We start from the raw sequence: 288,358 nt of genomic DNA, 5'->3' as shown, positions 1-288,358 counted from the left end.
TAAATAAGTGCTGCTGTACATCTACACTATAACAAATATGAAACCAACATTTTTACAAATTTCCAATAAATCTTGAGGAAAAGAACACTATGCTTGAGGAACAAAAATCTGAAATTTCCAATAGGCATTTTCTGAAAAGACAGTTATCTTTATTTTACCATTATGAGAACATTTTTTCCATCATTTCTTTTCTTTTTTAATTTTGCTTTCAAATATTATTTTGTTTTTCATGGATTTTCATGCGTACATAGCTGTTTGGCTAATTTTTATAGGCAAATGACTACTCATGAAAACATTAAATCACTTGTACTTTGATTTAATGGATATTTGTTATTAATTTACTGATTTTCTTCTTTTCTGTAATAACTGAAAACAATTGTCCACTTAACTTCATAATTATTCCAGTTAATTGCACGTACTAATCCTCATCAAACCACCCCTCCACCTTTCATCCAAACATACATTATGTAGCAATGCTATATTAGTCAGATTACCTGAAGAGAAATTCATTTTATTTAAAGATATACATATATATATATATATACGTATATAAAGATCTACTCTACTTCTGCCCCCAAATCAGCCCCACAAAAAAATAAAACTGTTATGTGAAAAGATATCCCTAGAGAACTGTTTGTTTCTCCATTTCCAAAAACCAATTTAAATAAAACCCAAATGTTAAGGGTAAGATTAGAAAGAGTCAGAAAGTCTGCTTATAATTTTGAATGGACCAGGTCAGTGTTATCTCTGGTCTTAAGAACCTCAGAAAGACTGACTTCCTTTCAGGACTAACCCATGAGACAGAAAGATGAAGACTAAAAAATTCCAGCAGTCAATATCTCTTGAGTTGCTTTTAGTGATTTAAGGATGGTCCTGACAGAAAGTTTCTTGAGAACTAGGTCAAGCCCATTCTGGGCCCTACAGTAACGACTTGAAAACCAAATATTGGATATAAATTAAACTGACCTATACACATAGGGACCAGGACTATATTGGGCATCATTCTTAACCTCCTAAAATTCTTTCCTACCTAGAAATATGATTATCCTCACCAACTCCTGAACGAGCAACATTCTCCATTTTCATAGAAGCACAAAATCAATACTTTCAACTCCTGAAAATGGGAGACAGAAAGAAACTCTATGTATTTCAAATAACACTTTAAAAAGGAAATGCATGATCATATAATTGAAACTCATGATGAAAGACAGATTATTTAAGGTCAAAATATGCTAAAACACAACCCCATATGCATATTTTATTGAAGCATTAAAGGCAACAGTTATGAGGTCTAAATAAAAATAACAATTTATCATCTTTTTTGCTTAAATACAGTCCTGAATTCTTAGGCCATTTTAACTGTGAGTATCTTTAGATTATAAGCATTTTGATGGCATAAACAAGAGGGAAAAATTGAAATCCAAGTATAATTAAACATACTCCTAAATTTGATACTAGTTAAATATTGTATTTTTATTAATACTATATAGTCTTATTTATGAATATACCTGCTTCATAAAGTATTAATACAATATCTAAGAAAACATCACACCAATAATGTTGCCCAATTTCATTTGATTCACTTTAGAAAAGAAAAAGTTTAACCTTAATATTTTACCACTTTGGTAACACATATTAAAATGTACACATTTAGCAATATATAAAACAATGTACACACACAACTACAAGACACTAAGTCAGTTTTTCCAAAACCCTTATCCACTGTCTCTTTAGAATCAAATGTCAGAATGACAGAAATAGATTGGGAGGGATATGGGAGAAAATGTTGGAGAAAGGATTGATGAAAATAACAGAAACTAAATCAAAGGTACTTATTATACCATAAAAACTTGAAGATGATAAAGTTTGAGTGATCAAAAAGAACAAATTGAAAGGGAATGTGGGTAACTCATTCTTTGAAATTTAATCAAAGACCAGATTTGACAGGAATATGTGATTACTAAGGTACAAATCTTATTAATATATAATGCTACAATAGCAATTCCATAACATAAATCCGCACCATTTCATTTCAAAAGCAAAAGTACAGGCCAGTCATTTTACTAAATCTGGGAGAGAAGTATGAGCTGTTAAGTATAGGGTCTTGTTTCCAAGTCTGCAATAAACCATATCTTTTTTAAGTATGTTTCATTAATTTATTTAATTAAAATCTAAAATTACCATAACATCCTGCTTTTATCCTAAACCAGAATCCTGATTGAGAATAATCTGAAAAGTGTAAAAAGTTGTCAAGGCAGCCTCTTCCGTTCTAGATTGTGGTTCTCTACACACTCTGTTCACTCTACCAACAAGCTTTCCTTCCTCCCATTGCTGAAAACCACCAAGAATAACAGAGTAATACTAAAAAAAAGTTAATGCTTGTCCCAAGAAAGTTCAAAAGCATCAAGTTCAATTTTAAATCTTAAAGGCAAAATTTCCATTTTTCCTTAAGCCTTCCTTCTGTATTTCTTTCAAATATCATTTAAATCCAACTTTTTAAAAGATATTTCTGATTATCAGTGTGAAAGATTCTGAATGTTGAAAATGAAAGATATTTAAGCACTACTCATATGTCTTTAAACATTTTTGTGGAGAAATAAATGCCCCAGCCTTATTTTTTTCAGTAGCTAAGAACAACAATTCTCTCCTTATCTTACTTTTGCCCATTTTAGTGGTAAATGAATCTAATGAGTGAGAGTGAGGTAATCAATTTGGGATGCTGGTGACAACTACATAGATAAGCAAGTATGGAATATACAAACTTGAATGGAATAACCATTAAAGATACCAAAATAATTTTTAAATTGTGGTCATAAAACTTAATTATAGAAATGGTCTCATACAAGAATTCAAATGTACCATTAGTCAAATAATTTCTCAAGAAATGTAATAGCCACACCCCAAAGAGGCCTGATTTGCCACAATAAGCCAAAAACTACTGTTGCTCCAGTCTCATAAATCAGTCCAACCAACTTGCTTACTGTAAATATAATACAAGTTCCCTACTTCTCTGGTTTGATATTTGTAAGTTAGGGGTGCTGAATTCAGAACTATTTCCATGGGAAATGTTGCAGAAAATACATCTTACTAAAGAATATAAAAGAACTTCCTGAGCTTTTGATGTCTCCATGTTCTGCTCTAGAGAGATTTGAAGGCTAATCTGATTTACATTATTCATTAGCAAATTGGAAGCCATAAGATTGTTTATGGAACAGCACCTAGTGAGATTCTCTTCTAAAAACTGTTTGTAGAGTTCGTCCACTTTTTTTTTCCATATAACTATTAAGCATAGAATTAGAGAGGGGTTGCTTATGAAGCGATGTACTTTTTTCTTGAGTTTCACCCCCAGTCAAAAGCTTTGAGGCAGGTAGTTTCTTTAGAGATCCAATGATGGGAGAATGGCCCAATGGTATATCTGATGAAAGTAAAAGGGGACGATCATCACGTATGTGTTCCACAAAGCAGCCAGAATCATACATGTTACCCACGTGGTCTCCTCCAATCTGCAGGTCAGGATAATTCTGGCAAATATTTGTACAGGACCAAGATCGGTATACATCTAGTTTCTTTACATCATGTTGTTCTCTCTTTGGAATGGGCAACACAGCAGACACATTTCTTTCTTGGAAGAGATGCAGTTTTGCATTTTGCCACATTTAGCTCATCCACAGATTTTATTTTATTTGTGTCATTACTTTGCTCTGTTAAACTTGCTTTCAGGACTTTGTTTGGAATTTCTATTTTATCAGGAGATAGTGAATTGTCTTCTATATCTAATATCTGCTTTTCCCCAGTTTTTTTTTCATCATTTGAGGTTTTCTTACATGTAAGTTGTTCTTTGTATAGGAGTTCAATTAGGAAGGCTTCTCCAAGCATTTTATTAGACAAGGTTTCCAAACAGAAGAGTGCAATATATCCCTGTAATATAAAAAAACTAACTAAGGCAATGTACATTAAAATGTCAAATGAAGATTCCACTCTTATTTGAAAACGCAAATGATTTATTGCTCAAAGGATAGAGAATAGAACCAGAAATAAAGAGACATGGGGAGTTCCCGTCGTGGCGCAGTGGTTAATGAATCCGACTAGGAACCCTGAGGTTGCGGGTTCGGTCCCTGCCCTTGCTCAGTGGGTTAACGATCCGGTGTTGCCGTGAGCTGTGGTGTAGGTTGCAGATGCGGCTTGGATCCAGCATTGTTGTGCCTCTGGCGTAGTAGGCTGGTGGCTACAGCTCCGATTCGACCCCTAGCCTGGGAACCTCCATATGCTGCAGGAGCGGCCCAAAGAAATAGCAAAAAAAAGACCAAAAAAAAAAAGAGACATGGCTTCTGATCCTGCCAATTTTTTTTACTATCGGATCAGTTATTTACCAAACCTGGGTCTCATTTTTCCTATCAATTAAATGGTAATAATGATGCTTCTCTGACTTCTTCTCAGGGTTATTGTCAGGATATTATATGGTGTACATGTGTTTTAAAACTTATAAAAATTATTTTCATATGTATTCAACTATCGAAATTATTTATTTTAAAGTAACTAAAATGCCTAACACCTTGTCTTCAAATAGTCTACTTAAAATCAATCCTGCTTTCAAAGAATTGGTCTTAACTGTGCTTTAATTAATGTTATTTGAGTCACAGTGAAAATAAATTACTACACCTTAGCTGTGTATGAGAGATAGATATTTATATACAGTTGGATTTATGCAAACTGCCTGGTTTAAACTATTAAATATACCCACAACTTTTTTAATAACCTAAATGCAAATAGCTTTGTCAAAGTCACTACCATCCTTTTTTCTTTTTATTTTCCTTTCTCTCTCCCTTCTTCTCTTGTATTCTTTTCTTTTGGACTTAAACCTTATTTACCAACGGACTTATGTCAGTCTTTTTTATGATTCCTTAGTGAAATTTTAAGACACAGTTCTCCCTAAAAACTCTACAAGAGTACAAAAGAAAAAGTAGATTTGATTCAAGACACATTTTTCCTTCAATAGGTCTATAATGTCCACTATAAATATTTCCAGGAAAGCTACTTATTCATATTTTGAGGATTTTTGGTAGAAAATAAAACTATATGAGAATTTAGACTTACCTTTTCCAAATATCAGGATGCCTAAAGAAAAATTCAATCTCTGAAATTCCAACAGTCCAAACACAGGCAAAATCCTTTTTGGATTGTGGGTTGAATACATATATGGTATGGTAATGGTCACATACTAAAAGAGGATCTCGAAAGTGTTTATTCAATATGCAAATGATAATGACAGTGGGAAATGTTAACAGCAATAGCTTTCTTCATTCAAGTGAAGATAGAAACAAGGTTATTTTAAATTTTTTTAGTAGGAAAAAAGCAGTATGCTAACCAGCGTATTTTGTAATAATGAATAATTAAAAATAAATTGCCATCAATAAGACAGTGGTTAACTTATATCTGTTATATGAAATACCTAACTGAGGATTTTTAATGATGGAAAATGATGGAATGATTGTAAAAATAAGTAATTACTATGTAATAATCATTCTGAACATTCTATGCATATGACTTAATTTAAAACAGAAACTATTATCCCCATTTTACAGAAACAAAGACAGAGGATGGCTATATACTTATTGAAGTTCACAAAGATAGTAAATGGTGGGACCAGATAGTAAATTTACAATAGTAAATTTGTACCAGGGAACAACTTATTAATCACTGCATTGTATTGCCTCTGTGTTTATTGATGGAATACGAGTTGAAAAATCATACAAACAGTAGGATTCCATCATGTGTTGTGTGTGTACTGTGTATCAAACACTTTTCTAAATACTTCACATATACTAATTTAATCCTTTTAACATCTCTATGAAACAGATATATTACCATTTTACATATGAGGAAACCAAGGAGCATAAAAGTTAGATAAGACATCCAATATCATACAGTTTTATGTGGTAGAATCTGGGTTAGAACCCAGGCAGCCTGGCTTCACTTCCCTGTTGTAACAGACTTTTCCTCCCTTTTAATTGACTTAATTATGTGTAGTCATGTTTGTGTAAAAGAATACAAATCAAACTGTTAATAATTGTTTTCTCTGGGAGGAGGAGTGCAGAGAGGTAAAGGGGAAATTTATTTTTCACTCCCTATATTTCTGTATGGTTTGAATTATTCTACAATGAGCAAGTATTCAAGTATTATTTGCACAATTAAAAAAATAATTCAAGAAGGCTCAAGACGGCAGAGGAGTAAGACATCATCCTCACCTTCTCCCACAAACACATCAAAAAAACACAACTACATGTAAAATGATTCACACAGAACATCTACTGAATGCTGGTAGAAGAACTTAAACCTCCAAAAAGGGCAAGAAACCCACCACATAACTGGGTAGAACAAAAGAAAAAAAAATAGAGATAAAAGTAATCAGGACAGGACTAGCACTCCTGAGAGTGAGCTATTAAATTGAAAAGGATCCCACCTCCTAGGAAGCAATCTAACCAACAGGGAGATCAGCCTAGATGGAAGGACATCAAAGTCGCTGAGAAAAGTGCAGCAGCAGGACTGAGGAGCCACAGAGATTATCTGCACCACCACCCTGGACAGCACAGCCTGAAATGCTCAGGCAGGGTACTGAGACTCAGGCTCTGGAGGTCAGTTCCTGGGAAAGGACTAGGGTTGGCTGTATGTATGGAAACAGAATGAGGGGCTAGGGAGCAGTGTGCCACAGGCTGGGGAGCAGAAAACCACAGCTGAGGGAAACCAGGAGGAGGTCTGGGCCTGAAGGAGAAGCAAGGTGCCATTGTTGGGGGGGTAGTGAGAGGAGGAGTGGAGGACCACCGTAGGAATTTCTTTTCCTGCACCTGCATGGACTCTCAGAGAGTGGGCTATGGGTAAAAAGAGGCCACTTGCTGGGGCTACAGGAATCCAGGCCTCTTGTATGGGCTACCAGTGGCTGCATACCTCCTGTGTGGCCTAAGGGCAGTGGGGTGTAAGCATGACATGGTGCCTCTTGTGTGATCTACAGGTGGTGGGAACAAACCACAGCCATCATCTCAGAAACCAGAGTGGGAGCATGGCTCACCACCACTAGGAGTCTGTGAACAGGCTCCACCTACAGCACCAGGCACCTCAGAGGTTTGCAAAAAAAGAGAGGGCACTGCAACTAAGCACCACCCATTGTTGCTCTCACTCCCCTGGGAACACACCTGCCCTGCTGCTGCCACTACAGAAGGCTCAGGGCAGTGCCCACACATGCCTGAACACTGTCACTTCCCAGGACCCTGCTACTAGGAACAGCCTGTGCAGCACCTACTGCATGAGCTAAGCAGGATGGGGTGCATTGTGCATAGTGTACAGCTGGTGGGGGCAAACCACCATGGTTATCTCAGACTACAGAGGTAGGTGTAACCTACCACCATCAGGGCTCCCTGAAAAGGCACCACCTGAAGCCTCAATCACCTCAGTAGGCAACACAGAGGAGGGATTTTAAACTGAACATCACCTGTTGCTGCTCTCACTCACCTGGGAGCTCAAAAACCCTGCTTCTGCCACTGCCAAATGCTCTGGGCAACATATAAATCTGCCTAAGGCACATTACCACTTCCCAGGGCCCTGCAACTAGGAGTAGCCGGTGCCACCTTCCTGCAGGTCCTTGCTACTGTCAAGAGCCCAGCAATCAGGCACTGACTACTAGGGTCACCCATTGCCTCCTTCTCCCTGGAAACACACTCATCACCCTAGGGATAACAGCCTGCTCACACCAAAGAAAGAGACAGCAAATATCCAAACTCCCACACCAAAAATAAATAGTAACCCTAAACAAAATACAAAATGGCGCTCTTACATAGAAATAGCCCTCCAAGAGTACAGTAGTTGGTTTCCTTAAATTCACAAAAACAATAAAAATATAAGTGAAATGAAGAAGCTCAGGAACCATCCCCAGTTAAAACAATGAGAGAATTCACCTGAAGCAGCAAACAATGAAACAGTCCTCTGCAGTCTGATAGACACTGAATTCAAAGGAAGATAGTGAAAATACTAAAGGAAATAAGGGTGGGTATGAAGAAATTAAGAGCATATATAAACAGTAATGCAGATTACTGTAGAAATGAAATAGAAAATATGAGGAGGAGCCAAGAAAAATTAGAAAATTCATTTGAAGAGATACGAACTTGAGCTAAAGGCACTAAAAAGAATGAATAATGCAGAGAAATGAATTAGTGACTTGGAAGACAGAATAATGGAAATCACCCAATCTGGACAGCAGACAGAAAACCAAACAAAAAAACATGAAAACAATATAAGATATATACGGGATAAAATAAAGCTGGCCAATCTACACATAATAGGAATTCCAGAAGAAGACAAAGAAAAGGGGATTGAAAATATATTTGAAGAAATTATGTTTGAAAACTTTCCAAATCTAAAAGAAATTGATATCAAGATACAGGGAGGAAAGAGGGCCCCAAACAAGTTGAACCCAAACAGGCCCACACCAAGACATATTATAATAAAAGTGGCAAAAGTTAAAGAGAGGATTCTAAAGACAGCAAGAGAAACACAAAGCGTTAATTATAAGGGAACCACCATAAGGCTATCAGCTTATTTCTCTATAGAAACACTACAGACCAGAACAGAGTGGCAAGATATATTTAAAGTTCTAAAAGGGAAAATTTTGCAAACTAGAATACTCTAGTCTGCAAGCATATCATTTAAAATAAAAGGAGAAATAAAGACTTTCTCCAACAACAACAACAAAAAAAAACTGAAAGAGGACAGCAATACTAAATTCTAAAAGAAATACTGAGGAGTTCCTGTCATGGCACAGTGGTTAACGAATTCAACTAGGAACCATGAGGTTGTGGGTAAGGTCCCTGGCCTTGCTCAGTGGGTTAAGGATCCGGCATTGCTTTGTGTTGTGGTGTAGGTTGCATATGTGGCTCAGATCCCATGTTACTGTGGCTCTGGCATAGGCCAGCAGCTACAGCTCCAATTAGACCCCTAGCCTGGGAACCTCCATATGCTGTGGGAGTGGCCCTAGAAAAAAGCAAAAAGACAAAAAAAAAAAAAAAAGAAATACTGAGAGGGCCCCTCTAAAGAAAAAAAGAAATTAGAAGGAATAAGATTGAGGAAATCACAATTGGAAAGCAATCATTTAAATAAGCCAGTATAGAGACCTAAAAAGAAAAGAAAATATTGTAAAAGTGATCATAAATTCAAGCAAAAGGATAAACAAGACGTTAAAAAAAGGACTTCCTAATCCAATCATCTGTCAATGAATATTTGGGTTGTTTCCACATCTTGGTTGTTGTGAATAGTGCTGCAATAAACGTGCAGATGCATGTGTTTTTTTCAAGGAAAGTTTTGTCCAGATAGATGCCCAAGAGTGAGATTTCTGGGTCATATGGTAATTCAATGTATAGTTTTCTAAGGTCCCTCCATACTGTTCTCCATAATGGTTGTACCAGCTGACATTCCCACTAAAAGTGCAGGAGGGTTCCCTTTTTTCCACACCATCTCCAGCATTTGTTATTTGTTGACTTATCAATGATGGCCATTCTGACTGGTGTGAGGTGGTATCTCATGGTAGTTTTGATTTGCATTTCTCTAGTAATCAGTGACATCGAGCATTTTTTCAAGTGCTTCTTGGCCATATGTATATCTTCCTTGGAGAAATGTTTATTCAAGTCTTTTGCTCATTTTTCCATTGGGTTGTTGGCTTTTTTGCTGTAGAGTTGTATAAGTTGTTTGTATATTTTAGAGATTAAGCCCTTGTCACTTGCATCATTTGAAACTATTTTCTCCCATTCTGTAAATTGTCTTTTTGTTTTCTTTTGGGTTTCCTTTGCTGTACAAAACTTGTCAGTTTGATTAGGTCCCATAGGTTTATTTTTGCTTTTATTTCTGTTGCCTTGGGAGACTGACCTGAGAAAACATTTGTAAGGTTGATGTCAGAGAATGTCTTGCCTATGTTCTCTTCTAGGAGTTTGATGGTGTCTTGTCTTATATTTAAGTATTTTAGCCATTTTGAGTTTATTTTGGGGCATGGTGTGAGGGTGTGTTCTATTTTCATTGATTTGCATGCAGCTGTCCAGGCTTCCCAGGAATACTTGCTGAAAAGACTGTCTTTTTCCCATTTTTATATTCTTGACTCCTGTCAAAGATTAATTGACCATGGGTGTCTGGGTTTATTTCTGGGTTCTCCATTCTATTCCATTTGTCTTTCTGTCTGTTTTGGTACCAGTACCACACTGTCGTGATAACTGTGGCTTTGTAATATTGCCTTAAGTCTGGAAAAGTTCTGCCACCTGCTTGATTTTTGTTCCTCAGAATTGTTTTGGAAATACTGGGTCTTTTGTGGTTCCAAATGTCCACTGACAGATGATTGGATTAGGAAGATGTGGTATATATACAGAAAGAAATACTACTCAGCCATAAAAAGAACAAACTAATGCCATTTGGAAAAATATGGATGGAACTAGAGACTCTTATACTGAGTGAAGTAAGTCAGAAAGAGAAGGATAAATACCATATGATAGCACTTATATCTGCAATCTAATATATATCACAAATGAACCTTTCCACAGAAAAGAAAATTATGGACATGGAGAATAGACTTATGGTTGCCAAGGGGGAGGGGGAGGAAGTGGGATGGATTGGGAGCTTGGGGTTAATAGATGCAGACTATTCCATTTGGAATGGATTAGCAATGAGATCCTGCTGTGTAGCCCTGAGAACTATGTCTAGTCACTTATGATGGAGCATGATAGTGTGAAAACAAAGAATGGATACATGTATGTGTAACTGGGTCACCATGCTATACTGTAGAAAGTAGACAGAAAACTGTAAACCATCTACAATGGAAAAAATAAAAATTATTATATAAAAAAATGACCCTATATAAGGACATTTGGGAATAAAAAAATGAACTTCAAAATCATAGAATTTGGGGAGGAAAGTAAGAAAATCTAGACTATTTTTATTAGAATGTGTTTGAGGCTATGTAACTATCATGCTAAAGCAAGCAGATATATGAAGGGGTTAACATACTTGAAAAACAGAGCAACCACAAGTCAAAACAAAAGATTACAATCACAAAAACTAAAAAGAAAAGGATACAAGCATAAAATAAAAGGAAATCATCCAACCAAATAAAGAATGAAGAAAGGAGAAACATAAAATCAACTAAAAACCAAAGTTTAAAATGGCAATAAATACATATGTATCAATAATCACCTTAAATGTCAATGGAATGAATGCTCCAATCAAAAGAAACAGAGTGGCAGATTAGATCAAAAAGCAAGAGCCTACAATCTGCTGTGTACAAGAGACTCACCTTAGGGCATGGGACACATACAGATTGAAAGTGTGGTGATGGCAAAAGATAGTTCATGCCAATGGACAAGACAAGAAAGCAGGAGTTGCAATACTCATATCAGACAAAATAGACTTTAAAATGAAGTCTATAAAGAAAGACAAAGAAGGACACAATTTAATGATAAAATGATCCAATCAAGAAGAGGAGAATTGTTAATATATATGCCCTCTAATAGAGGAGCAACCAAATACATACAACAAATACTCACAGACATAAAAGGAGAAACTGATGGGAAAACAATAAGTGCAGGAGAATTTAAAAGCCCCAGTAACATCAATGGATAAAGCCTCTAGACAGAAAATCAACAAGGCAACAGTGATCCTAAATTTCACAATAGAATATGTAGAATTCATTGTCATTTTCAGGCCATTACATCCAAAAAAAAATCAGAATATACATTCTTCTCAAGTGCATATGGAACATTCTCAATGATTGACCACATAACTAGGCACAAAACTAACCTCAGCAAATTTGAGAACATAAAAACTATTGCAGGTATCTTCTCTGACCACAATGGCATGAAACTAGAAATCAACCACAGGAAAAGAAATGAGAAAAAACTTACTACATAGAGACTAAACAACATGCTACTAAAAACCAATGTGTCAATGAGGAAATCAAAAAGGAAATTTAAAAATACCTCAAGATAAATGATAAAAAAGACAAAATCATCCAAAATCTATGGCATGCTGCAAAAGAAGTGCTTAGAAGGAATTTCATAGCAGTACAGGCATTCCCCCCAAAAAAGAAGAATATCAAATCCACAACTGAAACCACCACCTAAATGAATTGGAAAAGAACAAACAAAACATAAAGTTAGCAGAAGGAAGAAAATCATAAAGAACAGAGAGAAAATCAATAAAATAGAAATTCAAAAACAAGAGAAAAAAATCAATAAACCAAGAACTGGTTCTTTAAAAGGTAAACAAAATTGACAAACCTCTGGTCAGACTCATGAATAAGAGGAGAGGAAAAACCAAATAAACAATTTCTTGGTTTTAAGAAATAAAAAAGGAAAAATCACAACTATTACGGCAGTAATACAAAAAACCATAAGAGAATACTATGAACAATTTTATTGCAATAAATTTGACAACCTTGAAGAAATGGATAACTTTCTAGAGTTTTACAGCCTGCCAAAACTGAATCAAGAAGAAATAGATCAACTAAGCAAACCCATCACTAGAAATGAAATTGAATAGGTAATTAAAACACCCCCTACAAAAAAAAAGTCCAAGACCAGATGGCCTCACAGGTGATACAAAGAAGAGCTTATACCCACTCTCCTTAAACTTTTCCAAAAGGTTGAAGAAAAAGGAACACTCCCAAAGACATTCTATGAAGCCACCATCACCCTAATACCAAAACCAAAGATACTAACAAAAAAAATTATGGGCCAATATCTTTGATGAATATAGATGCAAAAATTCTCAACAAAATTTTAGCCAACCAAATCCAACAACAAAATCCAAGATCATACAACACAACCAAGTGGGATTCATCTCAGTTTCACAAGGATGGTTCAACATACACAAATCAATCAATGTCATATGCCACATTAAAAAAGAAAAGTAAAAAAATCACATAGTCATCTCCATAGATGCCAAAAAAGCATTTAACAAAGTCCAACATCCATTTATAATAAAAACTCTTACCACAGTGGGTATAACATAATAAAACCCATTTATGACAAACCCACAGCAAATATAATATTCGATGGAGAAAATTACCCTCTAAAATCTGGAACAAGACAAGGATGCCCACTCTCACCACTGTTATTCAACATAGTATTAGAAATTCTAGCCATAGCAATAAGACAAACAAAAGAAATAAAAGTATCCAAATTAGAAGAGTAGAGGTAAAATTGTCACTGTGTGCAGATGACATGATACTATATATAGAAAACCCGAAGGACTCAACCCAAAAATGACTCAAATTGATCAATGAATTCAGCAAAGTATCAGGATACAAGATGACAATCAGTCACATTTCTGTATACTAATAACGAAATATTAGAAAAGGAATAAAATGTACATACTTTTTAAAATCACACCCCAAAAATTCAATACCTAGGAATAAACCTGACCAAGAAGGTGAAAGACCTACATGCTGAGTACTATAAAACATTAATCAAAGAAATTAAAGATGAAGTGAAGAAATGGAAAGATCTTCCATGCTCCTGATTGGAAAAATTACTATTGTAAAAATGGCCATACTCCCCAAGGCAATCTACAGATTCAATGCACCCTATCTAATTACCCTTGATGTTTTTCACAGAACTAGAACAAACAATCTAAAAATATATATGGAACCACAAAAAAAAAAAAAACAGAATTGCCAAGCAATCCTGAGGAACAAAAACCAAGCAGGAGGCATCTCTCTCCCAGACTTTAGGCAATATTACAAAGCCGCAGTCATCAAGACAGTGTGGTACTGGTACCAGAACAGACAGAAAGACAAATGGAACAGAATAGAGAACCCAGAAATAAGCCCAGACACCTATGATCAATTATTCTTTGACAAAGGAGGCAAGAACATAAAATGAGAAAAAGACAGCCTTTTCAGTAAATGATGCTGGGAAAACTGGCAAGACACAGTCAAACTCCTAGAAGAGAACATAGGCAAAATATTCTGACATCAACCTTAAAAATATTTTCTTAGGTCAGACTTCCATGGAAACATAAATAAAAGCAAAAATAAACCAATGGGACCTAATCAAACTGACAAGCTTTTGCACAGCAAAGGAAACCATAAACAAAAAACCAAAAGATAGGATTTCCCTTGTGGCTCACAACATAACTACTCGGCATTGCTTCTACAGTGGCTGTGGCTCGACCCCTGGCTTGGGAACCTCCACATGCCACAGGGGAAAAAAAAGACAACCTAGGAAATGGGAGAAAATAGTTTCAAATGATTCAACAGACAAGGGCTTAATCTCTAAAACATACAAACAACTCATACAACTCAACACCAAAAAAGCCAGCAACCCAATTGAAAAATGGGCAAAAGACCTGAATAGACATTTCTTCAAAGAAGATACAGATGGTCAACAAATACATGAAAAAATATTTACCTTCTAAGAACTCACAGTCTGATAACTCATGAGATAGGTAAATGCAACGTAGAGAGAGATCTAAACCAAGCTAGGTGAGTTAAGGCACTTCAGGGATCTGAAGAAATGAGTTCTAAACTAAATGCTGAAGGATGTATGATCTGCTAGGAAATTATAAGAATAAGGGAAACTTTTATGTAGAAGGAAAAATCATGAAGCAACATGGTAATTGCAACTTTTGGGAGCAAGTGGAGGAACAGACACTAAGGAAGTAACTAGGGAAAAGCACATAGACTTGCAGGTTTCATGCTAGATTTTGATTTTTAGGAGTTCCTGCTGTGGTGCAGTGGGTTAGGTATCAAACTGCAGCCACTGGAGTCACTGAAGAGGTGTGGGTTTCATCCCTGGCCCAGGAACATTGGGTTAAAGGATCCGGTGTTGCTGGAGCTGAGGCTTATGTTGCAGCTGTGGCTTGGATACAATCCCTGGTGTGGGAACTTCCATATGCTGCAAGTGTGGCCATAACAAAATCAGAAGGTTTTGATTTTTAGCTTTTTCTAAGATGTTTTCTCTTTTGATAAAAATGTGGAAAATCATAATTTGCAGATTTTATGAAAAGATTAAATAAGTACAGATTTGCCTAAAAGCATCTTTGTGAGGCACTTAATAAATTACATCTTTTCTTATTAATCCGGCTAAGTAGAAACCACAGAAGTATTTAGCAGATTTGTGTAAAAGGTGGACAAATCTAACATGTCAACTGGATTTAAAAGTGGGCAAGACTGGAAACAGTTGCAGCAATCCAAGAACGAAATGAGAGTGATTAAAGGCAGAGATATTTAGTACAGAGGACTACTAGAATCTGGATCAGCTGGATATAGAGATGAATAAGGCAAAGGAGATGGGCTATAGCCAATTAAGAAGTTTAGTTTAGAAATATACGAGATTTTCATTTTCTTTTAATATTCCTTTGTGGTAGCAGTGGCAGAAAAATCTACTTTTTTTAAACAATTGTTTTGTCTTTCTGGTGTGGGATTATGAAATATTTCCTTATTACTCTGTGAGCCATTCCCTTGGCTCCAAGCTAAATTAATGCAATATTTCTTACAAGAGGAAAACTTTGACAACTGAAAAAGGGTATGGTGTACAAAATTAGAATTAACCTATTCCATAGGATGGTTGTGATAATTATTTTGAAATAATTTGTAAAGCCAAGGCTATATTAATTGTAGCTGAAAGTATCAACTATGTAGAAATCTTGGTGATGTTTCCAGTCTACTTTGGTAATTTGTATCTCGGTTTAAAATCACTCTAAAGAATGGGTCAGACACTTCACTCTTGATTTTCATTACCCATTTTTGGCAATCCCCCAAAAAATCATTTAAATGTTATCTTTCTCTTCAACTACTGGAAAATATTAAAACTAGGGAGTAAAGGCTGGAATAACGAACTACGAAAGTATTGAAGATAAAGCAAACAATAAAGTGCAAAGTCATCTTTTACACCAGGGGAGAGGAAGTACTAAGAGAGTCAGGGACTATTGCACCCACTCTCACACAAACGAAAAGGTCAACTCCCAGAAGGAAAGAGTGCCCTGAAAAGCACATCCTCAAAAAGGGGGAGGGACTATAGACGGAAAGGAGACACCTCCCTGGGCTAAGAGCAAAGGTCAAAAAGGTTTCTATGGTGGTCCAGTCCCTTGCAGGTAAGCATCAACGCATTTGTTCTGTTCCTACAAATGTAAGCAACCCAAGTTTTAATTTATCTGTTTTCTTCACTTATCAATTTTTATTTTGGCCATTTCCCCCCTCAGGTGGCTCTGCCCTTCATTGTGGTCTCATCTGCCAAGCACGAAAACTCACACTCACAACTATTCCAAGCAGGGAGATGGGAGAAGTGTCAACAGGAATTCAGTGTCCTTTGGCTCTTCTCAACACTCAGGAGGACAGAAAAGAACCAGTTCATCCTCCTTGAGAATTCATCCCCTCCCCCCAGGCGGATGTGGGCTACAGCAATCCTCCTTACCAGGAGCACACATTTCCCAGCATAGGCGTTCGCTTGCGCCACAAGGGTATTTGTTTTCCAGCCAATCCTGAGCTCAGGGCCACTGGCCCTTAGCAACAGCCCTGGAGAAGGGCCAGGGATTGGGACACAGCATTTAACGTTACTGAGCCGGAAGCCTCGGTGAAGTGGCTGACTCCTGGTTACTTCTGCAAAGTAGCCTCAGAGTGGAAACAATGAGCTCCATTAAAGTCTATTATACCAGCGTATCAGGGTCTAGGGAGGTGAGTGGAAAGAAAAGGGTCTCAGTGGGCAAAAAAGGAGAAGATGAAGACATTCCAGTTGGGGAATTCAGGATTGTGCTGAGACATTTCCTTGCCCTTTCTGCCTGACATTCTTCAGCTTCCTTCTCTGTAGGTTTTCTGGGTGGGAGGTGCAGAGAACAGAGAACGTGGTTAATGCCATCATCCAGGTTGTGCACTAAGAACTGGGTGATCTAGGAGGGTTCTGTATCCTGAGCTCAACCATCTTAAGAGCTTCCGATAATTTTGTGGATGTTTAAAATGGAAGAGATAAAAAACATTGTTTAGGATTGGAGAGAAGAAATGCCAGTGAGTGAATGCCCAAAATCCCCAGAGAAGTCCAGGCAACCCCCAAAAGACAAACTGATTAATTTCTAAGAAGAAGGTGTATTTGCATATATCAGACATTTCTTTGTTTAATTAGCGTTTAGATGAAAATTTTGACCAAGATGTAAGAAGTATTATAGAACAGTGCTTTTCAATAGCAATATATTGTGAGCCACATGTAATTTTAAATTTTCTAGTAGCCGCTTAATAAAAGAGAAAAGAGACTAATTTTAATATATTTTAACACAAAATAGACTGTTATCATTGCAACATATAATCAGTATAAAAATAGAAACGTATTTTTTTCATATTAAGTCCTCAAAATTCAGTATGTATTTTGCACTTATAGTACATCTCGTTTTGGACTAGCAACACTTCAAGTGCTCAGTAGCCACATGTGGCTAGTGGTTATCACATTAGACAGCACAGTTATAGAAGGACCATTACATCGCTACAATCCTCATTGCGCAAAGTTTTTGGAAAAGCCTGAAACCTGGAAGGATTTGGAATTGATTATAAATGGTTGACAAACATTCATCATACTCCTGCTGTGTGTCAGATATCATGATAGGTATCCAACATGATAGAGATCAAAGAATGAGATTTGATCCCAGCCTAGAAAAGATTCATGGCTTTTCATAAAGCCTCATCAGATAGATTAAGGATTTCACTTGGGTACTAAGACACAACAAAAAGAAATAGTTTAAAAAAGAAAATTATGGGCACTTTGACTAATTTTTTTTAAACACTGTGAATTATGTTAATGGATATGGTACTGAGTCTGTAAGAGGGAATGATTTAAAATCAGTAAGGACTACAGTGGATGAAGTAGAGGGTTCACCCAAGTGCTGGTGTGTGTTGCACTAAACTGTAACATAAAAATAATATGGAAGGCTGGGATCCCTGAGACCCACTGGGACTGACTCCAAGAGATTCTCACTCTGGTTTTGGGGTAGGGTAAATCTGATGCTGCCACTATTATGAACCATACTCAGAATAGCATTGGTATAAGCAACTGTTCCTCTCTTAATGGATTTCTCTGAAAAGGTTTTGAAAAACCACTGTAAAAATGTGACTTAAGCCTTGTGCACCATGCTTTTGCAATTTTAAAAAATAAATGAGCCTCAGAAGTGGAAATGTTGCATTTTGGAATTTCAGAAATTTCTCAACCATTAGAAATAAGCAGGATTTTCTAAGCATGGCTGGATTACATTTTCAAGTCAACAAACAAAAAGCTTTACTGGTATGTACTTTCACAGAAATCCCAGTTGAAGAAACGGGTTTGTATTTGCCCAAATGCTTTCACATAACTTTACTAATTTGAACATCATAGGTTTTATGTGACAAAAAAGCCCAAGACTGTCATGTGAAGACATAGAAACCTCAAACTTTAATATATATATTCTAGTTATTAACAAAAATTGTAGAAATAAAATATTTTAAAAAGATAACCAACTATTATAATTTTACTTTAGCAGTAATCTGTGTTTTAGGGGAAAGACAATGGGGAGAATACAGTATTAGTAACAGATCACATGAATCAAACTATTCATATTAGAGGATATAGCAAGAACTGGCCACTTATATCCACTCACATATTTATAAATCTTAATCTCCTGATGTATTTATTTTATTTTTTAACCCATGGATCTCATGTCTATACTTAGGCATAAACTTTGTGATTATGATTTTATTTTTTATTAAAGTATAGATGATTTACAGTATTATATTAATTGCAAGTGTACAGCATAGTGATTTGGTATTTTTATAGATTATACTCTATTAAATATTATTGCAAGACAATGGCTATAATTTCCAAGTTCTTGTTGCTTAACTATTTCATACAGAGTGGTATGTATCTCTTAATCCCATACCCCTGATTCGCCCTTCCCCCTTGCCTCTCCTCTGTGGTAACCACTACTTTGTTTTCTATATCCATGTTTCTGTTTTGCATAAATATTTATTTGTATTATTTTTTAGAGTCCACATAAGATTGATATCATATAGTATTTGTCTTTCTCTGACTGATTTCACTAAACATAACATTCTCTATGTCCATTTGTGTTGCTGAAAAATGGCAGAATTTTATTCTTTTTATGGCTGGGTAATATTCCAGTGTGTGTGTGTGTGTGTGTGTGTGTGTGTGTGTGTGTGTGTGTGTGTGTGTGTACCTACATACATATAGCACATCTTTCTTCATTCATCTGATGATGGACACGCTATGAACATTGAGATAAATGTTTCTTTTTCAATTAGTGTTATTTTTTTTCTGGATATATACCTAGGTGTGGAAGTACTAGTGAAAAAGAGTTCCCTTTTCTCCATATCCTCTCTAATATTGGTTATTTGTAGATTTTTTATGACAGCCATTCTGACAGGTGTGAGATATCTTGTTTTTTTGATTTGCATTTCTCTAGCAATTAGCAATGTTGTGTATCTTTTCATATGCCTGTTAGCGATTTTATTTCTTCTTATGAAAAAGTTTATTCAAGTCTTCTATTTTTGAAGGAATTGTTTGTATTTCTGATATTGAGTGTTACGACTTGTTTATATATTTTGAATGTTAACCTCTTGACAGTCATCTCATTTGCAAATATTTTCTCACATTCTGTAGGTTGTCCTTTAATTTTGCTGATGATTTCATTTTACACGCAAAATATTTAAGTTTAATTGGGTCCCATTTGTTTATTTTTGCTTTTATTTCTTTTGCTTTAGGAGACAGATAAAAAAATATTGCTATGATTTATGTCAAAAAGTGTTCCACCTATGTTCTTTTCTAGGAGTTACATGGTTTCAGGTCTTGCATTTAGATCTTTAATATATTTTGAGTTTATTTTTGTAAGTGATGTGAGGTAATGTTCTAATCACATTGTTTTACATGTAGTTGTCCCATTTTCCTATCATTACCTCTTCAAGAAACTGTCTTTTATCCATTGCATATTTTAGCCTCCTTTATCATAGGTTAAATGACCATAGGTGGTTTATTTTTGAGCTCTCTATTATCTTCCGTTGATATAGGTTTTTGGTTTTGTGCCAGTACCATACTGATGTGATTACTGTAGCTTGTAATATAATCTTAAGTACAGAAGGGTGATATATCTAGCTTTGTTCTTTTTCTTAATATTGCTTTGTCTATCCTGGGTCTTTTGTGGTTCCATATGAATTTTTGCTCTGTGAAAAATGTCATTGGTATTTTGATAGGGATTGCATTAAATCTTTAGATTGTTTTGGGAAGTATGTCAATTTTAGCAATATTAATTCTTCCAATCCAAGATCACAGTATATCTTTCCATTGCTTTGTATCTCCTTCAGTGTCTTTCATCAATTTTTTTCTAGTTTTCAGAGTCTAAGTTTTTCATCTCCTTGGTTAAATTTATTCCTTGGTATTTTATTCTTTTTGATGTAATTTTAAATGGATTTAAAAATTTGTTTCATTCTGATAGTTTGTTATTAGAGTATATAAAATGCAACAGATTTCTGTCTATTAATCTTTTTTTTTTGTCATTTTTCCATTTCTTGGGCTGCTCCTGCGGCATATGGAGGTTCCCAGGCTAGGGGTCTAATTGGAACTGTAGCTGCCAGCCTACACCAGAGCCACAGCAACGCAGGATCTGAGCCGCGTCTGCAACCTACACCACAGCTCACGGCAATGCCAGATCATCACCCCACTGAGCAAGGGCAGGGATCAAACCCACAACCTCATGGTTCCTAGTCGGATTCGTTAACCACTGTGCCACGACGGGAACTCCTGTCTATTAATCTTGTATCCTGTAGCTTTGCTGAATTCACTTATTAGTTCTAAATATTTTGGAGCAGACTTTAGGGTTTTCTATATAAAGTATCATGTCACCTGTAAATAGTGACAATTTTACCTCTTACCTTACAATTCAAATGTCTTTTATTTCTTTGTATGATTGCTGAGGCTAGGATGTCACACTATGTTATAGAAGTGTCCAGAGTGATCATCCTGTCTTGTTCATGAATTTAGAGGAAAGACTTTCAGCTTTTAATCCTTGAGTATAATGTTGGCTGTGGGCTTATCATAAATGGCCTTTAATATGTTGAGATATGGTCCCTCTATACCAACTTTCATGAGAATTTTTGTCATGAAAAGATGTTGAATTTTGTCAAATCCTTCTCCTGCATCTATTGAGATGATTACATGATTTTTATCCTTCCATTTTTTAGTGTGGTATGTATCATATTCATTGATTTGTGAACACTGTGATGTTGGAATGAATCCAACTTGATCATGTTATACGACCATTTTTATATATTGTTGGATTTAGTTTGCTAATATTTTGTTGGAGATTTTGACATCAATATTCATCAAAGATATTGGCCTGTAATTTTCTTTTTCTATAATATTTTTGTCTTATTTTACCATCAGGGTAATGGTGGCCTCATACAATGAATTTGGGAGTGTTGAGTCCTCTTCAACTTTTTTGGTATAGTTTGAGAAGAATAGGTATTAATTCTTCCTTATATGTTTAGTAGAATTCCTCTGAGAAGCCATCTAGCCTTGAACATTTGTTGATGGGAAGTTTTTTTTAAATTACAAGTTCAGTTTCATTAATAGTGATAGGTCTGTTCAAATTGTCTATCTCTTTTGACTCAGTCTTATCAGGTTGTATGTTCCCAGAAATTTGCCCATTTCTTCTAAGTTGACATAAAATTGTAGTATTCTTTTATGATTTTTTATCTCTGTGATATCAATTGTCTATTTCTCTTCTGTCATTAATTTTATTTATTTAGTTCCCTCTTTTCTTCTTAATGTGCCTCACTAAAAGTATATCGATTTTATTTATATTATTAAAAATAAGCAGTCCGTTTCATTGATCTATCTTTTCTATTGTCTTTTTATATAGATTTTATTTATTTCTTCTATTCTTATTATTACTTCCTTTCTTCTGCTGATTTTGGGCTTTGTTTTTCCTATTATTCTAATTTCTTAGGTAGTAAATTAGGTTGTTTATTTGATATTTATTCTTGTTTCTTGAGGAAAGTCTGTATATCTATAAACTTCCCTCTTAGAACTACTTTTACTGCAATCCATAAATTTTGGAGTGTTGTTTTCATTTTCATTTGTCTTGAGATATTTTCTAATTTCCTGTTTGATTTCATCATTGACCCATTGTTTTTATAGTAGTATGTGCTTAGACTGCAGATGTTTTTTCTTTTCCCATTTTTCTTTTTGTAGTTGATTTCTTGCTTTATACAATTGTGATAAAAAATGCTTGATATAGTTTCTATCCTGTTAGAATCGTTTAGACTTGTTTTGTAGTCTAGCACATGATCTGTCCTAGAGAATGTTCCATATGCACTTGAAAAAAAAATTGCATTCTACTGTTTTAGGATATAACATCCTGTAGATACCTATTGCATCATTGAAAACTACTGTTGCCTTATTGATTTTCTGACTGGATGATATGTCCCATTGGTGTAAATGAGGTATTTAAGTCCCCTAGTATTACTCTATTACTGTCTATTTCTCCCTTTATATCTGTTAGTATTTGATTTATATTTAATTGCTCTTATATTGGGTGCATAGGTTTAATGAGTGGAATATCTTCTTTTTGTATTGATCTCTTTATCTTTTTATAATGCCCCTCTTTGTCTTTTATTATAGCTTTTGCTTTAAACTTTATTTTGTCTGATATAAGTATTGTTACCTTTGCTCTCTTGTCATTTCTAAATACATATTTTTTATCTTCTCACTTTCAGTCTGTGTTTGTATTTAGTCCTACAGTGAGCCTCTTATAGGCAGAATATTTAAGGGTCTTGCTAGTTTATCCAATCAATACCCTTTTGTCTTTCTATCAGAGCATTTAGTTCATTGACATTTAGAGTAATTATTGATAGGCATCTACATATTGTCATTTTGTTACTTTTTTTCTGGTTGTTTTTGTATTTCTTCTCTGTTCATTTATTTTTCTTTTTGTTTCTTCCCTTGTTGACTCATAATTGTATGTCCTTGTTTTAAACTGGCAGTCATTTAAGTTCAAACACATTCTATAGGATTTATATTTTTACCCCACCATATTTTGTCTTTTTGACATCTTATTTTACATCTTCATGTTTATTCCTTAACTATTTATTATAGTTTTAGCTGTTTTTACAAGTTTTGTCTTTGAATGTATGTACTGACTTATTTAAGTGTATATTTTACTGTATATTTTCCTTTCCTAGTGGGATTTTCCCTTACGTGTATATTCTTACTTCTTTTCATTTAGAGATGACCCTTCATCATGTAGATTTAGTGTTTATGAATTCTTTTAGTCTGTGCTTATTTGGCAAGTTCTTTATCTCTCCTTATATTCTAAATGATAATCTTCCTGGGTAGAGTATCCTAGGTGGCAGGTTTTTCCCTTTCAGCCCTTTGAATATATAATGACACTCCCTTCTGGCCTGCAAAGTTTCTACAGAAAAATCAGCTGATAGCTTTTTGGGGTTCCCTTGTAACTTCTTATTTGTTTTTCTCTTGCTGCATTTAGAATTCTCTTTTTATCTTTTGCCACTCTAATTTGCCTTAGCTCAGGACTCTTTGGCTTCATCTTGTTTGGGACCTTCTGTACTTCCTATACCTGGGATCTGTTTCCTTCTTCAGATTTGGGAAGTTTTCAGCAATAATTTCTTCAAATAGTTTTTTTTTAATATATTTCTCTCTCTTCAGCTTCTGGAACCCCTATACTGTGAATGATGGAGTCCCTAATGTTATCTCAGAGATCTCTTGATTTCTTTTAATTTTTAAAATTCATTTTCCTTTCTGCTACTCTGATTTGGTGATTTCCATCATTCTATCTTCCAGATCACTTTTGCCTTCTTCTATTATTCTGTTATTATTGCCTTCTTACTGTTATAATAGTCTGTTATTCATTCCTTCTAGTTTGTTTATTATTTCAGCTATTGAATTATTTATTTTTGATGCAGACTTTTTATATTTTCTAGTTCCTTCTTTAAATTGTTAGTGTTTAGAGCAATTCTTTTCTTTTTTTAATGATTTTTATTCTTTAATAATAGTTGGTTTACAGTGTTCTATCAATTTCCTACCATACAGCAAAGTGACCCAGTCATTATACACACACACACACACACACACACACATATATATATATATATATATTCTTTTTCTCACATTATCCTCCATCACATTCCATCACAAGTGACTAGATATAGTTCCCTGTTCTATACAGCAGGATCTCATTGCTTATCCATTCCAGATGCCATAGTTTACAACTATTAACCCCGTACTCCCACATCCCACTCCTTCCCACTCCCCCTTGGCAACCACAAGTCCATTCTCCAAGTCCATGAATTTCTTTTCTGTGGAAAGGTTAATTTGTGACATACATTAGATCCCAGATATCTGATATTGTATGGCATTTGTCTTTCTCTTTCTGACTTATTTCACTTAGTATGAGAGTCTCTAGTTCCATCCATGTGGCATTATTTTGTTCTTTTTATGGCTGAGTAGTATTCCATTGTGTATATATGCCATGTCGTCTTGATCCATTCATATGTCAATGTACATTTAGGTTGTTTCTATGTCTTGGCTGTTGTGAATAGTGCTGCAATGAACATGTGGGTGCATGTGTCTTTTTCAAGGATAGTTTTGTCTGGATATATTCCCAAGAGTGGAATTGCTAGGTCATAAGGTAGTTCTATATTTAGTTTTCTGAAATACCTTCATACTGTTCTCCATAGTGGTTGTACCAATTTACATTCCCACCAACAGTGTAGGAGGATACCCTTTTCTCCACACTCTCTCCAGCATTTGTTTTTTGTTGATTTGTTAATGATGGCCATTCTGACAGGTGAGAGGTGGTATCTGAATTCTCTCTCTGTTAAATTGTCTCCATTTCATTATTTTTAAGGAGTTTTCTCTTCTTTTCAATTGAGAGTAGTTATTTTGCCTTTTCATTTTACTTAACTTCTCTTCTTCTATTAATTTAGGTGAAACAGTTACATATTGTATCCTTGAAGGGTTTTTCTTATGTGGGAGCATCCCTATGTAGATTGCTTATGTCCAGCACCTTTGGTGGGAGGGATGCCAATCAAGTCTTTTCTCAGAGTATGCTGGCAGCTTTCACTTTGGTGTTTGATGGGCTGTAGATGGAGTTTCTAGAACCAGCACTAAGTGTGAGGTGGAACTTTCTGCTCAGCACCCATCACAGCCCTGTCAGGTACAAGGTCTGATCCCAAGTTGCTGGAGCAGAAACCCTGAAGGTTGGACTTGGGCTGACTCTTTTCCCTTTAAGTGTGTGTTTTTCCTTCTCCCTTCCATGGAAAATTCACCCCAGAGGAAGGGAGTGCTGAAACAAGTGGAGCCTGTGCACATACAGAGATCTGATTTTCTCCCTGTGTAGGTGTCTGTGGCTCTACTCAGATGCAAACATAGTCATGACTTTTCCTCAGTCATAATAATCCCAGATCTAATGATTGTATTGTGGTCTGAGCAGAGCTGGAGTGTTTCTCAGCTTGGACCGAGGCTCACTGGGCTGGGGCACATGCTGATGTGGTCACTGGAACCCAGAAGCCACTAGAGCAAATGTCTCTCTGCCCGCCTTGGGGGCAGGACCTCTTTGTATCTTATAGCTGATCACTGTTCCCAACCTCCACTACTCTCCATATGTTGTGGCACTGTTCCACAGGGGAGTCATGTGGTTTATTTTCATGCTTGAATTGGGATGTGAGCTGTGGTCAAATGGTTGCTATAAAAAATTTGGGCTGCTTCTGGGTACTTGAGTAAATACCAATAATGGCCACCATAGGCCTAACCTGGTCTCTGCCCTGGGACTGGGTCACCTCTGAGTCCCAAGGTTGAGTACTTTCCCTGGACCTGGACACCCTAGATATGGTACCACACAGTAGCATGGAAAGGGCATGGCCAGAATGTTTGCTTTGCTTAGTCTAAGGTACACAGTAAGGCAGTTGTGGGAAACCCAGCAGCCATGAAGGCAGACCTCTCTCCACCCTGCCTCAGGGGCAAGCCAGCATGAGTGAGCCCTCCTCACAGTAAAGTCCTGGATTCTCCTGCCTTTCAATCTGTTCCAGTGGTCCTTCAACCAGCTAAGGGTGATTGTCTTCTCCACGTAGGACCCCAGGACCAGGATGTCCAGTATACAGTTTGATGCACACACACCCCAGGGTATGTTTCTACTGGTGCAATCTTCCTTTTCCTCTGAGCCCCATCCCAGGAGCACAGGTCTTGACGGAGCTGTGCACTTGATTATGCACCTTTCTTACAGCCTTGGTTATACAGGAATCTTTCTGCCAGTTTCCAGTTAGTTTTCATTGAGAAATTTTCCACATGTAGATGTATTTTGAATGTGTTCATTGAGGGGATGGGGTGATGAGCTCCACTTCTTCTTATTCCACCCTTTTTGTTTCTACAAGCCTGACTATGGTTTTAGAACATGTATCAAGTTTCCCTCAAACTTAAAAACCTAGTAACACGCTCATTTTCTATGAGTTACCAGAGATATTAGCATAAATTAATGCAGGGATGAGTTCAAAAGCCTGCCTCAACTGTAAGCAGAATGTTCATGTGCAATATCAAAACAATATGATAAGTATTTATAACCCATTAGAGATTTTCAGCCCCTACTGACACATTGCTATAATTTTTGTATATGTATTAAACATAATTTATATATTGCATAGATACTGTATGTTTGTATGTGTACATGTGTGTGTATAAGATAATAACTTTTACCCCCAAAAAATATACCATTAAAAGCTGTTCCTCTTCTAAAGCATAATGTACAGGAAAATAAAAATAAAACAAAACATTGAGATCTGTTGATTAATATCTTTCTCTTTGTATCTTTGTTTATAGGTGAAGCATAGACAGGAAGAAGTTATCAGAATTTTAGATACATACAAAATAAAGTATGAATTAATAGACATATCTGTCAGTTTGAAAGTACTTCAAGAAATGAGGATGAAGGTTTCCACCCCTAAAGCTCTACCACCTCAGATATTCAATGGTCAAGAATATTGTGGAGTAAGAATAAATTTCCATGTTTATTTTATTTTAATTTACTAAAGTAATATGCAATGGGAAAATTTTATATATATGTGTGTGTGTATATATATAGTATATATATATATAGTGTATATAGTGTGTATATATATTATATATATGTGTGTGTGTGTATGTATATATATATATATAGTGTTAGGGTGTGAGGGTCAAGTTTATCTGTTTGTGCAATAACTTAATTATGTTCTTGAGGAAAGGCAATTTGTATTTTATTATGAAAATATCATAAAAAGTAACTTTAACATGCTGCTTGTTTTAAGATACTTATGTGGTATTTTTCATCATACATTATAGTATGAAATGACTGCTATCCTGAGGAAAAATTTTTATCTAACTTAGCTGGCAGCAGTTTTCAAAGGCCCAGGCAAGATAATAAGCAAACTTACCTAGGAACTTGAGTTTAGTGACTTCATAACTGGGAATTATCTGCATTGATGTTATGAGTTAATTTTAATTCTTTTTAGGATTTTGAAATGTTTCACAAAGCAAAGGAGAACAAAGAAATTCTGAAATTCCTGAAGATGGAATGAATGGGAAGCAATGATACAAAAGATGTTTACCAATGCGGATCTGCATATACTTCCATATACATTGGCTACTTTTAATTATACTAGTAGAACTGTTTCATTAAAGATAATTGCTACTTAGACTATGTTGTAATGACTAACATGTAGTTCTTTACTATTTTCATCATGCATTAAAATCATTCCATTACACTGAACATTTTATAAAGCTGTGTAAAAAGAAAAACTTTGTTAAATATATATATCAACATCAAACTTTTTTTAAATCACTTGTAGCTGCCAATCTATAGGTATAAAATAGACTTTTAGTGCAATTTTCAATTTGCTTTCAACATTATTTTTTAAATGTTTCTCAATACATTTAACATAGGACTACATCCTGTATTGGGGCTGTTATAAAACACAAAAGAAAAGGGAAATCACTGGGCTCCATTCCAAATCCTCGCAAGTGGAAATAGGGAGGGAATAATAATTTGTATTTTTGTTTATTTGTTTTGTTTTGTTTATTAATGGTCTCACCTGCATCACGTGGGAATTCCCAGGGCCAGGGTATTGAATCTGAGCCACAACTGACACCCACACTGCAGCTGTGGCAATGCTGGATACTTTAACCCATTACACCAAGCCAGGGATTGAACTTATGTCTCCACAGTGACCTGATCTGCTGCAGTTGGATTCTCAACCCACTGTGTCACAATGTGAAATCTGAATTTGTATTGTTAAAAAAGTCCCCAGGTGGGGTACACTAAACTCTGAGAAGTAATACTAAAGAATAAGAAAAGTTTTAATTCATGTGTCCCTTGACCTCCACCTTCTCTATAAAATTGTAGTCTTCCTCCAAGTTTATTTATCCACCTGTGACTTCTATCTTATTGAATGATACTTTCATTCACTCAAACCCCAACTCAGAATACTGAGAGTCATTCTTAATATTGCCTACTCCTTCACTTTCAATCAGTCACCAAACCTTAGATGAGCTAATCTTGATACCTCAGTTACTTCTCCAGCTCTCCAGCTATTGGTCTTGTTGCTGTCCTCATGACTCTTGCCATGCTATTGCAATAATATCTTATCTACCTGCTTCCAATTTTACTATTCTAGAATATGCTCTTTCATTACAGCTAAATCAGGACTTTTCAACCTTGACTGAACTTTGGAGTCACCTGAGGAACTTTTAAAACCATGAAGATTTAATAATTTTAATGTGTAACTAAAGTTGAAAACAACAGAATTAGAAAGATCTTTCTGAATATAAGTTTAGTTAAGTATATATAGCCTACAGCAAAATATTTCTTACATTGTGCTGTAGGAAACCACATTCCTCAGAATCATATGGGGAACTTAATAAATATGAAGATTCCTGAACTCTTCCCCAGATCCACAAAGTTAAGCAAAGATATTTGGAATTTAAATAGGTGGATTCATATAATGCACTAATTTTTGAGAAGTGTTTATCTATAGGTTAAAATCTAAACCCTGTGCTCATTCTCTGAAAAAAACTTTTGCAGATCATTCTTTTCCTGTCTTTTAGTTACATCCAACTCTCTTCCCCATTAACACTACTTACCTATTTGTAGTTTCCTAAATGTGTCATCTTTGCATTATATTGACTTTTTTGTACACACTTGCAGGCCTACATCATCCTGCCATCTGCTTGACAAATAATCACTGATATTTCAAGTAAAACTCCCCTAAGATGCCTTTTGTGACCTCTTCCTCCCAAATAGAATGAAACATCATTCTTCTTTATGACCCAGATGGTATCTAGTAGCTATTTTTATTGCAGCACTAGTAGAAGTTTAGAATTATTGCCTCCTTTAAAAGTTATAATTGTCAATACTTCTTCAGTGCTCACTCTGTTCCAGACACTTCTCTAAAGTGCTTTATGTAAATTTATCTCATTTAATCCCTACAACCCTATGAGATAGGTGCTATAATCTTCCACATTCTATGGATGAAGAAAATTAGTTGCCAAGTGGTAATTTACACAAGGCTGCACAGATAATTAGAGATAAACTTATATTTTGGATCCATTACATAGGCAAAGTAAAAGGCCCTTCCTTAGTAGATAGAGTGAAAGACGATCTGAAAGGAGAGAAAGCAGCAAAAAAATGAGTCAGTGTTGTGGGTCCCTATAAAAGAAATCCCACAGATTGGCCCTTCTTATGGTCAAAACCCCCAGAGAGATGGGAAATAGAGTTCCTTAAAATCTCAGCTAGTTTCAGGGGAACCTCTTATTTCTAAGGTCTAGCCAGAGAAGTCACACAGCCTCTCATTGCACAACAACTGTTAAGTTGCAATTCATATGTGAGGGCCCAGGATATTGGGACCGAAGGCAGCCTTGTAATGCCTTACATCTCCATTACAGTGAGTAAAAAGAGAATCCCAAGCTTGCCCATGACCCTCATGAAAATAAATGAAGACCAACCAAATAAGAACAATTAAAAGCTATCCACTCAGAGATTGCTACAGAAAGTAGATCAGTCACCACCATTTTCATTTTTCAGAAACTCAAAGATTGGCAATGGAGTGGGAAAGCTTTATAGTGGAAAAAAAAAAAAGGAAGGCTTCAGTTATGCCCTAATTGGAAGCTGTTAGGTGAACATATTTGGTTTTCTCCACCTAGTCCTAATTTGTAAGCAGAGCTAAAAATTAGGGAAGCTGGCAGTTGTTGATCATGTTTTGGTCATTTTGGACTGATTGCTACAGAGGATGTTTGACTTCCTGTATGGTTTACTGAAGAGGTTGTGGCTTGGCTTCCTGGGTTAGCTGTTACAAGTTATGAGTCTGAGTTCCATTTTTATATAAGGCTGGACTTTGTCTATGTACTTGGTTTCACACTCCAGTCTAAGAGAAGATAAAAGGTGACTAGGTATGAGTCAGCAGATATAGAAAGCTTCAAAAAGATACATATACTCCAATGTTCATTGCAGCATTATATACAATAGCCAAGACATGGAAACAACCTAAATGTCCATCAACAGATGAATGGATTAAGAAAATGTGGTACCTATATACAATGGAATATGGATCTAGAAACTCTCATACTAGGTGAAGTAAGCCAGACAGAAAAAGACAAATACCATATGATATCACTTATTTGTGGACTATAAAATATGGAACAGATAATCCTATCTAAAAATAACAAACAAATAAAAAAAAAACAGAATCAGATCATGGCCAAAAAGAGCAGACTTTGGGTTTCTGGGTGGGAAAGGGGAGGGAGTGGGAGGGATGGGCATTTAGGGTTTTTTTATGCAAACTGTTATATTTGTAATGGATGGGCAATGGAATCCTAATGTACAGCACAGGGAAATGTGTGTGATTTGGTCACATTTTTATACAACAGAATTTGATGAAACATTGTAAGGAAATAATAATAATAATAATAAGTATGGTACTATAATATAAAAATAAATCCATAGATTATAGTCAACTGAATTAAGACAAAGGATACAGATTATCAATGGAGAAAAGACAGTGTCTTCAATAAGCAGTAATGGAAAAACTGGACAACTACATGTAAAACAATGAAATTAGAACATTCCCTAACATGATGCACAGAAATAAAATCAAAATGGATTAAAGACCTAAATGTTAGATCAGGAACTATAAAACTCTTTGAAGAAAACATAGGAAGAACACTCTGACATAATTCATATTAATATTTTTGGATCTGTCCTAAAGCAAAGGAAATTAAAAAAAACAAGCAAATGGCACCTAATTAAACAAAATATTTTGCACAGTAAAGGAATCTATTGACAAAACAAAAAGAAAACCTACTGAATGAGAGTAAATATTTGCTAGTAATGTGACCAATAATGGATTAATGTTCAAAATATATCAACAGTTCATATAACTGAATATAAAAAAAACACAGGAAAACAAACCACTCAATAAAAATGGGCAGAAGATCTGAATAGATGGTTTTTCCAAAGAACACAAAGGTGGAAAATAGGCACATAAAAATATACCCAACATCCTGAATCATCAGAGAATTGCAAATTAAAACTACAATGAGATATCACCTCACATAGGTCAGAATGGCCATCATCAAAAAGTTTACAAACAAGAAATGCTGGAGAGGGTGTGGAGAAAAGAGAACCTTCCTACCATGTTGATGGGAATGTTAATTGGTGCTGTCACTATGGAAAACAGTATGGGGGTTCCTCAAAAGACTAAAAGTAGAACTAGTATTTGATCCAGAAATTCTGTATATACACCCCCAAAAACCAACCAAACAACAAAACAACAACAACAAAAACAAACAAACAAAAAATACCAATTCAAAAAAGATACATGTTGCTCAATGTTCACAGCAGCACTATTTACAATAACCAAGATACGGAAGCAACCTAAGTGTCCATCAACAGATGAACAGATAAAGAACATGAGTGTGTATGTGTGTGCATTTGTATGTTTATGTATGTTACATATGTGCAATGGAATACTACTCAACCATACAAAAGAATGAAAAATTTCCATTTGCAGCAATATGGATAGACTTGGAAGGTATTATGCCAAGTGTAATAAGTCAAATCAAGATAAGTATTCTATGATACCACTTATATGTGGTATCTAAAACAATGAGTGAATATAACAAAACAGAAGCAGACTTACAGATAGTAACACACTAGTGTTGTCCAGTGGAGAAAGGGACAGGGAAGGGACAATTTTGGGTTAGGGGATTAAGAAGTACAAACTATTATGCATAAAATAAATACCATACAAGTATATATTGTAAAACACGGGGAATATAACCAATATTTAATAATAACCATTAATGGAGTATAACTTTTAAAGAGTATAAATAGATGTGTCATACACCTGTAACATATTTATACATCAACTATATCTCAATATTTTTTAAAAAAGAAGCCAGAGGGGGAGAGGACAAGATGGCGGAGGAGTAGGGGGACACGCTCGCCCTCTCCCACAAACACAACAAAAAAAGCACATCTACAGAAGAAATGACTCACATAGAACAACAACCAATCGCTGGCAGAGGAACCTAAACTCCAATAACGGCAAGAAGTTCGTGACATTATTGGGCAGAACGGGAGAAAAGAGGAGAGTGAGAGAAGGTGAATCCGAGCGGGACGGGCGCTCCCGAAAGGGAACTGCGGAGGAGAAAGGGATCCCGCACCCTGGAAAGTCTCCTACCGGGGGAAAGATCAAACGAACCGGAGGAATCTCCAGATGCAGAGAAGAGTGTAGCAGTAAGTCGGAGTACGGAAAAACGATCAAGAACCCAACGGACCATCTGAACTACGGGCACAGTCACCAAAAATTGAGACGCCTGGGTGGGGGCTGGGCACCGAATCCTCGGCTCCAGAGGTTAGTCCCCGGGAAAGGGCCGGGGGACGCCTGGGTGGGGGCTGGGCACCGAGACCTCGCCTCCGAAGGTTAGTCCCCAAGAAAGGGCCGGGGGACGCCTGGGGGGGGGGGGCTGGGCACCGAGACCTCGGCTCCAGAGATTAGTCCCCGGGCTAGGGGGGCGGGGAAGAGCGGAAACTGCTTGGGAGGTCTCTAAACCATTTGACGGGGCAGAGACTGCCTGGGAGACTAGAAAACAAAGCTGTCGCAGAGGAAGGGAGCAATACTCTAGGGGCGGGGAAGTGGAAAGCCGCCTCAGAGGGAACCTGGGAGAAGAGCCTGGTCTGCGCCCGTGCTGGGGAGCGGAGAGAAGAAGGGGTGGGTCCCCATAGAATACCCCCCACGCCACAGCAAGCTTACAGGCCCGCTAGCTAGCAGAAAGCTGTGCTTCCCAGTGCATTCCCTCCCCCCACCCCCGCCACCCCCTACGCTCTCGCGGAACCTGGGGCTGCCTGCCATCCAGGAGGGCTGGCCTCAACAATTGCCTGAAGCCTACCACCGCAGGGGCTCTCCCTGCACAGGCCTGCTTGCCCTTTGGAGGGGCTACACTTCCACAGAGCAGCACCAAACACCACCAGCCCCCTAGAAAAGGCCTGCAGCCCAGAAAAGCTAGAACAAGCCTAGCCAGGCCGTGAATAGATCTGCCTAATTCTCGGATGGTTTTTCTGAGTCGGGCTGCCCCGGGGAGGAGCCTCTTGAGTCTCCAAGGGCCTTGCTACACGCCCAAGACCCCAGGGGGTGCTAAGACCTAGTGGACCAGCTGCATAGGACTGCCAGCTCCAGGCAGGACCCCCTGCAGCCCAGAAAAGCTGCAACAAGCCTGGCCGAATTGGGAAAAGATCTCAGACGGTCTTTCTGAGTCGGGCTGTCCTGGGGAGGAGCCTCTTGAGTCTCCAAGGGCCCTGCTACCCGCCCAAGACCCCAAGGGGTGCTGAGACCCAGTGGACCAGCTGCATAGGACTGCCAGCTCCAGGCAGGACCCCCTGCAGCCCAGAAAAGCTGCAACAAGCCTGGCCGAATCGGGAAAAGATCTCAGACGGTCTTTCTGAGTCGGGCTGTCCTGGGGAGGAGCCTCTTGAGTCTCCAAGGGCCCTGCTACCCGCCCAAGACCCCAAGGGGTGCTGAGACCTAGTGGACCAGCTGCATAGGACTGCCAGCTCCAGGCAGGACCCCCTGCAGCCCAGAAAAGCTGCAACAAGCCTGGCCGAATCGGGAAAAGATCTCAGACGGTCTTTCTGAGTCGGGCTGTCCTGGGGAGGAGCCTCTTGAGTCTCCAAGGGCCCTGCTACCCGCCCAAGACCCCAAGGGGTGCTGAGACCTAGTGGACCAGCTGCATAGGACTGCCAGCTCCAGGCAGGACCCCCTGCAGCCCAGAAAAGCTGCAACAAGCCTGGCCGAATCGGGAAAAGATCTCAGACGGTCTTTCTGAGTCGGGCTGTCCTGGGGAGGAGCCTCTTGAGCCTCCAAGGGCCCTGCTACCCGCCCAAGACCCCAGGGGGTGCTGAGACCTAGTGGACCAGCTGCATAGGACTGCCAGCTCCAGGCAGGACCCCCTGCGCCCAGAAAAGCTGCAACAAGCCTGGCCGAATCGGGAAAAGATCTCAAACGGTCTTTCTGAATCGGGCTGCCCTGGGGAGGAGCCTCTTGAGCCTCCAAGGGCCCTGCTACCCGCCCAAGACCCCAAGGGGTGCTGAGACCTAGTGGACCAGCTGCATAGGACTGCCAGCTCCAGGCAGGACCCCCTGCAGCCCAGAAAAGCTGCAACAAGCCTGGCCGACTTGGGAAAAGATCTCAGACGGTCTTTCTGAGTCGGGCTGTCCTGGGGAGGAGCCTCTTGAGCCTCCAAGGGCCCTGCTACCCGCCCAAGACCCCAGGGGGTGCTGAGACCCAGTGGACCAGCTGCATAGGACTGCCAGCTCCAGGCAGGACCCCCTGCAGCCCAGAAAAGCTGCAACAAGCCTGGCCGAATCGGGAAAAGATCTCAGACGGTCTTTCTGAGTCGGGCTGTTCTGGGGAGGAGCCTCTTGAGTCTCCAAAGGCCCTGCCCCCGCCCAAGACCCCAAGGGGTGCTGAGACCTAGTGGACCAGCTGCATAGGACTGCCAGCTCCAGGCAGGACCCCCTGCAGCCCAGAAAAGCTGCAACAAGCCTGGCCGAATCGGGAAAAGATCTCAGACGGTCTTTCTGAGTCGGGCTGCCCTGGGGAGGAACCTCTTGAGTCTCCAAGGGCCCTGCTACCCGCCCAAGACCCCAGGGGGTGCTGAGAACCAAGTGAAATCTGCTACCATCGTGGGGTGGACCTCCCAGTCCTGTCTGCCCTCAGGAAGTCCTCCTTTGCTTCAAAGAAACACTGTTAGTCCCATCAACACTCCAGAAAAGCCACACTGCCTCAAAAAAAGATTGACCAACAACGACAGCCCTCAGGAAATATTCCAGGGCAGTGACAAGGCAAACACTACCCGATAACGGAGAGTACAACTCCCTCAGGAGAAAGAAGACAACAAGCAAGATGAAGAAGCTGAGAAACCACCCCCAGTCAAACCAACAGGAGAACTCACCTAAAACAGTCAACAATGAAACTGATCTCTGCAGTCTGACAGACCTGGAGTTCAAAAGAGAAATAGTGAAAATACTGAAGGAATTAAGAGAAGATATGAACAGCAATGCAGATACCCTCAGAAAGGAGCTAGAAAATATAAGGAGGAGCCAAGAAAAACTAGAACATTCATTTGCAGAGATGCAAACTGAACTAGGGGCAGTAAAAACCAGAATGAATAATGCAGAAGAACGAATCAGTGATATGGAAGATAGAATAATGGAAATCACTCAATCTGGTCAACAGACAGAAAACCGAATCAAAAAACTGGAAAGCAATATAAGAGACCTATGGGATAATATAAAACGGGCCAATCTACGCATAATAGGAATTCCAGAAGGAGTAGAAAAAGATAAAGGAATGGAAAATATATTTGAAGAAATTATCGCTGGAAACTTCCCAAATCTAAAGGATACTGGATTCAAGATACAAGAAGCACAGAGGGCCCCAAACAAACTGAACCCAAACAGACCCACACCAAGACACATCATAATAAAAATGGCAAAAGTTAGTGATAAAGAGAGGATCCTAAAGGCAGCAAGAGAAAAACAGAATGTTACCTACAAGGGAACCCCCATAAGAATATCAGCTGATTTCTCTACAGAAACACTACAGGCCAGGAGGGAATGGCAAGAGATATTTAAAGTGCTCAAAGGAAAAAATATGCAACCTAGAATACTTTATCCAGCAAGAATATCATTTAAAATAGAAGGGGAAATAAAAATTTTTCCCAACAAACAAAAACTTAAAGAATACAGCAACACAAAACCCAGGTTAAAGGAAATATTGAAAGGGCTTCTCTAAACCAAAAAGAAAGGAAGGAAAGGGAAGAAAAAAGAAAAGAAAAAAAAAAAAAAGAAGAAGAAGAAGAAGAGGAAGAACTAGGACTGAGGAAGATACAATCAGAGAGCAGTCACTCAAATAAGCCAGCATACAGATTTAATCATGAACATGCTTCAAACAAAATAAAATTAAAAAGAAAAAAATAAAAGAGTCATCAAAACCATAAAATGTGGGCAAGGGATGTTAGGAGGTAAATAATCCTTTTTGTTTGTATGTATGTCTCTCTTCTTAATTTTAATATAATAATGAAGTGTTTGAACTTACAGGACCATCAGGCTAAAACACACAATTATGGGAAGGGGTTAGCATACTTAAAAAACAGGGCAACCACAAGCCAAAACCAAATATTGCATTTGCAAAAAATGAAAAAAAAAATACACTCAAGCAGATAATAACAGGAGACCATCCAACCAAAAAAAAAAAAAGAAGAATGGAGAACCATAGAATCAACTGGAACACGAGGATCAAATGGCAATAAATAATCATCTATCAATTATCACCTTAAATGTCAATGGACTGAATGCCCCAATCAAAAGACACAGATTGGCTGAGTGGATAAAACGGCAAAAACCTTCAATATGCTGCCTACAAGAAACTCACCTTAGGACAAAAGATACATATAGATTGAAAGTGAAAGGCTGGGGAAAAGTATTTCATGCCAATAGACATGACAGAAAAGCAGGAGTTGCAACGCTCATATCAGACAAAATAGACTTTAAAACAAAAGACATAAAGAAAGACAAAGAAGGACACTATTTAATGATTAAGGGATCCATCCAAGGAGAGGATGTTACTATCATCAACATATATGCCCCAAACATAGGAGCACCCAGATACATACAACAAATATTAACAGACATAAAGGGAGATATTGATGAGAATACAATCATAGTAGGAGACCTAAATACCCCCCTCACATCAATGGACAGATCCTCTAGACAGAAAACCAATAAAGCAACAGAGATCCTAAAGGAAACAATAGAAAAGGAAACAATAGAAAAGTTAGACTTAATTGATATCTTCAGGACACTACATCCAAAAACATCAGAATACACATTCTTCTCAAATGCTCATGGAACATTCTCAAGAATCGACCACATATTGGGACACAAAGCGAATCTCAATAAATTTAGGAGCATAGAAATTATCTCAAGTATCTTCTCTGACCACAATGCCATGAAATTAGAAATCAACCATGGGAAAAGGAAAGAGAAAAAACCTACTCCATGGAGACTAAACAACATGTTACTAAAAAACCAATGGGTCAATGAGGAAATCAAGAAGGAAATTAAAAACTATCTTGAAACAAATGATAATGAAGACACAACCTCTCAAAATCTATGGGATGCTGCGAAAGCAGTGCTCAGAGGGAAATTTATAGCAATCCAGGCCTTTCTCAAAAAAGAAGAAAGATCCCAAATTGACAACTTAACCCTCCACCTAAATGAATTAGAAAAAGAAGAACAAAGAAGTCCTAAAGTCAGCAGAAGGAAGGAAATTGTAAAGATCAAAGAAGAAATCAATAAAATAGAGACTCAAAAAACAATAGAGAAAATTAATAAAACCAAGAGCTGGTTCTTTGAAAAGGTGAACAAAATTGATAAACCCCTGGCCAGACTCACTAAAAAGAGGAGAGAAAGAACCCAAATCACCAAAATTATAAATGAAAAAGGAGAAATCACAACGGATACAGCAGAAATACAAAAAACCATAAGAGAATACTATGAACAACTATATGGCAATAAGTTTGACAATCTGGAAGAAATGGACAATTTTCTAGAATCTTACAGCCTGCCAAAACTGAATCAAGCAGAAACAGACCAACTGAACAGACCAATCACTAGAAATGAAATTGAAGAGGTCATAAAATCACTCCCTACAAATAAAAGCCCAGGACCAGATGGCTTCACAGGTGAATTCTATCAAACATATAAAGAGGAATTGGTGCCCATCCTCCTTAAACTCTTTCAAAAGGTTGAAGAAGAAGGAATACTCCCAAAGACATTCTATGAGGCCACCATCACCCTCATTCCAAAACCAGGCAGAGATACCACCAAAAAAGAAAACTATCGCCCAATATCATTGATGAATATAGATGCAAAACTTCTCAACAAAATCTTAGCCAACCGAATCCAACAACATACGAAAAAAATTATACACCATGACCAGGTTGGGTTCATCCCAGGTTCACAAGGATGGTTCAACATACGCAAATCAATCAACATCATACACCACATTAACAAAAAAAAAGTCAAAAATCATATGATCATCTCAATAGACGCAGAAAAAGCATTTGACAAAGTTCAACATCCATTCATGATCAAGACCCTCGCCAAAGTGGGTATAGAGGGAACATTCCTGAATATAATCAAAGCCATTTATGATAAACCCACAGCAAATATAATCCTCAATGGGGAAAAACTGAAAGCCTTCTCACTCAAATCTGGAACAAGACAGGGATGCCCACTCTCACCACTGCTCTTCAACATAGTTTTGGAAGTCTTAGCCACAGCAATTAGACAAACAAAAGAAATCAAAGGCATCCATATAGGAAGAGAAGAGATCAAACTGTCACTGTATGCAGATGACATGATTCTATACCTAGAAAACCCTAAGGACTCAACCCCAAAACTCCTTGAACTGATTAATAAATTCAGCAAAGTGGCAGGATATAAGATTAACATTCAGAAGTCAGTTGCATTTCTGTATACCAGCAATGAAGCATTAGAAAAGGAGTACAAAAATACGATACCTTTTAAAATTGTACCTCACAAAATCAAATACCTCGGAATACACCTAACCAAAGAGGTAAAGGACCTATATGCCGAGAACTATAAAACCTTAATCAAAGAAATCAAAGAAGATGTAAAAAAATGGAAAGATATTCCATGTTCCTGGATTGGAAAAATCAATATTGTGAAAATGGCCATCCTACCCAAAGCAATCTACAGATTCAATGCAATCCCTATCAAATTACCCATGACATTTTTCACAGAACTAGAACAAACAATCCAAACATTTATATGGAACAACAAAAGACCCAGAATCGCCAAAGCAATCCTGAGAAACAAAAACCAAGCAGGAGGCATAACTCTCCCAGACTTCAAGAAATACTACAAAGCCACAGTCATCAAAACAGTGTGGTACTGGTATCAAAACAGACAGACAGACCAATGGAACAGAATAGAGAATCTGGAAATTAACCCTGACACCTATGGTCAATTAATCTTTGACAAGGGAGGCAAGAACATCAAATGGGAAAAGGAAAGTCTATTCAGCAAGCATTGCTGGGAAACCTGGACAGCTGTATGCAAAGCAATGAAACTAGAACACACCCTCACACCATGCACAAAAATAAACTCCAAATGGCTGAAAGACTTAAATATACGACAGGACACCATCAAACTCCTAGAAGAAAACATAGGCAAAACACTCTCTGACATCAACATCATGAATATTTTCTCAGGTCAGTCTCCCAAAGCAATAGAAACTAGAGCAAAAATAAACCCATGGGACCTCATCAAACTGAAAAGCTTTTGCACAGCAAAGGAAACCCAAAAGAAAACAAAAAGACAACTTACAGAATGGGAGAAAATAGTTTCAAATGATGCAACTGACAAGGGCTTAATCTCTAGAATATACAAGCAACTTATACAACTCAACAGCAAAAAAACCAATCAATCAATGGAAAAATGGGCAAAAGACCTGAATAGACATTTCTCCAAGGAAGATATACAGATGGCCAACAAACACATGAAAAAATGCTCAACATCGCTGATTATAAGAGAAATGCAAATCAAAACTACCATGAGATACCACCTCACACCAGTCAGAATGGCCATCATTAATAAATCCACAAATAACAAGTGCTGGAGGGGCTGTGGAGAAAAGGGAACCCTCCTGCACTGTTGGTGGGAATGTAAACTGGTGCAGCCACTATGGAGAACAGTTTGGTGATACCTTAGAAATCTATACATAGAACTTCCATATGACCCTGCAATCCCACTCTTGGGCATCTATCCGGACAAAGCTCGACTTAAAAGAGACACATGCACCCGCATGTTCATTGCAGCACTATTCACAATAGCCAGGACATGGAAACAATCCAAATGTCCATCGACAGAGGATTGGATTCGGAAGATGTGGTATATATACACAATGGAATACTACTCAGCCATAAAAAAGGATGACATCATGCCATTTGCAGCAACATGGATGGAACTAGAGAATCTCATACTGAGTGAAATGAGCCAGAAAGACAAAGACAAATACCATATGACATCACTTATAACTGGAATCTAATATCCAGCACAAATGAACATCTCCTCAGAAAAGAAAATCAATCATGGACTTGGAGAAGAGACTTGTGGTTGCCTGATGGGAGGGGGAGGGAGTGGGAGGGATCGGGAGCTTGGGCTTATCAGTCACAATGTAGAATAGATTTACAAGGAGATCCCGCTGAATAGCATTGAGAACTATGTCTAGATACTCATGTTGCAACAGAAGAAATGGTGGGGGAAAAACTGTAATTGTAATGTATACATGTAAGGATAACCTGACCCCCTTGCTGTACAGTGGGAAAATAAAATTAAAAAAAAAAAAAAAAAAAAAAAAAAAAAAAAAAAAAGAAGCCAGAAAATCATTAAAAAAAAAAAACCTTTCCCAGAAAATTAAATGCTGAGGGAGTTTGTTACCAGTAGACCTACCATACAAGAAATGTTAAAGGGGTTCATTAAGGATAAAATGAAAGGCCAATAGAAAACAATTCAAAGCCATACAAATAAGTAAAGAATTACAGCATTGATAACTACACAGATTAAATATAAAAGCCAGTATTATTTTATTTTTGTTTGTAACTCCTCATTTTATTTCCTATATGAATTATAGATAATGCATAAAAATAATAAATCTATGTTAGTGATTATATAATGTATAAAGATGTAATTTGTGAAAAAAAACATTGAGAGGTGTTGGGGAAAATTTGTATAAAAGGAAAATTTTTGTACGTCATTTCAAATAAGGAAGTATCAATAAGAAATAAATTATTATAAATTTAGAATATTAATTATAATTTATGTGGTAATCACAAAGAAAATATTTTCAAATATACAGAGAGAGAAATTTGAAGGGAATAAATGTTCCCTACAATAAAATACAAAAATAAACTAAATGCAAAAGAAGGCAGTAATGGAAGAGATGAGGAAGAGAAATAGAATGTCATATCAGAACAAATACCAAAAGAGTAGAAGTTCCTCCTTATTAGTAATTACCTCAAATTAACTGGATTAAAACCTTCAATTAAAATGTATAAACTGACATAATGTATTTAATAACATGATCTAATTATATGCTATCCCCAAAAAACTCACTTTAGAGCCATGCAAAAATAAGTTAATACTAAATAGATGTGAAATATATTCCATGCAAACTGTAGCCAAAACAGCATTGATGTATCTATACTATCAAAACTTAAGTCAAACTTGTTCCAAGAGGAAAAGAAAATACATAAATACAGGCAAATCGGTGAAAGTATCAAAAAGATATGACTACAATTATACACACAAAACAATGGAGTCTCTAAATATATAAAGGAAATGTTGACACTGTAGGGAGATAGTTCTCTGATAAGAGCTAGAAATTTCAATGCTCCATTTTCAAAATAGATATAACATCTATACAGAAGGTCAATAAGGAAACAGAGGTGTTGAATAGCAATATAACCTAAGCACATGGAGGACTCCACCCAACAGCAGCAGAATACGCCTTCTTCTCAAAAGTATACAGACTATTCTTTAGGGCAGACAAGATGGAAAGAATATAAAAACAATAGATAGCATCGACAGAACAAAAAATTGTTTTTTTTAAACAAAGAATCAACAAAATTTATAAAACTGAAGCAAGACTGACAAAGGAAAAAAGAAAGAATTCTCAAAATATTAAGATAAGAAACAAACATGCAGACATTAGTATTAATCTTGGACAAGTTAAGAGAGTTATAAGAGAATACTATTAACAATTGTACACTAAAAAATTAGTCTTGGAGGAAAACATGGCAATTAGTATGAAGCAATTAAAATGGAAACAATCCTCCACAAACTGTCAGTGCTGTGTCCCTGAACTACACATCCATCTTCTTGTGCAGGCAGGGGTTGGAAAATAAAACTTGGGCTTTGGAGATTAGACTCAGAAATAGAAGTGGAGCTGGTAGTGTGGGAAAACACTGAGGTTGGCCATGCAAAAATGGCCTGGAGAGACTAGAGTCTAGGAAGATCACATTGGGGTCTACAAGCTGAGGAAACCCAGACAGATTTAGAGGTCAGACACCATTGTATGGGGGGCTGGAGGAAAGAGGTTGGATGCATAATTACAGCCTTGTTTCCTGTGTATGCTTTCAGGTGTCAGGACATCACCTACTCCAGGAGTCATAGCAAGAGCAGATGCTACCTAACAAAAGCTAGGGATCAGTCCTTGGATTTGCAGCTACAGAGAGCACTCTTATGGGCCACTTAGCAAAGGGAGGGACCATAGGAGCAGCTGCTTATTTGCCAGCTACAGGAAACACTCCTTAGAGATGACTAGTAACAGGAGAGATCACAGGAATTTCTGCAACACCCCCTGCTAAAGGAGCAGTCCCATGAACTATGAACAACAGTGATATCCCTCATGGACCCCAAACCCTAGCAGCCTCCCAGCTCCAAGAGAGGTATCATGATATCTGCTCCCATTGCATGCTCTAGGTAAAAGTAAGCTGCCATCATGCCTGACAACTCCAATATGGGAACCAGCAGCTGTATCTAGACTCTTGATGTCAAGGGGAACACAAATATAGAACGTTAGACAATATGAGATGGCAAAGAAATAGCTTTTAGGAGTTCCCATTATGGCTCAGAAGTTAAAAAAAACTGATGAGTACCCATAAGGAAGTGCATTTAATCCCTGGTCCTACTCAGTGGGTAAAGGATCTGGAATTACTGCGGATTTGGTGTGGCCAGCAGCTACAGCTCCAATTTGACCACTCACCTAGGAACTCCTATATGCCATGGGTGTGGCCCAAAAAAGACATTGACAGACAGACAAACAAAAAGAAAGAAATAAAGAGCTTTTAGATAAAGGAATGAGATAAAAACACACAACAACTAAGGGAAGAGGAGATAGCCAATATGTGTGAAAAAGAATTCAGAAGGAAGAGAGTAAAGATGAAAAAAAAATCATAAAAATAACTGAGCTCTTACAAGAAATGTGTAGCAAAGAGCTAGAAGATTTAAAGAACAAGCAAACTAAGATGAAAAGCACAATATCTGAAATGAAAAATACACTAGAAGGAATCAATACCAGGATAAGGATGTAGAAGAACAAAGAGGTGAGGTGGAAGACAGATTTGTGGAAATTAAGGCAAAGAATAGAATAAAGAAAAAAGAATGAAAGAAAATTAGATCAGTCTAAGATCCATCTCAGATAATATTAAAACTCCCAATATTCACATTCTAGGGGTCTCAGAAGGAGAAGAGACAGAGAAAGGGTCAGATAAGAGATTTGAAGAGAATATAGCCAAAAGCTTCCCTAGTATTGGAAAGTAAACACTCACTCAAGTAGATGAAGGACTGAGGAGCCAATACAGGATAATTTAAAGGAACAAAACAAAGCAAGAAACATAGCAGCTGAAGTGACAAATATTAAATACAAAGGAAAAAATATTAAAAGCCACAAGGGAAAAACAACAAATAACATATAAAGGAACTCTCATAAGGTTAACAGCTGAATTTTCATCATAAACTCTCCAAGCTAAAGTGGGTGTCAAAATATATTTAAGATGATGAAAGAGAAAAAACTACAACCAAGAATAATCCAACAAGCATGCCTTTCATTCAGATATTAGGAGAGAAAAAAAAAGCTTTTTGAACAAGCAAAATCTAGGATAATTACCTCCAAAAAAGCTTTACAACAACTACTAAAGAACTTATCTAGGGAAAATAAAAAAGGGCATAATTAAAAACAATACAATTAAAAGGCAAAAAACAACAATCTGCTGTCTATAAAAGACCAATCTTAGGGCAAGGAACACATATAGATTGAAAGTGAGGGGTGGGAAAAGATATTTCATCCCAACAGACAAGACAGGAAAGCAGGAGTTGCAATACTCACATCAGACAAAATAGACTTTAAAACAAATGTCTTAAAGAAAGAAAAAGAAGGACACTATTTAATAGTAAAAGGACTCATTCAAGAAGAGGCTATTGCAGTCATCACTATACATGCCCTTAATAGAGGAACACCCAGATACCTACGACAAATACTAACAGACATAAAAGGAGAAATTGATGGGAATACAATCACAGTAGGAGACTTTAACACCCCACTCACATCAATGGACAGATCCTCTAGACAGAAAATCAACAAGGCAAAAGAGATCCTAAAGGACACAATAGAAAAGTTAGATTTCATTGACATTTTCAGAACATTACATCCAAAAAAATCAGAATACATATTCTTCTCAGGTGCACATGGAACATTATTTGATAATTGATTACGTACTGGGGGACCAAGCTAACCTCAACAAATTTCAGAGTATAGAAATTGATTCAAGTATCTTCTCTGACCACAATGGCATGAAAGTAGAAATCAGCCACAGGAAAAGAAATGAAAAAAAACCTACTACATGGAGACTAAAAAACATGCTACCAGGAAACCAATGGGTCAATGAGGAAATCAAGAAGGAAATTAAAAAATAGCTTGAGACAGATGATAATGAAGACACAACCACCCAAAATCTATGGGATTCCTCAAAATCACTGCTCAGAGGGAAATTCATAGCAATACAGGCCTTCCTCAAAAAAGAATAAAAATCTCAAACAACCTAACCCACCACCTAAATGAATTAGAAAAAGAAGAACAAACAAATCCTAAGTCAACAGAAGGAAGGAAATCATGAAGATCAGAGAAGAAATCAATAAAATTGAGATTCAAAAAACATTAAAAAAATTGATCAAACCAAGAGTTAGTTCTTTGAAAAGGTAAACAAAATTGACAAACTTCTGGTCAGACTCACCCAGAAGAGGATAGAAAAAACCCATATAAACAAAATAAGAAATGAAAAAGGAGAAATCGCAATGGATACTGCAGAAATACAAAAAACATAAAAGAATACTATGAACAATTATATGCGAGAAAATTTGACAATCTAGCATAAATGGACAACTTTCTAGAGATTTACAGCCTGCCAAAACTGAATCAAGAAGAAATAGATCAACTGAACAGACAGATAACTAGAAATAAAAATAAATACTAACAAAAACACTCCTTACAAATATAAGCCCAGGCCCAGATGGCTTCACAGGCCAATTCTATCAAACACACAAAGAGGATTTTATACCCATTCTCCTTAAAATTTTCCAAAGGGTTGAAGAAGAAGGAAAACTCCTGAGGATATTCTATGAGGCCACCAACACACTAACATCTTAACCAGACAAAGATATCACCAAAAAAAGAAAATTATGGGCCAATATCTTTGATGAATACAGACACAAAAATTCTCAACAAAATTTTAGCCAACAAAATTCAACAATATATAAAAAGGATCATATACCATGACCAAGTGGGATTAATCCCAGGTTCACAAGGATGGTTCAGCTTACTCAAATCAAAAAAGTCATACATGACATTCACAAAAAAAATGCCAAAAATCACATGATCATCTCAATAGATGCAGAAAAAGCATTTGACAAAGTCTAATATCCATTCATGATAAAAATTCTTACCAAAGTTGGTATAGAGGGAACATACCTTAACATAATAAAAGCCATTTATGACAAACCCACAGAAAATATAATGCTCAATGGAGAAAAGCTGAAAGCCTTCCCACAAAAATCTGGAAGAAGACAAGGATGCCCACTCTTACCACTTTTATTCAACATAGCATTGCAGGTCCTAGCCACAACAATCAGAAAAACAAAAGAAATAAAAAGTATCCAAACTGGAAGGGAATAGGCAAAACTGTCAGTGTATGAAGATGACATGATATTATATATAGAAAGCCCCAAGGACACAACCCAAAAATTACTTGAACTGATCAACAAATTCAGCAAAGTAGCAGGATATAAGATTAACATTCAGAAATCAGGCACATATCTGTATACTAAAAATGAAATAGTAGAAAAGGAATACAAAAATTCAATATCTTTTAAAATTGCACCCCAAAAATATCAAATACCTGGAAATAAACCTATCTAAGGAGGTGAAAGATTTATATGCTGAGAACTATAAAACATTAATCAAGGAAATTAAAGAAGATGTAAAGTAATGGAAAGATATTCCATGCTTCTGGGTTGGAAAATTACTATTGTTAAAATGGACATACTGCCCAAAGCAATCTACAGATTCAACACAATCCTTATCAAATTACCCATGACACATTTCACAGAACTAGAACAAACGATCAAAAAAATTATATGGAACCACAAAGGTCTCAGAATTGCCAAAGCAATCCTGAAGAACAAAAACCAAGCAGGAGGCATAACTCTCCCAGACTTTGGGCAATATTACGAAGCTATAGTAATCAAGACAGTGTGGTACTGGTACCAAAACAGATATACTGATCAATGGAACAAAATAGAGGACCCAGAAATAAATCCAGACACCTTTGGTCAAATAATATTCAACAAATAAGGCAAGAGTACAAAATGGGATAAACACAGTCTTTTCAGCAAGTGGTGCTGGGAAAACTGGACAGCTGCATGTAAATCGATGAAACTAGAACAGACCCTCACACCATGCACAAAAGTAAACTCAAAAGGGCTTAAAGACTTAAATATAAGGCAATACACCATCAAACTACTAGAAGATAAGATATGAAAATAATTCTCTGGCCTCGACCTTACAAATGTTTTCTCAGGTCAGTCTCCCAAGGCAACAGAAATAAAAGCAAAAATAAACCAATGGGACCTAATCAAATTGACAAGTTTTTGCACAGCAAAGGAAACCATAAAAAAACAAAAAGACAACCTATGGAATGAGAGAAAATAATTTCAAATGATGCAATTGACAAGGGCTTAATATCTAAAATATACAAACAACTTATACAACTCTACAGCAAAAAAGCCAACAACCCAATGGAAAAATGGGCAAAAGACCTGAACAGACATTTCTCCAAAGAAGATATACAAATGGCCAACAAGCACATGAAAAAATGCTCAATGCCACTGATTACTAGACAAATGCAAGTAAAAACGACTATGAGGTACTAAATCACACCAGTCAGAATGGTCATCATTAATAAGTCCACAAATAACAAATGCTGAAGGGGGTGTGCAGAAAAGGGAACCCTCCTGCACTTTTGGTGGGAATGTAAGCTGGTATAACCACTATGGAGAACAGCATGGAGGTACATTAGAAATCTATACATAGAATCACCATATGACCCAGCAATCCCACTCTTGGGCATGTATATGGACAAAACTTTCCTTAAAAAAGACACATGCTCCTGCATGTTCATTGCAGCACTATTCACAATAGCTAAGATATGGAAACAACCTAAATGTCCATTGATAGATGAATGGATTAAGAAGATGTGGTACATATACACAATAGAATACTACTCATCCATAAAAAAGAACAAAATAATTCCATTTACAGCAACATTAATGGAACTAGAGACTCTCATGCTAAGTGAATTAAGTCAGAAAGAGAAAGACAAATGCCACGTGATATCGCATATCTGGAATCTAATGCTTGGCACAAAGGAACCTTTCCACAGAAAAGAAAATCATAAACATGGAGAAGAGCCTTGTGACTATCAAGGGGCAGGGGAGGGAATGGGATGTACTGGGAATTTGGGGTTAATAGATGCAAACTATTGCCTTTTGGAATAGATAAGCAATGAGATCCTGCTGTATAGCACCAGGAACTATATCTAGTCCCTTATGATGGAGCATGATAATGTGAGCAAAATGAATGTATATATGTATGTGTGACTGGGTCACCTTGCTGTACATTAGAAAATTGACAGAACACTTTAAACCAACTATAATGAAAAAAATTAAAATCTTTAAATAAAAAAATTTAAATTACAAAAGTGAAAGCTCACTGTTAAATGCAAACATGAAATAATTGTAGGATACCAAGCACTGGCAAATATATCATAATAGCAAGTGTGAGAAGAGAAGAGGATGAAGAATATTGAAAATTAATTTCAAACTAAGGCCAGGATTGGGGGGAGCAAAATGTCTGAGGAGTAAGATGTGGTGTTCACCTTCTTCCACAAACACATCAAAAAAAAAATATCTTCATGTAGAACTATTCACACAGAACAGTAGTGAATGCTGGCAGAAGACTTTTAACCTCCAAAAAGGGAAAGAAATCATCCAAAAAACTGGGTATAACAAAAGGAAAAAAAAAGAAAGAGGAGAGAAAAAAAAGGAACCAGGATGGGACCATCACTCCTGAGATGGAGCTGTGAAAAAAGGAAATGAACCCACACCCTGAGAAGCTACCTAACTGAATGAAAGATTGGCTTAGATGAAAGGACCTCAAAGCCTCAGAGGAAAGCACAGCAGCCAGAGTGAGGAGGGCAAAACAGAGAGAGAATCACATAAATCATCAGTACTATCACCCCCAGACACCACAGCCAAAAACACTTAGATTGGGGCTGGGCACTGAGACTCAGGATCCAGAGCTCAGTTCTGGGGAGTGGATTAGGGTTGTCTGTATGGATAAAGCCTGAGGGACTATAGTAAAGTGTTCCACAGGCTGGGGAGTGGAGTGCCACATCTGAGTAAACCTGGGTGGAAGCCTGGTCCCACAGGAAAGCAAGGCATCTTTGTTGGGGAGAGTGAAAAGAGGAGGGTGGATGACCACAGAAATATCTTATTTGCACATGCATGGGCTCTTGGCACTAAGGAGTCTTTTGCATGCACTATGGGCCACAAGGCCCATATTGCATGAGCTAAGGGCAGCATGGCACCTCCTGCATGGGCTATGGATGGCTGGGGCAAACCACTGTGGCCATTTCAGACTCCAGAGGTCAGCATGGCCCTCCACCACTAGGGGTCTGTGAACAGTCACCACCTGTGGCCCCACTCACCTCAGAGGTTGGCACAGAGGAGGGCAAGGCAATTTATCTCCAGCAATTGCTGCTCTCAATCTCCTGGGAATGCAAATGCTCTGTTGCTGTTGCTGCCACTGCCAAATGCTCTGGATGCTGCCTACACCTGCTTGAAGGTCACTGCCACTGTCAAGGGCCCAAACCAAGAGAAGCCTGTTCCACCTCTCCACAGGTCCTTGCCACTGTCAAGGGCCCAGAAACCATACACTGACTATTAGTCCTTCCCATTGCTTCCATCTCCCTGGAAGCAAGTGCAAGCTGGACACCAGCATGACGATAACAGCCTGTACAAACTGAGGAAAGATACAGCAAGCATCCAGACCAAAAGCAGCCCTCATGCCAAATAATAATAATAAAAAGCCTTCATAAACTACCTGGGAGTGCTCTCATTATAAATAGTCCTCCAAGACTACAGTAGTTGTATTCCCTAAACTGACAGAATAAGAAAAATATTAATAAAATGGGGAAGCTCAGAAAACATTCCCACTTAAAAGAACAGAATTCCCCTGAAGAAGCAAACAATGAAACAGACCCCTGCAGTCTAACAGACACAGAGTTCAAAAAGTATATAGTGAAAATAATGAAGGAATTGAATAAATATGAAGGAATTAATAGTGTATATGAATAGTAATGCATATTACTTTAGAAAGGAACTAGAATGTAAGGAAGAGGCAAGAAAAAAATAGAAAATTAATTTGCAGAGAAACAAGTTAAGCTAAACCACTGAAGAGGAGAAAGAATAATGCATAGGAAGAGATAAGTGATGTGGAAGACAGAATAATGGAAATCCTTCCATCAGGACTTCAGACAGAAAACCAAATGAATAAATAAGAAAATAATATAAGAGATATTTGGGATAACATAAAGTGGGCCAATCTACACATAGTAGGGATTCCAGAAGGAGAAGAAAAACAAAAGGAAATTGAAGATATATTTGAAGAAATTATGGCTGAAAACATTCCATAGCTAAAGGAAACAGATATCAAGATATAAGAAGTACAGAGGGCTCCAAACAAGTTGAACCCAAACAGGCCCAGGCCAAGACATATTAAAAGAAATATGGCAAAAGTTAAGGAGAGGTTTCTAAAGGCAGCAAGAGAAAAGCAAAAAGTTAATTATAAGGCAACCCCCATAAGGCTATCAGCTGATTTCTCTAAGGAAACACTACAGGACAGAAGAGAGTGGCGAGATATATTCAATGTTCTAAAAGGGAAACATTTGCAACCTAGAATACTCTAGCCAGCAATAATGTTATTTAAAATAGAAGGAGAAATAAAGAATTTCTCCAAAAAAAAAACAAAAAAAAAACTAAAAGGGGAGTTCCCATCATGGCTCAGTGGTTAGTGAATCCGACTAGGAACCATGAGGTTGCAGGTTCGATCCCTGGCCTTACTCAGTGTGTTAAGGATCCAGCGTTGCTGTGAGCTGTGGTGTAGGTCACAGATGTAGCTCAGATCCTGTGTTGCTGTGGCTCTGGTGTAGGCCAGTGGTTACAGCTCCGATTAGACCCCTAGCCTGAAAACCTCCATATGCCATGGGAGCGGCTCTAGAAAAGGCAAAAAGACAAAAAAAAATACACTAAAAGAGGACAGAAATACTAAACCCATTCTAAAAGAAACACTGAAGGGATTTCTCAAAATAAAAAAAGAAGTGAGAAGAAATAGGATGGAGGAAATCGCAATTGGAAAAGAATCAAATAAATCAGTATACAGATATAAAAGAAAAAAATATATTGTAAAAGTAACGGTAAACATAAGGAAGAGCAAAAGGATAAACATAAAGACATTAAAAATGACATAAAAATATAAAATGTGAGGAAGGAAAGTAAAACATCTAGACACTTTATTTAGAATGTGTTTGAGTCTATATGACTATCAGGCTAAAGCAAGGAAGGGGTTAGTATACTTGAAAAACAGGACAACCACAAATCAAAATCAAACAATATAGTCACAAAAACTGAAGAAAAAGAGAGAGAGAGAACAGAAGCATAAAATAATAGATCATCCAATCAAAAAAAAAAATAAGGAACAAAGGAAAAACATAGAATTAACTGGAAAACAAGTTTTATAATGGCAATAAATTCATATTTATCAATAATTACCTTAAATATCAGTGGGCTGAATTCTCCAATCAAAAGACATAGAGTGGCAGACTGGACCAAAAAACCAAGAGCTTACAGCATGCTGCCTATAAGAGACTCACACTAGGGCAAAAGACACATAAATTGAAAGTAAGGAGACGGAAAATGATATTTCATGCCAATGGACAAAACAGAAAAGCAGGAGTTGCAATACTCATATCAGACAAAATAGACTTTGAAACGAAGGCCATAAAGAGAGACAAAGAAGGACACTAATGATAAAAGGATAATTCAAGAAGAAGATATTACACTCATCAGTATATATGTCCCTAATATAGGATCACCTAGCTACATACAACGAATACAAAAAGTCATAAAAGGAGAAATTTATGGGAGTACAGTAATAGTAGGAGAATTTAACACCCCACTCACATCAATGGACAGATCCTCTAGACAGAAAATCAATAAGGTAACAGAGATCCTAAAGGACCCAATAGAAAATGTAGACTTGGCATTTTTAGGACATGACATCCAAAAAAAAAAAAAATCATAATATACATTCGTCTCAAGTGCACATAGAACATTCTCAAGGTTTGACCACATACTGGCATATAAAAATAAACACAAAATATTGAAGAGAGTAGAAATTATTTCAAGTATCTTCTCTGAACACAATGGCAAGAAAATCAAAATCAACCACAGGAAAATGAATGAGAAAAAACTGACTAAATGGAGACAAAATAGCATGCTACTAAAAACCAATAGGTCAAGGATTAAATCCAAAGGGAAATTTAAAAATACCTTAAGACAAATGAAAATGAAAACACAACCATTCAAAATATATATGATCCTGCAAAAGCAGTTCTTGGAGGGAATTTCATAGCAATACAGGCCTCCTTCAGAAAAGAAGAAAAATCTCAAATCAAAAACTTAACCTACCAACTAAAAGAATTAGAAAAAGAAAAAACAAAACCTAAAACCAGAAGAAGGAAGGAAATCATAAAGGAAATAAAATAGGGATTCATAAAACAATAACAACATCAATAAAACCAAGAGCTTATTCTTTGAAAGGGTAAACAAGATTGACAAATCTCTGGCCATATTCACCATGAAGACAAGAGAAATAACTCAAATTTTTAAAAAATGAGAATTGAAAGAGGAGAAATCTCAATGGATATTGCATAAATTAAAAAAAAGAGAATACTATGAACAATTGTATGCCAACAAATCTGAAAACCTAGAAGAAATGGACAAATTTCTAGAGACATGCAGCCCAACAAAACTGAATCAAGTAGAAATAGATCAACTGAAAAAATCAATCACTATAAATGAAATTGAATATGTAATAAAGACCCTCCCTACATATAAAAGTCCTGGACCAAATGGCTTCAGAGTAAATTCTACCAAATATACAAAGAAGAACTTATACCCAGCTTTTGTAAACTTTTCCAAAAGTTTGAAGAAGGAACACTCCCAAAGACATTCTACAAAGCCACTATCACCCTAATACCAAAACCAGACAAAATACTAGCAAAAAATAAAATTATAGGCCAATATCTCTGATGAATATAGCTAGAAATACTCCCAACCAAATTTTAACCCACCAAATCCAACAACATATAAAAAAGATGATACATTACAACCAAGTGGGACTCATATTCTAAGTTCATATGTATGGCTCAATACACGCAAATCAAACAATACCACACACCAGATTAACAAAAGAAAAGTCAAAAACATGGTCATCTCAATAGATGCTGAAAAACCTTTTGACAAAATCCCACATCCATTCATGATAAAATCTCTTAGCAAAGTGACTATAGAGAGGACATATTTTAACAAAACAAGAGACATTTATGATAAACCCACAACCAATATAATACTTAAAGGAGAAAAGCTGAAATCCTTCCTGTTAAAATCAGGAACAATACAAGGATGTCCACTTTCACTGCTTTTATTCAACATAGAATTTGAAGTCCTAGCCACAGCAATTAGGCAAACAAAAGAAATAAAAGGAATCCAAAATAGAAGAGAAGAGGTAAAATTATCACTCTATGCAGATGACATGAGACTATATAGAGAAAATCCTAAGGATTCCACACAAAAAAACTTGAACTAATCAATGAATTCAGCAAAGTAGCAGAATACAAGATTAACATTCAGAAATCAGTTGCATTTCTGTATACTAAAAATGAAATATTAGAAAAGGAATATAAAAACACAATACCTTTTAAGATTGTACCACAAAACATTAAATACCTAGGAGTAAACCTGTCCAAGAGGGTTCCGAAAATTTATATGCTGAGAAGTGTAAAACATGAATCAAGGAAATTAAAGAGCATTAAAAAATGGAAACATATCCCATGCTCCTAGATTGGAAGAATTAATATTGTGAAAATGACTATAATACCCAAAGCAGTCTTTATATTTAATGCAATCCTTATCAAATTACCCATGACATGTTCACAGAAATATAACAAGCAATCCAAAAATGTATATGAAACCATAAAAGACCCAGAATTTTCAAAATAATCCTGAGGAAAGGAAAAACAAAACAAGCAGGAAGCATAACTCTCCCAGACTTTAGAGAATGTTACAAAGTTACAGCAATCAAGCCAGTGTGTTACTAGTACAAAAACAGACATAAAGACAAATGGAACAGAATAGAGAACCCAGAGATAAACCCCAGCACCTATGCTCAATTAATTTTGACAAAGGAGGCAAGAATATAAAATGGGAAAAAGACAGACTCTTCAGCACGTGGTGCTGGGAAACCTGGACAGCTGCATACAAATCAATGAAACTAGAACACACGCTCACACCATATACAAAAATAAACTCAAATTGACTTAAAGATTTAAAAACAACACAAGATACCATAAACTCCTAGAATAGCATACAGGCAAAACATTCTCTGATATCAACCATACAAATGTTTTCTTAGGTCAGTCTTCCAAGGCAATAGAAATAAAAACAAAAATAAACCAATGGGACTTAATCAAACTTATAAGCTTTCACATAGCAAAGGAAGCCATAAAAAAAGACAACTTACAGAATGGGAGAAAAGAGTTTCAAACGATACAACAGACAAGGGCTTAATCTCCAAAACATAGAAACAACACATGAAACTCAACAGCAAAAAAAAAAAACAACCCAATTGAAAAATTGGCTGAAGACCTGACTAAACATTTCTCCAAAGAAGACATATGGAGGACCTACAGACATATTAAAAAAAAAAAAAAAAAAAAAAAAACTCAGGATCACTAATTATTAGAGAAATGCAAATAAAAAACTACAATGAGGTACCACCTCATACCAGTAAGAAAGGCTATAATTAATAAGTCTACAAATAACTAATGTTGGAAAAGGTGTGGAGAAAATGGAACCCTCTACACTCTTGGTGGGAATATAAATTGGTACAGCCACTGTGGAAAACAGAGGTACTTCAGAAAACTAAATATAGAACTGCCATATGATACAGAAATCCCATTCCTGGGCATATATATGGAAAAAATTTTTCATTGAAAAAGATACACACACACCCATATGTTCATTGCAGCACTATTCACAATAGCCAAGACATAGAAACAACCTAAATGTTTATCTACAGATAAATGGATTAAAAAGATGTGGTACATATAAACAGTGGAATGCTACTCAGCCATAAGGGGCCAAAATAATGTCATTTGCAGCATCATATGTGGAACTAGAAATTTTCATACTAAATGGAGTGAGTCATAATGAGAAAGACATACCATATGATATCACTTATATGTGGAATCTAATATTTGGCACAAATGTACCTATCTACAGCAAAGAAACAAACTTAGGATATAGAGAACAGACTTGTGGTTGCCAGGTGGGAAGGGGAGGGATGGATATGGACTAGGAGTTTGGTATTGGTATATGCTAACTAGTTCATTTGGGTTGTATAGGCAATGAGATCCTTCTGTGTAGCACAGTAAACTGTATCCTGTCACTTGTGATGGAACATGATAGAGGATAATTTGAGAAAAAGAATGTTATGAAAGATGTACTATGTGTGATCAATGGTACTATCAAATCCTCTTTCTTGAGGATTAGTTATTGTTCATCTTGAGAACATGTATGTAATAGATTGTATCTGCTTGGCCACGTGAAAGGGTAAGATTTCCTTCTTTGTCATCTCTTAGTAAATTGTCTGTTTTGTACATCACAGTCTGATTTAAAGTTTATGCAGTAACAGAAGTGTTTTATTTCATTACCACACTTGAGGAAACAATGTGGGTTGGGAAAAGATTTTGTTTTTAATTATACTTATCCAACAAAGATAACTTATAAAACATGGTTGAATGATTTTAAAAAAAGAAAGAAAAAGAATGTATGTATATGTGTAACTGGATCACTTTCACCACTGATATTCAACATGGTTTTGAAAGTCTTAGCCACAGAAATGAGAGAAGAAAATGAAACAAAAAAAATCCAAATTGGAAAATAAGAAGTAAAACAATCACTGTTTTCAGATGACATGATACTATATCTAGAAAATCCTAAGGACACTACCAGAAAACTATTAGAGCTCAGCAATGAATTTGGTATAGTTACAGAATACAAAATTAGTACACAGAAGTTGATTGCATTATATATCCTAACAATGAGAATCAGAAGATAAATTAGGGAAACAATCTCATTTACCATCATATCAAAAATAATAAAATAACTAGGATTAAACCTACCTAAAGAGACAAAAAATTGTACTTGAAAACAATGATTCTGATGAAAGACATCAAAGATGACACAAAAATATGGAAAGATATACCACCCTCTCAGATTAGAAAAATCAATATTGTCAAAATGACTACACTCCCCAAAGGCAATCTACAGATTCATTGTGCTCCCTATCAAGTTACTGATGAACAAGAACAAATTTTTTTTAAATTTGTGTGGAATCACAAAAGATCCTGAATAGCCAAATAAATATTGAAAAAGAAAAATGAAACTGGAAAAATCAGGCTTCTGGACTTTATACTACAAAGCTATATTAATCAAAACATAATGGTATTGGCATAAAAACAGACATGTAGATGGATGGAACAGGCTAGAAGGCCCAGAAATATACCCAAGTACCTATGGTCAATTAATATATGACCAAGGAGGCAAGAACACACAGTGGAGGAAAGACAGTATTTTCAGCAAGTGGTGCTGGGGAAAGTGGAAAAGTACACATAAAATAATGAAATTAGAACATTCTCCAACTCCATACTCAAATTTAAACTCAAAATAAAGACCTATAAGGGCATATACTATAAAACTCCTAGAGGAAAACATATCAGAACATTTTTGACATAAATCATAGCACCATCTTTTTTTCACTCCCTAGAATAATAACAAGAAAAATAAAAATAAAGCAATGTGACCTAAACGAATTCAAAAGTTTTTGCACAGCAAGGGAAACCATGAACAAAATGAAAAGACAACCCACAGAATGGGAGAAAATCTCTGCAAATGAAGTGACCAACAAGGGGTTAATCTACAAAATATGCAAACATCTCATGGGGCTTTATATCAAAAAAACAAGAAGATAAATAGATGGCCAAAAAACGTGCTCAACATTACTAATTATTAGAGAATTGCAAGTGAAAATTACAATGAGGTATCACCTCACACCAGTTAGAATAACCATCCTCAAAATGTCTGATGTCGAGAAAGGGGAACACTTCTACATGGTGGGAATGTAAATTGGTGCAACTACCATGGAAAACATTATGGAGGGTCTTTAGAAAACAAAATATAGAACTATCATATGTTCCAGCAATCCCACTCTTGGGCATATATCCAGGGAAAACCATAATTTGTAAAGATATATGTACCATAATGTTCATTACAGCACTATTTACAACAGCCAAGACATGGAAGCAACTAAAATATCCATCAACAGAGGAATTAAAAAAGAAAATGTGATATGTATATACAATGGAATTTTACACTGCCATAAAAAGAATGAAATAATGCCATTCACAGCCATATGAGTGGACTTGGAGATTATCATACTATGTGAATTAAGAGAGAGAAAGGCAAATATCATATGATATCACCTGTATGTGGTATCTAATAAAAATGACACAGTGGAATTTATCTGAAACACAGAAAAAAACTCACAGATTTCAAAATAAATCTTTTTTTTTTTTTTTTTTTTTTTTTTTTTGTCTTTTTGCTATTTCTTGGGCCGCTCCCGCGGCATATGGAGGTTCCCAGGCTAGGGGTCGAATCGGAGCTGTAGCCGCCAGCCTACGCCAGAGCCACAGCAACCGCGATCCAAGCCGCGTCTGCAACCTACACCACAGCTCACGGCAACGCCGGATCGTTAACCCTCTGAGCAAGGGCAGGGACCGAACCCGCAACCTCATGGTTCCCAGTCGGATTCGTTATCCACTGCGCCACGACGGGAACTCCCAAAATAAATCTTATAGTTACCATAGGTGAAACCATTAGGGGGAGGAAAGAATTGGGAGGGTGGGAGTAACACAAACACTACTTTATAAAATAGATTATTAATGAAAACCTACTGTATAGCACAGGAAAATCTACACAGTATTTTGCAATAATCTATATGGGAAAAAAGAATGGAGATATATAGCTGATGGAGATTATATATATATATATAAAATCATATATATATATATATATATATATATGATTCACTTTTCTGTACACCTGAAGCTAATATGACATTGTAAATCAACTATACTTCAATAAAATTATATTTAAAAAAATAAATTAGGAAGTTCCCATTGTGGCTCAATGGTAATGAGCCCAACTAGTAACCATGAGAATGTGGGTTTGATCCCTGGCCTCACTCAGTGGGTTAAGTATCCAGCATTGCTGTGAGCTATAGTGTAGGTCGCAGACATGGCTCAAATCCCACATTTCTGTAACTGTGACATAGGCCAGCAGCTATAGCTCTGATTGGACCCCTAACCTAGGAACTTCCATAGGCCATGGGTGTGGCCCTAAAAAGACCAAAAAAAAAAAAAAAGAAAAGAAAAATAAAGGACAATTACAGACAAATGTATTTTATGTATATAGATATAAAAATCTTTACCAAGTTACTTGCAAACTGAATGTAATGGCACATTTAAATGATTATACACCACAACCAAGTACTAATGAGTGGTTCAACATAAGAAAATCAATTATTACAATACATCATTTTAACAGAAGGACATAAAAAAATAACATAATCATCTCAATGCAAAATGAGCAATTGACAAAATCCAATACTTTTTCATGATAAAAACACTTAGAAAAGTAGGAAGAGATGGAAATTTCTCCAATATCATAAAGGGCATTTATTGAAAACAAAAGCAAAAACAAAAAACCCACAGCTAACACCATTCTAAATTGGTAGAAGACTGAAACCTTTCCCCCTAAGATCAAGAATAAGATAAGGATGTCTTTTGTTTTCCACTGCTATTCAACACTTTTCCTGAAAGTTCTAGCCACAAAAAATTAGATTAGAAAAATTAATAAAATACATGCAAATTGGAAAGGCTGATGCAAAACTATTACCATTTACAAAAAACATGATCCTGTATATAGGAAATCTCAAGGAATTCACCAAGAAGCAACCAGAGCTTAAATTACTTCAGTAAATTGTAGGGTTAAAGACTAACATAAAATAGCAACTGTGTCTCTATATAAGAGAAATTAAAAATCCGAAAAAAATTAAGAAAACAATTCCTTTACAATAGCATTCAAAATAGTAAAATAACTAAAGCATAAATTTACAAGGAGGTGAAAGACTTATACACTGAGAACTGCCAATTATTCCTGAAGGAAATTAAAGAAGACCTAAAGAAATGGAAATATATCTTGTGCTCATGGACTAGAAGACTTAAGAATGTTAAAATGGCAATGCTGTAACCAAATCAATCCACAGATTTGATGCAATCCATATCAAAAATTCCAATGGCCTTTTCTTATAGAAATGGGCAAACTGATTCTCAAATTTATGTGGAACCATAAGTCATCCCAAACAGCCAAAACAACCTTGAAAAAGAAGAACAACAAAGTTGGAAACTCACAAGTCTCAATTTCAAAACATACTACAAAGTTACAGTAATCAAAACAGTGTGGTACTGGCATAAGCACAGACATATACCAATATAATTAAACTGAGAGCCCAGAAATAAATGTATGCATCTATGATCAATTAATTTTTGATGATGGTACCACAAATATTCAGTGGGGAAATGATAGTCTTTTTATAAAATTATGCAGGTACAACTGGCTATCTACATGGAAAATAATTAATATGGACCCTTATGTCAAATTATATACAGAAATTAACTGAAAATGGATGAAAGACACAAATGTAAGAACAGACACTATGAAATAAGCATAGAGATAAATCTTTGTATCCTTGGATTAAGCAGTTGCTTTTTGCACCCAAAGCCCAAGCAACTAAAGATAAAAAGAGATAATTAGATTGTATCAAAATTAAAATGTTTGTCCATCAAAGGAGACTGTCAATAAAGTGAAGAGATAGCACACAGAATGGGAGAAAATATTTGCAAATTGTGTATGTGATAAGGATGCAGTATTCAAAATATACAGAAATATAAAGAACTCTTAAAACTCAAAAACAAAGAAGTCATGCAATTAAGAAAATGGGCAAAGACTTGAATTGATATTTCTCCAAAGAATATATAAAAATAGCAAACACACATATGAAAAGATGCTCAAAAGCATTAATCATTGAGAAATGTAAATAAAAATCACAATGAGATACCACCCACAACCCTTAAGATGGCTGTTATGAAAAAAAAATCAAACAGATATTAATAAGTGTTGGAAAGGATGTGAAAATATTGGAATCATATGTACTGCTGGTGGAAATGCAAAATTGTGTGGTCATGGTGGAAGACAGTTGAATAGTACCTCAAAAAGTTAAACATAGAATGACGTCACATACATACTCCTAGGTATATATGTATATATGTATACACATGTCCATTGCAGCACTAATCATGATAGCCTAAGGTGGACACAGCCCAAATATTAAGAGATAAATAAATTGTGGTATATACAATCAATGAAATATCCAGCCATAAATTATTATTAATGTTCTGATACTTGCTACATTATTAATAAACCTCCCAAGCATTTTGCTAAGTGAGAGAAGCCAGACACAAAAGGTCACATATTGTGTTATTCCATTTATATGAAATATCATGAATAGATAAATCAATAAAGACAGAATGCAGGTTAGGGAGTTCCTGTTGTGGCTCAGTGGTTAACGAATCCGACTAGGAACCATGAGGTTACGGGTTTGATCCCTGTCCTTGCTCAGTGAGTTGAGGATCCAGTGTTGCTGTGACCTGTGGTGTAGGTCGCAGACGTGACTCGGATCCTGCATTGCTGTGGCTCTGGCGTAGGCCAGTGGCTACAGCTGTAATTAGACCCCTAGCCTGGGAACCTCCATGTGCCCTGGGAAGCGGCCCTAGAAAAGGCAGAAAGACAAAAAAAAAAAAAAAAAAAAGACAGAATGCAAGTTGTTTGTTGCCTGGTGCCCAGGGGAATGGGAATGGTGAGAAGTTGCTTAATGGACAAGGGGGTTTACTGTGGTAAAACAATAAAAAAACTGTAACATTGCCTCCTGTCTGAGTTTCTAGACTACCAATCTGCTTTACAAATTCCAAACTTTTCAGTTACTATTTTCATGAGTCAATTCCTCAAAATAATACATACATATTTATAATTCATACATAAAATAATTCATACTGTAGGATTGAATATATCCTATTTTTTTCCTCCATTCTGTTCCTCTGAAGAACCCTGAAGTTTTGGTACCTAGAGTGGTTCAAGTACCACTTTCGAGGTTTGAGTTTTAAGCCTTGAATTTTAAGAATTGAGATTTAAGGCTTGAGTTTTTTCTGTTCTGGTTCTGGGGTTTCTGGAATTGTTTTTCAAATCTCATTAGATTTAAAGGCATTAGTGACTCCATTCCCAATGATAAATAGGGAATCAATAGTCCATGCAGTATGTGTCAATAGACAAATACAAAATAGCACCATTGGAACACCTAATCAAATTCTCATAAAAGGCAAGCTTCTGGGTTACCATGTATTTGATGTCTTAGAACACTTTTGTCAAACTCATGAATATAGCGAGATTGGTAGGCTCTTCCTAACTGCATTAAAGACAATAGGGAAAGGAAAAAATAAGATTTATTTTGAATTATAAACATTTATGAAGGAATTTATTATGTGAACATAATTGTGTATATATAGAGATGCATATAGATGTGTATTCACTTACTCATTATCATGATTTAGGGATTTAGGATGTTTTTGTCGCTGGAGACCAGAACTAACAAAGTTTGAAAGCCATTATTCTAACATTTGGAATGTCCTGAGTCCCTTCCTTCTATGACGGGGGTGTAACATTGATATTATCATATATTTTGGGTTAGTTTCTTAAAATAGAAGCACTGTATATAACATAGCATGAGTAGCCAAGGTATATTTCAGTAATCTTACCTTAACTATACAGCGATATTCTCCTATAGTAGCACTGACATGATTTAATTATCTAATACAAAGACTATTTATTAAATCAAGTACACCATAAAGGTGTCACTAGTTATTTGTTCTATATATTTAGTTTATTGGCATAATTTGGAGGGGCTAATTGACACATCAGTCTATGAACTTTTGTGTTAAGAAAATATATATGGTATCTGAGATATGAAAATGTAATTTAAAGTATGAATATATAAAGTCAATAGTTCCTTAGGCAGAAACACTTTTTCATTAAGTGCAATGGATTTCAAATTATTCTTAGTAGAACCTTAGAATTATATGATTTTTGTCAGGGCAGGGGAGAGGATAGAGCCAGCCAGCCTTTTGCTCCCCCAAATACACACACACACACACACACACACACACACACACACACACACGCCTATTTCAATCAGAAATACTCCGTATACATGTTTTCCATACAAGGCACCTACACTATATTTTCCTTGAAGAAAAAGTGGTACTTAGCAGATTTTAAAAGCACTAACTAGTGATTGCTTCATAAGCAGAAGTGATCAGTATTAGAAAGAGAAATGCATGCTTTTGAAAAAAAAATCTTGAAATAGGCATTAAAATGTTTTCTATTTGTCATGTAACAAACTTCTTTTTCAAGATGACTCTGAGAGAGACATATAAGAAACATAACTGGATTAAGAAGCCCCAGACTCTTGACATTGTTTTTTTTGGGCCTGCAGGATATGGAAGTTCACAGGCTACCAGGCTAGGGGTTGAATTGGAGCTACAACTGCTGGTCTACATCACACTCACAGCAACTCGGGATCTGAGCCATGTCTGCAACCTACACCACAGCTCACAGCAGCCATCAGATCCTTAACCCACTGAGTGAGGCCAAGGATCAAACTAGTATCCTCATGGATACTAGTCGGGCTCATTACTGCTGAGCAACCATGGACACTTACTCTTGACATTCTTGTTTTGAAAGTTACCAGCTTTGTGTACTAGAGTAAATCAATTTATTTTTCTGGATTTCAATTTCTTTTTTGGTAAAATGAGGTCAGTTTAGACTGAAGTATTAAGTAGGTTTTAACCCTTGTGTCAAAACAGGTGATTGTTATTGCCTTTCTAAAATAATGTGTTTAGAATGACTCCGAGGCTCAACAGAAAAGCACACCATGATCCTTTAACAATATTGTCCAGGGACAAGGGAATGGGTAGGAAAATTGGGGGCAATTCATTTGACAAACCTGGGATAGATGATCTCTTAAAATCCTTTCCAATACTAACAATAGAATTTTTTTTAAAAGTAAAAACCACATCAATTAAAATGTTAAGCAAATGAATAAATGAAAAAACATGATAAATTCCTGAGCCTATTGACAATTAAATGACATGAATTGGGCAGGGAGGGGAGATGAATAGGTGGAACAGAGAACTTTTAGACTTTTAGGGCAGTGATACTAGTATGTTACTGTAACATAATGTAACATTATAATACTATAATGGTGGATATATAACAATATGAATGGTGGATATATAACAAAACCCATAGAAATCTAAAACACAAAGACTGAAGTCTAATGTAAGCTATGAAATTTAGTTAACAATAATTTATCAATATTGGTTCAATAAGCATAACAAAATATATTCCACTAATGCAAGATGTTAAAAATATTGGAAATAAGAAAATGAAGAGGAATATATGGCAACATTCTGCATTCTGCTCAATTTTTCTTTAGACCTAAAACTTCTCTAAAAAGTAGTCTATTAACTAATTTTAAAAGTGAGAAAAATTACATAGACTACTCATTACAAAAGAAGACTGCCAAATCTTCTTTTGGGGAATGGCAGTAGGGAAAGTAGCAGTGAAAAATAAAAACATATTAAAGACTTGCCTACTTCTCTAGTCTTTTATCTGATCACAGGCACCCCTACATTAGTAATATGTGTGATGACTATGAACAATTTCTGCCTTAGCCATGCTGAAGTACTTGTAGTTTCTTTAATGCTCCATGATGTCTCCTGCATCCAAGCCTGGGAAGATGCTGCTACACTCCCCTTACTTCTTTATCTTGCTAACTCCTACTTAGCTTTTATGTCTTATTTTATTTTATTTTTTATTTTTTCCCATATATGCTTTAAAATATTATTGAGCAGGGAAAAAGGAAGGGAGGTAAAAAGATGACACGGATGAGGATTTAACAATTTTATTCAAGTTCTGGTGGACTTTGAGCTTCAAATGTGTGGCTGGGTTTTTGATTCTCCACCAGGGGCTGATGGGGAAATTGCTTGTAATTTTTTTTGTTCCATCTGCTGCACAACCTGAGCCTCTAGTTGGTCATGCTGATGTTGTAGCTCTTCTTTTTGTTTCCGAAGCTCATCTGCCTTTTTCTTAAGTTCAGTTTCTTGTACAGAGATAAGATTTTCATATTCTTTCAGTTCTTCTTCTGTGAAGAACTGTTGCTGATCCAGTGTCTCCCAGCTATCTGGCTCCAAGAATTCCTTTTTTTCTGCAGCTTTCAAAAACTCTTCTAGAGTCACTAATCAGTCTTTGTTAGTATCAACCTCATTCATGACATGTTCCCTCATTCTAAGCCTCTCTTCCTCCATTTCTACCATGTCATCCTCTTCATTTCTGGGGTTATATACTTTCTCCAACTCTTTAGGAAACAGGGCTTCTAATTCTTGTTAATCTAGGAAGCCATCACCATTGACATCATGTAATTTGAAAAATGTCTTGGGGTCAAAGTCATTAGGATCCAATCCATCAGTCTCTTCCCACACTTCTTTTAGTTGATCTTTGCTTCCTGGATGATTAACTTTGGGATGATTTCCATGCTTTTTCTTCATTTCTTCAAATTTTGATTCTTCTTCTTTTCTCTTTTCTTCAGTCAGTGTTTTTAAATATTCTCTCCTTTCATGTTCCTTCATCATTTCATATTTTTTAAACTCTTCATGTCGAGCCTTGTCATAGTGTTCCATACCACTTGTAGCCACTTTGATTATCATATCTAAATCTGTAGATTCAAACTTGTCAGGATTCAGGTTGTTTAGGTGATTGAATTGTTTTAGAAGAGCATGGTGGTCTATGCCTGTATCTGAAAGAAAATAAGAAAACTTGAAGGGAATCCAATTTAGCTTTAATTAGCATTCGTAACCTTGCCACTTCTTGCCTTTTCGGTTCATCAAGTTTTGTCCTAACATGGTGACTTACTAAATCAAGCTCTCTGCTTAATCTCCCACTCTTTATTTCCTCTATGTCTGCTTTCTGTAGTTTTTCTCTGAAATGATTATCTGTTTCCAGCACATCAATCACTTGCTTGAGGTATTCATCACAATAAAGTCCAGTATCTGGTGGTTCTATCTTCGCACTGTCCATAGGCTGAGTATTTTTTACTTTTGTTTTGTCTATGTCTATAGGCACAGCTTCAGAGCAGTAAATACATATGTAACCAAGAAAAACCAATATTGTAGAAGGATGGTCCTCCACTTCATCTTCTAGCAAGTAAAGAATTTTTATCTCCTTTTTTTTGCAGATGAGGCGACTGAGATCCACAGAGGTAAGATGACTTGCACAATTCAAATCAGTGAAGAAGTGGGTCTTGGCTCCTTGCTCAGTGCTTTTTCACTAAGAACTAACTCAATGGGTTCATCCTCACTGCCAGCACAGGGTAGGCAAAGACCTGAGCCTCATCTTGGGACCCACCCAAGCTTCCCATGGTGCTGATCTTTTTATGTCTTATTTTTTATGTCACTTCCTATAGGAAAGTATGTCTGATAACCTCCTACATCCACCAACACATAATGAGGTATCTGTATCAAATCCTTGCTTAGCACTACTTACTTTCTTTTTTTTTTTTTTTTTGTCTTTTTTGCTATTTCTTGGGCCGCTCCCATGGCATATGGAGATTCCCAGGCTAGGGGTTGAATCGGAGCTGTAGCCACCGGCCTACGCCAGAGCCACAGCAATGTGGAATCCGAGCCGTGTCTGCAACCCACACCACAGCTCATGGCAATGCCGGATCGCCAACCCACTGAGCAAGGCCAGGGATTGAACCCGCGACCTCAAGGTTCCTAGTCGGATTCGTTAACCACTGTGCCACGATGGGAACTCCAAGCACTACTTACTTTCTGTATTAGAAATGCTTAGTGGAGGCAGATCAAGATGGTGGAGGAATAAGATGTCATGCTCACCTTGTCCCCACAAACACATCAAAAAAACACATCTACATGTAAAACAACTCACACAGAACATCTATTGAATGCTGGAAGAAGAACATAAACCTCCAAAAAGGGCAAGAAACTCTTGACATAACTGGGTAGAACAAAAGAAAAAAGAGAGAGAAAAGGAATCAGGATGGAACTAGCATTCCTGAGAGGGAACTGTGAAGGAGACAAGGAACCCACATCCCGGGAAGCCACCTAACCAATGTGGAGATCAGCTGAGATGAAGGGATCTCAAAGTTGCCAAGTTAAATGCAGCAGCTGAACTAAGGAGGGCAAAGTAGAGTGAGAGCTGCACAGATCATGTGAACCACTGGCCTGGACAGGACAGCCTGATACATTCGGGTGGTGGCTGGGTGCTGAAACTTTGGCTCCAGAGGTCAGTCCCAGGGAAAGGACTGGGGTTGGTTGTGTGGGAACAGCCAGAGGGGCTAAGGAGCAGTGTGCCACAGGTGGGGGAGTGGTGTGCTATGGACTGTGGTGTGGAATGCCACAGCAGAGGGAACCTGGGAGAAGGTCTTGGGCTGCAGGAGAAGCAAGGCACCATTGTTGGGGAGGGTGAGAGGAGGAGGGTAAGACACCATAGGAATCTTCCTGTGCACAGGCATGGGCTCTCGGAGGGCTGGGCACTTCTGGCAAAGGCTACAGGTGGCAAGAAGCCACTTGCTCAGGCTACGGGCTCTTCTTGTAAAGGCTATGGGTGGCCAGGCACCTCTTGTGTGGGCTGGGGGTAGAGGGGGACTAAGTGTGACATGGTTCCCCTTGTGTGAACTACCAGGCAGCAAGGACAGACTACAGCAGTCTTCTCAGAGGTTGGAAGGAGGCATGACCTGCCATCACTGGGGGACTGTGGGTGGGCTCTGCCTGGGCAACCTCAGGGGTTGGCAAAAAAAGAGGGCACTGCAACTAAGCATCACACTTTGATGCTTTCAGACCCCTGGGAACACACCCACCCTGGCGCTGCCACTGCAAAACACTCTGGGTGGTACCCAGATACTTGATCACTGTCCCTTACCAAGATCCAACAACTAGGAGCAGTTGGTGTGGCACTTCCCATGTGGGCTAAGTGGGACAGGGTGCTTCCTGCTTCTTAACATGCTGCTGTTAAGAGCCCAGCAACCAGGCACTGACTACTAACCCAAACCTTGGCCTCCTTCTCCCCAGAAAAACACTCAGCACCCTGGGGATAACAGCCTACTCATACCGAGGAGAGAGATAGCAAATATTCAAACTTCCATGCCAAAAATAAATAGTAACCCCACACAACATACAAAGGGATGCTTTTGCATATCAGTAGACCCCCCCCCAAGACTACAGCTTAGCTTCCCTAAACTCACAGAAAAAGAAAAACATAAGAAAGATGAAGCCCAGAAAACACTCCCAGTTAATGGAACAGGAGAATTCACCTGAAGTAGCAAACAAACAAAAAAAACCTCTGTGGTCTGACAGATACTGAATTCAACAGGGAGGTAGTGAAAATTTAGGCTGAATATCAATGAATTAAGAGCAGTATGAACAGTAATGCAGATTCCTTTAGAAAGGAAATAGAAAATACAAGAGGGAACAGAGAAAAATTAGAAAATTCATTTGCAGAGATGCAAACTGAGCTAAAGGAACTAAAGACCAGATGAATAATGCAGAGTAATGAATTAGTGATGTGGAAGATAGAATAATGGAAATCACACAATCAGCATAAGAGACTGAAAGACAAATGAAAAAACACAAAAGCAATATAAGTGATCTATGGGATAACATAAAGCAGGCAAATCTATGTGTAATAGGAATTCCAGAAGGAGAAGAAAAAGAAAAGGGGATTGAAAATATATTTGAAGAAATTATGGATGAAAACTTTCAAAATGCAGGAGTTCTCATAGTGGCTCAGTGGTTAACGAATCCAACTAGGAACTATGAGGTTGTAGGTTTGATCCCTGGCCTTGCTCAGTGGGTTAAGGATATGGCATTGCCATGAGCTGTGATGTAGTTTGCAGACTTGGCTCAGACACCCCATTGCTGTGGCTCTGGCATAGGCTGGTGGCTACAGCTCTGATTAGACCCCTAGCCTGGGAACCTCCATATGCTGAGGAGCAGCCGTAGAAAAGGCAAAAAGACAAAAGAAAAAAAAAACTTTCCAAATCTAAAGGAAACTGATATCAAGATACAGAAAACAGGAGTTCCCGTCGTGGCGCGGTGGTTAACGAATCCGACTAGGAACCATGAGCTTGCGGGTTCGGTCCCTGCCCTTGCTCAGTGGGTTAACGATCCGGCGTTGCCGTGAGCTGTGGTGTAGGTTGCAGACGCGGCTCGGATCCCGTGTTGCTGTGGCTCTGGCATAGGCCAGTGGCTACAGCTCCGATTCGACCCCTAGCCTGGGAACCTCCATATGCCGCGGGAGCGGCCCAAGAAATAGCAAAAAGACAAAAAAAAAAAAAAAAAGATACAGAAAACACAGAGGGCCCCAAATAAGTTGAACCCAAATAGGATCACACCAAAACATATTATAATGAAAATTGCAAGTTAAAGACAAAGAGAGGATTTTAAAGGCAGTAAGAGGAAAAAATAAGGATTGATTATAAGGGAATCCCTATAAGGCTATCAGATGATTTCTCTACAGAAACACTACAGGCCAGAACAGAGTGGCAAGGTATATTTAAAGCTCTGAAAGGAAAAATTGGAGCCTACAATACACTATCCAGCTAGAATATCATTTAAAGTAGAAGGGGAAATAAAGATTTTCTCCAACAAACAAAAGAATACAGCAATACTAAACCCATTCTAAAAGAAATACTGAAAGGGCTTCTTTAAATAAAAAAAGACATAAGAAGAAATAGGATGGAGGAAACCACAATAGGAAAGCAATCACTTAAATAAGCCAGCATATAGATCTAAAACAAGGGGGAAAAAAAACTACTGTAAAAGTGATGATAAACAGAAGGAACAACAAAAATGATACATATGAAGATGTTTAAAAAAGGAATACAAAATCATAGAATGTGGGGAAGGAAAGTAAGAAAATATAGATTCATTTTTTGAATAATATGCCTGAGCCAAAATGACTTTCAGGCTAAAGCAGGGAGATACATACTTAAAAAACAGGCAACCACAAATCAAAACAAAACATTACATTCACAAAACCTAAAAAGAAAAGTACTCAAGCTTAAAATAAATGGAAATCCTCCAACCAAAAAAAAAAAAAAAAAAAAAAAAAAAGGAACAAAGGAAAAGCATAGAATCAACTGGAAAACAAGGTATAAAATGGCAATAAATACATAGTCTATCAATAATAACATTAAATTTCAAAGGACTGAATGCTCCAATCTAAAGACACATAGTGGCAGAAGGGATAAAAAAGCAAAAACCTACAATCTGCTGTCTACAATAGACTCCCCTTAGAGAAAAGGACACATATAGATTGAAAGTGAGGGGATGGGAAAAGATATTTCATGCCAATGGACAAGATAGGAAAGCAGGAGTTGCAATACTCATATCAAACAAAATAGAGTTTAAAATGAAGGCCATAAGAAAGACAAAGAAGTGCACTATTTAATGGTAAAATTATCCATTCAAAAAGAGGATATTACAATCATCAATATATATGCCCCTAATATAGGAGCACCCAGATACTTACAACAAACACTAACAGACATAAAAGGAGAAATTAATGGGAACACAGAGTAGAGGACATTAACACCCCACTCACATCAATGGACAGTTCCTCTAGACAGACTATCAATAAGGCAACAGAGATCCTAAGTGATACCATAGAAAAATTAGACTTAATTGACATTTTCTCTTTTATTTATTTATTTTTTTTTAATTTTTTTTTTCAAGACATTACATCCAAAAAGATCAGAAAATACATTCTTCTCAAGTGCACATGGAACATTCTCAAGAATTGATCACATACTGGGGCACAAAGCAAACCTTAAAAATTTAAGTGTATAAAATTTTTTTCAAGTATTCTCTCTGACCACAATGGCATGAAAGTAGAAATCAACCACAGGAAAAGAAATGAGAAAAAACTAACCACATTGGGACTAAACAAAATGCTACTGAAAAACCAATGGGTCAATGAGGAAATCAGAAAGGAAATTAAGGAATACCTTGAGAAAATTGATAATGAAGAAACAACCACTCAAAATTACGGGATGCTGTAAAAGTAGTGATCAGAAGGAAATTCAAAATGATACAGGCCTTCCTCAAAAAAGAAAAAAAAAAAATCTCAAATCAACGACTTAACACATCATCTAAATAAATTAGAAAAAGAAAAACAAATGAAACTTAAAGTTAGTGAAAGAAATCATAAAGATCGAAGAGAAAATCAATAGAGATTCAAAAAAACAATAGAAAAAAATCACAAAGCCAAGAGCAGGTTCTTTGAGAAGATAAACAAAATTGATAAACCGCTGGCCAGACTCACCAAGAAGAAGAGAGAAAAAAAATCCAAATAAATAAAATGAGAAATAAAAAAAGGAGAAATCACAATGGATACTGCAGAAATACCAAAAAAAAAAAAACCCCATAAGAGAATATTATCAACAATTGCATGCCATCAAATTTGACAACCTAGAAGCAATGGACAACTTTCTAGAAACTTACAGCCTGCCAAAAGTGAATCAAGAAGAAATAGATCAACTGAACCGACTGATCAATAGAAATGAAATTGAATACGTAAGAAAAACCCTCCCTACAAGTAAGAGTCCAGGGCCAGATGGCTTCAAAGGAGAATTGTTATAAACAAACAAAGTGGAACTTATACCCATACTCCTTAAAATTTTCCATAAGGTTGAAAAAAAAGGAAAACACCCAAAGACATTCTATGATGCCACCATCACCCTAATTCCAAAATCAGAGATACCACCAGAAATGAAAACCATAGGCCAATACCTTTGATGAATATAGATGCAAAAAGTCTCAACAAAATTTTAGCCAACAAAATTCAACAACATATAAAAAAGATCATACACCACGACCAAGTGGGATTCATCCCAGGTATACAAGGATGCTTCCACACACTCAAATCAAAAAAAAAAAAAAAAAAGTCATACAGCCATACAGCACATTAAGAAAAGTCAAAAACCACCTGATCATCTCAATAGATGCATAAAAAGCATTTGACAAAGTCCAACATCCATTCATGATAAAAATTCTTACTAAAGCGGGTATACAGGGAACATACCTTAACATAATAAAAGCCATTTATGACAAACCCACAGCAAATATAATATTCTTGAGAAAAGACGAAAGCCTTCCCACTAAAATCTGGAACAAGACAAAGATGCCCACTCTCACCACTGTTATTCAACATAGAACTGGAAGTCCTAGCCACAGCAATCAGACAAACAAAAGAAATAAAAGGTATCCAAATTGGAAGAGAAGAGATAAAATCATCGCTGTATGCAGATTACATGATTCTATATATAGAAAACCCTGGGGACTAAACCCAAAAACTACCTGAACTGATCAACAAATTCAGCAAAGTAGCAGGATACAAGATTGACATTCAGAAATCAGTTGCAATTCTGTATATTAACAATGAAATATCAGAAAAGGAATACAAAAATGTGATACCTTTTAAAATTGCACCCCCAAAATATCAAATACCTGGGAATACACCTGACCAAGGAGGTGAAAGACTTATATGCCGAGAACTATAAAACATTAATCAAGGAAATTAAAGAGGATGCAAAGAAATGGAAAGATAGTCCATGCTCCTGGGTTGGAAAAATTAATATTATAAAAATGGCCATACAACTCAAAGCAATCTACAGATTCAATGTAATCCCTATCAAATTACCCATGACATTTTTCACAGAACTAGAACAAACAATCCAAAAATGTATGTAGAACCACAAGAGTCCCAGAATTGCTAGAGCAATCCTGAGGAAGAAAAACCAAACAAGAGGCATAACTCTCCCAGACTTCAAGCAAAATTATAAAACCACAGTAATCAAGACAGTGTAGAACCAGTACCATAACAGACATACAGACCAATGGAAGAGAATAGAGAACCCATAAATAAACCCAGACAGCCACAGTCAACTAATCTTTGACAGAGGAGGCAAGAATATAAAATGGGTAAAAGTCTTTTCAGCAAATGGTGCTGGGAAAACTGGACAGCCACATGTAAATCAATGAAACAGGAACACACCCTCACACCATGCACTAAACTCAAAATTGCTTAAATACTTAAATATAAGACAAGACCCAATCAAACTCCTCTAAGAGAACATAGGCAAAACATTCTCTGACATCAACCTTACAAACGTTTTCTAAGGTCAGTCTCTAAAAGCAACAGAAATAAAAGCAAAAATAAACCAATGGGACCTAATCAAACTGACAAGCTTTTGCACAGCAAAGGAAACCATAAAAAAACAAAAAGACAACCTATGGAATGGGAGAAACAGTTTCAAATGATGCAACTCACAACGGCTTAATCTCTAAACTATACAAACCACTTATAACTCTACAGCAAAAAAGCCAACAAGCCAATTGAAAAATGGGCAAAAGACCTGAATAGACATTTCTCCAAAGAAGATATACAGAAGGCCAACAAGCACATGGAAAACTGCTCAACATCCCTGATTATTAGAGAAATGCAAATCAAAACTACCACAAGATACCACCTCACGCCAGTCAGAATGGCCATCATTAATAAGTCCACAAATAACAAATCCTGGAGAGGGTGTGGAGAAAAGGAAACCCTCTTGCACTGCTGGTGGGAATGTAAACTGGTACAACCACTATGAAAAACAGTATGGAGGTACATCAGAAAACTACCTCCATATGACCCAGCAATCCCACTCTTGGGCGTATATATGGACAAAACTTTCCTTGAAAAAGACACATGCACCTGAATGTCATTGCTGCACTGTTCACAATAGCCATGACAAAGAAGCAACCTAAATATCCATCAACAGATGACTGGATTAAGAAGATTTGGTATATACACACAATGGAATACTACTCAGCCATAAAAAAGAACAAAATAATGCCATTTGCAGCACATGGATGAAACTAGAGACTCTCATACTGAGTGAAGTCAGAAAGAGAAAGACAAATACCATATGTTTTCACTTATATCTTGAATCTAATATATGGCACAAATGAAACTTTCCACAGAAAAGAAAATCATGGATGTGGAGAACATATGTGTGGTTGCCAAGAGGGAGGGGAAGGGATTGGGATGGACTGGGAATTTGGGGTTAATAGATGCAAACTATTTCCTTTGGAAAGGATAAGTAATGGGATCCTGCTGTATAGCACTGGGAACTATGTACAGTCACTTATGATGGAGCATGATAATGTGAGAAAAAAAAGAAAGCATACATGTATGTGTGACTAGGTCACCTTGACGTACAGTAGAAAATTTAGAAAATGCTATAAATCAGCTATTATGAAAGGAAATAAAAATAATTGTAAAAATAAAGAAAAAAGAAATGTTTACTATTTTTTACATACTGCCACACAAAACTACTTGTTTCTTAAAAGCAGAATAATAAATAGTCTTGTTCATGATAGTATTCTTACATCTAAAAAAGCGCCTGCAATAAAGTATGGAATTAAAAGTCTGTGTGGTCAGTATGTCTATGTTTACATGCTCAGTCATGGTCTGAGAAAAAGAAATTCTTACTGGTTTACTTACTTTTAAAAACAACTTGACTCAACTTAGAATAGATTTACAAGGGGATCCTGCTGAGTAGCATTGAGAACTTTGTCTAGATACTCATGCTGCAACAGAACAAAGGGTGGGGAAAAATGTAATTGTAATGTATACATGTAAGGATAACTTGATCCCCTTGCTGTACAGTGGGAAGAAAAAAAAAAAAAACTTGAGACTTCCGGATTAAATGGCAGAATAAAAGGACTGGAGCTCAACTTCTCTCCTAAAAAGAACAAAATTCACAACTAAAAGCTGAGCACTCTCCACCAAAATGGACTGGAAACCTTAAAAAATATATGCTACCCCAGAAGAAAAAGAGGAGGCCACATCAAGAGGTAGGAGGGGTGATTTTGTGATATAAACAACCCCATACCTCCTGGGTGGGAAACCCCACAGACTGAAAACTAACTGGTTCACAGAGACTCACCTACAGGAGTGAGAGTTCTGAGCCCCACATCAAACCCTCACATCCAGGGATCTGGCACTGGGAGGAAGAGCCCCTGGAGCATCTGGCATTGAAGGCCAGTGGGGCTTGTGTGCAGGAGCTCCACAGGACTGGGGGAAACAGAGACCCCATTCTTAAAAGGCACACACAGACTTTCATGTGCATGGGGTCTCTGGGCAGAGCAAGGTCTCCATAGGAATCTGGGTCAAACCATACTACAGTTCTTGGAAGACATCCTGGGAAAACAGGGGTGAATGGGGCTTGTTGTGAGGGAAGGATATTGAAGGCAAGGCTCTCGGGAATATTCAGCAGCAGTGCCTTTCTCTGGAGGTGGCCATTTTGGGAAAATCTGACCCCATTCCCGTCAGTCAGTACTGAGAAGCCCCAGGGCAAACAACAATCCAGGTGGGATCACAGCACTGCCCCTCAGTAAACAGGCTGCCTAAAGACCCCTCAGGCACACAGTTGCCTCTAATCCCAGCCAGAGACTAAGCCCCACCCACCAGAGGGATTAGAATCGCTCCACCTACCAGTGGGCAGGCATCAGCCCCTCCCATCAGGAAGCCAACAGCAAGCCCCCATACTGACTTCAGCCACAGAGGGGCAGACACCAGAAGTAAGAGAGGCTACAACTCTAGTATCTGTAAGAAGGTCACCACACCAAAAACCTATAACAAAGAAAAGACAGAGAACTATAACTCAGATGAGGGAGAAAGGAAAAACCCCCCAGAAAATCAGCTAAACAAGGAGGAGATTCTCAGCCTCCAGGAAAAAGACTTTAGACTGTTGATGCTGAAGAAGATGCAAGACATTGGAAATAAACTGGAGGCAAAGATGGATAACTTACAGGAAACACTGAGCAAAGGGATACAAGATATAAAACTGAAACAAGAAGAGATGCAAAATACAATAACTGAAATAAAAAAATCACTAGAAGCAGCTAACAGCAGAATACAGGAGGTAGAAGAATGAATAAGCGAGGTGGAGGACAGATTAGTGGAAATCACGGATGCGGAACAGAAAAGAGAAGAAAGATTGAAAACAAATGAAGAGAGTCTCAGAGAACTCTGGGACAATGTGAAACACACCAACATCAGTATTATAGGGGTGCCAGATGGAGAAGAGAGAGAGAAGGGGACAGAAAAAATATTCCAAGAGATAATAGCTGGAAACTTCCCTAACACAGGAAAAGGACCACTCACTCAAATCCAGCAAGCACAACGAGTACCATATAAAATAAACCCAAGGAGGAACACCCCGAGACACATATTAATCAAACTGACCAAAATTAAAGACAAAGAGAAAATCTTGAAAGCAGCTAGGGAAAAGAAACAAGTAACATACAAGAGAACCCCAATACAGTTATTGGCAGATTTTTCAGCAGAAACTCTGCAGGCCAGAAGGGAGTGTCATGATATACTTAACGTAATGAAAGGAAAAAGACTCCAACCAAGGTTACTTTACTCAGCAAGGCTCTCATTCAGATTTGAAGGAGAAAGTAAACCTTCACAGATAAGCAAAAGTTGAGAGAATTCAGCAACACTAAACCAGCCTTACAACAAATACTCAAGGAACTCCTCTAGGCAGGAAAGAAAAGACAGCAACAGGAAACAAAGATTCCACAAATGACAAGGCCCACCAGTAAAGGTATATATACAGTAAAGATATGAAATCATCCATGCACCAAATACCACCAAAATCAGAAATCATGAGAAGAGCTATATACAAATGCAGGACACTGGAGATGAACTTGCAATTAAGAGAACAACAACTTAAAACAATCTCATATACATATAGACTCTTATATCAAAACTTCAGAATACCTGCAAACCAAAAATCTACAATTGCTACACAAACAAGGAATCTATGGAGAAGAAATATATCTCATAGTAAATAAGTGCATAATCCACCATGAAGGGGGTCATTTGACATCATTCTTGAAATGCTGAAGTCTCCTTAGAACTGATTTCCTATCAAAGAATTTATGATAATTATAGTTAAATAATGCAACTGTACAATTAAATAATACAGTTCTACAATTGTATTATTAATAACCATTTCTCTCCATGGTACAATGTAAGGTCTTAATGTCTTGTTTATTACATCACCTAGAATGGTGTAATGCCTATACTGAATAATCAATAAGATGCAACAAACTGTGAAGACATATTTATATAGTTATGCTGTTTTTTAACCAATTTATGCACTTTATATTTTACTTATTTTCAGAAGGTGTATTATTTTTGTTATTCTTACCAGCTATGTTATTCTTTTTATTATGCTATATAAAATATTTATTGATATATAAGGCTTCCTTCTTTATAAATTTTAGTTGCACAATATACATAATTTTAATATAATGCTAATATTTAAAGAAAAATTGAAATGCAATAGATAATACTAGATAGTAAAGATGAAAGCCATACAAAATGGGATAAAGTATAGAATAAATTTCCTGTTTGTCTCAGCATATTTTCCATTCCACTTCTCCAGAGGGAGTCACTTAATCTGTTTCTTAAGATCCATGATATAATAATCTGTGTGAATGTGATTGTATTTAAATATATATTTTATTTTGTAAAAAAATAAAAATAAAACTTCACACACACACACAAATGTATGTAATTTCAGAACAACCCCTTAACTTTGTAACCTCTCAAGAATGTTCATTACTCTTATATAGTTTTATGGTAAAAACTATTATAAAATGTTGCCACCTCCCCCACATACATGGTTTTTATATACTTTCATATTCTTCTTCAAAATTACATTATTATTTAGCCTTTAGATCTCAATATATTAGAGAATCAAATTTTCATGTGTGTTTGAGTGTGTTATAATCAATTGATAATTTACATAATGTATCTTTGTATTCTTGATCATAGAAATATTTCTCCATTCATTCATTTAGGTCTTTCATAACTTTTGATGATTTTTTATAATTTTCTCCATAAAAGCCTTGTACATCTTCTTTGAATTATTGTACTAAGTATCATGTGTTTAGCTTCTGTGAATACATGTATTTATTTTTAGAAAGAAAAAAACAAAAAACAAAAAGATACATGCACCCATATGTTCATAGCAGCACTATTCCAAATAGCCAACATATGGAAACAACCTAAATGTTTATCGACAGATGAATGGATTAAGAAGATGTGGCACATATACACAATGGACTACTACTCAGCCATAAAAAGAATGAAATAATGTTATTTGCAGCAACATGGAGGCAACTAAATATTCTCATACTAAGTGGAGTCAGAAAGAGAAAGTCAGACACCACAGAATATCACCTATATGTGGAATCTAAAACATGGCACAAATGAACTTATCTACTACAGAACAAAAACGGACTCACAGACATGGAGGACAGACTTGTGGTTGCCAAGCGGGGGGGGGGAGGGAGTGGAAAGGACTGGGTGTTTGGGGTTAGTAGAGGAAACTATTATACGGAATGGATAAGCAATGAGGTCCTACTGTATAGCACAGGGAACTGTATCTAATTTCTTGTGACAGAAGATGATGGAAGATAATATGAGAATGAGAATTTGCATAAGTGTATGACTGGATCACTTTGCTGTACAAGAGAAATTGACAAAACACTGCAAATCAACTATACTTTATGTAGTTATGTATGAAAAAAAGATTATATTTCAATAATAACTGAGATGTAGCATATTTCAGATTTTAAAAAAAAGTGAGGGAGTGGAAATAAAATTGATAAAACAGATAAGGTCTCTCTCTGCCCCTTCCCCCATATTAATCCAGCAGTAATGCAGATTAATTAATCTTGTAGTACTACAAATTAAAAACTCAAAGTCTTTAAGACTATCAGTCAATTAAATGACCAATTTCTGAAATTGAGACCTCTTCTGTTCCTTCATTTTTTAGAAATAAATTAAAAATGTTTTCCATTTTTTGGCTGCCCAAAAGTTTATAGAGTTCCCAGGCCAGGGATCATATCTGAGTCCTGAGCCTTAGCTGCAGCTTTAACCCACTGTGCCAGGCCAGGGATGGGACCTGCATCCTTGTACTACAGAGAGGCCAATGATCCCATTGTGCCACAGTGGGAACTCCTGTCCCTTCATTTTTAACTTTGGTCATTAGATGAACCTTCCCATAGTATATTTTAATAAGAAACCTTGGAAGATCACCTACTTTTAAAACTGTATAATTTTGATAAAACTTTGGGGAAGTATTTTTCCCATATATCCCATGGCATGATAGGTTGGAGGGATTGAAGGCATATTGTATTTCCATGTACATCCCAAGCAGGTCAGGGACAATTTGTGGAGGAAACTGGATTTTACTATGAAAAGACAATCATGCTGTGCTTTTGTAATAGTGGAATAATAAGCATGGTAGAACTTCTCCCATCAAAACAGCAATTTGAGGAATTCCCATCATGGTTCAGCAGTAACAAACTCAACTAGTATCCATGAGGACACAGGTTCAATCCCTGTCCTCACTCTGGGTTAAGGATCCAGCATTGCCGTGAGCTGTGGTGTAGGTCCAGGTTCAGCTTGTATCCTGCATTCCTTGGGCTGTGGTGTAGGTTGACAGCTACAGTTCCAATTTGACCCCTAGCCTGGGAACTTCCATATGCCCCAGGTGCAGCCCTAAAAAGACAACAACAACAACAACAAAACGCAAGCAAGCAAACAAAACCCAAGCAATTTGACTGAAGAAAATTAATTTGAAAGTAACAGAAAGTTTCTGGAAGTTGTCTTAAGGGCATACCACTCTATTGGAAAAATAAATTTGACACCAGAAGAAACTTAATTCCACAGGAAGAAATAAAGAGAAACAAAATGGTAAACAAGGTTAATATGCATATAAAACCCCTCTATATTTATAGTTTTCTCCCTTGGGGTAATAAAATTATTCCTTTGGATATCAGACACCCTCATTTGAAGGGTTTTTAGATCCTTTTTTCTCCAGAGGAATCCCTTTTATATTTCATATAGTGGTTAAACAAAATTTAAGCATAAGGCTATGAGGTATCATAAGAAAGGAACTGAAGAGTTATTCCTCTAGTACAAGTGACAGAGGTGGGATGAGAGAACTATTTAGTGGTTTGTCACCTTATGCTGAAGATGATCTTAACTTAAAAGGCTGCCTGGCTGAGTAACGAAAAAACAGATGCTCGCTCCCTGTACCCAGGCACTGCTTGTCTGACCACCATTAGGTTCCATAATTTGGATGCTTGAATGGGCCATTAGGAAATGCAGGTATTTCCCACACCACCTAGAAGAGCCAAATGGTACAAGGAATTCCATTCAATCCTGGGGTTTCTGCCTGTCAGGAAAAAACTAGAATATCACCTTACTGCTTCCCAAGCCCTATTCCCTTATAAACATAGATCAAAGAGAATGTTTCAATCCTGCTTACTTCCATAACCCTATCCCAAGATCATGGTTTAATTTCATACATTCAAGTAGATGGTTATATATTGTTTCCTAAATGATGACAATGATGAAGCTCTTTCTAAACCTTCTTGTTCCTTGATTCTGGAAAACAACAGAGCTTTTACAATGGGGAAATGTGCCACTGGCCTAGGTTAGTGTGCTGGCTAGGATTTAGAGGGAACAGAGCAGACCAGAACACCAATGAAGGTGATGACTTTTGGGAGTGGGTATCTCAGAAAATGAGTACACACTCCCAACCTGAGAAAGTTGAGTCAAGAGCAACCTAAGAAACCAGGGGCTTTGTTGCTCATGGAATACCAAAAAGACCCAAACCACTTTCCCTCTGCTTTTTTTTCAGGCTTGTGTATTCACTGGGTTAATTATTGAAGCGTCCTGCCATCTCTTGGTGTTTAGTGTGTCTATAGGACAGTGGGACATCTTCAGTTCTTAAAAAGAGCCTCAGCATGGCCTTGAAGGCAAGTTCCTAATATTCAGAATTTCATTTACTTTTCTTATATCTATTAGACATATAGTCGGGTAGACTCAACAGACAAAAAAGATTTAAATTTGGGAAGATTCAATCTAACCATTTACTTTAAATATACATATATGTTAACTTTAAGGTATAGTCTTGTAGACATAAACATCTCAAAAATGTCATCTATTAATAAATGCTAGAGAGGGTGTGGAGAAAAGGGGATCCTCCTACACCATTGGTGGGAATGTAAGTTGGTGCAACCACTATGGAGGACAGTATGGAGGTTCCTTGAAAAAACTATGTATAGAACTACCATGTGCCACAGTGTGCATATGTGGAATGACTTGCCAATGGGGACTTGTTGCATAGCACAGGGAAATCTACCCAATACTCTGTGATAATATATAAGGGAAAAGAATAGATGTGTATACATGTATAACTGAATCACTTTGTTGTATGGAAGAAATTATCACAGCATCATAAATCAACTCTACTTCAAGAAAACTAAAAAAAATCTACCATATGATCCAGCAATCCCACACTTAGGCATATATCCAGAGAAAACCATATTTGAAAATATACATGCAGCCTGATGTTGACTGAAGCATTATTTACAATAGCCAAGACATGGAAGCAACCTAAATGTCCATCAACAGAGGAATGGATAAAGAAGATATGGTGCGCATATACAGTGGAATTTTACTCAGCCATATAAAAGAATGAAATAATGCCATTTGCAGCAACATGGATGGACCTAGAAATTATCATACTAAGTGAGGTAAGTCAGACAGAAAAAGACAAAACTCATATATCACTTATATGTGGAATCTAATAAAAAAAGACACAAAAGAACTTATTTACAAAAGAGAAACAAACCCACAGATTTCAATATCAAACTTATGGTTACCATAGGGGAAAGAGTGGAAGGGATGATTTAGGAGGAAGAGAATAACATATACACACTATTATAAAAAAATAGAAAATTAACAAGAACCTACTGTATAGCACAGGGAAATCTACTCAATAAGTTTGTAATAACCTATATGGGAAAAAATAACAGGTATATACTTTATAACTGATACACTTTGTTGTACACTTGAAAGTAATACAATGTTGTACAGCAAGTGTATGCCAACGATTTTTTTAAATGTCTATTTTTAAAGAATGCCTATTTTTTCTTTTTATTTTACTTGATTTACAATGTTCTGTCAATTTCTGCTATAACTGTTTTAGTATATTTTATTTTATTTTATCTTATCTTATTTATTTAGGTTCTATTCTAGAGCTGCACCCATGCGGTATATGGAGGTTCCCAGGCTAGGGGTCTAATCGGAGCTGTATCTGCCAGGCTATGCCACAGCCACAGCAATTCAGGATCCAAGCCATGTCTGCGACCTATACCACAGCTCACAGCAATGCCAGATCCTTAACCCACTGAGCAAGGCCAGGGGTTGAACCTGCAACCTCATGGTCCCTAGTCAGATTCATTAACCACTGATCCATGACAGGAACTCCAAAGAACGTCTATTTTTGACAGTTTTAAACTTATTTCATATTTAAATAAAGGTAAAAACACCCAGATAAAATATTGTAAATATCATCATCTGTATTTAATAAAGTACAGGAGAAAATATTGATTAAAACTTTTTTAGCATTTTCCAGAATTTATTTCAAAATATTCTTGTCTACTTTAGAGCTCTCCATAGCATATTTTTGTACACAAGAGAATAGTTCTTTGACTCTGGTGTATATTGCAAAAGTCAGAGCCCATAGAAGAAATTTAGAAATTTCATTCAAATTGTTTTCTTTCTGTTATTTTCTTTTCTCCTTCTCCATCCTCTAAAAAATGTATTACTGACCTAAAATTATTATTACATTATTTATAAACTCCATGAACACATAAATTGTGTTTCTGAAAGCACTGAGTTTATTTTAAATCATTTCATTAAGTTTGAATCTCAGTAAAAACAAAGCCATTTCTTCATTACATGTTGATTTTGTCAAAAAGCACAAACTTGCATACATCAAATGATAAGATAAACTAATTTGAAGTAAAAAGTGTTTTAGTAATAAAGTAATGTTGAAATAAAGTATAATATATATGTTTTCTGGGTGATTTAGGCCATAATATTTCTTGTCTTCTTAGAAATTTTCAGAATTAACATTTAAAAAATTGATCCTTTTATCTGATACTTATGCTACTCACTGGAATAGAGGCATAGAAAACATTCTCTCTACTTGGGTTAATGTTCTCATACAATATATGCCTAAGCTGAAACAAAAAGTTGAAATATCTGAGATAGTGGCTTTTGTGATCACAAATTGTTTTAAAAGGGAGAAAAGGAGTTACATCCTATTTTGCAATAGTTAATTAAAAGTCTGAGCTCTTTGCAAAAAGATGCCATTTTAAACTTATTTGCCATCCCACTTCCATAACATACATTTACATATTTAACTGGGATAAGCAACTTAGTAACATGATTGCATCATAGCTGTGTAGCCAAAAACTCGTCAACTGAATACATCTTTTTCTTTTCTTTTTTGTTGGGAGACCATCTATTCTGATCACTGAAATATGCAATGAAAGGCTACATTTAGAAGCCTAGAGAACCTGTGGTTTGGTACACAGAAGTTTCAACTACAAAAGAATGATGTTATAATTACCATAAGAAATTACAATGCCTCATGTATCATAAACATTATCTGCAACTACTTTTTAATCACAATAATTTCATATCAAAAGGTACATATTTTTGTTCAATAAAATAAATGAAGCCATTTGGGAACAAGAGACAGATTCTTTCTCACTCTCCTTTTAAAATTACTCAATGTAATTTTAAAGCTACAGGTATGCTACAGATATGCTTAAGCTGCAATAATAATAACAAAAAAAGGTAACAGGTGTTTGCTTTTAAAATCAATGAAATACATAAAATGCCTTCACAGACAACAATATTATTCCATTACATCTACTTAAAATTTTATGTTCACCTCCCATTTTCCTCATCATAACTTTCACATTTTAATTATGTATTCATTTTGATTGTTTGCATGTGAAAACGACAACTAATCTATGATTTCAACATTAAGCCTACTTATTTTAAAGCCAAGCTAATTTTGTTATTTTATAAAAGCAATGGAGACTTTTTTTCAAGATGCTTAAGGTGGTAAGTATGTTTAAGATTCACACTTGCTTCTTTGCCTGAGCTTCTGCTTCCTGAAATGAAAAACAAACAAAACAGATTTAAATATCACAAAGCAGACATCCATGTGCATTTCAGTTAAACTATATTACCTCAAATTACTAAAAAATATTCAAAATCAGAAAAATGACCTCTGGAAAAGGCTGATAAAAAATTCTTAACAGAAAAACTATAAAACAGAAACTTCTGCCTAGATACAGATGTAATAGAGAATAGTCTAGTCATTACTAATTGTTTGAAATAATTCCATAAAAACCAGTGATTTACAATTATAGTTGACATTTTATTTAAAAGCAGCTGATTTCCTTTTTGTATAATTTTCACAGAAAATGAGTTTTCTAAAACATTGTTACCTATAGTTTACAGTCAGTCGTTTTAATTAAAGTTTAAGTTACTTAGAAAATGTGCTATTTGCTACAATGTTGTTTTTCAATTTCAGGGCAGTAGGCTTGAAGAGAAAAGGTTTTCTTTCCTTTCCTGTGGACAGAGAGTACCTATAGCATTGGAACTCTGACCTATAGGTGTACTCTAGCACATAACAAAGCACTTGACACAAAATACACTTCAAGGAAAGTTTATGGAACAAAAACAGGTGGTAAGAGTGACTTCGTTGAAAGAAATGTCATATTTAAGTTGTAAAAATCATGTATTCTAGGCAATGTCACTCTAAACATAGAATAGTTGGCCTCAGAGAGTTCCTGTCTTGACTCAGTGGTTAGAGAATCTGACTGGGAACCATGAGGTTGCGGGTTTGATCCCTGGCTTTGCTCAGTGGGTTGAGAATCTGGTGTTGCCATGAGCTGTGGTGTGGGTTGCAGACGCGGCTCAGATCCTGTGTTGCTGTGGCTGGGGCATAGGCCAGTGGCTACAACTCCAATTATACCCCTAGCCTGGAACCTCCATATGCCATGGGAGTGGCCCTAGAAAAGGCAAAAAGACAAAAAAAAAAAAAAAAGTAAGAATACCTGGCCTTGGGAAGAGTGACAGCAGTTGAATATACCAAAATGAGCCTCTAATGCTAATCCAAAGAGAAGGGGAAAAAACAAAAAAGATGCCATATTTTTACCAAAAAAAGTTTGAAATGACAGAAAAAAGCAAACCAACCGACAAGGTAATTCATTTTTAACACATTCTTCAGAGAAGAGTTGCAATATATTACTGACTTACTTAAAACGCTTAGTCATCTCAATAGATGCATAAAAAGCATTTGACAAAGTCCAACATCCATTCATGATAAAAATTCTTACTAAAGCGGGTATACAGGGAACATACCTTAACATAATAAAAGCCATTTATGACAAACCCACAGCAAATATAATATTCTTGAGAAAAGACGAAAGCCTTCCCACTAAAATCTGGAACAAGACAAAGATGCCCACTCTCACCACTGTTATTCAACATAGAACTGGAAGTCCTAGCCACAGCAATCAGACAAACAAAAGAAATAAAAGGTATCCAAATTGGAAGAGAAGAGATAAAATCATCGCTGTATGCAGATTACATGATTCTATATATAGAAAACCCTGGGGACTAAACCCAAAAACTACCTGAACTGATCAACAAATTCAGCAAAGTAGCAGGATACAAGATTGACATTCAGAAATCAGTTGCAATTCTGTATATTAACAATGAAATATCAGAAAAGGAATACAAAAATGTGATACCTTTTAAAATTGCACCCCCAAAATATCAAATACCTGGGAATACACCTGACCAAGGAGGTGAAAGACTTATATGCCGAGAACTATAAAACATTAATCAAGGAAATTAAAGAGGATGCAAAGAAATGGAAAGATAGTCCATGCTCCTGGGTTGGAAAAATTAATATTATAAAAATGGCCATACAACTCAAAGCAATCTACAGATTCAATGTAATCCCTATCAAATTACCCATGACATTTTTCACAGAACTAGAACAAACAATCCAAAAATGTATGTAGAACCACAAGAGTCCCAGAATTGCTAGAGCAATCCTGAGGAAGAAAAACCAAACAAGAGGCATAACTCTCCCAGACTTCAAGCAAAATTATAAAACCACAGTAATCAAGACAGTGTAGAACCGGTACCATAACAGACATACAGACCAATGGAAGAGAATAGAGAACCCATAAATAAACCCAGACAGCCACAGTCAACTAATCTTTGACAGAGGAGGCAAGAATATAAAATGGGTAAAAGTCTTTTCAGCAAATGGTGCTGGGAAAACTGGACAGCCACATGTAAATCAATGAAACAGGAACACACCCTCACACCATGCACTAAACTCAAAATTGCTTAAATACTTAAATATAAGACAAGACCCAATCAAACTCCTCTAAGAGAACATAGGCAAAACATTCTCTGACATCAACCTTACAAACGTTTTCTAAGGTCAGTCTCTAAAAGCAACAGAAATAAAAGCAAAAATAAACCAATGGGACCTAATCAAACTGACAAGCTTTTGCACAGCAAAGGAAACCATAAAAAAACAAAAAGACAACCTATGGAATGGGAGAAACAGTTTCAAATGATGCAACTCACAACGGCTTAATCTCTAAACTATACAAACCACTTATAACTCTACAGCAAAAAAGCCAACAAGCCAATTGAAAAATGGGCAAAAGACCTGAATAGACATTTCTCCAAAGAAGATATACAGAAGGCCAACAAGCACATGGAAAACTGCTCAACATCCCTGATTATTAGAGAAATGCAAATCAAAACTACCACAAGATACCACCTCACGCCAGTCAGAATGGCCATCATTAATAAGTCCACAAATAACAAATCCTGGAGAGGGTGTGGAGAAAAGGAAACCCTCTTCTCTGCTGGTGGGAATGTAAACTGGTACAACCACTATGAAAAACAGTATGGAGGTACATCAGAAAACTACCTCCATATGACCCAGCAATCCCACTCTTGGGCGTATATATGGACAAAACTTTCCTTGAAAAAGACACATGCACCTGAATGTCATTGCTGCACTGTTCACAATAGCCATGACAAAGAAGCAACCTAAATATCCATCAACAGATGACTGGATTAAGAAGATTTGGTATATACACACAATGGAATACTACTCAGCCATAAAAAAGAACAAAATAATGCCATTTGCAGCACATGGATGAAACTAGAGACTCTCATACTGAGTGAAGTCAGAAAGAGAAAGACAAATACCATATGTTTTCACTTATATCTTGAATCTAATATATGGCACAAATGAAACTTTCCACAGAAAAGAAAATCATGGATGTGGAGAACATATGTGTGGTTGCCAAGAGGGAGGGGAAGGGATTGGGATGGACTGGGAATTTGGGGTTAATAGATGCAAACTATTTCCTTTGGAAAGGATAAGTAATGGGATCCTGCTGTATAGCACTGGGAACTATGTACAGTCACTTATGATGGAGCATGATAATGTGAGAAAAAAAAGAATGTATACATGTATGTGTGACTAGGTCACCTTGATGTACAGTAGAAAATTGACAGAGCACTGTAAACCAGCTAGAATTGAAAAAAATAAAAATCATTTAAAAAATGCTTAGTCAACAAAGGGCCCAAAATTCTGTTGAAATTTCTAATGCAGTGTTTGCCTGTCATCATGAATATATCTTAGACCCACATTATGCATTTTGTTTCATTTTGTAGAACAAGCTTCCAAATATTTCCTCACAGAACACAGTGAATTTTGTACTAAAACCCCTTCAATTGTCTAGCATATATAGTTGGAGAAGCAGTGGTAGAAAAATGTGAATATGTCCTACCAAGAAGTCTTTCTTCTTATCAGATCCTAATGCCTCTGAGTAACTAGCATTTTGGAGACAGCCTAGTTCCCTGAAGTCACATCACATGAATCTTTGTTGTAATTTATCATAAATTCCTTAATTTTCAGTTATTCTTATTAATGGAAGAAGTTACTAGCACAAAAATCCAAAGCAAAAGGCAATTCAAATTCTTTGTGATTTGTCTTTAGACAAATATTATTTACTTCTCTAATAAGTTTAATTCATTGAACATGTAAATTAAGCCAAAAGTCTTATTATTACCTAAAAGTAAGTATCCAGTATTTATAGAATCATGAATTATCTAATTAACCAGAGAGCTTTAGAAATCGGAATATGAAGTGTTCTCCCCCCCTACTCCCACTATAAACATCACTTATAAATGCGTTGGTTTTGAGTAAAAGCAATTCTTTACCTCATTATAAAATATCTTTTCACAAACTATCATTTTTAATGAGAGCTTGAGTTCATCTTGTGGATAAACTATTTTTGTTAACCTTTTTTTAGACATTTAACTTGTTTCCATTTTTTTAAGATAACATTTTTATTTATGTTTTTATCAAGGTTTTTCTGTGTATAGAATTATTTCATTAGGTTTTAATACCCAGTGAAATTGCTGGATGAAGGATTATAAATATTTTCAGTCCTTGATACACATTTGCCATTCTGGTTTTCAAATAGTAGTACCAATTTATACTATCACCAGTAATATATGAGAACATATGTTTCAATGCATCCTTCCCAGCATGAAGCATTATCACTTTATCTTCACTAATTTCACAGATGAATATCATATCTCATTTTATCACATTTCTTTTTTTATGAATACACTTTTCCAACATGAGTTAATTTGTTACATTTCTTATTTTGTATACTTTCTGTTCAGCCAGTTCTTTCAGGAAGCCTTATTGTCTTGCTAAATTAAAGGGGTAAAACTCTCAAAGCTGAGCTGAAAAATAGAAAAATAATCCTTCTTAAGTCAAATTTATCACTTTTAATCTTGAAAAAACCTATTAAATACTAACATTCAAAATCTCTCTATTACCAACCCACCCTTCAACTCCATTGTCAATTCACGCCTCTTCTAGCATCCCAATCTATCGGCTCCCTCTAGTTCAATCCTTGATAACATCTGCTGTTCTTTTACTCTATTCCTACTTCTAGGGTTAAACAAGTATTAAAAAAAAACAACACTATAAACAAGTTGACTGGCTCCACTATAGCCTCATCAACTCTACCTTCAACTGGGCCTTTCATCTTGCTCTGCCATCATTCCATTCATAATCTTAGCCTACTCTTTAGCTTATTTTCAGCAAGAGAATCCTTTCAATTCACCTCAAATTTCCCATCACTCTTAGCAGATATTCTTTATTCCTACCTCATACTAAGTTTTTGAAATGTGAACTTCCCTAACCTCCTCAGACATTACAATTTTGATTTTCAGCCCTCTTTCCTCATTCTTTCCAATCTCAGAAGAAAATTGTATGCCCTCTCTTTCCAAGACTAACTCCTCCTTTGGATCATTCCTTTTTCTGTTTCCTCCATGACTTTTGCTTCATTTCCCAATCACCCAGGTTAGAAGCCTCAGATATAGCTTCAGTCCTTCCCTGTTCTTTACATACATAAGCATTTCATAAATTGCCAAATCCTAAAAAAAAAGTGATTTTTCTGTGTGTCCTAAATCTGTCTTATCCTTTCTATGACTGCTATCCCACGTTAGGCCTTCTCCATTGTTTTCCTGGATTCCTAAGGCACCCTCTAATGGGTCAGCCCACCTCTAATATCTAATTTTTCCCAATGTTTCACAATCTACACAGATACCAAATTTTATTTCTTAAGACAAAGATTAAATCACATCTTAAAATACACAGATAATCACATCATTGTCTCCCCTCATCCCCTACCATGGTTTTTAGATGCCTAGAGGATAATGCCAAAAGTGTCCAGCACATAATTCATAATCTGGCTCTAACCTACCTAGCCAATCTAACCTCCTAATGCATCCTCCTTTATTTAATGTGCCCTATACTGGATTCATGCTACACTATACTCTGCTCTCTGAACATACCATCAGGTGCAGCTACATCCCAACGCAGTGGTTCCTGTTGCTGCCTCTGTGAAGGATGCCTAGTGTTACTTCAGTGTTTTGGAATCCCTAACAGTTCAAATGTCACTTCTTCTATGAAACCTTCCCCAAACTCCTTAGCAATAATTTATGATTATTTCACCTAGATGCCTACTGCATTCACACCAATCATATACAATTCGCCATAGTATATCATAATTATCTGTAGACATATTTGTCATATAATTATTTGTATACATGTCCCTCACTAGGTCATAAACACTTTGAAGGTAACTATGTTGTATTCTCTGTATTTGCCTTACCATAAAATCAAGTCAATGTTTGACAATATTTACTGAATGAATAAATGAAAGAATGAACCTACTTTTCATTGAAGGAGAGTCATCATTCATGGAAAGACTATCCTTCCTTTCATACTCCCTTTAATATGTACTGAAATCAATTACTTAACTTGGGTTTTACTAACTGGCTTAAAGAAAAATGTCTTACCTAATATTTTCTACAACCTGAAATATACAATGCTTAAAATAAGATATTTTATCCATGGGAAAAGACAGTTTGGGAAGAAAATGGAATTTCATAGTGATTCAGACAATAATGCCTGTAATGGTCTCTAGTGAAAACAAAGACAATAACAGAGGTTCTCAAAATTAGAGAAGGAGCTGAAGTTTGAAGAATCTATTTAACGTAAAATTAGCTTCTAAGAGCAAACTATAAAGTGATAGAGTAGGGGACATACTTTTTGATTAAACCAGCCTGTGTGGAAAAGAAATACAGTAAAAGGCAAAGATATATTCAAAGACCATAGGTTAAAGACATTTTGTTAAATAGGCAACTTAATTTTTAAATTTTTTTTCTTTACATGGTCTCCCTGGGAATACTGCCACTTGAAAAATAATTTGTGAGGAAAAGAATTCGTATATATATATGACTGGGTCACTATGCTGTACAGCAAAATTGGCACAACACTGTAGATCAATGACACTTTAATAAAAATAAGTTAAATTAAAAAAATTATTTGTTGTTGGCAGAGGAAAAGTTCCAAATTCAGCCAGAAATTTAGTGGCCAGTTTTGAGACTCAACTGTTCTTAGCTAATTTGAATGGGTGACTCTCGCATAAAAGACAACAGATACTGCCAAGAAGATTACTATGAACTCCAATGCTTTCTGTCCGTGTAGAACTGTGTGTGACAACTTGTATAATGGAGTCTTTAAAATTGCTAACCACTAATTTGTGAATGGGTTAATGAGAAATTTGCTGCTTTAGGCAGCTTGATAGGGAAGCTGCCCTGCCTACCTCCTATCCATATACTTTATGTATTTGATTATGCATATATGTCTGCCCTACTAGGGATTAAGTGCATGCAGAGCAGAGACATTTCCTTTTAACTATGTTGCACTGCCTATGGCTTAATCTGAGTACTTAGTAAAGGTGGAAATCTTACTGATTAAAAAACTTAGCCACAATAAAATGGCCTATAAAGAGGGAAAAAAAGGAGTCATACCTTTGAACCAGGTGGGGCCTTCAAGCCTAAAAAGGCATACACTGCATTATTTTCTCTGGCTTCAAAGAAGGCATCATAGTCCTTGGTAAAAAGAAGGTAAAAAAAATTAACAATATGCAACCAAAAAAGGAAAAAAATGGGGACATTAATTCAAAATGACCTGACTGGTCCATATCCTTGGGGGCAGACATGCTAACTAAATTCAATAATGCTAAGATGCAAGGCTTATTGGATCCCAATTAATGTAGGTTAAAAGATATGCTGTTCTGTGAGGCATAAATTACAAAATGGCTTATTTCGTATCACTTAGAATTTCATCTGCCTCAGGACATTCAGCTTACTCCACAGCCAAAAGAAGCCAACTATTTGCCAGTAAGAGGTTGCTTATTTTTGGTAGGAGGTGAGTTCCAGTTTACCATTATTTCTCTCCCATTATTTATTAAGGTATTGTGATAAATTCATTTGAGTAATTATATATATATGAAGGTATTATGTGTATGTATATATATATATATATATATATATTATGTCTTCAGAATCTATGGTAGACCAGCTATTAGATAGATATGTCCATGGCCATAAGAGTAGTAAATCTGTTTTGTGTTTGGAGGAAGGGTATGAGATTTTCATGAACTATGACTGGAAGAGCAAACAATCCACTAAAAGATTTCAATCCAAAGATTCAATAAAAGCCTCACATGACTTAATTTGTTTGGGCTTCCCACTGTCATCCTCTAAACTACCACACATGCTGCAAAACAAACAGAAATGACTAAATTTGACTATGACATGTAATCAAGAGCAAACCTACTTAGAAAACGCAGCCATTTTCTACACCTGGTCATTGATGATTTAAAACACACAGAGATAGTAGTTCTCACTGTGGCTCAGTGGGTTACAAACCCTACCAGTATCCATGAGGATGTGGGTTCTATTCCTGGCTTTGCTTACTGGGTTAATGATCCAGTGTTGCCAGGATCTGTGCTGTAGTTTGCAGATGTGGCTCAGATCCTACATTGCTATGGCTGTGGCATAGACTGGCAGCTGCAGCTCCAATTGGACCCCTGGCTTGGAAACTTCCATATGTTACAGGTGCAGCGCTAAAAGAAAAAGAAAAAGAAATTAAAAAAAAAAAAAAAACACACAGAGGTAAGTCTGGCATTTTGGCTGATTTACTAGAAGTAAAAGGAACTCATAATTTGCTGGCTTCTCTAGAGATTCCCTTACCAACAGATCAATTACAAGGTTATTTTCTAGCACATATAATTCCTGATATTTGAAGGATCTGGAAGTATAAAATTTAGGGCCTTGCAAGCTATTGGTGACCCTAAATATGAACCTCATCCCAGAATTTCTATCTTGTTTAGAGACTCTTTTAACACAGTCAGTATTGTTTAGAACCACTAAGGTCTCCTCAAAGCATCTTTTTATGTACCCTACATGTTGACAAAGGAATAAATCATAAACAACATGCATTTATGAGCAGCCTCCTATACTCTTTGAATTTACCACTCAGAAGTGAAACTAACTGGATCTTGATATAAAGTCCATGCTATGACACATTATCTATAAGCTGTTCGGATAAACAAATAATATATATCATATCTACACTCAATCCCTTGGAAGTAATCTCAAAATGCTGGTTAAAAGAACCCAACAGTTATATGAGAGATATTTCCTAATATCATCAAATCAATAAAAAGAGCCTATGTCAGTCGTTAAATTCATGTGACAGAAAGAAGATCTTCAAATATATTGAAACCTGATTATAAAATACTATGTAAGGTAATCTAGTTATCTCTGTTTCAGGTATTTAGTACTAAAGGTACATTATCTATTGGCCTTGAACTTAGAAAACACAAATGCATTCCTAACTCTGAGAGAAAAGAACACCAGTTTCTCAATTAAGCCAGATTAACTAATTTATTGTGCAAATATGAATTAAGCACTACTGGATGGCAATCACTGTTCTTGATGCTAAGAATGCAAGAGTAACAGACTGGGACACCATCTGCTTTTTCTATAGGAATTCTCTTGAGGGAAAATAAAAATACTTACATCTCTGGGATTCCAATAACATTAATCCAGAACAAATTCTACTATATATTGTTATTATAGCAATTATTTCATGGGAATATGCTTTAGTTCTTCATATACATAGCATAAGCTCTCTCAAAACAAAGATTACCCTTAAACACTTTTGTATCTTCTATAGCAGAGCTTCATCTATGTTGGCAGGGTAATTATTTCAGTCACATCTTAATCTAGAAATAAGAACCTAAGATATAGCTCAGTAATTCTCAAAAGGAGGTAATTTTCCCCCAGGGACACTTGGCATAGTCTGGAAACACTTTTGTTTTTTTCACAGCTGGGAGGTGCTACTAGCACACAAGGATATAAGCCAGGGATGCTGCTAAACATCTTACTATGCACAGGGAAGCCCCCACAAACCCAAAATGTCAGTAGTGCCAAGGTTGGGAAACATTGAGATAGTTTAAAGAAGGGAAATTAATATGAAGAACCACTTACAAAGCATTATAGAGCTGAAAGTAAGATAGGAGGTGGTGAGGCAACCCAGAGACTAGCAATAGCAGGAAGCTGCTACCACAGCTATTACTGAAGGGAAAAGTGGAGAAGGTGGTATTACAGAGCTAGTACCACAAAGGAGATGTAACCACTGTCTTGGACATTCCAGAAACAAGAAGGAGAAGGATACCTTGGCTTATCTTCTCCTCCTTCCCTTCACTCTTCCAACCGTGCCTCCTATTATCAGCCAAACCTAATTGGCAGCCATTGGCAGTGGACACTGGGAAATGTTATTTCCTTAGGTCAGCCCCCCAAAATACAGAATTAAGGAAGAAGAAAACAAGGATGGGATTTTTCAGTAAACATGAAAATGAATAACACAGTGGCTTAATAAAAAGAGTAAGATCTTCAGAGTAAGACAGGTCTAGGTTTAAATCCTACCTGTATCACTTACTAGTAATGTGATTTAGGAAGTCAGATAAGGTCTTCTAGGCCACAATTTCTTCATCTATAAAATAGGAATAATAATACCTACCTCATGGTATTAGTATAAGAATTGACTAATATAGTACACATAAAGCATATAGCACAAAGCTGACACATAATATGCCTTCTGTGAATGATTGCTATATATGTTTCTCCCTAAGAGTCTGCATAGGGATGAATCTTAATTCTTCTTATTATTAAACTCCTAACTCAGTGTCTGGCACACAGCAAACACTAAATAGAAATTGGATTCCTTTTCCATTAACAAATATTTGTTTGGTTTGAGTTTCACCTCTTGCCCCTTCTTTTCCATCTTCCCATTTCTCAGTGATACTTGCCTTTTTCCCATAACATACTCCATTCCCTTGCAGTGTGGCTTCCAAGGGATAAATAAACCAGGAAAATGTGGCTTCTCAAACATTACCATTATAATTCAAAACGTTTTTTTAAAAGCCAAATTGAAATTCTGCTTCAAAAGGGCAAGTTAAGATAACATATGCTGGCTTAGATCGGATTGCATAACCTCTGAGGCCTCTTCCAGCCCCTGAGAGTCAAAAATTTGCAGAAATTTCAAATATAGAGGCAATGAGGTTTCAATATTTAAATGAATGTCCTAATTGCCCTTTCCTTATTTGCAGAGTGTGTCTTTACACATTTGCCCCATTTGCAGCAACAGAAGAAATATTTAGGACGCTCCCCAGGACTGACAAATTCAGTTCAGAGAAAATATTTTATGCTAATAGGCTTCTAAATTTTGCCATACACCCTCCTAGATGCTATGAATTGGTATATAAAAGGATATCCAGGAGAATGTGGATCAAGATGGCGGAGGAGTTAAGAGGTCACGCTCACCTTCTCCCACAAACACATCAAAAAATACATCTTGGAGTTCCCGTCGTGGTGCAGTGGTTAACGAATCCGACTAAGAACCATGAGGTTGCGGGTTCGGTCCCTGGCCTTGCTCAGTGGGTTAAGGATCCGGCGTTGCCGTGAGCTGTGGTGTAGGTTGCAGACGCGGCTCGGATCCCGCGTTGCTGTGGCTCTGGCGTAGGCCGGTGGCTACAGCTCCGATTCGACCCCTAGCCTGGGAACCTCCATATGCCGTGGGAGCGGCCCAAGAAATAGCAACAATAACAACAACAACAACAAAAAGACAAAAGACAAAAAAAAAATACATCTACATGTAAAATGACTCACACAGAACATCTACTGAATGCTGGCAGAAGAACTTAAACCTCCAAAAAGGGCAAGAAACTCTTGACATAACTGGCTAGAACAAAAGAAAAAGAGAGAGAGAGAGAGAGAGAAAAGGAATTAGGATGGGACTAGCATGCCTGAGAGGGAGCTGTGAAGGAGAAAAGGAACCCACAGCCTGGGAAGCCACCCAATGACCAGGAGATCAGCCAAAATGGAGGGACCTCAAAGTCACTGAGAAAAGTACCGCAGCTGGACTGAGGAGGGCAAAGTAGAGTGAGGGCCACACAGATCATCTGCACCACCATCTGGGACACCACAGCCTGACACACTCGGGCAGGGGCTGGGCCCTGAGACTCAGGCTCCTGAGGTCAGTTCCAGGGAGAGTACATGGTTGGCTGTGTGGGGACAGCCTAAGGGGCTAAGGAGTGCTGTGCCATGGGCAGGGAAGCAATGTGCTATGGGCTGGGAGTGGAATGCCATGGCAGAGGGAACCTGGGAGAAGGTCTGGGCAGGCAGGAGAGGCAAGGGACCACTGTTGGGGAGGGTGAGAGGAGGAGGGGCGGACCACCAAAGGAATCTCCCTGTGCACCCTCAGGCTCTCTCAGGGCAGGGTGCCTCTGGTGAAGGCTACAGGTGGTGAGAAGCCACTAGCTCAGGCCATGGGAGTCCAGACACTTCTGGTGCAGGCTAGGGGTGGCTGGGAACCTCTTGTTTGTGCTAAGGGCAGCAGGGGGCTAAGTTTGATGGGGTGACTGTTGCATGATATACAGGCAGCAGGTACAGACCAAGGTGGTCATCTTGGAGGCCAGAGGGAGGCATGGCCTGCCACCACTGGGGGCCTGTGAGTGGGCTCCACCTGTGTCCCCAGTCAGCTCAACGGTTTACAAAAAAAAAAAAAAGAGGGCACTGCAATCAAACACCACACATTATTGCTCTCACCCCCTTGGGAACTACACACTGGCCCTATAGCTGCCACTGCCAAAAACTCTGGGCAGCACCCAGATGATTGATCACTGTCCTTTCCCAAGACCCTACAACTAGGAGCAGCTGGTACAGCACCTCCTGTGTGGGCTAATTGGGACAGGGTGCTTTTTGCAAGGTCTAGAGCAAACCACCACAGTTATCTCTGACTCCAGAGGTGGGTGTGGCCCACCACCACTAGGTATCCCTGAACAAGAACAACTTGCAGCCCCAACCACCTCAGAGGGCACAACAAAGGAGGACATTATGACAAAACACCACATGTCGCTCTCGCTCCCCTGGGAGCATACTCGGCCCTGCTGCTGCCACTGCCAAACACTCTGGGCAGTGCCCAGATGCTTAATCACCGGCCCTTCCCAGGAACCTACAACTAGGAGAAGATGGTGTAACACCTCCTGTGTGGACTAAGTGAGATAGGGTGCTTCTTGCATGGTCTGCAGGTGGAGGGGCAAACCACCATAGTTAATACTGACTACAGAGATGGCCATGGCCCACTACCAATAGGGGTCCCTGAACAGGCACCGCATATAGCTCCAAGCACCTCAGAGGAGGGCACTGCAATTGAACACTACCTGTTGTTGATTTCACTCCCCTGGAAACTCACACAACCTGCTGCTGCCATTGCCAAATGCTCTGGGCACCTCATAAATCTGCCTAGGCTCATTATCACTTCCCAGGGCTCTGCAACTAGAGTAGCCAGCGGCACCTTCCTGCAGGTCCTTGCTGCCATTAAGAGCCCAGCAACCAGGCACTGACTACTAGCCCTACCCATTGCCTACTTCTCCCTGAAAACACGCTCAGCACCCTGGGAATAACAGCCTGCTCATACCAAAGAGAGATACAGCAAATATTCAAAACTCCAATGCCAGAAATAAATAGTAACACCCCACAAAATACAAAGGGGTTCTCTTGCATAGAAGTACTCCTCCAAGACTATAGTTTGGCTTCCTTAAACTCACAGAAAAAGAAAAATATAAGCAAGATGAAGAAGCTCAGGAATCATTCCCAGTGAAAAGAACAGGAAAATTCACCTGAAGCAGCAAACAAAATGGAACTCTGCGGTCTGACAGACACTGAGTTCAAAAGGGAGGTATTGAAAATACTGAAGAAATTAAGGCAGAATATCAGTGAATTAAGAGTGTATATAAACAGTAATGCAGATTCCTTCAGAAAAGAAATAGAAACTATAAGAAGGAACAGAGAAAAACTAGAAAATTAATTTGCAGAGATGCAAACTGAGCTAAAGGCACTAAAGACCAGAATGAATAATGCAGAGGAATGAATTAGTGACTTGGAATATAGAATAATGGAAATCACCCAATCAGGACAGCAGACAGAAAACCAAATGAAAGAACCCTAAAACAATATTAGAGATCAATGGGATAATATAAAGTGGGTCAATCTAAACATAATAGGAATTCCAGAAAGAGAAGAAAAAGAAAAGGGGATTGAAAATATATTTGAAGAAATTGTGGCTGAAAACTTTCCAAATCTAAAGGAAACCGATATCAAGGTACAGAAAGCACAGAGGGCCCCAAACAAGTTGAACTCAAACAGGACCACACCAAGACATATTATAATAAAAATGGCAAAATTAAAGACAAAGAGAGGATTCTAAAGGTAGCAAGAGAAAAGCAAAGTGTTAATTATAAGGGAACCCCCAGAAGGCTATCAGCTGATTTCTCTACAGAAACACTACAGGCCTGGAGTTCCCGTCATGGCACAGGGGAAATGAATCCAACTAGGAACCATGAGGTTGCGGGTTTGATCCTTTGCCTCGCTCAGTCGGTTAAGGATCCAGCATTGCTGTGAGCTGTGGTGTAGGTCCCAGATGATTCTTGGATCTGTCATTCCTATGGCTATGGTGTAGGCCAGCAGCAACAGCTCCAATTCGACCCCTATCCTGGGAACTTCCATATGCTGCAGATGCAGCCCTAAAAAGACAAAAGAAAAAAAAACTTTAAAAATTAAAAAAAAAGAAACACTACAGGCCAGAAGGGAGTGGCATGATACATTTAAAGTGCTGAAAGGAAAAAATTTGCAACCTAGAATACTCTATCCAGCTAGACTATCATTTAAAATAGAAGGAAAAATAAAGAATTTCTCCAACAAACAAAAGCTAAAAGTGTACAGAAATACTAAACCCATTATAAAAGAAAAACTGAAAGGGCTTCTTTAAATAAAAAAAGACGTAAGAAGAAATAGATGGAAGAAACCACAATTGGAGAGCAATCACTTGAATTAGCCATCATAGAGATCTAAAAGAGGAAAAGAAAAAAACTACTGTGAAAGTGAGGATAAACACAAGGAACAGCAAAAGGATACACATTTGAAAACCTAGAAGAAATGGATAACTTTCTAGAGACTTACAGCCTGCCAAAACTGAATCAAGAATAAATAGATCAACTGAATAGACCAATCACTAGAAATGAAATTGAATATGTTATAACAAAGACACTCTCTACAAACAAAAGTCCAGGACCAGTTGGCTTCAAAAGTGAATTGTTCTAAACATACAAAGAGGAATATATAACCATTCTGCTTAAACTTTTCCAAAAGGTTGAAGAAGAAGGAACACTCCCAATGACATTCTATGAAGCCACCATCATCCTAATATAAAAACCAGACAAAGACACCACCAAAAAATAAAACTATATGCCAATATCTTTGATGATCATGGACACAAAAATTCTCAACAAAAGTTTAGCCAACAAAATTCAACAATATAGAAAAAAGATCATATACCATGACCAAGTGGGATTCATCCCAGGTTCACAAGGATGGTTTAATATATGCAAATTAATCAACATTTTACACCACATTAACAAAAGAAAAGTAAAAAACCACATGATAATCTCAATATATACAGAAAAAGCATTTGAAAAATATAACATCCATTCAAGATATAAAGTCTTAACCAAAGTGAGTATAGGGGGAACATACCTTAACATAATAAAAGCCATTTACAACAAACAGCAAGTATAATATTCAATGGAGTCAAGCTAAAAGCCTTCCCGCTAAAATCTGGAACAAGACAAGGATGCCCACTCTCACCAGTTTTACTCAACATAGTATTGGAAGTCCTAGCCACAGCAATCAGACAAACAAATGAAATAAAATGTATCAAAATAGGAAGAGAAGAGGTAAAACTGTCACTGTTTGCAGATGACATGATACTATATATAAAAAACCCTAAGGACTCAACCCAAAAACTACTTAAACTGATCAAAAAATTCAGCAAAGTAGAAGGATATAAGATTAACATTCAGAAATCAGGCACATTCTGTATACTAAAAATGAAATATTAGAAAAGGATTACAAAAATACAATACCTTTTAAAATTGCACCTCAAAAAATCAAATACCTCGGAATACACCCAACCAAGGAGGTAAAACACTTATATGCTGAGAACTATAAACTATAATCAAAGAAATTAAAGAACAGGTAAAGAAATGGAAAGATATTCCATGTTCATGGATTGGAAAAATCAATATTGTAAAAATGGCCATACTAACCCAAAGCAATCTACAGATTCAATGCCATCCCTATCAAATCACCCATGGCATTTTTCACAGAACTAACAATCCAAAAATTTATATGGAACCACAAAGGTCCCAGAATTTCCAAAGCAATCCTGAGGAACAAAAACCAAGCAGGAGGAACAGCTCTCCCAGACTTCAGGCAATATTACAAAGCCACAGTATTCAAGATGGTGTGGTATTGTTACCGAAAGAGACATACAGACCAATGGAACAGAATAGAGAACTGGGTTACCATGCTGTACAGCAGAAAAAAAAATGTATTTGGGAAATAACAACTGATTACAATTTTTAAAAATGTTTATTAAAAGGAATAGAGAACCCAAAATAAACCCAGACACCTACAGTCAATTAATCTTTGACAAAGGAGGCAAGAGTAAAATGGAAAAATGACAGTCTTTTCAGCAAGTGCACTGGGAAAACTGGACAGCCACATGTAAATCAAAGAAACTGGAACACCCTCACACCATGCACTAAAGAAACTTAAAAGGGCTTAAAGACTTTGATGTAAGACAAGACACCATCAAACTCATAGAAGAGAACAAACATTCCCTGACATCAACCTTACAAATGTTTTCTCCCAAGGCAACAGAAATAAAAGCAAAAATAAACCAATGGGACCTAAACAAACTGACAAGCATTTGCACAGCAAAGGAAACCATAAAAAAACAAAAATGCAACCTATGGAATGGGAGAAATAGTTTCAAATGATGCAACTCACAACGGCTTAATCTCTAAACTATACAAACCACTTATACAACTCAAAAGCGAAAAAGCCTACCACCCAATGGAAAAATGGGCAAAAGACTTGAATAGACATTTCTCTGAAGAACATATACAGATGGCCAACAGGCACAGGAAAAATGCTCAACATCCCTGATTATTAGAGAAATGCAAATCAAAACCACCATGAGATACCACCTCACACCAGTCAGAATGGCCATAATTAATAAGTCCACAAATAAATCCTGGAGAGGGTGTGGAGAAAAGGAAACCCTCTTGCACTGCTGGTGGGAATGTAAATTGGTACAACCACTATGAAAACCAGTATGGAGGTATCTCAGAAAATTATATATAGAATTGCCATATGACCCATAAATCCCACTCTTGGGCGTATATATGGACAAAACTTTCCTTGAAAAAGACACACGTACCCTCACGTTCATTGCAGCACTATTCACAATAGCCAAGACATGGAAACAACCTAAATGTCCATCAACAGATGTCTGGGTTAAGAAAATGTGGTATATATACACAACGGAATACTACTCAGCCATAAAAAAGAACAAAATAATGCCATTTGCAGCAGCATGGATGGAACCAGAGACTCTCATACTAAGTGAAGTAAGTCAGAAAGAGAAAGACAAATACCACATTATATCACTTACATCTGGAATCTATATATGGCACAAATGAAACTTTCCACAGAAAACCAAATCATGGACATGGAGAACAGACTTGTGGTTGCCAAGCAGGAGGAGGTCAGAGTGCGATGGATTGGGAAGTTGGGGTTAATAAATGCAAGCAAATGCCTTTGGAATGGATAAGCAATGAGATCTTGCTGGTCTGTACTTAAACATGCACAAGTAATATTTTTTCTTTTTTTTCTTAACTTTTTTTTAAATTATTTTATTTTTTTTCCTCACTGTACAGCATGGGGATCAAGTGATCCTTACATGTATACATTTTTCCCCCACCCTTTGTTCCATTGCGATATGAGTACCTAGACATAGTTCTCAATGCTACTCTGCAGGATCGCCTTGTAAATCTATTCTAAGTTGTATCCGAAAACCCCAAGCTCCCAATCGCTCTCACTCCCTCCCTCTCCCATTGGGCAGCCACAAGTCTATTCTCCAAGCCCATGATTTTCTTTTCTGTGGAAAGGTTCATTTGTGCTGGATATTAGATTCCAGTTATAAGTGATATCATATGGTATTTGTCTTTGCCTTTCTGGCTCATTTCACTCAGGATGAGAGTCTCTAGTTCCATCCATGTTGCTGCAAATGGCATTATGTCATCATTTTTTATGGCTGAGTAGTATTCCACTGTGTATATATACCACCTCTTCCAAATCCAATCATCTGTTGATGGACATTTGGGTTGTTTCCATGTCCTGGCTGTTGTGAGTAGTGCTGCAATGAATATAAGGGTGCATGTGTCTCTTTTAAGTGGAGTTTTGTCCGGATAGATGCCCAAGAGTGGGATTGTGGGGTCATATGTAAGTTCTATGGATAGATTTCTAAGGTATCTCCAAACTGTTCTCCATAGTGGCTGTACCAGTTGACATTCCCACCAGCAGTGCAGGAGGGTTCCCTTTTCTCCACAGCCCCTCCAGCACTTGTTATTTGTGGACTTATTAATGATGGCCATTCTGACTGGTGTGAGGTGATATTTCATGGTAGTTTTGATTTGCATTTCGCTTATAATCAGTGATGTTGAGCATTTCATGTGCTTGCTTGACATCTGTATATCTTTCTTGGAGAACATTCTATTCAGGTCTTTTGCCCATTTTTCCATTGATTGATTGGCTTTTTTGCTGTTGGGTTGTATAAGTTGTTTATATATTCTAGAGATGAAGCCCTTGTCCATTGCATCACTTGAACCTATTTTCTCCCATTCTGAAAGTTGTCTTTTTGTTTTCTTTTGGGTTTCCTTTGCTGTGCAAAATCTCGTCAGTTTGATGAGGTCCCATGGGTTTATTTTTGCTCTCATTTCTATTGCTTTGGGAGGCTGACCTGAGAAAATATTCATGATGTTGATGTCCGAGAGTGTTTTGCCTATGTTCTCTTCTAGGAGTTTGATGGTGTCTTGTCTTAAATATTTAAGTCTTTCAGCCATTTGGAGTTTATTTTTGTGCATGGTGTGAGGGTGTGTTCTAGTTTCATTGCTTTGCATGCAGCTGTCCAGGTTTCCCAGCAATGCTTGCTGAATAGACTTTCTTTTTCCCATTTTATGTTCTTGCCTCCCTTGTCAAAGATTAATTGACCAGAGGTGTCAGGGTTTATTTCTGGGTTCTCTATTCTGTTCCATTGGTCTGTCTGTCTGTTTTGATACCAGTACCACACTGTTTTGATGACTGTGGCTTTGTAGTATTTCTTGAAGTCTGGAAAAGTTATGCTCCCTGCTTGGTTTTTGTTTCTCAGGATTGCTTTGGCAATTCTGGGTCTTTTGTGGTTCCATATAAATGTTTGGATTGTTTGTTCTAGTTCTGTGAAAAAGGTCATGGGTAATTTGATAGGGATTGCATTGGATCTTTAGATTGCTTTGGGGAGTATGGCCATTTTCACAATATTGATTTTTCCAATCCAGGAACATGGAATATCTTTCCATTTCTTTACATCTTCTTTGATTTCCTTGATTAAGGTTCCATAGTTCTCAGCATATAAGTCCTTTACCTCCATGGTCAGGTGTATTCCGAGGTATTTGATTTTGTGAGGTGCAATTTTAAAAGGTATTGTATTTTTTGTATTCCTTTTCTAATATTTCATTGCTGGTATACAGAAATGCGACTGACTTCTGAATGTTAATCTTATATCTTGCTACTTTACTGAATTTATTAATCAGTTCAAGGAGTTTTGGGGTTGAGTCCTTAGGATTTTCTATGCATCGTATCATGTCGTCTGTATACAGTGACAGTTGTATCTCTTCTCTTCCTATATGGATGCCTTTTATTTCTTTTGTTTGTCTAATTGCTGTGGCTAGGACTTCCAGTACTATGTTCAAGAGCAGTGGTGAGAGTGGGCATCCCTGTCTTGTTCCAGATTTGAGTGAGAAGGCTTTCAGTTTTTCCCCATTGAGTATTATATTTGCTGTGGGTTTATCATAAATGGCTTTGATCATGTTCAGGAATGTCAGGAATGTTCCCTCTATACCCACTTTGGCCATGGTCTTGATCATGAAGGGATGTTGGACTTTGTCAAATGCTTTTTCTCCATCTATTGAGATGATCATATAGATTTTGACTTTTCTTTTGTTAATACGGTGTTTGACATTGACTGATTAGCCTATGTTGAACCATCCTTGTGAACCTGGGATGAAGCCTACCTGGTCATGGTGTATGATTTTTTTGATATGTTGTTGGATTCAGTTGGCTAAGATTTTGTTGAGAATTTTTGCATCTATATTCATCAATGATATTGGCTGACAGTTTTCTTTTTTGGTGGTATCTTTGCCTGGTTTTGGAATAAGGGTGATAGTGGAATCATAGAATGTCTTTGGGAGTATTCTTTCTCCTTCAAACTTTTGAAAAAATTTAAGGAGGATGAGCACCAGATTCTCTTTATATGTTTGATAGAATTCACCTGTGAAGCCATCTGGTCCTGGACTTTTATTTGTAGGGAGTGTTTTTACAACTTCTTCAATTTCATTTCTAGTGATCAGTCTGTTCAGTTGGTCTGTTTCTTGTTGATTCAGTTTTGGCAGGCTGTAAGATTCTAGAAAACTGTCAACTTCTTCCAGATTGTCAAATTTGTTGGCATATAGTTGTTCATAGTATTCTCTTATGGTTTTTTGTCTTTCTGCTGTATCCGTTGTGATTTCTCCTTTTGCATTTATAGTTTTGTTTGAGTTCTTTCTCTCCTCTTCTTAGTGAGTCTAGCCAGGGATTTGTCAATTTTGTTTACCTTTTCAAAGAACCAGCTCTTAGTTTTATTAATTTTCTCTATTGTTTTTGGAATCTCTATTTTATTGATTTCTTCTTTGATTTTTATAATTTCCTTCCTTCTGCTGACTTTAGGTCTTTTTTGTTCTTCTTTTTCTAATTCGTTTAGGTGGAGGGTTAAGTTGTCAATTTGGGATCTTTCTTCTTTTTTGAGAAAGGCTTGTATCACTATAAATTTCCCTCTGACCACTGCTTTTGCAGCATCCCATAGATTTTGAGAGGTTGTGTCTTCATTATCATTTGTTTCAAGGTATTTTTTAATTTCCTTCTTGATTTCCTCATTGACCCATTGGTTTTTTAGTAGCATGTTGTTTAGTCTCCACGTAGTAGGTTTCTTCTCATTTCTTTTCCCGTGGTTGATTTCTAGTTTCATGGCATTGTGGTCAGAGAAGATACTTGAAATAATTTCTGTGGTCCTAAATTTGTTGAGGTTAGCTTTATGTCCCAGTATGTGGTCGATTCTTGAGAACGTTCCATGTGCACTTGAGAAGAATGTGTATTCTGATTTTTTTGGATGTAGTATCCTGAAGATGGCAATTAAGTCTAACTCTTCTATTGTTTCCTTTAGGATCTCTGTTGCTTTATTGGTTTTCTTTCTAGAGGATCTGTCCATTGGTGTGAGTGAGGTATTAAAGTCTCCTACTATGATTATATTCCCATCAATTTCTTCCTTTATGTATGCACAGGTAATTTTTGTGAATGACTCATCCATTTGCCTCCTAGTAGAAGGCAAAATACCCTAGCTGCATAGGATGGATGCAGAGGATGAACAGGAGAAATGTTTGTAAGCTGGGGGTAAAAGAGTTATGATGAATTCGAAGCAATTGATTTGAAAAAAACCAAGAATATAAATTGTTCCTTACCCCACGGTACTGGCTTTCATTGAAAATCTGAGGTGGCAGGGGATACCCTGTAGCTGGTCGTCTATTTTCAGGTACATTTTCTCTCATCCACTTACGATTCTCTTCATTGGCCGCAATATCTTTTTCTTCAAATCCTATTTTGTTAGCTTCTAAGAAACCAAGCACATCTTGCTGTTTCTTCTTAATCTAGGAAACAAAGGACAAGAAACCATATTGTTGAGCAAATAGTTTTTTCTGTTTTTATTTCTCAAAATCAACAAAAAGTGTTAATGATCTAGCAGAAAGGAATCAGATATTGATCAAGATTTCTGGTTTCACAGAAGATAATAGTTTTCCCTCTTTTTTTTTGTCTTTTTGCCTTTTCTATGGCCACACCTATGGCATATGGAGGTTCCCAGGCTAGGGGTCTAATCGGAGCTGTAGCTGCCAGCCTATACCAGAGCCACAGCAATGCAGGATCTGAGCCACATCTGCAACCTACACCACAGCTCACAGCACCACCGGATCCTTAACCCACTGAGTGAGGTGAGGGATTGAACCCGCAACCTCATGGTTCCTAGTCGGATTCGATAACCACTGAGCCATGACAGGAACTCTGGTTTTCCCTCTTTATTATTTTGTTGTTAATGACGTCTCACAAGAAGATTTAAGAGTTTTCAGCTCACAGATCCTTTTATCAACCTGACTTTTTCTTTTTTTCCATTGAAATTTCCACATCTAACCATGCAGAAGAAAAGCTAGCTGGGTAATATTAATAACCTAAAGTGCAATTAACTCAAAAGTGTGAATAGTGGGAAGGTATGTTTTCTGATTATCTACAAGTCTCTCTTAATTTTCACCCTTGTTGAAAGTCATTCTAAATGACCTGAGTCTACTTTTTTCTTACTAAGCATCATACAGTTAACAGAAATTAATTTTCCTTCATGTTTAGAACAGAAAATAAGAAGATATAAGAGCTAAATGTGTCTATATAATAAGTTCGAAATATACCTGTACCATTCATTGGCCCTTAACTGTGCTGCTAGGGGATCTTAGAGATAATGCACTTATTTTTTTCTCCTAACCATTCCTAGGAGAGAGCAAGAGTAAAATTAACACTTTTTAGTTAGATTTCTCCTCTGATATACATTTCTTTTAGAATTTTAATTCACATATTTACAGTAATTTTCCCAAATTTAAAACTATTAGTAAATATTTCTGAGCTTCAGCACAGAACAATAAATGTTTCTTCATGGAGCTACACTAAAGAACAGAAGCATTGGAAATATAAAATCAAAAGAAACAGTCATCTTAATGGAAATTAAAATGCAAAATAAAAAAACTTTTATACAGTCAGTTCTCTAGATTTACATACACATACAGAGAGGTTGTATTTATGTCCTTCTAACTTGTGATTGTGGGTAATTTTCTCTTTCATCACAAAACCCCAGGAAAAAATATTCAACTTCTCGTATTAGAAACTGGAATCTCTACAGGCTATTTACATCAGAGTACAGAATGATTTTAGTTAAAAATTAGTTACAATCCAGCAAAATGTTCAGCAAGATAATTTTTCTAATAGGAATCTTATTTCCATATTAGCTTATAAAATCAAACTTTAATTCAAAAATAAGTATATATTTTTGAATTTTTAGGATAATCAATCTAAAAGTCAATAATAATCAGCAGTGAAGGAAAGTTCAATTAAATGAGTGGGTTTGAGTCATCATGATACAATGGGGGTGTTCAGTTTGTGTGAAGGGTGTCAAGTAATTCATCCACCATTTGCATATTTATAAATTTAGGTAGATGGCCCATAAATATGGTACTTTTGGGCACTTGGCATTCCAACAGATATTTTTGAATGAATTAAGAGTTATAGATAACATGCTAAATTTTTTACATGGCCCTGAGTGAGTTCCATCTGTCATGTTTGTGTGAGAGACAAAAGACAGAAGACCTTTAGGATAAATGACTTCTTAAGACATTTTTCCCCTTACTGAGTGCCTACTATGTTAGGATTACTATTCACTATGTTCTGAGTTAAGGTGGTGGCCAGGCCTGGTACCACTGGGCATTATAGCCTATCTTTCACTGATATCTTTACCTCTAGCCATCAAATATTTCTCTCATGCTCTGGAGCTGCCTAACAAGTACACGTGTCTCCTAGAGTGTTCTACATCTTCATAAGGCTAAACAGAATGGGCTATAATAACACTTTTTAAAGTAGGTTCTGCCCTGGCAAACATGAACATTTCTCCACCTCTGAATCTTCAGGAGATGTAAAAGAAAAACCTGTTTCCTATCTTGATCATATCTACAAGTCCAAAATTTCATATGTCAAGTTATTTCCAGCAAGAGATCTTTTATATCTAAAGAATTAGTGCCTACAGGTGGCTCTGGCGTAGGCTGGTGGCTACAGCTCTGATTAGACCCCTAGCCTGGGAACCTCCATATGCCGCAAGAGTGGCCCAAGAAATGGCAAAAAAACAAACAAACAAAAAAAAGCCAGTGTGAATGTTTAAATTCCAAACGAAGAACAAAACTTCAATAATCATGCTTCAAATGGGACAATAAGAGTCTTTTTCATGAAAGTATTGACTGACAATAAAACATTTAACCAAGAATTTAACCAAGATAGGATTTTGTCTTGTTTTATAATAAAACCATCACATTTTCTCAGCTGAGACTTTAATGGACATTGAAAGAGTTTCCAACTATTGTGCACTATTGTGTCCAAAAGTGTATTTAATAGCTATTCAGCAATGATTCTTGGGTGTCTCTTAAGTGTGTAGGAAATTTATTAGGTTTAAAATGTCTAAAGAAAAATAGCAGAGATTCCCTCCTAAAATTACAATCTAGTATGAGGGATTAAATACAGACATTAGAATTTTTTATTACAACATGGTATTTATTTATTTATTTAGCTTTTTAGGGCCACACTTGTGGCATATGGTGGTTCCCCGGCTAGGGGTCTAATTGGAGCTACAGCTGCCAGCCAACACCACAGCCACAGCAATGCCAGATCCAAGCCGAGTCTGCAACCTACACTACACCATAGCACATGACAACACTGGATCCTTAACCCACTGAGTGAGGCCAGGGGTCAAACATGCAACCTCATAGGTCCTAATCGGATTTATTTCCACTGCACCATGATGATGGGAACTCTACAACATGGTATTTATACATGAAGCTAAGGGAGTTCCCATTGCGGATCAGCGGGTTACACACCCGATTAGTATCCATGAGAATGTGAGTTTGATTCCTGGCCTCACTCAGTGGGTTAAGGATCTGACATTGCTCTGAGCTGTGGTTTAGGTTGCAGATGTGGCTCGGATCCCACCTTGCTATGACTGTGGTGTAGGCCGGCAGCTGCAGCTCCAATTCGAACCCTAGCCTGGGAACTTCCATATACCACAGATGCGGCTCTGAAAAAGCAAAATTAAATAAATAAATAAATAAATAAATAAGAAGCTAATAAAACCATACAAGATGGTTAGGTGAGAAGGGTCAAGTGAATTACAACACCAATGACTGCAAGGAACTTAGAGAGCAAGTGCTTATTGCTATGAGTAATGCCACTTAGACTAAGATTCATATGACAGCAAAAACGCCACATACTATATCCATCTATATTTCATGCAGTCTATGGTTTTAGTGAAAGCATGATGTACTTAGTAAAGTTTAATATAACTGGCCAACTGTGAAAAATGAGCTTACACATTGCACTAGAACAATGAAGGTACAGTATTACAAAATAAATTTGGAAACTTTCTAAATGGATGCTCATAATTTCTACAACTAAATTCTTACACAAAATTGAAGTCTCTAAATGAATAAACACTTCTATGTGTGCATTTTATCTTTTTAAAAAGGTAATAAAATAAATAAAAAGGTTATAATTTGTGACCCAGAGAAATTACATATATATAGATTCTACAAAGAGAAATTCAGATATATAATTCCCTCCAATTGGTTCTGTTTATTTCAAATGCTACCCCAAAGAAAGGCTACTAATTTGTAGGCAAATAATAAGCTTGTCTTTGCCTAGTCAGTGCCTAAGGATTTAAGAGTGGGGTGAAGGAAGTATAAACAAATAGAATTTAAACCTGTCTTTTTGGTCTTTTAATAATCTACTTACTTGCAAAATACACCCAAAAAGAAAATCAAATCTGAACACCTAGTTAGTCTGTTTGGCACTAGACCACTACAGCACTTCCACTGTGTAGTCATTTGGTAATGAGAGAGATCTGTGTTCATTTTTAAATGAATACTATCATGAGTCCTTAAGCCACTGGCTTCCTACTGCTTAATCTAATGGTACATCCGCAGCAAGAGACTCTTGTTTTTAACTTGCTTGTTTTGCAATATTTAAAAAAATGCTTTGATCACAATCAGCCATGTAAAATTTGTAATTCATATCTTTTTACCAATTAGTCTACAACAAATATAGGTTAATACGAGTATTTAGAATTCTCTTGGTCTCCCCTCTCCACTCCTAGGCTTCCTGGGGTTTGTGTGACAGATGTTCCAAGATGTGGCAGCATAATAGCACAGTTTAAGGTTTGACATTTTACTGCTGCCCCCCCCAAAAAATACTGTTAATACTTTATTTAGTTGCTCTTATACACATTATGTCAAAAGAGATGGTAATTCCCAAGTAATTTCAGAAGTAGAGCCTAGTGTGAAAGGAAGAGAAGATAGATATTTAAATGCTGTTTCTCAAAAACAGCTATGGCTTAAGGTGGTCACAATAAAGAAAGTACAGTAATGCCAAATTCTAGGTTAAAAAAGTTTTTCTTGGAGTTCCCGTCGTGGCGCAGTGGTTAACGAATCCGACTAGGAACCATGAGGTTGCGGGTTTGGTCCCTGCCCTTGCTCAGTGGGTTAACGATCTGGCGTTGCCGTGAGCTGTGGTGTAGGTTGCAGACTTGGCTCGGATCCTGCGTTGCTGTGGCTCTGGCGTAGGCCAGTGGCTACAGCTCCGATTCAACCCCTAGCCTGGGAACCTCCATATGCCGAGGGAGCGGCCCAAGAAATAGCAACAACAACAACAACAACAACAAAAAGACAAAGGCCAAAAAAAAAAAAAAAAAAAAAAGAAATTGTATTAAAAAAAGTTTTTCTTGATTGGTTCTGAATAATCTCAACTATCTAGTCCTTCCTTATCTGGAGCTTTTTCCAGAGTTAGAAGTAATGTTATCTGTTTCCAATTCCTTCAGAGATAGTTTTATGTGTAGACCCAGGTGACTGTGAAATAAGAAGCACTGCCAATACCATCTACCCTAAAATTCAATTATTCTTCTAATGCCTGAAACCCTACCATTACTGATTTATTATTTTGGTCTTCAAAGAAAGGGCAGGGAGTGCGCATGTTTGGAGTGGATGGAGGGACTGCCTAGAGAGTTGCAGGTAAGGAAGACAGTGAAGTTTCTTTGTCTGCCTTAGAACTCTGCCCAGAGTTGTCCCTATATAAATTCTAACAGAGGGTCACACAAAAAAGTGGCAGGAATGGCCCCCCAAGATAATCCCAAGGGGAAATTTCCAAATCTTACTATGTTAGTACTGGGTTAAGCTTTGTATGAGAAAAAAACCTTTAAGGAGAATGGGAGACTAAGACCCATTGAGAGTTTGTTGAGTACCAAATTATTTGTTTGGCTTTGTGGATATATTCCCTGAAATCCTCACAATTCTGTAAGGCTAGTATGATTATCCCCATTTTATGAGAAAGGAAATTGTTGCTTAGATGGGTTAAGAAACCTGTCCAAGGGAAAATGATCTATGAATTGCCTATATCAAATTACATGTCTAGGAGTTCCCGTCATGGAACAGTGGAAACAAGTCTGACTAAGAACCACGAGGTTGCGGGTTTGATCCCTGGCCTTGCTCAGTGGGTAAAGGATCTGGCATTGCCATGAGCTGTGGTGTAGGTTGCAGATGCAGCTTGGATCCAGCATTGCTGTGGCTGTGGTGTAAGCTGGCAGCTGTAGCTCCGATTAGACCCCTAGCCTGGGAACCTCCATACGCCTCAGGTATGGCCCTAAAAAGACCAAAAACAAACAAAACAAAAAACAAAAAAACAAATTACATGTCTAAAGCTATCTGAAGGCAAAGCTTTGTTCTTTTCCTCTATATGGAGTACAGATTGTAATTTCCAATCTAGCTGGGGAGATAAGATTAATATATATGAATGCATTCTTTCTAAAGTATGTGACAGAGAATAGAAAGACAATGAAAGTTGAAATATCTTTTTTTTTTTTTTTTGCTTTTCAGGGCTGCACCTGTGGCATATGGAGTTTCCCAGGCTAGGGGTCAAATTGGAGCTGTAGCCACTGGCCTACACCACAGCCACAGAAATGCCAGATCCAAGCCGCATCTGCAAACTACACCACAGATCATGGCAACACAGGATCCTTAACCCACTGAGTGAGGCCAGGGATTAAACCTGTGTCCTCATGGATCCTAGTCAGATTCATTTCCACTGTTCCATAATGGGAACTCCAAGAGATATGTTTTCTTCCAAATAGCCTTATTTAGTGAATTTGATTTCCTAGTTATGGTTTCTTTCCCCTTGACCTGTCTAAATTGACCCTAAAGAATTCCTAAGCCCATCAATTTGTGGGCTTGCTTGCACATAGGCAGCTTGCCCACAGGAGAACTAAATGGAATATCATGAGGCCTCTTGTTTCTTGTTGACTGTACTGAGAATGCTGCCCCCTTTGTCAAAAACTCAGTCACTTAATGTTTCTGAGTAAGCAAAGTTGGTGTGGTGGGTATATTTCTGTACTTTAAACTTACAAACAAACAGACAAGAAAGTGCAAGAGCATCAGATCTCCCCCCATTCTTTATTTTTTAAAAGTAAGCAACATACCTATCTCTTAAAAAAAGTGTAACAAACTTTTCAAAAAGCAAAATGATCTGAATACAAATGCACTACTTATTTGGAAGTAAAATCAAGCTTTAACTGAAATCAGTAAAAGACAGAGGAACTAAAGTTCCTTGACTCTGGTAAAGAGAACGGACAGAGAAAACTTCCAGATAAGAAAGGGCTTATAGATGAGATTACTCAGAACTGAAATTTCATTTGACTAGAAAATGAGCATGATTTTACTTTCACCTCTTGCAAGTGAACTTCATTCCCACATAGTTTATCAGATGTACATGCTGAGAGATGTGTTAGCAGATCAATAATCAATAGACAAGTTTGGCCAAAGCCACAGAATCAAAACATATACTATAACCCTACTGATGCTACACTGGCTCCCTGTGGCTAATTTCAACCCAACCTTCTACTGCTTAACTTTCAAGGTTCTGCATAATATTCTATCTACCTCTCTAAAAGTATGCATCTCCCCACCACTCCATATCAGATCAAACTGGATTTATTCTTCTCTGAATTTCTTGTGCCCAAGAAAGTGCTTTTGCTCTTTGTTCCCTTCAACTGCAAGTCTCGTTTCTCTCCATTGATGCAATTCTAACGTATACATCCAGGTTCATTCCCTCTGTGAACCCCTTGGTGGCAACTCCAGCCTTCTCCCTCTGACCTATCACCCAGTTTGGTGGTTAATATGACCCAGTTTGGAGCTTAATCAAATAGTACCAATGCTTGATAATCTTTTCACATGTCAAAAATCTCATGTCTTCATTTAGGTAGCTGATAAGCCACCTGAAGGTAGGGGACATGACTTTTGCTTTTGCTTCCCTACATTGTGTCTGGATCTGGCCAGATGCAAAGTAGATACTCAATACTGATTGATGTAACAACTTCAAATTCAACACCCCCAAAATGCTTTTGTTTACTTTTTAATTTTAATCAACTTTAATTCTGGAATAAATTTATATTTACTGAAAATTTGAAGATATAATACAGAGAGTTCCCATATAGCTCTCACTCTGTTTCCCCTATTGTAACACTGTATCTTACAGTGGAACAATTGTCACAGTTAAGAATCCAACACCAGCACATTGGTACAGTACTATTAGCTAAACTCCAAAACAAGTGGATTTCACCAGTTTTTCCACTAATGTCTTTTTTTGTTTGTTTGTTTCAAGATCACTTTCAGGATACCACATTACATTTAGTCATGTCTCCTTAGCCTCCTCTGCCCTGTGACAGTTTCTCTGACTTTTCTTATTTCCCATGATCTTGACAGTTTAGAGGAGTACTGGCCAGGCATTTTGTAAATGCGCCTTAATTCAGGTTTGGCAGATTTTTTTTTTTTTTTGTCTTTTGTCTTTTAAGGGCCGCACCCATGGCATATGGAGTTCCCAGGCTAGGGGTGGAATCGGAGCTGTAGCTGCCGGCCAACACCACAGACGCAGGCAACATGGGGTCTGAGCCACATCTGCAACCTACACTACAGCTCACTGCAATGCCGGATCCTTAACCCACTAAGAGAAGCAAGGGATCGAACCCACAACCTCATGGTTACTAGTCAGGTTCGTTAACCACTGAGCCACAATGGGAACTCCACAGATTTTTTTTGATAACTGGATTTCCACACTCATGTTTTGGAAGCAAGTCAATAAATCAATTGTACAACAATAAATCTGGGAAAAATAACTCCTGCTGTATAAAGCAAGAAAAGCTCTCTTTTTAAAACTCTTATAGCATACTGGGAACCTGATAATACTTTCTAGAAAAGTTTGAGAAAATCAGGTAGCTATAATCAGCAACCTCTGAAAGCTTAAACAATAAGATCCTGCTGTATAGCACAGGGAACTATATCTAATCACTTGTGATGGAACATGATGGTAATAAAACATTTTTTAAAAAATGAGAGCTTATTCTAAAGTAATAATCAGTCTTTGAAGCTAACTGGGATGGATTTCTCATAGATTAAATGTTATCTGGAAATGTCTTCAAAAGAAATTCCCTAGATTAAATATCTATGATTAGATTAGATTGATGGGTTCTCAAAAATAGATTGTAGAAAATGTCATTTATTAGTGGGTTTTAGTTATGTTTTAGCCACTGTTTTCAATATTAGATATTTCTCACACCCTTGAAGTATTAATGACTGTGAAATGTACAATATGACAATATAAATTCCAAACTAGTATTTAAGTGCCTGAAGATACTGTTGGTGATTACTAGTGGCACACAGAATCTTGCTCATTCACAGTTAGCAAAGTAAGTCTTTCTTCTCCAAATTACCACTTGTAAATCAAAGAAAAAAGCTGATAAGAGAAGTTCCCATTGTGATGCAGTGGAAACAAATCCAACTAGTATCCATGAGGATGCAGGTTGGATCCCTGGCCTTGCTCAGTGGGTTAAGTATTTGGTGTTGCCATGAGTGGCAGTGTAGGTCACAGACATGGCTTGGATCTGGCATTGCTGTGGCTATGGTATAGGCCAGCAACTGTAGCTCTGATTTGACCCCTAGACTAGGAACTTCCATATGCCACAGGTGCAGCCCTAAAAAACAAAAACAAACAAAATGCTGATTAAAAAATACAGCCCTTAGAAGTCTCCAAAGCCAAGTAGCACCTCACTGCCAGCACATTCAATGGTAGGGAAATAGCTGCTGCTCTTAGCAAAGCGTAGAAGAATTAAAACTCAAAAGTTCCAGAAGATTTAGAGCTTCTGGACTCACAGAAGCTCTGGGTTCACTGAGCATAGAGAGACACTTTGGAGTATGAAAAGGTACTCAGTAATTATTCCCAAATTCATGAGAATTTCAGGTTGTGGCTGTGTTCAGACAAGACTGGGAGACAGATACTGTCTTCTTCTGGGTTTTTTTTGTTTTTTTTGTTTTTGTTTGTTTGTTTGTTTTTGTCTTTTCTAGGGCTGCTCCCATGGCATATAGAGGTTCCCAGGCTAGGGGTCTAATCAGAGCTGTAGCCACCGGCCTACACCAGAGCCACAGCAACGTGGGATCCAAGCCACGTCTGTGACTTACACCACGGCTCACGGCAACGCTGGATGGTTAACCCACTGAGCAAGGCCAGAGATCAAACCCGCAATCTCATGGTTCCTAGTCAGATTCGATAACCACTGCACCATGATGGGAACTCTGATACTGTCTTCTTCTTATTCATTCCAATTACAACTACCAGTTATAGAAGGCCAATTAAGGGACGATTTCTAAAATAGGTATTTTAATATGTTACTTCATTTAATAGTCATAATGGCCTTGGAAAACAGATATCATTACCTCCATTTTACAGATTAGAATACTGAGGCTGAAAGAGGCTATGTAAATTTACCCAAAGTCACATAGTTAGTGGGTGGCAGGATTGGCATTCAAACCTATGTCACTAGCTCCAAAGCTTAAGTTTGTTCCAATACATTCCCCTGTCTAGCTTCAAGATATTTTTTAAAGAATTTTTTCTTTGGAGTTCCTGTCATGGCTAAGCGGTTAACAAACCCTACTAGTAACCATGAGGTTGCAGGTTTGATCCCTGGTCTTGCTCAGTGGGTTAATGATCCGGCATTGCTGTGAGCTGTGGTGTAGGTCACAGAAGCAGCTCAGATCCTGCATTGCTATGGCTGTGGTATAAGCTTGCGGCTACAGTTCCGATTTGAACTCTAGCCTGAGAACCTCCACATGCCACACGTGCAGCCCTAAAAGACAAAAAAAAAAAAGAAATTTTTTCTTAAGAGATTATTACACAGGATTGATAAGCTCTTACAAAGAGTAATACCACTTTTTGATGTGTTTTTACTACATAATTTAATTATAAATTCTACTTACCACTTACCACACCATGCTTTGTTCCCATTATCATCCAAATGAGCATGAAAACAAATAAATCAATCTTCACATTATTATAAATAAAAAGTGACTGGAATATTCTATCCCAACTCTAGGATCCTCTGATGCTTGGAAAGGATTAGTGTCAGACCCCTGCCTAGCTATTGTTAGAGGTTAACATTCAATCAAGAATGCAGTTCATTAGAGGAAAACCTGGGCCAAACCCTCTCCGACATAAACCACAGCAATATCTTCTCAGATCCACCTCCTAAAGTAATGACAATAAAATCAAAAATAAAAAAAATGGAACTTAATTAAACTTAAAAGTTTCTGCACAGCAAAGGAAATCCTAAACAAAATGAAAAGACAACCCACAGAATGGGAGAAAATATTTGCAAACGAAGCAACTGACAAGGGATTAATCTCCAAAATTTATAAACACCTTCTGCAGCTCCATACCAAAAAAATAAACAACCCCATCAAAAAGTGGGCAGAAGATCTAAACAGACAATTCTCCAAAGAAGACATACAGATGGCCAACACACACATGAAAAGATGTTCAACATCACTCATTATTAGAGACATGCAAATCAAAACCACTCTGAGGTACCACCTTACACCAGCCAGAATGGCCATCATCCAAAAGTCTACAAACAAGAAGTGCTAGAGAGGGTGTGGAGAAAAGGGAACACTATCACACTGTTGGTGGGACTGTAAATTGGTGCAACCACTGTGGAAAACAGTATGGAGATTCCTCCAAAAACTAAAAATAGAACTACCATTTGACCCAGCAATCCCACTCCTGGGCATCTATCCAGAGAAAACCATGACTCGAAAAGATACAGGTGCTCCAATATTCATTGCAACAGCCAAGGCACGGAAACAACCTAAATGTCCATCAACAAAGGAATGGATAAAGAAGATGTGATACATATACACAATGGAATATTAGCCAATAAAAGGAAAGAAATAATGGCATGTGCAGCAACATGGATGGACCTAGAAATTATCATGCTGAGTGAGGTCCATCAGATGGTGAGAAACCAACATCAAATTTTATCACATACATGTGGAATCTAAAAAAAGGAAAGAATGAACTTCTTTGCAGAACAGATACTGACTCACAGACTTTGAAAAACGTATGGTTTCCAAATGAGACAGGTTGGGGGGTGGGGGATGCACTGGGGGTTTGGGATGGAAATGCTATAGTTTGGTTGTGATGATCGTTGTACAACTATAAATGTAATAAAATTAATTAAGTAATAAAAGCATAATAAATAAATAAATAAAGGAATGCAGTTCATGGGTGGCCAAGATGGCAGAGCAGGTAGACCCTGAGCTCATGGCCTCCTTCAGGAGTACCAAAATTACAACTATTTACAGAGCAACTATCAATGAGAACAACCTGAAGACTTGCATAAAATATCTTCTACAACTAAAGATGTAAAGAAGAAACCACAGAGATGGGTAGGAGAGTGGATACAAAGTATAGTCAAGACCCACACCCCCAGAGATGTCGCCCACAAAAGGAGGATAATTACAGTTACAAAGGTTGTTTCCAAGGAATGAGGGGTTTGAGACATACAATGGGCTTCTTAGCATAGGGGTTCTGCACTAAGAACTCCTAGAACATTTGGCTTTGATGGTCAGTGGGGCTTATTTTTGGAAGAGCCAGAATGCTGTGGGAAAGAGATTCCAGTCTTTAAATGTGCACCCAGAACTTCACATACTCCAAGAAAAAGGGTAGCCTTTTTCTGAGAGGAGCCTGGGTCAGACCCATTTTCTGATCTTGAAGAGTCTCATGGAGAAGCAGGAGGCAACTGGGACTCACCCTGGGGGCACAGATGCTCAAAGCAGACATCTTGGGAGGCTCATTATACTCCAAAGACACTGGTGCTGGTAAATGCCATTTTGGAATCCTCCCTCTAGCTTCTTAGCACAAGGAATCTGACTCTGCCCAGTAGTGGTTGTTATAAGTCCTAGGATACCTCAGGCCAAGCAGCTAGTCTGATAAGGGCCTAGACCCACCTACCAGCTGCAGTAGGACCCCCTGAGTAAACAGCCACCCCAGGACCCAGCTATACCCACTAACAAGCCCTGGACCTGTCCCTACCCACCAGCAGGACAAACCAGATCCAGGATCTCTGGCTGCCAAAGCTAGCCACTCACTGACCTGGCCCTGCCCACCAGCACTGAACTCCTAGAGCTGTGACGACAGTTATGCCAGAACCCAGCCTTACCCACTATAGCCAGCAGCCTCAACACTAGGCAGGGCCAGATAATGACCAGACCAGAAGACAGCCCTGCCTAGTAACGCATCCACAGTAGTTAACTTGCCACAACAGAAGGGTCCATACAGTCAACAAAAGAGGACATCCCAAGAGCATATATATCTAGTGGCCAGATGGGACTGTGTTGCTGGGTCCCAAAGGATATTAACAAAAGACCACTTCTCCAAGGCTGGAAAACATTACCAACTTACCAAATACAGAGAAATAAAAACAGAAAAAGGAGTTGACAGAGAAACATATACCAAATGAAGAAACAGTATATAACCCCATAAGAAGAATTAAGTGGACTGGTGATAAGCAATCTATCCAATAAGAGTTCAAAGTAATGACTGAAAAAATGCTTAAAAAGTTAGTAGAAGAATGGACAAATACAGTGAGAAGTGATAAGTTTCTAACAAAGAGTTAGAAAAGAATCAAATGGACCTGAAAGATATGATAACTGAGATAAAAATACACTAGAAGATGAGCTCTAACAGTTTTCTGGTAGAGTCTTTAGGATTCTCTTGGTATAGTATCATGTCATCTGCAAATAGGGATAGTTTTACTTCTTCGTTTCCAATTTGGAGTCCTTTTATTTCTTTTACTTCTCTGATTGCTGTGGCTAGGACTTCCAGAACTATGTTGAAGAGTAGTGGTGAGAGCAGACATCTAAACTGTTAGAGCTCATCTATGAATTTGGCAAAGTCACATGATACAAAATTAATACACAGAAATCAACAGCATTTCTATACACTAACAATGAAAGAGCAGAAAAGGAAATTAGGGAAGCAATCCCGTTTACCATCACATCCAAAAGAATAAAATTCCTAGGAGTAAACCTACCTAAAGAGACAAAAGACCTGTACTCTGAAAACTATATGCCATTGATGAAAGAAATCAAAGATGACACAAATAGATGGAAAGATATACCATGCTCATGGATTAGAAGAGCTAATATTATCAAAATGACTATACTACCTAAGGCAATCTACAGATTCAATGCAATCCCTATCAAATTACCAAGGACATTTTTCACAGAACTAGATCAAAATATTTTAAAGTTTGTTTCAAAGCACAAAAGACCAGAATAGCCAAAGACATCCTGAAAAAGAAAAATGGAGCTGGAGGAATCAGGCTCCCGGACTTCACACTATACTACAAAGCAATAGTCATCAAAACCATATGGTACTGGCACAAAGACAGACATACAGATGAGTGGAACAGGATAGAAAGCCCAGAATTCAACCCACACACCTACAGCCAACTCATCTATGACAAAGGCGGCAAGAAGATACAATGAAGAAAGGACAGCTTGTTCAATAAGTGGTGCTGGGAAAACTGGACAGCCACATGGAAAAGAATGAACGTAGAACACTCCCTAACACCATACATGATAATAAACCCCAAATGGATGAAAGACCTAGATATAAGACCAGACACTCTAAAACTCTTAGAGGAAAACATAGGCCAAACACTCGCTGACATAAGCAACAGCAACATCTTCTCAGATCCACCTCTCAGAGTATTTACAACAAAAAAAAAAATAAACAAATGGGACCTAATCAAACTTCAAAGTTTCTGCACAGCAAAGGAAACCCTAAACAACACAAAAAGACAACCCACAGAATGGGAGAACATCTTTGCAAGTGAATCCACTGACAAGGGATTAATCTCCAAAATTTATAAACAACTTCTGCAGTTTCATACCAAAAAAACAAACAAGTCTATCAAAAAATGGGCAGAAGATCTAAACAGACAGTTCTCCAAAGAAGACATACAGATGGCCAACACACAAATGAAAAGATGTTCAACATCACTCGTTATTAGAGACATGCAAATCAAAACCACTCTGAGGTACCACCTTACACCAGCCAGAATGGCCATCATCCAAAAGTCTACAAACAAGAAGTGCTAGAGAGGGTGTGGAGAAAAAGGAACCCTAGTACACTGTTGGTGATTATAAATTGGTGCAACCACCATGGAAAGCAGTATGGAGATTCCTCAGAAACCTAAACGTAGAACTACCATTTGATCCAGCAACCCCACTCCTGGGCATCTATCCAGAGAAAACCATGACTCGCAAAGACACATGTACTCCGATGTTCATTGCAGCACTCTTTACAATAGCCAAGACATGGAAACAACCTAAATGTCCATTGACAGAGGAATGTATCAAGAAGAAGTGGTACATACACCCAATGGAATATTACTCAGCCAGTAAAAAGAATGAAATACCAGCATTTTTCACAACATGGATGGACCTAGAAACTATCATGCTAAGTGAAGTCAGCCATACAATGAAACACCATCAAATGCTTTCACTGACATGTGGAATCTGAAAAAAGGACAGACTGAACTTCTTTGCAGAACAGATGCTGACTCACAGACATTGAAAAACTTACGGTCTCCAGAGGAGACAGTTTGGGGTGTGGGGGGTTGTGCTTGGGCTGTGGGATGGAAATCCTGTGAAATCAGATTGTTATGATCATTATACAACTACAGATGTGATAAATTCGAGTAATAAAAAAATAAAAATTAAAAAAAATACGCTAGAAGAAATCAATATAGATTACATGATACAGACGAAAAAATCAGCAAGAAGAGTAAGAGAAGAGTAGTAGAAATCCATCAAGCTAAAGAGAAAAAAGAAAAAAAAAATTAAATGATGACAGTTTAAAAGATCTCTGGGGAGTTCCTGTCATGGCGCAGCGGAAATGAATCTGACTAGGAAACATGAAATTGCAGGTTTGATCCCTGGCCTTCTCAATGGGTTAAGGATCTGGTGCTGCTGTGAGCTATGGTGTCAGTCACAGGTGCGGCTGGGATCTGATGTTGCTGTGGCTGGGCCATAGGCTGGCAGCTATAACTCCAATCGGACCCCTAGCCCAGGAACCTCCATATCCTGCTGGTATAGCCCTAAAAAAACAAAACAAAACACTAGAAATAGAGCTACCATATAATCCAGCAATCCCACTCCTGGGGATACATCTGGAAAAGATGAAAATGATAATTTGGGAGTTCCCATCATGGCTTACCAGAAATGAATCTGACTAGCATCCATGAGGACACGGGTTCGACCACTGGCCTTGCTTAGTGGGTTAAGGATTTGGCGTTGCTGTGAACTGTGGTATAGTTTGCAGACATGGCTTGGATCTGGCATTGCTGTGGCTGTGGCTGTGGCCAGCAGCTATGGCTCTGATTCGACCCCTAGCTTGGAAACCTCCATATGCCGCAGGTGCAGCCCTAAAAAGCAAAAGATAAAATAAAATAAAATAAAATAAAATAAAATAAAATAAAATAAATATAACAATTCTGGGAAAACATCCGAAATACCAACATTGGAGTTCCCATCATGGCTCAGTGGTTAACAAACCCAACTAGTATCCATGAGGATGCAGGTTCGATCCCTGTCCTCACTCAGTGGGTTAAGGAGCCATGGTGTAGGTCACAGATGTGGCTCGGATCCCATGTTGCTGAGGCTGTGGTGTAGGCCAGCAGCTATAGCTCTTATTCGACCCCTAGCCTGGGAACCCCCATATGCTGCAGGTGTGGTCCTAAATAGACAAAAGACCAAAAAAAAAAAAAAAACACTCACATTTATAGTGGTTCTATAACAATATAGAAAGGGGACAGATAATATAACTGAAAACAAAATAGCTTAAAAAAATTCCCTAACCTATGGGGGGAAAAAAAAAAGACATTCAGGTCCAGAAAGCATATAGAATCCCCCAAAAGATCAAGCCAAAGAGGACCACACCAAGAAACACTGTAATTAAAATGACAAAAACAGAGAATATTGAAACAGCAAAGGCAAAGCAACTAGTTAAGCACAACACCCACAAGGCTATCAGCTGAAACTCTGCTGGGTAGAAGAAGTGGCACGATACATTTAAAGTGATGAAATATACCTTAAAACCAAACATACTCTTGCCAGCAAGGTTATCATTCAGACTTGAAATAGAGATAAAGATTTTTATAGACAAAACAAGAGCTAAAGGAGTTCAGCACTACAAAACCAGTTTTACAAGATATGTAAAGAGATCCCTCTAAGCTGAAAAGGAAAGGTCACAACTAAAATATAAAAATTACAAAAGGAGGGAGTTCATGTCATGGCGCAGTGGTTAATGAATCTGACTGGGAACCATGAGGTTGCAGGTTCGATCCCTGGCCTTGCTCAGTGGGTTAAGGATCCAGCATTGCCGTGAGCTGTGGTGTATGTCGCAGACGTAGCTCAGATCCCGCATTGCCATGGCTCTGGCGTAGGCTGACAGCTACAGCTCTGATTAGACCCCTAGCCTGGAAACCTCCATATGCCACAGGAGCAGCCCAAGAAAAGGCAAAAAGACAAAAAAAAAAAATGCAAAAGGAAAAATGTCATTGACAAAGGCAAACACACAGTTAAGAGAGTATATCAGCCGCTTATAAAGCTAGTAGGAAAGTTAAAAGACAAAGGTAGTAAAATCATCTATATCCAAAATAAGTAGTTAAGGGATATAAAAAACAAAAAGATGTAAAATATGATGTCAAAAACACTAAACTTTGAGGGGAGGAGAGTTAAATGCTAAATAAATCATAAAACCACATGGAAGAGAGCAAAGGAAGAAAAAGGAACAAAAAAGTGCCTCAAAAAAACAATGCAAAAACAATAAATAAAATGATGATAAGTACATACCTAATTCAAAAATTAATTTAAATGTAAATGGACTAATGCTCCAATCAAAAGACACAGAGTGGCTGAATGGATACAAGAACAAGACTCACATACATGTGGCCTACAAGAGACTCACTTTAGCTCTAAAGACACAGGGAGACTAAACATGAGAAGATGGAAAAAGGTATTCCATGTAAATTAAAGCAAAAAGCCAGGGTAGCAACACTTACATCAGACATATTCAACCTTATTTATTTATTTATTTGGGCTATAAACCATGGTGTATTCACACAATGAAAAACTACAACCATTGGAAACAATGATATGTAATATAGATATGCTCTTATAAAAACATGCCTAAGAGACAAAGCTAAGTGAAGAAGCAAATTGCAAAATGTATTATTACATTGTAATAAAAATAAAGATAATTACAACAAAAATATGAAACATTAATATATATTCAAGGAAAAGAAGGTGTAGAAAAATACTCAAAGGATCATAAGAGATTGTGAAGCACAATTATACACTAATAGAATGAACAACCTATAAAAATGGACAAATTCCTAGAAATGTATAATCTCCCAAGACTGAATCAGGAAGAAAAAGCAAATATGAACAGATAGATTATCAGTGATGAAGCTGAATCAATAATAATTTTAAAAATCTCTCAATAAATAAAAGTACAGGGCAAGATGACTTCACAAGTGAATTCTACCAAATATATATAGAGTTAAAACCTATCCTCCTCAAATTATTCCAAAACCCTTCAGAGGAAGGAATGCTTCCAAACTCATTCTATGAGGCCAACATTACCCTGATATTAAAGATATCACCAAAAAAAAAGATAATTATAGGTCAATGTCACTGATGAACATAGATACAAATATCCTCAACAAAATATCAGCAAATTGAATTCAACAATATATTAAAAGGATCATACACTATGATCAGGTGGTATTTATACTAGGGATCCAAATATGGTTCAATATCCACATATCTATGTGATGCACCACATTAAACAAACTGAAGAATAAAAATATCATCTCAATAGATGCAGAAAAGCCTTTGACAAAATTCAACATCCATTTATGATAAAAGCTCTCAACAAAGTAGGTGTAGAGGAAACATAATTCAACATAGGAAAGGCCATATATGATAAACCCACAGCTAATATCATACTCAGAGGTGAAAACCTGAAAGCATTTCCTCTTAAATCAGGAAGAAAACAAGGAGGCCTGGTCTTGCCACTATTATTCAACATACCCTACACAAAAATAAACTCAAAATGGCTTAAAGACTTAAATGTAAGACAAGACACCACCAAACTCCTAGAAGAGAACATAGTATGAGCAACCCTAGCCACAGCAGTCAGATAAGAAATACAAATAAAAGTAATCACCGTTGGAAAGGAAGAAGTAAAACTGTCATTCTTTGCAGATAACATGGCACTATATACAGAAAATCCTACAGATGCCACCATAAAACTACTAGAACTCATCAATGAATTTCATAAAATTGCAGGATACAAAATTAATATACAGAAATCTGTTACATTTCTATACACTAAAAACAAACTATCAGAAAGAGAAATTAAGAAGACATTTTCTATGTTCTCTTCCAGGAGTTTGATGGTGTCTTGTCTTATATTTAAGTCTTTCAGCCATTTTGAGTTTATTTTGGGGCATGGTGTGAGGGTGTGTTCTATTTTCATTGATTTTCATGTAGCTGTCCAGTATTCTCTCATACCCTACACAAAAATAAACTCAAAATGGCTTAAAGACTTAAATGTAAGACAAGACACCACCAAACTCCTAGAAGAGAACATAGGTAAAACGTTCTCTGACATCAACCTTACGAATGTTTTCTTAGGTCAATCCCCCAAGGCAACAGAAATAAAAGCAAAAGTAAACCCATGGGACCTAATCAAACTGAGAAGCTTTCACACAGCAAAGGAAACCATAAAAAAAAGACAACCTGCAGGACAGGAGAAAATAGTTTGAAATGATGCAACTGACAGTGTCTTAATCTCTAAAATATACAAACAAGTTATATAACTCAACAGCAAAAAACCCAACAACCCAATTGAAAAATGGGCAAAAGACCTGAATAAACATTTCTCCAAATAAGATATACAGATGGCCAACAGGCTCATGGAAAAATTCTCATCATCACTAATTATTAGAAAAATGAAAATCAAAACTACTATGAGGTGCCACCACACATCTGTCAGAATGGCCATTATTAATAAGTCCACAAACAAATGCTGGAGAGGGTGTGGAGAAAAGGGAACCTTCCTACACTGTCGATCAGAATGTAAACTGGTACAACCACTATGGAAAACAGTATGGAGGTAGCCCAGAAAACTAAATATAGAACTGCCATATGACCCAGCAATCCCACTCTTGGACATATATCCAGACAAAACCTTCCTTGAAAAAGACACATGCATCCTCATGTTCACTGTAGCACTATTTACAATACTATGACATGGAAATAACCTAAATGTCCATCAATGGATCAATGGATTAAGAAGATGTGGTATATATACACAATGGAATACTATTCAGCAATAAAAAGGACAAAATATTGCCATTTGCAGCAACATGGATAGAACTACAGACTCTCATAGTAAATGAAGTAACTCAAAAAGAGAAAGACAAATACCATATCATTTATATCTTGAATTTATATATGTCACAAATGAACCTTTCCACAGAAAAGAAATGCATGTACTTGGAGAACAGACTTGTGGTTGCCAAGGGGGAGCGGGAGAGAGTGGGATGGACTGAGTCTGGGGTTAATAGATGAAAACTATTGTATTTGGAGTGAATAAGCAATGAGACCTATATCCAGTCACTTGTGATGGAACATGACAGAGGATTATGTGAGAACAAGAATATATATGTGTGTGTGTGTGTGTGTGTGTGTGTGTGTGTGTGTGTGTGTGACACTGGGTCACTTTTCTGTACAGTAGAAATTGACAGAATGCTGTAAATCAGCTAGAATGGAAAAAAATAAAAATCATTAAAAAAATTCTAAGGAGACACAATGGAGCCAAAACAAAAAAGCCAAAACAATCTTGAGAAAGAAGAACACAGCTGTAGGTAACACATTCTGTGATTTCAAATATTACTATAGAACTACAGCAAACAAGATAGTATGGTACTGGCACAAAACAGACACATAGTTTACTGGAAACAAATTGAGAGCCCAGAAATGAACCCACACTTTTATGGTCAATCTATGACAAAGGAAGCAAGAATATACAATGGAGAAGAGAAAGCCTTTTCAACAAATGGATCTGGGAAAACTGTACAGCTACATACAAAAATAAACTCAAAATGGATTAAAGACCTAAATCTAAGACCTGAAACTATATAACTTCTAGGAGGAAGCACAAGTGGTATACTCTTTGACATCATAGCAATATTTTTTTTTTGGATGTGTCTCTTCAAGCAAGGGAAACAAAAACAAAAATAAACAAATAAGACTACATTAAAATAAAAAGTTTCTTACACAGCAGGCGAAACTCAATAAAATGTGAAAGCTGCCTACTTAATGGAAGATATTTGCCAGCAATATAAATGATAATGGTTTTATACCTAAAATATGCAACAAACTCAAACAATTCAACATTAAAAAAACAAACTAGTTGATTAAAAAATGGGCAAAGGACCTCAATAGACATTTTTTCCAAAGAAGATATATAGATGGACAGGCGCATGAGATGGTGCTCAACATCACTAATCATAAGGGTCATGCAAATCAAAACCAAAATAAGATATTAACTCATATCTATCAAAATGGCTATCATCAAAAACACAAAAAATAGCCAGTGTTGGGGAGAATGTGGAGAAAATAGAAACCTCATCATGAGCTGTTGGGAATGTAAATTTGTGCAGCCACTATTCAGAACAATATTGAGTTCCCTTAAGAAATTAAAAATAGAACTACCATAGAATCCAGCAATTCCATTCCTAGGTATTTATTCAAAGAAAATGAGAACAGTAATTTGAAAAGATACATGTACTTCTATATAGAAGCCACCTAAGGGCTCATCAATAGATGAATTGATAAAGAAGATGTGATATCTATAAATCCTGAGTTCTCATATACATGTGTATACACACACACACACACACACACACACAATAAAATATTACTCAGCCATAAGAAAGAATGAAATCTTCCCATTTGCAGCAACATAGATGGACCGAGATAATACATTTTAAGTGGAGTAAGAGAAAGACAAATACTGTATGATTTCACTTATATATCAAATCTTAAAAGCGAAACAAATGAATAAATATAACAAAAGAGAAACAGAGTCATAGATAAGCAGAACAAAAAGCGAAAGGGAAGGAGAGGAAGAGAGAAGTAGGTATGGGAGATTAAGACTTAGAAATTTCCATTTAAAAAGTAAATGAGTTAAGAGTATGAATACACAGTGTGGGGAATACAGTCAATAATTATGTAATATCTTTGTATGGTGACAGATGGTATCTGGACTTATCACAGTGATCATTATGTAATGTACAGAAATACTGAATTACTATTATCGTGTGCCAGGAATAACATAGGGCCATAGGTCAATTATACACTGAAGGTAGTCAAAAAGTAAAAACTCGCAGTTATAAGTAAGAAGTAGGGATGTAATATACAACAAAAAGGAATGTAATTAAGACAGTTATATGTTATATATGAAAGTTGTCAAGAGAGCAAATCCTAACAGTTTCCATCACAAGGAAAACACTTTTTTTCTATTTCATTAGTTTTGTATTCATATGAAATGATGAATATTCAGTAAATTCATTGTGATAGTCATTCCATGATCATGTAAGTTAAATATCATGCTGCAAACCTTAAACTTATATGGTGTTGATGTCAATTATATCTCAGTAATAAGAAGGAAGGAAGGAAGAAAGGAAGAAGGAAAGAAGGAAAGAAGGAAAGGAGAAAGAAAGCTGTATCGTTTTCTGTGAAAAAAGAAAGAGCATGCAGTTCCTAAATACACATTCTTCCTTAACGCCATTGTTCTTACCCTGACATAAGTAAAATTAAAATAAAATAAGTTATTTTTTATGGTCTTGAAGAATTTATAAATTCCATACTAGCAGACAATTTAAACAATGGAATCCAGCCATTCTTTAATCAAAGTCTGTGTCTTTCTGCTGCAGGGAAGTGGTGGATTAGGATTAGGCTAATAAAGTTAAACAAAGGGATATAGACCTAGCTTTAGGGTATGCTAACAATGGGCTGCAGAATTTTATATGCAGCAGGGCCTCTCTGCATTGTACCAAATTTAATCTTACTCTAAAGTATAATATAATAATTATTATTGACTAAATTTTTTTAGGGGCTGGGCACAATACTAAACCCTTTATGTGCTTTCATTATTTATTACAATAATCTTATGAGCTGGTATTATTTTCATTCCAGATTCACAGATGAAGAAACTAATGCTGAAATGCATTAAAAACTTTCTCCAAAGCACGCATTTGCCCAAGATCTGTCAAAGTAAAAAGCACAACTGAAACACTAAGCATAATGAATAACAAAATAATGCATTACTACATTTGTTATCTCATGCTAATTAGACTGTCAACTTAATGACTTCTACTTGAGTGAAGAAATGGCTCATAATTCTTTTTTTATCATTCTTAATTCCAAGGCTTGGCCTAAAGTAAGAGCAAGAAAACCTGTTGATTAGTTAAAGCATTTTATACCCTATAAAAGTAGATTTTCCTAGATGATCCCTCCAGTCCTTTCCCACTCTGAAATTCTGTGATTATGAAACAAAGAAACATGTCACAAACAATAATACCTCCTGGAGTTCCCATCATGGCACAGGGGAAATGAATCTAACTAGGAACCATGAGGTTGTGGGTTTGATCCTTGGCCTCACTCAGTGGGTTATGGATCCGGCATTACCGTGAGCTGTTGCAGATGCAGCTTGGATCCCGTGTTGCTGTGGCTCTGGCATAGGCTGGTGGCTACAGCTCCAATTCAACCCCTAGCCTGGGAACTTCCATACGCCTGGGTGCGGCCCTAAAAAGACAAAACAAACAAAAAAACCAAAAAAAAAACCCATTGGTAAAAATAAATACTGTTTGAAAATAAAATAAATTATATAAAAAAATACCTCCTGGAACTTTAAGACTTGGTAAGAAAAAGTTACAGTGAAGAAACAATGATTCATATTAATTTGATTGCCTATACCAAAGAAAAATAATTATCTCTATTTAAAATTATCATATATTTGGACAAATAAAGTATGAAATTAAGAGCAGTCCAAAGTGCTTCCACAAAAGTGTCAGTGACTTGTGACCAAAGGTGCCTACAAGAAATGAATGCTGAGAGGGAAATAGGGTAACAGGTGCTTTAGACTGCTCTGGTTGCTTTGGGAGTACCCTTAAAGCAAAAGACTTCCTTGAAACAAATCACACTGTTATAATCAAATATCAAAACTAAATATGTGACAAGTACTAGTCTAACATATGTGGCTTTTACGTTCCATAAAATTTCAGATTAAGGTTACACTAAGAATTTAAAAGTAAACAAACCAATTCATTCTAGCTCCACCTCCCTGCTTTAACCTCTATCATTATCAGCTCAGTACAATGAGCTCCTATATACACTTCATTCCCCTTTAGAACTTTGTCATAATAGAAGGAAGGAAATTTGATTGGTAATATGAAGAGGTATAAAATGTTGGTGATTTTATAGTTAGCAAAAATGTTCTCTAACTCTATGAAACAAATTTTGGCAGTAAGGAAACCTAATTACACAAGCCACGGCTTTCTCCTAAAGCCACCCTTTCTGAAAATGCTGCAGGGCTTCTAATCCCAGTCAGATTTTCCAGGCAGCCTTCCCATATAACGATAAGCAAAAACACAAATCCTCCAACAGGCTGATGTAAGGTCACAGGGCAGGCATATGAGAACCAAATATGGTTGTTAAATTCTCCAGCTCGCAAGAGGTACTTATTAAAAAAGGCTATAACCACCAACTCTAAATCACCAGTTCTTGAATTACAAGAAAAGTAATAAGCAATTAATCTATTTTTATTAGTGTTAATTGGATGACAAATATGAGCTAGTGTATTGTGTATTACACTAGCTCTGCCTTTTTCTTCTTTTCCTTTTTTTACTGCAGGAAAGGCTTCTGTGAAATGTGGCTGTAATGGACATCAGGGTATTGCATCTAAATAAACAAATTAGTCCAGTCTACCCCTACACAGAAAGAAACAGAGATTTCCCAAGTGCTCTTTGAGAATAGCTTCTGTCCCATTGTATGGAAGGCACTGTCCTATGCTATGACTAAGGAAAACATCCATATGTGATATCATTTGGTGCTAAAGATAAGTCCTGAGGGCATCTTTGTCCTTATTTAAACTTCAAGATAGAACATGAAGAGAATAATTTACCCTACTTCTCACTACCAGATTTACATAATAAACAGCAGTATTTGGAAATACTGTCTTTCCAAAGATCATAGAGTTCTAATCAGCATTATTATATGCCTTGGTAGCTTTGAAAGCTGTCATTTCAGTCAAAGTCAAATAAAACTCAAAGCATTTTGAGAGTGTGCATCAAGAGCCACAGAAATATCCATGTTCCTTGATCCAGTAATTTCACTTCTGGATTCCTAGTCTAAGTAAATAATCCAAAAGAGAGTAGAAATTGTGTGCCTGAGAGGTGGTACAATTTTTTGGTATGTTTTTGTTGTTGTTGTTATCATTAATTTGTTTTTTAGTGGTAGAGAATTGAAAGTTGCCTGCATATCCAATCATTTGGACTTGGTTAAGTAAACAGTGGTGTGGTCATTCAAAAGATTGCTATGAGCACATTAAAACTACCACTGTACAATTATGTATTGATGAGGAAAAATAGTTACAACAAAAAGATTGAAAAAACAGGTCTAGGCAATTATGTTTTTTGCTATGATTCCAACTGTGAAAAGGATAATTGTATGTTTTTTAAAAACTAGACACAAATTCAAACAGTTATTACGATCTCTTAGAGACAGAAGTGAGTGCTTAGCACCTTGCTTAGGTGACTAAGGGAGCTATACTGGGATTATGAGATTATGGGGATTCCCCCCTCCAAACTTTTCCAGTGATGTTGTATTGATTTACATAATTAAGAAAATTTCAAAAAGTCAATTCATGTATATTGAGCTCATAGTAGAAGCAGCACAGTATAGTGAAAAGACCATTGACTATGGAACCTATCGCCCCCAGGATCTTCACCTCCTGGCATTTACTTCCTTATTGAATTCCCTCCCCCGGAGTGTGGGAAGGACCTGTTACTTGCTTCCTATCAGTAGAATATGGCAAAGGTAATGGGATTATCACTTCACTGATGATGTTATATTACACAAGGTTTTATCTTTCTAAGCTATTTTACACTAGTCTCGCTCTCTTTCTCTATCTCTCTCTCCTCTTTGTTGGCTACAAAGACACAAACTGCCATGAGTACTATAGCCTCAAGTAAATGAATCCTGCAAACAACCACATGAGTTTGAAGGTGGATTCTTTCATAGTGGAGCCTCCAGTTGAGAAACCAATCTTGGTTGACACTTTGATTGCAGCCTTGTAGGACCCAGCTAAAGCTATACTAGAACTCCTAACTTATAGGCATTGTGATATAATAAATATGTATTTTTTAAGCCGCGAAATTTATAATATTTGTTAAACAGCATAGAAGACCAATATAAAACCCAAATAACATGGGCTTGAATCTCAGATCCTCCATTTATGATTGGTGTGATGAAGCAAGTTGATTAACCTCTCTGACTCAAATTCTGGATTGAGTGTAATAATACTCACCTCCCAGAAATGTTGCACAGAAAATTACAGATAAGAGAAGCAATGTGTCTCTAACACTGACTGCCACAAGACAGGCTTGATTGTAAATTATAAGCTCTCTCAAGGCTAAAACCTTATCTATCTTGCTCATCATTTTATCCAGTGTCTATAATCATATCTAACCTATAGCAGGTGTTCTATAAATATGCAGCAAATAAATAAATAAAATAAATAAATACATATAAGCTCTCAAAGAAACATAGCTACTTTATTTATTTGTTTATTTATTTATTTTGCTTTTTAGGGCCACACTTGTGGCATATGGAGGTTCCCAGGCTAGGGGTCGAATCAGAGCTGTAGCTGCTGACTACACTACAGCCACAGAAATGACCGATCCAAGCCGCATCTGCCTACACCACAGCTCATGGCAACGCCCAATCCTTAACCCACTGAACAAAGCCAGGGATCAAACCCGAAACCTCATGGGTACTAGCGGGGTTCGTAACCCACTGAGCCACAATGGGAACTCCCAAAATGTAGTTACTTTAAATATACATAAAAAAATTTTAATTATAGAAAATTTTAAAAGAACCCCTGCTTTCAAGGTATTAAAAACAATTAATTATACCATAGTGCATCAATCACAACATAAGACAGCATTTCTGGAACAGTATCATAATGAGGGTATACAGATAAGGAATGAATCATAAGAATATTTTATCTACACAATTAAATATAACCTTTTGACAAGTTGCTATCAATATCAATAGAAACTATATACCAAGATGATAAAGAGGTATTTAAATCAAGCAGTGTAATCACTAGGTAGTCACTATAAGGTAAGTGCTTTGTAAAATGCTCAGCTGATGCCTGAATACTCATAAAGTCTAATGACTTTCCTCACTCATTTCATGGCACTCTGAGAAAAAAGGTGGACTGTTTAGCATATCCAGGAAATGTTTGAAAGACCACTCAGAGACTGTAAACTTCTCCATGAGAAATCTCAGAAAAATACAACTATTTTTTGCATTACAATAAAATTCCAGAAGTACTGTGTTCAGGAAAAGTATCTACCAATGTAAGAAATTTTATCCTGGGATAACAGTCCATAAAGAAGGTGTTTCTAATGTAAGAAAGTCTAATAGAAAGTTGACTGACAATTAAATATTATCAAACAATACAATTTTGAGCACTAGAATCAATTTCTATTAAAATATCCTGCCATATTGTAAAACTTTTCTTTTTCTTAGATTTGCTACTTTATTTGGCAGCTATTAAATGGCTACAAACTCAAAAGAATTACCACTCCCAACTGAAAATTAACCTGAAACAGTAGAAAAAAATTCCAAAGTTAAATCAATTTGAATCACAAAACCTATACTCACAACACTCAGCTAGTGTTCACTGTAAAAATCCACCAATATTTCTTTCCATGAAAAAAAAAAGGAAAACCAAAAATATTGTTAAACAATGAGTAAGGAAGTCACTCACTCTCTGAAAGTCCCCCAAATCATTTTATGAAGAGAACCAATAATATTCACACAAAGACCCATGAACATTCTCAGAAAATTTTTTCTCCACTTCCCTTTACTTTTCCAAAGAGAAAGGAAGCTATTTTTGCTTATATCTTATTAAATCTTCAATCCAAAGACATCTCTTTTGGGGACCAAATTCTCCCTCAGTGAAATAAAAATATTTTAAGGCAATGACTTTTTCAAATTCAAGAGTCATATTATAGTAGCAATTGACAGAGAGGAATAAAACACAAAGAATGATTTAGGGAGGTTTGATCTATTGCTAATGGCATCACTCAAAGTAGGGAGAGAATCTCAACCTAACACTCATCATGAAGCAAAGCATCAAATGAAGGAAGAACCATAATCCTTTCACGCATTATTCAAATTCATGAAATTGGCACAAAATGCCTCAAGTCAACTTCCTTAAATTCAATTTATTTACCCTTAAAATTGCTATTATATTAAATGCATAACAGTAGATATGAATATTTGTACACATCATTTAAAGGAGCAATGTTCACAAATAATTCTGCCAGATTTTAGATCACAGGGTCAGCTTTCCAAACAATTAAAACTTTATCAAACTAAACAGCTTATTTTATTAATGTCACATAATGAAACAAAAAGACATGGCTTTTCTTTTCCTCATACTGAAAAAAAAAAAAAATACAACCACCCAATTTAAAACTAACCCTCAGTTACAGTCTATTTAAGGTAAAGTATTTTAAGTAGCCTTACACAAACATATAATGATTGTAATTTTTTTATTATTTTAAGGAATTTGCAAGAATATCCACAGAGAAATGTATATTATTAAATATTGTTTAACAATCTAAAAGTTTTTTATATGAATGCTGAAGGTTGTACAGGCTCAGCTGATAGATAATTTTTGGTTCAGTTACCTTTACACACAAAAACCTGCATGTCCCTGGCTACCCTCTCCAGACCCTCCTGGGGGGAAAAAAAAAAAACTGCTAACCACATACAATTGATGGTGGGTCCACAACACAATCTTTACACCTAAAGGTCTGGCTGCCGGTGATTTCAGAAAGCACACAAACAAAATCCCCCAAAATACTACCATTTCAGACTACTTTAGCTGTAGTATGATTTTTTTCCCTCTGTAGTTATTTATGTGATTAATATTTAATTACAAAGGAAATTAAACATTTTCCTTACAAAGGAGCATGGCAACTCAGAGAATTCTGTATCCTGGCCCAAACAAGTGATTTGCCATAGGAAAAAAATTTAGTCTGAAGCCTTAGCTGGGCAGTGTGTCCCAGATGAACACTCCAGAGAACAGTATGAATGTCCTCCCAGACTCAAGTCATAACGCATGTTTCAAACTGTCTGGCTGAGAACAACTGCCATGTATTACCTAATTAGTTAAACAAGTCCAGAATCTAATAGTTCAAGTTAACCAAGTTAAGTTTGCTAAAATAAAAGAGGCCTGGGTCATGTAGTTCTGTGGGCTCATTAGTGAGTTTTCTGTGCAATTTAATTGCTACCTTGTTACTTGGACGATGACCATCAAGAACAGTGTCATGTCCTGCAATAGAAACTACTGTCAAAGATGGTGAAAATTCTGATGTTTTTACTCACAAACTAATAAGTAAGTAAACCTACCAAAGTTTTAAGGATGGTGGCAGAAAACATAAGTTTTCATAGCAATAGCAGTAGCAAGAGTATCTGCATTTTCTTGTGCCTGTTTCCTGATCCCCAATTCTTCTAGGGTGACACAGGGGGCCAGGTTAGGGAACCTGGCTGGATCTTTTATATTGAGCAGGAAGGAAATCTTCTCTTTACTTTAGAGAGATACACCATTTTCCCTTTCAAGGCCGTCTGCCTCCTTGAAAAGATAATATGGAACAAAAGTGGTTAGTGCCTCTACTCACAAGATGTAAACAAATGCAAGAGATGAATGGAGAATTAATTGCCAGTTTCTAACATGTACAACCTATTTGACTATGACAGTATTCTCAGTTCTTGTCTTACACATTGCTAAAGTGGAAGCTAATCTCAACATCAAATGTAGTTTTGGGTAATGAAAGCCTGTAATTTTACCACTTGGTTGTACAGAAAATTGTGGGAATTAAATTGAATAGCAATTCAAATAAAAATACAAATCATGGATTCTGTGAGATTCCATCAGGACAGACTGCACTCTTCTACATCCAAGGATAACACATTCATTCAGCAGCCACTCATAAAATGGGTTGTTTATTTATAAAGTCTGCTCTTGCGACCAATGATACATCTTTAACTTCTCTCAATCTAAACCCAAATATCCATATATGTGCCAAAAGACAAAAAGTAAATCATGACCTCATTTTAAAGTCTAGACAAGCTGCAAAGCATTTATTCTCTCTATAAACATGCTTTTGCCTTAAGGATTTTAATACTGGTTCAAGAAATGATTTGCTGAAATAAAACTAATGCTAGTCAAGTTTTAAAAAGAAAAACCTAGCAGTTACCTCTACAGAATTATTATTAAAAGTAAAGTATATAAAAGATGGACTTTACTATGTGTGGTTAATACTAAAATATTTTATAATTTCTTCTTTGATTCTGTTTTGATTTTAATATTACAAGAATAAATTGTGATGAATATAAATTATAGAAATTAAAATACTCATTTTATCTCTTTTTTTTTTTTTTTTGGCTTTTTAGGGCCACACCCATGGCATATGGAGATTCCCAGGCTAGGGGTCAAATTGGGGCTGTAGCCGCTGACCTACTCCACAGCCACAGAAACACTGGATCCAACCCATGTCTGCTATCTACACCACAGCTCACGGCAATGCTGGATCCTTAACCCACTGAGCAAGGCCAGGGATCGAACCCACAACCTCATGGTTACTAGTTAGATTCATTTCTGCTGTGCCACAACGGGAACTCCTATCTCATGATTTTTAAAAGCATTTCACTGCTTATAAGAGATTATAAGCCAGCTTCCATGGAAAGCCAATAAGATACATTCTCTTCATTGAGATTTATACACAGAAGGGGAATGAATTATTCCAAAGAATCACCTAGTTATCTGACAGTAGGTAATTTATTGACATATATCTATTTTCCCAGAGCATTAGACTCACTCATTCTGTAGCAAAGAATCATATGTATAATTAACAGCAAACATATTGAATCCATGGCTTTTCTAAAATTCAAATACTACTTATTAACTCTGTGTAATCTACCAAAGCAATAAAATCTCATACCTGTATCTTGATTGGTAGATATGTAGTTTTCTTAAAAATTTATGGGTCTTTTAAAAGAGCTACATGATAAGTATTTGTTAATGATTCTTCATTTTAGTATCCTGCAACTTTTTAACATTGGGTTTGAGACACACAAACACTTCAGTAACAAGTTATGTAGAGAACCTGGAAAAATCACTATTCTTTTCTTAGTATAAAAACAAGTAAAAGTGTTGAAAAATAGTTTGAAAGATTTGCTGCTATACTGTACTTAATTTAAAAATAACTTAAAAATGTTTTCTATTTTCCTCAGTCCATGTTCATATGAAATATCCTGGCAAAACCTGCACGCAACCCCAAATCCTATAGATAGCTCTCCAGGGAACATAAAGGAGAAGTACTTCTGTTTTAGAAAAGTTTTAAATTTAATAGGACACTAAATTCAATTTGCTACACTTCAGTATAAATATTTTAAAATAATGATGAATGTGCTAAATATTACACCAAGCATTTTACATGCATTATTTCATTTTAATAGATGACAAAACAGTCCTTACAGCAGTTAACATCCACAGGAAGACATGGTGAGAAAAGGGTGGAACAAAGATTCAAAGTAAGCAGCTTAATTCCAGCTGCTTTAATCCATGATCTTTACCATCACATTATGCAAATGCAAGTTGAGTAATTAAACTATAAATAAGAAAATAATGCCGGTAAAATTTAAATAACTAGGAATTTCTTGACTTTTATTTATTTATTTATTTTTATTTTTGGCCACACCCACAGCCATGTGTGGAAGTTCCCAGGCCAGGAATCGACCCTGTGCCATAGCAACCACCTGCATCACTGCAATGATGAGGCTGGAGCCTTAACCCACTGTGCCACAAGGGAATTCCTTCTTGACTTTTAAAACATATATTTCTGGAGTTCCCATCATGGCTCAGTGGTTAACAAACCCAACTAGTATCCACGAGGATATGGGTTCAATCCCTGGCCTCATTCAGAGGGTCAGTGATCTGGCATTGCTGTGAGCTGTGGTGTAGGTCACAGAAGCAGCTTGGATCCCACATTGCTGTGGCTGTGGTGTAGGCTGGCAGCTACAGTTCGGTTTCCTAGCCTAGGAATCTCCATATGCCACGAATATGGCCCTAAAAAGACAAAAATATATGTATATATATACATACATTTTTTTTCATTCTAAGGATTGAAAAGGGGGAAGCTAATCAGTAAAGCTAATGAAATGACAAATAGCTTTAAACTAATAAAAGGGAAAGTATAAAATTAAAGTATAAAATTATTTTGACTTGTAAATCAACTATTCTTTAATAATAAAATTTTAAAAAAGACTTAAAGAAACACACTTTAAGCAGGTATTTCCATTTTAGTATGTATTTTTGTCTAACATCCCCAGTATTCATTTTTTCAAGCCTAGAACAGAATTTAATAATGGATTTAAAATGTTATTTCATAAGATCTATTAAAAGCAACCAATAATCATATAATTTATTATACTGCCCAACTTAGTTTATGATAATAAGGTCAGAGCTAGGTGTTCCTTGATTTGAGAAAGTCTTGGGACAATTATTTAATTATGTATTATTCCTTTAAAACAGCAGGCTTTTTTTGGAAATATCAGAAGTTTAGATTAAGATCTATGGTATAAGTTAAAAATGTATTTTTTTCTACTCTCTTCCAGATGGTATGTTATTGAATATATTTTCATCGAAGCTGTACTGAATACATTCATTTCTTAAATAAACACACAGCTGCTGAAAAGTTCAAAGAATGATTCTCATCACAACTTGTGATCAGTATGATCTATGGTATTCATCTAGATGAAGGCGTGTTTGGCAAAGGCCTGGAAATTCTTGTCTTTCTTATTACATCGCTTTGAAGTTAGCTTGACCAAAAGTTAAGGCTGGCATATTTATTATAACTACTACATGGGCAGACACAGACAGAATTTACTTACAATGTTAAAATTTTCCATTGAATGGACAGGTGCAATTATTTTACCCTTTTCTATCAAGATGTCTGGAGTATCAAGAGTAATTTTCCCATCCAGCCTAGCACAGAGTAGGAGCCTCACCAAATCATTCCTCACAGCTAAGAACTTCTCTTTGGAATGGCCTGGTCTAAAAGGAAATGCCCATGATTTCTGTTTATTCAGCAGGGCAACAGGACACAAAATGAAGGTCTCTAGCTCCTCCATCCAGCTGAGGAAAGAAACACATTTGGATGCATTCAAAACATGCCTAATTCCAATAAATCTAATACTACAATTTAAAAAGGCATGCCTGTTTGTGAATACCATTTACTGAGAAGAAAAGCTTAAACTAAGGTCTAAATTCTGTATTTAAATGCACATATGGCTCCCCTTATGAAGAACCAGGATGTGGCCTGAAATTTCTGCTTTAAAGGAGGAAAAAATAGCTGAAGTTTGTAAACTTTATATAAGTTAGGCTAATGTATACCAATGAATAGAAACTTCCACCAACCATACCAAAATAATTTATTTTAAAGAAGGAAGAGGAAAAAAAGAGAAAGAAGTACACCACCAAATTTGAATTATAGAAGGTATTATGCTTTAGATTAGAAAAATCACATATCCATTATTTTAAAAAATGGAGACCAGAATGCTACTACTTCCTAGATTGAATTTTAAAAAGTTAAAACCTCCACTATATTAAAAATATATAAATTTATTTTTAATTATTCACTGTGAAATTCATTATTTTGGTGTATATTTCAATGGATTTTGATAAATGCATAGAGTCATATAACACCAGCACAATCAGAACAGTTCCTGACTCCCTCCAAAATTCCCTTGTGCTACACTTTTGTAGCACTAGTTTTTATAATTAAAATTTTAGTTCACAGCTATGCTTCTTAACGACTAGTGCATAGTTATTTACTGGTTTCTCTCAATACTTTTGGTGAATAAAGGTTTAGCTTTTTTACAGAAACACTAATGGATAAGAGTCTGTATGTCAGGGCAGCAAATATTTATGAAATGCTTGCTCTGGGCCCAGCATTACACTACATTTTCTGAGGGCTACAAGAGAGGATAAAAAATATGACAAGAAGGGAAGTCATAGGCATGTCAAACTATATAGCAATACCAGCCATTATTTAATGGAATGTTTAACTGTGAAAGGGATTCTTAACTCAGAACTTAGGATCTGTGAATCACCTAAAATATGTATATGTACGTCTTCAGGAAGAAGCTCCAGAGCTTCCATTATGTTGTTAGGTTGACTAGAGTGGAAGGTCTTTAGAAATAAAATGAGAATGGAGAGGCAGGGTGGAAATCCTTGCTGGTAAATCCTAAAATCTAATAAGCAACAGAAAGACATAACCCTCACTTAGCACTTTAAGCTTTCACACTTGTTTCTTTCATGTGAACCAAGAAGCATTTGTAGAAGGTTCTTAAGCAATGAAATGAGATGAGGGAGACAGCAATTGAGGAAAATTATAAGAGCAATAGTATGCAAGATGGGTTGAAAACAGACTATGAGTAAGAAATTATTGTTTAGGTTTAAAAGGTCAGTTGGAAGGTGTGGGTCATAAAAGTGCAGAGGAAGTCAAGAGTCTAAGAGAAGTTAACAAAAGAAAAATGAATAGGATTCACTGACGGGTTAGTTGGGAAAGTTTAGGGATTAAAATTTATTTGATCAACCATTTAACAAGTATTTATTGAGCTGAGCATATTAGGTTCCTGGCATTTATTCTAAGCATCAGATAAAGAACAATAAACAAGACAGACAAGGAAGGTCCTTCCCCGCATGGAGTTCGTAATCTAATGAGTGGAAATAGACAATGAAAATGAAAATGAAAACAAATTAATGGACAAAATAACTTCAAATAGTGATTAACTGATAAATACTATCAGTTATCAAAGTATCACTATGAAAGATGACTTCAGGATACAAAGGGGACAAGTACAAGGGAACTAAATGTGTGCTAATTAACGGTCTAGGCTTTAAAAACAAATTATCTCATTTGATTAAAAAATGATACTGACAGTACATGGGACCACTGGTAAACACAGGACATTGTGAAGTTAAACCTCCATAATGTATGTGTATTTTATATATGTGTGCAGGGGGAATTTATATAAGAAGGGAAGAAAGGTGAGAGGAGTGGCAGAGAGTAAACATGATGAGTTAAGTTTTAAATAAATTGAGCTAGAAGTCTTCTATTTTTGGGAGAAATCAAACCATGGGTATGATAGCAAAAAGTACTATCTGAATTTAAAAAAAAAAAAAACTAGCTTGGTGCAGCAAAACAAGATGCTATATCAGTAAATGGTATCTTTACAAGTGAAGAAGATTTGGTTTATTGTAAATGTATAATGGCTATTCACAGTAAGGAATGAAGAATTGGTAAATCAATGCTTTGTGTTTTTCTTCTGCTTTCTATTCTCACAATTAACTGCTGATATAAGCTTTTTATGGCTTTAATCATGTAAAAGTAGGCTTGCTTGCTTATCCTACTAGGCCTTATGTGGGAAAAAATTCAGAAAAAATTATATACATGTATTCACATATAAGTCTTGCTATCCCTACTAAATTACTACTAGATCTTCTCAAGGACAGGTCATATAACTGATTTATGTTTGTGTCCCTCAGAACACAAGAGTGCTTTATACAGTGTTGATAATTAATAAATACTTTTAAGTAAAGACACTTTCAAGATAAATATTTAAAACACAATGAATCTGGAGTTCCCTGGTGGTTCAGCAGTTAAGGATCAAGCATTGTCATTACTGTGGCTTGGGTTTGATCCCTGGCTGCATGCTGCAGCCATGGCCAAAAAAAAAAAAAAAAGAAAAAAACAAACAAAAACACAGTGCACCCCTTTGATGTTCCCCTTTCCTGAGAATACTAACTGTATTCATTCTATTGGTACTCTAACAACTGGAAAATCAGTTACTAGCAGCATTTTCATCTTTCAACCAAAGTCTGTTTTGGTCCAATTAGAAATAATAAGAAAAGAAACTCAAAAAAATAGTAGGAGTTCCCATCATGGCTCAGCAGTTAATGAACCCAACTAGTATCCATAAGGATGTGGATTTGATCCCTGGCATCGCTCAGTGGGTTAAGGATCTGGCAGTGCCATCAGCCATGGGTGTAGGTTGCAGACGCAGCTCGGATCCTGAGTTGCTGTGGCTGGGGTGTAGACCAGCAGCTACAGCTCCGATTCAACCCCTAGCCTGGGAACCTCCAAATGCCATGGGTGCAGCCCTAAAAAGACCAAAAAAAAAAAAAAGACCAGAGTTTATGAACTTTCAGGCCCAAGAACTAAGATAGAAAAATGGCAGGTGAAGGAATGAAGTAGGTAAAAATGCTTTGCTGGCACCTTCTGACTACTTCCAGGATTTTATTTTCCTCTTCCCAACTCCTAAAGTGTTCTCTGTTTGTAGACAGTAAAAAATCTTTCTTAAGGCTATTAACCAAAGGCTTGATTTATGAGCTACTAAAAGAGCTATTTAGAATTGGTTACAGTTCAAAGATGACTATATACATACAACTGGCTTTTGTTCTCTGGATATCTATTTTAAAGAGGTAAACAATTCAAGATGAAAAATACATATTTGGGCAACAGGCATGAAATTACATGCTGCATACAGGCATAACTGAAGGTTCATTTAAGACAAGGATCAGTTAAATTTTTTCATGGAAATATGCAGTGTTGATCAACATTTGAAAATTAGGTTGTGCCTTACTACTTAACTACTACCTTACAACTGATTGGCACAGATGGGTTCATGAACATAGTCTCAAATAAATATGGCCTTTCCAGTCTTATAATTTATGTGTCCTTCACCACTCCCTTTTCTTGGCTTTTTTCCCACTTTTTTTTTATCTATTTCATAGAGTTGTGAGGATCTGTATAAGAAAGGCACATATGTTAGATATAAGGATTTTAGAAGCCAGGATAGAAAATCAATCTTTGGCAGATAAAAAGGACTCAACAAAAAGGAGGACAAAAATGAATTAAAACATAAAAAGTGCTTTAAATAATGTCTCACACATAGTAAGCATTCAATTAATGTTAGTTGTTGTTATTACTGAAGTTATTATCAACAGAGGTGAGAGAGGCAGCATTGGTGAACTGGCAATAACATTGGACTTTGAGGCAAAAAACTTAGGTAAAAATTCATCCAGCAAAGGAAACCCTAAACAAAATGAAAAGACACTATTCACAATAGCCAAGACATGGAAACAACCCAAATGTCCACTGAAAGATGATTGGATTAAGAAGATGTGGTATATATACACAATGGAATACTACTCAGCCATAAAAAAGAATGAAATAATGTCATTTGCCACCACATGGATGGAACTAGAGACTCTTATACTGAATAAAGTAAGTCAGAAAAAGAAAGACAAATACCATATGATATCACTTATATCTGGCATCTAATATAGGGCACAAATGAACCTTTCCACAGAAAAGAAAATCATGGACTTGGGGAATAGACTTGTCGTTGCCAAGGGGGAGGGGGAGGAAGTGAGATGGACTGGGGGCTTGGGGTTAATAGATGCAGACTATCCCCTTTGGAATGGATTAGCAATGAGGTCCTGCTGTGTAGCACTGGGAACTATGTCTAGTCACTTATGATGGAGCATAATAATGTGAGAAAAAAGAATGTATATATGTATGTGTAAATGGGTCACCATGCTATACAGTAGGAAAAAAATCATGCATTGGGGAAATAAAAAAAAATTAAATGAAAAGACAACCCACAGAATGGGAGAAAATCTTTGCAAAGGAAGCGACTGACAAGGGATTAATCTCCAAAATTTGTAAACACCTCTGCATCTTAATAGCAAAAAAAACCAAACCACCCCATCAAAAAATAGGCAGAAGATCTAAACAGACAGTGCTCCAAAGAAGACATACAGACGGCCAACACACACATGAAAAGATGTTCAACATCACTCATTATTAGAGAAATGCAAATCAAAACCACTATGAGGTACCACCTTATGCCGGCCAGAATGGCCATCTTAAAAAAAAGTATACAAACAATAAATGATAGAGAGGGTGTGGAGAAAAGGAAACCCTATCACACTGTTGGTGGGAATGTAAATTGGTACAACCACTGTGGAAAACAGTATGGAACTTCCTCAGAAAACTAAAAATAGAACTACCATTTGATCCAGCAATCCTACGCCTGAGCGTTTTTCCAGAGAAAACCATAACTTGAAAATATACATGTACTCCAATGTTCATTGCAGCACTATATACAATAGCTAAGACATGGAAACACCTAAATGTCCATCGACAGAGGAGTGGATAAATAAGATGTGGTACATACACACAATGGAATATTACTCAGCCATTAAAAGGAAAGAAATGCCAGCATTTGCAGCAAGATGGATGGATCTAGAAATTATCATGCTAGGTGAGGTCAGTCAGACGGTGAAACACCAACATCAAATGCTATCACTTACATGTGGAATCTAAAAAAAGGACACAATGTACTTTTTTGTAGGACAGATACTGACTCACACTTTGAAAAACTTATGGTTTCCAAATGAGACAGGTTGGGGGTGGGGGGATGTGCTGGGGGTTTGGGATGGAAATGCTATAAAGTTTGGTTGTGATGATCATTGCACAACTATAAATGTAATAAAACTCAAAAAAAAATTTGTCTATTCTACCCATTTCTGGGCCTCTGTTTCCTAATGTCCAATAGAATGACAAGAGTGCAATAGAATGACATAGGTGACTATGAGTATTACTACAAATATATGTTCAAGAATCTTGTAAATATAATCAAATAAGGATATAATTCAATAAAATCACTTGACTTTTCTCTCACTACCATCCTCCTCACTTGAGTTTATCTGGTCCCCATGGTCTCAAGTCTCCATGCTGTGTCTGCTTTCTTACTAGAGGTTCCCTGCTATTCAAAGCCATATCAGTATTTCTTTGCACTATTACACTATTATTTCTCTATCCCTCCCTTTCTCTTGCTATTCATCACCCTCTTTCTCTCTCACAACACACACCCAATTTTTTTCAGACTTCTTTATAGGATAATTTTCTTTCCCTTTCTCCTAAAATCCTATGTATTATATCTCAGTTGGTTCCATGGAAAGAGACTGATTTCAAACACTGCCACTTCTTTTAGAAAGTCAGTATTCACTCTCCAAACTATGTAGTTTTCAGCCCTTTAAGAAAGACCTGGCTTGTTCTTCCAGTGTTCTCAGCTCCATAGCCTTAGTTAGGCATAGCTACTTGATGCTATTTGACGTACCTGTTGTTCAAAATGCATGTTCTTAAGTCTTATTCCCACAGATCCTAATTCAATAGGTTTACAGCGTCCATGATTGAAATTCTGAACAAGCATCCTGTGAGATTTCTGAAGCACACAGTTGCCATACTACATTGTAAGAAACAATGAAATGTTTATTGAACACCTAACATGTTGTTTGTTCACCAGTCCCCTAGTCATATCTTTGCTCTTACTGTTACCTTTCTCAGGACTGCTCTTTCTCTTTCTTTTATAATGAAAACATTGCTTATTTTTTGAGATCCATCTCAAATGCAGCCAGCGTTCTAGTCCATTTTCCCAATACTCAGCACAAGTGTTCTTTTCTGTTGAACAAGATGTGTGACATTATCAGCACTGGGGTACAAGGAATAATTGAGTGATGATAGAGTCTTTAGGCCTTATAAACTGAAGTTTTACATATGAGTCTATGTACTTGAGTTAAGTTTGCTATAAGGCCTGTAAACTGGGTAGACTAATAGAAAATTAAAAAAAAAAAAAGCTTGGCATCTGATTGGTCAGTATAGTAACTCACACCACATAGAAATTAGAAAGGAGGACTTGCAGCCATATTACAACCAATTATTTAGAATGAAAAGTAAACAAATTAAAAAGATAGCTGTCAGCTAGAAAACTGTACAAGTTCAGTAAGGAGTAGTCAAGTGATAATAGCTCAATGGTATCAGGGAAAAAGATGGCTAGTGACACAACTACCTAAGTGAGTTTGTGTAGTTGGTGCAGGTTATATAATAACAAAGAGAAAAGAAGGAAAAGAGGGAGCTAAGAGTAGAGACTGCAGTAAAACATGAGAAGGATAGAGGCCATGGGTACAGTTAATAAGTGGCAAAATAGGGATTTGAACCTAGATCAACCTGATTTCCCTATACTAGTGGATTTTCAAACCTTAGTGTAACTTAGGTTCTATACTTGAGCATAGGAATGTACATTAAAAAACAATCATTTAGATGTAGGCGGGCAGTGTGTAAATAATATATAAAAAAACAGTGAACTATGGAGTTCCTATTGTGGCTCAGTGGATAAGAACTCAGTGCTGTCTATGTGAGGATATGAATTTGATCCCTGGCTTTACACAGTTGTTTAAGAATCTATCATTGCTATAGCTGTGGTGTAGGCCTCATCTGCAGCTACAATTCAACCTCTAGCCTGGATCTTCCATTTGTCTCAGGTGTGGCCATAAAAAAAAAAGAAAAGAAAAGAAACAATGAGCTATTATTTCTTACTGTTTGCTTGAAGCACTACTTCTCTGCCTCTCCCTATTTCCACACCAGCCTTTCAGAGATAGCCAACTACCTAGCAAGCTCAAGCATTAAAAAATAAATTCTCTGACCCCTTTCCTCTTTGTCCCATCCTTCAAAGATCTTGGTTCTTAAAGTTCCAGACTCCTTTAAACTTCCCCAAAGATAATAACTACCTTTCTGAGATAGCTTGGTAGTCATCTCTGCTGATAATACCAGATCCCAAACCCTTAAGCTCAAAAACATGTTGTTTTTTTTTTTTTGCTAAAGTTAAACATCATTATCAACACATCATCATCATCATAGCTTTACATTTTTATTGAGTACCAACTCTGTGCTAGATGCAGTGTGAATCATATCACATTTTCTGTTAATCTTCAAAATAAATCTATAAGGTTGATATTATTATCTTTATTTGACAGATAAAGGAATAGAGTCTCTGAGAGGGAAAAGTTAAGTAACCTACTCAAGATGACCATCAGTAAATGGTTATATAAACTACAACATGGAATTTGAACTCATGCAGTCTGTGGAAACCCAGATGTTTCATGACTGCTTGACAGCTCATAAATATCTATAATAACTGTATTTTTGACCTACTATATAGCACAGGGAACTATACTCGATATCTTATAATAACCTATAATGGAAAAGAATCTGAAAAAGAATATTTATATCTGTAAAAAAAGTATATGTATAACTGAATCACTTTGCTGTACATTTGAAACAAACAGAACATTGCAAATTAACTATACTTCAAACAAACAAAAAAATATATGCGATAACTACTTGCATGAGTCAAAGACACTGCCAATAAAATTTTAAAGGCAGGGTAAAAAGACATAGTCCAAAGCCCAGAATTAAAATTCTTCATGATATTAAAACATGACTGGTAAATATCTATTACCAAGATTTACAATCATGATTAAATACCTGTGTGTCTCAAAACCCAGAAAGGATTAATAATTTTAGAGGGAGATAGGAATGAGGGAAAAAAGATGAATAATCCAAGTTAAGTCTCATCTAAGAATTTTGAAATTTCCATAAGGTCCAGTTCTATGTTAAACATCATATATCCTCTCACAACAGAAGAAAGTTTTTCCATGTTATAGGAAAAAAGGTCATGGAGAACATTTTGCTGTAACATAAATCTTAAAACAATGCAATCAACAATCATATCTACTGGCTATGTTTGGATATCAGAATAACATTGGAAGAAAAGAATCATTAAAATCTTAAAAAGCTGCATTGAACTGTTCACAAGTGCACTTTGTAAAACTAATCAAAGGCAACTAAGAGAAAGTGAGGAAAACCACTTCCTCACACATAATGCAGAATTGATTTTATAATGCTTCTTTATTATTTACAGGTTATAAGACATAGGCAAAATTATTCAAATAATTTGAGATTCAGTTTTCATATACATAAAATGGGCATAATATACCTACTTCATAGAGAAGTAAAGGCTAAGTAGGAAGAGGAATGTGATATGTTTGGCTTTTAGCTTGGCTCTCCAAAGGCACTTAATAAATAAAAAGTCTTTCCAAAATCATTTCTTACTTTTCTCCTATTCATTCTTCAAATTCAAGCCAAAGTCTTACCTTCTATAGAATATATTTTAGGTGCACTAATTTTTCTTATAACAGTAGTTCCTGATCTGTGGTCCAGAGATCATGGTGAGGACGGGGAGTGAAGAGGGAAGAACAGCTATTGCAAAGGGCCTATAAATCTCAGGTACACAAAGAATTTTCTATAGACTGAAAGAATAAGTTTTGCATCAAACATACCACTATTTTCCAAATGTGTATAGATAGTGTTGTCTAAAAAAATTCAATTAAAATTGTTACCAAATTTATGGTAGCTTCTTATTATTATTTTTCTTCATCAATGGATAGTAAAAGTTCAACTAATATTATGGTAGATTTCCATATTTATACTCTGAAAAGCTGGATCCCACTATCATAAGTGGCTGTATTGCTGTATAATGTTCCCCAGCTGTTTCAAGCAGGCCTGAACTAGGGTGAAGGAAGCCAGGCACTCACCTTGAGTGAAAATTTAAGGGACAACAAAAAGCTTAGTAATCAAGATAACAAATTTAAAGTTATGTTTTAAATAAAAATTAATGCAAAAATATATAATAAACAAAATCCTCAAAATTTTAAATACAGATATGGTCTGACAGGGCCAGGATTATGGGGAGATGAGTGAGATGGGTCAGAAAGTGCAGGGCATATGGAAGATTTGACCTTGCATGTCTAGAGGAGAATGAAATATTGGGTCACAATTTCACAATATGAAAAGTGTTCATTTAAATTTGCAGCTGGATTTCCAAGAGTAAGTTAATCGATGACAAGAGTGCTTTCACAGAGAAAAGGCTGCCTCTAGCATGCAAAACTGTCGCAAGACATGTTTCCTTGAAAACTCCATCTTGTCCTTCTTTACTTTATCCCATCTTCTTGTCTTACTTTATCCCATCTTCCTTCTTGGAAAAACAGTCACAGTGCTGGTAAATGACTTAAGCTTAAGAACAAAGACCTAAAGGCATAAGTGATTTAAGCTTAAGAACTGTTATGTGCCTAGAGGTCAGAGTAAGAGCTTAACCCTTTACCACCTAAGTGGCTTTTTAAGTAGTAAAAGAACTTATATAATAGTAAACAAACCCTGTATCCTCCACCCATAGCCACTCCTCACTTGATCTCATCTAAAGAGCACAATAAAAGCAGTGTGGTTTCTTGAGGCAGCGCTCTTGGTCCCTGAGACCTTGAGTCCCCCGGCTCCCACCTTTACTTAAGATAAATGCCTCTGTGTCTGGTTTTATGTTAACTATTTTTCCTTAAGTTCCACAGCACCCGTTCTTCAGCCCCATCCTGCTGAGCTGGCCCCTGCACAAAACTACTGTGGGCTCTAAGGCATGACAAGAGAGATGGGTATGCACATTGAAAGTCTCAACTTAGTAATAAGAAAAACTGTTCTGGGAGACTGTAACTAAAGCAGTAAAAGTCTTACTTTTTGGGAAGGGTGATAACTAGCCTACATTTATTTTCCAGAAACCAGGCAACATCATCTTCTTTATCATCATTACCATCATCACTACTATTCACTGAATACTTAAGTGTATGTAAAGCACTACACTGACAGCTTCATCTTTTTTAGTTATCACAATAATTCTGTGATATATATATACATATTTATACACATATATATGTATTGCTATTACCACCATTTTATTACCTGAGTTTAAGAAAGAATTAAATAACTTGTATACAGTGCTACACCTAGTAAAGGATTTTAGGAACAATATAAATGTTTCTGGGTATATCTGTAGTAATAATAATATTATCAAATAACATTGAACAGTTACTGTTTTAAGCACTGTGCTAAGCATATTAGCTCAATTAAATTTTATAACACCCAAGTAAGGTAGGTATTATTAGCCCTGTTTTTACACACACACACACACACACACACACACACACAGTTGGCCCTTTCACTAAGAGGGAGTTAGGGGCATTGAAACCCCCTACCTCCTGCAGTTGAAAATTCCCATATAGCAGGGGAAATCTCTGCCTCAAAAAAAAATTGATTGATTTTTTTCTATCAAACATTTAGAGATGAGCTAACATCTATCCTTCTCAAACTATTCCAAAAAAATCGCAAAGGAAGGGACACTCCCAAACTCATTCTATGAGGCCACCATCACCCTGATACCTAAACCAGACAAAGATACCACAAAAGAAGAAAACTATAGGCCAATTTCATTAATGAACATCGATGCAAAAATCCTCAACAAAATACTAGCAAACCGCATCCAACAATACATCAAAAGAATTGTACATCATGATCAAGTGGGATTTATCCCAAGGATGCAAGGGCTCTTCAATATCCGCAAATCCATCAGTGTGATACACCACATTAACAAATTGAAGAATAAAAACCATGTGATCCTCTCAATAGACGCAGAAAAAGCCTTTGACAAAATCCAACACCCATTTCTGATAAAAACCCTTCAGAAAGTGGGCACAGAGGGAACCTACCTCAACATCATAAAGGCCATATATGACAAACCCACAGTGAACATCATTCTCAATGGTGAAAAGCTGAAAGAATTCCTGCTGAGATCAGGAACAAGATAAGGATGTCTGCTCTTGCCACTACTCTTCAAGATAGTTCTGGAAGTCCTAGCCATGGCAATCAGAGAAGTAAAAGAGATAAAAGGAATCCAAACTGGAAAGGGAAAAGGAAAACTATCCCTATTTGCAGATGACATGATACTATTCCTAGAGAATCCTAAAGACTCTACCAGAAAACTGTTAGAGCTCATCCATGAATTTGGCAAAGTCACATGATACAAAATTAATACACAGAAATCAACAGCATTTCTATACACTAACAATGAAAGAGCAGAAAAGGAAATTAGGGAATCCATCCCATTCACCATCACATCCAAAAGAATAAAATTCCTAGGAGGAAACCTACCTAAAGAGACAAAAGACCTGTACTCTGAAAACTATAAGACACTGATGAAAGAAATCAAGATGACACAAATAGATGGAAAGATATACCATGCTCGTGGATTGGAAGTCATATTATCAAAATGACTAAACTACCTAAGGCAATCTACAGATTCAATGCAATCCCTATCAAATTACCAAGGACATTTTTCACAGAACTAGATCAAAATATTTTAAAGTTTGTTTCAAAGCACAAAAGACCAGAATAGCCAAAGACATCCTGAAAAAGAAAAATGGAGCTGGAGGAATCAGGCTCCCGGACTTCACACTATACTACAAAGCAACAGTCATCAAAACCATATGGTACTGGCACAAAGACAGAAATATAGATCAGTGGAACAGGATAGAAAGCCCAGAATTCAACCCACACACCTACAGCCAACTCATCTATAACAAAGGCGGCAAGAAGATACAATGGAGAAAGGACAGCTTGTTCAATAAGTGGTGCTAGGACAATTGGACAGCCACATGGAAAAGAAGGAAAGTAGAACACTCCCTAACACCATACACAAAAATAAACTCCAAATGGATGAAAGACCTAGATATAAGACCAGACACTCTAAAACTCTTAGAGGAAAACATAGGCCAAACACTTGCTGACATAAACGACAGCAACATCTTCTCAGATCCACCTCTTAGAGTAATGACAGTAAAAACAACAATAACCAAATAGGACCCAATCAAACTTAAAAGTTTCTGCACAGCAAAGGAAATCCTAAGCAAAATGAAAAGACAACCCACAGAATGGGAGAAAATATTTGCAAGTGAATCAACTGATAAGGGATTAATCTCCAAAATTTATAAACAACTTCTGCAGTTCCATACCAGAAAAACAAACCACCCCATCAAAAAATGGGCAGAAGATCTAAACAGACAGTTCTCCAAAGAAGACATACAGATGGCCAACACACAAATGAAAAGATGTTCAACATCACTCGTTATTAGAGACATGCAAATCAAAACCACTCTGAGGTACCACCTTCCACCAGCCAGAATGGCCATCATCCAAAAGTCTACAAACAAGAAGTGCTGGAGAGGGAGTGGAGAAAAAGGAACCCTAGTACACTGTTGGTGGGATTGTAAATGGGTGCAACCACTGTGGAAAACAGTATGGAGATTCCTCAGAAACCTAAACGTAGAACTACCATTTGACCCAGCAATCCCACTCCTGGGCATCTATCCAGAGAAAACCATGACTCGCAAAGACACATGTACTCCGATGTTCATTGCAGCACTCTCTGCAATAGCCAAGACATAGAAACAACCTAAATGTCCATCAACAGAGGAGTGGATCAAGAAGAAGTGGTACATACACACAATGGAATATTGCTCAGCCATTAAAAGGAAAGAAATACCAGCATTTTTCGCAACATGGATGGACTTAGAAATTATCATGCTAAGTGAAGTCAGCCACACAATGAGACACCAACATCAAATGCTTTACTGACATGTGGAATCTGAAAAAAGGACAGACTGAACTTCTTTGCAGAACAGATGCTGACTCATAGACATTGAAGAACTTATGGTTTCCAAAGGAGACAGTTTGTGGTGTGGGGGGATGTGCTTTGTTTATGGGATGGAAATCCTGTGAAATTGGATTGTTATGATCATTATACAACTACAGATGTGATAAATTCATTTGAGTAATAAAAAAAATTGCAGCATTTAACAAAACAAAACAACAACAACAACAACAACAACAAAAAATATATATATATAAAGACTCTTGACAGTGGCTCTCAGTTCACTCAAAAAAGTCTTATGACCAAAAACCAGGCTAGCAAAAAAAATGTTTGATGCAGTTTGCTTGGGTTCCTTTTAAAATAATGTTCATTCCAATTTTTTCTAATCCATTCACACGTACATGATTTTAAATCTGTGCCCCTGACATGCATGGTGTAGTGGCCATTACTTAGGCACAGGCGGGTGGGCCCCAGGACCCTCCCACTGTTCTCCGAGTCCAGCACACAAATCACTTTCTTGTTATTATGTTGTATTGACTTTCATCCGCAGCATTTAGAGTTTAGAAATGGCGTTAAGGGCCCTGGTAAAAAGAAATAGTTGCCTAAGGCCAATTACACAGTAAGATAAAATGTTGGACATGAAATTGCTTGCAATCTAATTGCACTCGAGGTCAAGAGGTAAATGTCTTTGCTTCAGAAATTCCCATTTAAATCAATTTGTTCATTGCAGTTCAAAACTGAGAAGAAATTGAATTAACTAACATTTAACCAACTCTCCCTTGCCCTTGGAGGAAAGGAATCTCGCTCTCAGCCGGAGCACTGTTAAGAAAAATCCTTTATCACAGATCCCATCATTAAGATACCTGTGATATGATGGCGTCAGAAACTCTCTTTGTAGTTGTAACCAAGTGAAATGCATTTATCATGTGGGTGAGACAGCCATAGAGCGTTAAGGGAGTCAGAAGATCCTGGTTTCTACTGTTTGTTTCAGGGCCCTTGGGTTTGCTTTTGGTTTCGTTTTCAACTCTAAGAAGGGGGCATTGGCTTTGGAAAGCGTGGCCTGCGGAATTGCAGGACGCAGCGATGCAATACAGGAAGCCTCCACTCATCCGTGAAATCCAGCCATTGACTGCTCTGACCTACAGCAATAGTGCAGGTTCTCACCACCAGCATTTGTACAGAGCAGGGAATCCTGGTTTTAGCTGATTGATAGCATGGTGCGTGGGAGGGGATTCCGCTCTACGGCAGCTGCAGGACCCCACATCCACAGCCTCTTTCCACCACAAAACAGGAAGAAACATTCACTGCTTCAGGGTTCGAATCTGTGTGTCTTCTTGCAGCTCCATTTCTACCCAATATGCTGTAGTTTTGATACACGCTGTATTTTCTTTCAGTGACTCGGTTTAAAAGGCTTGTGTTTTGTTCAGCAAGCTGGCCATCCTGCCGCTGTTTCTCCTTCCCTCCTGTGTGGTTTTAGAGTGCAGCCCAGTCATTAGACTTCCACTGTCTACTCCATCAACACACATCTTCGTCGTTTGCAAGGTCTTACAGCTGTTAAAGAATCTTTAGGAAGCTGAAGATAATTTCTTGTGAAGTTGAATGCAAATGTACGTCATTCATAGTGTTTATATTAAAAAAAAATACCAAGAATCTTCACTTTGCTATCTTGATATAGCATTGGGCTATCATGTTAACAACACTGAAGTACATCAATTTATTAAAAAATACTTTTCTAAAAAAAAAATTTGTGCATTCTTCTCATAGAGTCAAGCCCCAAGGGTTTTGCAAGCAATGAGACAGGCTCTCTGCTCTGAAATAGATGAGCAGATTAAGGGTATATGGTGGTGGTAAATGTACAGAAGAGAACATCTTGGTTGGTTTTAAGCAGAAAAAATAAAAAAAATAAAATAGAATTCTTAAATGAAAGAGTAATTGATTGTTTTAGCAATAGTTTTGGCAATCTCCTTCAGATAAAAATAAAATGTATCAGTTTTAAATCCATGAAGTAGCTAAAAATTTGCACCATCTTTTTAACTGATGTCAGGGGTCTAACAACCAATTACTCAACATTTGGTCTTTGGTCCTCCATTTTACACAATGATATCTCTGTTTTAAAAAGCCTAAAACATTGATTTCAAATTCAACTTTACAAATTTCTTCACAACAAGCTTGAATGATCTGTAATACAAGCAATGTTAAACCCAACTTTACCTAAAAGAAACAAAAGCACTGACAAAGTTAAGTGACTTGGCCAAGAATACATATTGCTGGCAGAACTGGGAGTTCTATTAGTTTCCTATTATCACAATAACAAATCACCACACATTTAATGGCTTAAAACAATGCAGATTTATTCACTTACAGTTGTAGAGGTTAGAGTTTGAAATTACTTTCATGGAACTAAAATCAAGATGGTGGCAGTGCTGGTTCCTTCTGAGGGCTCTAGGAGGGATTCTATTTCCTTGACTCTTCTAGTTTCTACAGGCCACCTGGATTTCTTGGCTCATGAGCCATTCCTTGCATCACTCTCAACCTACTTCCATCATCACAGCTCCTTCCATTCCCTCTTCTGTGAACAAATCTTCCTCTGCCACCCTCTTATAAGGATGCTTGTAATTACACTTAGGGCTCACCTAAATAATCCAGAATAATCTCATCTCAAGGTACTTAACTTAATCATAGCAGCAAAGTCCTTTTTGCCGTAAAAGGTAACATTCACAGGTTCCAAAAATTATGACTTAGATATCTTCTAGAAGTTGTATTTACTTAGTAGTTAATAGTAGTAGTTATTAGCAGTTACAACTATAAAGTAACCAGAGTTGTCTGACAATGAAAAAATCTATTTGAAGAATGACTAGAAGTATTAATGGAAAAGGTCAATACTTAAAAGACTGTAAAAAAAAAGATGTTTGCAGTGAATAAAATGTTGGACAGATGGGGCTATAGGTCCAGTTCACCTAAAAGATTCTCTGGGACTTGGATCAGATTTCCTCAATAGATATAATTCCTTCCACATAAAATCTTATATGAATGTTACTTATTTTATTAGGACAACAACATCATTAAGAGAAGTAAACTAATTGGTCAATAGGCATTTACTGAACATCTCTTCTGGGCTAGGGATTGAAAATATATATGATATAGTCCCTATCCTCAGGGAGTTTAATGGAGCAATCAGAACATACCTGACAATATTCTGAACATCCCTTATGAAAAACACAGACAATAAGTGCTAAAGAAGTTTAGGCATTGAGAGAACTGCCTTACTTTATGTAGTCAGGAAGGACTTCCTTCGTTAAGCGCAGGGGTAAAGATGGGTAAGACCAAGACCTGTGGAAAGGGAGGAGAAGGGTACCCCAGGAGGAAGAAATCTTGTGAGCAAACTCACAGAAGTGAGGATATGCCTGACACATGCAGGAAGTAGTAAGCCCAGAGGTCTGGCCCAAACAGTGCCTCTAGTGCAGCACTTTCCACTGATGGCACAAGATGATTTTTAGTACAAGATTAAAGATGTTTACTTAATTGTATGTATTTATGCTAATGTGTAATAGAAAAACTAAGTGATTAGCACATTAAATCCATGAATTCATAGATACTTTTTTTTGGGATAAATCAGGTGCTTTATTAATGAATGCATTCATTCATACATCCACTAATTCCATAAGCATGTATTGATTATATAGTTCTGAGAACTACGTACTGTGCTACAGCCTGAGAACACAACAGAGGTGCACAAAACAAAGACCTTGAGCCCAAAGTGTTCACAATCTAGTGAGAAAGACATATGTAAATAAAAAATTATAATATAATATGCAATGACATAAAAATATGCCCAAGGTGTTATTAGATTATAAAAAAGACACCTCACCCTGGCTGATGGTGTTTTCTGGAAGATTAAAATATATTCAGAAAGGTTAATATATGAGGATCCTGGATAGAATAGATTGCAGAGGGAGAGGAAATTGAGATAATGGTTGATTTTTCCCCCAATAAATGATAAAGTATCAATTTAATTCAGCTAGGACTTGTCTTATACTCCTCTGCAATATATACATTATTAAATGAATGCTGAAATTCCTGAGTCATGCCCTCCTATTCCTCAAGATTAATATTATCAATATAACATTATGGGGAAAAATCTTAATAGGAGCAAAAGTTCAGTTAATGTTTATAAATACATAGGTTTCATCAAAGAATATCCAAAAGAATCTTGGGCTGAATGCACATGCCTAAAAAATGTGATAAAGTCCTAATTTAAAAAAGAAACTTCATCTTTTCAGAAGAAAAAATAATTTACTCCCCATACTTAGGTTAAGGCACAGCATTCTTTTTTCTGAAGCTTTGACTTCTTCTACAATGCAATTGGGAGTGACTCAAATTTTGGTTAACAGCCCAACCAGGATCATTGTATTCCCTTACTCTTATAATTAAAAAAATTAACAGAATTGATATTGGAGGTGGCAGATATTCAGGCTTAAAGGGCTTGAAAAAGGCCTGGGTGCTGAATGAAAGATAGTCTCTATTGTACAGGGCTTTTATGAGGAAGCCAGCTTTACTTAGCTCTGCATACCATACATCAGGTCATTATCTGATCCATTATCTTCTTTAGAAAAGACAGAATTTGAGTCAGCTTGAAACAGTAATCTCCAAGAAGTAACTACAATAACACCCCCTCATGGTTTCTGTAATGACTTTATAAAGTCTATGTTCCCAGTCCCAGAGTTGAGGAAAAAAAGGGAAAAAGACTGCTGACCAAAAAATGACTGAAAAAAGGATGATTAGTTGTCCTTTTATTACACTATGTCAAAAGATGGACTTTAAGGCAAATGCAGTGGTATCATAAAGGAGGCTCAGAATAAGATTTTTGTATAAGATTAAGTTAGCAAATACAAACTATCTTAATCTCACAGATTGTGACCTGAAAAAAATGCTTTTTAATGCATATATATTTTGCCTTTCGAGGACCACAACCATGGCTATGGAAATTCCCAGGCTAGTGGTTGAATCAGAGCTATAGCCTCTGGCCTACACCACAGTCAAAGCAACACCAGATCCAAGCCGCATCCGCGATCTACACCACAGCTCACGGCAATGCCAGATCTTTAACCAACTGAGCGAGGCCAGGGAGCAAACCTGCATTCTCATGGATACTAGTCAGATTTGTTTCTGCTGAGCCCTGATGGGAACTCCTCATTAATAGCTATTCTTGATTCATTCAAAGTCTTGCCTCCAACTGTGTAATTTTGGATTAAGCCCAACTTGTGCCACAGCTTTTCTTCCTGATTCATAAATTGTAATTTAAAGAAGTCGTATTTAGGGTATATATAATAGGGTTTCACAAAATTTATTATAATTTAGGAAAGTTTTGAGACTGGAACCTATTATAAATTTGCATGAAATAAGATTCTCTTTCTAGGAGTTCCCGTCGTGGCACAGTGGTTAACGAATCCGACTAGGAACCATGAGGTTGCGGGTTCGGTCCCTGCCCTTGCTCAGTGGGTTAACGATCCAGCGTTGCCGTGAGCTGTGGTGTAGGTTGCAGACGCGGCTCGGATCCCGCGTTGCTGTGGGTCTGGCGTAGGCCGGTGGCTACAGCTCCGATTCAACCCCTAGCCTGGGAACCTCCATATGCCGCGGGAGCGGCCCAAGAAATAGCAACAACAACAACAAAGATAAAAAAAAAAAAAAAAAAAAAAAAAAGATTCTCTTTCTAGAATACAACATTATATACAGAGCTCCCATCGTAAAACAGTGGTTAACAAATCTGACTAGGAACCATGGGGTTGTGGGTTCGATCCCTGGCCTCGCTCAGTGAGTTAAGGACCTGGCGTTGCCGTGAGCTGTGGTGTAGGTTGCAGACTCGGCTTGGATCTCTCATTGCTGTAGCTCTGGCATAGGCCAGTGGCTATAGCTCCAATTAGACCCCTAGCCTGGGAATCTCCATATGCCGCGGGAGCAGCCGTAGAAAAGGCAAAAAGGAAAAAAAAAAAAAAAAAGAACAATATATTCACAAGTTCTTATATTTGACAATTCTAATTCTGAAATGTGAATGTCACAAGCAGCAGTGTTAGCCTATTTTCTAGAGTTGAAGGCCCTGTATAATCTTTTCTTAGTGCCTTTTTCTAACTTAAAATATAACTTCTTTGGGACACAACTTTATTATTACATGTCATGTTCAAATCACTGCGCATTCTTACAATGGCATAGAAAAGAATGAGAGAGAGAGGTAGAGAGGAAAGGGATAGTGGGAGAAAGAAAGAGAGATAAGAGTCTGTATCTTTTCTGATTTATAGAAAAAAAAACAGAAGGGCCATTCTGCATTAAATAGATTTACAAGGAGATCCTGCTGAATAGCATTGAGAACTATGTCTAGATACTCATGTTGCAACAGAACAAAGGGTGGGGGAAAAAATGTAATTCTAACGTATACATGTAAGGATAACCTGACCCTCTTGCTGTACAGTGGGAAAAAAAAAATGTAAGGACACGAAGAAAGGTAGAAATACTTCTGAAAGAAAAAAACAAAAACAAAAACAAAAAAAAAAAACAAAAAAAGAGTTTTAACAAATTATTTCAGGCTGCCAAAGAAAAATTCTTCCCTTTCAAAGAAACTTGAAGTCCTTGCTATTCATCACATTTTTAAAAAATCTAATTAACATTCATGGGAAGTGGGGATAAGGTCATTTCTTCTATTTTACTGGGAAAAAATCCACAGAGATTAAGCATTATCTTAAGGTCTTTACTCCCTGATTCAGGTGCCCTTGTTGATTAGTACACTAATGATGGGAAGGATTCCAAACAAATTACATTTATTTATTTATTTATTTATTTATTTATTTATTTATTTTTAAATGATTTTTATTTTTTCCATTATAGTTGGTTTACAGTGTTCTGTCAATTTTCTACTGTACAGAAAAGTGACTCAGTCACACATACATATATACATATATTCTTGTTCTCACATAATCCTCCATCATGTTCCATCATAAGTGACTAGATATAGTTCCCAGTGCTATACAGCAGGATCTCATTGCTTATCCATTCTAAAGCCAAACAAATTGCTATTAAACTTTAAAAAGTCACAGCCTTCAGTTCGGAGTTCTAAAATAGTTGTGTTTTCTCTACAACAGCAAGTAGTATGATTCATAATTTTATAACAAAATATTTTTCTCAAAATTGAACCTTTTCAAGGCATTGCATCAGGTCTTGTATTAGCCATGCCATAAGATTTTCTTTATTGATAACAACATCAACTATTATAAATGAACAAGGTCCAGTACTTGGGCTTTAGGGAATTCTTGATTTTAAAATGTTAAAATGCTTATTTTTACATTAGTATAAATTTAATAAATCTCACAAGTCTCACAAAATAACCAATATATGAGAATATTCTATTATGGCTTGGTCTTAGAGTGTACTCACCAACAGGCATGAACAATGCCCAGAACACTTCCTAAAAAAGAAGAGGGGCAGAAGAGTAGGGAAAAAAATCATCAGGCACGTTTTAAGCTTTCTGAAACAAGGTAGGTTGTAAGCTCGTTCAGGACAAACACCTTGTCGCCAACAGAGTTGAATATTTTATCAGCAGGTATTCAGGAAATATATGTTGAATTTATAACTGGTGGATCTCCATGTATTGTATAATGTTTCACTCCCTTTGCTTCCACAGTCTCAAGAATCTGATCTTTCTCTTCACTACACAAAAAGAGGCAAAAAATACCCTTCATTGGTCTTTCAGATTTTCACAATCTTAGTCCCAGAGTCTAGGACAGCAAGGACTAGAAAGTAGTATTGCAGCATATTATCAAGGGAGGTTGAACATTACTTCTTTTGGAGTTTACTAAGAGAAAACTGATTACAATCTTTCTGGGACAGTTCACAGGCAGTTCTTATGTGTATGGACTAGATGACCTCCTATGTTCCTTTCTACCCAGATGCTTTTAATATTTTATTTTCAGTATGTTTGATGATGATAAAAATGAAAAAGATCAAAAGCCATTTTTTTAACAATGAAGAAGGACAAGTTTCTTAATAAGTGACATTTATCAAAAAATAGATTAATTTTTACCATGCTCTTTCTATCTATAGTTTTTTTTTTTAATTCACCAAAAATTTGAAAGCCGTAATGCTATTTTAAGAACAATCTGGTACTAGGAGAAAATTTATCCACAGGAACAACAAGGCGAAACTAGATTTCAATGTTTATTAACTCTTGGTAATGGAGGCAAGCATTTTTTGCCAGGTGTTTGTGGTGGGGAGAATTAGAAATATGTTTGAAGGGAGAAGGAGGAGCTAAAATTATCTTTATTTATCCAATGACTTGGTAGAAACATAAGGAGAAATATTATTTCATCATATAACCTCTTTGCTATATGCTTGACCCAAGGCAAACATTAAATAGCCCCCACACTGGAAAGTCTAGTTCAAAAGGTGATCCTTAGCAAATTTAATGCAGCACGGAGTTCCTGTTGTGGTGCAGCAGAAAGGAATTCAACTAGTATCTATGAGGATGTGGGTTCGATTCCTGGCCTCGCTCAGTGGATCAGGAATCTGGTGTTGCTATGAGCTGTGGTGTAGGTTGCAGATGTGGCTCGGATCCAGCATTGCTGTGGCTGTGGCAGCCATAGCTCCAATTCGACCCCTAGCCTGAGAACTTCCATGTGCCATGGGTGTGGCTCTAAAAAGCAAAAAAAAAAAAAAAAAAAAAAAAAAAAAAAAAAAAAAAAATTTAATGTGGCAGTGTCATGAATTAAACCCAATGTAAATAAGGCACATCAATATGCAAAACCCTGAACCAAACATTAAACCATACTGTTGGGAATCCTATAATCCTTGGATGAGCTAAGGAGAATAGGAAGGAGGAGACAAACATAAGATGGTTGGGTTGTTATCAAGAAAACAGTTAATAAATACACCTCAGATTTTGTAAGGCATCACTGTTTACACAAAAGATCAAGGACAGGGTCTTCCAAAAAGTGAAGGGATTACAGAGAAGTCTAAAAGGCATTTTTTAGATAATGAAAAAGGGGCTTAGTGCGCTTTTGTTCTAGAATCCCAAGGTAATTTTAACCTCTTGTCATCACTGCTACATTTGGATTTAATCAGAGCTATACAATAATCATGCCTGTGAAAAATATTCAAATATAAGAAGAAAGTGCAAACTGTGCCTAGGATCTACTTCCCACACCCTTCTTATTGAAATGGCAGGAAGACTGAGTAAAGCTTGAATAGACCTAATAAATTACTGCTGTTTTCAGAATAGCTATTCAAGGAGATCATTGACAGGGTGACTGGAAAGGGCAGACAAAGTTTTTCAGGACATTCCTTGGGAGGTAGAATATTGATTCCTATGAACTTTCAACTTTCATGCACATAGTCCCTGAAGTACTTCTGCCTTTAAACCCTCACATACAAAGCCTTATTTTCAGGCTGTGTAACATAGTCCCTAAAATTGACATCTCCAGACTTCCTTCCCTTTTTTGGCTCAGGGAAGAGACTGAGGAATCTTGATTCCTGGCTTTTTTTTTTTCCCCTTGAGGACATGGGTCCAGAGCATACCCAGTGGATGGCAATAAATATTTCCTAAATGAGTTAATAAATTTGGGGGTGTGGGAGTCCCCATCATGGCTCAATGGAAACAAATCTGACTAACATCCAGGAGGATACAGGTTCAATCCCTGGCTTTGCTCAATGGGTTAAGGATCCCATTGTTGCTGGGATCTGTGGTGTAGGTCGCAGACACGGCTCAGATCTGGCATTGCTGTGGCTGTGGTATAGCCCAGCAGCTATAGCTCCGATAGGACCCCTAGCCTGGGAACCTCCATATGCCACAGGTGTGGCCTTAAAAAGACAAAATAAAATAAATAAAATATAAAATAAGATAAATAAATAAATAAATAAATTTGGGGGTGAAAGGAAGAAAATCTGCAATAAAGCCTATAGATCCAGCATTAGCAGGGCCTGCCCACATAATTTATTCAAGTTGTCCACCCCATGTAATGTTCATATAAACATATACTATTAGGTTTGTTCCATGTTTTGACTTGGCCTTAATATCTGTTCTTTTATGTACAGAAACCTGCCTTACATGACTTTAAACAATTACTATGGTAGATACAATCTCTATAGCTTGAGAAAAATGTTTAGAAAAAAGTTTAATGCTATTACATACAACAACATGTTTTCTGTCTTATCATATGCTTTTACATTATTAATCATATGAAATGAAAATTTCTATACATTTTTATTAAAACATAAATTAATGTCCACCATTTCAACTTCAAACATTTTCAAGAAACCTCATAGGGACATCAAATGGTGGTCCTTTTCACAAATGTGGGTATAGAATTAGGCCATAATTATCTCACTCATTGAGAGATTCTCTAGATACTTTTCTTTATAATTATTCATTGGAGAAATCCATGTTTTGACAACCCAAGAATTCAGGTTTTGCATTTTTTTCTCCCAGAATCTCTTAACATGACCTGTTGTACAATATGGTATCTAACTGTTGCACCAATAGACCCCTTTTTTAAAAATCTTCTCTATAAACTACATATTTCAAGCAATAAAATGTTTATGCACTCTCTCCCTGGTTTTATACATCAACCTGAAAGCACATTTCTTATACTTCTCTATCCAACCATATTATGCAATGAAAAAATAAAATCCATCTTTGTAAAGGAGTGATTTTCAAAAACTTATTATATATCTATTTATATCAAATCTACTTAGGTATCCATATATAAGTTATTTAGATAATATTATGTTCAATGCTTTGTGTTTCAAAGCATCATGTGGTACATCACTTTTTATGAGATCTAGAATCACTGACTTTTGAAAGTATATATATGCTGTATGGCTGCTGGTATCTCCCCAAACTGTCTCAGATATTTGGGCAGTGTAAGGATCCCCTGGAATGTGTAGTTTTAGTCCCAAGGTTAACTTTTTAGTAGAGTTAGACTAAATTCCAAGTGAGATATAGACATACTCCTCTCTTTAACCCCCATGTAGTACCTGATCATAACCATGCAATTAAAGGGATATAAACACATCCCAAACAAAAATCATTCTTCAATTTCAATTTCAAAGTGTAATGATAAGTCCTAATGCAACTGGCCAATAAGGAAATGTTTACTCTCATTTTCCTTATATTTTTTAATGGTTACTCCTGATTTTATTTACTTATTGATTTCTTTTTTTCTTTTTGGGCTGCCCAGTAGCATATGGTGTTCCTGGGCCAGGGATCATATCCAAGCCACAATTGTGATCTAAGCTGCAATGCTGGATCCTTAACCTACTGTGTGGGGCTGGGGATTGAACCTGCATCCCAGAGCTCCAGAGACACTGCTGATCCTATTATACCATGGCGGGAACTCCACAATATTTTCCTTTCAACAACCTCATTTTTAAAAATCATTTAAATTACAAGTCTGGTATAGAATTGGCCTTATTCTGGATCTTATCACACTTCCTACTTATTCCCTTTAAAATTCAACAGGTGTTTGTCTTGTTGCCTGGCCAACTCTCTACATCACTGCCACCATCCCTGAGTGTCCTCTCAACACTGTGCAGAAGATTTAAGTTTAAGAGCTTTATTTCTAATTCTTTAAAGTAGAAACTCATTGAAAAAGCTTCACCCCAAGCATTGTTTTTTCTGAGTTCAAAATATTTAGCTGATGCATAAGACCAACTGTTTATGTTTCTGAAACTGTGAGATCAGATTCCACAATTTTCAGTAATGGATTTACAGTAACAATACATACAGAAGCTTTCTTCCAAAATACTTTCAATTTTATGTTATTTATATTCCATTTATGTGGGAGATGAGAAGCAAAGAAAGGTTCACTGACCTACTCTACTCACACAGCAACAGACAATAATGCATACCTCATTCTAAAGATACATGCTCTAGCTAAAAGTTTAAAATCCCTTCCCATAACAATGTTTTACTTTTAGTTAGACTACATCATGTAGGTAATTTTGCTATAGTGGGATAAAGGTACCTGTTCTGCATTCTAACTAATCGTATATAAGCTATTATGATTTAATTTTCTGCTCTAAAGAATTCTAAATTCTCTAAATGATGTAGCAGGCTACTAAAATTATTCCTGGTACTGCTATAGACCAATCAATTAAGAAGTACTTTTCATTATTTTCCAAGTTCAGAAGGAAAAGCAATTTTACAATGACTTTTAAATTAATATCAGGGCCACAATCATACTCATAGTTAATAAAAAACAATCAGTAGGCAGAACAGCATACAGGTTGAAATTATGGACTCTGGAATTAGACAGACCTGAGGGGTGCTTTGCTAGCCCTCTGACATTGCTAGCTCTCTGTTCCCTTTTCTTAAAAATGGGTATAATAATAATAATAGGGGATTAAGAGGTACAGATTATGATGTATAAAATAAATAAACTACAAGGATTTATTATACAACATAGGGAACATAGTCAATATTTTATTTTAACTATAAATGTAGCATAAGCTTTAAAAATTGTGAATTACTATGTTGTATACCTGAAACTTGTAAATAAACTATACCTCAATAAAAAAAGAAGGAAAATGGGCATAATGAGAGTACTGGTTTCACTGGGTTGGCACAAGATTTAAATAATACATCTAAAGTTCTTACCACTATACCAGGCACATTTTAAGTGCTCAATAAATGACAGCCTTTATTATTATCAACTAAAGCTGACAAATTATTTGCATGAGAAATTAAAGTGAGATGATCTATCATATTTTTAACATGTTAAGTACTTTTCTATGCTTATCTTCCTTCTAAATCAACTTTGAAATATCACAATGGATAGAATGGGTTCTGCTATAATACAGCTATTATTAAATGCATATGTACTGTTATAATTTCAATATGCTGCACCTACGGTGAAATAATTGGCAGAGCGGTGGTGAAACAGACAAAATTTTCTCATGTTGTAACTCTTAACTGAGATAAATATTCACCTTTTAGGTGAAGTTCAGAATTCCTGTCATGGCTCAGTGGTAACAAATCTGACTAGGATCCATGAGGATGCAGGTTTGATCCCTGGCCTCCCTCAGCAGGTTAAGGATATAGCACTGCTATGAGCTGTGGTGTAGGCCACAGTAACTCGGGTCCCACGTTGCTGTGTCTGTGGCATAGGCCAGCAGCTACAGCTCCGATCTGACCCCTAGTCTGGAAACTTCCATATGCCGTGGGTGCGGCCCTAAAAATATTTTAAAAAATAAAAGGTAAGGTTCTTTTTGTCTTGACTCTCTTCTGGAAGTCCCCTCAGCAAAAATGATTGGCTCCAGTCCAACTCTGAAAGGGTCTCATTTCCAAAAAAGATTAAACCAAAGGAACAAAACTCAATGATTAGAGACTAGAACAAGTCACAGAAAAGCACTGCCCTCTTGATGAATTTAGATTTATAGAATCATAAAAATTCACATTTCAATTTTGTTGGTCTTATATATAACCATGAAAAGATACTTTTCAGTGAAGAGAACCAAAGTCATAAAAGTTCAACATGTGTGACAAGTGCTATTTCAAAATGTGCTCTTGGTAAGGCAATTTTATTTTAAAATAGAACTAAATAGTATACGAAAATGTTGCTACTAATAATCTCTATCTCCCCCACTCCCACCTAACTCTCACATGCAGATTATGGATGAAAATGCATTTGCCTGATTAAGCATCATCCAGTCATTTTCTTTCTTTTTCAGCATCATCCACTTATTAAATGGTGTTATAGATTCCCAATTACATAATGAGATTTTAATGTACTATTGATTTAATTTCTGTTCAATAGAAGGGTGTGTTAATAACACAGTATTTAGGAGTATGTTCTGGAGTCAGAACAACCTGCATTCTAATCCCAGTTCTGCCATTTTTAGCTGTTTGATCTTGAGCAATATACCTAATTTCTGCGTTTTAGAGATATCCCCTCTAGTTACATGAAATGGATCTAATACTAGCACCTACTTGACAATGTTATCACAAGGATTAAACTAATTGAGATAAAGTATATAAAGCACTGGGCACAGTGCTTGACATACACAATGTATATATAAGTAAATGTTAGACTTTAGCTAGGGTCAAATCTTCTTTCGTCATGTTAATGAAAGGTAACAAAGCAAAAATCCAGCAACACTAAAACTTAATACTTTTAAAAATATAATTTTTAAATTTGTCATGATATTTTTAAACTTATATTTAATTTTTGCCTGATGTTCTGGCAATCTAAAACACTTCAAACTAATAAAACCAATATATGAGGGACTGAGCTAGAAAACAATACCTTTTGCTTAAAATTCTTCTCTGTTGGCTAAGTGTAAAAAGTCAGCTTTGTTCTCATATTAATAGTCATCATAAATGAGCTACCCCTTCTCTCTAAATGTATGTTTGCTTAATCTTGGTCTGCACTGGAGTAAATCATTAAGTACTGGGTTTAAAAGGCTTCCTGGTGGGTTGAAAAAGTAGAACTGAAAGCAAACAGATGGTCAGATGGTCATCAGCAGATTCTCAATCTGTTTAATTTTATCAGTAAGAAATGAAACATAACATTCATCTCTGATAATTCATTAAAGCAGAAAATATTCCTGTAAAATATGTATATTTGATTGCACAATATATCTTACAAAAGTATTCAGAGATTAAGAGAATTAGAACATTCTCTTGTGTCTGGGACTTCAATTTATTTTTTGTTCCCCAGCTTAACCTAGGGGGAGGATTGACTTTAAGGTTTATAAATCCAAACTATTTCTTCAATAGAGTAACTAGGCTTTGAGCTAGAAATGAATCCATTGAATCCTTTTCTCCTACCAGATTATGAAACTATTACTAAACTTTAGCAATACATTCATTTCTACAACCAAAACCTTAATCAAAGAAATCAAAGAAGATGTAAAGAAATGGAAAGATATTCCATGTTCCTGGATTGGGAAAATCAATATTGTGAAAATGGCCATCCTACCCAAAGCAATCTACAGATTCAGTGCAATCCCTCTCAAATTACCCAGGACATTTTTCACAGAACTAGAACAAACAATCCAAACATTTATATGGAACAACAAAAGACCCAGAATCGCCAAAGCAATCCTGAGAAACAAAAACCAAGCAGGAGGCATAACTCTCCCAGACTTCAAGAAATACTACAAAGCCACAGTCATCAAAACAGTGTGGTACTGGTATCAAAACAGACAGACAGACCAATGGAACAGAATAGAGAATCCGGAAATAAACCCTGATACCTATGGTCCATTAATCTTTGACAAGGGAGGCAAGAACATAAAATGGGAAAAGGAAAGTCTATTCAGCAAGCATTGCTGGGAAACCTGGACAGCTGCATGCAAAGCAATGAAACTAGAACACACCCTCACACCATGCACAAAAATAAACTCCAAATGGCTGAAAGACTTAAATACACGACAGGACACCATCAAACTCCGAGAAGAAAACATAGGCAAAACACTCTCTGACATCAACCTCATGAATATTTTCTCAGGTCAGTCTCCCAAAGCAATAGAAATGAGAGCAAAAATAAACCCATGGGACCTCATCAAACTGAAGAGCTTTTGCACAGCAAAGGAAACCAAAAAGAAAACAAAAAGACAACTTCCAGAATGGGAGAAAATAGTTTCAAATGATGCAATGGACAAGGGCTTAACCTCTAGAATATATAAGCAACTTATACAACCCAACAGCAAAAAAGCCAATCAATCAATGGAAAAATGGGCAAAAGACCTGAATAGACATTTCTCCAAAGAAGATATACAGATGGCCAACAAACACATGAAAAAATGCTCAACATCGCTGATTATAAGAGAAATGCAAATCAAAACTACCATGAGATATCACCTCACACCAGTCAGAATGGCCATCATTAATAAATCCACAAATAACAAGTGCTGGAGGGGCTGTGGAGAAAAGGGAACCCTCCTGCACTGCTGGTGGGAATGTAAACTGGTACAGCCACTATGGAGAACAGTTTGGAGATACCTTAGAAATCTATACATAGAACTTCCATATGACCCTGCAATCCCACTCTTGGGCATCTATCCGGACAAAGCTCTACTTAAAAGAGACACTTGCACCCGCATGTTCATTGCAGCAGTATTCACAGTAGCCAGGACATGGAAACAATCCAAATGTCCATCGACAGATGATTGGATTCGGAAGAGGTGGTATATATACACAATGGAATACTACTCAGCCATAAAAAAGGATGACATCATGCCATTTGCAGCAACATGGATGGAACTAGAGAATCTCATCCTGAGTGAAATGAGCCAGAAAGGCAAAGGCAAATACCATATGATATCACTTATAACTGGAATCTAATATCCAGCACAAATGAACATCTCCTCAGAAAAGAAAATCATGGACTTGGAGAAGAGACTTGTGGTTGCCTGATGGGAGGGGGAGGGAGTGGGAGGGATCGGGAGCTTGGGCTTATCAGACACAACCTAGAATAGATTTACAAGGAGATCCCGCTGAATAGCATTGAGAACTATGTCTAGATACTCATGTTGCAACAGAAGAAAGGGTGGGGGAAAAACTGTAATTGCAATGTATACATGTAAGGATAACCTGACCCCCTTGCTGTACAGTGGGAAAATAAAAATAAATAAATAAATAAATAAATAAATAAATAAATAAATAAATTAAATTAAATAAATAAATAAATAAAATAATTATATACTTAAAAAAAAAAAAGAATTTCAAGTACCTTTTTAAATTCCCAAGAATTTAAAAGAATCACCATTGGTAATTGTGTTTCCCAATCCAAGCTTCTTTTTTTTTTTTTTGTCACACCCAGAGCACATAGAAATTCCTAGGCCAGGCAGGGATCGAACCAGCACCTCAGCAGTGACGCAAGCTGTTGCAGAGACAATGCCAGATCCTTAACTGCTGCGCAACAGCATGAACTCTCAAGCCTCTCTAAATTGGGCCAAATTATTCCAAAGGCTTTGCCATTGTTGCTGCGAAATTTAGGAAATCAGTCACCAAATATAGGGCATGAATTTGAAAGCACTGATCTTAAGTTCCTGTACTTGTTATGTGAGAGCTGCCATTTTCCACTGTTCAATGCATCCAAAAAGCATGTCTAAACAGTCATCTCACGGACAGTTTCTAGTTTTGCTCTTCTAAGTAGTTTTTGAATACCTTTACACATCATTCAAACAAACCTTGGCAGCTACAACAAAGACCATAGCCTACATCAAATCTATGTTCAATTTATAAATAAAAGGAGCAGCAAAATACTCTGTCATCTAAATGCAATTACCTGAGAATCATATAGATGAAGAGATGTGGCTTGGTGTTCTATATCCATATTACCCAAATGAAAAAAATACTTACTAGTGAGTAATGCTTTGGCAATCATGAGTGTTCATTTTATTCACTTGTTTTTATGATTTGTGCACAGAATAATGCCATGGAGGAAAATAACATATATTTCATGTACTATACAGACAATCCAAGCTACAACTAGTTTATGTTTTAGCAGTTATAAACAAGATCATTTTACAAAAGTTATTCCATAAATAATACTCCTCAGAAACCTACCACAATCTCCCTATCTAAAACAATCTTAAAATTTCTACATCAAGCACAGCTAAAATGTATATAGACCATGAAATGGAGATTATTATGTATCTGAGGAAAAGAAGTACGAGAAGAAAACTCCAAACTAGTTAAAATTCTCCAAGCTGGAGTTCCCATCATGGCTCAGCAGTTAACGAACTTGACTAGCATCCATGAGGACACAGGTTCGATCCCTGGCCTCACTCAGTGGGTTAAGGATCTGGTGTTGTCGTGAGCTGTGTTGTAGGAAGCAGATGCGGCTTGGATCTCACATTGCTGTGGCTGTGGTGTAGGCCAGCAGTGACAGCTCCAATTGGACCCCCAGCCTGGGAGGGGCTCCATATGCTTCGGATGTGGCCATAAAGACAAAAAAATAAATAAATAAATAAATAAATAAATAAATAATTCCCAACTGTTTCAGGTTAAAGCTGTCTAAAAATTCTCCAAGCTATCATCACTCTAGCAATCCTGATCAAAAGCCAATGTCGATTTTTGTTGAAAATTATTGAAATTCATTAAGCTTACTATGAATAGGTATAGGTTCTATGCTTACTCTTCCTTTTCCATTAAATGCAAATTTACAAGCCATTACAATTTTGAGGGGAAAAAAAACATGGCATATACTATTGTGTTACAGCAGGTCAAAACATGCATGAACAGTTCTGAAAAGGCAGAAATCACTATCAGACAGACAACTTGGGAGTTGCATTTTTGCTAAATGGTTTCAATAAAAAGAAATAGTTCTAAGACCTGAATATTCATAATTTACTTATACAAGACTAGTTCCAAGTGTGCATCTTCTCTATCTCCTTGGCCTGAAGGAATAGTCATTTAGCATATTTACTGACATTCACTTTTAGATACACTATCCCTCCTCTACACTAGCTCCTCATTTTTCTATTCTCCTGCATGTAATTCCCTAAGCAACTCTTCCACTTACAGGACTTACTCCCTACTGCACCTCTCACCTCATGTTCACATTCACCTCTTCATGCCTCCTAGCTGTCATGTATCACTGGGAAGATGTATTTCTTCAAACGCATGTCATTTGGATTCAAACAGCTTGTATTGGATGCAAGCTCTGTGGCCTGCTAGTTGTGTGACTTTGAGAAAGTTGTTTAACCTCTCTGAACCTGTATTTCCTTAACTTAAAAATATAATCATAATATCTAATTCATAGGACTAGAAATTGACAAGAAAAAATGAGATAGTATCTGATATGCATAAATGTTCCTACTAACTATAATTATTATGGCTACTATCGAGAAATCCATTGCATTGTGATGATTGTAGAACTATAAATATAAGAAAATTCATTGTTTTTAAAAAATAAAAAATAAATAAATCCATTGCAAAAACTAGCATACTTGCTTTCATTTATAAACTTTTAAGAAGCAAAGAAATATTGGGTCAGAGTTGAGTACTAGTTTGAAAACTTTTTTTTTTAATTGGGCTATGAAAGAAATGGAGTCTTAAATTAAGGTCACAGTAAAGTTGAAATCATCATAGATCTTCCTTTTCCTGATAAAACATCTACTATTGGTTATTTTTATGAAAATCATTAGGAGGAATGAGAAAATCGTCAAAGATTCTCAATCCAGAAACAAAACTTTCTTTTAAATGCTCATCAGAGAACTACACTTAGTCACATATAGAAGCATCTCACTTTGTACAATTGTTGAGTTCCTGTTAGGATGTTTGCCCCCAAATTTCTAAATCTTATGTTAAAAACAAATGATAACTGGAGTTCCCATCATGGCGCAGCTGTTGATGAATCTGACTAGGAACCATGAGGTTGCAGGTTCGATCCCTGGCCTTGCTCAGTGGGTTAAGGATCTGGCATTGCCGTGAGCTGTGGTGTGGGTTGCAGGTGCAGCTCGGATCCCATGTTGCTGTGGCTCTGGCGTAGGCTGGTGGCTACAGCTCTGATTAGACCCCTAGCCTGGGAATCTCCATGTGCCACAGGTGTGGCCATAGAAAAGACAAAAAGACAAAAAAAAAAAATGACAACAATCTAAAGGAAAAATCTTAGTATTGCTAACTGAAGAATCCCTATCAATGTTATAAAGGAGTTTTTCTGAAGTATACTCATTTTATACTGGTTTAACATTATTTAATATTACTGTAAGATTATAATAAAACAAGAATTCATTTTTGCATATGCAGTAGAATTTTGATAAGTTCATAAGAACTATAATTAACAACAGATAAATCTCTAAATAGCCATAAGAAAAAATTGAAACAAAACACAAAAGGCATAAACATTGCTTTATGAATAGTCTTCAACAATGGAATCTAATAATAGACATAATAGGAGATAGCAGTCATTTTTTAAGGCTCTAAGAAAGGTCTCAACAAACAGAGAGGTATAGTTGTTCTTACTTGAACTGAAATTCTGAAAGGAGTTTCTTCTTAAATCTGTTTTTCAGGGAGGGGTAGAAGAGCAATAAAGAAAAGAATAAACAGCAGTATTGAAACTTCATATCATTCAAAGTGAAATTGTTGAAACTAACTTCCAGATCTATTCAATCTAATTAAGGATTTAACAATTATTAAGCTGATATTTTATATTTTACAATTATTATATTGGACTTGAGACTGAGTAGCTCAAATATCATTTCAAAATATCATAATTAATATATTTGGAAAATAATGAGTCAAGAAGCTCATAAAGTGAAGTTCAAAGAATATAAAATTTTCCTTTTTTTTAAATCTAAACTTTCTCCAAAAATATAAGTTTAAGTATTCTATTTTAAAACTGGCTAAACATACTCACACCTGGAGGCCAGAGAAAAGTTCAATGTTCTTCTGATTTCACACAACTTTCAGTTGTATTCCAAACCCTCTTGGGGGTAAATAAACAAACACCAAAACAAAAGCCTCAACAACAAAAAACATGGAATAGCCGCTGCTCTGAAGCTCAGAAGAGGAAAGATCATACATTTTACATCCTGAGCCCACATATCTGTTCTTGCCACTGTTGGCTTTTCTTGTGAAAAAACAGAGACACTTTCATTTATCATAGATATATACTCAGCTTTCATCCAGTTTAGCCTATTGCTCCCTACAGCTGTAGAAAATTGTTATTTTTAAATTAGGAGCACATGAATGAGGGGGAAAGTCCTATCATTTGAAGAAGCAGCTACTCAAGTCTGCCCCTACACAAGAAGCCACTTGTTAGTTCCCTTTCCAGTTCTTGATACATTTGAAGCAGTTAGAAACTGTTCTTTTGAAAGAAAATTCAAAATAAAGGGCAAGATGGCAGAAATAAAAAACAGGTCCCTTGTCACATTGTTTTTAAAATAAAAACACAACTTTTTATCATTGTTCCCAATTTCCCCTCCCATTTTGTCTAGTCCCAACAGACTCTTTAGACAGAAGTTAAATACCCTCTCCTACACACTGGCAAAATAACTCTTTGATTACAGGGGTCTCATTCTATGAAATATAAGTACAATGCCTTGGTAGGCCTCCACTCATTCATCATCAGGAAGAGCATGTTTTACATCCTTTACAGATGTGCATTCCTGGCCCTCGCCTCAGTACTTAACAGTACATATATGAAATATCCCACTCTTGAAACTCACCAGTGTGATTTTACTTGACTTCTTCACCTAATTCTAAAGAACCTATACCACTATCTCTCACTTACCAAAAGTCAGTAGCTTTCTTGTTTTCCTTCAAAGAAAAAAAATGTGTCCCTAATTTACAAGGCAAACAAAGCTAAACTCCATGAAAAAAACGAAATCGAAGCAACAAAAGCAAGAAAGGGAAGAATCGAGGGTGGGGTAGGAGAAGCTAACTTTGGCAATTTAAAGGTTCTGGGGCAGCAGGAGACTGATGTGTAGGAAAATACAAAGGTGGACTCCCCACCCTCCTTACCGCCGTGGAGCCAGAGGAAGATGCAATATAAACACGGATCGCCATCCTGTGAACACCGGCTGTAGTTTGAGTCCTGCAAACGGCTGGAGAGCAGCTGCAGCAGACTGGAATCAATCTAGGGGCCGTACGGAGGTTGGAAGAGAAGGATGGGGGAAGGTGGAAGAGGAACTCGACAGAGCCCCGCCTCCTCCCTTGGCTGCTTTCACTGGGCTTCAAGGGCTGCAGTCCCAGCCCCAAACCCCGGAAGGCACAGGCTCCTTTGCATCATTTCTCGCTCTCTCTCTCTCTTTTTTTTTTTTTTTTTCAATCGGGAATCTCGAATGGCACCGCGAGATCTGTTGAAACATTTATTTTTGACTATTACCTCCCTGAGAAGAGGGAAAGGAGAAAGAAAAAGAAAGAGGGAGCATCGAATTAAATGATTACAATGAAGGACTTTTTCCCACAGAGATTAAAAGTTCTGTGGTTCTGCGTGTAACTTCCTTCTCAAAAATTTATGAAAATAAGAAGACGTCTTCCTTGACAGAGGAAGTTCTACGAGGAATCAAGACACCAGTAAGAAAGACTAAGTTCTCAAAGCCTTGTGCATTTAAGACTCTTATCACGTAGTGATTATTCTGATGTTAACTGGTGGCACGAATTGGCCTTGAAGGACTGAGCGCTGCCCTGAAAGGTTTAGGAAAAGTTTCAGGTTTCCCTAAGCTCAAATACAGCAGATTGGTTTTCTTTTTGAGTTTTGCTTTTTGGTAACTTAGGGAATCCTGCTTCCATGAGAATTCTCAGGAGGCCTAATGACTGACTGGCAAACTCAAAAATGGAGGAAGTGATTGCAGACCAAAAAAAAATTGTACCTCAGGTTTTAGTCCCCAAGCTTTCTTCCTCCCAAACCATTTTGCCCTATTCACTAGAGGTTCTGCTTTAATGATGAAAAAACTCTCACACAGCCTTTTCTCTGAATGTTCTTTCTACCTTCTTGCCTAAACTGATAACTTTTTTCTTCAGAACAGCTCTTCCCTTTCTCAAATGGAGATTGCTCTCTCACCCCACTCAGGATTGGGTGTCTCCAGGTGGTTTATCTTCATTTCCTATGCTGAAAGAGAAGATCTGCCTAGAAGCTTTATTTTCTTGCTCAACAAATTCCCCCCTGGGCAAAAGTAGTGCTAACTAATCACTGAGCTCTTTGAAGTTATAATTTATCCTAATTTCTTACCCTGGTAATTCCTCACTTTCTCCTCTAGGTCTTTGATGTTTTTAAGATTTTGTTAAGTGTCTTCTAACATTTAATTCCCTTTAGGATTGTTCAGAGCACCTAGTTCACCATCGCCAGAGCAGAAATTTTTCCTATTTTTAAACTTTTGAGAAAGTAAAAACATTATTTACCCTATATACAGAAAGAAGACTAGAAAATCAAAATTTGGAAATATTGAAATCTATAAAACATTACCACATCAACTTTTTAAAATATTAAATTTAATATTCACAAAAGTTCATTTCATTTGAAAATAATTTGGAGTTTAGATTTTTTTTCCTACATCAGCAGAATTCCCAAGTATATATAATGACTGCAGAGAAATAACTGTATCAAGTATAATTTAATCAACTGCTTGGTGCCAAATAATTTTAAATTTAAAAACAAAATTATAAAAGTTGAATAATATTTTTACTTAATATTTATATGAAGTAAGAGGGTAGGTACATTTGAATTTTTGTATTTTGATACACTGTGGAATGTTGTTTCCAGAATAAGAGTGCCTGGGCTTTTGATGGTAAAGAGCCTTGATTTTTGAATAGGACAACCAACAATGTTATTCAGTAAAACCCTGGTTCCCACCCTTCTGCCTGCTCTGGCAGATGAGAGAGTAAGAATATGACATTTTTCTTCTATTAATAGACAACATATTAACATAAAACTATGTAAATCAAAAACCTGAAAAACAAAAAAAGCCCTGCACTTTGGAAGACTTAAATGTTCTTTCTAAGTCCCACCCTAAGGGCAATATCTGCATAGGAGATAGAGTAGGTTAAATAACAGAGTGTTATACCTAGGGTTTCTGAGCTTAGTCCCCTGCTACTTGTACATCAGCAGAACACAAACTTTAGGACTTGGTGCCAGCAGTTGTCTTGGTTGGTTGGGTCCAGGGTTATTTAACCCAAGGCAGTACGGCCAGAGTTGTAGCCACTGGAGGGCGCCCCACACCTAAGGAAAATAAATATTCTGTACTTGGGAAAAGCAAGACAAAATTTTATCAGCTCTACAGAATTCCAGCAGAAGACTGGAATGTCATTTCATCCATTGTCCCTGAGCAGTAACAAGAAAGTGTCTCAGAGAACAATGGAACTCCAGGCAAGAGAAACAACTATTTTTTAAAATATTTTGATACTTGCAGGAAGTGTTACTGGCCTATTATTTATCACTGATTTCAGAAGAGTAGTGAATCACCGTGTGAAGATAACTCATTTATCATTAGAAGAAATGTAATGGGGTTAGGGTGGAGGGTGATTTTTCCAGACATTATTTCTTCTAAAGAAAGGCCTGCTTTGAGACCATCAAATTGTTGCCAAGGCATTGCTTGTCAACACCTCCAGTTACAGTGAATTCAGAATTCCTGAAGCATTCCAATTCCATTTTATAGTCAGCTCAAAACTTTAGAAATATTTGTCTGAGGTTGAGTTGAAAAGTGTTTCCTTTTATGTTTTTTTGATACTAATAATTTCCAGTTATAAATTCATCTCTAATCTTGTGAAAGCCTATATCACACAAGGACTTCTCCATGTTAATATCTCCAATTATTTGACCATTCTTAATATTCTGTGATAGATATCTAGAGGTCTGTCCTCTAAATATGCTATAGTTTGTCAATTTCTCTTTTCTACAAAGGGTGGTCCCCAGAACTGAATGTCATGTTCCAGGTATGGTATGACTGGCATTGCATAGGGTAGTATGGGGTTCGCATTCTGGATCCTGTGTTTCTCTTTTAGCTCTCCTATTAGTGGGGAATGGTTAACATTGTGATTTTAATGTGCATGTTCCTGATTACTGAGAAGTTGTGTACCTTTTCATATATTTATTATCTTTTTTATATCTTATTTTTTGGAGTATCTGTTCAGCACTTTTGCCTATTTTTAAAATTGTTTGACTTCCTTTTTCTCTATCCCAAATAGCAGCCTTGTATCCCTTATATGTGTTGTAAATAACTTCTTCCAGCTTAACGGTGTCGTTTTATAAATAATAGTTCAATTTTAAGTTACTTAACGATATCAATCTCTTCCTTTATGGTTAGTTGGATTTACGATTATCTTTATGTCAATTATTTAAGAACTCCTCTCAGACCCTGAGGGCATGAAGGTGTTCTCATATTCATTTATGAAAAGCTTTATTATGGTGTTTTTACTTGTAGAGTTGCAATCTACCGAGAACTGATTTTCATATAACATTTGAGATATAGATCAAATTTATTTTTTTCCAAATAGATATCAAATGATTGTAACACTATGAACAGGAGAAAAAAATTCTTTTCCCACTGTTTTACACTGCCGCTTTTGTCAAAGATAAGTGATCATACATGCATGGGTCTGTTTCTAGTAGCTCTACTCTGTTTCTTTTGTCTGTCTATCCTTGTGCCAATACCATGCTATCTTAATTAATATCAATTTTAATATCTAAAAAACTGATACAGCAAGTTCTTCTATTTTGATCTTCTTCATTAAGTGTCCTTTTGGTGATCCTTCATATTTCCTTTAAAAATTTGGAATGTTTGTAACTGAAATATAAAATACAATTGATTTTTGTATAGTGACTTTGTATCTGTAAATTTTGCTAAACTCAAATATTAATATTAATAATTTATCTGTATATATTTTGGATTTTCTATTTACACAGTATATTATCCAAGGAAAAATGACAGCTTTGTTTTTTCTTTCCAGTCTTATACTTAAATATTTATTTTCATTTCCTCATGCTCTGAAACCTCCAAAATACTCATTCTTCTTACTATAGCTGTGTAATAAACAACTTCTAAACTTAGTGGCATGAAACAACCATTTTATCATGCTCAAAGATTCCATGGGTCAGGAATTCAGTCAGGGAATATCAATTAGTATTTGTCTCTTCTCTACTGTATCTGAGGCCTCAGCTAGGAAGTCCTAAAGGGTGGGAGTTACTTAATGGCTGAAGGCAGAAGTCATCTACAGATTTCTTTATTCATGTATCTGCTGCCTATGCTAAGATGATTCACACTCTAAATTCATATGCAACTCTTGACTATAGTACTTATATGTGATTTCAACACTTGACTTAATGCTCTCTCATAATGGACAGCTTCAGATAGTGGATCTTCTTACAATGCAGCTCAGAGCTCCAGCAAACAAGACAGAAACTATATTACCTTTTATGACATTACCTCAGAAGTCACATAGCATTACTTCTTCAAAGAGCTATACTCCAGGAATAAGAGAAACAAAACTTGACCAAACCCTAAAGGGACCTTGAATGTGTTAAGATGATCAGAGATTATCTTAACTTAAGCAGAAGTAAATTCCTCCTTGGGATAAGATAATGTCATTGAGAGCCTCATTATTATTATAGTTTTTTTTCATCTGCAATGTCTAGCACTCAAAAATAATACTGTTTATTAAAGGAAAAGATGTGGCTGAAAATCAAAGAAAAAGAAAAAAAACTGTGAAAACACCCAAAGAATAAAAAGACATTACCATAGAAGGAACACCAATAGGACCTATTGTTGATTGCTCATCAGAAAAAAAAAAAGGAAGACAGAAGGCAGAAGGCAATGGAAATGCCTCCAATGTCCTGAAAGAATACAACTTTTAACATAGAAGTCTAAAGCCAGCATAAATATTGTTGTGAAATAAAGACATTTTTCAGAGAAACAAAATGTAATTTTTCACCACCAGTCCCACACTAACTGAAGTACTAAAGGAATTATTTCAGGAAAAATGAAAAGATTGTGTATGGAAGCTTAAAGATGCAACATGGATTTAAGAGCCATGGAAATAGTAAATATTTGAGTAAATCTGAAATGAACAATGGCTCTGGAGTTTAAAATACTTGTGGAGTTTAAAATATTTACAGAATTTAAAAACATGAGAAAATCTAAATATAAATTGGATAGACGTAGCACAAACGTTCAAAGTTTGTTATATTACCCAAGTTGTTTCATATATATGTATCTGTCTCAATGAGGATGTGGATTCAATCCCTGGCCTCGCTCAGTGGGTTAAGGATCTGTTATTGCCATGGCTGTAGTGTAGTCTGTAGCTGCAAGTCCAATTCAACTGCTGGCCTGGGAACTTCCATATGTTACAGATGTGGCCATAAAGAGATAAAAGAAAGAAAAAAGAAAGATGGAGGAGTTCCCATTGTGGCTCAGTGGTTAACGAATCCGACTAGGAACCATGAGGTTGTGGGTTCAATCCCTGGCCTTGCTCAATGGGTTAAGGATCCAGCGTTACTGTGAGCTGTAGTGTAGGTCGCAGACGTGGCTCGGATCCCACATTGCTGTGGCTCTGGCATAGGCCGTCAGCTACAGCTCCAATTAGACCCCTAGCCTGGGAACCTCCATATGCCATGGGAGTGGCCCTAGAAAAGGCAAAAGACAAAAAGAAAAGAACATAAAAGGAGTTCCCGTTGTGGTGCAGTGGTTAACGAATCTGACTAGGAACCACGAGGTTTCGGGTTTGATCCCTGGCCTTGCTCAGTGGGTTAAGGATCCGGCATTGCTGTGAGCTGTGGTGTAGGTTGCAGACGCAGCTCGGATCCAGCATTGCTGTGGCTCTGGCGTAGGCTGGTGGCTGCAGCTCCGATTCAACCCCTAGCCTGGGAACCTCCATATGCCACAGGAGTGGCCCAAGAAATAGCAAAAAATAAAAAATAAAAAAAATAAAAGGTTATTACCAGTGAAGATATAACTATTCTGAATTCGTATGTACCTAGTCCATAGCATTACAATATGCAAAAGAATTATACAGAGAAATAGACAAATTCACAGTTATGGTGGAATATTTTCACAGACTTCTTGCTATAACTGATAGAAAACAGGCCAAAATCAGTATAATGACATAAATGATTTAAAAAACACAGTCAAGAAAATTAAACTAACAGACATAAAATATTGTACCCACTACTGTAGAATATACATTCTTTTCAAGTGCACTTGAGGTATTACAAGATTTGACATATGTTGTACTATAAGTCTCAATTTCAAAGGATTAAAGTCTATAGACTATGTTAAACTAGAAATCAATAGCAAAAGGAAATGGGGGAAATCCCCATAATTTGAAGAAAGTAAACAACACACTTCTAAACAATGGATCAAAGAAAAAAATCCACAACTAAAATTAGAAATTTTTGAACCAAATTATGCTAAAAATACAACATATTAAAACTTACAATATGCAGCTAAAGCCACGTTTAGAAGGAAATATATAGCCAAGAAGATGGTTGAATATTGGTGATCTAAGCACACATCTCAAGAAAGTGTATAAAATTAAGCCCAAAGAAAAGAAAAAGAAAAAGGAAATATATAATAAAGGTAAGAGCAGAAATTACTGAAACATAAAATAAAATAGACAATAGAGTTAGCAAAGCCAAAAGCTGGTTCTCTGATCAAAACTAAAAAGTTAATAAACTGTTAGAGAGGTTGAAATAGGGAGGGATAAAAAGAGAAAATGAATGAGAGAACTTGCAATATCCTACCTCAGGAGTGAAAAGGAGACATCACAACACATGCAATAGATTTTGAAAGTATTATGAATAATACGATGCCAGTAAATTAAATGAAATATTCAAATTCTTAGAAAAACACAGCTTACTAAAATGTACACTTATTAGACTGGACTAAAAACAACAGTCTTGCACTAGTAAGAAAATTATATATGTAATTAAAAATTTTCCACAAAGTAAACTGCATGCCCAAACAGTTTAGTTGACAAATTCTACCAAAAATTTAAGGAATAAAAAATGCCAATGTTATCCATATTTCTCAAGACAATAGAAGAAAAGGACTGTTTTCCAATCACTTCAAGGCCAGCTTTGTATTCATTCAAAAGTCTGATGAGTACATTACAAGAAACCCATAAGCCAATCTCACTGTTGAAAAATAGAGGTAAAATTGCTAAACGAAAAAGTACCAAACCAAATCTAGTCAATTAATCTGCAAAAAAGTAGGCAAGAATATACTATAGAGAAAAGGCTGTCCTTTCAATAATTGGTGCTGGGAAAACTGGACAGCTACATGTAAAAGAATGAAATAACAACATTGTCTAATACCATTTAAAAAATAAACACAAAATGGATTAGATATCTAAAGGTAAGAATAGATATTATAAAATTCCTAGAAGGAAACACAGGCAGAACACTCTTTGACATAAATCGCAGCAAGTTTTTTTTGGAGTTATCTCCAAAATGGAAATAAAAATGAAAATAAAAGTAATGGAAATAAAAATGAAAATAAAAATAATTGGACCTAATTAAACTCAAAAGCTTTTGCACAGCAAAGGAAACCGTAAATAAAATGAAAATACAAACTATGGAGTGGGAGAAATATATATGCAAACAATTTGACTGACAAGGGATTAATTTCTTTTTTTTTTTTTTTTTTTGTCTTTTTGCCAATTCTTGGCCCCTCCTGAGGCATGTGGAGGTTCCCAATCTAGGGGTCTAATTGGAGCTGTAGCTGCCGGCCTACGCCAGAGCCACAGCAACACGAGATCCGAGCCACGTCTGCAACCTACACCACAGTTCACAGCAACACCAGATCTTAACCCACTGAGCAAGGCCAGGGATCGAACCCACAACCTCATGGTTTCTAGTCGGATTTGTTAACCTCTGAGCCACAACGGGAACTCCGGGATTAATTTCTAAAATATACAAACAATTCATACAACTCAGTATCATAAAACAAAGAACCCAATCAAAAAATGGGCAGATCTAAATAAACATTTCTCCAAAGAAGACATACAGATGGACAAAAAGTACATGAGAATATACCCAACATCACTAATTACTAGAGAAATGCAAGTTAAAACTACAATGAGATATCACCTCACACCATCATTAAAAAATCTACAAATAATAAGTGCTGGGGAGGGTGTGGAGAAAAAGGAACCCTCCTATATTGGTGGGAATGTATGTTGATGCAGCTACTATGGAGAATAGTATGAAGGTTCCTTAAAAAACTAAAAATGAAACTGCCGTATAATCCTGAAATCCCATCCCTGGGCATATATCTGAAGAAAACCATAATTAAAAAATATTCATGCACCCCAATGTACATAGCAATACTATTTACAATAGCCAAGACATGGAAGCAATCTAAATGTCTATCAATAAAAATATATGATATATATGTATTAGCCATAAAAAAGAATGAAATAACACCATTTGAATGGACTGAGGAATTATCATACTTAGTTGAAGTAAATCAGAAAGAGAAAGACAAATATATGATATCACTTCTATGTGGAATGTAAAAAAATATGATACAAATGAACTTATTTACAAAGCAGAAATAGACTCAGACATAGAAAACAAACAGTTTCAAAGGGCAAAGTATAAATTAGGAGTTTGAGATTAACATATACACACTACTATATATGATATAGATAACCAACAAGGACCTACTTTATAACACAAGGAACTATACTCATTATCTTGTAGTAAACTATAATGGAAAGAATACATATATATATACCTGAATATGTATACACACACACATATATATATATACCTATGTACATATATATATATTATCACTTTTCTGTACCCCTGAAACTAATACAAAATTGTAAATCAACTATAATAAAATTATTTTAAAACCTAGAAGCTCATCTCATTGAAAAATAAAAGCAAAACTGCTAAACAAAAATATACCAAACCAGGATTTCCTGTCATGTCTCAGTGGTTAATGAATCTGATTAGCATCCATGAGGATGTTTGGTGATCATCATTTCCTTTTCAAAGTACTTTTTTTTAATACATTTAGTATCTTTCTAAGAATTCCACTGTTTCATTAAAATAAATATATTCTTCCATCAGTCTTATGGAACCTCTTTTATTCTTCTTAAAGTACTAATAATTATTCATCAATTTCATTCATTAATAATCCTCACTACTCTAAGAAGGTGTTCCCCCATACCTCACAGAGCCCAAGAATTATCATTATTTTTTTTGTCTTTTTTTAGGGCTGCACCCAAGGCATATGGAGGTTCCCAGGCTAGGGGTCTAATCAGAGCTATAGCTGCTGGCTTACGCTACATCCACAGCAACACTAGATCTGAGCCACATCTGTGACCTACACCACAGCTCATGGCAATGCCGGATCGTTAACCCACTGAGCGAGGCCAGAGAAGGTTCCTCCTCAGATTCATTTCCGCTGTGTCACAACGGGAAATTCTGAACCCAAGAATTAGGATAAGAGTACCCTGTGTGAATACATGTCATTCTGTAGGAATTTGGAATTGGAACATACACTATAATAAAGCAGACGAATACTAATATTATGTAAACTTTGCCTGCAGAAGAGAGCACTTCTATTTTTAGACAATAAGACTGAAGCTAAACACTTTTGGAGTGGTTATTATGTACTAAGCACCCTGTATAACACTATATGTCCATTATTTAATATAACTTCATAAAAATCCTGTGAAATAGCTATTATTGTCCCTATTTTACAAAAAGCTTAGCACAGTGTTTAGGTAACGTAGGCCAAGTTCCTGTAAGCAGCAAAGAGAGAAGCCATATTTCAAAACTAGGTTTATTTGATTTCATGTGTTCTTAACCACTATGCTATACTGCTTCCCTGAGTATAAACACCATGCTTTAGAATGCTTAGGGTGATAATAATTTGCTGAACAAATGAATATATAAATAAACACATTTCATCTAAGTCAAGTAACTTTTATGTGTTCAAGTTATTTGTGTGCTCTAGGGTAATATCTCTATCATTCTTGAAACTTTGATTCCAATTTATTAATGTTGTTCTACACCTACTAGTCTTCTATAAAGTCTGACTAAATGACACTAATGTATTTCAAAATTAATCCTTGAAATTCTGGAAATTAAACCAAAAGGAAATCTTAAAAGCAGCCTGATAGATTTCTGCAACCCTTGAATAAAGGACTATAAGATGTGTGAGGTCTCCATGGATAAAGGCATCAGTTTATATTCCTATTTTCCACTACTGAGATTCTATTACGTCAATAGTGAGTGGTCATCTCAGATATCACTAAGTATTATCATAGTATTGGCATCATTTGTTAGCTTAAATATTATAGAAAAAATCATTTCTAATTTTTCAAGGTCTCTCAGTTCTCCAACCCAATCGAATACTATATCTCCAGGGGTTCAAAATCTCATAAAGACAAATAAATTGAAGTAAATAATTCTATTACAAAAGCATAACAAATGCAATAAAAAAGACTAAAGCAAGATGCTATAGGAAGAGATTAATTAATGCAAAGTGTATCTGAAAAGTATATATTCATTCAAAAGACAATTTATTGGGCAATTATCACATGCCAGGCAATGTGCACATTATGAAAGAGACAAAGATGCATTAACATAAGCTACCTACACTTAAGAAGTTCATAGCATTGTAGAATTGACTGACAAGAAGCAAAACTTGTGGTACTAACTGTGGAATGTAATTTAAAAATGCATATAAAATAGTGTGGAAGGGTAGTTAAGGAAAAGGCTAAATCTTGGATAAAACACAGAAGGATTTCTGAGGAGTTATTTTTTTTTTCTTTTAAAATGTTATTGATTGGAGTTCCTGCCATGGCACAGTGGAAATGAATCTGACTAGAAACCATGAGGTTGAGGGTTCGAACCCTGGCCTCATTCAGTGGGTCTTAGGTCTGGCATTGTGGCAGCTGTGGCTTCAATTTGACCCATAGCCTGGCAAACTCCATAAGACATGGGTGTGGCCCCCCCAAAAAAGTTAAAAAAATTAAAATTAAAAAGTTATTCATTTATATTACTTTGAATATGTAATATAATCAGGTCAAAAATAAAGCAAAAGTCAAGGCTTAAGGCCCATTCTTATCCCCTACGCATCTGCACCACTCTTCCCTACCCCCTATAAATAACTACTTTTAGTAGTTCTTCTGGATCCTTCCAGTGATTGTCTATTTAAATACAAGAAAATTAAGATATATACCATTATTAATTCTACCCTTTATTTATACAAAAACTATTAAACTATAGATATTATTCCTTTTACAAATATTTTTCACATAACTACATATCCGGGTGGTTTTCCCATATCAGTATATGTAGAGGGGTTTCTTTGTTTTATAAACAGATGCATGAGAAAGAAATGCAACAGAGATGGGATTAAGATGGCTGAATAGTAAGACTAGAGCTCACCTTCTCTCCTAAAAACAACAAAATTTACAAAAAAATGCTGAACAATCTTCAACTAAATGGCCCGGAAACCATCAAAAAGATATCCCACACAAGAAGACAAAGAGGAGGACATATCAAGAGGTAGGAAGGGCGATTACATGATAGAAGCAAACCCATACCTCCCAGGTGGGAAGCCCACAGACTGGAAAGTAACTGGTTCACAGAGACTCACCTACAGGAGTGAGAGTTCTGAGCCCAATGTCAAGTCCCCATGCTTGGGGATCTGGCATTGGGAGAAAGACCCCCCCCCCCAGCATCTGGCATTGAAGGCCAATGGGGCTTGTGTGCAGGAGCTCCACGGGACTGGGTGAAACAGAGACCCCATTCTTGAAAAGTGCACACTGACTTTGATGTGCACTGGGTCCCAGGGCAAAGCAAAGTCTCCATAGGAATCTGGGTCAGACCTGACTGCAGTTCTTGGAGGACCTCCTGGGAAACCAGGGGGTGACTGTGGCTCATTGTGGGGAAGGACATCGGAGGTAAAGCTCTTGGGAATATTCATCAGCATGTGTTTCTCTGGAGGTGACCATTCTGGGAAAATCTGGCCCCACCCATCAGCACTGAGAAGCCCCAGGGCAAACGACAATCCAGATGGGATCACAGCCCGGCCCCTCAGCAAACAGGATGCCTAAACACACCCCAGGCACAGAGCCACCTCTAATGCACCCAGAAACAAAGCCTCACTCACCAGAGGGATAGGAATCAGCCCCACCTACCAGTGGGCAGGCACAAGTCCCTCCCATCAGGAAGCCTACAGCAAGCCCCCTTACCAACTTCAGCCACAAGGGTGGCAGACATCATAATCAAGAGAGGCTACAAGTCTATTATCTGCAAAAAGGACACCACACCAAAAAACTTATAAAAATGAAAATGCAGAGGTCTATAACTCAGATGAGGGAGAAAGAAAAAAACCCAGAAAAACAGCTAAGTGATCAGGAGATTTTCAGCCTCCAGGAAAAAAAGACATTAGACTGTTGATGCTGAAGTTGATGCAAGTCTTTGGAAATAAACTGGAGGCAAAGACTGATAATTTACAGGAAACACTGAGCAAAAAGACACAAGATTTAAAACTTAAGCAAACAGAGAGGCAAAGTACAATAACTGAAATAAGCTACAACTAGAATTTTTACCAATCAGCTTTGAGAAACTAGTATGGTTATATATTTTAGTAGGACAATCCCTACCAAATGGATAGGATAATTTGGTAATATTTATAAAAATGGATAATTGGTAATATTTGGTAATATTTATAAAAAATACAAATGAATTTATTCTTTGCCTCAGCAGTTTTGTTTTGTCTTTTTCAGGGCTGGATCTGGGGCATATGGAAGTTCTCAGGCTAGGGTCGAATCAGAGATGTATCTATTGGCCTATGCCACAGCTACAACAATGTGGGATCAAAGCCTCATCTGTGCAGTCACAGCCACAGCAATGCTGAATAAGTAACACACTGACCCAGGCCAGGCATCAAACCCACATCCTCAAGGATACTAGTCAGGTATCCCCAAACTGAGTTTGCTTCTTCCAAAATCAGCAGTTTTAATGAGAATTTATGTCTACAGTTATACCTGCATATGTATACAAGACTAGTTATTGGTACAATGTTTGTAATAATAAAATATTAAAAATAACCCAAATGTCTATCATTAGGTAACGAATATATTATGATACAACAATACACTGGAATATCATGAATCTGGTTTTTTTGCATTTAATTTTTTGTTACTCAATTAATTACATTTATAGGAGTACAATTATCATCACAATCCAATTTTATTGGATTTCCATCCCACAACCCCAGTGTATCCCCTCAACCCTCAAATTGTCTCCTCTGGAGACCATAAGTTTTTCAAAGTCTGTGAGTCAGTATCTGTTCTACAAAGAAGTTCAGTCTGTCCCTTTTTTCAGATTCCACATGTCAGTGAAAGCATTTGATGTTGGTGTCTCATTGTATGGCAGACTTCACTTAGCATGATAGTTTCTAGGTCCATCCATGTTGTGAAAAATGCCAGTATTTCTTTCCTTTTAATGGCTGAGCAATATTCCATTGTGTGTATGTACCACTTCTTCTTGATCCACTCCTCTGTCAATGGACATTTGGGTGGTTTCCATGTCTTGGCTATTGTAAAGAGTGCTGCAATGAACATCGGAGTACATGGGTCTTTGCGAGTCATGGTTTTCTCTGGATAGATGCCCAGGAGTGGGATTCCTGGATCAAATGGTAATTCTATTTTTAGTTTTCTGAGGAATCTCCATACTGTTTTCCACAGTGGTTGCACCCATTTACAATCCCACCAACAGCATAATAGGGTTCCTTTTTCTCCACTCCCTCTCCAGCACTTCTTGTTTGTAGACTTTTGGATGATGGCCATTCTGGCTAGTGGAAGGTGGTACCTCTGAGTGGTTTTGATTTGCATGTCTCTAATAACGAGTGATGTTGAACATCTTTTCATGTGTTTTTTGGCCGTCTTTTGTCTTCTTTGGAGCACTGTCTGTTTAGATCTTCTGCCCATTTTTTGATGGGGTTGTTTGTTTGTTTTTTTTTTTTTGGTATGGAGTTTCAGAAGGTGTTTATAAATTTTGAAGATTAATCCCTTATCAGTTGATTCACTTGCAAATATTTTCTCCCATTCTGTGGGTTTTCTTTTCGTTTTGCTTAGGATTTCCTTTGCTGTGCAGAAACTTTTAAGTTTGATTAGGTCCCATTTGCTTATTGTTGTTTTTACTGTCATTACTCTAACAGGTGGATCTGAGAAGATGTTGCCATTGCTTATGTCAGCGAGTGTTTGGCCTATGTTTTCCTCTAAGAGTTTTAGAGTGTCTGGTCTTATATCTAGGTCTTGCATCCATTTGGGGTTTATTATCATGTATGGTGTTAGGGAGTGTTCTAGTTTCATTTTTTTCCATGTGGCTGTCCAGTTTTCCCAGCACAACTTATTGAACAGGCTCTCTTTTCTCCATTGTATCTTCTTGCCGCCTTTGTCATAGATGAGTTGGCTGTAGGTGTGTGGGTTGAATTCTGGGCTTTCTATCCTGTTCCACTGATCTATATTTCTGTCTTTGTGCCAGTACCATATGGTTTTGATGACTGTTGCTTTGTAATATAGTCTGAAGTATGGGAGCCTGATTCCTCCAGCTCCATTTTTCTTTTTCAGGATATCTTTGGCTATTCTAGGTCATTTGTGCTTCCAAACAAAATTTAAAATATTCTGTTTGAGTTCTGTGAAAAATGTCCTTGGTAGTTTGATAGGGATTGCATTGAATCTGTAGATTGCCTTAGGTAGTATAGTCATTTTGATAATATTAACTCTTCCTATCCACGAGCATGGTATATCTTTCCATCTATTTGTGTCATCTTTGATTTGTTTCATCAGCATCTTAGAGTTTTCAGAGTACAGGTCTTTTGTCTCTTTAGGTAGGTTTCCTCCTAGGAATTTTATTCTTTTGGATGTGATGGTAAACAGGATGGTTTCCCTAATTTCTCTTTCTGATCTTTCATTCTTAGTATATGGAAATGCCATCAATTTCTGTGTATTAATTTTGTATCCTGTGACTTTGCCAAATTCATGGATGAGCTCTAACAGTTTTCTGGTAGAGTCTTTAGGATTCTCTAGGTATAGTGTCATGTCATCGGCAAATAGGGATAGTTTTATTTCTTCCTTTCCAGTTTGGATTCCTTTTATCTCTTTTACTTCTCTGATTGCCATGGCTAGGACTTCCAGAACTATCTTGAAGAGTAGTGGCAAGAGCAGACATCCTTATCTTGTTCCTGATCTCAGCAGGAATTCTTTCAGCTTTTCACCATTGAGAATGATGTTGGCTGCGGGTTTGTCATATATGGCCTTTATTATGTTGAGGTAGATTCCCTCTGTGCCCACTTTCTGAAGGGTTTTTATCAGAAATGGGTGTTGGATTTTGTCAAAGGCTTTTTCCACATCTATTGAGAGGATCATATGGTTTTATTCTTCAGTTTGTCAATGTGGTGTATCACTCTGATGGATTTGCAGATATTGAAGAACACTTGCATGCCTGTACAATTCTTTTGATGTATCGTTGGATGCTGTTTGCTAGTATTTTGTTGAGGATTTTTGCCATTGATATTCATTAGTGAGATAAGCCTGTAGTTTTCTTTTTTTGTGGTATCTTTGTCTGGTTTTGGTATCAAGGTGATGGTGGACTCATACTATGAGTTCGGGAGTATTTCTTCCTCTACAATTTTTTGAAATAGTTTCAGAACAATCGGTATTAGCTCTTTTCTAAATGTTAGAATTCACCTGTGAGGCCATCTGGTCCTGGACTTTTGTTTGTTGGAAGTTTTAAAATCATAGTTTCATTTCAGTTCTTTTGATGGGTCCGTTCATCTTTTCTATTTCATCTTGGTTTAGTCTTGGAAGGATGTACCTTTCTAAGAATTTGTCCATTTCTTCTAGTTGTTACATTTTATTGGTGCATAGTTGCATATAGTAGTCTATTGTGATCCTTTGTATTTCTGTGATATCCATGGTTACCTCTCCTTTTTTAATTCTAATTTTATTGATTTGAGTCCTCTGTCTTTTTTTCTTGATAAATCTGGCTGAGGGTTTATCAATTTTGTTGATCTTTTCAAAGAACCAGCTTTTTGTTTCATTGATCTTTGCTATGGTTTTCTTTGTTTCTATTTCATTGATTTCTGCTCTTTATGATTTCTTTCCTTCTACTAACTTTTGGTCTTGTCTGTTCTTCTCTCTCCAACTACTTTAGATGTAAAGTTGGCTTGTTTATTTGAGCTTTTTCTTGCTTCCTGAGATGGGCTTGTATTGGTATAAACTTTCCTCTTAGAACGGCTTTTGCTGCATTCCATAGGTTTTGGAGTGTCGTATCTTTGTTTTCATTTGTTTCTACGTATTTTGTAACTTCCTCTTTGGTTTCCTCAGTGATCCATTGATTGTTTAGTGGCATGTTTTGTCTCCATGCGTTTGTGTTTTTTGCAGTTTTTTTCCTTGTTGTTGATGTCCAGTCCTATAGCATTGTGGTCGGAAAAGATGCTTGATATGATTTCAATTTTCTTAAAGTTACTGAGGTTGGATTTGTAGCCCAGGATGTGATCAAACTTAGAGAATATTCTGTGTGCACTTGAGAAGAATGTGTATTCTGTTGCTTTTGGATGGAATGTCCTATAAATATCTATTAATTCCATCTGGACTAATGTTTTATTCAGGGCCTGTGTTTCCTTATTGATTTTCTTTCAGGATGATCTGTCCATTTCTGTAAGTGGAGAGTTAAAGTCCCCCACTATGATTGTGTTGTTGATTTCTCCTTTTAAGGTTGTTAGGAGTTGCCTTATATATTGTGGTGAACCTATGTTGGGTGCATAGATATTTAAAATTGTTGTATCTTCTTGGATTGATCCTTTGATCATTATGTAGTGACCTTCCTTGTCTCTTAAAATATTCTTCATTTTAAAGTCTATTTTGTCTGATATGAGTATTGCTACTCTGGCTTTCTTTTGATCCCCGTTTGCATGAAATATTTTCTTCCATCCTCTCACTTTCAATTTGTATGTGTCTCTAGAAATGAAGTGGGTCTCTCGAATATAGCATATATATGGGTCTTGTTTTAGTCTCCATTCAGCCAGTCCATGTCTTTTGGTTAGGGCATTTAATCCATTAACATTTAAGGTAACTTTTGATATCTATGTTCTTATTGCCATTTTATTAATTGCTTTAGATTTGTTTTTATTGCTCTTTTTTCTTCCCTTCTCTTGTTCTCACCTCTTGTGGTTTGATGACTATCTTTAGTGTTGTATTTGAGTTGATTTATCTTATTTGTTTGTGTATCAATTGTAGATTTTTGGGTTGAAGTTATCTTGAATTTCTGATAGAAGAGTCTATATCAAAACAATCTATGAGATTGTTTTAAGTTGTTGGTCTCTTAATTGCAAGTGCATCTCCAGTGTCCTGCATTTGTGCCCTCCTCTTGTCAGGATTTCTGATTTTGGTGGCATAATTGTGCATGGATAATTTCGTATCTTGACCGTATATATACGTTTCCTGGTAAGCCTTTTCATTTGCGGCATTTTTGTTTCTGGTTGCAACATCTTCTTTTCTGCCTAGAGAAGTTCCTTTAGTGTTTGTTGTAAAGCTGGTTTAGTGTTGCTGAATTCTCTCAGCTTTTGCTTATCTGTGAAGCGTTTGATTTCTCCTTCAAATCTGAATGAGAGCCTTGATGGGTAAAGTAATCTTGGTTGGAGGTTTTGTCCTCTCATCATGTTAAGTGTATCATGCCACTCCCTTCTGGCCTGCAGAGTTTCTGCTGAAAAATCTGCCGATAACCTTATGGGGGTTTCCTTGTATGTTATTTGTTTCCTTTCCCTGGCTGCTTTCAGGATTTTCTCTTTGTCTTTAATTTGGTCAGTTTGATTAATATGTGTCTTGGTGTATTCCTGCTTGGGTTTATTTTATACGGTAATCATTGCACTTCCTGGATTTGAGTGATTGGTCCTTTTCCCATGTTAGGGAAGTTTTTGGCTGTTATCTCTTGGAATATTTTTTCTGTCCCCTTCTCTCTCTCTTCTCCTTCTGGCACCCCTATAATATGGATGTTGGTGCAATTAACATTGTCCCAGATTTCTCTGAGACCCTCTTCATTTGTTTTCAAACTTTTTTCTCTTTTCTGTTCCACATCCATAACTTCTACTAATCTGTCCTCTACCTTGCTTATTCATTCTTCTGCCTCCTGTATTCTGCTGTTAGCTGCTTCTAGTGATTTTTTTATTTCAGTTATTGTACTTTGCCTCTCTGTTTGCTTAAGTTTTAAATCTTGTGTCTTTTTGCTCAGTGTTTCCTGTAAATTATCAGTCTTTGCCTCCAGTTTATTTCCAAAGACTTGCATCAACTTCAGCATCAACAGTCTAATGTCTTTTTTTCCTGGAGGCTGAAAATCTCCTGATCACTTAGCTGTTTTTCTGGGTTTTTTTCTTTCTCCCTCATCTGAGTTATAGACCTCTGCATTTTCATTTTTATAAGTTTTTTGGTGTGGTGTCCTTTTTGCAGATAATAGACTTGTAGCCTCTCTTGATTATGATGTCTGCCACCCTTGTGGCTGAAGTTGGTAAGGGGGCTTGCTGTAGGCTTCCTGATGGGAGGGACTTGTGCCTGCCCACTGGTAGGTGGGGCTGATTCCTATCCCTCTGGTGAGTGAGGCTTTGTTTCTGGGTGCATTAGAGGTGGCTCTGTGCCTGGGGTGTGTTTAGGCATCCTGTTTGCTGAGGGGCCAGGCTGTGATCCCATCTGGATTGTCGTTTGCCCTGGGGCTTCTCAGTGCTGATGGGTGGGGCCAGATTTTCCCAGAATGGTCACCTCCAGAGAAACACATGCTGATGAATATTCCCAAGAGCTTTACCTCCGATGTCCTTCCCCACAATGAGCCACAGTCACCCCCTGGTTTCCCAGGAGGTCCTCCAAGAACTGCAGTCAGGTCTGACCCAGATTCCTATGGAGACTTTGCTTTGCCCTGGGACCCAGTGCACATCAAAGTCAGTGTGCACTTTTCAAGAATGGGGTCTCTGTTTCACCCAGTCCCGTGGAGCTCCTGCATACAATCCCCATTGGCCTTCAATGCCAGATGCTGGGGGGGGGTCTTTCTCCCAATGCCAGATCCCCAAGCATGGGGACTTGACATTGGGCTCAGAACTCTCACTCCTGTAGGTGAGTCTCTGTGAACCAGTTACTTTCCAGTCTGTGGGCTTCCCACCTGGGAGGTATGGGTTTGCTTCTATCATGTAATCGCCCCTCCTACCTCTTTATGTGGCCTCCTCTTTGACTTATGGAGTAAGATATCTTTTTGAAAGTTTCCAGTCCATTTTGGTTCAGCATTTGGTTGTAATTTTGTTGTTTTTACGAGAGAAGGTGAGCTCCAGTCCTTTTATTCTGCTATCTTAATCCCCTCTAGTTGTAGCTTAATGTATATTTCTTTTGTTATGACACTGAACATTTTATAAATATATGGGGAATTCCTATTCCTTTTTCTCTGAGCTATGCATTTATGTCTTTTTCTTATTTTTCTAATGGATTGATTGTCTTTTTCATATAAATTTCTAGGACCTCTAAATAAGATAGAAAAAGTAGTTCTCATCTGTGATGCCAGTTTCAAGTATTTTTACAGCATTTCATTACTCATATGAATTTTTTTTCATTTTTTAAAAATTGTATTGAAGTATAGTTGATTTAAAATGCTGTGATGGTTTCTTCTGTAAAACAAAGTGATTCCATTACACATGTACACACATCCATTCTTTTTAAGATTACATTCCAAAATCAACTATCATAGAATACTTGGTAGAGTTCCCTGTGCTGTACGGCATGTCCCCATTGGCCAACCATTCCATATAGCACAGTGTGCATATGCCAATCCTAAAACCCCAGTCCATCATCTCTCCCTGCTCTATCTGTCTCCTTTGGTAGCCATACATTTGTTTTCAAAGTCTCTGAGTTTATTTTTGTTCTGCATATAAGTTCATTTGTATCAATTTTTTAAGATTCCACTTATAACTGATCTTATGTGATTCTTGTCTTTCACTGTCTAACATCACTTAATATGATAATTATTTTTTTATTTAATGATTTTTATTTTTTTCCATTATAGCTGGTTTACAATGTTCTGTCAATTTTCTATTGTACAGCAAGGTGACCCAGTCACACATACACATAAACATTCATTTTTCTCACATTCTCATGCTCCATCATAAGTGATTAGATATATTTCCCAGTGCTATAGAACAGAATCTCATTGCTTATCCATTCTAAAGGAAATAGTTTGCATCTAGTAACCCCAAATTCCCAGTCCATCCTATGCCTTCCTCTTCCCCCTTGGCAACCACAAGTCTCTTCTCCAAGTCCATGATTTTCTCTTCTGTGGAAAGGTTCATTTGTGCCATATATTAGATTCAAGATATAAGTGAAATCATATGGTATTTGTCTTTCTCTTTCTGACTTACTTCATTTTGTATGAGAGTCTCTAGTTTCATCCATGTTGCTGCAAATGGCATTATTCTGTTCTTTTTTATAGCTGAGTAATATTCTATTGTGTACATATACCACATCTTTCTAATCCAGTCATCTGTTAATGGACATTTATGTGGTTTCCATGTATTGGTTATTGTGAATAGTGCTGCAATGAACATGAGGGTGCATCTGTCTTTTCCTTTTTTTTTTTTTTTTGTCTTTTTGCAATTTCTTGGGCCTCGCCCATGGGATATGGAGGTTTCCAGGCTAGGGGTCGAATAGGCTGTAGCTGCTGGCCTACACCAGAACCACAGCAGTACAGGATCAGAGCTGTATCTGCAACCTACACCACAGCTCATGGCAACGCCGGATCCTTAACCCACTGAGCAAGGCCAGGGATCAAACCCACAACCTCATGGTTCCTAGTCGGGTTTCTTAACCACTGAGCCATGACGGGAACTCCCATGGGTGCATATGTCTTTTTCAAGGCAAGTTTTGTCCACATATATATGTGCAAGAGTGGGATTGCTGGGTGATATAGTAGTTCTATATTTAGTTTTCTGAAGTACCTCCATACTGTTTTTTCTATAGTGATTGTACCAGTTTACATTCCCACCAACAGTGCAAGAGGGTTTCCTTTTCTCAACAACCCCTCCAGCATTTGTTATTTGTGGATTTATTAATGATGGCCATTCTGACTGGTGGTATCTCGTGGTAGTTTTGATTTGGATTTCTCTAATAATCAGGGAAGTTGAGCATTTTTTCATGTGCTTGTTGGCCATCTTTATATCTTCCTTGGAGAACAGTCTATTCAGGTCTTTTGCTCACTTTTCAATTGGGTTGTTGATTTTTTTTTGCTGTAGAGTATAAGTTGTTTGTATATCTCAGAGATTAAGCCTTTGTCAGTTGCATCATTTGAAACTGTTTACTCCCATTCTCTAAGTTGTCTTTTTGGTTTCCTTAGTTGTGCAAAACTTGTCAGTTTGATTAGGTCCCATTGGTTTATTTTTGCTTTTATCTGTTGCCTTGGGAGACTGACCTGAGAAAATATTCATGATGTTGATGTCAGAGAGTGTTTTGCCTATGTTCTCTTCTAGGAGTTTGATGGTGTCTTGTCATATTTAAGTCTTTAAGCCATTTAGAGTTTATTTTCATGCATGGTGTGAGGGTGTGTTCTAGTTTCATTGATTTACATGCAGCTGTCCAGGCTTCCCAGGAATACTTGCTTAAAAGACTGTCTTTTAGGCACTTTCAATTCTTGGCTCCTTTGTCAAAAATTAATTGACTGTAGTTGTCTGGGTTTATTTCTGGGTTCTCTATTCTGTTCCATTTGTCTGTCTGTCTGTTTTGGCACAAGTAACACACTGTATTGATGACTGTGGCTTTGTAATATTGCCTGAAGTCTGGGAGAGTTATGCCTCTGCTTGTATTTTTGTTCCTCAGGATGATAGCTCAGCAATTCTGGGTCTTTTGTGATTCCATATAAATTTTTGTATTGTTTGTTCTAGTTTTGTGAAAAATGTCATGGGTAGTTTGATAGGGATTCCTTTAACTCTGTAGATTGATTTAGGGAGTATGGCCGTTTTTACAGTATTAATTTTTCGAACACAGGAACATGGGATAGCTTTCCATTTCTTTGAATCCTCTTTAAATTCTTTGATTTTTGCTTTATAGTTCTCAGTATATAACTCTTTAACCTCCTTGGTCAGGTTTATTCCCAAGTATTTGATCTTTTGGGGTGCAATTTTAAAAGGTATTTTATTTTTGTATACATTTTCTGATATTTCATTGTTAGTATACAGAAATGTGGCTGATTTCTTAATGTTAATCTTATATCCTTCTACTTTGCTGAATTTTTTGATCAGTTCGAATAGTTCTTGGGTTGAGTCCTTAGGGTTTTCTATATATAGTATCATGTCATCTGCATAGAATGACAAGTTTACCTCTTCTCTCCAATTTGGATACATTTTATTTCTTTTGTTTGTCTGATTGCTGTGGCTAGGACTTCCAATTCTATGTTGAATAACAGTGGTGACAGTGGGCATCCTTGTCTTGTTTCAGATTTTAATAGGAAGGCTTTCAGCTTTTCTCTGCTGAGTATTATATTGGCTGTGGGTGTGTTATAAATGGCTTTGATTATGTTAAGGTATGTTCCCTCTATACAACTTTGGTAAGAGTTTTGATCATGAATGGATGTTGTACTTCATCAAATGCTTTTTCTGCATCTATTGAGATGATCATGGGATTTTCAACTATTCTTTTTTTCTTTTTTTTTGTCTTCTTGCCATTTCTTGGGCCACTCCCACAGCATTGGAGGTTCCCAGGCTAGGGGTCGAATCAGAGCTGTAGACACCAGCCTACACCAGAGCCACATCAATGTGGGATCCCAGCCACATCTGCAGACTACACCACAGCTCATGGCAATGCCAGATCCTTAACCCACTGAGCAAGGCCAGGGATGGAACCTAAAACCTCATGGTTCCTAGTCAGATTCATTAACCACTGAGATATGATGGGAACTCCTCAACTTTTGTGGTGTATGACTATTTTTTATGATTTTTATTTTTTCCCTTATAGCTGATTTACAGTGTTCTGTCAATTCTCTACTGCACAGCATGGTGACCCAGTAACACATACATGTAAACATTCTTTTTTCTCACATTATCATGCTCCATCATAAATTTCAGGGATCATTTCTATAGTTTGTATGACTTTTTATTTTGAGTATGTTGAACCATCCTTGTGAACCTGGGATTAATCCCACTTGGTCAGGGTATGTGATCTTTTTTATATGCTATTGGAATTGGTTGGCTAAAATTTTGTTGAGAATTTTTGTGTCTATATTCATCAAAGATATAGTTTATAGTTTCTTTTTTGGTGGTATCTTGTCTGGTTTTTGTATTAGTGTGATGATGGTGTCACAGAATGGTTTTGGGTTTGTTCTTTCTTCATCTTCAACTTTTTGGAAAAGTTTAAGGAGAATGAGTATAAGCTCCTCTTTATATGTTTGGTAGAATTAGCTTGTGAAGCCATCTGGCCTTGGACTTTTATTTGTAGAAAGTGTTTTTGTTACATATTCAGTTTTATTTCTGGTGATCAGTCTGGTCAGTTGATCTATTTCTTCTTGATTCAGTATTGGCAGGCTGTATGTCTCTAGAAAGTTGTCCACTTCATCTAGATTGTCAAATTTGTTGGCATATAATTGTTCACAGCATTCTCTTGTGGTTTTTTGTATTTCTGCAGTATCTCTTGTAATTTCTCCTTTTATTTCTTATTTTGTTTTTTCGGTTTTTTTTTTTTTTTCTCTCCTCTTCTTGGTGAGTCTGACCAGAGGTTTGTCAATTTTGTTTACCTTTTCAAAGAAGCAGGTCTTGGTTTTATTGATTTTTTTCTATTATTTTTTGTTTTATTGATTTCCTCTCTGATCTTTATGATTTCCTTCCTTCTGCTGACTTTAGATTTTGTTTGTTCTTCTTTTTCTAATTCATTTATTTGGTGAGTTAAGTTGTCGACCTGAGATTTGTCTTCTTTTTTGAGGAAGGCCTGAGTCATTATGAATTTCCCTCTAAGCACAGCTTTTTCAGCATCCCATTGATTTTGAATGATTGTGTCTTTATTATCATTTGTCTTGAGGTATTTTGTCATTTCCTTCTTGATTTTTCATTGACTCATTGTGTTTTTAGTAGCATGTTGTCTAGTCTCCATGTACTTAGTTTTCTCTCACTTCTTTTCCTGTGGTTGAGTTCTAGTTTCATACCATTTTGGTCAGAGAAAACTTGACATAATTTCTATACACTTAAATTTGTTGAGGTTAGCTTTGCGCCCCAGTATCTGATCAATCCTTGAGAATGTTCCATGTGCACTTGAGAAGAATACATATTCTGATTTTTTTTTTGGATGTAATGTCCTGAAAATGTCAATTAGGTCTATCTTTTCTATTATGTCCTTTAGGATCTCTGTTGCCTTATCGATTTTCTGTCTAGAGGATCTGTCCATTGATGTGAGTGGGGTGGTAAAATCTCCTACTATGATAGTATTCCCATCAATTGATCCTCTGATGTCTGTTAGTATTTGTTGGAGGTATCTGGGTGCTCCTATATCAGGGGCATATATATTGATGATTGTAATATCCTATTCTTGAATGGATCCTTTTATCATTAAACCATATCCTTTTTTGACTTCCTTTATGGCCTTCATTTTAAAGTCTATTTTGTCTGATATGATTATTGCAACTCCTGCTTTCCTGTCTTGTCTGTTGGGATGAAATATCATTTTCCATTCCCTCACTTTCAATCTATATGTGTCCTTTGCCCTAAGGTGGGTCTCTTGTAGACAGAAGATTGTAGGTATTTGATTTTTTTAATCCAATCTGCCACTCTGTTTCTTTTGATTGGAGCATTCTGTCCATTGACATTTAAGGTAATTGTTGATAAATACATATTTTTTTCCATTTTAAACTTTGTTCTCCAGTTAATTCTTTGTTTCTCCTTTTTTCTTTTCTTTCTTTGGTTGGGTGATTTCTATTTATTTTATGCTTGTGTACTTTTCTTTATGGTTATTGTGATTGTAATGTTTGGTTTTAATTTGTGGTTGCCTTGTTTTTCAAATATGTTAACCCTTTCCCATATCTACTTGCTTTAGCCTAATAGTTATATAGGCTAAAACATATTATTAAAAAAAGAAGAGTCTATATTTTCTTACTTTCCTCCCCCACATTCTGTGATTTTGTAGTCCTTTTTTCACATCTTCATGTTTGTCCTTTTGCTGTTCCTTGTGTTTATTTTCGCTATTACAGTAGTTTTTTTTTCCTCCATTCTTAGATCTATATGCTAGCTTATTTAAGTGCTTGCTTGTGGTTTCCTCCATCCTATTTCTTATTACTTCTTTTTTTTATGATTGTTATTTAGAGAAGCCCTTTCAGCATTTCTTTTCGAATGGGTTTATTACTGCTGTACTTGTTTACCCTTTCTTTCTTGGAGAAATTCTTTATATCCCCTTCTATTTTAAATGATATTCTTTCTTGATAGTGTATTCTAGGCTGCAATTTTTTTTTCCTTTCAGAGCTCTGAATATATCTTGCCCTTCTCTTCTGGCCTGTAGTGTTTCTGTGGAGAAATCAGCTGATAGCCTTCTGGGGGTTCCCTTTTAATTAATGCTTTGTTTTTCTCTTGCTGCCTTTAGAATCTTCTCTTTAACTTTTCCCATTTTTATTATAATATGTCTTGGTGTGGGCCTATTTGGATTCAATTATTTTTGGGCCCTCTGTGCTTTCTGTATCTCTATATCAGTTTCCTTTAGATTTGGAAAGTGTTCAGCCATAATTTATTCAAATATATTTTCAATCACCTTTTCTTTTTCTTCTTCTTCTGGAATTCCTACTATGTGTAGATCAGCCCACTTTATTTATTTTTATTTTTCCCCATAGATCTCTTATATTGCTTTCATTTTTTGTTTTGTTTTGTTTTGTTTTCATTGCATTTTCTGTCTGCTGTCCTGATTGGGTGATTTACATTATTCTATCTTCCAAGTCACTAATTTGTTCCTCTGCATTATTCACTCTGCTCTTTAGTGCCTTTAGCTCAGTTTGCACCTCTGCAAATTAATTTTCTAATTTTTCTATGTTCCTTCTTATATTTTCTAGTTCCTTTCTGAAGTAATCTACTTTATTGTTCCTATCCACTTTTTTTTGTTGTTGTTGTTGCTATTTCTTGGGCCGCTCCCACAGCATATGGAGGTTCCCAGGCTAGGGGTCGAATCGGAGCTATAGCCACCGGCCTACGCCAGAGCCACAGCAACGCGGGATCCCATCCGCGTCTGCAACCTACACCACAGGTCACGGCAACGCCGGATCGTTAACCCACTGAGCAAGGGCAGGCACCACTTTCGTCTTTTGGATTTTGAATCCATTAAAAAGGCCTTTCCTGGTTGTGATGATCATTGTACAACTATAAATGTATGAGTTTCATTGAGTAATTTAAAAAAGGCCTTCCTTATCCCTTGATTATAAAAAACATTCAGCAGTGTTTTCTTCTAGTCTTTTTGTAGCTTTTTTTTTTGTCTTTTTCCCTTTTCTAGGGTTGCTCCCACGGCATATGGAGGTTCCCAGGCTAGGGGTCTAATCGGAGCCATAGCCACCAGCCTACACCAGAGCCACAGCAGTGCAGAATCCAAGCTGTGTCTGCAACCTACACCATAGCTCACAGCAACGCTGGATCCTTAACCCACTGAGCAAGGCCAGGGATTGAACCCACAACCTCATGGTTCCTAGTCGGATTCGTTAACCACTGAGCCACGACGGGAACTCCCTGCAGCTTTTTTTCTTTATCATTTAGAGTTTATTCTGGGTGTTCAGTGTACGTTACTGTAATCTCTTTGCATTTATTTCTTCCTTTGCTTTTTATTGAAATATTTTAAAGCAAATCCAAACATCATGTACGTTCATTCCTAAATACTTCAGTACACACGGCTATCTGATAGGACCTATTTTTTTTCATATAACTACCATGCCATTATCAAACCTAACAAAATTAACAATAATTCCTTAATACCAACTGATACCCACCTAGGCTACATTAAATTTTTCCTGATTATCTAAAAGATAAATTTTTACAATAAGGTCCATACATCATGTTTGGTTGTTATGTCTCTCATGTTTGTTTTATTCTATATCCCCTTGTTTTTTTGCTCATATGTACATACATTTAAGGAGCAGACAGAGGAGAACAAAAACAGTGCAGTGTCACTCTTTAAAACTGGCTTTAGAGCTTCCTCAAATTCTTTGGAGAAAGAAATAAGATTTTAAAAACAAATAATATTTAACCTTGCCTAGAATATTTAGTTTTATCAAGATATGTGGTTCATAAAAATAATTTGTTTTTGATAAATGTAAATATGATTACATTAATCTAGAATTCTTCAGATAATTTCCTTGTGAGCATATTTATCAGTTATCATTTTATATATTTATTGTTATATTTGAAATATTTTCCAATGGGAAGACAAAATAATTTTAGTAATGTACCATAATTTGGGTACAATATGTACAATGACCCTGAATCAGTGTGGCCAAAGTGTAGTGAAAATTTGAGTGACTTAAGATGAAGTACAAAGAGAGAGACAGATGCCAAATTATACAGGGCTTTTTAGGGCCATCAATGATTTTGGCTTTTATCTTAAGAACAATGGGAATTCATTGAAAAGTTTTATTTTTTCAGTTTTACACCTTCAACTTGGTAAAATTCTGAATATTCATATGTTGATTTTAATTAGCTCATGTAAGAAATATAGAAGAAAATGTAAAGCTATTTGGCTCTCACCCACAACATGTGAGTTAGAACTGAGTAAATTATATTGTCAAGACTGGAAATATAATAGCCAAGACATGGAAACAACCTAAATGTCCATTGACAGAGGAATGCATCAAGAAGTGGTACATATACACAATGGAATATTACTCAGCCATTAAAAGGAATGAAATACCGGCATTTTTAGCAATATGGATGGACCTAGCAATTATCATGCTAAGTAAAGTCAGTCTGACAATGAGACACCAACATCAAATGCTATCACTGACATGTGGAATCTGAAAAAAGGACAGAATGAACATCTTTGCAGAACAGATAATGACCCATAGACTTTGAAAATCTTATGGTTTCCAAAGGAGAGAGTTTGGGGTGTGCGGAATGTGCTGGGGGTATGGGATTGAAATCCTATAAAATTGGATTGTGATGATAATTGTACAACTATAAATGTAACAAATTCATTGAGTAATAAAAAAGACTAGAAATATACTGTTACATTTCTCTTCACATTTCCATCAACTCTCAAAGATTATGAAGAACTGGAACTGATCTGCTACCTACGATATAAGAATCCAAGGTTCAAAATTTTCTTTTTGAAGAGAAAATAAGTTATATTTGTGAAAAAAGAAAAGGATACAGTCATTACCTTTTCAGATGTTATTTCAGTGCCATTCATTTTCCTTATCAGTTACCTAAGATGCATGTTTTTTCTGTGATGAAATCTAGTTTCATCACCATTGCTTGGTCAATTTATAAAATCTCATAAGCAGATCTCCAAAATTCACTTTGTCAATCACTTAAGTTTCACCAAATGAGACTTAGGTTACTTGTATTACACATTAGATGTTAAATAAAAGCAAGTTCCTCTAAGTCACAATAATAATGTTCTATTCTTGTGACAGTGCTATACATTTTTCTATGCTCATTTCAATCTTTAAAATCAACCTTTTGGAAGGCAGTATACTGTAACAGAGGAAACACCAAAATGGAAGTTAGTTCAAAACAGGATTGCAATCCCAATTCTATCACATATTGGTAGCATATCTTGGCCAAGTTGCAGGCTCTCTGAGTCTGTTTCTTCATCTAAATGATGGGAATGATAGTACCTAACATGCAGAGTTGCTGTAAAGATTGAGTAGGATAATTTATATAAAGCATTTGGCACACAACAGATGTTCAATATAATTATTATGTTGTATAGTGATATTTAATATACTCCTCATGTTAGATTTGGAGAATTTGAGATATATCAGAATTTTTCTGTATACACCTATTACCAGTTAGCTGATAATCTCTCATTGATAACTGATACATTTCATCACTGATATAACTCATTGATAATCACTCATCAATAGTGTTTGAGGAATTGTTGATTTTACTCTTTTCTCCTCTAGTGTTTCCACTCTTACTTTTATAAATTAGGTCATTAACATTACTATACAAAATGATTTTGCCTGATTTTGATTCATTTTCTTAAGGTAGTCAGTTCTTTCTCTGTTGTGTATGTATTTTCTTATTAGAATAATAGTATTACCATAAGTATTTTCATTTTCCTGTGCTTCATCATTATGGATATAAAATAGAATTATTCTAACAATCATCAAATAGAATTTCTATAACTCTGCACTCATTTGCTTTAATAAAAGTCTAATGCCTGCTTTTCTTCACCCTACTTATGGCCCCTGTGCATCACAAATAGATCTGAGAGTCTTTAGAAGATGTCGTGTGAGCCAGTCCTCTTGGTTCTACTTGGTGCCTTTCATTTTCTTCCTCTCCTTGTTATAGTAATGCTTCCTGCCCTTCACTGTGCCCTAAAAAGCTGTGGAATCCATTGCTTCTGAAGACACCACTCATTACTGATGACTATTGAAGCTTCCTGCTGCTGTGGCTGATACTCTTGGACAATTTATTTTTATTTTTATTTTTTTATTGTTGTTTCCCCAATACTTTTTTTTCTACTGTACAGCATGGTGACCCAGTTACACATACACGTATATATTCTATTTTCTCACATTATCATGCTCCATCATAAGTGACTAGACATAGTTCCCAGTGCTACACAGCAGAATCTAATTGCTAATACATTCCAAAAGATATAGTTTGCATCTATTAACCCCAAGCTCCAAATCCATCCCTCCCCTCCCCCTTGGCAACCACAAGTCTATTCTCCAAGACTTTTGGACATTTTAAACAAGACTTCTGATATCTACTGCCCTTGTCTGGGAGGGTTATATGGACTGATGATGCCATATCATATCTGAAGTTGCTGACATTGATGGTCCTAATGCTTCAAGTTAAGGATTAATCAGCTAATGTGTCATGAAAATGGCACAGCTAAGGTGAAACAGCTATGTAGTGCTGTGTGAAGAGGTGAAACAGCTCATTATATTTTCCACTCTTTCTGCTTTTATATCCCTCTAGGACAGAAGTGTGAGTCCCTGTGAGTGAGTTGGGTCAGTAACTAATCCAACTGAGTGAAATATACCAGTGCTGTAAATATAATCATGCTTTCTAATGTGGCTGACCCATTGCCTTTGAACTCATCTAGAATTCTATGATTTTTTCTTCCCTATGGATGAGTTGTTTTCCAAGAGGTTCTTTGGTCCCTCTGTTAGCTTGACTCCCGGAATTGCTTTTCTACCAGTTCTTCGAGTACACCCAGATGTGTCAAAAACTAAATGGAACAAAACCTAGGTGCATACTCAGACTCCCCTACAACTTCCTCTTTCTGGTAAAAACTCTGTAGTACATACTATGATCTGTAGCTTCACTCTTTCAATAATGGGAAAACTATTAATTATTTATGTAAGCACTCTAAGCTTGGCTCACAAGCCCATATTCTCACATACCAAACAACCCTGGACTTTGTAACATTCTTTTATGGCACAACAAAGGTGATTGAAGAAAGCCAGGCTATAATACAGATTCAAAATTACCTATGCTGTGAATTAGTACTGCTTTTCAAGATTAACATTTTTCTTTCTGTCTCTGATCCCTTCCACCTTAGAGAAGTAGGCTCCCAGGTTTTTTGTGTCTTTTGAAACTTCCTGAGACCTCTCTGGAGCAGGCACATGTTCACAAAACACTACCCATTAGAAAACTTAAGGTTATGATTAGGCAGATTCCCTAAATTATAACGGAAACCATTCCAACCTCACTTTCTTTTTGTTTTGTCTTTTCTAGGGTCACACCCATGGCATATGGAGGTTCCCAGGCTAGGGGTCTAATTGGAGCTATAGCCACCAGGCTATGCCACAGCCACAGCCACACGGGATCCAAGCCACATCTGTGACCTACACCACAGCTCACAGCAATGCCGGATCCTTTCTCCACTGAGCAAGGCCAGGGATCAAACCCGCAACCTCATTGTTCCTAGTCAGATTCGTTAACCACTGAGCCATGACTGTAACTCCCAACCTCACTTTCTGAATTACTTTCTACCCTAGCTTCACTTGTTTCTCATGGAAGTCAAACACAACTATAAACCCTTCCTAGTCAAAGGACAGATGTTTCATATTCTTGTCTTTGTTCCTAAGCACTGGGCTCACAGAGGAAAAGTGTAGGCAATACTCTTCTATAGGCAATAGATCACCTTATCTGTAGGCCCCCTGTATTAGATGTATCCCATTTTCTGCCAGCTCTTTTTACATATGTAGTGCCCTCAAACTTTAGTCTCATTAGATATGATATAAATGTGTACTTGTCATTCATTTTATACCAGATAGGAAGGCCCAAAGTATACATCAGTATATCACCCATCTTGGAGTCCCTGGCACCAGAATTCAGCATTGCCACCAGTGTTGTGAGCCATACTAATGTTTCATCTGGGAACCTCCTCTTGTTTCTCACTTTATCTAGCTTCACAATATGTCAGGCATACTGAATTTCCAGTCTCAACACCTTTTCCAAGTTAGCGGTCTATGGACAGTCACGTATTTGCTAAATATGCAAAAATAAAGGGTAAAGTAAGTGACTTTTTCTTAGCATCGTTGTAATCAAGTACTAAGAATGTCATGTCTGGCTCTTAACCCTTTTTGCTCTGCCTTCACTACCCATTTCCTGGAATTTTCAGAAAAGTAAACATATTCATTGAATATTTTAGGTTGTAAATCTCCTGAGAGTCATGAAGGGGTAGTTCTAGATTTTTGTGTGCCCATCACCTGGACTACTTTACATGGTAACCTATATACAGAGAAGTATGTCTTCCATAAAATCTAAGCAACTATAATTAGAACCCTTTAATTTTATTTTTATTTTAAAATTTTTATTTATTTATTTGCTTTTCAGGGCTGCACCTGTGACACATGGAAGTTCCCAGGCTATGGGTCTAACCAGAGGTGCAGCTTCCAGCCTATGCCATAGCCACAGCAATGCAGGATCCAGGCTGTGTCTGTGACCTATACCACAGTTCAGGGCAATGCTGGATCCATAACCCACTGAGTAAGGCCAGAGATAGAACCCACATCCTCATGGATACTAGTCAGGTTCATAACACACTGAGCCACAATGGGAACTCCCAGAACACTTTAATTTTAGGTATCGTGGGTGAAAGAATTGGTTTCCAGGAGTCTGTTCCTATGAGTTTTGCTATCTGGTATTTTCAAGAAATCTTTGTTCATTAACATCATGGCTTGCCATTATGGATTGTTTCCAGATAGGCTGTCAAATATGGACATCTTTTGAAGTATACACAATTTTCACAGTGGATTTGATGACCTCAGACAAAGAAAGCAAAAGAAAATCCAGATATAAATTAGTTCTAAGATATATTCTCTTTTAATAATCACAATCATTGCTAATGTCCTCACAAATATTTGTTGATATTGTCTAAGAAAAATCAAAAGATTGAAAAGTGAAACCCATGTTTCTATTTCCCTTGCATAGACAAGTGCAAAACTTGGCATAATACCTGAATTACTACGTCCAAATTATGTCATTCCTAATGTAAATCATAGTCTAGGATGACTCATATTTCATTTAGCAATACCTATGATTCTCATCCAAGACACTAAGGGTTAGTTTTATATATTTAAGAGAAATACTGCTTATATTAAAATTCCTTTATAAAGGAATGCTATTATAAATTATTGTAATAATATTCTCAAGTATCAATTATTAATTTCTTTGGTGTTGCAAACTATAAGCCCAGCCATTCACGTGGTCATGGTCAATCTTTTTATTGATAAAAACTATACTCAGAATAAAAATATTTTTCTTTTTATTGATAAAAACTATACTCAGAATAAAAATATTTTTCAAACTGCAAATCATAGCCTATTAAATAGTGAAATCAAATCAATGGGTCACAAAAGCATTTTTAGAAAATGAAGAAGAACATGATAGAGTAAAAAATATAATACACAGCATCTAGAAAAATAATTATTGTGTGAAATTTTTGTGTGAGTAATATGTTTATTTTGTATATGTATGCATATATGGTGTGAATAGGAGCCATAAAATCTATTTCATTACTATCTGCTGTGTATAGCAGTCAAAAAAAAAATTCAAAGTCTATTGTCATAGAAGAGTCACCAATACTCTTGGCTGAAAGACCCTTTTCATTTTTTTTTATTACTCAAATGAATTTATCACATCTGTAGTTGTATAATGATCATAACAATCTGATTTCACAGAATTTCCATCCCATAACCAAAGCACATCCCCCCATCCCCCAAACTGTCTCCTCTGGAGACAAGTTTTTCAATGTCTGTGAGTCAGCATCTATCCTACAAAGAAGTTCGGTCTGTCCCTTTTTTCAGATTCCACATGTCAGTGAAAGCATTTGATGTTGGTGTCTCATTGTATAGCTGACTTCATTTAGCATAATTTCTAGGTCCATCCATATTGCTAAAAATGCCAGTATTTCATTCCTTTTAATGGCTGAGCAATATTCCATTGTGTGTATGTACCACTTCTTCTTGATCCACTCCTCTGTCAATGGACATTTGGGTGGTTTCCATGTCTTGGCTATTGTAAAGAGTGCTGCAATGAACACTGGAGTACATGTGTCTTTGTGAGTCATGGTTTTCTCTGGATAGATGCCCAGGAGTGGGATTCCTGGATCAAATGGTAGTTCTATGCTTAGTTTTCTGAGGAATCTCCATACTGTTTTCCACAGTGGTTGCACCCATTTACAATCCCACCAACAGCATAATAGGGTTCCTTTTTCTCCACTCCCTCTCCAGCACTTCTTGTTTGTAGACTTTTGGATGATGGCCATTCTGGCTAGTGGAAGGTGGTACCTCATAGTGGTTTTGATTTGCATGTCTCTAATAACGAGTGATGTTGAACATCTTTTCATGTGTTTTTTGGCCGTCTTTTGTCTTCTTTGGAGCACTGTCTGTTTAGATCTTCTGCCCATTTTTTGATGGGGTTGTTTGTTTGTTTGTTTGTTTTTTTGGTATGGAGTTTCAGAAGGTGTTTATAAATTTTGGAGATTAATCCCTTATCAGTTGACTCACTTGCAAATATTTTCTCCCATTCTGTGGGTTTTCTTTTCGTTTTGCTTAGGATTTCCTTTGCTGTGCAGAAACTTTTAAGTTTGATTGGGTCCCATTTGCTTATTGTTGTTTTTACTGTCATTACTCTAACAGGCAGATCTGAGAAGATGTTGCCATTGCTTATGTCAGCGAGTGTTTGGCCTATGTTTTCCTCTAAGAGTTTTAGAGTGTCTGGTCTTATATCTAGGTCTTTGATCCATTTGGAGTTTATTTTTGTGTATGGTGTTAGGGAGTGTTCTACTTTCCTTCTTTTCCATGTGGCTGTCCAGTTTTCCCAGCACAACTTATTATCTTCTTGCCGCCTTTGTCATAGATGAGTTGGCTGTAGGTGTGTGGGTTGAATTCTGGGCTTTCTATCCTGTTCCACTGATCTATATTTCTGTCTTTGTGCCAGTACCATATGGTTTTGATGACTGTTGCTTTGTAGTATAGTGTGAAGTCCGGGAGCCTGATTCCTCCAGCTCCATTTTTCTTTTTCAGGATGTCTTTGGCTATTCTGGGAGAAAGACCCTTTTCTTTTATCTCATCATGCCATGTATCTATCCTCTATCCCATAAATTGACTCAGCAAAGTTTTATGTAGGATGACATAGCTGGCAGCTACTAGAGGTATTGTCTGGAGACAGGAACAAGTTTTCAGACATGTTTGCTAATACGGAGTGCCAGGTACTCTGGGAATTCCAAATAGACCTAATTTTCTCCACAGGGATAAATAGTTTCTGTTTTCTATAGGTTGAGTACCTGACATGTCTTATCTATTTTGGTTTTCAAATCTAGGCCCTGTTGCATAGATTGAGACCTTTAAATTATCATCTAGGAAAACCACTACCCACTTACACCAAGAAACATCTAATCTGATAGTGTAATTTAATCCCTTCCTCAAGGCAAGCAAGAAGTTGGAGACCGTGAAGACTAAGAAAGCATATGGTATCCTAGAAATTAGTGCCAGTAGTGAAACAGGAGTGACTATTTTGGATCTTGTTACTCATGCAGCTAGGTTGGCTAAGGACAAGAAGTCATGAGCCTTTGCCTGGGCTTCTCCGAGATTTTTCTTTGCATGAGTCCCTCTTGAATAGCATCATCACAGAACTAGTACTTTTCCAAAGATCTTTTCAAATTGGCTAAACTCAGGTGGATTAATACTCTAAATAGCCAGCATCCATGTTCTTCCAGTGCCCTGACAAAGGCAATGCTGTCATTTAGAACTAGCAATAGTTTTTGGTAGTTCATGTAATCCTTCACCTTTCCATTAGATGCTGAGAAGTGTCAGAAACTTGTTTTTCTCTGAAGTAATCTTTTAAACTAATTAAGATATTTTTCATTTATATTCATTAATTATTAAAATTTTATTATTCATGTTTCACAAATATAATAGTTTACTGGCTCCCTAACAAGCCATACCATAATCATAGTAATTGTGAGTGTGACAATCCATGTCCATTCAAAAATTTTCAGACTTTTTCTCATTGCCACAACAGGTAAGGTATATGGACAGAAGGAATTGATAATAACTTCATTAGTTGGTCTTTAATATGATTTCTCAGATCATTAATCTTTGACAAAGCAATTATCCTTTATAAATAGGTATCAATTGGGAGAAATTTTGCCACTCAGAAGACATTTAGCAATGTCTGAAGAAAATTTTGTTTGTCAAAACTATGGGGGTGGTATTACAGTTGTCTCATCAATAGAGGCCAGGAATGCTGCTAAATATCATACAATACACAAAGCAGCCTTTGCCACCCAACTCTCAACACAGAATTATTTGGCCAAAAGTGTCTGCAGTGCTAATGTTAATGTTAAGAAATCCTGTCCTGACCCTGATATTTAACCCTAACATTTCCTTGTGTCATTCAGCATTATAGTGAGCTATTCCCTTTATATAACCCTTCATTTATATGGCAACTATACCATGACCCTAATACTGATCTTCCTTCTCAACTTTTCATTCTATGTCTCAGGACTTGGATAGCTCTCGAACTCAAAATTAAAGTAACTCAGATCTTAAACTTGAAATTTTCTAAGACAATAGCCAGAAGAAAATGAAATTGAGGGTTGTTTTTGTTTCTATTTCTATCTAATTCTGGTGAGCTGGTGCATATAAAATAAGTAAGGGGGTTTTATTAAGGATATATTATCATTTTGCTGCTAATTGATATTATAGGACTTTAGAAAGGTCAAAATTAGGCTCAATCAATGCTAGGTACACGACCAGAGGCTTGATTCATCTCAATAGCGAATATGAGGTGAGAAGATAATTAGTTAAATTTTAAATATGATGCATTTAAGAAGTCTGTGGGTCATTCAACCTGAGATGTCAGGTAGGTAGTTGACTATATGAAGCTGTAAGTAGAAATAGAACATGACCATCATCAGCATATAAATGGTAATTGAAGCTACAGGAGTAGATAAGAGCTAGGGAAAGAATATAGATTTAGAAGAGAAAGTAGTCCATAACTGAACTCTTAGGTAAATCCAAACTTTGATGTCAGATAAAGCATCAATTCAGAGCCAATGATCTTTCCATTATATCAGGCCATCTCCCAGACATAAGGGGAATTGTATTTAATCATTCAATAAATTTTATACTAAGTACCTATTATACATCAGGAGCTATTTTAGGCACTTGGATACATCAGTAAACAAAGTTGACAAAAATCCCAGACCTTAGGGAGCTTATTGTATAAGTTTCTTAATAGTATAACAGGGGTTCCAGATGTTTTTCCTATAATAAAGCCTCTATTTCTCCGAGAACTTTAATCCCCACCTTCAATATTAGAAGGAAATCTAGATGCCACCCTATTTTCCCTTTTTCCCCACTCTATCATCTTTGCTCAGTTGCATGTGACTTTAGATTTGCTACAAATTTGCTGGTTTCTCTGAATAAGTGAAATAGATAATAGAGCAATCCAGAAATTAGGCATTGACCTTGGGCAAAAAGGAGAAAGAATGTCACATCAAAAAAAGTGAAAGTCGGGAGTTCCTGTCATCGCTCAGTGGTTAGCGAATCCGACTAGGAACCATGAGGTTGTGGGTTTGATCCCTGGCCTTGCTCAGTGGGTTAAGGTTTCTGGCATTGCTGTGAGCTGTGGTGAAGGTCACAGACGCAGCTCAGATCCTGAGTTGCTGTGGCTCTGATGTAGGCCGACAGCTACAGCTCCGATTAGACCCCTAGCCTGGGAACCTCCATATGCTGCGGGAGCGGCTCTAGAAGAGGCAAAAAGACAAAAAAAAAAAAAAAAGAAAAGAAAGTCCTGAAGGTTTGGGATGGAAATGCTATAATTTGGCTGTGATGGTCATTGTACAACTATAAATGTCATAAAATTCAAAAAAAAAGAAGATTAAAAAAAAGAATGAAAGGCATTCATAATGAAATAAATAACATTATAGACCTAAGATAAGATAAGTGGGCAAAGAAATCTCAGTTCCCATATTGACAAAATATAACAAAGATGGGACAACATAGCTACACAGTATTGGGAGTAAGGGTAATGGAGTTGGTCCGGTTTTAAAATGCCAGGGAAGAGAAGTAAAACAATCATCTTTCTGATTCTGTATCTTTGTTCTTGTTATCTTGGGCTGAGTTTTACTCCCATCAAGCAACAAATTGATTATAAGTCAGGCCACATAATAAACACATTGAACTAAAATTTGATAAAACTTTAGACTTTCTCAGCACTTTTGAATTAACCCTGTTGTTGTAGGGGAGGGGAATCACTGATAGAACCCAATAACACTTAATGACAGCTTTTCTTCTTCTCTTTTTTTTTTTTTGTTTTTTGGGGCCACACTCCCAGCATATGGAGGTTCCCAGGCTAGGGGTCAAATCTGAGCTGTAGCTGCTGGCCTATGCCACAGCCACAGTAATACAGAATCCAACCTACATCACAGCTCATGGCAATACAGGATCCTTAACCCACTGAACGGGGAAGGGATCAAACCCACATCCTCATGGATACTGGTTGGGTTAGTTAACCACTGAGCCATGATGGGAACTCCCTTCTTCTATTAGAGATAGCAATAGCTGTGTGGAGTCTATCTGATTCTGTGCCTAACTGAAATTTTATACCAAACCCACTCAGACTGAATGGGAGGGAACATGGACCCCAACTCTTGATGGAAGAAATTTCAAAGTCACACTTTAAGAAGAAGATGTGGGTATGGGAAATATTGTTCTAGTCAACTTTGGAAAAAAATCATCTGCCACAGTCTATTCACTGGCTACAACAGTTAACTGGCTACAATGGTTAACATCTCTCTCTCCCACAGGCAAAATACACTACTTCTCCCCTTCAAATCTAATCCCATTATGATAGTGATTTAACTACCAGATTTCATTCTCTAAATCAGGTCTAGGTATAGATGAATATCCTCAGATGTGGTTTTTTGGGGGGATACAGTTCCTTGAGTATCTCTTGAATTAAAGATATGCAAACTAAAGTTACAAGTTATCTATTCCACATACCCAACATATAATTGTGGAGGGAGGCCTGGCATAACCACTATAGACACTCTGATATACATGAAAGGAGAGGGAACTGAAAAGAATACAATAATTACTGGACTCTGAAATCTGGGTATAGACTTGTTGCCAGTTCCTTCTTTTGTCCTACTGCTTGGAAGCTGCTCTTTATCACTCCTCATTCTGGTTGCTTGGTTTGACCCTCTGAGTCATCTTCTTGTTTCATAAAAAAAAAACCTCATTTTCTGGAGTTCCCGTCGTGGCGCAGTGGTTAACGAATCCGACTAGGAGCCATGAGGTTGTGGGTTCGGTCCCTGCCCTTGCTCAGTGGGTTAAGGATCTGGCGTTGTCGTGAGCTGTGGTGTAGGTTGCAGACGCGGCTGGATCCCGCGTTGCTGTGGCTCTGGCGTAGGCCAGTGGCTACGGCTCCGATTAAACCCCTAGTCTGGGAACCTCCATATGCTGCGGGAGCGGCCCAAAGAAATAGCAAAAAGACAAAAAAAAAAAAAAACCTCATTTTTGCAGCTGAGTCGTTTTTTCAGCCTCCTTCATCATGGAGTCCAAAGAACTTCATTTTGTATTTTCTCTATCCCTTTCAATCCAAGCTGATACAATTCCTTGAAAAACTGTGGGCTTTTTGTGTACTAATTTATAACCCACTCCATTAGATAAAAGCCACAATTGAAAGAGATTTCTCTAGCTTTGTTTCCCTCTAAGATTGCAATGGGATAACTATCTTAAAGTTCTTAGATGCCTCATTGTTTAGCAAAAAGGATCTGTAAAATATGTCCTTAAGATCCTTAGAAGGCTTTTGTCTGTCTGAAAGATTCTAAGAGGAACTGCCTTACATATTTTTTGATGTTTTAACAACAGAGTTAACACTCTCAATCTAGTTTTGATCTTTGGCCAAATGCCTTTTCTAATTTGAGATTCACTAGAGAAGCTGGGGATGATAAACAGTATTATTTCCAAACTCAACAAGCCCTTCATTCTTTATAATAAATGTTAATTCTTTAGCTTAAATCTTTCCTTCCAGATTTTTTTTTTTTTTGTCTTTTGTCTTTTTTGTTGTTGTTGTTGTTATTGTTGCTATTTCTTGGGCCGCTCCCGCGGCATATGGAGGTTCCCAGACTAGGGGTTGAATCGGAGCTGTAGCCACCGGCCTACGCCAGAGCCACAGCAACGCGGGATCCGAGCCGCGTCTGCAACCTACACCACAGCTCACGGCAACGCCGGATCGTTAACCCACTGAGCAAGGGCAGGGACCGAACCCGCAACCTCATGGTTCCTAGTTGGATTCGTTAACCACTGCGCCACGACGGGAACTCCCCAGATGTTTTTATATTCAGTGAAAAGACACAGAAGGTGCTTTCAATATTTTGCCTGTATATATCTATATAAAGATAGATCATCAATTTTATTACATATATTTCCTATTTTCCATGTTACCATAGAAGAGCATCACTGACTTTCTGCTAACGCATAAGGACTCCTTTTCCATCAGCTGATTTTCTTTACACCTTTACTAACAGCCTCTTCAAGGCCCTGTATGTTTTTTCTACTACACTCTCCAAGGCCCTTTCATCTGCTGCTTTGTCCTAAAGCCAATGCCATACATTTTTGGGTTTTGTTACAGGAGCACTCTACTTACAAGTACCAACTTCTATTAAAGTTAACTATTGCTGAGTAACAAATCAGCAAATTTAGAGACACACGGCCACAACCAGTTTATTATGCTTACAGATTCCTAGGGTTAGGAATTTGGAAAAGACAGAACAAGAATGTTTTGCTTTTGCTAAAAAATGTAAAGCTTCAGCTGGAATACTCAAAGACCGGAGAATGAAACTATTTGAAGGCCCATTGATTCACATCCATTCACCGGGCCATTTATTAATGATAGCTCTTGGCTGGGATATCAGCAGTGGCTGTTGGCCAGAACTCTTAGAAGTAGCTTCTCCATGTGACTATTTGGAGACTTCTTTTTATTTAAAGCGAGCACTCTGAGGGTACCCATCATCCTGTGTCCAAGGAGCCAGTCATTACGACTTAGAATAATCAGGCCAATCAGAAAGTGTAGCTCATCTCTGGAGTTCCCATTGTGGCTCAGTGAGTTAAGAACCATGAGGATGCAGGTTTGATCCCTGAACTCGCTCAGTGGTGTTAAGGATCTGGCATTGCTGCAGGCTATGGCATACATCACAGATGTGGCTTGGATCTGTGTTGCTGTGGCTATGGTGTAGGATGGCAACTGCAGCTCCAATTTGACCCTTAGCCTGAGCCTGGGAACTTCCATATGCCACAGGTGCAGCCCTAAAAAGAAAAAAAAAATCGAGAAAAAAAAAAGGAAGTGTAGATCATCTCTGATGCATTAGGCACTGTTCTGGTGGCAATACGAAGTACAAAACATCTGTGTAATAGGTAACAGGAACTTCTGGATATACACGTTGTCATGCAAGCCTGAATGATTTGGGGTAGTAGAGGCCACTTAACACCAAGAGATCCTCCACCATAGAAATGTTATAACCATCCATTTGTAGTTGGAAATAGCTCATCAGATATAAATGAATGGCAGAGGTTACACAAAGCTTTGTGTGAGGAACTCTGTGAAGGACAACAAAGTTGTAGACTGAAGTGGGAGCCTACTATACAGAACAATAAGTTGAAGATATCAGCTCGAAAACTTTGCACACAAGTTAAATGCTTCTGAATATTACCACATGGCCTTCCTAAGACACTAATAGTTAACTTCATGAGACTTCTATTTGTCTTGTAGCTAGAATGATGCCCTTCAATAAACCACAAATGTTCCTGAAACTAGAAACACCCACCACGTCCTAAAACTGCTAGGATATCCTTATCAAGGTTGGTATATGATTGAGAGTTATGATCATATTGTAAATATAATTTTGAATTGGCCCTTTTCACTTAATATTATTTCAGAAGCATTTTTTTCTTGTAATCGCATTGTCTTCAAAAATGGAAATTTCAATGGTTCCCATATATTTCCTCAAGGGTTAGTTTTTATAAAATATGTTTGAATGACAAATACCCCCACTAAAATTCACCAATAAATTTTATCAACATTTTAAATTTCAGAAATGAATATTGTGTAGGGATATGTTTTATTTTTTTATTTTTTGGTCTTTTTGCCTCTTCTAGGGCCACTCCCACAGCATATGGAGGTTCCCAGGCTAGGGGTCTAATCGGAGCTGTTGCTGCCAGCCTACTCCAGAGCCACAGCAAGGCGGGATCTGAGCTGCATCTGCAACCTACACCACAGCTCATGGCAGTGCTGGATCCTTAACCCACTGAGCAAGGCCAGGGATTGAACCCGCAACCTCATGGTTCCTAGTCGGATTCGTTAACCACTGAGACACTATGGGAACTCCTAGGGATATGTTTTAAAGCAAAGGAAAAAGTTCCACTTTTTAATTAATATATCAAGAGTAGTGCCTTTAGTTCCTACTGTGGAACAGTGGGTTAAGGATCTGACTGCATTTTTATTTTTATTTCCTTGGGAGACCAACCTAAGCAAACATTTGTATAGTTTATGCCAGAGAATGTTTTGCCTATGCTCTTTTCTAGGAGTTTTATGGTGTCATGTCTTACATTTAAGTTTTTAAGCCATTTTGAGTTTATTTTTTTGCATGTCATGAGGGTGTGTTCTAGTTTCATTGATTTACAAGCAGCTGTCCAGTGTTCCCAGAACCAATTGCTAAAGCAACTGTCTTTTACCCATTTTATATTTTTCCTCCTTTGTTGATAATTAATTGACTATAAATGTCTATGTTTATTCTGTACTCTCTATTCTGTTCCATTGATCCATATGTACGTTTTTGTACCAGAGCCACACTGTCTTGATTATCATAGTTTTGTAATAAACAAATGGGACCTAATCAAACTTATAAGTTTTGCACAGCAAAGGAAGCCATAATAAAAATAATTAATAAATAAACCAAAAAGACAAACTACACAATGTGAGAAAATAGTTGCAAATGATGCCACTGACAAGGGCTTAATCTCCAAAATATATAAACAACTCATACAACTTAACAACAACAAAATACAGCCCAATTGAAAAATGGACATTAGATCTAAACATGATATTTCTCCAAAAAAGACGTATGGATGGCCAGTAGGCACATAAAAAATGCTCAACATCACTAATTGTTATAGAAAGGCAAATCAAAACTACAGTGGGGTACCACCTCACACTGGTCAGAATGGCCATCAATCAGCAATAACAAATAACAAATGCTGGAGAGAGTATGGAGAAAGGGGATTCCTCTTACATTGTTGGTGGAAATGTAAATTGGTAAAATAGTTATAGAAAAGAGTATGAATGTTCCCCAGAAAACTGAATATAGAACTATCATATGTTCAAGCAATCCCACTCCTGGGCATATGTCCAGACAAAACTACAATTCAAAAAGATACATGCATCTGTATATTCATAGCAGCACAATCCACAATAGGTAAGACATGGAAACAACCTATGTTCATTGACAAAGAGATGGATTAAGAAGATGTGGTACATATATACAATGGAGTTTTACTCAGCCATAAAAAAGAATGAAATAATGCCATTTACATTAACATGGTTGCAACTAGAGATTATCATACTAAGTAAAATTGTCAGAAAGGGAAGGACAAATACCATATGATATCACTTATATGTGGAATCTGCAGCACAAATGAACCTATATACAAAACAGGAAAAGACTCAGACATAGAGAACATATTTGTGGTTGCCAAGAGGTGGGGGAGGGAGTGGGATTAATTGGGAGTTTGGGGTTCGTAAATGCAAACTATTACATTTAGAATGCATAAGCAATGAAGTACTACTGTATAGCACAAGGAACTATATCTGATCTCTTGGGATAGACCATGATGGAAAATAAGAAAGAGGAGTTCCCATTATGGCGCAGCAGAAACAAATCCAACTAGGTACCGTGAGGTTGCAGGTTCAATTCCTGGCCTCGCTCAGTGGGTTCAGGATCCACTGTTGCCATGAGCTGTGGTGTAGTAGCAGATGTGGCTTGGATCTGGCATTGCTGTGGCTGTGGTGTAGGCCGGTGGCTATAGCTCCAACTAAACCTCTAGCCTGGGAAACTCCAATGCAATGGATGTGGTCCTAAAAGGACAAAAGAGCAAAAACAAAAACAAAAACAAAAAAAAGAAAAGAAGAAAGAGAATATATATATATATATATATATATATATATATATATATATATATATATATATAGCTGGGCCACTTTGCTGTATAGCAGAAACTGGCACAACATCGTATATCAACTACACTTTAACAAAAAAGAATCCAAGTGCAGTGACTCAGGTCACTGTGGAGGCACAGGTTTGATCACTGTCCCAGCACAGTGGATTAAAGAATCCAGTGTTGCTGCAGCTGGGGTTTAAGTCACAGCTGTGGTTCGGATTCAATCCCTGTCACAGGAAATGATGTGGGTGTGGCCATTAAAAAAAAAGCCTAGTCCCTTTATCATAAATTTACTTTTTAAACTATTTTTAAGATGATAGAATTTCACAGGTGACTTAAATTGCAACCAAGAGAGCAAAATTATACTAGAATCTTTGCTTACTACCCTGACTCCTATTTGAATATTTACTCTGGCTCAGGTCACCTTTAATTTATCCCATCATTAAGCCCTCTCTGTGGCATTCCTACTGAAATCTCCACAGTCTAAAATGTAGGACATGACCCTCATATTATAAAACCCATAGCTCCAGAAGCACCATGCATATGGACATAAATGAGGTGGCATCAATCCTTCAGTTCTTTTATTAATCTTTTGAAAGAAAAAAATACAGAACAATTGTCTCTGTAATTAAAGGCCTTACTCCTACATATTGGGGTACCACATCTGCATAACTTCCAAGGCCTTTAATACATTTAGATAACAGTCTTCTTTATCTGGGTCAGTTAATGAAATTCCTTATATAACTCCATGGAGACTCAGTCCTCATACTTCTGAGCAATGCAGAACATTTTAAATATCCTGCTGATGGAGGAGATAAAAATGGGTCATTCTGCACCTTCAAAAAAGTCACTCTGCATGCCAGACCTATGTTGGGTTAGTATTAGAACTCTGGATGGTATGTGATTTCCTGCTCATGAGGAGGTGCCACTATTTCCAAAGCACTAAACAGACACTGTGCAAGAATTCCAGTTGCTGGAAAGGATGTGCTGTGGAATGATGCTGCCCTAAACATGACATTCCAGAAAAGTCTTTGCACACTCTTATGTGAACAACTGATTTAGGTAACTAGGGTTGGTAGCCTGCACTTGTGTGTATACCTGAAAGGCTACCTGAACCAGCCATGACGGAATAAATACACCAGCATGAGACACCTTCTTACAGAAAATCACCCACTTTATGTGTGTGCACCTAGCCCACCAACAAATAATACTGCAATTATCCAGTAATGACAAAAGTTAGCCAGGTTCTCTGCCTCTAGTTTTATCTTAAGTTAGATGAATCTTGGCTGCCTATAAGGTCAACATAATGACAGATTTCAAGGGCATTGGGGAACTCAACCGTGGTCCATCAGGCCAAGACTCACTCCAAGCCTCTGTCAGACTTAATGGGTACATATAATAGGCATTGGCTCCTAGGAAAGACCCATCATCAATTATAACTTTTTAGGGTCAGCCCCATGGGATGACATCGGGCTTCTTGTACAGATGCTGGTACTTGAGCTCAATTGGTCTAAGTCCATAAACAAGGTATAATCCAGAAAACTCTGAACTATAAGCTTCATCTTTGCCTAGTGTCAATATCAACAATCACAGGTTTTTCAAATGTGCCTGCTTTATCAATCATACTGACCACCAGAGTTCCCAACAATAAATCAGTTTACTGAGAAGTCTTTTCTAAATAAGATGTATGGAAAATACCCTATTTATTCACTTACCAATAAGTAATTACTGAGGACTTACTATGAGATAGACACTTGATATATAGTGGTGAACAAAGCAGACAAAAATCTGCCCTATGAGGCTTACATTTTAGAGTGGGGACAAAATAAGTAATTAAATTAATAGTATATTAGAAAATAGTAACTTCCATAGAGATAAAGCAAGGAAAGTGGATAAGGAGATTAATATAAATATGATAATCATAGAAGTTCTTCCTAAGAAAATTATATTTAACTAAATACTGGAAGAAGCTGAATAAGCAAACTATGTATCTTGCAGGAGGAAGAAATCTAGATGGAGAAATACAGAATTGAAAATTTTAATTCTGCTTTAAACTTTGGGCTGAGGCCTCAATCATTGTGATTAAATAACTAATGAATCAGCATGAATGCTAGCTGTTGCTAAGATGTGTTAGTCCTGCTTTACTCCTGGTCATACTCTGGGCTAATCTGATATAGATCATATTAACATAGTACAAATATCTGCTTGCAGTACTACATTGGAGGCAAACTTACTGCAGAAGGATACTAGCCATTCAACAACTACCATGAACATTTAATTTCCGGAAAACGTGGCATAACATACTCTTTAGAGGAGGGGTCAAAAAATTATAGTACACTTTTTTTAATTGAAATTTCTTTTGAGATAATTATAGATTCCTGTGGTGTTTAAGAAATAATACAGAGATCCCATATGCTCTTTATTCAGTTTCTCCCAATGACAAAATCTTTCAAAAGTAGATTACTATATCACAACCAAAATATTGACTTTACAAAATCCACTGATTTTATTCACTTCTCCATATTTTCATTCACTCATTTATGCATGTATATTTGCACATTTATAAAGTTCTGTGCAGTTTTATCACATATGTAAGTTCCTGTATCCCTGACCATGTCAACATATAGAACAATTCCATCACAAGGATTATACTTCCTTCCCACTGCTTACTCTGTCTCTAAACCTTGGTAATCACTAATCAGTTTTTTATGTCTAAAATTTTGTCATTTCAAATGTTACGTAAAAGGATACACAAAGTATGTAACTTTGGGGGGGATGGCTTTTTTCATTCATATTAATTTCCTGGACATTCATTCAGGTTGTTGCACATAACAGTACTTCATTCCTTAACATTGCTGCATAATACTTCATGGCATAGCTTTTCCACACTTTAACTACAAACATATTAAAAGACATCTAGGTTTTTTACTGGTTTGGACTATTATGAATTAAGCTACTATGAACATTTCTGTATAGTTTTATGTATTAATATAAGTTGTAGTTTTTTCAGGGAAAAATGTCCTGGAGACCAATTACTGAGTTGTAGTTTAATTGTATACATACTTTTATAAGAAAGAGCCAAATTGTGTTTACAGAGCTGCTTTATCATTTTACATTCCCTCCAGCGATGTATAACCAACCAAATCTCTATTGGTATCTCTTTATCGTTTAATTTCCACTTCTCTGATGGCTGATAATATTGAACGTTGTTTCTTATGCTTATTTGCCATCTGGATATCCTCTTTGATGAAACAACTGTTCATGTCTTTTGTGCACTTTCTAATTTTTCTTAATTGTCAAATAGTTTGTGGTTTTATTATTGTTTTGTCATTTTAAGAGTTATTTATAGATACTAGACTTTTGTTAGGGAGGTGATTACAAGTATTTCTTGCCCATTTCTAGTTTGTCTTCTCTTCCTCCTCACAGCATCTCTCACAGTTCAAAATTTTATAATTTTGATGAGGTATGATTTATAACATTTCCTGTTTTTGGTCATAATTTTGATGTCAAATAGAAAAAAAAATGTCTAGCCCTAGATCCTGAAGCTATTCTATTTTTTACTAAAAATTTGTATAGTTTTGTTTTACATTTTAGTCCATGATCCATTGTGAGTTAATTTTTTAAAAGTAAAGTGTGAGATTAAGATCATGTTTTGTTTTATAGCCTATGGATATCTGGTTGTTCCAGTACCATTTGTTGAGAAGACTATCCTTACTTTATTTACTTGCTTTTGTACCTTTGTCAAAAATCAGTTGGCTATATCCACTGATCTTCATGTCTATTCTTCTGCAGATACCACATTGTTTTAATTACTGTGGCTATATAGTCTTAAAAATTGCAGGAGTGGAGTTCCCATAGTGGCTCAGTGGTTAATGAATCCGACTAGGAACCATGAGGTTGCAGGTTCGATCCCTCGCCTTGCTCAGTGGGTTAAGGATCCGGCGTTGCCATGAGCTGTGGTGTAGGTTGCAGACGCTCGAATCCCGCGTTGCTGTGGCTCTGGTGTAAGCTGGTGGCTACAGCTCCGATTCGACCCCTAGCCTGGGAACCTCCATATGCCGTGGGAGCGGCTCTAGAAAAGACAAAAAAAAAAATTGCAGGAGTGATTCTTCTTTTTCAAAATTGTTTTAGCTATTCTACACCTATGTTTCCATATCAATTCTAGAATAAATTGTCTACATCCACAAAAAAATGAGAATTTTAATAAGAATTACATTAAATCTGTAGATCAATTTGGGAAGAATTGACATCTTTACTATTTTGGGTTTTCCATTCCATGAGCATAGTATGTCTCTCCATTTATTTAGATCTTCTTTGATTTCTATCATCAGCATTTTGTAATTTTAATCATACAGAACTTTTAACTATTAAGTGTGCACCTGAATATTTCCTTTTCTTGCGACAGTTATAAATGGTATTGTGCTTTTTAATTTACTATTATATAGGAATACAATAGACTCTTACATGTTGATCTTGTGTCTTCCAATCTTGCTGTGCTCATTGATTCTAGAGTTTTTATGTAATTTTTATGTCATCTCCAAATAGGGGCAGTTTTATTCCTTCTTTTCTAATCTGTTTGCCTTTCATTTCTTTTTCTTGCCTTATTGTACAGGCAAAATATTAATAAGGAGTGGTAAAAGCAGACACCTTTCCCAACCTTAGAGGGAAAACATTCAATCTTTTACCATTAAGTATAATATTAGCTCAAAAACTTTTGTAGTTGTTCTTTATCAAGTTGAAGTAATTTCTCTCCACTGCAAGTGGCTGAGAGTTTTTATCATCAAGAAGTGTTGAATTTTGTCAAATATGTCTCCTGGGTGTATATTCTTTTCGTACCTTGGATTCAGTTTTCTGATATTGTGCTGAAATTCATGAGAGACAATTTGTCTGTAGTTTTCTTATGTTACACTATCTGTTTGTTTTGGGTAGCAAGATGATACCGGCCTTATAATTTAGTTGGGAACTGCCTGTTCTTCAATTTCTTAGAAGAAATTGTATAAAATTGATTTTATTCTTTTAATTTTAATTGGAGTATATTTGTCTTACAATGTTGTATTAGTTTCAGTTGTACAGCAAAGTGAATTGGTTATACATTATTTTTCACACTGTTGAGTAGATTTCCCTGAGATATACAGTAATTTCTTGTTAATCATGTTTTATACAGGAGTGTGCATATGTTATTCCAATCGTCCCAATTCCTTCCTCCCTCCCCCCATGCTTTCCCCTATTATTCTTTAAATGTTTTGTAGAAAGAACTAGTTAATCTTGATTGAGGTTTTGTAGTTTGTGGTTTTCAAGAAACTGGTCTAGTTCTTCTAAATTGTGCAATTTATGAGTGTAAAGTGATTTATAGTCCCCCTTACCACACTTTCAATAGCTGAAGTATCTGTAGTGATAACCCCTGTTTTATTTCTGATACTGGTGATGCATGTCTTATTATTATCTTTAACATCTTGCTAGAGGTTTATCAATTTTATTGATTTTTTTAGAGAATCAGTTTTTTAATTCATTGATTTGTCTTTAATGCTTTCCTATTTTAATTTTACTTTTATCTTTATTATTTTATTCTTTTTAAATTTTATTTTTTACTTTATTCCATTTTATTGATTAATTTCATTGGTCCTTAAAGTGTCCTATTTCTTTTTTTATCATTTATTTATATATATTTTTTCTACTTTATACCATGGTGACCCAGTTATACTTACATGTATACATTATTTTTTTTCATATTACGTGTTCCAGCATAAGTGACTAGACAGAGTTCCCAGTGCTGCTTTCTGTATGCTTTATGTTTATCTTGCTCTTCTTTTTCTAGTTTCTCGAAGAACTTACTTTTTTTTCTTTTTTCTTTATATGGCCACACCTTCAGCATATGGAATTTCCCAGGGTAAGGGTTGAATAGGAACTTTAGCTGTCAGTCTATGCCACAGCCACAGCAATGCTGGATCCAAGCTGCATCTGTGACCTACATTACATCTTGAGGCAATGCCAGGTTCTTAACCCACTGAGCAAGGCCAGGGATCGAACACACATCCTCATGGACACTATGTCAGGTTCTAAACCCACTGAGCCACAAGGGGCACTCTTTTGAAGAACTTAGATTATTGATTTGAGCCCTCTCCTTTTGTTTATTGTAAACATTCAGTGCTGGAGTTCCTGGTGGCTCAACAGGTTAAGGATATGGTGTTGTCACTGCTATGGCTCTAGTTACTGCTGTGGCACGGGTTTGATCTCTGGCCTGGGAACTTCTGCATGTGGATTTCATTATATCCAAAGAACGTATTTGTCTCATTTCAATTCTTTTACGTGTTTTAAAGTTTATCTCATAGCCCTGGATAAAATCTATCCTGCTGACATTCAGTGGGAGCTTGGGAAAACATATTTTCTACTGTTATTGGGTAGAGTGTGCAATATATATTAATTTTATCCTGCTGATTAATGGTACTGTTTAGATATATATCCTTGATGATTTTCTGTCTAACAGTTCTATCAAGTGCTAAGAGAGGCACAATGAAATCCCCAACTATATTTGTGGGTTTACCTCTTTCTCTCTTCAACTCTATCAGTTCTTGCTTCATGTGTTTGTTTTGAGGCTCTACTGTTTGATGTATAGACATTTAGGACAATTATGTCTTCCTGGTGGATCAACCCTTTTATCATTATGTAATGTCTCCCTGTCTCTAGTAATTTTCTCTTTTGAGGTCTATTTTATTGGATGTTGATATACTAAGTTCTGCTTTTTAAAAATTAGTATTTGCATGGTGTATGTTTCCCTACCCTTTTTCTTTCAATCAACTCATATTTAATTTGAAGTGAGTCTTGGATTAACAGCATATAGTTAGGTCATTTTTAAAAAATCCATTCTGCAAATCTCTGTCTTTTGATGATATATTTAGATCATTTACATTTACCATTATTATGGATATGTATGAGTTTAAGTCTGCCCTTTTATTATTTGTTTTCTGTTCTATTTGTTACCTCTAGCTGTCAGGCCACTAAATATGGCTGTTCTCTTGCCCTCTGTACATCCCCCACTCAACCAGTGCCTGCTTCACCTATACTCTACTCTTGTGACTAACCTCCCTACATATTTTTCCCAGGCCCCAGCTAGTGATTGTTTTATCAAAGGGATGGTGAGGGGCAATTCTGTCTACCAGTTTCCCTGGTAACCAACAAACCAACCTGATGTCAATTCTCCCTGTAACTAGTAATCTCACCTTCCCCTCAGGAGTGAAGACTGCCACCATGTCCTGCCCACCATCTGCTCCAGGACTTTGCTTCAGATACTTAAGTTCCCCCCATCCATTAAACCATTGATATTTCTGTTGATGACCGTAGGCTCTTTCTTAGGTCTTGGAGTTGGGCAAGTACAAGTTTTGTAGGCCTGCAGGGTACAGCCCAACACTATCATTCTTCTGTTTCTCTTTTTTTGCCTTCCTGTTTATTAGTTGAACACTTTTTCAGGATTCTATCTTGAATTATTTATAGAGTTTCTGAATGTGTAACTATAGTTTAGAGGTTGCTCTGGGTATTGAAATATATATGTGTGACATTATATTCTACTGGTTTCAATATTGTAAGACTTTGAAGTATGTGTTTCATATTTCCATTGAGTCTCCTTTATCTTCCCTACTTTTTAAATGTCAATGTCTTGAATATTTGATGATTGTATAATTTTTGTTTCAATCATAAAATACAGTTTATAAAACTCATGAGGAAAATAGTAATCTGTGCTATGTGCCCATATTTTAAAGATTTATTAAGATTTCAGATACCATATAATTCACTCATTCAAAGTATACAATTAAATATTTTTTGTAAAACAGGTTGTACAACAATCATCACTAACAATTTTAGAATATTTTTGCCCCTCTAGAAGGAAACCATGCACACATTAGCAGTCACTCTACATCCCTCCAAACTTCTTACACTCCTACCAACCCCAAGAACCACCAGTATATTCATTTTCTGTCTCTACAGGTTTGTCTTTTCTGTACATTTTGCATAAAAAGAATCATATCATATACAGTCTTTTTGTTACTGGCTTTTCCCCCTTAATATTCAGGCATATCCTGGAGCTTCCTTGAGTTTGCTTTATTGTGTTCTACAGATATTGTGTTATTTTACAGATTGAAGGTTCATGGCAACTCTGCATTGAGCAAGCTTATCAGCACAATCTTTCCAACAACATTCACTCACTTCATCTCTCTCACCACACTTTGGTAATTCTCTCAACATTTCAAACTTTCTCATTATTATATTGATTATGGAAATCTGTGATCAGTTAATTTTGATGTTACTATTACAAAAAGATAAAAACTTGCTGAATTCTTAGATAATGGCTAGCATTTCTTGGCAATAAAATATTTTAAAATTAAGGTATGAACATTTCTTTAGACATAATGCTATTGCACAGTTAAGACTATAGTATAAACATAACTTTTATATACACTGGGAAACCAAAAAAAAAAACAACCCTGTGACTTGTTTTATTGGAATATTCACTTTATTGTTGTAGTCTGGAACTGAAACTGCAATATCGCTGAGGTATGTCTGTAATGTTTTCAGGTTCATCCATATTGTAGCATGTGTCACTACTTCATTCCTTTCTATTGCTGAGCAATATTCTATTGTATGAATAGGCTACATTTTACTTATCCATTTATTAGTCAGTGGACATTTGGGTTCTCTCTACTTACTGGCTCTAATATGTAATGCTGCTATAAGCATTCATGTACAAGATTTTATGTGGATGTATAGTTTTATTTCTCTTTGATATACATCTGGAAGTGGAATTGATGCATCATATCAGATCCTTTGCTCATTTTTAAAATGGGTTATTTATTTATTATTGATTAGTGTTCTTTACATAATCTGAATAAAAGTCACTTATCAAGTATATGATTGGAAAATATGTTCTCTCATTGTAAGGGTTGTCTATTCATGTTCTCTTGTATCACAGTGAAAAATATTTTAATTTTGATAAAGTCCAATTTATGTTTTTCTTTTGTTGCTTGTTTTTTTGATGTCATATCTAAGAAATCATTCCCCAACCTAAGGTCATAAATGCTTATCCCTATGTTTTCTTCTAAGAGTATTAGTGTTTTATCCCTTGCATTCAAGGATATGATCCATTTTGAGTTAATTTTTGTACATGGTTTGAAGAAGTTTAATTTATTTGCATGTGGATAATCACTCTAGTTAGTACCATTTCCTTAAAATATTTTTCCTACTGATTCTTCTTTGAAACATTGTTGAAAATCAGTTAATCACACTTGTAATGGCTATTTTCTGCACTCTCAAATTGATTCCATCAATCCATATGCTTATCCTTACAACACTGTCTTAATTAACTTGGCATTGTAGTAAGATTTGAAATTGGGAACAGTGAGTCTTCCAACTTTATTCTTCTTTTCTAAGATTAGCTATATTCAGTCCCTTTAATTTTCACTTGAATTTAGAGATTGTGTCAAATGTGCAGATCGATTTGGGAGGGGGTTAGGGGAGAATGGAAAGTGAATGCTAATGGGTACTCATGTTCTTTTGGGGATGATTTAAATATTCTAAAGTTGATTGTGATGATGGTTTCACAACTCTCTTAATATACATATACATGAATTGTATACTTTTTTTTTGCTTTTTTTTTTTTAGGGCCGCACCCGTGGCATACGGAGGTTCCCAGGCTAGGGGTCTAATCGTAGCTACAGCTGCTGGCCTACACCACAGCCATAGCAATGCCAGATCCGAGCCACATCTGTGACCTACACCACAGCTCATTGCTACGCTGGATCCTCAACACACTGAGTGAGGCCAGGGATCAAACTTGCAACCTCATGGTTTCTAGTCAGATTTGTTTCCGCTGAGCCACAACGCAAACTCCAGAACTGTATACTTTAATTTGGTTGATTTTTATAGTATGTGAATTACATTTCAATGAAGATACTTAATTAAAAAATAAATCTAATGATACAATTTGGAATTTGGTCATAACAAATTAAAAATATTAAAGAAGCCAAATATTAAATCTAAAACTCACAGAAACATTCAAGTTCAATATGAAATCAAATGATAAAGTTCAAACTCAAAGTGAAGGTCTTAAATTGGTTGTAATCGTTCCTTACAAGCAAAGAGGCCACTAACACAATTGAGAAATGGCATTACAGTGCATAGCATGATTTCTAACCAGCTAAAATTCAGTATTTAGTCAAATGATGTGTTTACATTAGACAAGTTTTGTAATGTGCATAAACACTGTGTTTTTAGTGTAATTCTTGTTTGCCAGATGTAAATCTACCCATGGAATCATAATTAATAGATTCGTTCATTTTTTGGTACTCATTGGGAAAAAAAAACAGGTATTTTCATGATCATTATGATAAAACAATCTTAATAATGGAAATCCAATTTAGTATTAAAAAAAAACAACCCCCCCTTTTTTTTTGCTTTTTAGGGTCACACCTGGGGCATATGGAAGTTCCCTGGCTAGGGGTCAAATGGGAGCTACAGCAGCTGGCATATGCCACAGCCACAGCAATGCCAGATCCTAGCTGCATCTGTGACCTACACCACAGTTCACAGCAACGCCAGATCCTTAACCCACTGAGCGAGGCTAGGGATCGAACCCCATATCCTCATGGATACTAGTCTGGCTCGTTACTCCTGAGCCACAATGGGGACTTCCAGAAAAACACTTTTTAATATTTAAAATTTTAATTTAAATATTTAAGTATATCAAAAAAGCAGAATCATTAAGTTAAAAGGTAATGGTTTTAATTTTTTACATGTCAGTGAAATTTTACCAGTCCCATCTAGTCCACATCTTATGCAAGGAAGCTGAGTTATTCCACACCTGCCCCTGCTTGCCTAAAATAGTAGCTGGTCAAGTTCACATTTTCTATTTTGGCTGGGCATTTATATATTCCTCCTCAATTCCAGCAAGTTCCTTTGCAGGGGTTTACCCATCAGAGTCCCACTTCTCTCGTCAAGCAAAAAAAGAAAGAAAGAAAGAAATGCCACCCATTCAGCATTGTCTGAAAAACACATAGCCCAAATGGTATGTGATTGTGTGTGAGTGTGTGTGTAACTCCAGCGCCTCTAATAGAGGAATGTTTGTCAATGTGTGGATACAGTACCACAGGTAGTCCACAAGATAATTTGAGGGATACATTGGGAAGTATTTTAGTAGTCATTTATTTGTTTTATGTGTGTTATGAAAAATTAATCAGCACTAGTTAGTATTTCAACAAATATTGCTTATATAGGATGAGTAAAGTCATATAGAATTATTAGTAATTCTTTACTTGGAATACCCATCTCTCTTATTTTGTCTTTACCTCCTCAGTAAATCCTTCCCTGACTTCCCCACTTTTAGTGTTATTTTGCTTCTTACGCTGATTCCCATATTATTTTGCACATTATATCACATGATCACAACTCGGATTTTATCACAACTCAGATTACATTGTAATTTTTGTAGGCACACATATCTCTGTATTAGATAGTGAGTTCTTTAAGAACCAGACAAATCTTTGTGTCCTCAGTGCTTAATGCAGTGATTGGGCCCTGGGAAATATTCAAGGAATATTTGTGGAATGAATGGATGTGAATTATATCTGTGGTCAGGATAATTACATTCTACAAGCATTGATATAGTAGCTATTTCACACTTGGAGGCAAGATGGCACTATGTCTTAAAGAGAACTGAAAGTGTAAAACTGTAAAACAATAAACCAAACATAATTAATTCTCTAATTGATTACATTAGAAATTATTCTCATTTTATAATGATTTTTATTTTTTTCCATTATAGCTGGTTTACAGTGTTTTTAAATGCTGAGTTTTCTTATAATGATGAATTTCTGAACTGAGATCCAAAAGCAGAATTACTGGATAAAATAGACTGAAAGAATGAAATTGTAATTAAAAGAGAATAGACTCTGGAGTCAAACTCATCTGAGTTTGACTTCTGGCTCAGCAATTGCTAACTGTATCACCTGTAAACCAAAAACCAGAGATGATTCATATAAAACTTAAATAGTACCTGACATGTAATAAGATTCTAATAAACAGTAACTGTCATTATTAATCTGGAGAAAACTAGAGAAGACAAGGGAATAGTTTACTAAATCTCTAAGGAGTGACGTTTGAAGGTCTGACCCAAAAGAAAAAATATAAAGAAGCTCCCCCTCTTATCTAGCTCCCATTCCTACCCCAGTTCCTCTCACTATAGCCTTGTGATCATTACCTTCCCAACTTATGCCAGGCACTTAAGTACAGCTGGTCTCTCTTCTCGAAGTTCCTGGTATAGATCTTCCCTACAAAAGGAAATAAATCATTTTCTAATTCACACCCTCCTGATTGCAAGGAGATAATTGTTTATAATTAAAAAAGGTTTTTCATCCAATTTATACTGGGTTAGATTAAATCACAATGCTGTCATGTCAGGAAAGTACTTAATTGGAGTTCCCATCTTGGCTCAGTGGTGAACCAATCTGACTAGGAACCACGAGGTTGCGGGTTCGATCCTTGGCCTTGCTCAGTGGCCAAGAACCCGGTGTTGCCATGAGCTGTGGTGTAGGTTGCAGACGCAGCTCCGATCCCGCGATGCTGTGGCTGTGGCTGTGGCTGTGGCGTAGGCCGGCGGCTACAGCTCTGATTCGACCCCTAGCCTGGGAACCTCCATATGCCGCTGGAGCGGCCCAAGAAATGGCAAAAAAAAAAAAGTACTTAATTAAGCAGAAGAGCTAACAATGAGTCAGTGTTTCTTTGTTGGAAAAATTATTGGCCAAAAGTTGAAGTAGAAAATCTGATTTCTACTCTCAATTTCTCTAACAACTTATTTAGAAATCTTAGGAGAGTCGTTTCATTGCTCTAAGCCTCAGTTTCCTCACTCATAGATGACAAGTTCTATTGAGACAACTGGCTCATATTTGGGGAAAAAAACTAAGCTGTATCTCCATTCACCCTTAAAAAAAAAAGTCCAGAGGACTGAACAAATATTTAAATATAAAAAGCAAAACTATATAATTTCTGGAGAGAAGTGTGAATGGATGTGTTTATAATCTTAGAATGGCAAAGTTCTTCTAAACGAAAACTCAACCAAGAAGTCATATAGAAAAAGTGATAAAACTACATAAAAACTTAAATCTTTTGTCCAGGAAAACACCACAATAAAAAGTTCAAAAGATGAAAGAGAAAAATCAAATAGAAATCTAAAGGACACATACGCAAAATACAAATGGCCATCAAACATACATAAACATATATGAACATATATGTAAAAATATTCCACTTCACTCATAATTAAAAACATGTAAAATGAACACATTTTAAAATACTGAATGCTGGCCAAAGTAAAAGAAGTGGTCATGCTTCTCTCTTGGTGACAGTGTAAAGCAGTACTGCTCTCCAGTGCTGATTTCTTGCTATCTCTGAAGCACTTCTGTTCCAATCATTCTCAGAAATACCCTTCTTACAGTATTACTAATACCAATTTGGCATCCCACAGCCATATTTTCATCTGGGACACTATGTGTCAATAGGTACATTGGTCTCACTATTCTATCCCCTGTCACTTCTTCAGCCTTGAGGAAAGTTCAAAGCCTCCTACGGTGTGGCTCTTTATCCGTCTTCTACTCTTTGAGACTACTTCCTCCCTTTGATAAACAAGTTCTGCAAGTTCCAAGAACTTAGCCAGTGTAATTCTCAAAGCATAGACATCAGCAACTAGCTGAGGGGAAAAAACACAAAGATTTGGCTAAATTTTTGAAATGGAAACAAAGTACAAGTTAACACTAAAAAGAAATTATCTTGCAACAGTTATTTTAAATATGAAATTATGACAAATATAATAGGTAGGACAGCATAAACTCATGAAATAATGTTTCTGTTTTTAAGAAATATACAAATAATATTTTTCACAGAACAAAACGTACCTCATGAACCAAAACAGTATGTTTTTTATTACTTTTTAAAAAATCTCCAGTTTGGGACCTATCCAGGAAAAATTAAATGACAATTAATCTTACAATAAATTTAGAAGTGAACTAAACATAAAAACAAAAAGAGACTGAAGTAGTAATTCTATTTTCCTTCAATTTGAATCAGTAATGAATCCATACATGAAATAGACTAAACTATATATAATCCAAAAAACAAACTATGGTCATATTTATTTTAAATATCATCTTATTTACATTTAGACAATGCAACCCTGAAACCAAGGGAAGAAATTCCAAAGATGTGTTTCTTTTATTTAACACAATGAAAATATGTAAATGTAGATTATACTATTGTCATTAAAATGTGTAAAAATTGAGCATGCCCATTTGCTTGAATGGTTACTCACTTCGATATAAATTATAATTTCCCAGGTTTTAAGTAAACAGAAAATGAATGAAGCATGTCAGCTATTGTTTAACAAGCGAATTGAACCTAGACTGACAATAAAAAACAGGATAGCAACAAAAAACAAAAAGAACAATTCCTTGGAAAAAAAGTAATAGGGAAAATCTTGCAGTAAATGTTTTCCTCCATGTCCTTATAATTTAAGAACACAAAGATGTGTATAAATAATCACCCAAAAATGACTCTTAAGAGAGAATTTCTTAGATTTTTCTCCAGTATATCTTCTTTTCTCTCTTCCTCCCTGAACTCTTCCTTTGCCATACACTCTAAAGCATTTTCAGACTTAGTACCTTTGTTATTCTGCTGTTTGTTTATTTATCCTCTTCAAGGAATATACAGTAAGTGATTACAATAACAAAGATTTCCAATTTCCCAAAACAAAAAAATCTACTTGAGTTCTATTACTTCATCAGAACATTTAAATCTACATTTGGAATTTGAAGAAAACTGGTTTTAAATTTATGTTATCACAATTTAGCTATGTCTAAATTTAAACAAGTTTCAGTTGATAGCTTCAAGTGATTTACAATAAAATGAAACAATTTAGAAGGTGATATTGTGCTTATTATAAAACAATCTGATATGTAAGGCTCTGAATAGATGAAGGCCAAAAACAGAAAAAGGAGGGGGGGATAAAACCTAGCAAGACACAAAGTTAAAGAAAAATTTCTCTATGGGCCTCTTAAAAATCCAGCATTTAACTTTAATCTCTGATTAAAATGGTATGTTTACTAAATTGAATTTATTAGTGAAGACATTGGTTTCTGACACACAACCTATTTGATGAATCACAGCTATTTTCTTTGTAATGAGTGATTATTTCTAATCTAACTCTCATTGATGGACATTTGGATTACACCAAAAAATGATCTCTCGTTTCTTGAAAATAGGCTCTAGTCTCATTTGGGCAGCATGGGGTATTTATTAATTTTTTAAATTCTTTTTTTATGAATTATTTTTCTAAAGATAACAAGCATTAGCGAGCTTTCTAAAGAGGTAGGATAAGCCTGAAGCATTAAGGTAAATTAAAATACAAAATGGGGAGTTCCCGTCGTGGCGCAGTGGTTAACAAATCCGACTAGGAACCATGAGGTTGCGGGTTCGATCCCTGCCCTTGCTCAGTGGGTGAACGATCCGGCGTTGCCGTGAGCTGTGGTGTAGGTTGCAGACGAGGATCGGATCCCGCGTTGCTGTGGCTCTGACGTAGGACGAACCTCCATATGCCGCAGGAGCGGCCCAAGAAATAGCAAAAATAACAACAACAACAACAACAAAAAAGACAAAAGACAAAAAAAAAAAGCAAAATGTAAATATTTTAAACTAAAGACACCACTATGTTAGCATACCATAATCACATAAGTTGTAGAAGTATCCCAATATACATCTTAGCAGTTTATAAGCTATGGACTAATATCTAGGCTTCTGTAAGATAAGGCTGATAATAAAATATTATAAAATATTTAAGATTTTAAAAGCCTCATATTTCATGTAAAAACATAGATATTAACCATACTAAAAACATAAATTAAGTTCAACAGATAGAATTCAGTAAATTTAAGGGAACCAGAAGACTTTATAGTTAAAGTGAAAAACTTCAAAACTCTTTGCCAGTAAATGAGGACACCTACTGGAAGTCGGAAATCTTTAAATAACTCTTATTTTTTTTTTGTCTTTTTGTCTTTTCTGGGGCTGCACGGGCAGCATACGGAATTTCCCAGGCTGGGGATCTAATCAGAGCTGTAGCCACCAGCCTACACCAGAGCCACAGCAACGCCAGATCTGAGCCACATCTGCAACCTATACCACAGCTCACGACAATGCCAGATCCTTAACCCACTGAGCAAGGCCAGGGATCGAACCCGCAACCTCATGGTTCCTAGTTGGATTTGTTAACCACTGAACCACGATGGGAACTCCTCAAATAACTTTTAGCCAATGAGAAAGCTCATCTGCAATTTTATTTGAAAACTTCTTTGCTGGCAAAAGAACGAGTTAAAACATAGGCAAATAATTGTCAAGTTCTAGGTGAAAAACCTACATTCCCTGGAATTACCTTAAACCAACAAGAAAAAAAATGAAAAAGGTGAAAGTAGAATTTCTCTCCCCTATGTTTTCCACGTTCTTGAGGTAATTAAAAACTGATTGGAGAATTCACATTTAAAGATTATAGACAGATGGAGGAAACATGAATAAGCATTAAAAAATATCTGAAATAGGTTGATGGCCAATTTCTTCTTGAGTTTTGAAGTCATTGGAATTTAACAAAATTTGTATTTACCAAATATGCTCCATAATCACTAATATTTCTTCATAAATTGTATAATTGTTAATATCACAACCATAGACATATTTTTAGTACAAAACCAAAAAATCTTGCTGCACATTTAATAGATGATCTTGAACATATCATTTAACTCCTTGAGCCTGAGTTTATTCATCTATATTCCAAGGATATTAAACTAGAAAAATCTCTAATAGCTTCCTCTAAACTCTAAGGTCTGAGAGCCTAAAAATAGGATTCCTTCAAATAATTACTTAAGTGCATAGATATTTTGCAATTAAAATCATAAAATTGTACCATATTCTTTTTTCCCCTAGAAAGCAGCCCCCTTTATTTTTACTATTGGAAACATACTTTCCAGTTCCTTCATATCAGAAATCACTCATTAATTCACTATTTTATTAGTCTTGGGCCTGCCGTGAATAAATATATGATATAGGAAGATTTGGGTCCTCAGGATTGTAATTTTTCCAGAGTCTCAGCTAGGTGCTGTCATCAATCTAAGCAAATTCCTCAGCTCAGTCTTATACAAGGCTCAAAAATAAGTGTATTGGGGAGTTCCCATTGTGGTTGAGCGGAAACAAATTTGACTAGTATCCATGAGGACACAGGTTCGATCCCTGGCCTTGCTCACTGGATTAAGGATTCAGCGTTGCAGTGAGCTGTGGTGTAGGTTGCAGACATGGCTTGATCTGGTGTTGCTGTGGCTGTGGCATAGGCCAGTGGCTACAGCTCTGATTTGACCCCTAGCCTGGGAACCTCCATATGCCACAGGGTGCGGCCCTAAAATAAATAAATAAATAAATAAATAAATAAATAAATAAATAAGTGTATTGGTATACTTTGGCTCACTGTAGACTTACCATTTATTTTTGCCCTCTGAAAATACCAACCAACAATATATTTAAAACATAGGGTTTAATTATATGATACAATTCTTGCCTCATTATTTGCTAACAATAGTAGATAGTTTTCTGATATATATATATATAGTTTTTTGGGGCCACGCCCACAGCATATGGAGGTTCCCAGGCTAGGGATCAAATCAGAGCCTAACCACTGTCCTACACCACAACCACAGCAATGCCAGATCCAAGCCATGTCTGCGACCTAAATGAAAGATAATTTAATATAGAAAAGAAGATATTTATTACTAATCCATCAGTATTTTTGAGATCTCATCACATGCCAGTGTATGGAGAAATACTTCTAATTGTGCAACATATATTCATTTTAAACTCTAAATATACAGAACATTTGAAGACCTCTTTTATCTTAACTGCCTAGCGTTCCTTTTCTCATAAACATCAAATATTTTCCTTTGGAGTACCCATCTCAAACTTTTTTCTTTTTTAGGGCCACCCCCATGGCATATCGAAGTTCCCAGGCTAGGGGTCGAATTGGAGCTACAGCTGCCAGCCTACACCATGGCCACAGCAACAGCAACACCAGATCCAAGTCTCATCTGAGACCTACACCACAGCTTACAGCAATGCCCAATCCCCGGCCCACTGAGCAAGGCCAGGGATGAACCCGCATCCTCATGGATACTAGTTGGATTCTTTACCACTGGGCCACCATGGGAATGCCCCAGCTCAAACATTTTAATTTTGATGCCTTTCCTCTATAACTTTTCATCTTGTCCCATGTCATTTCCCCATGGTTAATAATGGGCATGCTACAGCTCCTGTAAGTTTTGAGAGTGGTAGTAGGCATACTTAATAGCCAGGGGAAATTAGAGAGTCTTTCGTGGAGAATTGTTGATAAAACTTCATAGTCATTAATAAATAATTTAAAAAGAGAAATAAGTCAATGTAATTTTAGAAAAAAAATGAGCCAGTAAAGTCTCACTTTGACAATTATACAAAAATAAAAACTTCACTTAAGGAAAAACTTGTCAACTTTAGAAAAAATAGTTTTTAAAATTAATAAATTCTATGGGAGATATGCAAAGTATAACGTGCTGAGAAAATATTTGGGCAAGGAGAAATAAGTATATAAAATTTTAAGTCATTGTGAAGATGTACAACTGAGTGGTTAGGGAGATAGTGGAAAATATCAAATCTTGCTTGTGTCCTATAAGTGGTACAATTAAATCCTATAGTGTAACAAGAAGGTAGACTCTTTAAGGGTTTATTGGAGAGGGCTTTTGTCAAGGAAGTAATATTTGACTTGGGTCTGAACAGTTTGGTAGACATTTGATAAGCGAAGATATAAGAGAATAGAGCTACATTCAGAGGTAATAATATAGCAAGGGCAAAGAGCTTAGGGTAGATTGGTTTGCACAAAAGACTATCCTTGTTAATGGCTGGAAAGAACATGGGAGGTGGGGATCAGGAATTAGAGAAATGTTTCAACCTTAGAAAATTTTCTTATGCGTGCGTGACTTTTTTTCAATCTAATAAGACATAAATCACAGATGCAACAGCTTAGACTGCAGGGAAGAAAAACTGACCAAAAGGAAAAATTGCCAACAAACTTATGAATCATAGAGCCCACTGACCTGCACATTTTTTCTCTGCTTAACTCTACGTGGACTAAGCATTCTGTTCCCTGAATAAGTACAAAGTTTTCCTGCCCTCTGCATTTGCTATAATATAACAGTCTATCTATCAGTTTAGAGCCAAGACAAATACTACCTCATCAGCAGAAACCTTCTCCAATGATAAAGACCTTCTGTTTTATTATTGAACTTAGATTGTACCATTCACATGATACAAGTAATCTTGCTTTATAAATATGTGTGCATCTGCTTGCTCTATTCTACAAAATCATAAAAATCCTTAAGGGGCAGAAACTGTGTAATGCTACTTTGCATGCCACGAGGTTGTGCATTTTCATAAGCTAGTCTACAAAAAAATCCAACTTAAAGACAATGCTAAATATGAATTTGTTGAATGTGTTCCAGTGTTGGCACATTTTTCATTCCCTTCATGTTTCTCCTTATCCTTATGAAGCAATCCTTATATTAAACCCAAATTTTATGTTTATTCTCTAACTCTTGGAAAATAAAATGACTGAAATATTTCTAGGCTCACCCAATAATGCCTTCACCATAAAAGACACACCTAGAGGATCTAGGGATGAACCCAATAACTGTGGGCAAAGGAAGCAATTTAAATGTCTTTCTGATTTACCTACTTGAATCTGAACGTGACAAAAAGTTGGAGAAGGGAAACTGAGCTGTGGTCAGTCTTTACTACCTGATCTATTCAGTTCCACACTGTAGGTGCTGGGGAAGAATGAGCAAAAGTAAAAATAATGCATTCTTCTGTTAGGCTATATTTTAGTTTAAAGGGATGGTTTTGATATTCTATAGCAGCTATGAATATTTATTTTTTAAATTGATAATTTCAATTTTTTAAACCACTTGGACAAATTGAATTCTTCCTTTAAGTAACTGTTCAAAAGGTTAATCTCCTTTTTTGATTAACCTTCCAGGATAGGGATTTCTGCTTTTGGAGCACATTTAAAGCCAATCAGCTGTAGAAAAACCAAAGCAAGGCATTCTGAGAAAGGCCTTCAGGATCCTACATTTTTACCCATAATTATTCCCATCCCCACTCTCACAACTTTTAGGTCTCAGGAACTAACTTTTGAAGGCAGATGGAAGCCTCCTTTAGAATAGAAAGCCACCTAAAGATAGCTAGGACCAGGGTAAGTTTAGGAGGCACTCTCCTTAGGCACAGATTATAAAGGGCATCCCAAAACTCAATAATGAATATTTAATGCACTGTTTTATTTTTATTTTTACTTTTGAATTAATATTTTTGTTTTATTTGGATAAATGCTCAGAAGTTGAATTTCTGGATCCTGTGGTAGTTCTGTTTTTAATTTTTTAAATGATTTTTATTTTTTCTATCATAGTTGGTTTACAGTGTTCTGTCAATTTCTACTGTACAGCAAAGTGACCCATATATATATGAATATATATAAATATTCTTTTTCTTTAATGCACTATTTTAAGGATCTAATTAGGAGTTCCTGCTGCGGGTCAGCGGGTTAAGAACCTGACTAGTATCCATGAGGATGTGGTTTCAATCCCTGTCTTGGCTCAGTGAGTTAAGGATCTGGCATTGACTGAGCTGTGGCATAGGTCACAGCTTGGGCTTGGATCCCACATTGCTATGACTATGGCATAGGCCAGCAGCTGCAGCTCCTATTCCACTGGTAGCATGGGAACTTCCATATGCCACAGGTGTGCCCCCGCCCCCCAAAAAGGAAAGATCTAATTAATGAAAAAAAGTTCGCGATGAACAAAATATCAATTTTTAGTAAAAACAGGATCCTACCCTGCATTTGCATGATTCACCTCAATTGCCTCACCCCAAATCTTCTGAGTTTGGGGTACATCCTTAAATTTGCACTAGAGGTAAGTGCTTTAATGGCTTTATGCTTGTGCAGTTTCTAAGTCCTAAACACTTTAATGAATGGTACCTTCCTGAGTTCCTTCACTAAATGCCACCTTTGGATTCATAATCCATTGTATCAGCACTTTTCCTCTGGATAGACCTCTATTATTACAAACTTTACACGGGGTCCCATGGAATTCTTTTTTTTTTTTTTTTTTGTCTGTTTGCTATTTCTTGAGCCGCCCCTGCGGCATATGGAGGTTCCCAGGCTAGGGGTCGAATCGGAGCCATAGCCACCGGCCTACGCCAGAGCCACAGCAACGCGGGATCCGAGCCGCGTCTGCAACCTACACCACAGCTCACGGCAACGCCAGATCGTTAACCCACTGAGCAAGGGCAGGGATCGAACCCGCAACCTCATGGTTCCTAGTCGGATTCGTTAACCACTGCGCCACGACGGGAACTCCCCCATGGAATTCTTAATGGACTCCCATCAAGTGGGAAAATGGTATCTATCAGGTGTCCTCACCTTCAGGTGCCTCCTGTTCTCAAAGCTCCCAGTTTTGTTGCTACTCTCCATTTGGGTAGACAAGCCCTTTTGACACCCTGATCCTGCCAGGACCACAATTGTGCTTTGGCGGAAAGTTGGAAAGTTCTCACAACCTCAGAAACAACTCCACTCTTTTCTACTTTCTGAATGAGTGCTCCACTTAATTCATCTCCATCCTCCTGTCAAAGGCAGAAGGCAAAGACTAGAGCCTGGGCTCAATCATATCTCTAAAGCACTTTCCCGCCAGGAAGAAGTAAAGTGGGGTTTTTGGAGACTGTGGAGAAAGCAAGTCCAGTGACTTTCGCCCGTCATTACGACAAAAAAAGGGAAAAAAAAAAACGATCAAAACAATTCCGGCTTTCCTGCTAGTTTTATGCTTCAGCACTTTGCCTCTATTAAGTCCAAAATCTCCTCTACCCCACCAGTGGTCCCAGCAGGCAGCATAAGAAGGCTTCGGGCAAGTCCGTGGGACACGCCCCCTGAACTGGCCACCTCCCCTTATTGGTCTGACAGCCTGTCACTCTGATCTTGCTCCCACTCCAGCTAACCATTCACGTAGCTTGGTTGGGTCTTGGGAGCGTTTAATGTTGCCAATAACGAGGGTTTTTTTTTTTTTTTTTTAGGCTAGTACAGGTCGTGCTGCAATTAGTTCATTGAAAACTCAGTTGCTTTCCGAGCGGTCGGGTAGAGACTGCTTTCGGCTTTTTTTCTGCCGACTAAGATCTCCTATAGAGAGCTGCAACAATGCCCAAAAGAAAGGTAAGTGAAATAGGAAGGTAGAAAGGGGATAGGCGACTGAAATACATATTTCCTAATAAGCAGAGGATTTTTTTAAAGAAGCATTTTGGCTTCAAGTTCGATTTTGTGATGTGTTGAATGGAAGGGGAGAGAAGGGAAGGGCAAAGAACGGTTGGTGTAAGTTTGAGGATGGTCTCTCATGCAACTAGTAGTTCACTTTTGGCTTGTTTTGTGTAAAGGAAAGAATTGCTTGAAAGGTGTCTCCATGCTGAATTACTAACAGCCATAGCGCTTTGCTGTCGCTTCCTACCCCACCCCCCTTCCTCCGCTTACCCTATTGGAGAACACTTCTCCCAACCACACTTCCAGGCACTAGTTTCCTCCTCAGCCTCCAGCTTTTCTCCAGGAACCATCCTGGCTCGAAACGAAAGCCATGGCTTTCTCCCGTATTTGCCTTTGTTCTTCCCGTTTTCTTTTTCCTTCTTTTTCCCTCCTCCACTTCATGTCATGCCAGATGGCTATGCAATGGTAGTCCTATGCCATTAGGTGGCGCAGACATCAAACTGTCCTAGAGAAGGGAGCGATCCACCGCTGTAATTAGCAACTTTAAGGCTGAGAGATCTGGGACTCTCCAAGTTCACTGTCTAAAGGTGGAAGAACGATAATAGACGTGCGTCCCGTCAACTATTGCTGATGTTGGTGTAGCAAGGATTTGTGCACGTTAGACATGCAGAATTGATATGAGCTATTCAAGGGCTACAAGTCTTCTGCAAGCCCTCATTTAAAAATTCGTGGCTCCTCCCTTGGATGGGAAATAAATTCGCGCTCGGTGTTTGTTTTGGGGGGAGGTCCCTTAGAAGTGAAATCGATCGCTGTTTCTTTGCTTGATAAAATTGTAAAACGTTGCTTGATAAAATTGTAAAACACTGTGTTAATGTAAGGCATTAAGATTGTTTTGGTATTATTCCTGTTTATCTGTCCACCTTCCCTATTTTTAGAACATAGGAATAAGACCGAAATTCTCAGGTGCTCTGGGGTTGTATAGATTGTGCAATAGCTTGATCATTCCCAGCCTAAAAGGCTGCTCGGAGACGGAAAGAAATGGTTTCTAATCACCATCTCCCTTCCTGAGATTCCCGCCGCTGTGCTTTTCTAGGCTTGTGCATTGGGTCTTGTTATATTTTACAGAGCTGACAACAACCTTGTTGCAGGTAGTGGCGGGAAGTTTTAAAATCCTCAGCCGGCTTCTCTGAATAACGCATTGACGTTGTAACAAAGAGGGTTTCCCCCCTCAAGGCATTGTGGGGATTGTAGTTCTTGTACGCAGAACTTGGAGGAGAGAATAGTCCAGTCATGAGAGAGGGTCAGATAAATACAGTTGCATCTCAAGCATAAGGCTAAACAGACAAGGAAATTGCATGAAGCTCCGCCTTCATTCTCCCCGCCCCCCCACACTTTTTAGCTTTAACTCTGGCTACAACACGTGGATTTTAAAATTTAAAAAGTTTGCTTTTAGGATATGCAATTTACACAAAAGGATGAAATGAGCTATCAGCTGTATAATTTTATGTCTCGAGAGTTCATTTGCATCTTACTAATATTTTCACGTTGGCAGACAGCAGTATGTAGCATTCTACTAAGCAGTAACAGGTGGCTACTTGAGCAGGAATCCAGGAAAAAGTCATAAACTTTTATGTTGCAACTGTAATCCATAAGCAATTTTTTCAGATCTGTATGTTTATATCGATGATCTTATTTCTCTGTGGTTTTCTCCCTTGTATAGGCTGCAGGTCAAGGTGATATGAAGCAGGAGGTGAGTTTCTTTAGTTTTAGAATCTCCCTGAAAAAAAAATCCCTTGTTTTATAAACTTAAGACACATAAACAGTTAAAAACTAAATGCTAGTTAGTATATTTGCACCATATGAGTACCAATATGGTATGCCAATGATCACTCTCAGAAATATATTCAGTATTGAAAACTCCAGACTTCTTCGAACTTAGGACCTTTTTGTGCTTAAGATCTAGAGAGAGCATCTTTCTTTTAAGCTAAAGAATGACTTTTTCAGTTTTCAAGAAGGGGCTATATTTTCATTTCTAAATATACCTCTCGTTACTGTCCATTGTGTTCATTTAGCCTAGCAATTGAAATTTAAATTTTTTTTTTTTTTGTCTTTTTTTTTGCTATTTCTTTGGGCCGCTCCCGCGGCATATGGAGGTTCCCAGGCTAGGGGTCCAATCGGAGCTGTAGCCACCGGCCTACACCAGAGCCACAGCAACGCGGGATCCGAGCCGCGTCTGCAACCTACACCACAGCTCGCGGCAACGCCGGATCGTTAACCCACTGAGCAAGCGCAGGGATCGAACCCGCAACCTCATGGTTCCTAGTCGGATTCGTTAACCACTGCGCCACGACGGGAACTCCTGAAATTTAAATTTGTGTTTTTATTTTCCTTAGCTGTATGAAGGGTCCAGAGGAAAGGAAAATCAAAACATATTTTTACTATGGTATTTTTTTTTTTTTATCTTTTTTGCTATTTCTTGGGCTGCTCCCACGGCATGTGGAGGTTCCCAGGCCAGGGGTCCAATCGGAGCTGTAGCCACAGTCCTACACCAGAGCCACAGCAACTCAGGATCCGAGCCGCGTCTGCAACCTACACCACAGCTCACAGCAATGCCGGATCGTTAACCCACTAAGCAGGGGCAGGGACCGAACCCGCAACCTCATGGTTCCTAGTCGGATTCGCCAACCACTGCGCCACGACGGGAACTCCTACTATGGTATTTTCTAATCAAGTTCACAATGCTTCTTATTGAATATATATATATATGATATAGTATTACACAATATTTTCACCATAATATAAATATTTCTAGTGTTGTATTCCCATTATTCTCTTAACTGATATTTATTTTTAACTTATAGCCAAAGAGAAGATCAGCCAGACTGTCTGCTGTAAGTAGTCTTTTTAAAGCTGCCCATGTATTGTAAAATGTAATTTTAAAATTCAGGGAATCCTGGACAATACTAGTTATTTAATACAAGATTTATTTTTGATGTTTTAAGAAAAAAACTTTCATACCAAGGAAATGCTTTTATCCTAGTGTTCAGTTTAAACTATACCCATTTATTTTAATTATGAGGTTGAATTTCATTGTTAGTTATCTTTCTTCAATTATGATTTCTTCCTTTTACCCCCATGACTTTTTTTTTTTTTTTTTTTTTTTTTTTGCAGTTGCCTGTGCCCACTACACTAGAGCTGAAGTTCAAAAGAACATCAACTCCACGGGTAAATATTCAGCATACAATGTTGAGAGAAATTTGCTTTTCTTCAGAAATAATTTTTTGGAAAGGCATACAGTTGATAATTTTGCTTTATTTTCTTTTCAGTTAGTGATATATTACATTATGCCATATGGTACACGAAAGCCCACTGGAGTAGGAAATATTTGTGTTTTGGCATTTTCATTAGGAAGAGACAAAACAAAGTTTTAGTTGAATAGACCTATAAAATGTACATGTTTTTGACATCATATAGTTCCAATACCAATATTCCTGGGAAAACAAAAGGTGTAAACTCTATAACCAAAGTGATGCTTTGTGGTAATAATAGTAACTAACATTTGATAATACTTTACAGCTTGCAAAGTGCTTTCATATACATTATTTTCAAATGTATGTGATTGATTTCATATAGGCTTCTATGCTCTGATGTGGTTAAAGACATTAGAAATACAAATAGTCTCAATGTTAAGTTCACTTTTTACCCTTCATATTTATTTATTTATTTATATGTAAATATATGTGAATATATATATTTTTAAAACTGCCTTATTGAAGTATGACTGATGTTTTAAGAATACGTTGAATTCTTAACATCATAAAAGGTTAAAGCTAGAAGGAGCATTAGAGATCATCATCCCATCATCTTGTAGTTGAAGAAACTAAATTACAGTCATTTTCATAAATTGTTTTGAAGTTATTGATTAAACAATATTGTTAAAACTATGGCAAGTGAAGTTTTGGTAATCGTAGTGCTTTTTTTTTTTTTTTTTTTTTTGGTCTTTTTGCCATTTCTTGGGCCGTTCCAGTGGCATATGGAGTTTCCCAGGCTAGGGGTCAAATCAGAGCTGTAGCCGCCGGCCTACGCCAGAGCCACAGCAACGCAAGATCCGAGTCGCGTCTGCAACCTACACCACAGCTCATGGTAACGCCAGATCGTTAACCCACTAAGCAAGGGCAGGGGCCGAACCCGCAACCTCATGGTTCCTAGTTGGATTCGTTAACCACTGCGCCACTATGGGAACTCCGGTAATCATAGTGTAATAGTAGACAAAGGTAATAGTAGACAAAGGAATATTAAGTAATAGTAGACAAAGGAAGTGAAAGTTTCTTTTCAGTTTGTCTCTAGCATTTCAAGGTCACTATAAAATGAAGTACTCAATTTGTAAGTTATTAAAATAGTAAACACTTTATTTCCTTTAAAAATAAAAGACAGTACTAGAATAAAACAGATAATATAAAATCATGGACCAGAACATTTTACCCTACTTGGCTCTCAGTTTCTTATGTGTTAAGAGAATAATAACATATCTGTATTGCATTTTACAGTTTCTAAAGTAATTTCCCATATATTTTTATCATTTTCTCCTTAAAATATCCCTATGAGGTAGGTGGTATTACTCTCTTTTAAATATGAAATAATAAGCACAAAGAGATTTCTGCTTTTGCTCAAGATCACATCAAGTAAAAAAAAGATCCAGATTTAAACACATGTTTGTTAGCCCCTTAATCCAGTGTTCTTTCTACTATATACACACTTAGGCAAAGAGCTTTCTTGGTAAAGAAATCATTATTCAAGTCATTCTAAAACTTGTACTCCCCAAGATTAAATGATTAATGTCCCCAGATAATCTCTTTCAAATATATGGAACTTCATATTCTCTCTAACATAGTATTTCCCTTAAATATTACCAATGAAGTTTCTGCAACTAAAAACCCTGTTGCTGGAGTTCCCGTCATGGCGCAGTGGTTAATGAATCTGACTAGAAACCATGAGGTTGCGGGTTCGATCCCTGCCCTTGTTCAGTGGGTTAACGATCCGGCGTTGCCGTGAGCTGTGGTGTAGGTTGCAGACGTGGCTCGGATTCCACGTTGCTGTGGCTCTGGCGTAGGCTGGAGGCTACAGCTCCGATTCGACCCCTAGCCTGGGAACCTCCATATGCCGCTGGAGTGGCCCAAAAAATGGCAAAAAGACAAAAAAAAAAAAAAAAAACCTATTGCTAATTATTTGACATGAGGGGATAAACTGGTCCCATCTAGCCAGAGAATTAATTTATCAAAGTCTAACCCAATGCTGACAGTTGGCCCTAAGTAGTGAATGGCCAGCATTCTAACTTGTTGCTTCTCATCTAAAAGAAAATTTCTTTGATTTACATCAGAGGAATATTATTCATTTTAATGCCATTTCAGGCTTATAATAACCCTGAAAGTATCAGGTGATAATATTGTTTATATTAAGTTTATATGGATACTTTAAAGCTTGTCCACAAATTATTACAACAGCTGATGAAATAACGGGCCATTTAATCAACACACCAGTTAAATCATGTATTTATTATTTTATTATTTTGTGTTTCTGGACAGAAAATGAAGTCAAAAAATGATATGATAGAAAAAAACACAGATACAAGTGCTAGAGCAACAGTTGAAACCAAGAAGGAAGTTGTTAAAGAAGAATACAACGATGAAACTGCTGAAAATGGAGAAGCCAAAATTATAGAGGTATCTTACAATATTAACAGATTTGTCCATTTAAAAAATGAACAATGGTTGCAACTGAAAGAAATCTTGTTTGTATTACAGTTTAAAAGTTGAGAAACGGAGTTCCCATCGTGGCGCAGTGGTTAACGAATCCGACTAGGAACCATGAGGTTGCGGGTTCGGTCCCTGCCCTTGCTCAGTGGGTTAAGGATCTGGCGTTGCCGTGAGCTGTGGTGTAGGTTGCAGACGCGGCTCGGATCCCACGTTGCTGTGGCTCTGGCATAGGCTGGTGGCTACAGCTCCGATTCAACCCCTAGCCTGGGAATCTCCATATGCCGCAGGAGCGGCCCCAGAAATAGCAAAAAGACAAAAAAATAAATAAATAAATAAAAAAAAATAAAAGTTGAGAAACATTAAATGAGTATAGCTTTCTAGTGTCTTTGTTCAGATTGCTGTAGCAAAATACCACAGAATGGGTGGTTTATAAACAACAGAAGTTTATTTCTTACAGTTTAGGAGGTTGGAAAATCTGAGGTCCAGCATTTTGGTTTGTGATGAGGACCTGCTTCCTGGTTTATGGATGGCAGTCTTCTCACTGTGTCCTGACATGATAGAAAGACTGTAATGGCTCTCTAGGGCCTCTTTTATAAGGACATCAATCCCTTTCATGAGGGCTCAACCGTCATCACTTCCCATAGCCCCTGCTTCCAAATACCATCACAATGAGAATTAGGTTTCATCATATGAATTTTGGGGGACATAAACATTCAGTTTATAGTATATGGTATAATGGTATCTAAGAGGAAAAGAAAGAAAATGAATTTAAAATATGAGAATTTACAGATGTGGGTAGTGGGAGCAGTGGGCTAGCATTGACATTAATAGAACAATGCCAGTGATCATGACTAATTAATAATATAATGACTATATTATTAAAAACAGACCAATCTTCTATTCCTTTTGTCAGCACATAGGCTATTTGTAAATCCCTTTCCCAGATCATATGATTCCTTTTCCCTCTTCAGATTATACAATAAATCATTATGTATATGCTTCCAATAGGGGTTGCTTTACATATTTAGCATACCACATTTTTAGTATTATAGTAAAACAATGAAAATGGGATTTATTGTCAAATCTATAAACCAAACCTGTGCATAGAGGGAAGATCTTTTGTAAGTAATCTTATGATATCTGGTAAAAGACTTCTCAAGTGACTTTTTACAAAGTAAACCTAAATCTCACTGTTATAGAAATAAAATGTATTATTTCTTCAAGGAATAGATTTTGTTTATATGCATGGCACTCATTGAGAATTGCTGATACACAATATGTCATTTTTCTGTATTTATTCTGTTTCCTTGTATTTGTAATGAAAATTATTTATATGAATAAGTTTTCCTGAATGTGTTGTTCCAAATATGTGTGCGTGTTTGTGTGGGAAATTTTAATTAATCCTATTCCTTATAATGTTCCTTATGATGTGATGTAAGAGGCCTTATCCACAAACAAATTACTTTCTTATAGATGAAGTTATTTTTCTTTCCATAAGATAGACATAATCCTTTCTAAATATATGGGGGAAATGGTTCCAAATCTACAAACATAAGCTTGTTTTTTTCTCTACACACATAGGAACCAGCTCCAGAAAAAGAGATAGAGGAAATAAAAGAAGAAACAGTTGAAGATACCAAAGAAGAGAGAGGAGAAAAGAAAGAAGCAGTGGCAGCAGAAGGAAAAGAAGATGAAAAAGATGAGAAAGGAGATGGAGAAGATCAAAACAAGAAAGAAGAGAAGGGAGAAGATAGAAAGGAGGACAAAGATGAAAAAGAAGATGAAGGTAGAAAAGAGAAGGAAGATGGAAAAGAGGAAAAAGACAAAAAGGAGACAGGAGATGAAAAAGAGGATGAAGACGGAAAAAGGAAAGGAGATGAAAAAGAGGAAGAGGATGAAAAAGAGAGAGGAGATGAAAAAGAAAATGAAAATGGAAAGGGGAAAGGAGAAGATGGCAAAAAAACTGAAGATGGAAAATATAAAGGAGAATATGAAAAAAAGGGAGAGGATAGAAAAGAGAAAGGAGATGAAAAAAAAGATGGAGATGGAAAAGAGGATGAAAGTGAAAATGAGAAGGAAGATGAAAAAGAAAAAGAAGATGGAAAAGAGGAAGAAAATGAAAAAGAAGATGAGAAGGATGGAGGAAATGGAAAGGAAGATGAAAACAAGGCTGAAATTGGAAAAGAAATAGCTGACAAAGAAGAGGTCAAAAAAGAAGATGAAAAAAAGGAAGTGTCTCAGGGTATTGTTTAAAACTGCCCTTTACGTTTTCGTAATTTAGTAATATGTACCCCCATGTTGTAATGTTAATAGAGATGAATATTTTTATCGAATATTTTTAAACACAACTTTTCTTTAGTATCAATTTAATTTCAAAACCTCTTCATACTGATTATTAGTCACAAAGTTTCTAACATGAAACCTTTATCTATAGATTTTTGTGATTATAATAGTGGAATATATAGAAAAACAGGCTTTCAGCTTTGTCAGTGAATACCCTTTTTTGTAAGTTATGTATTAAATCTTTGAATTTTGATTTTACTCCTATATGTGATAATTTCACAAAGTGGAGAGATCCCAAAAGAATTTCCTCCAACATTCTTTTGTTTCTCTAGGTTGCTTTTATAAAGAAGGTGGACTATTTTCATGCAGTGCCCAGAGTTAGAATTATCTTTCCCAAATGTAACTTTGATATTAGCTTGGGGAAAAAAATTAATTCCATTTTTAAAAGAAATATAAATGTTTATTTCAGCAGGGCAATTCTGATTATATGTGTATTCACAAGATTTTATTGGATTTATCTTAATAAAAATTATCTTCAAAGATTATTGTAGTTTGTTATATCTCCAAAAATATAGTTAATGAAATATTATAATGCTTGATTTTTTTCTATTGCGATGTTCACTAAAACATTAAAATTTTTTTTCACTGAGATAAACATAACAAAGTCACTACTTTAGCCATTTGGAGGTGTACAATTTAGTGCTTTTTAGTATATTCGCGGTGTTGCACAACCACTATCACTATCTACTATATAATTCCATAATATTTTCATCACCAAAATAAGAAACAAAATACCAATTAGCAGTCTTTGTCCATTCCCCCCAGTTGGCCCCACCATTGGTCCCTAGCAACTGTTAATTTACATTCTGTCTTTATGTGTTTGCCTATTCTGGACACTTCATATAAATGGAATGATGCAACATGTGTCCTTTTGTGTCTGGCTTCTTTCACTTAGAATAATTTTTCAGGTCATTCAAGTTGAATGTATCATTACTTCATTTCTTTTTATGGCTGAAAAATAATATATTTCATTGATACACTACATTGTTGATGAATATTAGAATATTTTCCATGTTTTGTCAATTATGAATAATGCTGCTGTGAACATTCATGTACAAGTTTTTGTGTACATGTATGTTTTCATTTCTTCTGGTTATATATCTAACAGTGGAAATACTGAATTACATAGTAATTATATGTTTAACTTTTTGAAGAACTTCCAGTTTTCCAAAGTGGCTTCAGCATTTTGTATTCTCACCTGCAATGTATGAACATTCCAATTTCCCCATGTTGTACCAACACGTCATTATCTGAATTTTTTTATTATAGACATACTAGTAGGGTGATTTAGGGGTGATCAAAATAATAGTAACTTGTATTTGCATTTCCCTAATGTTGAGCATCTTCTCATGTACTTATTAGTGTTTTGGATAACTTCTTTGGAGAAATGACTAACAAATCCTTTACCTATTTTTTACTTGGTTTGTAATTTTAGTACTGAGTTGTAAGATGTGTATATATTTTAGATAAAAGTCCCTTATATATTTAATGATTTGCAAAATTTTTTCACATTGTATGGGTTGTCTTCACCTTTTTGATAGTGTTCTTTGATATACAGGTTTTAATCTAAGTCCAGTTTATCACTTTCTCTTTTGTTACTCATGTTTTTGGTGACATGTCTAATAATCTGTTACCAAACCCCAGGTCACAAAGAAGTACACCTATATAAAGAATTTTATAGTTTTATCCCTTGCTTGGGCTTTTGATCCATTTTGTGTTAAATTTTGTGTATGGTGTAAAGTAGAGGCCCAAATCATTCATTCTCATGTGTCTATCTATTTGTCCAATCATTACTTCTTGAAAAGACTATTTCTCCATTCAATGGTGTTGGCATAATTCAAAAATCAATGGACCATAGATGTATGGGTTTATTTCTGGACTCTCAATTCTATACCATTGATCTGCATGTCTTTCTTCATGCCAGTATCACACATTTGACTACCATAGCATTGCAGTGAGTTTTGACATCAGAAAGTATGTGTCCTCCAACTTTGTTCCTAGTCCCTTAAAATTCCTTATGAATTTTAGAATCAGCTTGTCCATTTCTACAAAAAAAAAGTTGGAGTTTGATAAGGGTCACAACAAATGTGCATATAAATTTGGGGACTATTGCCATATTAATAAAATTGTCTTCCAATCCATGAAGATGGGATATCTTTCCATTTATTCAAGAGTGTCTCTTTAATTTCTTTCTGCAGTATTTTGTAATTCTAAGGGTACTTGCACTTCATAGGATAAATTGATTCCTAAGTACTTTATCCTCCTTTTTGAAGCTGTAAATAGAATTGTTTTCTTGATTTTGACTTAGTATTGTTCATTGCTAATGTATATGAATACAACTGACTTTTAATATCAATCTTATATAGGGCAATTTCACTGAACTTGTATATTAGATTTAATGGGTATTATTTGGCTTCTTCAGAGTTTTTCCTATTTATAAGATCACATCATCTGCAAATAAGAGATTGTTTTACCTCTTTATTTCTAATTTGTATGCCTTTATTTTTTTTCCTGTCTAATTTCCCTGGCTTCATAAATATTAAGAGTAACAAAAAAATGAAAAACACAAATTCAAAGTTTTCAAAACATACACAGACTTCTGACTACCTCTTTCTTAGGGATAGCAGGCCCTGTACCATTTCTTACCCTGTCTCAAAACTTACTACAATGCTTCAGTAATCAAAACCAATTTTAAAGGGCTAAATATCTGAGTAACTTGCCCAGATCCCCCAATTCCCAGACATATTCTGTAACCACTGAAAATGTACCCAACTTCTGGCACAGAAAGTGGTCTTTTACACACCTTGTCCCCTTCACTGTCAAAGCTAGAATAAAAGAAACAATCCTATTTCCCTTTAAAAACACATCCCAGGAGACTGGCAGAACTCTGGTAATGGATAGCCTTAATTTTTCATGTGAAATTCTACCCACTACATAAAGGAGGTAGCCATCTTCACCTTACAACATTATATTAACTTTATAATAAAGTGCTCATATGACAAAATACCATTTTATACTACAGGAGGATCGTTGCTTCAGACTATGATAAAAAAATAGTCTTCCTTAGGTCTCATATTATTTTATATTTTAATTGGATCTTACTTTCCCTTTATCATCAAAACTTTGCTTCACACAATTTCTCTTCTAAAAGACTCAACAATAGTAAGATGTGAAGGGAGGAATGGAGTAGGAGAGTGCTAATTTATAGAGATTACATATCATCACTATAAGTGAAAACGAATATAAATTATAAATCTACAAAACAGAACAATCTTTTCTAAAGATGTGGAGAAATAAACAGTGTATAAAAGTCTTTAGGTAAGCCTACAGAGAAAAGGTGTTCAACAAGTGCACTTGGAGTTTCTTTAGTAATATGAAGCATCTTGTGTTAACTATCTCATTGGTAAAACAAGTTTTTGGTAACATATTTCTGATATATTCAGAATAATTGATTTTCTGAGTATATACTGCTGAAGTTTTAACCTAAAGTTTTCTGTTGTTACTTTAAAAGATTTGCCCCATCCATAAGTCTGATTTTGGCTAGAGAAGAAGTGCCTCAGAATAAAAATTTTTAATGAGAATACATTTTGAAATCATATTGTAGTTAGATGGGAAACTATGACTCAGTTTATTGCTATACCATGGGAAAATAAAGTATACACAATTCTTCAGGGACATATCTACTGCATAGGACTTCCTTTAATGTTTCCCCCGATACTTAAAATGTTTCATGCTGAACATTATTAATCTTTATAAAAATTCTATGTTTTACATGGTTTTAGGAAAGGAAAAGTGAGGAAGGGCATGTCAGTGCTGGAGTCTAATCTCATAAACCATAATATAATAACAAGTATTAATGACCTACTAAGATCACACAGATCTTGATGTTATCTTTAAAAATCAGGTTTTGAAAACCCCAAACCCTCAAATAGTAATATTTTGGTCCTAAGAGAATTACTTGTCTTCAAGATACTATTGTGGTAATTTTCCAAAATTAAAAAACAAAACTGTTGCAACAAGTCACTTAATACATAAGGAACAGAGAAAAAGCCCACCAAATCAGCTGCAGTTTAGAGCCTCCTGTGCTATTTTTGTTTGTTTGTTTGTTTCTTTAGGGCCACACCTGTGACATATGGAGGTTCCTAGGGTAGGGGCTGAATTGGCGCCTCAGCCACTGGCCTAGGCCACAGACACAGCAACACAGGATCCGAGCCGCGTCTGCAACCTACACCACAACTCATGGCAACACCAGATCTTTAACCCACTGAGCAATGCCAGGGATTGAACCCACAACCTCGTGGTTCCTAGTCAGATTTGTTTCCTCTGTTCCACAATGGGAACTCCTCCTGTGCTAAAATAAAATTAAATCTAAACCATGACAGTAGGTAAATGATTTGTGTGGAGGTACTTTTCTAGAATACAGAAAAGCCTTTTTAATGTGATATTTACACAATAGATATGACTTTTTATCCTAAAATACATGGTTTTAAGACTATTACCTATCAATAATGATTCATTTGCCTAACATGAATATAATTGTCTTTCAGATTATGTTGACTTCCTTAGGTTAGAAAATAGTAAGTAGGCAAAAGTCCAATTTTATATGGATTAACAATCATTTTCTTTCTTTTTTTCTTATTTTCTTTCTTTTTTTTTTTTTTTTGCTTTTTTTTTTTAGGGCCACACCCCTGGCACATGGAAGTTCCCAGGCTAGAGGTGGAATTGGAAATGCAAATGCCAGCCTATGCCACAGCCACAGCAATGCAGGATCAGAGCCTAATCTGCCACCTACACTACAGCTCACAGCAACACTAGATCCTTAACCAACTGAGTGAGGCCAGGAATCAAACCAGCATCCTCAGGGATACTAGTCAGGCTCATAACCTGCTGAGCCACAATGGGAACTCCAATAATTATTTTCTTTGACATAATCTCTCTGTACCTACAGTTTATTCTGATTGTTTATTACAGATTTTAAACTCTTCTTTTTAAAAATTTGTTTTTGTCACGGACATTGTCCTTACATATTTATATCAAGTACCTCATAGTAATAGTGTAGATCAAAGTAATTTCTCTTTCTTTAAAAGAGTTAAACTTTAAATTCAGAAAAATTAAACATTCCTTAAAAGCCAAAACTATGAGTAGTTCCCTGGTGGCACAGTGGGTCAGGGATCCAGTGTCATCACTATTGTAGCTTGGGCTGCAGCTATGGCATGGGTTAGATCCCTGTTCTGGGAACTTCCACATGCCATGGGTGCAGCCAAAGAAGAAAGAAACAGAAACAAAAAACAACTATGATTTACTATGTTACTTGACAACATATGCCTTTAATCACTTACCAACAACATTATGAATAATGTCCAGTCCAGGCTTGGTGGAATTTACTAAATAATATAAATGGATGCTGGAAGACAATGAATCATGACTTCAAAATTATTAAAGTAATTTATAACCTAGAATTCTATATCTAGACAGTCTATCAATGAAATATGGGAGTAAAATAAGAACACTTCCAGGAATTCCCACTGTAAGGCGGTGGGTTAAGAATATGACTGCAGCAGTACCAGTTGGAAGCATGGGTTTTATCCCTGGCCTGGGGCAGTAGGTTAAGGATCCAGTGTTGCCACAGCTGTGGTGTATGTTGCAGCTGCATCTCAGATTCAATCCTGGCCTAGAAACTATCACATGCTGTGGGTGAGGCCATTAAAAAAAAAACCTTCCATACATGAAAAGTCAAAAATTTTATCTTCCATGCACTCTCTCAGAAAGATATATTTAAGGAAATTCTTGAATTATATCAAGTTTGGAGTTAGGATGAGTGCCAGGCCAAATGAAACATATGACAGCAGGTTCTATGACGGGAGTTTAAGAATCTTCGAGATTTGGGCTGCTCGAGGTTGAGTTCTTAGATCACTTCTATACCCATTTCTAAAGATCAGAAGGAAATACCTCCTGACATACTTTTTCATGTTTCATTTTTTTTTCTTTTTAAAATATAAAGAATGAGCTCTCCCACTACAAGTGGAAGAGGACAGTCAGCCTAAATACAAGAGCTAAGAGACTAACAAACAAATAGAACTAAAGCTTTTATCAGAGCATATCTGAAATAATTCTTGCATCTGGACTTCATGCCATGTGAGATTAAAACTGACTCCCTCGGAGTTCCCGTCGTGGCGCAGTGGTTAACGAATCCGACTAGGAACCATGAGGTTGAGGGTTCAGTCCCTGCCCTTGCTCAGTGGGTTAAAGGATCCGGCATTGCTGTGAGCTGTGGTGTAGGTTGCAGATGCGGCTCGGATCCCACGTTGCTGTGGCTCTGGCATAGGCTGGAGGCTACAGCTCCGATTTGACCCCTAGCCTGGGAACCTCCATATGCCGTGGGAGCGGCCCAAGAAACAGCAAAAAGACAAAAAACAAAACAAAACAAAAAAAACTGACTCCCTCAAGCAGCTATATGAAAGATAGCTTAGAAGATATAAAATGTATGTAGTCACAAATAAGCAAAGTTACTTCAGATTCAAAAATAACTCTAAGATGAAGAAAAAAATCTAACCATCCATTAAAACATGGAAAAGAACTGGAGACATTGAAAAAGACTAACTGAGAGGAAAAGATAGTCAAACAGTTCTAACAACAGTCACCTCATATTGATGATTACAGTAATATTACCTACCTTGTTAATATCATAAAAAGATACACCATTGGATTAACTGTTCCAAAGAGATTACTTATTCTTTTGGGGGGGGTATTCTTTCTTTTTTAATTAAATTATAGTTGATTTACAGTGTTGTGCCAATTTCTGCTATACAGCATAGTGGACCAGTCATATATGTATATTCTTTTTCTTTTACGATCTTCCTTCGTGGTCTATCCCAAGAGATTGGAAATAGTTCCCTCTGCTATACAGTAGGACCTCATTTCTTATCCATTCTAAATGTAATAGTTTGCATATACCAACCCCAAATTCCTTTCCATCCCACTCCCTCCCCACTCCCCCTTGACAACCAAAAATCTGTTCTCTGGGTCTAGGTTCATTTGTGCCATATTTTAGATTCAACATATAAGTGATATTACATGGTATTTGTCTTTCTCTTTCTGAATTCACTTAGTATAAGAATCTCTAGTTGCATCCATTTTGCTGCAAATGCCATTATTTTGTCCTTTTTGTGGCTGAGTAGTATTCCATTGTGTGTGTGTGTGTAGATATATATATATATACATATACATATATATATATATATACCATATCTTCTTAATCCATTCCTCTGTTGATGGAAATTTAGGACGTTTCATAATCTATCTTCTACTTTGAGTAATACCTTCTGATATTGGATATCAATTTACACTTCCATCAGAACAATGTATTTTAGGTGGTGTAAGGATAGATGCTATATACTAAGCAAATAAAAGTAAAAATCATGATGAAAGAGATCATTGGGGTGAAATAGAAATTACTATGTGGAAAACACTGCTAGTTGGATAACCTAATAGATATTCTCAACTTATCCCAACTTCTACTAAAGAAGGTAAACAAGCTAAATGGTTAGGTTCACAGATTCTCTTGCAACTAGGGATAGCCATGTAATTAGTTTTTGGCTAGCATGATCTAATAAGAAGTATTCTGAGGGCTCCTGGGTGAGCTTTTGACATGAACAGAAAATACCATTCCTTCCCCCATTTTCTCCTCTCTTAAAGGTAGATGTGATGCCTTATGCAATGGCAAAAATGTTAACAACATGAAGAAAAGGTCAAGAGAGTGACAGAGATATCACCTGTGATATATTTGAGCTATTGAACCAATACCAGCATCCTCTACCTCTAAATTTATTGTTACATAAGAAAAATAAATGCTTATTTCCTTAAGCCATTGTCAGCTTTTTTCTGTTATGTAATAGTTGAACAAATTCCTAAGTGATAAGTACTGAAATTCATTAACAAATAGAGAGTCTAAATAGTAAGGTTGCCAGCTTCAGTAAATAAAAATATAGGAAACTTACCAAAAAGTGAAATTGAAATCAAAACACAATACCACTTATAGCAGTGGCTCCCCAGATAGTATATATAAATGTAACAAAATATAAACAAGATCTATTTGAGGAAAACCAAAATACTCTCAACTTGATGTACAGAATCAACACAATTATAATTAAAATCCCTGCAAGGTATTAAATTGATTTTGACAAACTCTTTTTAAAGTTTATATGGTGAAGCAAAAGACCCAGAATAGCCAACACAGATTTGAAGAACAAAGTGGGAGGATTGGTGCTACCAAACTTTAAGACTTGTTATAGAGAAGTTCCCATTGTGGCTCAGTGGAAACAAATCTGACCAGTATCCATGAGGATGCAGTTTCGATCCCTGGCCTTAATCAGTGGGTTAAGGATCCAGCATTACCATGAACTGTGGTGTAGGTTGCATATGCGACTTGGATCCTGCATAGCTGTGGCTGTGGTGTAGGCTGGCGGCTAAGTCTCTTATTAGACCCCTAGCATGGGAACCTCCACATGCCACAGGTGCAGCCGTACGAAAAAAAAAAAAAAAAAAAAAAAAAAGACTTGCCGTACAGCTACAGTCACCAAGACCATATGATATTGGCGAAGGAATAAACAAATAGATTAAATAAATGATGTATGGAACAATGAAAACACATGGATGAAGCTTAAATGCATATTAATAAGTGAAATAAACCAATTTGAGAAGATTACATACTGTATGATTCCATCTACATGACATTCTAGAGAAGGCAAAACTATGGAAACAGAATAATCAATGGTTCATCAAAAATTCTACAAACAATAAATGCTGGAGAGTGTGTAGAGAAAACAGAACCCTCCTACACTGTTGGTGGGAATGTATATTAGTGCAGCCACTACAGAGAACAATATGGAAGTTCCTTAAAAATCTAAATACAGAACTACCATATGATCCAGTAATCCCACTCCTGGGCATATATCTGGAAAAGACAAAAACTCTAATTTGAAAAGATACATGCACTCCATAGTTCATAGCAGTGCAATTTACAATAACTAAGACAGGGAAGCAACCTAAATGTCCATCAACAGAAGAATGGATAAAGAAGATATGGTACACATATACAATGGAATATTAATCAGCCATAAAAAGAATGAATTAATGAGGTTTGCAGCAACATGGATTGATCTAGATAATATCACACTAACTGATGTAAGTCAGACAGATAAAGACAAATACCATGTGATATCACATGTGAAATCTAAAGAATAATGAAAATGAATATATATACAAAACAGAAACAGACTCAGAGACATAGAAAACAAACTTATGTTTACCAAAGGAGAAATGTGCAGGAGGGATAAATTAGAAGAATGGTAGTAACAGATAAAAACTAATATATATAAAATAGATAATCAACAGGAATTTATTGTATAACACAAACAACCATATTCAACTTCTCATAAGAACCAATAATAAAAATAATCTGAATATATATATAAAACAATCATTTTGTTGCACACCTGAAACTAACGCAATATTGTAAATCAACTATACTTCAATTAAGAACACTTAGGAAAAAGCTAAATAATAAATGTATAGAACCTAGAATAATAAAACTAGAAACCTTCACTGAGAAAAGTAAAAAAAATAAATTTCTATATATTTATCTCTAAATTCTTTCCAAATTATCCTACAGATTTAATACAATTTCAAAAACATTCCCAACAGAATTTACATAGAAACAAAAAGTTAGTCTAAAGTGATCTGTAAAAATAAATAGGAAAAAACAGTTCAAAAAAATTTTAAAAGAATAATAAGGGAGAACTTTCCCTATCAGATATTAAAAGGCTACAATAAATGGTGTGGAATTAAGGCACAATCTGAGAAATTAATAAAAGAGTATTATAAACCCCAAAATGTATCCAGGTACAAAGGTATAAATAATAAAGTTTCCATTTTAAGCCAGTGGGGGAAAGATGCATTGTTTAATTAATGGGACTAAAACCATTGATTAATTATATGGGATAGGGTATGAGGAAGAAGGTTCTTAACTCATGGCATCCTTCTTAACTCATGGCATCCTCCAAAAGTATCAATCTAGATGGATTAGTTAAATACAAAATTACTACAATTAGAAGAAAATATGAACAAAGTTTATTTTAATATATGGAAAGAATTTTAACTATAAAATACATAAAAGAAACATGAAAAGACAGGGTTATCTACTTGAAAAAAGTCTGCATAAAAACAACACGTTTAAAAGACAAATGATGAACTGAGAAATACAACATCACATATCTTCAAGTCAAAGGGTTACTATTTTTAATACATAAAAGTGCTCACAAATCATTAAGAAAATTATGAATGGACTAATAAAATGGGCAATGGATAGACATTAAAATTTGCAAGTTAATTATCAATAAATATTAGAAGACAATAATCTGAAATCAATCAGAAACGTCTAGTGAGATAATAAGCAGATCCTTGTTATCCAAGTATTTATTTTCTAAGTGTCTGAGGTTACAAGAATGCATAGAGAACCTAAGGTCATAATAAGAAAAAATATTCCCTAATAAAATCATGATTTACAAAATTAGTTCTTGCTCAAACTTTTTTGCTCACTTCACACTAATGCCTTTTTATAAATGTTACACATTTTTATCTATGGATCGCTAATTATGTAATATTTTGACACATTTGAAAGTTCAAATTGATTGAAAATTAAAATTGAAAAGATTCACCACCACTAGGGGTCCCCAAACAGGCAACAGTTGCAGACCCAATCACCTCAGAGGGCACCACAGAGGAGGGAATTGCAACTGAACACTAACTATTGTGGCTCTCACTCCCCAGGGAACTTAAACATGCTGCCACTGCCACTGCCAAATGATCTGGGCACCTCCTAGATGTGCCTAAGGATCATTAGCACTTCCCAGAGCCCCGGAACCAGGAGTAGCTTGTGTCACCTTCCTGCAGGTCCTTGCTACTGTCAAGAGCCCAGCAACCAGGCACTGAATACTAGCCCTACAAATTGCCTCCTTCACCCTGGAAACATGATCAGCACCCTGGGGATAACAGCCTGCTCACACCAAAGAAAGAGACGGCAAATATCCAAACTCCCACGCAAAAAATAAATAGTAACCCCCACAAAATACAGAGGGGAGCTCTTGCATAGAAATAGCCCTCCATGACTACAGTTTGGTTTCCCTAAACTCACAGAAAAAGAAAAGTATAAGCAAGATGAAGAACCTCAGGAAAAATTCCCAGTTAAAAGAACAGAAGAATTCACATGAAGCAGCAAACAATGAAACAGACCTCTACAATCTAATAGACACTGAGTTCAAAAGGGAGATAATGAAAATACTGAAGGAATTAAGGCTAAATATCAAGGAAGAGTGGATATGAACAATAATGCAGATTTCTTTAGAAAGGAAATAGAAAATATAAGGACGAACATAGAAAAATTAGAAAATTCATTTGCAGAGATGCAAACTGAGCTAGGGGCACTAAGAGCAGAATGAATAATGCAGAGGAATGAATTAGTCACTTGGAAGATAGAATAATGGAAATCATCCAATCAGGACAGCAGCCAGAAAACCAACTGAAAAAACATAAAACCAATATGAGAGATCTACAGGATGATATAAAGCAGGCCAATCTACACATAACAAGAATTCCAGAAGAGGAAGAAAAAGAAAAGGGGATTGAAAATATATTTGATGGGGAGTTCCCGTGGTAGCGCAGTGGTTAACGAATCCGACTAGGAACCATGAGGTTGTGGGTTCAGTCCCTGGCCTTGCCCAGTGGGTTAAGGATTCGGCGTTGCCATGACCTGTGATGTAGGTTGCAGACGCGGCTCAGATCCCGTGTTGCTGTGGCTCTGCCGTAGGCCGGGGGCTACAGCTCCGATTGGACCCCTTGCCTGGGAACCTCCATATGCCACAGGAGCGGCCCAAGAGATAGCAAAAAGACAAAAAAAAAAAAAAAAAAAAAAAGAAAGAAAAAAATATTTATTTGATGAAATTTTGTCTGAAAACTTTCCTAATCTAAAGAAAACAGCTATCAAAATATAGGAAGTACAGAGGACCCCAAACAAGTTGAACAAAAAGAGGCCCACACCAACATATAATAAAAATGGCAAAAAGTAGGAGTTCCTGTTGTGGCTCAGTGGTTAATGAATCTGACTAGGAACCATGAGGTTGCAGGTTCGATCCCTGGCCTTGCTCAGTAGGTTAAGGACCCAGAGTTGCCATGAGCTGTGGTGTAGGTTGCAGATGCGGCTCGGATCCTGCATTGCTGTGGCTCTGGTGTAGGCTGGTGGCTACAGCTCTGATTAGACCCCTAGCCTGGGAATCTCCATATGCTGTGGGAGCGGCCCTCAAAAGGCAAAAAAAAAAAAAAAAAAAAAAATGGCAAAAGTTAAAGATAGAGGATTCTAAAGGCGGAAAGACAAACACAAATCTTTACTTACAAGGAAACCCCTATAAGGCTATCAACTGATTTCTCTACAGAAACACTACAGGCCAGAAGAGAGGAGCAAGATATATTCAAAGTTCTAAAAGGGAAAAATTTGCAGCCTAGAATATTCTACCCAGCAAGAATATCATTTAAAATTGAAGGAGAAATAAAGACTATCTCCAACAAACAAAAGCTATAAGAATACAGCAATACTAGAACACATTCTAAAGAAATACTAGAACCCAAAAATAAACCCAGACACCTACAGTCAATTAATCTTTGACAAAGTAGGCAAGAACATAAAATGGGGAAAAGAGAGTTTTTTCAGCAAGTGGTGCTGGGAAAACTGGACAGCTGCATGAAAATCAATGAAACTAGAACACACCCTCACACCATGCGCAAAAGTAAACTCAAAATAGCTGAAAGACTTAAATATAAGACAAGACACCATCAAACTCCTGGAAGAGAACATAAGCAAAACATTCCCTGACATCAACCTTACAAATGTTTTCTCATGTCAGTCTCCCAAAGCAACAGAAATAAAAGCAAAAATAAACCAATGAGACCTAATCAAACTGACAAGCTTTTGCACAGCAAAAGAAAACAAAAAGACAACTTATAGCATGGGGGAAAATAGTTTCAAATGATGCAACTGACAAGGGCTTAATCTCTAAAATATACAAACAACTTATACAACTCAACAGCAAAAAAGCCAACAACCCAATTGAAAAATGGGCAAAAGACCTGAAAAGATATTGCTCCAAAGAAGATATACAGATGGCCAACAAACACATGAAAAAATGCTCAACATCCCTGATGATTAGAGAAGTGCAAATCAAAACTACCATGAGATACCACCTCACACCAGTCAGAATGGACATCATTAATAAGTCCACAAATAACAAATGCTGGAAAGGGTGTGGAGAAATGGGAACCCTCCTGCACTGTTAGTGGGAATGTAAATTGGTACAACCACTATGGAAAACTGTACAGAGGTACCTTAGAAAACTATATATAGAACTACCATATGACGCAGCAATCCCACTCTTGGGCGTATATCCAGACAAAACTTTCCTTGAAAAAATAGCCAAGACATGGGAACAACCTCAATGTCCACTGACAGATGGATGGATTAAGACAAGGTATATATACACAATGGAATACTACTTGGCCATAAAAAAGAACAAAATAATGCTATTTACAGCAACATGGATAAAACTAGAAATTCTCATAGTCAGTGAAGTAAGTCAGAAGGAGAAAAGCAAATACCATATGAGATCACTTATATCTGGAATCTGATATAGGGCACAAATGAAACTTTGCACAGAAAAAAAAACTCATGGACTTGGGGAACAGACTTGTGGTTTCCAAGAGAGAGGGGGAGAGAGTGGGATGGACTGGGAATCTGGTGTTAATAGATGCAAACTCTTGACTTTGGAGTGGATAAGCAATGAGATCCTGCTTTATAGCCCTGGGAACTATATCTAGTCACTTATGATGGAGCATGATGGAGGATAATGTGAGAAAAGCAATGTATATATGTATGTATGACTGGGTCACTTTGCTGTACAGTAGAAAATCGACAGAATACTGTAAACCAGCTATAATGGAAAAAAAATAAAAATAAAAAAATAAATTTGATCCTGGGTGTGGCTCTGGAGAAAAAAAAAGAATGGATAAACAGCAAGGTCCTACTGTACAGCACAGGGAACTATATCCAATCTCTTGGGACAGAACATGATGAAAAATAGTATTAAAAAAGAATGTATGTATTTACAACTGAGTCACTTTGCTGTACAGCAGAAATTGGCACAAGGTTGTAAATCAACTATATATATATATATATATATATATATATATATATATATATATATATATATTTTTTGTCTTTTTGCCTTTTCTTGAGGTGCTCCCACAGCATATGGAGGTTTCCAGGCTAGGGGTCTAATTGGAACTGTAGCTGCTGGCCTATGCCAGAGCGGATGCAATGCAGGATCCGAGCCACATCTGCAACCTATACCACAGCTCACAGCAACGCCAGATCCTTAACCCACTGAGCAAGGCCAGGGACTGAAACCACAACCTCATGGTTCCTAGTCGGATTCATTAACCACTGTGCCATGATGGGAACTCCTCAACTATATTTTAATAAAATTTTTTTAAATTTTTTAAAAAGAAAAAAATTGCAAAGATTGCAAAAAATGAATGGTTTTATCAAATTAATGAATGAAAGATGGGTAATACCTTGAATAACATACTAAGAAACTGATAAATGAAGGTAAGTCAGATTTTGATCAGTTCTCACTGAAGATGAAAACAGTCTACCATAATGATAATATAATTACAAAAGAGCAACTGGAAGCATCAAAGGATTAAGAGAGCCACATGGGAAGCTAGATGAAGCTCACAGTTAATTTTTGCAAAATATTCTAAAAGTCAATTATGATATGGGAGATATAACATGTATGTCATCATTTTGTTGGAAAAATTAAGCTGTCCTACTCCCCATGTTTACACTTTATTCTTGTAAGAATACATGCTTAAACGTAATTATGACCTACTTTTATTAAGCAAAATGAAATAAATTTATTTTCATAATTTATCATTTTTTCCTGAGGAAATCCCAATCTAACAATTATTTTTTACTACTTGCTCTGCCTTGTTTTAAAAATCAATTAATTTTATTATATTTATAATTGTACAACCATCATCATAACCCAATTTTACAGCACTTCCATTCCAAATCCCCAGCCCACCTCCCCCAACTTTGGTAACAATAACTTTTTCAAAGTCTGTGAGTTTCCATTCTGCAAATAAATTCTTTGCATACTTTTTTTAGATTCCACATATGAGTGAGAGCATATGATGTTTGCATTTCACTGCCTGCCTAACTTCACTTGGCATGATAATTTCTAGGTCCATCCATGTTGCTGCAAATGCCATTATTTCATTCCTTTTAATGGCTGAGTAATAATCCATTGTGTATATTTGCCACATCTTTATCCACTCCTCTCTTGATGACCATTTACGTTGATTCCATGTCTTACCTATTGCATATAGTTCTGCAATGACCATTGGGGTACATGTATCTTTTCAAGACCTGGTCTTCTCTAGATGGATGTCCAGGAGTGGGATTGTTGGATCAATGGTAATTCTATTTTTAGTTTTCTGATTAATGTCCATGCTGTTTTCCATAATGGTTGCACCAACTTACATTCACACCAGCAGTGTAAGAAAATCTACAGTGTAAGAGGATTTTCTCCACACCCTTTCCAGTATTTATTGTTTGTAGACTTTGATATTGGCCATTCTGGCTGGTGTAATGTGGTACCTCATAGTAGTTTTGATTTGCATTTCTCTAATAATTAGTGACATTGAACATCTTTTCCTATGTTTTTTGGTCATCTGTATGTCTTCTTTGGAGAATTGTCTGTTTAGATCTACTGCCCATTTTTTTGATGAAGTTTTTTTTTTTTTTTTTGGTATTGAGCTGTAGGAGATGTTTATATATTTTGGATATAAATCCCTTGTCAGTCACTTCATTTGCAAATATTTTCTCCCATTTTGTGGTTTGTCTTTTCTTTTTGTTTAGGGTTTCCTCTGCTGTGAAAAAAAATTTTAAGTTTAATTAGTTCCCATTTATTTTTGTTTTTATCGTCATTAATCTAGAAGGTAGATCTGAGAAGATATTGCAGTGGTTTATGTCAGAAAGTGTTTGGCCTATGTTTTCCTTTAAGAGTTTTATAGTAACCAGTCTTATATTTAGGTCTTTATTTGATACTCTGACTTTTTAAGTGGCCCTTCTTTTAGATACTTTTAGATACCAATAATCCTTTAATAATATGAAATCCTGTGTCATTTTTCATCCATCAGAGTATGCAAAAGTTTAAACAATGATAATATCCTGTGTTTGTAAGTGTATATGAGGAAGCAAGTACTATCATATACCTCTCAGAAAAAGGTAAAACAGTACAAACTTACTGAGGGCAGTATAACAATACATATCAAAACTTTATAATTTAACATTGTTTTGAATCAGTGATTCCACTTCTAAGAACATAATCCTTATAAATAGAGATATGAATAAAGATGCTCATTATGATGTTTATAATAGATAAGAATTAAACAACTATCAATGTCCAACACACCATTCTAAGTTCTTTACAAGAATTATCTCATTCACTCCTCAAAAATCTCTATAAATATAGTAGACAATATTAACTACATTTTTTTTGAAATGAGAATCCAGAAGCATAAGAAATTAAAAAACACTATAAAATCATACATATGCATATATTTTCTGTCAATGATCTTAGTTCATTTTTTAATAAATGAGCTATAATACAAATAAAGTATTTAAAAATTAAATATATAATTTGACTATATCGTAGGTTCTCAAAATGTGATATTGCATGTTCCATGATATATTTATTCCCATGCATCCTCAAGTTCTAAAATTTTTGAAACTATTTTTTTCCTTAAGAATTTTTGGGGAATTCCTGTTGTGGCTTATCAGTAACAAACCTAACTAGTATCCATGAGGATGTGGGTTTAATCCCTGGCCTCACTCAGTGGGTTAAGGATCCGGTGTTGCTGTGAGCCATGGTGTAGGTTGCAGATGTGGCTTGGATCTGGCATTGCTGTGGCTTTGGCATAGGTTGGCAGCTACAGCTTGGATTTGACTCCTAGCCTGGGAACTTCCATATGCCACAGGTGTGGACCTAAAAAGAAAAAAGAAAGAATTTTTGGTTTTCACTTCAGAGACGTTCTAACAGTTTCCTGAATTAACTGGATATGTGTCATAAGCTTTTAGTGTCCAAGTTAGTATTTATGTTTATAATCACATTGGTGCTCAGAGACCACATTAAAAAATGATTAATATTTCTTAAGCATGTATGGCTATATTAGGTTTGTATATCCTGATGTCAAAATATTAAGGGTCTTGCAACTCAGAGCTCACAATAAATTATTTTACCTTTTTTAAATACTTATCAGTATCTGAAATTTTTATTTTTTATCTACTTGGTTGCTTATATATTATCTGTGTCCCACCACTAGAATGTAAGCTCCAGGGGGGCAAGAATCTTGTTTGCCTTATTTGTTGTTGCACCCCAGAGAGCCTAGAATAGTAGTGCCTGGCATATAATGAACACTCAATATACTATAAGCTGAATGAAAAAATGAGAACCAGATTCTGATTTATTACTGGACTCTGGTGAAGACTGAATGTCAGGTGACCTTATGACCTGAACTTCATGACATGAATTATGTGCAATCAGATCCATGGATCTATACAGTACTCAATCATCAAGTGGAAGTATTGCATAGGATATTCATGGTAAGCCCACCTTAAAGGCCCTAATAAGTAGCACTAGCAATTTGCTTGCCCCCTGTGGAATACATTTTCTGTCACACTATTGTATCTCTCTCAGGTTGCACCAATCTACTTATGAGGTGTTGAACTAAGATGAATTAAGTTTTATATATATGGCTTTTTTATGATAATTCCTGCCCAAAGTGGACAGATGTGGCATCATAACCTCACTCAGGAGAAGTGAAGACCAACAGAGAAGAAAAAGACCCACAAAGGGCAGAGCTTTAAGAAGAATATATTCATGTTTATTTTGACTAGAAGGCAAAATAGCCTAAGGTCAGAGTATACACTCATTAATAAGCAGTCACTAACAGTCTGGTCAGAAAGTCAGGTATTTGAAAAGAATACAAATGATTAGAATTATTGAAGAAGGGGTAGAGGGTGAACTTTTCCAAATGGGCCCCAAATCATACCATAGTAAAGTCATATATTAATGCTTATCTGAAAGTTTCCACTGCAGCAAAAAATAAATTAAACTAAAATGAAATAAACACTCAGTTGGACAAGATGGCCTTTTCAGTAGCCCAGTGCTAGTTCAAGTGAGGTACCATTTTCTCAGACATGGTAGACATAGTGAGGAAGGCATTAGAGAATCTGCGTAGTTTGCAAATATCCAAATCCCCTAAATCAAGTATATACTGCCATTCTTTCTGTCAGGATATCATTTTTTTCCAAGTAGTTTTTTAACTTCTATATAAGAAATCATGTAGGGCTAAGAATTCAACAAGTATTTTAATTTAAGAAGTATAATCCACAGTGGAGTTCAATTGTCAGGTAGCTCCTTCCTACAGTTTTGCCAGTCATAAAAATCCTGAGTCAAGAATTTTAGGACTTAAGCTTTTAGTTCTCTTTCTTTAAATTATCCGTGAGACATCAGAAATACACACAGTATTTTGGGATCTCAATGTTTCTAATTTCCTTTACATTATTCCCTGGCAAATACTCCAGATGTTTGTCTTTAGTGGGTCCTGGTCTTAGGCCACCACATGCACTAAATTAATTAGCTGTTTTATCACTGCAAACTATAAGCTGAAATGTGGAGGAATGTTTAAAAACTTTATTCCTTATCTTAGCTAGATACCAATTCCAAATAACACATGTTTCCTTGAGATTTTGTTGCCTATGAGCCACTATTTAAGACTATTTTAGGGAGTCCCATTCATGGCTCAGCAGTTAATGAAACCAACTAGGATCCATGAGGATGCATGTTCAATCCCTGGCCTCAGTGAATTAAGGATCCTACATTGCTGTGGCTGTGGTGTAACTCTGATTCAACCCCTAGCCTGGGAAATTCCATATGCTGCAGGTATGGCCCTAAAAAGCAAAAAAAAAGACTATTTTACATATCATCATATGTTTTTTGGTTACAGATAATAGAATTAATTCTGGCTAACCTGATCAAAAGAATTTATTGGAAGGATCATGAGTCTCTAATGGAATTAAATAAAATCTAATCATCCAAATATCAGAAAATACAGGTAAAAAGAAAGTTCCCAAAATCTTTAGATGGAAAAAATTCCATAAAATTTCTCTGGCACTTTCACATAAGCATTGAACAGTGTAATAATGTAAATTTAAATATAACTGACTTAATCCTTGTGTTAAGGATCCAGCATTGCCATGAGCAGGTCACAGACGTGGCTCGGATCTGGTGTTGCTGTGGCTCTGGCATAGGCCAGCAGCTACAACTCCGATTAGACCCCTAGCCTGGGAGCCCCCATATGCCACAGGTGCAGCCCTAGAAAAGACAAAAAGACCAAAAAAAGTAAAAGGAACGTTTTTAAATAGACAAAAAAAATGTTAAAAGTAAGAAAATTATGAAAGAAAAATATCACTGGTTGGAGGCATATAGTAAATATAAGAAATCAACTACATATAAACCTAACATAAATGTTAAAAGACAAAAATCATCTATATCTAAAACAATCAACTAAGTAATACACAAAATTAAAATATGTGAAATATAAAGTCAAATCATGAAACATTGGGGATGGAGAGTAAACATGTAGTGCTTTGAGCATACAGTCAAACCTAAGTAACCATTGATTTAAAATAGACTTCTGTCTACATAGGTTTTTATATATAAGCCTCATGGTATCCACAAAGCAAGAACTTATAACAAATACACAAAAGATAAAGAGAAAGGAATAAAGACGGACCACTAAAGAAAGTCAGCGAATCACAAAGGTAAAGAACAAGAGAAGAAAGGAACAGAGAAGAAATACAAAAACAACCAGAAAACAATTAATAAAATGACAATAAGTACATAGCTGTCAATTATTACTTTAAATGTAAATGAAATAAATGCTCCAATAAAAAAACACATAGTGGCTAATGGAGAAAAAAACAAGATATATGTAAACCATATATATGCTGCCTACAAGAGAGTCACTTTGGATCTGAAGACACACAATGATTGAACTGAAAGGATAGAAAAAGATACTCCATGCAAATGTGGGGAAAAAAAGAAAACTGAGATGGCAATACTTACATTATATAAAATAGATTTAAAACAAAGAGTCTTACAAAGGACAAAGAAGACCATTACATAATCATTAAGGATACAATCCAACAAGAAGATATAGCAATTATAAATATATATGCATCAGCATAGGATCACCTAAAGATATAAAGCAAATATTAAATATAAAGGGAAAATTTGACAGTAACACCATAACAATAGGGGTCTTTCACACTACATCTATATCAATGGACAGATCATCCAAACAGAAAAATACTGGCCTTAAAGGGAACATTAGACTATATATATATATATATATATATATATATATATATATATATAGTCTATCCCAAAGCAGCAAAATACAGTCTTTTCAAGTATACATGGAACATCTCCAGGATAGATTACATGCCAGGAGACCAAACACGTCTCAATATCTCAATAACCAATATCTCAATAAATTTAAGAAGATTGAAAAAAATACAAAGCAAATTTTCAAACACAATGGTATAAGAGTAGATATCAACCACAATAAAAAACTAGAAACTAACAAGTATTGAGGCTAAATAATATGCCATTAAACAACTGATGGATTGCTGAAGAAATCAGGGAAGAAATAAAAAGATACCTGGGGACAAATGAAAATTTTAAAAATCTATGGGATGCAGCTAAATTACTTCAAAGAGGAAAGTTTATAGTGGTATAAATCAACCTCAGGAAGTAAGAAAAATCTTAAAAACAATCTAACATTTTACTTGGAGGAACAAGAAAAAGAAGAATATACAAAACCTGAAGTTAGTAAGTGGAAAGAAATCATAAAGATCAGACCAGAAATAAATGAAATAGGTACTGAAAAGATGTAGAAAAGGTCAATGAAACTAAGAGCTGATTCTTTGAAAAGATAAACAAAATTGATAAATCTTTAGGCAGACTTATCAAGAAAAAAGAGAGTTAACCCAAATTAATAAAATCAAAGCTGAAAGAAAAGGCATTACTACTGACACCTCTTCCTCCTTATGATCCTTTGACAAATACAAAAGATCATAAGATGTTATTACAAAAATTATACACCTATAAAATACACAATATAGAATAAATTCCTAGAAATGTAAAATCTCCCAAGATTGAATCAGGAAAAGAAAATATGAACAAATTACCAGTAATGTAATTGAATCAATAATTTTTTAAAAAATTCCCAAGGAAAAAAGTACAGAACCAGATGGCTTCACAGCTGAATTCTACCAAACATTTAAATATTGTTAACATCCATCTCAAACTCCAAAAAATTGAAGAGAAAGAAATTCTTCCAATATTATTCTACAAGGCCAGCATCTCCCTGATATAAAAACCATAAAATCACAGAAAAAGAAAATTACTGACCAACATCAACGATGAACGTAGATGCAAAAATCTTCAAAAAAATTATCAAATTAAATTCACTGATACATTAAAAGAATCATACACCATCTTCAAGTTGGATTACTCCAGATATGTAAGAATGGATTAATATCCTAAAATAAAATGACATGATACACCACGTTAAGAAAATGAAAGATAAAAATTGTGTAATCATCTCAAATGTTATAGAAAGAGCATTTGATAAAACTCAACATCCATTTAAGAAAAAAAAATTCCAAACACAATGGGTATAAACGGAACATAATTCAATATAACAAAAGCCATAAGTAACAAAACCACAGCTAAATAAATACTCAATGGTGAAAATCCAAAAACTTTTCCCCTAAGATCAGGAATAAGACAAGGATGCCCACTCTAGCCAGTTGTATTAAAAATAGAAGTTATAGCCTCAGCAATCACATAAGACAAAGAGATAAGTTCATCAAATTTGGACAGGAAGAAGCAAAACAGTCACTATTTGCAGATGATGTGATACTATATATACAAACCCCAAAGACTCCACCAAAGAAACTTTTAGAACTAATTAATGAATTCAGTGAAATCAAAGGTTATAAAATTAATGTATAGAAATGTTGTTTCTAGGAGATGGGATTAAGATGGCAGAATAGAAGGACTGGAGCTCAACTTCTCTCCTAAAAACAACAAAATTCACAACTAAAGGCTGAGGAATATTCAACAAAATGGACTGAAAACCTTAAGAAAGCTATCCTACTCCAAAAGAAAAAGAGAAGTCCACATCAAGAGGTAGGAGGGGCAATTATGTGATATAAGCAACCCCATAACTCCCAGGTGGAAAGACCCACAGATTGGAAACTAACTGGTTCACAGAGACTCACCTACAGGAGTGAGAGTTCTGAGCCCTGATTCAAACTCCCATGTGTGGGGATCTGGCACTGGGAGAAAGAGCTCCAGGAGCATCTGGCATTGAGGGCCAGTGGGGCTTGTGTGCAGGAGCTCCAAGGGACTGGGGGAAACAGAGACCCCATTCATAAAGGTGCACACAGACTTTCGCATGCACTGGGTCCCACGACAAAGCAAAGACTCCATAGGAATCTGGGTCAAACCTGACTGCAGTTCTTGGAAGACATCCTGGAAAAACAGGGGTGAATGTCTCTTATTGTGAGGGAAGGACATTGGAAGCAAAACCCTCAGGAATATTCAGCAGTGTGCCTTTCTCCAGAGGTGGTCATCTTGGGAAAATGTGGCCCCACCCATCAGTGCTGAAAAGCCCCACGACAAACAACAATCCAAGTGGGATCAGAGCCCTGCCCTTCAGTAAAAATGCTGCCTAAAGACCCCCCCAGGTCTTTAATCCCACCTCTAATTCTATCCAGAGACAAAGCCCCACCCATCAGGCTAAGAATCATATCCAACTACCAGTGAGCAAACATCTTCCTCCTATCAGGAAGCCTACAGCAAGCCCCCTTACAAATTTCAGCCACAAGGGAGGCAGACACCAGAAGTTAAAGAGGCTACAACTCTATTATCTGTAAAAAGATCACCACACCAAAAACCTATAACAAAGAAAATACAGAGAACTATAACTCAGATGAGGGAGAAAGGAAAAACCCCAGAAAATCAGCTAAATGAGGAAGAGATTCTCAGCTTCCAGGAAAAAGACTTTAGACTGTTGATGCTGAAAATTATGTAAGACATTGGAAATAAACTGGAGGCAAAGATGGATAACTTACAGGAAACAATGAGCAAAAACATACAAGATATAAAACTTAAACGAGAAGAGAGGCAAAGTACAATAACTGAAATAAAAAATTCACTAGAAGCAGCTAACAGCAGAATACAGGAGGCAGAAGGACGAATAAGCAAGGTAGAGGACAGATTAGTAGAAATTATGGATGTGGAACAGAAAAGAGAAAAAAGATTGAAAGCAAATGAAGAGAGTCTCAGAGAACTCTGGGACAATGGCAAATTCACCAACATCTGCATTATAGGAGTGCCAGAAGGAGAAGAGAGAGAGAAGAGGACAGAAAAAATATTCGAAGAGATAAAATCCAAAAACTTCCCTAACATGGGAAAAGGACCAATCACTCAAATCCAGGAAGCACAATGACTGCCGTATAAAATAAACACAAGGAGGAATACACCAAGACACATATTAATCAAACTGACCAAATTAAAGACAAAGAGGAAATCTTGAAAGCTGCCAGGGAAAGGAAACAAATAACATACAAGGAAACCCCAATAAGGTTATCATCAGATTTTTCAGCAGAAACTCTGCAGGCCAGAAGGGAGTGGCATGATACATTTAACATGATGAGAGGACAAAACCTCCAACCAAGATTACTTTACCCAGGAAGGCTCTCATTCAGATTTGAAGGAGAAAGCAAAAGCTTCACAGATAAGCAAAAGCTAAGAGAATTCAGCAACACTAAACCAGCTTTACAACAAATACTAAAGGAACTTCTCTAGGCAGAAAAGAAGATGTTGCAACCAGAAACAAAAATGCCGCAAATGAAAAGGCTCACCAGTAAAAGTATATACACAGTAAAGATACGAAATCATCCATGCACAATTATGCCACCAGAATCAGAAATCCTGACAAGAGGAGGGCACAAATGCAGGACACTGGAGATGCACTTGCAATTAAGAGACCAACAACTTAAAACAATCTCATATACATATAGACTCTTCTATCAGAAATTCAAGATAACTTCAACCCAAAAATCTACAATTGATACACAAACAAATAAGATAAATCAACTCAAATACAACACTAAAGACTGTCATCAAACCACAAGGGGAGAGAACAAGAGAAGGGAAGAAAAAAGAGCAACAAAAACAAATCCAAAGCAATTAATAAAATGGCTATAAGAACACACATCAGTAATTACCTTGAATGTTAATGGATTAAATGCCCTAACCAAAAGACATGGACTGGCTGAATGGACAAAAACAAGACCCATATATATTCTATCTTCAAGAGACCCACTTCACTTCTAGGGACACATACAAATTGAAAGGGAGAGGATGGAAGGCAATATTTCATGCAAACAGGAATGAAAAGAAAGCTGAAGTAGCAACACTCATATCAGACAAAATAGACTTTAAAATGAAGAATATTTTAAGGGACAAATAAGGTCACTACATAATGATCAAAGGATCAATCCAAGAAGATATAACAATTTTAAATATCTATGCACCAAACCTAAGTTCACCACAATATATAAGGCAACTCCTAAAAACTTTAAAGGAGAAATCAGCAATAACACAATCATAGTGGGGGACTTTAACACCCCACTTACAGCACTGGACAGATCAACCAGACAAAAAATCAATAAAGAAACACAGGCCCTGAATAAAACATTAGTCCAGATGGAATTAATAGATATTTACAGGACATTCCATCCAAAAGCAACAGAATACACATTCTTCTCAAGTGCACATGGAACATTCTCTAAGTTTGATCACATCCTGGGCTACAAATCCAACCTCAGTAACTTTAAGAAAATTGAAATCATATCAAGCATCTTTTCCAACCACAATGCTATAGGACTGGACATCAGCAACAAGAAAAAAAACTGCAAAAAACACAAACACGTGGAGACTCAACAACATGCTACTAAATAACCAATTGATCACTGAGGAAATCAAAGAGGAAATTAAAAAATACCTAGAAGCAAATGACAACAAAGATATGACACTCCAAACCTATGGGATGCAGCAAAAGCCGTTCTAAGAGGAAAGTTTATAGCAATACGAGCCCTCTTCGGGAAACAAGAAATAGCTCAAATAAACATAAACAAGCTAACTTTACATCTAAAGCAGCTCCAGAGAGAAGAACAGATAAGACCTAAAGTTAGTGGAAGGAAAGAAATCATAAAGATCAGAGCAGAAATCAATGAAAAAGAAATGAAAACAACCATAGAAAGGACCAAAGAAACTAAAATTTGGTTCTTTTAAAAGATCAACAAAATTGATAAACCCTTAGCCAGACTTATCAAGAATAAAAGAGAGAGGACTCAAATCAATAAAATTAGTAATGTAAAAGGGGAAATAACAACAGACATCACAGAAATACAAAGGATCATAAGAGACTACTATATGAAACTATACGTCAATAAAATGGAACACTTAGAAGAAATGGACAAATTCTTAGAAAGGTACAATCTTCCAAGACTAAATCAAGACGAAATAGAAAAGATGAATGGACCAATCACAGAAATGAAATGAAACTGTAATTAAAAAACTTCCAACAAACAAAAGTCCAGGACCAGAAGGCTTCACAGGTGAATTCTATCAAACACTTAGAGAAGAGCTAACATCTATCCTTTTGAACTATTCAAAAAATTGCAGAGGAAGAGACACTCCAAAACTCATTCTATGAGGCCACCATCACCCTGGTACCAAAACCAGACAAAGATTCCACAAAAAAAAAAACTACAGGCCAATTTCACTGATGAATATCAATGCAAAAATCCTCAACAAAATCCTAGCAAACAGCATCCAACAATACATTAAAAGGATTGTACATCATGATCGAGTGGGATTTATCCCAGGGATGCAAGGACTCTTCAATACCCACCTATCAATCAGTGTGACACACCACATTAACAAAGTGAAGATAAAAAAACCATATGATCCTCTCAATAGACGCAGAAAAAGCCTTTGACAAAATCCAACACCCATTTCTGATAAAAACCCTTCAGAAAGTGGGCACAGAGGGAACCTACCTCAACATCATAAAGGCAGTATATGACAAACCCACAGCCAACATCATTCTTAATGGTGAAAAGCTGAAAGAATTCCCGCTGAGATCAGGAACAAGATAAGGATGTCTGCTCCCGCCACTACTCTTCAAGATAGTTTTGGAAATCCTAGCCACAGCAATCAGAGAAGTAAAAGAAATAAAAGGAATCCAAATTGGAAAGGAAGAAGTAAACTATCCCTATTTGCAGATGACAAGATACTGTACATAGAGAATCCTAAAGACTCTACCAGAAAACTGTTAGAGCTCATCCATGAATTTGGCAAAGTCGCAGGATACAAAATCAATACACAGAAATCGACAGCATTTCTATACACCAACAATGAAAGAGCAGAAAGAGAAATTAGGGAATCCATCCCATTTACCATCACATCCAAAAGAATAAAATTCCTAGGAGTAAACCTACCTAAAGAGACAAAAGACCTGTACTCTGAAAACTCTAAGCCACTGAAGAAAGAAATCAAAGATGACACAAATAGGTGGAAAGACATACCATGCTCTTGGATAGGAAGGGTTAATATTATCAAAATGACTATACTACCTAAGGCAATCTACAGATTCAATGCAATCCCTATCAAATTACGAAGGACATTTTTCACTGAACTCGAACAAAATATTTTAAAGTTTGTTTGGAAGCACAAAAGACCCAGGATAGCCAAAGACATCCTGAAAAAGAAAAATGGAGCTGGAGGAATCAGGCTCCTGGACTTCACACTATACTACAAAGCAACAGTCATCAAAACCATATGGTACTGGCACAAAGACAGACATGCAGATGAGTGGAACAGGATAGAAAGCCCAGAATTCAACCCATGCACCTACAGCCAACTCATCTATGACAAAGGAGGCAAGAAGATACAATGGAGAAAAGAGAGCTTGTTCAATAAGTGGTGCTGGGAAAACTGGACAGCCACATGGAAAAAAATGAAACTAGAACACTCCCTAACACCATACATGATAATAAACCCCAAATGGATGAAAGACCTAGATATAAGACCAGACACTCTAAAACTCTTAGAGGAAAACATAGGCCAAACACTCGCTGACATAAGCAACTGCAAAATCTTCTCAGATCCACCTCTTAGGGTAATGACAGTAAAAACAACAACAAACAAATGGGACCCAATCAAACTTCAAAGTTTCTGCATAGCAAAGGAAACCCTAAACAACACAAAAAGACAATCCACAGAATGGGAGAAAATCTTTGCAAGTGAATCCACTGACAAGGGATTAATCTTCCAAAATTGATAAACTCCTTCTACTGCTCAATACCAAAAAAACAAACAACCCAATTAAAAAATGGGCAGAAGATTTAAACAGACAGTTCTCCGAAGAAGACATACAGATGGCCAAAAAACACATGGAAAGATGTTCAGCATCACTCATTATTAGAGAAATGCAAATCAAAACCACTATGAGGTATGACCTTCCACCAGCCAGAATGGCCATCATCAAAAATCTACAAACAATAAAGTGCTAGAGAAGGTGCGGAGAAAAAGGAACCCTATTGCACTGTTGGTGGGAATGAAAATTTGTGCATCCACTGTGGAAAACAGTAGGGAGATTCCTCAGAAAACTAAGCATAGAACTACCATTTGATCCAGGAATCCCACTCCTGGACATCTATCCAGAGAAAACCATGACTCGCAAAGACACATGTACTCCGATGTTCATTTCAGCACTATTTTCAATAGCCAAGACATGGAAACAACTTAAATGTCCATCAACAGAGGAGTGGATCAAGAAGTGGTACATATATACACAATGGAATATTACTCAGCCATCAAAAGAAACAAAATACCAGCATTTTTAGCAACATGGATGGACCTAGAAATTATCATGCTAAGTGAAATCAGTCAGAGAATAAGACACCAACATCAAACGATTTCACTGAATGTGGAATCTGAAAAAAAGACACAATGAAATTGGGAGCTTGGGCTTATCAGACACAACTTAGAATAGATTTACAAGGAGATCCTGCTGAATAGCATTGAGAACTTTGTCTAGATACTCATGTTGCAACAGAACAAAGGGTGGAGGAAAAAATGTAATTGTAATGTATACATGTAAGGATAACTTGATCCCCTTGCTGTACAGTGGGAAAATAAAAAAATTAAAAAAATAGAAATTTTCAGAACAGATAATTACTCACAGACTTTGAAAAATTTATGGTTTCCAAAGGAGACAGTTGGTGGGGTGGGGATTGTGCTTGGGTTGTGGGTTGGAAATCCTGTGAAATTGGATTGTGATGATCATTGTACAACTATAAATGTAATAAATTCACTGAGTAATAAAAAATAAAATAATATATATATATATGTGGTACATATACATGATGAATATTACTCAACCATTAAAAGGAAAGAAATAATGGCATTTTTAGCAACATGGATGGACCTAGAAATTATCATGCTATGTGAAGTCAGTCAATGAGACCAACATCAAATGCTATCACTTACATGTGGAATCTTATAAAAGGAAAGAATGAACTTCTTTGCAGAACAGATAATGACTCACAGACTTTGAAAAATTCACGGTTTCCAAAGGAGGGAGGTTGGGAATTGGGGAGATGTGCTCGGGGTGTGGGACTGAGATACTACAAAACTGGATTGTGCTGATAATTGTACAAATATAAATGTAATAAATTCATTGAGTAATAAAAAAAGAATGTGGGGAAAAAAGAATATATCACAAAGAAAAGACATTCTTTTAAATAAATGATGCTGTAAAGAATCATTTCTGCTCTACATACTCTGCTCTACAGTAGAAATTGACAGAACACTGTAAATTATTATGGAAAAATAAAAATCATATAAACTTTAAAAAAGTGATACTGGGTACTGGACTGCTCCATGTGGAAGAATGAGATTAGAATATTTTCTAATACCATTTACAACAATAAACTCAAAATATATTAAAAATGTACATGTAAAACCTCAAAACATGAAACTCTAGAAGAGATCACAGGAAGAACATTCTTTGACATAAATTGTAGCAATTTTTTTTTGGATCTGTCTCCACAGACAAAGGAAGCAAAAGCAAAATTAAACAAATGGGACCTAATTAAACTTAAAAAATTTACCACAGCAAAGGAAACCATTGATGAAATTTAAAAAAACAACCTAAAAAATAACGGAAAATATTTGCAAATGCTATGGCAGGTAAGTGGATAATATACAAAACATATGAAAACTCATACAACTCAATATTAAAAAAAAAGCCATTTAAAAAATGGGCAGTAGACCTGAATATACATTTTTATAAAGATGACATGCAGATGGCTAACAAGCACATGAAAAAATGTTAATCTTTGCTAATTATTAGAGAGATGTAAATTAAAACAACAATGAAATATCATTTCACAACTGTCAAAACTGCTATCAATACAAAGCCTACCAATAGGAGTTCCTATTGTGGCTCAGCAATAACAAATCCAACTAGTATCTATGAGGATGCAGATTCAATCCTTATCCCCTCTCAGTGGGTTAAGGATTTGATGTTGCCATGAGCTGCAGTATAGGTTGTATATGCAGCTTGGACCTTGAGTTGCTGTGGCTGTGGTGTAAGCCAGCAGCAGCAGCCATGATTCAAACCCTAGCCTGGAAACTTCCATATGCCATGGGTGTGGCCCTAAAATGAAAAAAAAAAATAAAGCCTGCAAATAACAAACGTTGGTGATGATGCAGATAAAAAGGAGCCTTTCCACACTGTTGGGGAGAATGTAAATTGATGCAGCCATTATGAAAAAGAGCATGGAGTTTCCTCAAAAAACAAAAAATAGAACTACCTTATAAGATCCATCATTTCTGCTGCTGGCTATACATCCAAAAATAAAAAACAAAACACTAATTCAAAAAGATGCATGCATCCCAATGTTCATAGAAGTATTATTTACAATACTGAAAATATGGAAGCAACCCGTGTCCATCAACAGATGAATGAATAATTAATAGATGCAAACTATTGCCTTTGGAATGGATAAGCAATGAGATCGTGCTGTATAACACTGGGAACTATAGCTAGTCACTTATGATGGAGCATGATTATGTGAGAAAAAAGAATGTATACATGTATGGGTGACTGGGTCACCTTGCTGTATAGTAGAAAATTGACAGAACACTGTAAACCAGCCATAATGGGAAAAAATCATTATTAAAAAACAGATGAATGAATAAAGATGTCATATATATATATATATATATGATATATATATATATAACATGGAATAGTACTCAACCTTAAAAGAGAATGAAATTCTGCCATTTGCAACAATATGGATGGACCTAGAAAGTATTATGTTTAGAGAAGTCAGACTGAGAAAGAAACATTGTATATTATCACTTACATGCAGAATCTAAAAGTTAAAACAAATGAATGTACACAACAAAACAGAAACAGACTCAGAGGTATAGAAAACAAACTAGTGGATACCAGGGGGAAGAGGGGAGGGGAAAAAGGCAAGATAGGGAAATGGAATTAAGAGTACAAACTACTATGTATAAAATAGAAAAGCAATATATACTGTACAGCACAGGGAAAAAAAGCCATTGTTTTTTAACCATTTTAAATGGAGATTGGACTACAAAAATATTAAATCAATATGCTGTATACCTGAAACTAACATAATATTGTAAATCAACTATATTTCTTTTTTTTTTTTTTTTTTGTCTTTTTGCTATTTCTTGGGCCGCTCCTGTGGCATATGGAGGTTCCCAGGCTAAGGGTCGAATCGGAGCTGTAGCCACCAGCCTACGCCAGAGCCACAGCAATTTGGGATCCGAGCCGCTCTGCAACCTACACCACAGCTCATGGCAACGCTGGATCATTAACCCACTGAGCAAGGGCAGGGATCAAACCAACAACCTCATGGTTCCTAGTCAGATTTGTTAACCACTACGCCACGACGGGAACTCCTATATTTCAATTACTTAAAAAAATGAGGTAAAATTCACAAGTCTTTTGACAAAAATCATAAATGTTTAGATCTTCAATTATACACTTACTCCTTTCAACAATATACTAACTTAGACATTATGTGTGAACATGCACTAAAATTACTGGTAGATTTAAGAAGAGGATGGAATTAAAGGGTTTATAAGAGAAGAGAAAAAAAATTGTATTTAAACATTTTCATTAGCAATTCAATTTTTTTTTTTTTTCTTTTGTCTTTTGAGGGTCGCACCAGCAGCATATGGAGGTTCCCAGGCTAGGGATCGAATCGGAGCTGTAGCAGCTGGACTACACCAGAGCCACAGCAACGTGGGATCTGGGCCACATCTGCAATCTACACCATAGCTCATGGCAATGCTGGATCCTTAACCCACTGAGCAAGACCAGGGACCGAACCCGCAACCTCACGATTCCTTGTCGGATTCATTAACCACTGTGCCATGACAGGAACTCCTTAGCAATTCAATCTTTAGACATTAATACATCCTAAACTTCTGAGCCTTTAAAACTTTTTTAATAATTCTAAGTTATTTTATGCTATTTTATTTTTAATATTTGTTTAAAGTTGCCTACCTTTACAAATGTAATAATGAAATTAAAATCCCTACTTTATTTCTCCATATGTTTATTTATTTATTTATTGCTTTTTTTTTTTTTAAGGGCTGCACCAGCGGCATATGGAGGATCACAAGCTAGGGTTCCAATCAGAGCTACAGCTGCCAGCTTATGCCAGAGCCACAGCAATGCAGGATCTGAGCTGTGCCTACACCACAGCTCATAGCAACACCATATCTTTAACCCACTGAGCAAGGCCAGGGATCAAACCCACATCCTCAAGGTTCCTAGTCGGATTCGTTTCTGCTGCACCACAATGGGAACCCCATTTTTTGTTTTTTGCTTTTTTAAAAAATTTCTCCATATGTTTAGAGAATAACAAAACTTTCTCTTGTATTCAACTTCAAACAATTTATGGGAGAAAATTTTTAAACCAATTCTAGTGAATAAGGTAAGACTACTAGATAGCTTGTGTTTATCCTAATAGTGGGAATGTGCAGTTTTTCTGGCTTTGAATTATATACCCCAATTCAAAATTAAATTATTTTGTTACCAACTTCCTCTCATCCTGAAGTATTATATTGATTTTTGCATAAAAGGTCAGTATTCCCTGTCATTTTCTCTGTAAATGCTTTTTATATTTCAAAATATATTGAAATTAAAGACTGTCTCAAGTGTGTTTGGTTAAAAGACAATGACAGAATCAAATGTCTTTTGTTTAAAACAGATTGAATATTTAAAAAGACATTGCTAAGGATAAAAGTAATATTGATATTGCTGATTTAATATCATTACTTGTAATTGGTCTTTTCCTATTTTCTATTTATTTCTGGTTCATTTTGAGATACTATGTATCTCTAAGAATTTGTCCATTTCTTCTAGGTTGTCCATTTTATTGGCATGTGGTTGTTCATAGTAGTATTTTATGACTCTTTGCATTTCTGTTGTGTGAGTCATAACTTCCACTTTTTTACTTCTCATTAATTTGAGCCCTCTCCATATATATTTCTTTTTTTTAATTTTCTCAAAAATTTAGAGAAGAGTTAACACCTGTATTTCTAAAGTGAGTCAAAAAAACTGAAAGGAAAAAAAGCTATTGAACTTATTCTGTGAAGCCAGCATCATCCTGATACCAAAATCAGACAAAGATAGTCCCCCCCCAAAAAAAAATTATAGGCTCTTCCAGGGTTAGTACCTAGAAGCATTCAGAATAGTCCAACATTTGACATACCATTGCAGTCTGTCCTAAAATACAGCCTCTAACAAAAAGAGACTGTCCAAAAACCCTGGTAATACAATTGTTTATATTAAACCAATAAAGTTGGGAAATCATCAAAATCCACATGTGGCTTGTACCCATCATTGAGGAGTTCATGCGGTGAGACCTAAGGTTCTTATGAGGTTGTCTAAAATATGTTGGCTGGGCCTGTGGTAGTTCCATGTATGCTAAATGTGTCTGTGACAGGATGAAGTGTGCTTTACTTATGGAGGAACATAAAATTCTTATGAAAGTATTTAAAGCACAAGCAGAGTCAGAGGTAAATGCTAAAATGCATGTTTTTGTCCATACACCTAAAGCAATCTACAGATTTAATGTAGAAAAATCCAAAAATTTATATGGAACCATAAAAGACCCAGAATTTCCAAAGCAATCCTGGGGGGGGAGGGTACTAGGAGGCATAACTCTCTGAGACTGGAGACAATATCACAAAGCTGCAGTAGACAAAACTGTATGGTATTGGTACAAAAAAAAAAAAAGACGTAGAGATCAATGGAACAAAATAGAGAACCCAGAAATAAACCCAGAAACATAATCTCCTACAAAGGAGGCAAGTGGTGCTAGAAAACTGAACAGCCACATGTAAATCAACGAAACTAGAACACATTTTCACACCATGCACAAAAATAAACTCAAAATGGTTTAAAGACTTAAATATAAAGCATGACACCATAAAACTCATAGAAGAGACCATATACAAAGCATTCTCTGGCATAAAACTTATCAATATTTTACTAGGAGTTTCTGACTTGGGTCATGGTAACAAACCTGACTAGTACCCATGAGGACCTGGTTTTGATCCCTGGCCTTTCTCAGTGGGTTAAGGATCCAGCATTGCTGTGAGCTTTCAGATAGGTTGCAGATGTGGCTCAGATCCCACTTTGCAGTGGCTGTGGTGTAGGCCAGCAGCTGCAGCTCTGATTCAACCCCCAGCCTGGGAACTTCCATATGCCATGGGTGCTGGCCTAAAAAGACAAAAAAAAAAAAAAAAAGAAGAAGAAATATTTCGTTATGTCAGTCTCCCAAGGCAATAGAAATAAAAACAAAAATAAACAAATATGACCTAGTCAAACTTTTAAGCTTTTGCACAGAAAGGAAACCATAAAAAAAGAAACAAACAAACCCAAAAAAGGAAAAGACAAACTAGTTTGGGAGAAAATGGTTGCAAACAAAGCAACCAATGAGGGCTTAATTTCAAAAATATGCAAATAACTCATACAACTCAACAATAATAAAAAAAAAACAAACCAATCAAAAAATGGTCAGAAGACCTAAATAGACATTTCTCCAAAGAAGACATATGGATGGCCAATAGGCACATGAAAAATTGTTCACTATCACTAATTATTAGAGAAATGCAAATCAAAATTACAATGAGGTACCACCTTATACTTGTCAGAATGGCCATCATTAATAAGTCTGCAAATAACAAACACTGGAAAGGGTGTGGAGAAAAGGGAACACTCCTGCACTGTTGGTGGGAATATAAATTGGTACAACCACTATGGAAAACAGTATGGAGGTTCCTAAAAAACTAACCATAGAACTACCATATGATCCAGCAATCCCACTCCTGGTCATCTATCTAGATAAAACTATCATTCAGAAATATACATGCAGGAATTTTCATGTGACACAGCAGGTTAAGAATCCAGCATTGTCACTGTAGTAGATGGGGTTCCTGCTATGGCATGGGCTCAATTCTGACTTGGAAATTTGTACATGTTTCAGGCACAGCCAAAAAAAAAAGAAAGAAAACTTCATGAAAAGATACATGCACCCCTATGTTCAGAGCAGCACTATTCATGATAACTAAGATATAGAAACAACATATATCCATCAACAGATGAATAGATTAAGAAGATATTGTACATATATACAATGGAATACTACTCAGCCATAAAAAAGATTGAAATAATGCCATTTATAGCAACATGGATGCAACTCGAGATTATCATACTAAATGGAGTAAGTCAGAGAGAGAAAGGAAAATATCATTATATCCCTTAAATGTGGAATCCAAAATTTGTCACAGATGAACCTATCTACAAAAAAGAAACAGACAGACATAGAGAATAGACTTGTGGTTGCCAAAGGGGAGGTGGGAGGGAGTGGGATGGACTGGGAATTCAGAGATAGTAGATGCAATCTATCACATTTAGAATGGGTAAACAACAATGTTCTACTGTATAGCACAGGGAACTATATCCAATCTCCTAGGACAGACCATGATGGAAAATAATATTTAAAAAAAATAATGTATGGAGTTCCCATCGTGGCTCAGTGGTTAACGAATCCGACTAGGAACATGAAGTTTCTGGTTTGATCCCTGGCCTCGCTCAGTGGTTTGAGGATCCAGCATTGCCATGAACTGTGATGTAGGTCACAGACACAGCTCGCATCCCGTGTTGCTGTGACTCTGGCATAGGCTGGCAACTAGAACTCCAATTAGACCCCTAGCCTGGGGACCTCCATATGCCATGGGTGCAACCCTAGAAAAAGACCAAAAAAAAGTATGTATATGTATGATTGAGTATACTTTGCTATACAGCTGAAATTGGCACAACATTGTAAATCAACTATAGTTTAATAAAAAATAAAATAAAATAAAGTAAAAATTATACATTTGTTTAATAAAACTTTAATCCAAAACAAAGCTAGTATGCCTAATTTACATATAGATTATTATATACAGCTATCCACAATAAACTTACATACCTAAAAATGAGTCAGAGATCAATGGATAATTTTTTGGCCATGCCCTTGGCATGCAGAAGTTCCCCAGCCAGGGATCCATGACAGGCCACAGCAATGACTTGAACCACAGCAGTGACAGTGCCAGACCCTTAACTGCTAGGCCACCAGGGAACTCCTGGATAAATAGATTTTTGATAAATCATAGACATTATCATTTTTGTTCCAAACAAAACATTTGCAGCTACTTCAATTAATTGTAAATATACTTACTAAGATAATAAGTTTTTATTGTACCCTAAAAGTTTTGCAAATGAGATTTCTTTTCCCACTCATATTGAAAAGGAATTCCTGCCATAGCACAGTGGGTTAAAAATCTGACTGCAGTGGCTTAGATTACTGCAGATGCAGCGGTTCAATCCCAGCCAAGCACAGTGGGTTAAAGGATTTGGCATTGCTGCAGCTGCAGCATAGGTCAAGGCCACAGCTCAGATTCAATCTCTGGCCCAGGAATTTGCATATGCCATGGGTGCAGCCATCAAATAAAATTTTATTTTATTTATTTTTTTTTAATTTTTTTGTCTTTTGTCTTTTTAGGGCTGCACCCATGGCATATGGAGGTTCCCAGGCTAGGGGTCTAATCAGAGCTACAGCTGCTGGCCTACACCACAGCCACAGCAACACCAGATCCAAGCTGCATCTGTGAACTACACCACAGCTCATGGCAATGCCAGATACTTAACCCACTGAGTGAGGCCAGGGATCGAACCCAAAACCTCATGGTTCCTAGTTGGATTCGTTTCTGCTGTGCAGTGACAGGAACTCCTCTGATAAAATTTTTAAAAAGATTTATCTGAATGAAAATGTTTATGAAGATAACATCTCACTGTGTTGGATAATAGATGTTCAAAAGATATAGTATGGGATTTCACATCTTAGATTATAATAGTTTAGCTTTTCAATGTCAGAAATTTATTACTTACTATATAAGAAAAAGAATAAAGGGGAAATTGCAATGATGGAATAAAATTTTTAATTCAAATGAAACAACTGGTAAGCTCAATTAAATAGTGCTTCATCTACAATTTACATAAAAAGAAAGATAACTAGTAAACAATATCATGCCAGAACTATAAATTTCAAAATAATTCATTTTTCAAGAATGTCATTTGGGTTCACAGAGATAAAACTTCAAATTTCTCTACTCTAAAATGAGGTTTGATGTTCACATATTCATCTTAAAACACTAGAATAATCTCAATCATGTTTGTTAAAATGTTTTAGTATCACATGTTCTATTGTATTTAACTCCTGAAAATTTACATCAAATTTCACTCCAAAATTTTTGGCAACCAAAGCAAGGAAAAAACAAGTGCAAATTTGATATTTATTTTTAATTTTACTTAACTTTATTATTTTCTTTCAACATAGCTCTCTGAGGAGGTTCTGATGGTATAGTGTGTTAAGAATCTGAATGCTGTGGCTCAGGTCTCTGTGGAGGTACAGGTTCAATCCCCAGCCTGGCACAGTGGGTTAAAGGATCCAGCATTGCTCTCTATAAACATTTCATCCAATTATGTTATCTAATCACCATTTTATTTATTTAATGCTAAGATGCTGAAATGTGTAGTGTGCATAGTGTATGGCAAAAACATCCACTATGACATATGTACAAAAAAATAAAAAGAAAAATTAAAGAATTTAAGAACAAGATTTCTAATAATACCACAAATTATTAATTGTTCAGGCTCACACATTTAGTTGTCATAAACAACCTTGGGTGAGTTTTGTTCCCCCAAAAAAACTTCTCTTTAATTTTGAATTTTATTTTTTTACTATTGTAATCACAAGTTGGTCCCAGCATATGAAATGGGTTATTCTTAACTTTTTCAAAATGATAGAGACATAATTTAAAGCCAAAAGGAATAATTTTTTTCAATTGAGGCAAAGTTAATAAAATTTACCATTTCATTCAATACATTCAAAATATTTTACACCCAGTTCCAAACTATTTTCATCACCATCAAAACCAAAAAAAAAAAAAAATAAGCAAACAAAGCCATCAAGCTGTCACACCACTTTAGTAGTCAGAATTTGTTTCCCCACCATCAATGCCTGGCAAGCACCAGTCAGCTTTCTGACACTATGGATTTACCTATTTTGGATATTTCTTATAGTAGAATCATAGAGTACATGATGTTTCCTGCCTTATCTAAGTCACTTAGCATACTTTTTCTAGTTTTTTGCTGAGATATAATTGATGTATAATATTGTATTAGGGTTAAGGATCTGACATTGTTGAGAGCTATGGTGAGGTCACAGACATGGCACAGATCTGACATTGCTGTGGTTATGGCGTAGGCTGGCAGCTGCAGATCCAAGTCGATTCCTTGCCTGGGAACTTCCATATGCTAAAGGTGGAACCCTAAAAAGCAAAAAAAAATGTATTAGCCTATGGTGTGAAACATAATGATTTGATATATGTATATGTTGCAAAATATTAACTAGTTAACATCCATCATATCACATGGTTACAATTTTTTCTTACAATGAGCACTTTTAAGACCTACTCTTTTAGCAACCTTCAAATATACAGTACAGTGTTGTTAAATATAGTCACCATGCTGTACATTATATCCCAATGACTTATAAGTTTGCATATTTTAAAGCAATTTTATTGAAGTTGATTACAATGTTGTACCAATTTCATATAGTATACGTCTTTCTCTTTCTGACTTACTTCACTTAGTATGATAATCTCTAGCTGCATCTGGGTATTTGTAACTTTTAAATTATTAAATAATTATAGAGTCAGAGGAAGTTGCAAAACTAATACAGAGATATCCAATGCCCCCTTCAACCAGTTTCCCTTAGGGTAGGAAACCAGGAAATTGACATTGATGCAATCCACAAATCTTTACATTTCGCCAATTTTATATGTGCTTGTTTGTGTGTGTGTAAAACTTTATCATGTATAGATGTTTGTAACCATCACCACAATCAAGATACAGAACTATCCTACCACCACAGAGATATGTCATGCTATCCCTTTACAGTCACACTAACCCCACTTTCTTCCCCCCTCATCCCTAATTTCTGACAATCACTTTCTTCTAGCAATTTTCTATTGCATAATCTCTTCCTTTCTTTCTGAATCTTCAATGATACTTATCTTTTTTTTGTCTTTTTAGGGCCACACCTGTGGCATACAAAGGTTCTCAGGTTAGGGGTCTAATCGGAGCTACAGCTGCTGGCCTATGCCACAGCCACAGCAATGCCAGAGCTGAGCCATGTCTGCAAACTACACTACAGCTCATGGCAACACTGGATCCTTAATCATGGATCAAATCCACAACCTCATGGTTCCTAGTAGGATTCATTTCCCCTGAGCCACCAGGGGAGCTCCTGATACTTATGTTATCTTTTGTGTTTGTCCCACAGGTTTCTAAGGCTCTTATTTATTTTTTATTTGCTTTCTCTCTGTTGTTCAAATTGGATAAATTCTCTTGTTCTACCTTCAAGTTGACTGATTCCTTTCTCTGTCTTCATTTTGTTATTGAAACCATCCCTTTTTTTTGTGTCAGTTATTGTATTTTTCTGTTCTGAAATTCCATGTGTAATCTTTGTCAGTGTCTGTTGCCTGATGATTGTCTTGTCTTATTTAAGTTATAGTTGTCCTGATTCTTCATGTTGGGATTATATTGTGACACTGGATTCTATTTCTTTTTTTTTCTTCTTTCTTTTCTTTTTTCTTTTTTTTTTTTTTTTGCAGTCAATCATTTTCTTTGAATGTAGTGTGCAGATCCAGCTGAGGCTGAAAATTCAGCTTTCCATTCAGCTATGTTGATTACTGTCTGGCAAAAGAAGAACAATGATTTGTACCACCTTGTTGCTGCCGGGTGGGAGCTGGAAATTCAGATTTACACTGGGTGACCTGGGAGACTGGAGGAACAGGGTACCCACTAGCACTGCCTAATACACCTCATTAACTCCCCACTTTATTTTTCCCTAAGTGCCAGGGTCCTTAGCCAGTCTGAACCCTTTTGGCTTACACATGTGTTTGTTTTGTTATGTCCAGGCCTTTTTAATTGTAAAAGAGAGGTCTAGTAAAGAGTTGAACTACTCCATTTTGGCTGGAACTGGAAGTCTCAACATTTAAATTTAATAATTGATACAGATTATATGAGTACCAAAAATATAGATATTTAATTAATTAGAATATTCTTATCTCCAACCATTCTGGATATACTGGAATTTACTAAGTTGAATTAATATAGTTAAACATTTCAAAGTGTCTTCCTCCTTTAAAATGATAGATTCTAAAAGCTATCATTGTAGGCAGCCTCTAACAAGGCCCACAATGATCTCCATTTTCTGATAAGCATATCCTTACATGTAATCTCCTGGGCTGGACTTAATGCATTGCTTCTAACAAACAGGATACAGAAAAAGTGATGGGATGTCACTTCCAAAATTAGGTTAGGAAGAAATTGTGGCTTCCATCTTGTTACCTTTTCCTCAATCTATATTATTTGCTCTGAGAGAGAAGCCAAATACCATGTTTTGAGCAGCCCCATGAAAAGGCTCATATGGCAATAAACTGATATCTCTAGCCAACAACTAGTAAGAACCTGAGGTCTGCCAAGAATATTTTGAGTGAGACTAAAAGCAAATCCTCCCCCAATCAAGCCTTAAAATGACAGCAGCCACAGACAACATTTTGAATGCAGTCTTGTGAAAATCCCTGATCCAAAGGTGCCCAGCTAGACTGAGCTTTGAATCCATACCCTTGAATCCATTCATGCCATACAGAAACTGTGGCATGAATGTTTGTTTAGGCATCTAAATTTTAGAGTAATTTGTTA

General features: G+C 36.4%; 3 protein-coding genes, 2 long non-coding RNA genes and 3 pseudogenes across 9 annotated transcripts; 4 read left to right on the top strand and 4 right to left on the bottom strand.

Moving 5' to 3' along the window:
* Positions 1-2,849: 2,849 nt before the first annotated feature.
* LOC106508236 (TLR adapter interacting with SLC15A4 on the lysosome-like) lies at positions 2,850-5,193 on the bottom strand (annotated as a pseudogene). The gene is made up of 2 exons (XR_001304944.3): positions 5,095-5,193; positions 2,850-3,918 (listed from the first exon to the last, which is right to left on the bottom strand). The product of XR_001304944.3 is annotated as a TLR adapter interacting with SLC15A4 on the lysosome-like (transcript).
* Positions 5,194-16,549: 11,356 nt separating this feature from the next.
* LOC100620814 (SH3 domain-binding glutamic acid-rich-like protein 3) lies at positions 16,550-27,733 on the top strand. Its single transcript, XM_085006789.1, has 3 exons — positions 16,550-16,696; positions 26,880-27,047; positions 27,551-27,733. The coding sequence occupies exons 1-3, from the start codon at positions 16,649-16,651 to the stop codon at positions 27,614-27,616; spliced, it is 282 nt and encodes a 93-aa protein (XP_084862915.1). The 5' UTR covers positions 16,550-16,648; the 3' UTR covers positions 27,617-27,733.
* Positions 27,734-63,155: 35,422 nt separating this feature from the next.
* LOC110257849 (nucleobindin-2 pseudogene) lies at positions 63,156-65,739 on the bottom strand (annotated as a pseudogene). Its single transcript, XR_014834758.1, has one exon. The product of XR_014834758.1 is annotated as a nucleobindin-2 pseudogene (transcript).
* A 16,500-nt stretch (positions 65,740-82,239) lies between these two features.
* Positions 82,240-173,373, bottom strand: SH3BGRL (SH3 domain binding glutamate rich protein like). Of its 2 annotated transcripts, none has more exons than XM_021080702.2 (4): positions 173,239-173,373; positions 105,144-105,329; positions 90,892-90,972; positions 82,240-83,552 (listed from the first exon to the last, which is right to left on the bottom strand). In XM_021080702.2, the coding sequence occupies exons 1-4, from the start codon at positions 173,281-173,283 to the stop codon at positions 83,520-83,522; spliced, it is 345 nt and encodes a 114-aa protein (XP_020936361.1). In that variant the 5' UTR covers positions 173,284-173,373; the 3' UTR covers positions 82,240-83,519. The 2 variants fall into 2 exon arrangements, with proteins under 2 accessions (XP_020936361.1, XP_020936360.1); XM_021080701.2 differs by lacking the exon at positions 173,239-173,373 and adding an exon at positions 159,207-159,293.
* On the top strand, positions 82,862-90,983 carry LOC146394675 (uncharacterized). The gene is made up of 2 exons (XR_014834759.1): positions 82,862-90,103; positions 90,666-90,983. It is a non-coding gene; the product is annotated as an uncharacterized LOC146394675 (long non-coding RNA).
* LOC146394674 (uncharacterized) lies at positions 135,642-140,929 on the bottom strand. Its single transcript, XR_014834761.1, has 2 exons — positions 137,316-140,929; positions 135,642-135,861 (listed from the first exon to the last, which is right to left on the bottom strand). It is a non-coding gene; the product is annotated as an uncharacterized LOC146394674 (long non-coding RNA).
* Positions 173,374-173,593: 220 nt separating the features above from the next.
* On the top strand, positions 173,594-248,086 carry HMGN5 (high mobility group nucleosome binding domain 5). 2 transcript variants are annotated; one of them, XM_085006788.1, is made up of 6 exons: positions 173,594-173,793; positions 241,231-241,260; positions 242,372-242,401; positions 242,682-242,735; positions 245,093-245,230; positions 246,845-248,086. In XM_085006788.1, the coding sequence occupies exons 2-6, from the start codon at positions 241,249-241,251 to the stop codon at positions 247,514-247,516; spliced, it is 906 nt and encodes a 301-aa protein (XP_084862914.1). In that variant the 5' UTR covers positions 173,594-173,793; positions 241,231-241,248; the 3' UTR covers positions 247,517-248,086. The 2 variants fall into 2 exon arrangements, with proteins under 2 accessions (XP_084862914.1, XP_084862913.1); XM_085006787.1 differs by lacking the exon at positions 173,594-173,793 and adding an exon at positions 239,365-239,468.
* A 21,178-nt stretch (positions 248,087-269,264) lies between these two features.
* Positions 269,265-287,426, top strand: LOC100521056 (large ribosomal subunit protein eL34 pseudogene; annotated as a pseudogene).
* The last annotated feature ends 932 nt before the right edge of the window (positions 287,427-288,358 follow it).

This window comes from Sus scrofa, chromosome X (genome assembly GCF_054392235.1).
Source record: "Sus scrofa isolate SSC_HxYL_T2T_F1_AM1 chromosome X, Sscrofa_HxYL_maternal_Yorkshire_Landrace_v2.0, whole genome shotgun sequence".
NCBI lineage: Eukaryota > Metazoa > Chordata > Mammalia > Artiodactyla > Suidae > Sus > Sus scrofa.
The sequence above is the reverse complement of the archived record's forward strand: the minus strand, read 5'-3'. Positions and strand labels throughout refer to the sequence as shown.

Excerpts from the sequence above, each read along its gene's own strand:
- HMGN5 (XM_085006787.1), top strand. Across the intron at positions 242,402-242,681 it reads GATCAGCCAGACTGTCTGCT|TTGCCTGTGCCCACTACACT; the intron begins GTAAGTAGTCTT and ends TTTTTTTTGCAG. Across the intron at positions 245,231-246,844 it reads GAGAAGCCAAAATTATAGAG|GAACCAGCTCCAGAAAAAGA; the intron begins GTATCTTACAAT and ends CTACACACATAG.
- LOC100620814 (XM_085006789.1), top strand. The coding sequence starts at position 16,649 with ATGAGCTCCATTAAAGTCTATTATACCAGCGTATCAGGGTCTAGGGAG. Across the intron at positions 16,697-26,879 it reads GCGTATCAGGGTCTAGGGAG|GTGAAGCATAGACAGGAAGA; the intron begins GTGAGTGGAAAG and ends CTTTGTTTATAG. Across the intron at positions 27,048-27,550 it reads ATGGTCAAGAATATTGTGGA|GATTTTGAAATGTTTCACAA; the intron begins GTAAGAATAAAT and ends AATTCTTTTTAG.
- SH3BGRL (XM_021080701.2), bottom strand. The coding sequence starts at position 159,278 with ATGATTTTTTTCCCTACTCTTCTGCCCCTCTTCTTTTTTAGGAAGTGT. Across the intron at positions 105,330-159,206 it reads GGCATTGTTCATGCCTGTTG|ATTAAGAAGAAACAGCAAGA; the intron begins GTGAGTACACTC and ends TTTGTTTCCTAG. Across the intron at positions 83,553-90,891 it reads AGGCCCCACCTGGTTCAAAG|GAAGCAGAAGCTCAGGCAAA; the intron begins GTATGACTCCTT and ends TTTTCATTTCAG.